Consider the following 219,435-nt stretch of genomic DNA (forward strand, 5'->3'; position numbering starts at 1 on the left):
TGGATTAGCAAATGTTAATCCACATGTAAACGCTATGATCCACACGCTTAGCAATCTGATTACATTCTTTAAATGTACGTTTTAACTCCTGTTATCCTTAATTAAATTTAGATGTGAACAAATTCACATTTGTGTCTTAGTTTAATTTATAACCAAATAATCTATCAAAGCCTGCTCCCCCACAGCAAGCCCACAGAATCTAGAAATCCCTTGATCTCGCCCCTGCTCTCAGGACAGAGCCTTTTGTGTGCACAGTTCTCACAAATTAAAGAACTTGACTAACTTGAAGAGATAATAAACCCTCTCCCCCTAAAGGCGATTGTTCATTTGAGACCACTCTTCGGAGATATTTTTAAGCCCGCGCTGCATCTAATGGGGGCAGGGAGAAGAAGAGCTGTGCCCAAATGCACGGGGGCATCTCCGGGGGCTTATCATCCGGAGATGCCTGCAGTGGAGCTGACAAATCTCTGAAGTGGGAAAGAGTGAGATTTCCCTGCACCGGGGGCCTCTGCGTGCGAGGGTAGGAGGTGACAGGAGGGGGTGGACGGAGGCCATCAAGGGAGAAGCCTCCGGCCTTTCCCCGTCTCTCAACACCAGCCCTCCCCGGCCGCCTCCCCCTTCCCCAATCCTCAACTAGCCGCTGGGTGGGGGGCGGTGTCCCGGAGGCTGGCCGGTCCCGGAGGCTCGGCCTTTGTGGCTCTGTCCCCGACGGTGGCGCGGAGGCGGAGGGGGCGGGGACGCAGGCCAGAGACCCTCAGCCGGGGCTTGACCCTCAGGTGCATTGTCCGGCGGGGCCCGCACCCTCCCCCAGGCTCCGGCCCGGCCGCCCGTGGCCCCCTCCCGGCGTCTCCCTCCGCCGGCCGCGCCGCCCTCCCTGTCCCAGACCAGGGGCCAGATGTAGAAAGTAGTCCCAGGCCCGCGGCCGCCGCGCTGTCCACTCCGCCGCCCCCGCCCTCTGCAGCCGCCGCCTCACTCCGCCCCCAGCCGGACTTTCAAGCCCCCGTCTTCTCGCGAGCGGCCGTCCGAGCACCAGCCTCGCCGCCGCAGAGACACTCGCCGCGCCGGTGCCGGAGCCGGAGCGGGGGAGCCAGGCTGCGTGCGTCCAGCCGCCGAGCAGGGAGCGCCCGGGGCGGGGGCGGCAGGCGGACAGCGGCTCTGGGCGGCCGGGGAGCAATGCCCGCGCGGCTACGCTGAATGGCGCCTCCTCTGCGACCCCTCGGCCGGCTGCGACCGCCGGGGATGCTGCTCCGCGCGCTCCTGCTCCTGCTGCTGCTCGGTCCTGTGCCAGGTGGGCGCGCTTTCTTCGGCTTTTCTCTCACCGCTGTGGGGCGGGAGCGGGCGCGAGTGGGATGGGGAGAGAGGAGACGACGGGGCGTGGGGAGCGCGCGGCGGGGTACTCCGTGGTGGCGCTGACCGCCGGCCCCCGCTCTCGCCCTGCGGCCTGTCCGGAACCGCCAGCTGCAGACACGAGTCGCCCCCGGGGCTGCGGAGTTCTGGCCGCTGTCCACTCTGGTCTCTGCCTTCTCGCGCCATTGTCCTGGCTCCGGCCGCGTCCGCGCCGCCGCGACCAGCCGGACTCCGGGCCGCCAGCCCGCCGGGGCCGCCGCGGCTGCACGTGGCTTTATTTATATTGTTTCCTTAGTGGCAGCCTCGCCGTGCAGGGGGCGCCGCGGTTCCGCGCGGCTTCCTGGGTGTGCAGTGGGAGTTCCCCCACTTGTTAGGGCTGCGAGAGGGAATAGGTGAACTCATAGCCCCAGTCGGCATCAGCTTGGCGGATCTGGATCCAGCCAGGAGGAGATGGGAGGGTGGAATTGGCAGGGTTGGAAGTGAAGTGGCCGATTTGTGCCCCGGAGAGGAGTGGGGGAAAGTCCCCGAAGCTGGAAAGGAAGGTAGCTAAATAGGATTTCTCTCCTAAGCTAGGTATTTGGGGGCAGGGCCTGAAGTGTGTACGGATCTGAAGATTCTTCCAAATTCTAGATTTGCCTTGCACAAACTTGGATGAACTCATTTTTCTACCTTGCGTCCGTATTGGTTTCCTAGAAGAGATAAAAGTGTAAAGTGAATGGGGTGACGGTAGAGAGGTGTTCAGGAGAATGGGTTATTTTATTTATTTGCAGGTTACAGACGCCAGACTTTTTCTGGAGTGGTTAGTTTCTGTTAGGCTTGAAAAGAGGATCAAAGTCAGATGTGGCTCAGAAACACAATGGGCGCCTTCCGGAGCGGTCCGCGCACTGCGCTGGGCTGTTAGGGTGGCTCGCGTCTCCCTGGGCGTACATTACGGGATGCAGGGAGCCTTGAAGTGTGAGTATCCCGTGGACCTGCCTTGAAGAGAAACAAATCATTTCTGGGGGTTTGTAATCAAGGATCCACAACGATCAGGAGGAAGATGAAGCAACGCTTCCCCCACACACCCCTATTCTCCATTCACCCCCAATCAATACGCGAGACTTCAAGACGGCCTGTGCACTAAATGCAGGAGGTGACAGAGTATTATATGGTCATCGAATGCTTTATCCTGGCGAGGGCCAGGGCGATGTGTATATGCTTAGGATAAAGCCTTTCCTCTGCTCTGATAAAAATGTGTATTGGTTGATTAAGCAATCTCCTATCCCTATTAGACAGTAAGGACCAATTAGTCACGCATTTTTTCCACCAGTTGGTAGTTCTAAAAAACTGAAATAAAAGTTTCCTAATCCGATCACCCACTGAGTACAAGCAGCAAGAGTTACCAACTTTTCAAAGTCTATTGTTTGTCTTTTAAATACCTAGCTTGCTCTGCAGAAATTAAGTAAATGGATTTCTTTCAGGGAGAGAAGATACAGTCCCTGCTGTAAAAGGGCAGATAGAAAAATGCAAACTTGTAATTTGTCACAAAAGATAAACGCAGTTCCCAAAGGAGTAGGTGCCAAGGGTTCCAAAAACACTTCAAGGGACAAGGAAATAAACTTGCTTGTTCACAGAGTTGGAGTTTTGCTAATGATTTCTTGTAAAATTAGACTTTTACGACTTACTCTGTTCAAGATCTTTTTGACAAGCTTGTAAAAGCAAACAGCTTGTGCTCGTGAGTTTTCCTGATGATTTTGAAACTCTAGCAAGGAACTTGAGAGCAGGATTCATACAAGGCATAGAAGTTATTGAAATCTTCCCTATGCTTTTAGTGAAGATGTAAAAAGCGATTTCTCTGACTTGTTGAAAGAGTTTGCTGAAATTTAGATTGGTTCATTAAGGTGTTTGTAAGTTAACTAATAAAATTTGTTAAACTTTGTCATCTTATACCCTGAATATGTGTTTTACAGTTGTGTGTTAAGGAATCATTTTGTGCCTGTAATTCTGGATGTGCCGTTCTCCTTTTTTTCCTTATAGGAGCGTGGTGCTTTAGCGAACTGTCTTTTGTAAAAGAACCACAGGATGTAACTGTCACAAGAAAGGACCCAGTCGTTTTAGATTGCCAGGCTCACGGAGAAGTTCCTATTAAGGTCACATGGTTGAAAAATGGAGCAAAAGTGTCTGAAAATAAACGGATCGAGGTTCTTTCTAACGGCTCTTTATACATCAGTGAGGTGGAAGGCAGGCGAGGAGAGCAGTCCGATGAAGGATTTTATCAGTGCTTGGCAATGAACAAATATGGAGCCATTCTTAGTCAAAAAGCTCATCTTGCCTTATCAAGTAAGTGTTTTAAGTTTTTGGTTGTTGACATTTTTCATTGCTACATTTTGATGATTTCTTGCTGTATTAATATAATAATCCCCCAAATCATGCATGCATTAAGAATTTTACTGGAGATAATAGTTGATGCTGAGGCATATAGAGAAATCTGAAAAAAAATACATATATAAATTCAAATGAGTAATTGAGAACAGAAGTCAAATTAGGTTTAGAACACCAAGTAAAATGAAACCTGTAGAGGTGGCTTTATAAAAATTTTAAGCATTTCACGAAGTATGAAGAGTTGGATGTAGAAGTTTGGCCAACGCAACAAAAGTTGTTCTAAAATTTAATCTTATGGAAATTAGTAATTAATGAAAACAATCGCAAGCAAATTTTTCTGCTTTGCAGATGGTTCTTGAGTGCTAAATCTTTCTTATAGCACAACCTTCCATTTCTCTGACTGCTTTTAGATCACCCATGTTGCCTTTTAATTGTATGAGAGGGCATTGGTCAGTCGCTCTTAAGCCTTTGAAGTATTCCTAGTCTTTTCCTGCCGGGAGGGAAAGAGATTAAGGCCATTTCCATATTATGCCTAATGGACTTAAACCCATATCTGCTCACTTTTCCCCTTTTGTCATAAAGTGTGCTATCTAATGATTTCTTTTGTATTAACATCCCCATCAGATCAACCATTTGTCCAAGTGATCCATTGCTTGGTGGTAGACCTGTAACTGTTGAGTGTAAAGATGGGCCTAGGACAAGTACTGAACTCCTTGTGCCCACTGAGGCTTTACATCTTTTTCAGGTGATGAAACACGCAGCTCTCAAGATTAACAGACTAAATCTCGAAAACCAAAATTGAATCTTAAAAGTTTTAAGGCATTTGACCTGCATGCTTTTGTTAATCCACAAAACAGATTTTGCACTATACCTACAGATTGATCTTTTACAAGTTGGGCAATAGGTAGATGACGTTCTTGAGATAAAGGCATAATCTTAGCTGGGTTGGTGGCTAGCCTGTAATCCCAGCTATTGAGGAGGCTGAAGCAGGAAGATTCCTTGAGCCCCGGAGTTTGAGTCCAGCCTGGGAAATAGTGAGACTCCATCTCTTTAAGGAAAAAAAAAAAAAAAAATACGAAACCACCATAATATTTAGGAAATAGTAGTTTCAAGTTCTATACAATTGAAATTTAGGAAGCTATTGGCAGGAATTTCCTAGGTGACTTTACTGTTCATGATCCATTTATGCCATCCTTATATTAACTAATTTATTTTATTCTGCAATAAGGATTAATTGTAGAAAATAAATTGCAAGCAAAGATATTTCTATATTGATACATCAGAAAATCAGAGGTTTGCAGTTCTAGCCACACTCCTACCCCTGCCAAAGACCAGCATAAACCTGAGAGGATTTCTGATTTTTCATTTCTTCCTTCCTCTCTCTCCCCTCCCTCTTCCTCCCTTCCTACTTCCTTCCTTCCTTTCTCCCTCCCCCCTCCCTTCCCCCTTCCTTCCTCTGTCTTTCCTCCTGTCCCTTCCTTCCCTCCCCTCCTCTGCCTACCATTCTCCCTCCTTGCTTCTCTCCCTTCCTTCCTTCCTCCCTACCTTCCCCCCTCCCTCTCTTCTTCCTGCCCCTTCCCTCCCTCTGCCTGCCCGCCGCCCGCCCGCCTTCCTTCCTTCCTTCCTTCCTTCCTTCCTTCCTTCCTTCCTTCCTTCCTTCCCCCGTAATCATTGGCCAATAATTATTTTTTCATGGAGTAATGGTTTTTCTGTATAGTACTGTTTTAAAGATAGTGTGCTTTTTTTATGCTTATATTCTGTTCATTCAGTTTTTGTCCTATGTAAACTTGTTCTATAGAGTTGTAATTTTCCCACCTTTTGGGGTTTGTAGAATCTTGCGTTTTCATCTTCAGGAACTGTAACATCTTATCTTTCAGGGGTAGGGAGTACATAGTGGAGGTGGCCAGATAGGCCATGAGAAGATGAAGCATTTGTCATGACCACACATTGTTTCCAGGACCTCCTGAGAAGCCTGACAGAATTCTAGGGCTTCCAGAAACACTTTTGGAAAAGCACAGAGCTTTCTAACTTCATAAATAAAATATGAATGATGTGTGATAGGTGTAACAAACAAAATGTTAGAACTGGCTTTTTAAATATCTTTAGATTTTTGTATCTTTATAGAAATTATCACTAATAATAATTACATGTGAATGATTTTGCAGACAATTGTGAAGTTTTTATATTTTATGTATTTTTTAAATTAAAGTTCTGATATCTAAGCAATACGTTTAGATGATGGAGGCTCAAATCCCTTTATCCTGTGTTCAAAGTAAATATATATATATATATATTTACAAGAAGAGTATGCGTGTGTGTGTGTGTGTGTGTGTGTGTGTGTATATGTGTATATATATATATATATATGAAGAGAATAGGCATTAAGTGGACATTCTGGTTTTCTTTTCCCCCTTGTTTTTAAAGCTAGTTCTCTTTTAGGTATTGATAGCAGCAGGGTACAAGTGTGTTCTTTTTCTTAGTCAAGGATTTTGTCAGTAAGCCTATTTTTTTGGTTGTACAGAAGCACAATAGTACAGCACCTGGAAATCTAAAACTTCAATCTGTGCAAGTTTTAGATTTTTAACACACAGGCAATCAAGTCTTGGTCTCTAAACTTAGGAACTAGAAGCTGAAAGTTGCACTCTAGGCAAGAATTCCATTATTCATGTGTAAATTAGGAATTCACAGGGTTAAAAGGTTAGAAACTGGCCAGGATGAGGTTTACCCTTGTGATAAAGAGCAGATGACCCTCATTCATTGGCCAAAGCTTTCATGTAGCTCTTCTGCAAAGTTAGTTATTGCCATGAATTGTTCTTGAGGAATGCAGAAATTCAAATGTGAACAGGCCTTTCCTTAAGTGTCACTATGGAGCCTTATCTCCCAAGCACATCAGAGCAGGGCTGCAGGGACAAGGTTCCTCCCCAAAGGCCTGGAGGCTTTGCTTTCCTGTTGTTCATTCAAGCACAAAAGAATTCATCTAACTTAGTTTTGCTAAGGCATCCCATTTTTAAAAGAAAGTATAGGGTTAAAGTAATATTTAGCTTTAAAAAAGATAATCCTTTTTATTGATAGCCATGTTAGCTGCCTTACATTTTCATGTAATTGGAATAGAAAGAGGAGTGACATGGGATGCCCTTTTTCTAGTTGTGTACAATAGCAAGAACAGAAGATTAAACCATTTCCTATAAATTTCAGTATTTTTAAATTTAGCAAATTAAGTTTTCACTTTCATGGGTACTAAGTCTTTGTTATCTAAATTTAAATATTTTAGGAATAAGAATCTATGGTTATCTTGACTTTTCTTGTATTCTTAATGTTGAAATAAGTAAGATAAATTTCATAGGAAAGCATTAGTGTGGTAAAATGGTCTCACGTTTCAACAAGTTTAAATTAAGATAAGAGACATTTGAGAGAAGTAAAGGAGGAGGCGGGTTGTGTTCTGTGATGTGTAAAAGACTGGCTGTAAGCTAGTGATTGAACAGGAAGCTAGTTGTTTATTTCCTTTCCATAAAAGGTGGAAATTGAAGTCTTAGGATAGAGGGAAAAAGAACATAAAGCTAGCTTATATTTCTTTGATTTTCCATGACTGTTCACTTGGGTAAAAAATAATTTTTTATGTGACCCTTTGTAGCTGGAAGAGCATAGGAATTATTGTAACTTTACGATTTTTTAACCAAAATTTTGAGGTTGATTTTGCCATTGGTAAGGTGGTTTGGGGGTGCATTTATATAACTTTTTAAATAGTAGTAGTTGTTTCCATTAAAAGGATGTAGGTTTTTTATTAATAAAAACATTCATCAATTTAAGTTAAGATGAAATGTGAGGGTTTATGTGGGATTAATGAAAAACTGTTCTTTGGGTGAGGCTTGCGTATTAAAAAGTAATGCATAAATTATAATACCAAGTCTTTGAAATGTGAAGTTAAAAGTATATTAAAAACATTTAAAGAGTCATGTTAAAAAAAAAAAAGAGGGGTAAGTGATATGTTGAAAAGAGACCCTAAGAACTATGAGACTGTATGCTAGGTTTTTTTATTTTATTAATGATCCTGGACCCGAAATAGGCAAGACTTTGCTGCACCGTCACTGTTTTATTGAGAGCTGTAGGTACTGGCAAGGACCGAGTCTCTTAGGTGCGTGCCTGTTCGCTTGAAGTCAAGCTGTGAGCAGTTACCTGGCCTAATTCAAGAATGCTAAAACATGAGTAAAAGTCATTTGATTTTGGAAAACTCAAACCAACAGAACTGAGGTATTTAGAGAAACCAATCTGCCAACACTGTAGATAAGGTTCAGTTGATGTTTTCTGGGATCCAAAAAAATTCACCTTTAGAAAGAGGAGGTGTGGTTCAGAAGTTATGTTTAACTTAAAATTGGCTCTCTTAATATTACATAAGTCAAGTGAGGGAAGTGGAAATTGCATATATAGTTCTACAGGCTTTTTTAGAGTGACACTTGGTTCTTAAAGTCTGTCTACTTACAGTCTGTTTATCAGGTGCCTGATAATCTCTGGGTAATGGAACCAGTTTTTCTCACTTTGCACCAGATTAGTGAGGATCATTTCTCATTTTCAGAAACCTGTAGCAGTATCTCACTTTTTTTCAAAGTTGTGGATTTTTTTTTTTTTTAAGCAAAGCATGGTCCAGTGAGGGGTAGAATTAGAATTTTCTTTAAGATGTATAAAAATGTACTTATTTTATTTTGTTTTATTTATGTCCAGATTCCTTTTTTTTTTTTTTTTGAGACGGACTCTCGCTCTGTTGCCCAGGCTGGAGTGCAGTGGCGCAATCTCGACTCACTGCAAGCTCCGCCTCCCGGGTTCACGCCATTCTCCTGCCTCACCCTCTCCGAGTAGCTGGGACTCCAGGCGCCCACCACCGCGCCAGGCTAATTTTTTTGTATTTTTAGTAGAGACGGGGTTTCACCGTGGTCTCGATCTCCTGACCTCGTGATCCGCCCTCCACGGCCTCCCAAAGTGCTGGGATTACAAGCGTGAGCCACCGCGCCCGGCCTATGTCCAGATTCTTAATGGAATTTTGAAAGGGTATTTGGTATGGCTCCTTTTTGTCAACTATCTCTGATTATTCTAAAGAAAGGATCTCACTCTCAGCGGTCGTTTGCCCTGGGATTTGTTGTCATTGCTCCCAAATTTAACAGCTGGGTCTATTGATGAAGTCCAGAGCAATTTAAAGTAATAGGAAGCAACACATCTTTTAAGCAGGGTTTTAGGCTAAGGGAGTATTTTAATTAATAAATAAAATAAATTTGAGGTTACCTGTTTGAAAACCACGATATTCTTGACTACAGTTTTGAGAGATGATTTTTATCTCTCATGAACAAGGTTGCTCAATTAGAATTATTTAAAGCATTTAAACTGATAATTACCATTTATATGAAAAAGAATGTTAAGTCAGGCATTTTGTTGAGGATCCTACTTGGATTTAAAAAACAGCTATGATTATTGAGATGTTTTAAAAGAAATCATAAAAATTCTCCCAAATTAAGTTTTCATTGTCAGTCAAGACTATTTTAATACTTTTGAGAGTTTACAGTGCCCAGACTCTTCATTAAATCTTTTAAAAAATCATCATTTTAATCTTGGTAAATAAGAAAGGAAAAGGAAGATGCTGTTGTAATCATTTAAGTAATATTTGCAGTTGCCCTAACATGGTATGCTGCACAGAGCAGAGCAAGCTCACGGTAAACAATTGATAATTGCCGTGTACAAAAAAGGTAGAAAACGTACCAAATTATCTTCACCAGCTCTAATTCTGAAGCCAAGTGAACTGCTCTAAGGATATGTATGCAGAGGATGAAGGTGTCATCCTCACAAAGGTCTCTGACACTAAGCTGATAAATACTTTCCTGACTTTTACATTCCTTGTGTGTTTTTTTTAACCTCTGGTTCTCAGAAACTACTTTTGATGAGTGTTTAAAAACCAAAATCTTATAGACTGAGCAGAAGGCATGAATTAAAAAATGTTTGTTTTTTCAGTTTCCAGAGGATTTGCCCTTTTTTCATGTTTATAATACATATATATGATATATATATAGCTTTAGCATTTATAGTGGCTAGATTATGAATAACTGTTCGAGAATGTGATCATTGTTCAGGTCTCTGGTTTCAAATTTGTGTCCTTATTGGGTTTAGTCCTTAAAACTTACAGAAAGAAAGATTTCTTTTTAAAGCTTACTTCTTGAAGCAATATTAAATCCGTAGGAGTTTAGCTGGAACAGTGTGACAGCTTTTTTTTCCCTTAATGTTGCTGTTTTATGCAGACTACTTTAAATAAGTCATATTCTTTTGGAATAATCCTCCAAAGTCACCCTTTTGAAGTTTTGTAGTCTTTTAATACTACTCAGAATGTGATTGACTCAGTGGCTTATCTTCCATTCTACTAATATTTACCAAAAAGAAAAAAGAGATTTCTGCGTGTGGTAGTTAGGTATCTCAGCCTTGGCACAATTGACATTTTGGGCCAGATAATTTTCTGTTGTGGTGCTGTCCTGTGCGTTGTATGCAGTGTTAGCGGCATCCCTGGCCTCTACCCGCCCAATACCAATAGACTCTCTTCCAGTTGTGACAACGAAGAAAGTTTTACTGCGGGGCAAAATAACTCCTGTTTGAGAACCCCCGATGTTTCCAAAAGTAGTAGAACACTTTCCAGTGACGTTGGACCATTTGTTACTTTAACTGTTTCTATCTTATCCTTGATATTCTACTTGTTTTGGTGGTAGCAGTGCTAAATGTATTCCTTGGAGAACGATTTGCTGGTTTTTTTTGTTGTTGTTGTTGTTGAGTCAGAGTCTTGCTCTGTCATCCAAGCTGGAGCACAGTGGTGCAGTCATGGCGTCCTGCAGCCTGGACCTCCTGGGCTCAAGTGATTTTCCCACTTCAGTCTACCGAGTAGCTGGAGCTACAGGCACGTGCCACCATGCACAGCTAATTTTTAAATTTTTTGTAGAGAGAGCATCTTGCTATGTTACCCAGGCTGACCTTGAACTCCTGGGCTCAAGCATTCTCCCACCTCGGTTTCCCAAAGTGCCAGAATTATGGGCATGAACCATCGTGCTTGCGCTCCGTTTACTTTTTTTTTTTTTTTTTGAGACAGAGTTTCGCTCTTGTTGCCCAGGCTGGAGTGCAATGGTGTGATCTTGGCTCACCACAACCTCCGCCTGTGGGTTTCAAGCGATTCTCCTGCCTCAGCCTCCCAGGTAGCTGGGATTACAGGCATGCGCCACCATGCCTGGCTAATTTTCTATTTTTAGTAGAGACAGGGTTTCTCCATGTTGGTCAGGCTGGTCTCGAACTCCCGACCTCAGGTGATGTGACCGCCTCAGCCTCCCAAAGTGCTGGGATTAGAGGTGTGAGCCACCACGCCTGGCCTCCATTTACTATTTTTTGAGACAGAGTCTTGCTTTGTTGCCAGGCTAGAGTGCAGCGGCGCGATCTCGGCTCACTGCAACCTCTGCCTCCTGGGTTCAAGCGATTCTCCTGCCTCAGCCTCCCGAGTAGCTGGGACAACGGGCATGTACCACCACACCCGGCTAATTTTTGTACTTTTGGTAGAGATGGGGTTTCCCCATGTGACCAGAATGGTCTTGATCTCTTGACCTTGTGATCTGCCTGCCTCAGCCTCCCAGAGTACTGAATTTACAGGATTGAGTCACTGCGTCCAGCCACCATTTACTGTTTTTAAGTGTTGTATATATTTTTAAAAAATGTGTTTGGGCTACTGCCTAAATTGGAGTGACAGTGCTTTTCCAATCCCTTTTTCACACACATAATACATTGAAAACTGCTGTTAAGGGTTTACCGGCCGGGCATGGTGGCCCATGCCTGTAATTCCAGCACTTTGAGAGGCCAAGGTGGGCGGATCACCTGAGGTTAGGAGTTCGAGACCAGCCTGACCAACATGGAGAAACCCCCTCTCTATTGAAAATACAAAATTAGCCGGGCGTGGTGGCGCATGCCTTTAATCCTAGCTACTCGGGAGGCTGAGGCAGGAGAATCGCTTGAAGCCAGGGGGCGGAGGTTGCAGTAAGCTGAGATTGCGCCATTGCACTCCAGCCTGGGCAGCAAGAGCGAAACTCCGTCTCAAAAAAAAAAAAAAAGTTTACCCTGGCCAGGCGCGGTTGCTCATACCTGTAATCCCAGCACTCTGGAAAGCCTGAGGCGGGTAGATGAGTTGAGGTCAGGAGTTCGAGACCAGCCTGGCCAACATGGTGAAACACCATCTCTACTAAAAATAAATTAGCTGGACGTGGTGGCACACACCTGTAATTCCAGCTACTCGGGAAGCTGAGGCAGGAGATTTGAACCCAGGAGGCAGAGGTGGCAGTGAGCCCAGATCATGTCACTGCACTCCAGCCTGGGCGACAGAGTAAGACTCTGTCTCAAAAAACAAAAACAAACAAATATAGTCATGTGCAGCGTAACAACATTCCAGTCAAACAATGGACCACATATTATGACAGTGGTTCTGTTCTATAAGATGATAATACCATATTTTTACAGTGCCTTTTCTGTGCTTAGATATGTTTAGATACACAAATACTTCCCATTGTGTTACAGTTGCTTCCCTTTTCAGTACCATTGCATGATGCACAGGTTTGTAGCCTAGGAGAAATATAGCTGAGGTGTGTAGTTGGCTATACCATCTAGGTTCGCGTAAGTCTGCTCTGTGATGTTCACATGACAATCACCTAATGATGTTTTTCTCAGAATGTATCTCTGTTAAGTGATGCAAGACTGTATATGTCTGGTTTTGCTAATAATTAGTAGTGTATTCCAGTGTTTGTTGACTCAGTATTTTAAAAAACACAGTTCTGACTTTATCTTGAGAGAGTTTTGCTAATGTATTAGTATTTTAATATCAGTTGATTATACCCCACTGATTGCTATTAAGAATGATAAGGTGTGACTGGGCATGGTGTAATCCCAGCCCTTTGGGAGGCCGAGGCAGGCGGATCATGAGGTCAGGAGTTCAAGACCAGCCTGACCAACATGGTGAAACCCCATCTCTACTAAAAATACAAACATTATCTGGGTGTGGTGGCACATGCCTGTAATCCCAGCTACTTGGGAGGCTGAGGCAGGAGAATCCCTTGAACCTGAGAGGCAGAGGTTGCAGTGAGTAAGCTGAGATCGTGCCATTGTACTCCAGCCTGGGGGACAGAACAAGACTGCATCTCAAAAAAAAAAAAAAAAAAAAAAAAAAAAAGAGAATGATAAGGTGTAATTTCTTCTCCTCCCTCAGCTTTCAGATTGAACTAACTTGAGTCCTCTGGAGTCCCGTGATTGGATTTAAAGTAACTCGGATTAAAATATTGACCCCAAAGTGGACTTATAATAGGAGGAGATGTAACCAGCTTAACATACTAGAATTAAAGAAGCTAACAATTAGAAGTTTTTCCCTGTTAGGCAGCTTTCAGAAGGGGATGAAATTGGACAAATAATGAAATAAAAGAGAGACAAAGTACCTCATTATTTTCCACTGATCTCCCAATGTTTAGACTTGTTAAGATACTGGCAGTGAATATTTTGAGGAGAGAAACTTAAGATTCCTTAAAAGTTACTCTGTAGTCAATAGAGAATCCTTGCCTACTTTCACTCCCAGTATCAGTATCATTATGCCTTCCTCTTTCTTAAGTAAAGATCACAACTTCTGTAGTCTTAGAAACTTATTTTGCAAATAAGGAATAGGAAGCTGGGAGGGGGTAAGTGCCTTTCTCAAGGGCACAGCTACTATCTAGCACCAGAGCTCAGGTTTTGTTATTATAGTCACAACTTTTTTTTTTTTTTTTTGAGACAGAGTCTTGCTCTCTGTTGCCCAGGCTGGAGTGCGGTGGTGCGATCTCGGCTCACTGCAAGCTCCGCCTCCCGGGTGCACGCCATTCTCCTGCCTCAGCCTCCCGAGTAGCTGGGACAACAGGCGCCTGCCACCACGCCCGGCTAATTTTTTGTGTTTTTAGTAGAGATGGGGTTTCACTGTGTTAGCCAGGATAGTCTTGATCTCCTGACCACGTGATCCACCCGCCTCAGCCTCCCAAAGTGCTGGGATTACGGGCTTGAGCCACTGCGTCCGGCCTATAGTCACAAGTTTGCAGTGCTTAAATAAAGCTTTTCCCTGTGAGTTGTGTGGAGATGTATCTTTCTGTATTCAAAAATATATAATCAAATCCAGAATATAAAAAAGAATGCTAATGGCCAGGTGCTGTGGCACATGCCTGTAATCCCAGCACTTTGGGAGGCCGAGGTGGGAGAATCACTTTTGGACAGCAGTTCAAGACCAGCCTGGCCAACGTGGTGAAACCCTGTCTCTACTAAAAATACAAAAATTAGCTGGGCGTGGTGGCAAGTACCTGTAATGCCAGCTACTCAGGAGGTTGAGGCAGGAGAATCTCTTGAACCTAGGAGGTGGAGGCTGCAGTGAGCTGAGATCATGCCACTGCACTCTGGCGTGGGCAACGGAGAGAAACCCCATCTCAAAAAAAAAAAAAAAAAAGTAACCGCTGAAATTAAAGACATTCCTTAATTTCTTAATTAAAAAAGTGACTTTCATTTTTGTGCAACTCACCCATTACTACTATACTTGTATGAGGTTTCTTGTCGTATAAGGTGATTTTTAAAATAAATTGCTAATGCATTTCTATTTTCAGCTGTCCTGTAACCCTTCATGGAATTTCTTTTCTTGTGTATATCCTCTGTGCATGGAGGTTGAGTTCCAGTCCTTTTAGGGGTTTGGCATTTGTTGATACATCTGTCCAAATGGAAGTTTGATCTAAAGCAGTGATTTTCAACATGTCTTTGAAGAACCACCAATGGAGTGAGACTCTTTTATAGTCAAAAGATTGAGTTTTAAATAAATGGTTAAGTACATGTCATTAATGCATGGAAACAGGACATAGTGACAGCCTCTGTCTATCATGGAATTTGAAAAAAAGTTTTATTAAGATATAAAGTTCACCCTTTTAGATATACATATATATATATATATATATATATATATATATAATTTTTTTATTTTTCCCCACAGAATCTTGCTATGCCCAGGCTGGTCTGGAACTCCAGTCCTCCCGCCTCGGTCTGCTGAGTAGCTGGGATTATAGGTGTGTGCCAGTGCACCTGGAACACCCTTATAAAGTATAAAGTTGAGTGGGTTTTGTGCATCTGTCTCACCACTATCTAATTCCAGAAAATTTTCATCTCCCCAAAAAGAAAGCTGTGTTCGATAGCAGTCACTCCCCATTTCCCCCTTCCTCTAGCAGCCATGAATTTACTTCCTGTCTCAGTGGATGTGCCTATATGTGGTATGTCATATCAATGAAATCATATAATATGTGATCTTTGTGATTGTCTTCCTTCACTTAGCGTAGTTTCAAGGTTTATCCACGTGGTGGTGTGTATTAGTACTGCATTCCTTTTTGTGGCCAAATAAGATTACATTGTGTGGATAGACTGTGTTTTGTTTATCTGTTCATCTGTTGGACACTTGAATTGTTTTCATCTGTAGTGAACATTTGCCTTTTCACTTTCTTGATACTGTTTGTAGTTTTCAGTGTACAGTCTTTTACCTTTTTGCTGAAATTTATATCTGGGCATCATATTCTTTTAGATGCTGTTGTAAATGGAATTATTTAATTTCCTTTTCAATTACTTTATTGCTGTTGTGTATATAAACACAACTGCTTTATGCATGTGGATCTTACACTCTAAAACTCTTCTGAATTTATTTATTAGCTCTAGTAGCTTTCATTTGGATTCCTTGCGATTTTCTGTAAATAGGATCATATAATCTATGAGCGATACAGCTTTATTTCTTTCTCTCCAATATGCATGCCTTTTGTTTCTTTTAGACTAATTGCTCTGTCTAGAATTTTTAGTACAATGTTAAATCACAGTGGTGATAGCAGAGATGATTGTCTTTTTCTTGATCAGAGGAGAAAAGCTTTCAGTCTTTCACCTTTGAGTATGATATTGTGAGGCTTTTTAAATAAATGCCCTTTATCATGTTGAAAAATTTTCCTTCTCTTCCTAGTTTTCTAAGTATTTATATTATGCAAGTGTATTGGATTTTTTCAAATGCCTTTTTTGTATCAACTCTGCTAATCATCTTTTTTCTTTGTTCTATCAATTATTTGATTAATTTTCTTATGTTGATGAACAACTTTTACATTCCTGGGATAAAAGTGAGATAAATCCTATTTGGTCAGTATAATTCTTTTAATATATTTTCGGACTTGGTTTGCTAACAGTTTGCTGAGATTTTGCATCCATATTCATAGAAGATAATTTTCTTGTGATATCTGTCTGGCTTTGATAGTGGAGTAGGTGTCATAGAATATGTTAGGAAATATTCCCTATATAATATTCCCTATAAAAATACTGTATTTTTTTGGAAGAGTTTGAGAAGAATTGGTATTCTTTTTTACATTTTTTGTGGAGGCCAGTCACAGTGGGTCATGCCTGTAATTCTAGCACTTTGGGAGGCCGAGGTGGGCGGATTGCCTGAGCTCAGAAGTTTGAGACCAGCCTGGGCAACATGGTGAGACCCCATCTCTACTAAAAGCACAAAAAATTAGCTGGGCATGGTGGGACATACCTATAGTCCCAGCTACTCAGGAGGCTGAGACATGAGGATCGCTTGAGCCTGGAAGGCGGAAGTTATAGTGAGCCAAGATCACGCCACTTCACTCCAGCGTGGGTGACAGAGACTCTGTCTCTAAATAAATAGATAAATAAATTTTGTGAATTCACTTGTGAAGTCACCTGGTTCTGGATTTTTCATTGTTGGGTTTTTTTTTTCTTTTTTTTGAGTTGGAGTCTCACTCTGTTGCTAAGGCTGGAGTGCAGTGGCACCATCTCGGCTCACTGCAACCTCTGCCTCCTGGGTTCAAGTGATTCTTCTGCCTCAGCCTCACGAGTAGCTGGGACTACAGGTGTATGCCACCATGCCCTGCTAATTTTGTATTTTTAGTAGAGACAGGGTTTCACCATGTTAGCTAGGCTGGTCTCGAATTCCTCACCTCAGGCAGTCCTCCCACCTCAGCCTCCCAAAGTGCTGGGATTACAGGTGTGAGCCACCATGTCCAGCCTATTGTTGGGAGATTTTTGATTCAGTGTCTTCACTTGTTTTATAAGCCTGTTGTAATTTTGTATTTCTTCTTCAGTCAGTTTAGGTAATTTGTGTTTTCCTTGGAATTTGTCCATTTCATCTAGGCTATCTGATTTGTCAGTTCATAGTATTTTATCATCTTTTTTATTTTTTTAAGTCAGTAGTAAAAATTTCATGTCTGATTTTAGTTATTTATATCATCTCTCTTTTTTTTCTTGGTCAGTCTAGCTAAAGTTTTGTCAGTTTTGTTCATCTATTCAAAAATGAACAAATTTTTCATTTTCCTGATTCTGTTATTTCTTTGTTTTTTTATTTCATTTATCACCACTCTAATCTTAATTATTTCCTTCCCTCTGCTAGCTTTGAGTTTAGTTTTCACTTCTTTTTCTGGTTCTTCAAGGTGTAAAATTAGATTATTGATTTGAGATTATTCTTCTTTTTAAATATATTTATAGCCACCAATTTCCCTCTGAGCACTGCTTCCACTGCATCTCATAAGTTTTGGTGTGTTACAGTTTTTCTCCTGCTTTTTCGTTTTTGAGACGGACTCTTACTCTGTTGTTGCCTGGGCTGGAGTGCAGTGGCGTGATCTCGACTCACTGCAAACTCTTGTTTGCCCAGATTCAAGCAGTCCTCCTGCCTCAACCTCCTGTATATTTTCATTTTCATTTGTTCCAAAGTATTTTCTAATTTTCTTTGCGTTTTCTTCCTTGACCCATTTGTTAAGAATATGTTGTTTAATTTTCATATATGTGTGAGTTTTCCAGTTTTACTTCTGGTTTAAGTTTTATTCCATTGTGTTTGGAGAAAATACTCTTTATAATTTTAATCTTTTTTTTTTTTTTTTTTTTTTTTTTGAGATGAAGGTTCGCTTTTGTTACACTTGTTACCCAGGCTGGAGTGCATTGCACAACCTCGGCTCACTGGAACCTCCACCTCCCGGGTTCGAGCGATTGTCCTGCCTTGGTATCTCCTTTGTCTCTCATGACAGTTTTTGCTTAAAGTCTATTTTTTTCTGATGTTAGTACAGCTTCCCCAGTTCTCTTGGTTACCATTTGCATGGAATAGCTTTTTCCATTCTATCTATTTGCGTCTTTGGATCCAAAGTTAGTCTCTTGGCTGCGCACGGTAGCTCATGCTTGTAATCCCAGCACTTTGGGAGGCCGAAGCAAGTGGATCACCTTAGGTCAGGAGTTCGAGACCAGCCTGGCCCACAAGGTGAAACCCCATCTCTACGAAAAATACAAAAATTAGGGCTAGGTGCAGTGGCTCACACCTGTAATCTCAGCACTTTGGGAGGCTGGGCGGTTGGATCATGAGGTCAAAAGATTGAGACCATCTTGGCCCACATGGTGAAACCCCGTCTCGACTAAAAATACAAAAATTAGCTGGGCGTGGTGGCACGTGCCTATAATCCTACTGCTTGGGAGTCTGAGGCAGGAGAATTGCTTGAACCTGGGAGGCGGAAGTTGCAGTGAACCAAGATCACGCCACTGCACTCCAGCCTGGCAACAGAGTGAGACTCTGTCTCAAAAACAAAACAAAAAACCTAAAATTAGCTGAGTGTGGTGGTGGGTCCCTGTAATCTCAGCTACTCCAGAGGCTGAGGCAGGAGAATTGCTTGAACCTGGGAAGCAGAGGTTGCAGCGAGCTGCGATGGCACCACTGCACTCCAGCCTATGTGACAGAGTGAGACTCTGTCTCAAATAGATAAAGTTAGTATCTTGTAGACAGCTTACAGTTCAATCATGAGTTTTTAAAAATCCATTTTGTGAACATTTTCTTTTTGATGGAGAGTTTAATCCACTTGCATTTATTGTAATTACTGATAAGGAAGGACTTCTGCCATTTTGCTATTTGTTTTCTGTATGTCTTTCACCCCATTTTTTTTTTTTTTTGAGACAGGGTCACTGTCTCACCCAGACTGGAGGGCAGTAGCGTGATCATGGCTCACTGCATCCTCAACCTCCCCAGGCTCAGGTGATCTTCTCACCTCTATCTCCCAAGTAGCTGGGCTACAGGCACATGCTACCATGCCTGGCTGATTTTTTCATATTTTTTATAGAGATAAGGTCTTATTTTGTTGCCTAGGCTTACCTTACACCTTTTTTTATCTCTAATTTTCAACATTCCTAACTTCTTTTGTGTTTAGTTGCTTTTGTAGTGAACCGTTTTGACTTCCTTCTCGTTTCCTTTTGTGCATATTTTTTAGTTTATGTTTTGTGTGTTGTTACCATGGGAATTATACTTAACATCCTAAATTTGTAACAATCTAGTTTGAATTTGCAGTAGTATGCGAATCTTTGCATCTATACAGCTTCACCCCCCGTTTATATTATTGTCACACATTACATCTTCATATGTTTTGTATAGATAGTGACATAGATGTATAGGCTTTTTATGCATTTGTCTTTTAAATTATGTAGGCAATAAGAAGTGGAGGTACAAACCAAAAATACAATACTGCTGGCTTTTCTACTTGCCTACATAGTGACATTTACCAATGGTCTTTATTTCTTCCTATGGCTTTGAGCAGCTCTTAATGTCCTTTCATTTCAGCCTCTAGCACTCTCTTTAGAATCTGTTTTAGAGTAGGTCAATGGTAATGAGTTGCCTCAGCTGTTTTTCTGCAGATGTCTTAATTTCTGCCTCATTTCTGAAGGACAGTTTTGCTAGATACATAATTCTTGCTTTATAGTTGGTTTTCTTTTTATTTTTTCTTTTATTTTTTATTTATTTTGAGACTGCGTCTTGCTCTGTTGCCTAGGCTGGAGTGCCATGGTGTGATCTTGGCTCACTGCAACCTCTGCCTTCTGGGTTCAAGTGATTCTCATGCCTCAGCTACTGAGTAGCTAGGATTACAGGCATGCACCACCACACCCAGCTAATTTTTGTATTTTTTTTTTTTAAGTAGAGACGGGGTTTTGCTATGTTGGCCAGGCTGGTCTCAAACTCCTGGCCTCAAGAGATATGCCCATGTTGGCCTCCCAAAATGCTGGGGTTACACATGTGCACTATAGCACCCAGCCTTTTTCATACTTTACATTTGTTATCTCGCTGTCTTCCAATCCCTGTGATTTCTGATGAGAAATCGGCTGTTAATCAAAAAACATAATATATACATTATATTCACCCAAGCAGCAGAGTCCCAAAATATATGAAGCAAACACTGACACTGATTGAAGGGAGAAATAGTTTTACAATAAAAGCTGGAGACCTCAACACAACTACACTCAAAATATGGCTAGAACATCTACGCAAAAGATCAATAGTGAAATAACAGATCTAACAGACATATAAGCAATAACTAGATCTAGCAGACATATAAAAGCATTCCACCTAACAAAAGAATACACATTGTCCTCTAGTGCACATAAAACGCTCTCCAGAATAGAACATATTATTGGGCCACAAAACAAGTCTCATTACATTTTAAACGATTAAAATTAGCCGGGCATGGTGGCTCACATATGTAATCCTAGCACTTTGGGAGGCTGAGGCAGGTGGATCACGAGGTCGGGAGTTCGAGACCAGCCTGGCCAACATGGTGAAACCCCACCTCTACTAAAAATACAAACAATTAGCTAGGTGTGGTGGCAGGCGCCTGTAATTCCAGCTACTCAGGAGGCTGAGGCAGGAGAAGCGCTTGAACCTGGGAGGTAGAGGTTGCAGTGAGCTGAGATTGCGCCACTGCACTCCAGCCTGGGCCACAGAGCGAGACTCCAACTCAAAAAAGAAAAAAAGAAATTGGCTGTTAATCTTTTTGAGGAAGAATAAATATGTGATGAATCTTTTGTCTTTTGCTGCTTTCAAGATTTTCTCTTTTTGTCTCTCAACTGTTTGATTATAAATGTATTTCTATGTGGATCTCTTTTAATTTGTCCTACTTGGAATCCATCAAGTTTTGTAGGTGTATAGATTTATTTCTTTCATCAAATTCAGAAAATTTTCAGCCATTATTTTTTCAAATACTCTTTCTGCCTCTTTCTCTTTCTTTTTCCCTTCTGGGCATCCCATAATGCATATGTTGGTCTGCTTGATGGTGCCCCACATGTCTCTTAGAATCTATTCACCCTTTTTTTTTTTTTTAGATCATTATAGTCCTCCCTTATGGTTTCTGTTTGTGTCTTTTGTTTCATGTTTTGAAACATTTAAAATTTAAATTACAGTCTCCGTTAATTGTACTATTATCTTAAGTTATTTAGGTGCTAATCTCCCCTTTTCCATTACGTTTTCCCTTGTGGCAGATTGTTTCCATATGTGATTTGTAATTTTTTATTATAACCTCGTCTGTGGTGAGACATCACATTGTGTATCATGGAAGTTATGCTTCTGTGGCATGCCGCAAGGTTTCCCTGGTCATGGACCAGTTTTGGGGTTAATTGTTGGCTGCACCACATTGGTAGTAAAATGTAGCATCCCCAACAAGTGTGTGGTGTAGGCCAGGGGCATTTGTTTGTCAGGGGAAGCATTTTTTTCTCATCAAAAAGAAAGCCGCCTGTTGTTAATCTTGCTGGTGGGCTGAGTTTTTCTACTGACTTTTTCTCCACGTATTCCAGGATCCTAGCTTCAGGTCTCAGTTAACTATGTTGTTATGGAACAAAATCACCACTTCTTCCTAGAGGCTTTTAGTTCCTATATTCTCTCTGGACCACCATGGCTTCAAGCCAAAACTTTACTGCTCTGATCTTGTCCAAATTTTGTTAGTGGTGGTGTTTTAAGTATGTTCTGTGTGGCATTTCTGTGTGTTTTTAGTGGGAAGAAGCATCTGTGTTTATTCAGTCTACAATTTTCCAGGAATGGAAATAAGGAAATAAGGCGTCTTTAAGAATCTCTTCCTGCTCTGGAAACTACAAGCCTAATCTTGAGGACTGAGTTCTCAACTTCACGTCTCTGTTTATTTCTGACTTTCTTCGTTTTAGTTTTCAGCATGAGATTTTTCAGGGCCCTTGGCTGATATTCCCTTTTGGTTCTATAACACGTAGGAAAATGCTTTGCACATTGTAGACACTAAAATTCTTACTGGCTGATTGAGAATTCTGTGTTTAGGCTTACTTTTACCGTCATAGTTACTCATTTCCCCAACAAGTATTTATTGAAAGCCTACTCTTGCTAGATCTTGAGAATGACACGACTAATAAAATACAGTACCTGACCTTGATAGGAAAGGAGTACATAAATAATTATTAAAACAGTATAGTTGTGTAACAATAAAGTTTATTCCTGGTGGAGTTGCTTATGTGGTGTTATTTCTTCCAACTTTTAATTTTGAAAATTTTCAGATCTACAGAAAAGTGTAAGGAATGTAATGAACACTTAAATACCTTTTATGTAGATTCCCAGCTGTTTACTTTTTGCCACATTGACTTCATCTCTCTCTTTCTTGAAAAAAAGTAAGTTGCAGACACTTCACCTCTAAATACTTCTCCATGCATCTCCAAGTCTGGGGGAAGGGGCAGTTAGGGAGTGGTATGGTTTGGCTGTATTCTCACCCAAATCTCATCTTGAATTGTAGTTCCCATAATCTCCACGTGTGGTGGGAGGGACCTGGTGGGAGGTAATTGAATCATGGGGATGGTTTCCCCCATGCTTTCTCGTGATAATGAGTAAGTTCTCACGAGATCTGATGGTTTTATAAGGGCTTCCCCATTTGCTCAGCTCTTGTTCTTTTCCTTCCTGCCGCCCTGTGAAGGACATGTTTGCTTCCCCTTCTCCCCAGGAAACTTGTAAGTTTCCTGAGGCCTCCCCAGCCATCTTTACCTGTGATTCAATTCAACCTCTTTCTCTTATAAATTACCCAGTCTTGGGTATGTCCTTATAGTAGTGTGAGAACGGAGTAATATAGGGAGAGATCCTGATGAAGCTGATGTGTAAGCTAAATTTTAAAGGAAAAGTAGGTTTTAGTTAGATGAAGGAAATGAATAGTCGGATGCATAGTAGTAAGAAACAACATGGTACGTGTGGAATAGTAAACTATTTGATGTTGTTGGAGAATAAATTTCAAATAAATGGCACCCCGACATGGAATTGGAGATGTAGACAGGATCCACTCAAGAAAAGACTCATTATACACTATGTACCATGTTAAGGAACCTGGAATTTAACTTGCAGTGATTAACTGCAAGGGATTGGCTTCATCAGATTTGTGTCTCAGATTGATCCCATTAGTGTCTGTGAGGAGAGCAGAAGTCAGGTGAACAGGACTGTAGGCAGAGTGGAGGCTGGGACAGCACAGTGAGAACTCATAAGGGCCTGGACTGGAGCACTGACAAGGGGATGAATGGAAGACAGATTTTAGGTTATAATTACGATTTTACAATGGCAGTACTTGTTAGATGTGGGGAATCAGGGAGAGGGAAAAGTTCAGGATGACGCCAGTATTTCGTTTGGGTGACTTGGTAAATGGTGGTGCCACCAACTGAAATAGAAAATTCAGGAGGAGGAGCAAATATAGGGAACAAGGTAATGAATTTGGCTGGGAAAAACGTAGTTTTAGGTGTCTGTGGGATGTCTAGGTGGAACCATCTAGCAGGTGGTCCAAGAAAGCAGTTGGGAGTCAGGAGAGGCATGACCTAAAGCAAGCTTGTCCAACCCGCATGCAGGCCAGGAGAGCCTTGACTGCAGCCCAACACAAATTCATAAATGTTCTTAAAACATTATGAGATTTTTTCTTTTTAGCTAATCACCTATCATTAGTGTTAGCATGTTTTATGTGTGACCCATGGCAATTATTCTTCCAGTGTGGCCCAGGGAAGCCAAAAGAAGGACACTGCTGAAGAGATACTCAGCTGAGCATCAGCTTAGGTGGAGGTGGATGGAGCAGGATGAGCATACAGAGCAAGCAGCAGGGGGCCAAGAATCAACTCCTAGGACAACCAACAGAAACACAATTGTCAGGAAGGTAGATGGACGACCACACGAGTACAAAATCACAGAAGCCAAAGGAGAAATGTCAGTTTCACATATGAAACATCAGAAGCGAGAAAGAATTCCAATAGGATGTGAAAAATACCCTTTGAACCAGATCAGTCGAGTCTTAAAGCAGTTTCCTTAGAAAACAGCCATAGTTTTTTTTTTATATTTGTTTTGTTTTGTTTTGTTTTTTGGAGATAGAGTCTCGCCCCATTGCCCAGGCTGGAGTGCAGTGGCGCTATCTCAACTCACTGCAACCTCCACCTTCCAGGTGGTTCAAGAAATTCTCCCTGCCCCAGCCTCCCAAGTAGCTGGTATTACAGGCACCTGCCACCACGCCCGGTTTAATCTTTGTATTTTTAGTAGAGATGAGGTTTCACCATGTTGGCCTGGCTGGTCTCAAACTCCTGACCTCGGGTGATCCGCCTGCCTCGGCCTCCCAAAGTGCTGGGATTACAGGTGTGAGTCACCGTGGCTGGCCCACAGTTTTTTTTCTTTTTGAGATGAAGTTTCACTCTCATTGCCCAGGCTGGAGTGCAATGGCACAATCTTGGCTCACTGCAACCTCTACATCCCAGTTCAAGCAGTTCTCTTACCGCAGCCTCCTGAGTAGGTGGGACCAGGTGCCCACCACCATGCCCGGCTAATTTTTTTTGTATTTTTAGTAGAGGTGGGGTTTCACCATGTTGGCCAGGCTGGTCTTGAACTCCTGACCTCAGGTGATCTGCCCGCCTCGACCTCCCAAAGTGCTGGGTTTATAGGCATGAGTCAGTGCGCCGGGCCAAACCCACAGTTTTTAAGACAGGAATTTTGCCTAAAACTTAAGTGAGACAATTTCTCACTGTTTTAATATTGCCCAAATATTTCTAATTTTTAAACTAGAAATACTACTACTATGTTATGATTTAGTAAAATAATACCTTTTTGCATTTTCCTGAAACTTTGAACAATGTCCTGGTTATTGTCAGAAGACTTAGTTGTTTAACTTAGTAATTGGTTAAATTGCAATTGTATTTTATCTGCAATAACTGCTATGCATATACATTTCTGCCTTGGAGCACATGTTCTTTAACATTCATTGAGTATATGAAGTCATTAATAGACATTCATTGTTTTCTTATTAAAGTTTTCCATGTCTTTTGTTAAATTGATATTCCCTCAAAATATACTCTTCTAGAATTTTAACCTTTCAGATTTTCAACTTGAGAAGGAAAGCTTGATTTAAAACAAACACACTCTGTTTTTTGTTTTGTCTTCTAATATCAACTTTGCCAGTATGTTGACATGATATACCATATGCAACAATTTCTCATTAACTTGTAAATATCAGAAATATTTTAGTAAAATCAATTAGGACAATGAAAACAGTCAATTTCCCAACTCTGGTTTTTGGTACTAGGGCTTTTCTAAGCAATTCAGTTATTCAATTTTAATAATCCAAGTAAGATAGTGGTTTAAAAGTATGTATGTTTATAAAACCAGTTATATATGTGTATGAAATTATTTTCAAAAAGTAATTTGAGGCTGGGCGCGGTGGCTCATGCCTGTAATCCTAACACTTTGGGAGGCCGAGGTGGGCAGAGTGCCTGAGGTCAGGAGTTCGAAACCAGTCTGGGCAACACAGTGAAACCCCGTCTCTACTATAAAAATACAAAAAAATTAGCTGAGCATGATGGTGTGCACCTGTAGTCACAGCTACTCAAGAGGCTGAGGCAGGAGAATCGCTTGAACCCAGGAGGTGGAGGTTGCAGTGAGCCAAGATTGCACCACTGCACTCCAGCCTGGGTGACAGAGACTCTGTCTCAAAAAAAAAAAAAAAAAGTAATTTGAACCTTAAGAGGCCTGTCATTATGAACATGACATCCATAATACTGGAGAAACTCAAGTGAAGATACTGTATTTAAAAACTTGCATGATTTTTGCAAAGTTTTTTTTTTTTTTTTTGTGAGCAACAAGGCTGTTTATTTCACCTGGGTACAGGCAGGCTGAGTCCGAAAAGCGAGTCAGTGAAGGGAGATAGGAGTGGGGCCGTTTTATAAGATTTGGGTAGGTAAAGGAAAATTACAGTCAAAGGGGGGCTGTTGTTCTCTGGCTGGCAGGGGTGGGGGTCACAAGGTGTAGAAAAGGAAGATTAGAAAGACTCAGCGATGCTTGGGGTTGGGACTGAGGGGACAGGCGGGAGGGAAAGAAGGAAGATTTGGGATGAGTTGCATTGGGAACAGAGACTAGGGAGGGACCGATGTGTGAAAGAATGCCTGGAAGTCAGGCACCTCAGACCGTTTGCACATTTTATGACAATTATTTAGAATGTTGTAGGATGGAAAAATTGAAAGTGCCATTTTCTGGCTATTTGGAACCACTGTCGAGTTTGTATTGGGGTCAAGCGGCATTGCAGAAGAAAATAAGGCATTTAGGTTTTAGGTCAGGTGTGAGTTGAAAGAGGTTGAGGGATAGTGAGAGAGGTTGGAGAAGAGAGTTAAAAAAAAAGGCTGCTTACCGGATTTAAAATTAGTGAGATGTTCCTTGGGCTGGTTAGTCTGAGCACCAGAGGTTGTAGGTGGATCTTTCTCACGGAGCAAAGAGCAGGAGGACAGGGGATTGATCTCTGAACGGAGGTCCCCCGATCCGAGTCATGGCCCCAACTTTTACGCTCATCCGTGTGAAGAGACCACCGAACAGTCTTTGTGTGAGCAACAAGGCTGTTTATTTCACCTGGGTGCAGGCGGGCTGAGTCCCAAAAGAGAGTCAGCCTACAAAGTGTGTTTTTTTAAAGAAAAATTTAAAGTTAACTTTAAAATGCTGGACACTTTTTATGTATGATAGTGAAATTATGAAAATTAAAAATACATAAAGCAAGTAAAACAAAACTTTTAATGAGAAAGCAACATAGATGTCATTAATAGAAGGACATTTGGCTTTTCAAATGTATTGTGTTCCACTACATAATAGTTCACTAGATTAAATGAAATTATTGATTTCTGCTTCGTTACTGACACACATTTATGAGCAGTTTCTTCAGCACCATAGCACAATGTCAAAGGTCATAACTTTCTTTCTTTGGAAGAATAAAAGCTTTCAGATGGTAAATCCCAGAAACCTTCACTGTGGCTTTTGCTTTTTTTCCCTTGCGTAGAATTACTGGAGAGGCATGGTTGAAAGAAACATCTCATAAATCATGAAGAGAAAGCCTTTTCCTCCTGAGGCTTCTTAAAATCATTGACAACTAACAGAATTCCTCTACAGATAATATTGTTTTTCCCAGATTTTGAAATATTTTAGTAGGAAATGGTTCATTGTAACATGCTTCCCTGTGTCTACTATTTTAATGTGAAATTTCATTTATATTTTTAGTTAAAGCATTCTGTTTGAAATAAGTTAGAATATTTCACCTGTGTTAAATATGTACATGTTCTATTCTCCAATAAAAGCCAAATCTCATATGATATCAGGATGGAACAGTACAGAGTTAGGGATTTGGAAGTTTCTGTTACTCAGCTATGTCATGTAACCTAAGCCTTTGTATTAGTGGCTCAAATGGTTTCATATTGAGTAAAGCCACTGCTTTTACCATAGCTACTCCATTTTGTACCTGCTGATGTTTCTAGACATGAATTCCATTTTAGAATGAAAAATTCTTTTAATTTTGTAATGGCGTTTTGAATTTTAGGCATTGTCAAGCTTGGTGAAGATACGTACATGTGTACGTCTATATATATGTACGTACACATGTATGTGTGATACATAGTTTTGTTGTGTATATATTGCTATAAAGTTGCTTTTTCCACTCTGCTGTTAAAATCTTAGCAGCAGTGGTGGTAAGATAACTGCTGAGTGGTGAACTCACTTAAAATCTTAAAAATTCGTCATATCTTTAAAATGTATGTTTTGATAAGATAGTTATGAAAAGGTAGAGAAGTAATTTTTTTCTCCTAATGGTCTGGTGATTTAGGGGGAAAAAAAGGAAAATACTGTGTTCTTGAAGGTTAGATCCTCCCAGCACTTTAAGATGTTTTTCATATTATGAAGATGTTGCAGCTTCCTGTTGAAATCCTCCTGATAGTCCAAAACCTTTCCAATGACTTCTTCCCTCCCATACAAATAAGGGCTAACCAAGAGTTCAGTCACATGGATTAGGGAGGTAAGGAAGTGGTTCTGTAGTGGGCAGAGGAACTCCCATCATTCTTCAGCCCATGGATTGTTTATCCTGAAAAAAGCTCAATCTTGTTTAAAATAAAAAGTGAAATTATTGTGATTGATATATAATTTTATTTAGAGAACCAGTTGATTGTTTTTTGTTGTTGTTTGTTTTTTTTCTTTTTTTGAGACAGAGTTTCACTCTCACCCAGGCTGGAGTGCAGTGCCACAATCTTGGCTCACTGCAACTTCTGCCTCTAGGGTTCAAGCGATTCTCCTGTCTCAGCCCCCTGAGTAGCTGACACTACAGGCATGTGCCACCACACTCAGCTAACAAATGATTGTTAACACAAATTTATTTGTAATTTGTTGGCAAGTAACTTTTCTTTTCAAGGAGAATGCTATACTGTGTCTATATGATAGCTTTTGGATGGTATCTGTAAAAATGAGCTAATGTAGACAAGTGTTGGGCGTTTTAATAGTTTTACACTTATTGAATAGTCTACCTTTGCCCTTTTCTCCAACTGGTGCCAATTCAGAAGGGAATGAATTGTTTATCCAAATGTCTTATCACAAGGTTTCCCTCTTAGGTTTCTCGCACTTGGAGTTCATGTTTGCTGAGAGACCAAGTCAAGTCAAAAGGAGTTGTATTCCTTTTTTAGTTTCTTTTACTGCCTTTTTAGCTCAAAGGTTAACCTTTTTGGATCTTAAAAGTGGTATATTATTTTCCTTACGGAACTCTAGTTTGGACTTCCAGTACTCAGGGTTTTTTGGATATGTAATTCCAGGGGACCTCGGATGTTGTGATCCCAAATCAAAGACATTTATCTCTTCTTTTAAGGAAAAGGGGATTAGGAACTTCCTGCTGCTTTTGCAAACACTAAAGTATCCGTTAGGGCTTGGAGTTGCCCTGAGGTCACTTTTACAAATGCTTCACATACTCTCAAGGCCCCATGTCTGCTCAGGGCTTCACGCTCCTGCTTTTAGGGATAAGGATTCCTGATTCTTCATTAAGAGAATTCCTAATAATCTAATACCTCTGTTTATAGAATCAATGAATCAATCAAATGAAAAACACAGTTGGGATTATCTAAAGAGAGTATTTATATCCCTGGAGGCAAGTAGAAAATATCCTGATTAGCCTGAAAATTTAGATTTACTTTTTAAGGGTTTTGTCATAGATATGGTGGAAACTAATTCATTAGGCAAGGACGCAAATGAGAAAGCTTTGGCACTGAGGTCTTTGGCTGATAATATTTTGTTTCAGTCTATAGACTGCCATTGTAGCCTTATTTAAACAATAGATACATTACTTTTAACAGTTACTTTTTGAATAATATGAATATATGACAGTTGATATTTTATTAAATGATTTTGGTGTTAGTATGAAAAATATTTTTGTTTGAATAAAGAAGAAATAATTTATTATATTTTCTGATTGTATTCAGTATCATTATTAGAGTATTTTATCTGTATATGTGTAAAGCTCTGTAAAGAGCTGTTTATAAAACTCTGCAAAGAGCTGTTTATAAAACTCTGCTAAGACGTTAAAGAACTCTGTAAAGTCCTCCTTGTGGGATTACCATTTGGCTTCATTAAACACAGAGGTTTTTAAGGATTGTTCTCAAATTTTAACTTTAGCAACATCAAACGATGTTTATTTCTTTAAGAAGCTGCTCAATTTTGATGCAAAAATAGCATTTTTCGGTAGAAAAAAATCTCTTACAGCTATTTTGTATATGTTTATTTTTTAAGTGTAAGTGGTTAAGAGAGTTGAGTAGGCACAATCTGGACTAGATTATGACACCTGAAATAATTAAAAGTACTTTGAGCTTATTTGATGCATAAGGAGGGGAAATAGTGTTCACTTAGAAACTTAACCTCATCTGAAGCTCTTTCTCTATTTAAAAAAAAAAGGGGGGGGATAAGGATGCCAGGCTTGGTGGCTCACACTTGTAATCCCAACACTTTGGGAGGCTGAGGCAGAAGGATCCCTTGAGGTCAGGAGTTTAAGATCAGCCTGAACAACATAGTGACACCTCCTCTCTACAAAAAATGTTTTAAAAACTACCAGGGGGGTGGGGGTGCACATCTGTAGTCCCAGCTACCCGGGAGACTGAGATGAGAGAATCACTTAACCTCCAGGGGTTCCAGGCTGCAGTTGAGCTGTGGTATCACCACTGCACTCCAGCCTGGGCAACAGAGCAAGACCCTGTCGTAGAAAGATTGAGAGATAGAGATAGAGGGAGAGAGAGAGAGATAGACAGGTAAATAGATAGAAAATAAAAGGATGACTACTTCTCAGGGTGTTACAGTGAGTTCATGCTTTTGTGTAATCTGTCTGTTCCCAATACATAGCAATGGTAGGTAAAATATTAAAACAGAAAGCTAAACCTAGCTTGAAAACGAGAGAAATATCTATGAGGACCAGAACAGAAATGTACAGGGTTAAGTACCTGAAGTTTTAGGCCTAGCCCTACTTCTGGATAGGGAAAGATTTTAAAATATTTTACAGAAAGCCTAAGCCATGAAGAAAAAAATTAATAAATTTTATTAAGTTAAAACAAATTTTTAAACTTCTGAATTTCAGAAAGACAGTGTAAACCAGTAATGTAGCAACAAGACAAGCTGGGGTGAGAGACATGCAGCAAATCTAAATGACAAAGGATTAGTAACCAAAAGATGAAAGAACTCATACAAATCAATAAAAAAGAAGCAAACATCCTAGTAAAAAAATAGCAGTTCAAAGAACGGAAAACGTAAAAAGCTTATAAACATGAAACTATGCTTAGTTCACTTGTAATCAGGGAAATGAAATTTTTAAAGAAGATACTATTTTTACATCCAGTAGATTGACAAAAATTGTAACACCTGTGATTTTCAAATGATGGCAAAGCTGATGGAAATCTAAACTGGTAGAACTATTTTAGAGAGTAATTTGGCAATATCAGGAAAAGTTAAAAACATATGTAACCTTTTCATGTCTAGGCATATAGCATAGGAAAACTCTTGCCCATGCGCATAAGCAGATGCATATAAGAATGCTCCTTGAAGCATCTTTTGCAATAAAGGGAAGTTGGAAACAACTTAACATGTCTCTCAGTAAGAAAATGGCTAATAAATCGTGGGATGCTACATATGGTTAAATGAACTAATTAAAATGATTAACTAGATTTATATATAGTGTGGATAAGCGGTAAAAAGTGTTGAGCATTTTACAGAGCAAATAGAGTATGATAGCATTTGTGTGTAGATAGAAACTATGCAGAACAGTATTTTGTTTGTGAGTACATAGGTATTACTAAAAGTACAAAATAGTCCTTATAAACACCAAGTTCAAAATAATGGTTGTTTCTGGAGAGGGAAAGAAGATCAGATCAGAGAGAGGAATACAAGGGATTTTAACCAAATCTCTATAGTGTTTTATATTCTTTTTTGAAAATTCTGGAACAAATATTGCAAAGTGCTATTTATTATTTGATAAAGCTGGGTGGAATATACATAAGTGTTATACTACTCATTCTTCTGCATGTTTGAAATAGTTTCGTTAAACAATTTTTACATGAGTGGTCTAAAATACATTTCCCTATTTTGTCAGACATAAAATGTGTTGTTAGTGGCCTTCTGAAATTAAATATCTTGTACATTGTAATTTTTTTTGCTTGCTTGAGTTATTTGACAGCTTTAAATTTTATCTTAACTGGCTTTTTACTAGTTTTCTTCCAAATCTTGAAAATAACGAATTTGCATGAAGTTGTTGATCTAAAAGGATACTAATAATCTGAAATAACATTTTCCTGGGCATATGTTGAAAAATTAGAGCTGTATCTGTACTTGGCACTAAATTGTTTTAAGTTGATTCATCATGGCCTTTGAGTTATCAATCAGATTACCACATGGTTAATTCATTTTGGGAGGCAGCACAATTATAATAATCAGATCATGCACCATTATTTTGGTTGTCTTAGTGATCAAATTGGATGAACAATTAGGGACTGAATCAGCTGCTTTTCAGTTTGCTATAGTAATACCCAAAGAAATCAAATCCACCTGAGATTTGTGGGTTTGGTTGAAACACATAGGCGAAACAGCTTTCTGGAAAACCTTTGCTGGCACAGAAAACAAGCCCCTCTCTCCACAGACTAAAGCTATTATTTGAGACAGGGGTCTTTGTCTGTCTTTGACCAGTTGTCAGTGAACTCTGACCAAGCATTTCATTTCACCATCTTGACCAAAGTGCTGGCAATTGATTCATTAACCCTCTAGAGTTCACATTCTTATGTCAAAGACTTATCAGTGTAGAAAAAAAAGATTCTATGTGAGCTTATTCACTTTATTTAAAAGGCTAGGATGCAGTTGTGTGATTGAAGAGGTTACTTTGAGGCCTGGGGATGCCTTCATTGCTTCATTTTAATTTGACCCAATTCAAGCCCTAGATCCAGAATCATTTGGCTTCTGCTTAACCATTTCAGTTCCTTCCTTGATTGTTTCCTTCTCGGAACCTCACTTGTGTAACAGTCACCTGAGGGTTGTCATCTACTTGCATGACTTTTTTAAATTTACATCCACATTCATTGAGCAATTTTTTTAAATTGGGGCAATATCCTGAGAACAGAAGAGAAATTGTGTTAGTTAGCTACCACTGCATAACAAATTATTTCTAAACATGGTGGCCTAAAACTGTGAGTATATATTATTGTCTACAAGCCTGTGGATCAGATGGGTGTTTCTGCTCATAAGGGCCAGGATTGGCTGAGCTCAGTTGCACTTACTCATGTGTATACGATCAGCTGATAGGCTTGCTGGCGAAGGAGAATGTTGGCTGGATGATCTCACTCACATAGTTGGTTGGTTGGGGTGAAAGGAAAGATTGGACCGTGTCTTTCCCCATCCAGCAGGCTGTCCTGAGTTTGTTCACATGTCTTTGGCAAGTTCCAGGAGAGCGGGTGGCATCACACAAGGCTTCTCAAGGACCTGGCGTGGAATTAGCATGATCTTCCATCTCATTCTGCTGGCAAGGTCAAGGTCTGCCCAGATTCCAGAAGTGGGGAGAAACTGCAAAATTACATTGGTTTTCCAATGATGTCTACCCTTGAGGACAGCAGCTTGAGACAGAGGCAAGGTCAAGGATCAGCTGTGTAAGATGAAGAAGAACATATTTGTAAGCTGTGGTACCCAGTGATAAGATTTGGAAGACAGAGGTTATAATTACTAAATCAAGATTACAGGGGAATAGGAAAGGATAAATAAGATTAAATCCTTTAGGCCCGGCGCAGTGGCTCACGCCTATAATCTCAACACTTTGGGAGGCCGAAGCAGGCGGATCACTTGAGGTCAGGAGTTCGAGACCAGCCTAACATGGTGAAACCTCATCTCTGCTAAAAAAAAAAAAAAAAAAAAAAAATACAAAAATTAGCTGGGTGTGGTGGCAGGCCCCTGTAATCCCAGCTACTTGTGAAGCTGAGGCAGGAGAATCACTGGAACCCAGGAGGTGGAGTTTGCAGTGAGCTGAGATCGTGCCATTGTACTCCAGCCCGGGCGACAAGAGCAAAACTCTGTCTCAAAAAAACAACAAAAAATCAAAAAACCACATCTGCTATAAAGCCTTTTAGAGGAAGAGAGGCAAGTCCTCTCAGGGCAGGTACAAGATTTCACTTTTCCTTTTATCTCTCACCATGTCTTGGTTAAAATTTGGGGAGTTTGTGTATTTTTTATTGATAATTTTAATTATATTATTCTATATAAGTTGATCAGGAATCAAGTGAATGCAGTAAAAGAAACATAACTGTTTAGTTTATAGAGAAGACTTTTAGAGGTATCAAAAATAGAAGAATGACTTAAAGACAAAAGTATATAAATATTTCTGTAGTGAATATCCTAGACCAAGAAAACATTAGATTCTGGGGTATTATAATGTACTCACAGCCTAAAATTTCATAAAATGAGGCTTTTAAAAACAACTCCAGATCCACATCTTTCAAGCATTTAAGAGAAAGCCATAAACTGAATGTGAGTAATTTAGTGGTTTGGGATTAAGAGAACACTTTTCCCTGGGGGGAAGAAAGTGCTACAAATAACAGTTTGCAAATAGACCTATTTAATTCACATAGTAGCCAATAAATTGTATGTGTATAATGAAAAATGTAGAACAACGTTGCTGTGATTAAGTAGATTTATGTAAAAATGAGTAGTATTTTAATATTTGAGGATGAAGAAACTGATGAAAATATTTGTGATTTTCAATAGGGCTTTCCAGAACTTTTAAAGGCTTTTGAAATTAACTGATTTTTATTTTTATTTTTGAAATTATAGAAGTAAAATAGCTGCCATAAATATTGCAGTAATAGAGACGATATTAAGTGCTTAGTTCCTGTAGTCATTGTTAATGGTTGTGTATGTTCTTCGGGGGCTTTTTTCTGTCCATTTACAAACACGTATATGCCCACATATGCCAGGTTTTTTTCAGTTTTAAAAAATGTTATTGAGGCATAATTGATGCACAATAAACCGCACATATTTGAAGTGCACAATTTGGTGAATTTGACCTATATGTGTACCAATGAAACCATTACCACAATGAGAACATACTCATCTCTCCGGAAAGTTTCTTAATGGTTTTTGGAGTCCATCCCTCCTCCCCATCCGCAGGCAACCACTGATCTGCTTTCTGTCACCATAGATTAGTTTGCCTTTTTAGAATGTTCAAATAATATGTACTCTTTTGTTTGTACGGATTCTCTCATTCAGCATAAATGTTTTGAGATTCATTCATCTTGGTTCATTTTTGGTTGTTGAGTAGCATTCCATTGAATGGATATATCACAGTTTGTTTATACACTCACTTGTTAATTTACATTAGGGCTGTTTCCAAACAGTTTGAGGCCATTACAAATAAACCTGTTAGGAATATTCATGTATAAATCATTGTGTAAACTATGAACTAATTTCTCTTGGGTAGATACCTAAGAGTTGAAATGGCTGGTTTGGATAGTAAATATATATTTAACTATTTAACTTTTTAGGAAACTGCCAAACTGTTTCCAAAGTAGTTGCAATCCCATTAAATGGATTGAACACACTCTCTTTCGCGAGCTCTCTCTCTCTCTCTGTATATATATATAATATATATATAAACTTTTTTAAAAAAACTTATCAGCACTTTCTTTTTGTTATGGGTCTCCCAAAAGTACTGGTGGGTCATTATCATGTCCTTTCATTCATAATTACAGCCATAAAGAAATTTAACTAAACTATTTAAAAGGTCCCATAGGGCTTTAAAAAACGTCTGTAATCTTTTTTTTTTTTTTTTTTTTTGAGACAGAGTCCCACCCTGTCGCCGAGGCTGGAGTGCAGTGGCGCAATTTTGGCTCACTGCAACCTCCGCCTCCTGGGTTCAAGGGATTCTCCTGCCTCAGCCTCCCTAATAGCCGGGACTACATGCATGCACCACCACACCCAGCTAATGTTTTGTATTTTTAATAGAGATGGCTTTTCACCATGTTGACCAGGCTGGCCTTGAACTCCTGACCTCACCTGATCTGCCTGCCTCGGCCTCCCAAAGTGCTGGGATTACAGGCATGAGTCACTGCACCCGGCCTCAAAAACCTCTCTAATTCTATTAAGTATTTGTTTTCCCAGATAACTAAGGACTTAAAAAAAAAATTATATCACAGCCTCAGCAGGAATCACTTTGAAATAACCCTGGCTAAGCCTGTTTAGTAGTTTAGTCAGCTTCACTACTCTGTCACCAAATTAAAATGTACTAGAAGCTAATTGTCTTAACAGTTAGCAATGATTACTACAGCAGTGATTTGTTCCTTTGTTATTCAGTTTGGTTTCACTTTATTTATTTATTTATTTTTTTTATTTTTATTATTTTGAGATGGAGTCTTGCTCTGTCGCCCAGGCTAGGGTGCAGTGGCATGATCTCAGCTCGCTGCAGACTCTGCCTCTTGGGTTCAAGCGATTCTCCTGCCTCAGCCTCCGGAGTAGCTGGGGTTACAGGTGCCCGCCACTGCACCCGGCTAATTTTTGTATTTTTTAGTAGAGACGGGGCTTCACCATCTTGGCCAGGCTGGTCTCGAACTCCTGACCTCATGATCCACCCGCCTCGGCCTCCCAAAGTGCTGGGATTACAGGCACTGCGCCTGGCCTGGTTTCACTTTATTTGCACCATTCGTTCCTGATCTGTTGTCTTGTGTGTTTTCAACTTGCTTCATTTCTTCTCGTGATATTTTTCCCTTTATCTTTTCCATTCCATTTTTTTCTCTTTCCCGCCTTTCTAACTCTTCTGCCTCTGTTGTTTTTTTTTTTTTTTTTTTGCCAGCTTACTCCACCTTTCCACAGGCGGCACAGACTGTCCTGTCTGTCAGCAAATGCTGATTGTGGGAAATGAGACTTCAATCATGTAAAGGAGTGTCCATCACAGAATAGAGACGGTTGAAAAACACTGCCTTAGTGGCTTCCGAGCATTGGTGTATTTCCAGATATTTTTCAAATTAACAGATCCCACTGGTGATCATTTCCTTGAAAGAAACTCAGGGTCTCTATTAAGCCATGTGGAAAATTTGCATAAGGTGGTGAATAGAACTCTGCACAAAGTTGGGAAATCTAGCTTTACAGTTGGTCCTGAACACAGTTTTATTCATCTTTTCTGTGACATTTGTTATAAACCATCAAAGGAAAAGTAAGATTGTTTGACTCTCCACTACCAAAAACAGGCATTAAAGAGCAGATTCTATCAGTTAACCTCGCTGTGCTTGAATGAATGTGACGCTTGACAGCCGATGAAATATGAGCTGCAAGTTTCTTTTACCCTGCTCCTATAAACTATGCATTGTTTTGATTTGGCTTATTGATCGCATTATGGAGGATTTCTATATGGCTGTTGTCCGGAATTCTGTTTTTTTATTCTTTTGAGTGAAAGGTTGCATATAATTTGCTAAAAATTTCTAAAAGGAAGTATGCATTCCGCATTTAATAAATAGTTTGTGTGCAGCTAATATAGCCTATTTCCTACTGAAGCAATTCAAAGACCTTTAACAGTCATAGAGTATGTCATAAGAGTAAGCCATTTATGCAGCAGCTTTGGGTTGTTGAAACCCTTTAGGGAATCTGATTTTATAAATTTTATTTAAATCACTAGTTGGATATAGTTTAGACATGATTTTGTCCTTTAGAAGGTACATTCTTGGTGTTTGAGATAACCTTAAATGTTCTTAACCTTAGGAGCCTTTGTATAGGCAGGGAAGTACTTTTGTAAAACACAGTTCTCAATCATAAGAATCCAATAGCAAGTGAATCATTAAAAAACTCACATTTGGTTTTATATTCCACATCACCCTTAAATCTGATCATGTATATCTTTTACTTAAAATATTTCAGTGGCTCCCTACTGCCTTCGGGATATTACCCAAATGCTTAGAGTAGTGCCTCTCAAATTTTAAAGTAAAGTCCATGCAAGTCACCTGGGCGTCTTTTAAAAATGCTGATTGGCATTTGGTAGTTCTGGGGTGGGGCTTGATAGTCTGTATTTCAGACAAGTTCTAAGATTGGTTCAAGGATGGCACTTAGAGTAGCAAAGCATTAAAATGTAAATAGGCAAAGCTCTCCATCATCTCTGCCCTGCAGTTGCATCTTTTGCCACTCTGTCTCTTTGTGTCTCTACCCTGCCTTGCTCTCCCTCTCCTCTCTCTCTCTTTTTCTTAAGAGACAAGGTTTTCGCTCTGTCACCCATGCTGGAGTGCATGGCTTGTGCATGGCTCACTGTAACGTCGAACTCCTGGGCTCAAGTCATCCTTACACCTCAACCTCCTAAGTAGCTAGGAATACAGATATGAGCCACCATGTCCAACTAATTAAAACAACTTTTTTTTTTTTTTTTTTGTAGAGACAGGGTCTCACTCTGTTGCCCAGGCAGGTCTCAAACTTCTGGCCTTGAATGATACGCTCACCTCTGCCTCTCAAAGTGTTAGTCATGAGCCACTATGCCCGGCCACCCTCTGATTTCTGCCCATACCCCAAATTCCCACCACATGGAGTTTCAGTTCTCTGAATGTGTTGTGTATTCTTATTGCTCTGTGCCTTTACCCATGTTCCACCTTCTGCCTGGACTACTCTTGATAATCCCTTGATATCCTTCCACCTTTTATCACGTGTCACTGTCTTCTTGACGCCATCCCCAACTCTCAGTTTTGTTTTGATGGCCAGCAGTTGTAGCATCCTGTGGGTTCTACTTTTATGGAGAGACTTAACAGTGTGGTATTCTTTCCTTCAAAGTGTTTTTGTAAAGAATAGAAAGTAGAGGCCGGGTGCAGTGGCTCACGCCCGTAATCCCAACACTTTGGGAGGCCAAAGTGGGCAGATCATGAGGTCAGGAGATCGAGACCAGCCTGGCTAACATGGTGAAACCCCGTCTCTACTAAAAATACAAAAAAAAAAAAAAAAAAATCTAGCTGGGCATGGTGGCGTGTGCCTGTAATCCCAGCTACTCAGGAAGCTGAGGCAGGAGAATCGCTTGAACCTGGGAGGTGGAGGTTGCAGTGAGCCGAGACCGTGCCACTGCACTGGTGACAGAGTGAGACTCCTTCTCAAAAGAAAAAAAAAAAAAGAATAGCAAGTAGATTTATTTGGGCTAAATAATGAAGTCCATATTGGAGAGTAGTGTGGAATGTTGGGTAAGTAACAGTACAATTAAATTGATGATCAGAAATAGGTAGGAGACTGAGCACAGTGGCTTATGCCTGTAATCCCAGCACTTTGGGAGGCTGAGGCGGGAGGATCACTTGAGGTCAGGAGTTTGAGACCAGCCTGGGCAACATGGTGAAACCCCAACTCTACTAAAAAAAATACAAAAATTAGCTGGGTGTGGTGGGGTTCTCCTGTAATTGCAGCTACTCAGGAGGCTGAGGCAGGAGAATCGCTTGAACCTGGGAAGCGGAGCTGAGATCGCGCCACTGCACTCCAGCGACAGAGCAAGACCCTGTCTCACAAAAAGAATAAGTAGAAAGGGGAATAGAAAATAGTTGACAGGAGATCCTAAAGCCCTTACTACAAATTTTGGGAGTGATGTAATATTCAGTCAAGTGGAAGGTCAGGGAAATATTTTTGCTGCTACTTCTAGGAAAGTTTAAAGGAGAGAAAATCGGAGAAAAGGAAATTACCTGTTCTTTTTGCATGAATGTATGTGTCTTGCTGGGAGAATAGACTCACAAGGCCTAGATTAGCATTACTACTGTGAGGTGCTGTGATGGACTCCTTGAGTGGATGTTTTGTCTCTAGGGCTGCAGCTTGAAGCTAAGTTTTTTAAAGCACCATTTGACTTCTAGCTCCATTATTTACTAATTCTGTGGCCCTGAGCAAATGGAACGTATTTGCCTAATTATAAATAAAAGTAATATTATTTACCTGCTAAGGTTTTTCAGAGTATTAAACCAGTTAATGTACATATGATATATAGTAGGTTAATTCTCTTTTCTCTTCTTTAGGACTGTGTTGTCAAGCCTAATTTTAAAAAAGTTACAATATTAAAAGACATCATTATGTTGTGAACAGGTAGTGCAGAAGTCAATGTCCACTTTATGAATTCACTTTAACAGGTCATCTGATATCTGTCTATATATATCCTGTTATCAATTAAATTGGCTTGCTTTTTAATTTAACAGCTATGAGAAGATGAAAGAGGTAGGCATTTTGTAGTGATCGATTCCCAGTTTGTGACTTGAATGTCATAAGTAGACTAATTGATGTTACAAATTATGATTGTATAAATTTTAATGAATTGCGTTGTATAACAGGCATTTAGTAAATACTGAGTGTTTATTATGTGAAAGAGAAAGGAGTATTAAATACCACTGAGTGGTTATTATGTGGAAGAGAAAGGAGAAGCAAGGATTTTATAATTTGATAAAGCAATATATATATAAAATGAAGAACAATGCTATAATGTTTATCAACAAATAATTTAATATACTGCAGCTCTTGAATTGGTTTTAAATGTCCTTGAAATAACCATTTGTAAAGCAAAAGTAATCCTAGTAGAAATATTTCTGCTGTGATCTTGATGGATTTGGTGATTTTTCTCATTATAAATTGCTGCACAGATGAAGTTGCTAAGTGACATGAATTTTGTCACAAAAACCTCACTCTTCTTAATGCTTTATTGATTCTCTGTTTCTGTGACCGATGCAAAGTGTAAAATTGCATGGAATGTTCTTCCTGCACAGTTGAGCTATTAAGCAGAACTAATTCTTTATGGAATGACAACAAGGCATAAGAAAGGCATCTCTTGGATTAGGCAATATAAGGCAATCACTTGGCAAAAGGCTGCAGGGAAAGTGGTCTTGGTAAAGACAAAGCAGTGACACTTTTTTTCCCCCTTGAATTCATAGGAGCCACACAAGTTGAACAGCTTTGAAGCTGGTTAATGTAGCTTACTATGCATGTTTTTTCTGTACCATTTCCTGCTTGTTTTTGCCAGCAGAGGGGCCAAGAATAATCACTTGATAAATGCATTAGCATGTCGCATACACTTCTGTGACCACACACTGTTGCTGGGAAGACAGATAATTTGAGAAGAAGAAAATCCCAGTTGGGGATGTCTTTCAAAGTGAGATCAGATTTTACTCCTAAACTAACACAAGTCTGTCTAGATTATGAGAGTGCCATATGGAGATGGAATCGTTTTTAAAAATTTAAGTCAAGTTTAAATTGAGAAGTTGAGAAAGATGTAATAGGCAAAGTGAACAGTGACTTATCCTCATTTTATTGGCTCTAGAGATGCAGACAAAGAATGTTGGTGGTAATTTTTTGACAATTTAAGGATTATCGAAAACTTACTTCCCTGGACTTTTCTTATTGACAACCTGTTCCTATTTATTTTGCTGAGGTGTATGATTTTCCTTGTTTTTAACCTCTTCCTTACATTCCTACCAACACAGACTCTTCCTCTTACCACATTTCTACATCTACTTCTGGTGTTCTTCATAATCTGGTCCTGGGAAACCACCCTAGTTGCCTGTCAAGCCCTAGTTACTTCTGATCTCATTAGGGTGGGCTCCATCAGTCCAGCAGAACATGAGCCAAGGGGTAGCTGAAGAGCGCTGTACTTCAGCCGCAGATGAGGACATTAGGAGAAGTGATTGTGAATTCAGTATTGTAAATCTTCATTTACTGTAACTATTTTCTCCCTGCTTTAGAAGAGTAGAAATATCAATGTGGCATAGATGCATGTACAAAAGAGTATGCTTTTATTTTAGCACTCAATAGTGGTAAAAATATTTGTATTTTTGTAGTTTAATCCTGAAGAAGTACTCAAATGTTCAGCAGTCTTGGTCACATATGAATTCCAAGAACCTGCGGCCACTCTAGAAAATCCATTTCTCACTTGAGATTCCTAGGAACAGACCAACTGGTTCTAGGACCAAATTCTGAATAATTTCAAGTCTGGCCTAGTGGATTCTGTGCCACGTTGAGTATTATGAGACTTCCCAAGATAGGGTTAGAATGTCAGGGGACCCCGGAACTGACATGTGTCTGCAGGATATGCTGGATCAGCAGCCTGTAAAAGGTCTGTCCCCAAATTGCAATCCTGTGTGTACCACTGGCATCAAGAGGCAGAGGGTTAGGCTGGGCTTTTCAGGTGTGTGTGTGTGTATGTGGATGTGTTTGCACATGTGTGTGTAATGCTTACTGATACCAACTCTCCTAGCTTCTCAGCAGAGGTGTGACTGCTCTTTGACCATTTCCATAAGTAGAAGAATAGGAATAGGAGGGCTCTAGGTTTCTGGCTCCTTCTGTTCCTGTAATAGTTAGAACTGGAACATAGATCCATTTCTAGTTATTAGGATAAATATTTTTGTGTGCACTTTTCATGTATGGTGTTATAAAGGTAATTTAAACTTAGTTTCAGCATCTTACGGTTCTTCAGATTATTACTATGTACACATTTTACTATATGCTCTAGATGAAGGAGGTGACGACTGAATTGAATCCATACAGACCCTAGGACAAATTTTATTTGTGTGTTTATGAGATATCTCTTGACTGCCTTTTTTGTCTGTGGTGCTGTGCCAGAAATAAAAAGATAAAAGACTCTATTCTGTGGATGAGAGCAGAAAGTAAAGCTGATGAAACAAACAATGAAGCAAACAAGATATTCTAAGCTCCTGGGACTATTAAAGGGATCTCTAGTTCTACTTGGGAAAATCAGGACTAACTTTATAGAAGAGGTGAAGATAGTCTCTAGGAGTCAGCTTTTTAAATCTCTGTGTGCTGTCTTCCTGCTTAATTTATAAGTTTTCTTCTTTAACACTGGCTAGAAAATTAAATCGAATCTTTTCTGTTTTTTTAAGAAGTATAGCCTTCTTGAAATTTATTTTTAAAGTTTACATATAGTAAATTCTGTCTTTCAAATCTATAGTTCTATGAATTTTAACATATGTGTAGAGTTGTGTAACCATCACTACAATCAGGATACAGAATAGTTTCGTCATCCCAAAACAGTCTCTCAGGCTGCACTATATAGACATGACCCTCTCTCTCCCCTGACTCCTAGCAGCCCATATATTTTGCATTTTCTGGAATACCATATAAATAGTAGAATTATATATTATGTAACCTTCTGTGTCTTGCTTCTTTTACTCAGCATAATGCATTTGAGATTTATTGATCTATATTGTTAAGACTTATGTATTTTGTTTTATCAGTAGTTTGCTTTTTGTTGCTGAGTAGTACTTCACTGTATGAATTTAACACAGTTTATTCATTCACTACCTTTGAAGGACATTTAGGTTGTTTCCAGTTTTGGATGATTATGAATAAAGCTTTCCTAAACTATCTCATACAGACTTGTGTGTGAATGTAAGTTTTTATTTCTATTGAGTAAATATTTAGAGATGAGAATGCAGGGTTTTTTTTGTTTTGTTTTGTTTTTGAGATGGAGTCTCACTCTGTCATCCAGGCTGGAGTGCAGTGGTGTGATCTCGGCTCACTGCAACCTCTGCCTCCCGGGTTCAAGCGATTCTCCTGTCTCAGCCTCCCAAGTAGTTGGGAATACAGGCTCCTGCCACCATGCCCAGCTAATTTTTGTATTTTTAGTAGAGACGGAGTTTTACCATCTTGGCTTGGCTGGTCTTGAACTCCTGACCTAGTGATCCACCCGCTTCGGCCTCCCCAAATGCTGGGATTACAGGCGTGAGCCACCACGCCTGGCCGAGAATGCAGGGTCTTATGGCAAGTATGTGTTTATGAAAAACTGCCAAGTTATTTTCCAAAGTGATGGTACCAGTTTGCATCCCACCAACAATGTGTCAGAGTTTCAGGTATGCCATATCCTCACCAGAACTTGGTATTGGCAGTGTTTTGGATTTGAGTCATTCCAACAGGTGTGTAGTGACATCTCATTGTGGTTTTAATTTGCATTTCTCTATAGCGTGAGGTAGGATATCCTTTTGTGTTTAGTTGCCATTCATATATCTTCCTTGTTAAAGTATCTGTTCAACTCATTTGCCCACTTTTTATTGAATCGCTTTCTAATTATTAAGTTTTGAGCATTATGTATACATTCTGGATACAGAACTTTTGTCAGATATGTGATTTTAAAATTTTCTCTCCCAGTCTGTGGGAGAGTCTGTTCTTTCATTCTCTTAACAGTATTTTTCCAAGAGGAGGGTTTATTTTATTTATTTTTAGAGACAGAGTCTGTTGCCTAGGCTGGACAGCAGTGGTGCGATCCGGGCTCAGTACAGCCTCACCTCCCAGGCTCCAGTGATCCTCCTACTCCAGCCTCCCGAGTATCTGGGAGCACAGGCACACAGGGCCACACCCAGCTAATTGTTTATTTTTTGTCAAGATGGGGTCTCCCTGTGTTGGCCAGGCTGGTCTCCAACTCTTAGGTTCAAGTGATCCTCCCACCTCTGCCTCCCAAAGTGCTGGATTACAGGCATGAGCCACCATTCCCAGCCAGAAGGTTATTTTTTCCTTAATTTTGATGAAGTCCAGTTTATCAATCTTTTATGGATTGTGCTTTTTGTAAGTCATATATAAAAACTGTTTGCCTAACCCCAGGACACAAAGATTTTTCTGTTTTCTTCTACATGTTTTATACTTTCACATTTCACATTTAGGTTTTTGACCCAATTTAATTAATTTTTTTGCATAAGGTATAAAGTATAAGTCAAGATTAATTATTTAAAGATGAATTTTTTCAAATATGGATGTTTGCTTGTTCAAGTACAGTTTGTTGAACAGACTATCCCTTCTCTATTGAATTCCTTTTGCAACTTTATAAAAATCAGTTGACATATTTGTATTGGTTAATTTCTGTACTCTTCTGTACATATACAGACATATACAAAGAGTATATGTCTAACCTTTTGCCATTATCATACTTCCTTTATCAATAATTTTTGAAATCATTGTAATTCTTGAAATCAGACAGTGTGAGCTCTTCAATTTTGTTTCATCTTTTTCAAAATTGTTTTGGCTATTCTAGGTCCTTTGCCTTTTCATAAAATCTTTAGAGTAGCTTTTTATTATGCATATGAGAACAGGGCTGGCCTGGGCAAAATTGCCTGTCTTTAGTCTTCTGCCACTTTTTGTTTCCATATATTTTGTGTCCAGCCTTTTTATATCTGGTGAATACTTAATATAATCATGCTAGTTCCTGGATGAAGGGTTCTCTGCTCTAGATTTGTCCAAGGCCCTTTAGACCAATGAAAATACAGCTGTCCTTATCCTTTGTCATAGGCATTGTGTCTGCTGGCTAATGTAGTCTCTTAAGTCCCAACACATTTCTGTGCTTTAGGATACATATATTTATGTACAGATATAAATATGTCATTACCTCCTTATGTGCTAGAACTGAAACATACAAAATAATGATGCCGAAAATAATAAAAGAAAATTTGGACTGATTTTAAGTTATTCATTGTCTTATTCTAAATCTTCGTTGCCCACTAAGCAAATTGCCATCATAACCAGTTGTGAATTAGTTTTATTTTGGTGGACATTTAATGATAAACAGTTATGTATAAAGCACTATGACTTTTAGGTCCATTGAAATCACTGCTAATTTCTTACTCTTGGGCTTTAGGAGACAGATACTAAGTTCATGAAACTTGTTCTTTTTTTTGTTTTGTTTTGTTTTGTTTTTGAGACGGAGTCTCGCTTTTTCACCCAGGCTGGAGTGCAGTGGCGCGATCTCGGCTCACTGCAAGCTCCACCTCCCGGGTTCACGCCATTCTCCTGCCTCAGCCTCTCCAAGTAGCTGGGACTACAGGCACCCGCCACCACGCCCGGCTAATTTTTTTTTTTGTATTTTTAGTAGAGACGGGGTTTCACCGTGGTCTCGATCTCTTGACCTCGTGATCCGCCTGCCTCGGCCTCCCAAAGTGCTGGGATTACAAGCGTGAGCCACCGCGCCCGGCCCGAAACTTGTTCTTTTGTTGAGTATTCATTGAAGGGGTGCCAGAAGGTGGAAAGGTGGGGGAAAATACCCAAAAAAAGCCATTAACAGTTAACAGTTTAACAATTAAGCCCAGGCTTTAGAAAACTTGCCATTGAAAATTATTTTATGAATAGTTCGAACATATCATTGAGTATTAAGATCATCCAAGTTGGGTCATTTTTTAAATGGCTACAATGGCTGTAACTAGAGAAATAATATCTATTAGCTCCAAAAATCCTATAATATAAAGTTAGAAGGTGTATTGGGGTACACTGAACCGTGATTCTGGGAAGGCTCTTTAGAACTGGAAGGAATGGCAGCAGTTGCTGAGAAGAGTGCTACCATTTGTTTTGTTTTGTTTTCTAGATTAGTCATGCGCAGTTGTGAGAAGAAGGGGAAGAGCAGAACTAAGTTTTAGCCAATGCCCAAATGAATCTCCCCCACCCCAGCATTCTCTCCCCTCTCCCTATCCCTCTCTGTACTCCTCCTTTTTTTCTATGAGCATGATTCAGGAGTCCTGATGACTGCCCTAATTTGAGAGTCAGGCAGTCACAAATTCTGACACTATACCACACCTAAACTGCCACATTGTTTTTAAATGAAACTTATGAGCATCATTTCTTCTCTAAAGGGAAAGTCCATTCCCAGGAGGCTCCTGAATCCTGCATATAAATACACCTGTGGCCCCTTTCCCTCTCCTCTCCATCCTGCCCTACCCCAGAAGAAGTAATGAATGGGGCTGGGCGCGGCAGCTCATGCCTGTAATCCCAGCACTTTGGGAGGCTGAGGCAGGAGGATTGCATGATCTCACAAGTTGGCGACCAGCCTGGGCAACATGGTGAAACCCTGACTCTACCAAAAACACAGAAATTAGCCAGATGTGGTGGTGTGTGTCTGTGGTCCCAGCTACTGGAAAGGCTGAGATGGGAGGATTGCCACAGCCCGGGAAGTTGAGGCTGCAGTGAGCCAAGATCACACCACTGCACTCCAGCCTGGGTGACAGAGAGAGACCCTGTCCAAGAATGGAGTGGGTGGAGTCATTCAAGGAAAACTAAAGTGACAGAAGAGACCCTGACTGGATATTAGGTTGGCCTGAGATCTAGATGCTACTTTTTAGGACAGGGAAGATAAGTGTATGTTTTCAAGCACTGATGAGGAAACTAGTAATTAGAGAGTGATGCAAAAGAATGGAAATAATAAATGGAATAAGGGCGCAGAGCTGGTAGGAGGGATGGGATTAAGAGCATCAGGAGAAGGTTAACCTTGGTGCAAGTTGGAATGGTTACTTCTTCCTCAGAACCAGAAGTGAAGGAAGAGAAGCTAGGTGAATAGGGAGAGATTTTGAGGTGGTAAGGAGAAGAATCAATGGTGTTTATGTCCAGCAAGATAATAGAAATAGCTAAAATTTATTGAGTGCTTTAATATTACAGGAAATATATTAAGTACTTTACATGCATTACCTTATGTAATCCATAATAACCCTTTTAAGTCCCTTACTTTACAGAACAAAATATGTTTAGGAAAAGTAAGAAATTTGAGGCTGGGCGCGGTGGCTCACGCCTGTAATCCCTGTACTTTGGGAGGCCGAGGTGAGCAGGTCACCTGAGGTCAGGAGTTCGAGACCAGCTTGGCCAACATGGTGAAACGCTGTGTCTACTGAAAATACAAAGTGCCTGGGTGTGGTGTAGTGTGCCTATAATCCCAGCTACTTGGGAGGCTGAGGCATGAGAATCGCTTGAACCCAGACACAGGTTGCAGTGAGTCGAGATTGCGCCACTGCACTCCAGCCTGGCGATAAGGCAAGACTCCATCTCAAACAAACTAACAAACAAACAAACAAAAAAAGAAGTTTGCTTAGGGCTGTACGGTAGAGTGATAACAGCCAAAATCCCTTCTATTACTCTTCTGACGGAGATAAGAGGCAAAGTTTTCTAATGTGAGTAGAAGGGAGGTGGCGATGTGGTTTGTTGAGTTCATTCAAGTAAACCTTTATTGAATGCCTGTTGTATGCAGGGCACTGTTCTGGCTGTTAGCAACACAGACAAGTAAGACATGTTCTCTGAACTCAAGGAATTTACAATCTGTGGTAAAAGTGATTGGGCACCTGAATAATAACTGGTTAAAACCAGTTACTAATGAGATTAATAAGAGAGTTCCTGAAAAGCAGTGAGTGGCCCAGTGGTCAGGAGGGACTTGAACAGTTTTGTGTTACCCTCTTTCTGGCCAAATAAATTGAACATGGGGAGTCCCAGGTCTTGCATTTGGCAGAGAGCAAAGTGGATGAAATATTAAAGAAGCAACAAATTCTCAGGTATTATTAAAGGTGTGTTTTAAAATATGAATACACTATAGGAATATACTGGAAAATAGTCTGTAGAAACTTTGCATGTAGGGCACATTTCTTAAAGTCCCTGGTTCCCAACTTTGTTACACAGTTTCTAGCCTTCATTTTATTTATATTTATTTAGTCACATATTTTGATCTAAATATTTTCTTTCAAAAGCAAAATGTATTTCATGGCACCTGGTTGTCAGAGTTGTCAGATTCAAGCAGGATAACATGTTCACTAGAAATTAGGTAATAAACCACTTATAGAATGGCTGTTGTATATTTAGTACAGTTTTACAGAGGTGTTGACACCCAAGATGTGATCACATTTGTCTTGTTGTTACATTATTTTTGTTAAGCAGATTATTTTTTCCTGTTAAATAATTTAAGATAACAAATAACTTCTTGCCTAGTCTTAAGGATATAAGTTTTCCTTCTGTTTGAAACCTGTTCCTTGGTTAACTTTCACCTATTGATAGCATGAAATGATGGGACCAGATCTCTTAGTTTTACTTAATGTTCAGTTGCATGTCAGTCTTCAAGTAGGAAGCCTCAAAGTGAATCAGACTTGATAAGGCAAGAAGTTACCACTATGTTTTGATTAGTAAAGCCTAAAGTATACAAACGCATGGTTGATTTGAAAGACCAGTGTCATAAAAATAAGCTTTACGTTAATATATATCAAACTCAATACTGAACTCTGAAATTGTGGACGCTTGAGAGTTGTGTTAGAAATTTCCCTGTGTTCTTTTTTTAAGAAACAGGATCTCTTCTCACCCAGGCTGGAGTGCAGTGGCATGATAATGGCTCACTGCAGCTTCTACCTCCCAGGCTCAAGTGATCCTCTCACCTCAGCCTCCCAAATAGCTAGGACCACAGACACAGGCCACCACACCCAACTCATCTTTTTTTTAGAAATGGGATCTCCCTGTGTTGCCCAGGCTGGTCTCAGACTCCTCAAATGAACTTCCCACCTTGGCCCCCAAAAGCGTAGGGATTACAGGTGTGAACCACTGTGTCCAGCCTCCCTGTGTTGTGTTTTGTTTTGAGATGGGGTCTCACTGTCACCAAGGTTGGAGTGCAGTGGTGCAATCTCGGCTCACTGCAACCTCTGCCTCCCAGGCTTAAGTGATCCTCCTGCCTCAGCCTCCAGAGTAGCTGAGACTACAGGTATGAACCACCATGCCTGGCAAATTTTTTGTATTTTTGGTAGAAAAAGGTTTCACTGTGTTGCCCAGGCAACTCTTGAGCTCAAGTGATCTGCCTGCCTCGTCCTCCCAAAGTGCTGGGATTATAGGCATGAGCCGCTGCGCCCAGCCCTCCCTGTGTTCTTGATGAGCTACTTATAGATTTCCCAGAGCTACTGATTGGTGACTTAGAGATGTGGAAATAGCACTGAGGCCTCTGGAACATGCTTCTGCCCACGTTGCCCTGCCATTTAGGATTCCCCAAGGAGGGGGTGTGGCAGCAGCGACTGGTGCAGTCGATGAGGCCTTGGGATCCCCTGGCTGAACTGCAGTGTTAGGACCACCGTTTAAAACCCTGCGTTAGGATTCTGACTTCATTATTTTATGTTTAAATAATATTTTCTCTGCAGTTTTAAAAAGAATGTGATGTTTTTCTTACATTAGGAAATTGTAGTGGACGTATTTTAAATTGTTAGATGGTATGTAATTTCAGACTGTATTCATCATTTTTATTTGGTTTTAAAATCGTATATTAAGCATTTTATTCATTGCAACCTTTTAGAAGCACGCATAGCATATTACTTAAATATTTATTAAATTAGTAGTCATACATTTCCAGTGTAGAGTCATATAAGTGTTGCTTTCTAGTCAAATAAAAGTTTGGAAAACATTTTCATCCGGGCATTTTTAATGTTTTTTTTCTGACTATAAATCATAGAAGCAAATGACTAAATAGACAGGTGAAGAGGAGGAAGTTGCAAATAAAATAGACACTTACATTTATTGTGTTTGCAAGGCTGTTTTTCAGGACAGCGCATGTTTCTCAAGACCTTGTTTCTTGCCTGTTTTATAGAGCTCTGGCCTCTTAACAGCACAGCTTTAATGACTTCTTGTGGGGCTCTTGGTTTATGTTAGCACTGACTGTGGAGGGAAGAGAGAGGTCAGGTTTCACAAGGAGGCTGTGGACTTGTAAAATCATACCTAACTGGCAGAAACAAAGTCTGTGGAAGGAAGTAAGCTGAGATTTGCATGGGACATGAGGTGTTTTGCCATTTAAATAAATGCAGAATGTTTTGATAATACTGAAAATAGTTTGCAGACTAAAGTTTTAAAAGGCTCTAAGATTTATTGTGAAAGACATAGTCATTTACTCAGTTTAATGCCTCACTTAAAAAAATTGAAATTGGAAAAGCAAATACTTGCTAGGAAACAACATTTAAAACTATCATGATATAGATGTTTTATATTTGCATGCTTTTCTAAAGTTTCTAAGTTTTGATATATTATATAATTTGTTTTTTTAATTGCACAGTGGTTTTATTCATTTTTTTTCTTGTAATTTCCAGGTTTAGGGCACTGGTTAGCGAGAAAAATCAAGCATCCATTGATCATAAGTGATGTTTACCCAAAGAGTGAGAAGTTAAAAGAACTAAAAAGGCAGATAAAAATTAAGAGTAAGGGATTTTATCAAGCAGTAGAGTAACAGTAGAAAATGTATACATTCATACTTTCACTGCAATCTATGCCCCATAGCGGCATATATACTTTATAAAAAGATCACTAATTTTCCTAATTGAATACTTTTATAGGAAAAAATAAGTAAAGTAAAAAATAAAATAAAAATCACCATACATAATCCTACCACTGGAGATCTGAACTTAGTTACCTATCTCTTTTTAATATATCTCCCATTATTTCATCATTGAAGTAGTAGATTTTATCTCCTTCAAATAATTTATCTCTGCACATTCAAAATGGAAAAATTACTTTTGTTTCTCTGTAGTTTATATACCTTTATGCAAAAGCTACCCAAGTTTGGCTTAGTAGAAAATAACAGAAAAAAATTAAATTTTAGAATACCTTTGCCTTTATTCAGGCTTTAAAGTTTATTTTTATTGTATATAAGGATCACTGGCATCCTTTGTTTGACATTCTTTGAGTCATTCTTCTGAAAGTAAAACCAGTGTATTCATAGTAAGGCGTTCTATCACTATTCTCATCTCCTGCACCACTGCTAGGAGTTTACTAGGTAACAAGCAGTGCCTGGGTACACATATGTATATGTATATGTAATTTAATGTTATTCTTACAATATGCTTAGAAAGTATTTTTAATATCCCCTTTTACTGAGGGATACTGAGGCTTGAGATTGAGTAACATCTCCAGGACACACAGCTCATTAATGCAAAACTGATTCTAACTCAGATGTATGGATTTTAATATCTGCACTCTTACCTGCAAGGCTATGCCGGTGTACCACCTCCCTATATACACATAAATTATGCTGGTCTGTGCTGGGTTTTATTCCTGGTTTTCTTTATACCAGCTAAGGCCAAGATTTCACTTAGTCTTTTTTTTTTCTGAGATGGAGTTTCACTCTTGTTGCCCAGGCTGGAGAGCAATGGTGCGGTGCGATCTTAGCTCACCGCAACCTCGGCCTTCTGGGTTCAAGCAATTCTCCTGCCTCAGCCTCCCAAGTAGCTGGGATTGCAGGCATGCGCCACCACGCCCAGCTAATTTTGTGTTTTTAGTAGAGACAGGGTTTCTCCTTGTTGGTCAGGCCAGTCCCGACCACCCGATCTCAGGTGATCTGCCCACCTCGGCCTCCCAAAGTGTTGGGATTACAGGCATGAGCCACCGCAGCCTGCCACTTAGTCTTTTAAAAAACTATCCTTGGCTGGGCATGGTGGCTCACGCCTGTAATCCCAGCACTTTGGGAGGTCAAGGCAGTGGATCACTTGAAGCCAGGAGTTCAAGACCAGCCTGGTCAACATGGTGAAACCCCGTCTCTACTGAAAATACAAAAAAAAAAATTAGCTGGCCGTGGTGGCATCCGCCTGTAGTTCCAGCTACTGGGGAGGCTGAAGCAGGAGAATTGCTTGAACCCGGGAGGCAGAGGTTGCAGTGAGCTGAGATCGTGCCGCTGCACTCCGGCCTGGGCAACAAAGTGAGCCTCTGTCTCAAAAAAAAAAAAAAAAAAAGATTGCATTAAAATTGGAAAAACAGTAAACACTGTTTTTTTAGGCTGCTATTATAGAAACTCAAAGATGTCTTTCTATAAATCTTAATGATAGCCTTACATATGAGCCATTAGTCAAAAAATCAAGACTTAGCATTGTAGAACAGCTGTAAATCAAAAGTTAAAAAAAAAAACACAAATCAAGATGAATAGATTTTTAAGTTGTTTCTATTATTAGTCCATGGCCTAATTTTACAGTTTCCCAGTTTGCCTTCACATCTCCAGTGTCTTCTCATTCTGATCAAATGAGAGTTTGAAATGGTTATTCACCAGCCCATCTGATCTCTCTTCGTATGTTCTGATTCAGGCAACATTGTATCCCCCAACCTTTACAGGCCAGAAACCTCAGAACTATATGGATCCTTTCCTCTGTCTCCCCTGAACACCTCTGAGCCAAATGATGTTTGGTGTACAGTGTCTCTTGTGTGTGCCCTCCCTTTGTTCCTGTTACTTCTGCCATCATTCAAACCCATAGCAGATCTCTCTTCTGCTGTTCTGATAGTCTCTTAACTAGTTAGTCTCCCTACCTCTAAACTCTCTCCCTCTAAGTACTTGGCTTTTTGATGGTCAACATGTTTGTGGGCTTAGAACCAGGAAAATAACAACAAAAGAAAAACTGATATTCCTATTAGGTAAACTGTTTTTGAAAAAGAGATTTGTTTTTTAAAAAATACTTGACTACTAAATTTTAGCCTGAGGTAGTATAACTCAGTTTACATACTTTCCTATCTTTTTCTTATTTTTATTTTTATTTTTTTGAGGCAAGGTCTCATTCTGTTGCCCAGGCTGGAGTGCAGTGGTGTGATCGTGGCTCACTGCAGGCTCAACCTCCTGGGCTCAAGCAGTTCACCCACCTCAGCTGCCTGAGTAGCTGGGACTACAGGCTCGCACCACCACACTGGGCTAATTTTTAAAACTTTTTTTTGTAGAGACGGGGTCTCGCCCTATTGCCCAGGCTGGTCACTTTCCTATCTATAATAGGTTCCTAGAAGTAGACATACTTTTGTTTGGGATGAGAGCCATAGTTTTAAAATTCCAGTACACAGAGTTTTAAAGGTGTTGTTCTATTTTGGAAATGTAGAAATTTAACACATACTCTTTTTTTTTTTGAGATGGAGTCTTGCTCTGTTGCCCAGGCTGGAGTACAGTGGCACCATCTCGGCTCACTGCAACCTCCCCTCCCAGGTTCAGGCGATTCTTCTGCTGCAGCCTCCTGAGTAGCTGGGACTACAGGCGTACGCCACCACGCCCAGCTAATTTTTGTGTTTTTAGTAGACACAGGGTTTCACCATGTTGGTCAGGATGGTTTTGATTTCCTGACCTTGTGATCCACCCTCCTTGGCCTCCCAAAGTGCTGGGATTACAGGCGTGAGCCACCGTGCCTGGCCTTAACACATATTCTTACCCAGCTAGAAAGCCAATGCATTTCACCTTATACTGAGCAGCAGAATTGCTTAGGAGTAGAACCTGTACTTTTTTTTTTTTTTTTTTTTGAGACAGAGTTTTACTCGTTTCCCAGGCTGGAGTGCAGTGGTGTGATCTCGACTCACTGCAACCTCCACCTCCCGGGTTCAAGCAATTCTCCTGCCTGAGCCTCCTGAGTAGCTGGGATTACAGGCACCTGCCACCACACCCAGCTAATTTTTTGTATTTTTAGTAGAGATGGGGTTTCATCACATTGGCCAGGTTGGCCTCGAACTTCTGACCTCAGGTGATCCACCCGCCTCGGCCTTCCAAAGTGCAGGGATCACAGGCGTGAGCCACCGTGCCCGGCCTAGAACCTGCAATTTGTATCTTCTACAGAAAGTTTGGGGAACTCAAAACTTTTACTCATGAGGGTCTTGGAAGTTGACTACCTGGATTCAGATCCCAGTATCACCACTTACTAGCTGCAAAACTTTGGGCAAGTTGCTTACTTTCCCTGTCCAGTTTCCTTAACTGAAAATTGGGTAATAGTTTTGAGAACTAAATAAGCTGGAATATGTAATGTACTCAATGCAGCACCTGGCAGTAAAATGTATGTTAAGCTATTGTTATTTCTGTCTTTATTAAATTGCTTCAAACCTCTGTTATTTGCTTTTATAATTTAGCTTGAGTATTCCTTATCTGAAATGCTTTGAACCAGAAGTGTTTCAGATTTCACATTTTTTTTAAATTTTGTAATATTTGCATTACGCCAGTTGAGCATCCCAAATCCAAAAGTCTGAAATGTTCCAATGAATATTTCCTTTGAGCATCATGTCAGTGCTAAAAAACGTTCCAGATTTGGAGCATTTTGGATTTTTGAATTTGGGATTCTCTGTACTTTTGCGATGCTCAGCTTTTGGGGGTGCTCTGTCCTTTTTCTTCATAGCATTTATCACAGTTTGAATTTATTACACTTGGATAGTAATTTAATTAAGTGCTTTTCTCCACCATTAGCAAAGATCCCTGAGAATAAAACCTCTGTTAGTTTTGTTCATCATTAGATCCTTGGCGCCTCGAATATACTAGACGCTGAATAAATATTCATTGAATGAATTAAATTAAGGAATTTATTATACTTCAGTTTAGGGAATGTACAATGTGCAGGTTTGTTACATATGTATCCATGTGCCATGTTGATTTCCTGCACCCATTAACTCGTCATTTAGCATTAGGTGTATCTCCTAATGCTGTCCCTCCCCCTCCCCCCACCCCACAACAGTCCCCAGAGTGTGATGTTCCCCTTCCTGTGTCCATGAGTTCTCATTGTTCAATTCCCACCTATGAGAGAGAACATGCGGTGTTTGGTTTTTTGTCCTTGCGATAGTTTACTGAGAATGATGTTTTCCAGTTTCATCCATGTCCCTACAAAGGACACGAACTCATCATTTTTTATGGCTGCATAGTATTCCATGGTGTATATGTGCCACATTTTCTTAATCCAGTCAATCGTTGTTGGACATTTGGGTTGGTTCCAACTCTTTGCTATTGTGAATAGTGCCGCAATAAACATACGTGTGCATGTGTCTTTATAGCAGCATGATTTATAGTCTAGAAGGGATTACTTTAAAAGTTTCCTAAAAGTGATTAAAATTGTTTTCTAAATTGGGGAGAAAATCTGGTCCTTTATTTTATAAAGAATTCTATGACTCAGAGCCTATCAGCATGGTTAACCACAAACTAAATGAATGGTGTTATTGTAAGAACAATGGGATCGGTATTAATATGTGATTCATGGAAATTAACTCCGTGTCAGTTATACTGTATATCTTTAATAGCAGAGAGATTGTTTTTGTATAACTAAGATTGGTTGTTTAAATACTATTGCATGTTGCCATAAAAACAGTTTGGTTTTGAAATAACTGATGCCTAACTACTTCTCTTTTTTTTTTTTTTGAGACGGAGTCTCGCTCTGTCGCCCAGGCTGGAGTGTAGTGTCGTGATCTCGGCTCACTGCAAGCTCCGCCTCCTGGGTTCACACCATTCTCCTGCCTCAGCCTCCCCAGCAGCTGGGACTACAGGTGCACGCCGCCATGCATGGCTAATTTTTTTGTATTTTTAGTGGAAACAGGGTTTCACCGGGTTAGCCAGGATGGTCTCGATCTCCTGACCTCGTGATCCACCCGCCTTGGCTTCCCAAAGTGCTGGGATTATAGGTGTGAGCCACTGCGCCTGGCCTTTTTTTTTTTTTTTAATTTAAGTTCTAGGGTACATGTGCACAACGTGTAGGTTTCTTACATAGGTATACATGTGCCTATGTTGGTTTTGCTGCACCCCTCAACTCGTAATTTACATTAGGTATTTCTCCTAATGCTATCCCTCCCCCAGACCCCCTCCCCTTTTTCTTTTTTTTGCAAAAGCTCACTAACAAGTCTGTTTGTTGGGACTACACCCAGTTAAAAAGAGTTAAAATATGTATTTGGCATAAAGGAAGATTTTTTTTCTTTTGCTATGGCAAAGACATATGCATTCATTTTTTTCTAGTAATTAGGCTAAGCAGTTTAAATATATAGAAGGATGGATGCTAAGACATGATGCTTTTTGACAGCATTTACAATTAGAATCACATTTTTATGAGATTATTTCTTTGTTGGTTTTAGAAGTAGTGGATTAACCTATAGAAGCCTTTGAATGGATACATGAAAGCTGCTTGAGTCTAATGCAGCTTATCAAACACTGGTGTTTGTCTGGAGTGTTTTGAAGAGGGGAAGGGAAGAATGAAAGCAGAGACAAGATAAGAGGCTGATAGTGGTTCAGGTGAGAGATGTTGGGACTGGAACAGAAGGGAATGGATTTGACACATGTTTAGAAGTTAAAATCAATGGGAACAGGTGATTGAGAATACAGAAAGAGTAAGTAGTCTCTAGCTCAGGTGAGTAATTTGACAGTGGTGTGACAAAGATGAAGCAGAGATACAGCCTTGGAAGAAAGAAGATCACTTCATTTTGGACACGATGAGTTTGGAGTGCCTTTGTTTTGTTTTGTTTCTTTTTTTGAGATGGAGTCTCGCTCTGTCACCAGGCAGGAGTGCAGTGGCGCGATCTCAGCTCACTGCAACCTCTGCCTCCCGGGTTCAAGTGATTCTCCTGCCTCAGCCTCCCTAGTAGCTGGGACTACAGGCACGCACCACCACGCCCAGCTAATTTTTGTATTTTTAGTAGAGACACGGTTTCACCATGTTGGCCAGGATAGTCTCGATCTCTTGACTTTGTGATCTGCCCGCCTCGGCCTCCCAAAGTGCTGGGATTACAGGCATGAGCCACCGCGGCGGCCTGGAGTGCCTTTCATAAACTCCAGGCGAAGATGTCCGGTGCACAGTTGGAGCCATGAGTACGAAGGTCTGAGGATGGTGATCTAAGCTAGAAGAGGTATTTAGGGGAATCAGCAGCAATGGCTGGCTGTGGTTGAAAACTGAAAAAGGATATAATCACCAAAAAAGACCATGGAGAGAGAAAAGAACAGAGAGTCTCTGGAAGGAAGGGCAGAAGAGGAGGGAGAGTGAGCCCTTGAAAAGGGAGACAGGAGGAGCCAGAGAAATAAAAGGAGAACAAGGAGCATGTAGTATCATAGACCCTGTTTCAATAAAATAATAGGGAAAAAGGCAGATTAGATGTTTGAGGCATGGAGTCAGAAAGGAAGAAGGGGAGACAGCCAGTATAATACTCTTTAGAGAAGTTTCGATCCCATGGGGAGGAGAGCAGATAGCTGCTAGATGGATATGTAACGTGATGTAAAGACATGTTTAGAGTTTTCTTCCTTTTGTTTTTTGAGGTTGAGAGAGAGTGGAAGACTTTTTATTTGTGGAGGGAAAGGAGCTGGGAGAAGAGTTTGAATATGCAGGGGAGAGAGAGATCCCATAGGGGAGGGAAGAGATTGGGATTGGTGTCCAGATGGAGGGATTACAAACAGAAAGGAGGGAATTTACTTTCATTGTTGATTCGTGGTTGCCTCTTTCTTTCAGTCTCAGAGGTAACCCATGAGAGTCCTAAGCAGTGTCTGGCTTGGTATTTTCTCCATGAAACTATTTTGCCAGTGGGTTGAATTTTCAAAAGATACCAAAGAGTTAGCTATTTTAAATATAAAGGGTGTTTGCGAGGATTAAAAAATATGTACCTTTATACTTGCGTTCAAACCTTGCTGAAAACCAGAGTTTTCAAGGGTAAACCTATTTATGTTTCAGTTCTCAGAATTTTATGGCTCCAGAGTTTCAGGTTAGCTCAATTGTTACAATAAAAAAATCTTAGGGATTTCATAGATTTATCCATTTGAGAAAAAGGGGAACTGCTTTTTTAAAAAGGCAACGGAGCCCAGGCATATTGTTTGATTGGTTAGATTCAAAGTGAAAAAAAACAACACTCAGTTGCCTATGTGGCTGGCAGGAAATAACTCAAGGCAGCAAAGTGATCATTTTTATTCTCAATAATCACATTTATAAGAAGTTTTCACTCTATTGGCTTGTTTAATCTTTATAAAAATCCTTTGGTGTGGGAGGGATAGATTTTTGTCTCTAAAAAAAATGCCAGCAAAATATTGGGCATTGTTTAGAATTGTAGCAAACAAAAAAATAATAAAAAGCACTATTTTCTTCTCACCCCGTCTTGGTATTTGTACCCAAGAAACTCCCTACAATTCTAGTTATTGTGCTTAAAGACCTAATAGAATTGGAGAAAATTCAAAATAATACTAGTTCAATTCAGAAAGTATATTTTTTTTAGTGCCAAATCTGCACCATTTACTGTCTTACAGTATCCTGCAAAGAACATGACCCGCTGCTGCCCCTCAGTGAGCTTATAATGTAGAAGGGGAGGAAGGCTTGTAAATAAGTGATTATAATGTGAGATAAAGGCAGCAGCGAAGGTCTGCGGTGTACAGAGGTAGCAGAGAAAAGGGTCGGAAACCACTTCCCAAAGGATGGGATAAATGAACCAGGCTTGAAAGAATGGCAGGATTTCATCAGGTGGACAAAGGGACCAATGTTATTAGCAAGAGAAGGAAATGTTCACATAAACCTTAGAGGTGTGAAATATCATGGTGTATTTCGTAAATTATAAGTAGCTCAGTGTTAGTGAAACATCATTGTAAGTGGTTGAATATGAGGCTAGAGTTTTACAGGGAATAATTAATTCATCAGCAACACAGATTCATGGTTTATGATGATCACTTTGGAGGGTGATGTTGCTGGCAGGGAAGATACCAGCTAAGAAGCTCCAGAAAGACATCCAGACAGGATATGATAAGGGCCTGAATTGAACAGAGGACTGTTAGGGATGAAGAGAAGTCAGATATGAGAGAGGAATAAATGAGATAAAACATCTTGAATTGAATACTTAATTCATTGTGGGGTCATGGAAGATGAAATTGTTAAAGCGGACAGGCCTGGGGGAGCTTCTGTTTTGTAAAAAAAAAAAGTTAAACTAAATAAGATATTTCAGTCTGGAGAGGTAGAGGCTGAGAAATAATAAAGTAAAATTCCCATTTTGAAGTCTGTTAATTGAATATGGACCGGATTATCAGTGACAACTAGAACTAATGGTCACCCCTCACACATGGAAAAGGTAAATATGGGATCGACAAGAGTGCTTTATATTTCATAAAGCAAGCATTACATTTATGGAAATGTAGGTCCTAATTCCCCCCAAGATAAATGTATTCAACATAGTTTAAGTTAATTATAAAAAGACAAGCCTACCTGATTATTGAGAAATCAGATTGTTCTGCCTGAATGTGTAGCTGATATTTTAAAGGTGAATCTAGCCATCTGTTTCCTAATTCTTTAGTAGATAAACAGCAGGGGATGATCCATAGGTTTAGATCCAAAATTAAAATGTTTGCAGATAAACATCCTAGCAAGTGATTACAGAAGCAATGAAAAGTAGCTCAATGTTAGTGAAACACCACTGTAAGTGGTTGAATATGGGGCTTGAGTTTTACAGGGACTAATTAATTGATCAGCAACATAGATTCATGGTATCGATTTTTAGAGTTTGATATTCTAAGAGTGGTTCTCCAACTGAAAAGTCTCACTCTTTATACTCTTAAAACCCAAATAACTTTTATTTATGTAGCTTACATCTATTGACACTATTAGAAATTAAAACTGAGAAAAAATTCATTAATTCATTTTAGAATGAAAACATTTATGCATCACATATTAATATAACTATTTGCCAGAGGAAAATATTAGCCAGAGGAGCAGAATTGCTTTACATTTGTGCATATCTCTTTAGTTAGCTTAATAGAAGATAGCTGGGTTCTCATATGTGTCTGCCTCAACATTTGGTCTATTGCAATACCATGCATTACATAACTCCTGGAAAACACTGTATATTCAAGAGAAAAGAGAGTGAAAGTTATTATGCAAATGATTCTGACTTTGAGGATCCACCAACAATAGCAGTTTGAAACAGATTTTTGTTTCATACACAAATAAGGTATTACTTTACCCCCACTCCACCCTTTTTGGAAGTCCATCCTCCTAAGAATATTTTCACCATTATTTGCTGGCCTTGTCCTATACTTGTAAAGGCCTGTGATCTATCTACAGATAAATGAGTTCAAGTGCAGGCAGAATTTGTTAGCTTTCTACGACCTTTTACCCTTTTCAGCCTAATGAAGCATAAGTTCATCTAGCTCTATTACCTCTATTCTTCTTCATAACTTCTCATTTTATTTATAAATAATAAAGTTCAAACAGATTTTTCGTTGAACTGGAATCTGGGGAGAGGAGGAGTAAGACTATAGTTGTGGCCCTTTCTTTGTATCTTGGAAGACTTAGTAGAGGGAAGGGAAACCTGGAATTTACACTCCTTCAAAATGTGATCACGGACACTGAAGACCACTTCCTGGAGGCCTGCCTAGAATTGCAAAGAATAATTATCTCTAGAAAATACCAACACTTCAAGATTGATCTCTGCTTTGGAAATAGATGAGCCTAAAAATTGTCTCTTGAGTTTCTCTACCTTTCGTTTCAGATGCACCCTTGGGCTTCTCTCTTTCCTTTCTCATCCTGCTCCATCAATACCAGCTTCATCTGATTCCAGATACAGAGTGATGTGTCTGTGGCATAAGAACCAAGTCTTTGTTTTCTTTAAGATATCGCTAGACTCTCCCCATTCCCACTGCCACCACCCAGTTCTGTAATCCCTATTTAATGGCCTATTGGACTTTTGACTTGAGACTTCTTTTTTCTATCCATCCTGATTAGTTTTTCCCACACATTGCTAATATCAGAACGTGTCTTTGCTCAGAAATCTTCAGTGATGCCTTAATTTGTACCATGATATAAATCTGTTTTATCTGTATTCTCCTTCAGCTTTCCCATAAACTCTTAATCTGAAATATTTTGCAATAGTTCTGGCTGTTTCCTCACAATCCTGTGAATGCAAAAAGCTTTGCATTTCTTGCCTCGGTACCTGCCTTCATGTTATTCTTTTCACGTGAAATGTTCTGTTCTTTCCCACCACCCCCCCCCATCTAAATCCAGTGGATTCTTCAAAAGCTAATTCAAAACCAGCTCCTGTAAATGGTTTTTACCTGATTAGTTTGAATTTATTTGTTTCCCTCTCCTCTGATATACAATAGTATTTGAAGTTTGTACCACACGGTTTAGTATGTAATTATATACCATTGTTTATTTTTGTTTCATATGTTAACTTTTTATCTCCAAATAGATGATAAGTTTCTTGCGAACCTATTTAGAATTTAATTCTGGGAAAGGCCAGACTCCGTAAATTGGGCAACTGCCCAGTGTTTTCTCCAAAATTATTCACTAAATTATCTTCATGCTGGTCAAGTTAGGTTGGTCTTATATCCAAGCAAGGGTTCAAGTCCAATAAGTAATATCTAGTGTAATGTTACTTCTAAGTGTTATTTTCATGCACTTATTCTGAATTTCTCAAACTTTATCTTATAGCTATTTCTGCATTTGAAGTTCAGCCAATTTCCACAGAGGTGCACGAAGGTGGAGTTGCTCGATTTGCATGCAAGATTTCATCCCACCCTCCTGCAGTTATAACATGGGAGTTCAATCGGACAACTCTACCTATGACTATGGACAGGTAGATGTAGATTTTGTCTTTGGAGATGATATGGGAGTAATGAAGACTTCATATGAGATTATATAGGGAGAAACACCATTATAGGCCTCATTTTTATTTAGGGCAGTAATAGCTGATTGCTTAAGACATTTCAAACTTAGCCAAAGAATTAGATCATCAGTCTCTGGCACATGGGGCATGGTTCCTGGTTTAGATCAGAATTTAAATAGATTATCCTACTGCCTTGATCCTTTCCTCAACCATCTGTTGTAACCATGACTGTCTGGCTGCAGCCCAGGGTTTTAGGAAATCAAATTACACTCTCATTGCTGGGAAGGGCAGTGTTGGTGTAAGGGTCTTTCATGTATGCCCTGGTAGCTGCCCACTCCTGTCTCTGCCTTCCACTTCCCAACCCCCTCTTTACTACAAATGCATACACGAGCACACATGCACACATCTAGTGTTCTGTGGGTGGTTGGGATTTAAAAATCAAGAACTTGATAGCAACTCCAAAAAGTTTGATTCCTGCCCTGCTCCTGAGTTGGCAGACATTTGCTAACATGGTAAAGCACTAAGATGGAATAAGTTATTCATGGAAGTGCTTTATTTTAAAAAAAAAAGCATATCTACATATGTCTTGGATAATATATGGATATTAATAGGTAAAAAAATCAGGAATTTGAAAAAAATTATACTAAACTCTGGGCCACCAGTTAGCTAAATCTATGCTAGAATGTCAAATGAGACTCTGTAAAATTCAACTGATAGATTGAATTCAACAAACCATATCATGCTGGATTGTTGATGTTTTAGAGAGCTTTAGTGACCCAAATGAAAACAATAGAATCAAGCTAATATTTTAAAAGGTCTTTAAAGTATTGCTTCTAGCACTGTAAAAAGGTTGAGTGTATTCCTATCACAGAATATGTTAAATAAAATATAAAATCTAGGCCCGGCACGGTGGCTCATGCCTGTAATTCCAGCACTTTGGGAGGCCGAGAGGGGCAGATCACTTGAGGTCAGAAATTCAAGACCAGCCTGGTCATCATGGTGAAACCCTGTCTCTACTAAAAATACAAAAATCAGCCGGGCATGGTGGCGCACCTGTAATCCCAGCTACTTGGTAGGCTGAGGCAGGAGAATCGCTTGAACCCTGGAGACAGACGTTCCAGTGAGCCGAGATCATGCCATTGCGCTCCAGCCAGGGCAACAAGAGTGAAACTCCATCTCAAAAATAAATAAATAAATAAATAAAATATGAAATATACTACAAAAAGTTTAGTTATCTTTCTCTCATAACAGGATAACTGCCCTACCAACAGGAGTATTGCAGATCTATGATGTCAGCCAAAGGGATTCTGGAAATTATCGTTGTGTTGCTGCCACTGTAACCCACCGACGTAAAAGTATGGAGGCCTCGCTAACTGTAATTCCAGGTACCACACAGAGTGGCTTTTTCCATTTTTATGACATTTTATTGGCGCAGTTGTTACTTTTTCTCCACTGCTGTAATAATGTGCCATAAAGTAGAATTTCACTGAAATTATTATAATCTACTTGGAAAATGGTCATTTTTAGTTATTACGCAACTCTTCTTTCATAGGCCGGTTTTCTATGTTATGTCAACATCTTTAAGAAATATGCAGTCTTAAGAAAGATTAACAAATATTCAGTCTTTGATATTCTATTCAATACCAAAATTCACTGATGCTCAGGTCCCTTATAGAAAATGGCATGTTATTTTCATTCACCTATGCACACCCTCCTGTATACTTTAAATCATCTCTAGATTACTTATAATACCTAATAATGTAAATTCTATATAAATCATTGTTATACTGTATTTTAAAATTTGTGTATTTTTGTTTTTTATTTTTTAAAAAAATATTTTCAACCTGCAGTTGGTTGAATTTACAGATGTGCAACCCGCAGATACTGAGGGCTGGCTATATTTCACTTTTGTTTTTAAAAGTGTAAAATACAGAAAGCACAAAAAAGAGAATAACAGTCCTCCATTTCTACCAGAATTGTCTATTGTGGAAAAAGATATGTTTGTTTCTAGTTGTATTCTTTTGCTTGTCGTTTAAAGAAATACCATGATTTGCATTTGTAAAAATGATACATGCATTTTATAAAAAGTAATGTTTATGAAAATAGAAAATATAAAGCTTCTATATTAAACAATTTTTAAAAACACAACAATAAAAGTTAAAAAATACCCTCAGTCTCAATGCAAAAATTATCATTGTTAATATTAAGCGAGCACAATTTTATGTATTTTGCCATACATTAATATAGATAGAAGGGAAACTAGAGAGATGCATATAAAGAAATAGATATTTCACTAAATTGCAATAGATGATAGTTTTTATTTTAAAGGTTAAGTTTGTTTAAATGTAGTAGAAGAAAACCTGGACTGAAGACATTGTTGAACTTCACATAAATGTTTATTCTTCAAAAGAGATACTGGTTTCTGACAGATCCTTTAAGGCTGAAAAAAGAAGAAATTTTGAAAAACATTAAGAGGCTGAAGTTATGTATTTAATGCTATGCTTTAATTTTAGGTAAATTAAATAAATTTTAGATAATTAAATTATATAAATAAGTGAATGCTTGAACCTCAATTAGAAGTAGTGATACGGAAAATAACCTGGATGTCCATCAACTGATGAATGGATAAATAAAATGTGTTCTATCTATACAATGATATATATTGCCCAATATAAAGGAATGAAGTACTTATACATATAACAACATGGGTGAACCTTGAAAACATTACACTAACTGAAAAGAAGCCATTCACAAAAGGCCACATAATATATGGTTCCATTTATATGAAATGTCTAGAATAGGCAAATCCAGAGAAACTGAAAGTAGATTCGTGGTTACTAGGTAGGCTGTGGAGAGAAGAAGAGATTGGGAGTGACTGCTAATGGGTTTGGGATTGTTTTGGAGAGTGATAAAAATGTTCTAAAATTAATTGTGGTAATAGTTGTACAACTCTGAAAACTCTAAAAATTATATACTTCAGATGGGTGAATTGTATGGTATGTGAGTTATATCTCAATAAAGTTCTTTTAAAAAAAGAAAAGTGAGTGATAAGAATAAATGTCTTACTAATTTCACGTATTATATCTTATTTATAATTTATTTTTATATTCTGTCTTTTCCTTCCCAAAGCTAAGGAGTCTAAATCCTTCCACACACCAATAATTATAGCAGGTCCACAGAACATAACAACATCTCTTCATCAGACTGTCGTTTTGGAATGCATGGCCACAGGAAATCCCAAACCAATCATTTCTTGGAGCCGCCTTGGTAAGTCTTCTCAGGAAAAACAAACAACAAAAAAATGTCTTTTCCTGAAATTTTGTTCATTCTAATGAAATTTATAAAATGTTTATTTTATATACAAAAACACAGGTTTGGCTATTGAATGTCTTAATTTTTTGGCATTTCAGTGTGTAGAGAAAAGGTATTAACATGGAGAATTTTATACTTAATTTTATACTTTTCGTGATTGATTGCTTGGATAGTGGTCTTTTGACATAATTTCAGATTATCTGTTACACTGTTTTAACTGAAGTATCCTCTTTGAAATAGATCACAAATCCATTGATGTCTTTAATACTCGGGTACTTGGAAATGGTAATCTCATGATATCTGATGTCAGGCTACAACATGCTGGAGTATATGTTTGTCGGGCCACTACCCCTGGCACACGCAACTTTACAGTTGCTATGGCAACTTTAACTGTATTAGGTATGTTCCTTTCATTCTGCAATCAGGGAAATCTTACATTTTAACATTTGCCGTTTTATCTCATTCATAGCTTACTTCTGTCTTTCTTGAGCTTTGTGGCATTGATATGAAGTATTGTAATCAAATGATGAATTTCAGGAAAAAATAAATATTTATGTTAAAATATAACTGTAGAATCATTCTGAGGTCACCATTCTGTTTACGTGCATACCATTATGTTTCTTCTTATTTAGGCTTCCCTTCTATTTCCATCACACCTACACACATATCCGTGTACCTATTTGCCAGTTTAAAAATTTAATCTCTTGATTATTGCCACTTGCGCTGCATTCGCGAGTGGCTGTATATTGTTCTTAGTTAAGGAGGATGATAGGTACATATATTTTAAGTGTGTCTGTATAGATGCTCTGAATAGGGAAATCATGGAGGAAGTGAACACTGAACAATGCTAAGAAAAGGCTCCTGGAGAGATGTGTGGAGATGTAGACAGGAGCTCGGCATGTCAGGCAACTTCAGGAATGGGACTTGTTTCATTTGCTGTTTTCTTCCTTGACCCTTTACATCATTCCTATTAGGATCACAGAAATATTTCATTTTTTCTTTAAAAATAGCTCCTCCTTCATTTGTTGAATGGCCAGAAAGTTTAACAAGGCCTCGAGCTGGCACTGCTCGATTTATGTGTCAGGCAGAAGGAATCCCCTCTCCCAAGATGTCATGGTTGAAAAATGGAAGGAAGATACATTCGAATGGTAGAATTAAAATGTACAACAGGTAGGCTGTGTCACTTTGCTACTATTTTATATATGATATAATGGCTTTAGTAATTTTTATGTGAAATGGTTATAATGATATCAAATACCTAAATTATCTTGATAGTTATTAACAAAATGAAGCTAAACTAAGACATTAAGATTTGTAACATTATTGTGTCATACATGTGCTATGCTAAATACTCATCGGTATTTTATACATGGGTCATGAAAGTGGTAGATGATAATAAAATGCATGTTACACAGTTCCCCAAACTCCAGGGTTCTAGTGCTGTTAAGCCACCACTAGAGTTAAGTTACCACAAGAAAGCATATTAGCTCTTTGGGGTCTTAGTTCCTTCTTCCACAAAGAGGAAATTAGAAGAAATAATTCTCTAATAATTTCTCTATAGTTAATGATTTTAAGAATTCATTTTTATTAGCATAAATACGAATTATTGTAACATTCTTGTGTTGAACAAAACTTAGAAATTTTTGTTTACCTGAATTCTATGTACACATTATAATATTCTGTAAATTAGATGCTATTCAAGTAATATAAATTCTTAATGAGCCAAATTTTAAAAAGTAAGTTAACTTACCTAAAGCAGAGAGCATTTGAATATCACAAATTCTAATGCAGACTCAAAAATGAGTAATTTTTAGTAATTAATGTAGAATATTTTTCACTAGGACAGATTACATAGGTTTTTTTTTTTGTTCTCAGTAACTTTTATTATCTAAAATGAGACTATAACCCAGACATGGTGGCTGTTGCCAGTAATCCCAGTGCTTTGGGAGGCCAAGGTGGGAAGATCACTTCAGCCCAGGAGTTTAAGACCAACCTGGGCAACACAGTGAGACCTTGTCTCTACAAAAACTTACAAAAAATTTAAAAATTACACATGCCTGGAGTCCCGGCTACTCAGGAGGATGAGGCAAGAGGGCGAGAGGATTATTTGAGCCCAGGAGTTTGAGGCTGCGGTGAGCTGTGATTGCGACACTGCACTTCAGCCTGGGTTACAGAGTGAGAGCCCGTCTCTTTAAAACAACAACAACAAAAAGAAAACTTCAAAAACAAAAACACACCAAAAGATCTTCAGGATTCCACATAGTTGCTGCAGGGTTCTACAAATGCTTGATTATTTAGCAATAGCTAAACTTTATTTTGAATTCATTCTTAGAATTTTTCATGGAAATAATTTTTTTCTTTCCCCAGTAAATTGGTAATTAACCAGATTATTCCTGAAGATGATGCTATTTATCAGTGCATGGCTGAGAATAGCCAAGGATCTATTTTATCTAGAGCCAGACTGACTGTGGTGATGTCAGAAGACAGACCCAGTGCTCCCTATAATGTACATGCTGAAACCATGTCAAGCTCAGCCATTCTTTTAGCTTGGGAGAGGCCACTTTATAATTCAGACAAAGTCATTGCCTATTCTGTACACTACATGAAAGCAGAAGGTAAGCAATTTTAGGAGTGCTTATTTTTAAGTACTCCTTGCTATCAAGGATTTGTTTTCAGTATGAATAATGCCTTACATAATCCATAAAATATTTTTGAAATTCTGTGGCATTTATCTTCTTTAATAAAAATAATCTATCACCTATGTATCTATTGTTTTCTAAATTTCATGTTGTATACTTTGTATATGTAAGTATAGTTTAAGATTTTTCTGTTTAGAAACAATTACCAGCTAATGCAAAGCATCACTGCCTGCTTAGAAATTACAAAGTGGTGTACTTACGAATTTCATTCCAGACAGGGTATAAATTCCTTAACTGAGACTTAATATACCAATTTAAGTATGCAGTTACATTAGAACAGTGGTGTGACTGTTTAGTAAAATAATAAACTATGTATATTTATTATTTTTAAGGGAGAAAGTAAACATTGTCAAATTCCCCATATTTTTGATTTTGTATATTTTAAATATTTTGTATATTTTGAATGTTTTCTGAAATCATTTAGAACCCTCTGAAAATTGAACAGGACATTCTTTACTGCTATCTCATCATATAAAAGTAGAAATCAAATGTGTCTTCAGATTTTTATTCAGAATTATTGGTTCTATTTTGGAGATTTAAAAATTTTTCTTATATTTTACTTTTAGCAAATATCTTAGAGGAAAAAGAGAAACTACTGATAAATCCTAGAAATTTATCTATTGATTTTTCATAGAAACCATGGTAGAGGCTTAGAAATTTCAGTTGTATACTTAAAAAGCCTAGCTTTTATGGAATATACGTTAAAAACAAATTCAAACACCTAAGGATGGGGGTATAATAAAATTAGCCATAGAAACAGGTGGTTTGTTGTTGCTGCTGCTATTTGTTTTTTGTACTTTGAAGTAGGGTTTTGAAAAGGAATATTTTGAATGTAAATCAGGGGTCATGGAAGCAAGAAGAATGAAAGTCTGATAACTGAGCATGCTGGAGTATGTTAATTCCCTTTTTAGTGATTTATGAAGGTAAAAGGAATGCTGGTTTTGGTGGGGACCACTCTTGTTCCCTATTATGGTTGTTTCATTAGAGCCTCCACATGCGGCTCAGTGGTCTATTCAGGAACGGAACAAGGCTTTTTAATTCGAACTCAAGGACCTTGTTTGGTAGGTCAGAAATCGTACTATGCAGCTCCTAATTAACAAGCCATTAGCCAGTCTGTTGTGAAATGCCTGTAATCTTGTCTAATTAAAATGCTATCAAGTTAATTCAGAAATGTGGGAAAACTTAATACTGGAATTTGCCTTCTGTTTTGTTTATAAATCCAGTGTGGGGAGAAGGGACTCCGTCCTTAGAGAGATTTGATTAAGTTGACATGCGTTTACTGTGAATTGTTAGCAAAGCACAGTGGCTGCCAATGCTCTTGTTCCACTTTACAGGTTTGCTCTGTAGGAATTAAATCCTACAAAGACAAATCCTCTTCTATACCTTGTCATGCATATTTGATTAAGAGTTGCTGAGAATTTTTTTCTCTTAAAAAAAAAAAAACTCACTGTGGGACAAAGCATTTTGAGGCACATTCTGTGACTCCCAGTTTTTTTGCCCTCAGTATTACAAATAAAAGAACAACTTATGTCAGTCAAATTTAATAGAATCTCTAGGGGCAAAATGAGATCTTTCGCAGGACAACTTTTGGTTTGGTTTGTTTTTCTAAAGAGTGGAGCTGTTATATTCCCTACTGTCTCTCCATTTATGTTTAAAAGAAAAAAACCCCATGAGTTGAAGCAAGTAAAGTTTACACTGTTATGAATTACAATATTCTGTTGTGTTAAGCTCTGTTATGTTACTACTGTACATTGTCTCTGCTGTGGGTTTTGACTAGATGGTAAATGAAGTTTAGAGAAGATGAATTCTTTTCAGTTTGATTTATTCAGGAAAAATGTCCTCTAGTAATTTGTAGCGAAATATGGTTACCTTTAGAAAATAAAGACCTTCGTGTTCACATTTTGTAAAGGGGCACAGAAGATAAGAGACTGAGATTAGACCCAAGGACTAGTGTTTCACAGTGCAGGAAAATGGTCTTGTTAATTTTATTTTGAATATCTGTCATTTTAAAACGTGGATTCTTTAATTTAGGTTTAAATAATGAAGAGTATCAAGTAGTCATTGGAAATGACACAACTCATTATATTATTGATGACTTAGAGCCTGCCAGCAATTATACTTTCTACATTGTAGCATATATGCCAATGGGAGCCAGCCAGATGTCTGACCATGTGACACAGAATACTCTAGAGGATGGTAAGAAAACATGATTCTAGATCATTTCAGTATGAACATTCGTATGTTTTGTCAATTTCAATGAATAAATGTGTTTTAAAGAAAATATCCTCCTTTTGGTTAAAAAACAAGTATGTTAAATTTACCGTTCAAAATCTCACTCTTGCTTTTTTGCCAGTAACATGATAAGGATAAAGAGCACTTTCAGAATATAAAATTTAATAATAAAATTCTTATATTCCCATTGCATTTCTTCAAACGTTGCTAGTTTAAATTGTAAATATGTTGCAAACTTTTTCGTACTGAATAGAACAAAATGTGAGTTTTTCTAAGCATGAATAACTGTAATGACTGTTACATATTGAGTGTATGCAGTGACCAGGGCCAGAGGTACTGGACTTCTGAAACTCGGACTTTATACAGTTTATCACCTGTCAAAAAATTCTTAGCACTTAGTACCTGTTGATTAAATACAATATGCTTATACTCCTTAAGGGGGAAAATATTACTTGTTCAGTTTATTTCCTAACCATGAGTTGAAAATTGAGTTGTGGTTCTTTTAGGGAAGGCCAGACCTTCATATTATTCTTATAATGGTGGGAAATTTCATCCATTAAGATAGCCCTAGAGAACTGATTCTCCTCCTCTGAGTCTTCATATCATATTGTAAAAGAAGGGATCTGTCTTTCCATAGTCTCTAGAAGACCTTTTTTAGCACCCTGCAATGTGAAAGGGAATGATTTGATATATGCTTAATCATACTGTTCTCCCTTAGCAAATGTTTTATCCTCAAGCAGTGGTCTGCTCTTCGTTTTTAAAATGTTTTTATATAAATAATCTCCAAATCTTTTTTTTTTCATTTAGGTCCCAGATCTCTTATATCTTTATAATGCCACTTATTTAGGTGTTTATAAAATCAGACTTAGACTACATGAAAAAAGGTTCACTTAGGTGGATACTGAATTCCAAATTTTAGTTTTTATTTACGAGCCTGTTCTACTTTAGAGGGAACTATAGTATATATGACATCTCTAGTTACCTCGTTACTATTAACAATCTCTGTTATGCATGTCTAAGGTGAAAAGCAGGCTAATAGAGTTGTGTGTGTGTGTGGTCTATTCTGTCTGTATATTCTTGAAGAAAGTGAGTCTTAGCATAGCAGGGAAATACTGTAAAAGGAGCTATTATTATTTTCTTCATTTTGTGTCTGAAGAAACTTAGATACAGAGAAGTTAATTTGGCCAAGATCACAGTCGTACATGGTAGAACAAGGATTCAGACACACAGAAGCTAACTCTAGAACCCGTCAACTCTTAGTATTAGACCGCCTGTCACTGTATTTGACTCATTTTCCTGAAATGCCAGTTTTATTAAAATGTTTGGAGGAAAAACTGTTTTTATATTAAACAACATATGTTGTAATTAGAAATACAAAATTCACATTAATTTTTAAGATGCAACTCTTACACTTCAAAATATTATTTGCTTGTTTATAACTGTAGAATCCTAGGCTTCCCCACCTTTGTATAATTCACTCTCCCTTGTTTCAAAGCCCTTTGGTGGAATTATTTGAGAAGTATTCTCATATTTTGTATGAATATCAAATATTCTCATATTTGTTCCAAACAACAACAAAACAATCACAGCCACAGTGAAGAATATCTTCTATTCTTTGTTTCCACACACTTAGCCCTCCCTCGTTATTTTTCTGGTTTGTACTCTATTTCACTGAAAACCTCTGCTAGGGCTGAAAGTATCTCTTCTTTATGATATGTTGCTAATTAAGAGAATTCAGTTACTGCTGTGCTAAGTGGCAATTCGATTCTAAATATTTATAAACAACCTGTTTTCTTCTATGACTAGTTCCTCTGAGACCTCCTGAAATTAGTTTGACAAGTCGAAGTCCCACTGATATTCTCATCTCCTGGCTGCCAATCCCAGCCAAATATCGGCGGGGCCAAGTGGTGCTGTATCGCCTGTCTTTCCGCCTAAGTACTGAGAATTCCATCCAAGTTCTGGAGCTCCCGGGGACCACGCATGAGTACCTGTTGGAAGGCCTGAAACCTGACAGTGTCTACCTGGTTCGGATTACTGCTGCCACCAGAGTGGGGCTGGGAGAGTCATCAGTATGGACTTCACATAGGACGCCCAAAGCTACAAGCGTGAAAGGTGAATTTCTGAAGACTGTTAAGATAAGACAGTATTTTTACTTTTGAATCAAGTTTTTCTTCTCTAAGTTATGTTTATATTTTTAAATTTTGTTTTACAAATAAAAATATTCCATAGGTGGTGGACTTAATTGAAAAAAATTAAACTTTTTATTAAGTACTCGCTTTTGCATAGAGTTTATTTGTGTGTAAACTTTTTGGTTGCGCTATTACTTTGCTTGGCAAATCCCTCATGGACAGATCAGTCCAAATCAAACTGAGTTTCCAAAGTAAGATATTCATAGAGGCGTAATTAATATTATTGCCATATATTTTTAAAATCCTTAGTATGGGAAGACTATAGGACTGCGAAATTCTAGACCCTTCTGTTTGACTAATGTGGAATGTAGCATGACTGGTTTTCTCGTTAATTGACTGACAATAGCGCCTCTTCTCTATATCACAGAGGAGTGTTGGCCAAAATTAGAAAGTATTTATTGCCTCTTTGAAAAGAAATTAAATATCCAGATATTATTATTTATATATCTTGGTCTTTTTAAGATAGTATTTTATGTATTTTAAATTTTGATCTCAAAGTTTAATATTATTGTGAAATTTGGAAAGTTAGGTTACAATATAATTTTTGGATTGAACCTTTTGGTAATTGTTTGCTTAAAACTGAGAGAACTACCCTATTCTCTGTCTTTATATGGATGTTGGGTTGTTTATACATACATTTTCTGATGAATTTTACTAGCCCCTAAGTCTCCAGAGTTGCATTTGGAGCCTCTGAACTGTACCACCATTTCTGTGAGGTGGCAGCAAGATGTAGAGGACACGGCTGCTATTCAGGGCTACAAGCTGTACTACAAGGAAGAAGGGCAGCAGGAGAATGGGCCCATTTTCTTGGATGCCAAGGACCTACTCTATACGCTCAGTGGCTTAGGTGAGTGAGTTTGTACTGTGTTTTTCCCTTTTTCCTTCCTCTCTGACCAACTGGAAAAAAAGTTGTTGGATATAAAGCAGGAGAACTGACTTAATGTTACAAAGAAAAGAATTGATTTTACTATGTCAGTGTGTATATGCTACTGCTGAAGCCGATGATTGGTCTTTGACTTAGCATTGTGAGTCCAATGGCAAAATATCAGGCAACCATTGTATCTTTCTATCTTTGTCCAGTTCTGCGAATCTGCTTTTCTTTGTGGAGTTCACTTCTGTTAGATTGAGTTCCTGATCAATTATTGTGAGAATAGGATGTAGAATAGGAATTAGAATAGGGATATCACCAAATCATACTCAGTGGTTAAGTTTCACTTAAAATGTGCCTGAGAGTGCTATATAATTGCTATATAATTACAAATTAGGTATAAAATAATGCCCTTACATACGACCCGTGTAACTGTGAATATTTATGTAGCTCTAACCCAGGAACACTGGAGAAAAAGCAGTTAATTTTGTGTTTGAGTTCATCAGTGTTCTGAAAGACACTGTTTTATTCCCTAGTCTTCCTATCTTTGTAGAGTGAAAGGAATTTCATGATGTACACATGTTGAGTAGAAAGTAAGTATATCTAAAATATAATACATGAGCCAGGCATGGTAGCTTATGCCTGTAATCCCAGCACTTTGGGAGGCCAATGCGGGTGGATCTCTTGAGGTCGGGAGTTCAAGACCAGCTTGGCCAACATGGTGAAACCCCGTCTCTACTAAAAAAATACAAAAATTAGCTGAGTGTGGTGGCACGCTTCTGTAATCCTAGCTACTTGGGAGGCTGAGGCAGGAAAATAGCTTGAACCTGGGAGGCAGAAGTTGCAATGAGCCAAGATCGCACCACTACACTCCAGCCTGGGCGACGGTGCAAAACTCTGTCTGAAAAACAAAAACAAAAAAAGAATAAATGGATATAAACTGATATAAACTCATCAAGGTACAAAATGTACATTTAGCTATTTGTTGCTCATAAGTAGATTTTTACCCTTAAGTACAAAGCAGTCCCTTTAATTATGATGACCAACCTGCTAAATACCTACTGAATTGTTACACCTTCTGGACATATTAGGATTTTACAATTACTCTAGCTTTTCCTTTCACAGACTGCCCTGTGAAGGTGAGGGGAGGTAAAAGGCTCAGCAGCCCAGCCATGGGCTTCTCCGTGTCCTTCCCTGGCCTCACGGTAGCACAGGCTGTGAGAGCAGCGTTAGATTTGAGTCTCTGCACAGTAAGAAGCAGTGGTGGGAGACTGTTTTCAGATGCAGGGAAGTTCTGTGGAACTTCATCCTGTGGTTCTATGCAGTTTTCCAGATGGTATTTTGCTTATAATCTCGTTATGTTGGTTTTTAATTTAATCTGCATTCGGTTAAATAAGTTTCACTATTGATCTCTGTCACACAGTTTTTTCTTTTCTTTGTGTGCACACACACAAAGTGTGTGTGTGTGAGACGGAGTTTCACTCTTGTTGCCCAGGCTGGAGTGTAATGGCACGATCTCAGCTCACTGCAACCTCTGCTTCCAGGTGCAAGCGATTCTCCTGCCTCAGCCTCCTGAGTAGCTGGGATTACAGGCATGCACCAACACGCCCAGCTAATTTTGAATTTTTAGTAGAGATGGGGTTTCTCCATGTTGGTGAGGCTGGTCTTGAACTCCCAACCTCAGGCGATCCGCCCATCTTAGCCTCCCAAAGTGTTGGGATTACAGGCGTGAGCCGCCGTGCCCGGCCTGTCACACAGTTTTATAAATGATGAGGAGAAATTACATACGTTCCACCTTCCTTAAGCCATTGATACTGAGATGACATTAGCCCAACCTACTGCCACGGAAGCCAGCAACATTTATTCCCAGTCATGGCTTCTCAGTATTCTGTCCCTTTCCCTGCATATTATTGATTCGAGAAAATCTCGCTTAGTTATTGTGTAAGAAACATGATTTGGGACAATCGTTGATGAAGAATCATAGATCGAGCTTACTACTGCTCATTTTCTCACTGTTAAAGGAAATATGAATATATAGAAGATACAAAAATACATTATTAGCATGCTTTTCTTATACATCACAGGGAGCTTATTCTAAATAGGTGACTAATTTATTAGAAAAAAACTTGGGTTGTGAAAAGTTTAGAGACAGTTTATTAAAACTTTGGCAATTAAAAGCAACTCTTCAAAATTTTCTACAGATACATATATACATATATATACACACACACATGCATGTATGTATGTATTTATTTATTTATAAAGAGGAAGACCCATTGATCTTTGTTGAACTTTTTAAATCATCTCTGAACTATATAGTCAACTTTTAAAACTATAAACCTTTATTTTCTCCTACATTTTAAAAATAAATCATGTATTACTGCCCTTGTTTTTACGTTGTAAAATCCACTGTGTATGCTATTTGAGGTAAATCCATTTAAAATCACTTCTAATGCATAAACTGGGAAATTATTTTGTCAATATACTATGTCTATTAAAATAGCTGCATGTTTCCTGACTGTGGAATTATATTGAGTGATTGGACTGATTGCAGTTCAGGATAACAGAATCCTCTTGCAGCTGTAGAGACTTTCTTGTTAGACAGCAGGTTCCACACCCCTGGAGCTACCAAGTCACGGCTGGAATGAGTGACTAGCAGGGTTGCAGTTGTGTGGATTCAAGTATTGTGCAGCTGTTGACTGGATCACTTTTAAGGTGCCTTTTAATCTTGAGACCACTATGGTCTAGTCTTACTTTCCCAGAAGGTCAGTGTTGGGGCCTTGCCAAACTTGTAGCAGTCAAATACGTTTAACTCACTAAGCAGGCAAGTGTTAGCAGCTATCCTTTCCTTCTGTCTTTTGAATATTGGAAGGGGAGTATGTTCTGTTAACTGGACAGCTGACCATCTGTGACCATTTTTAGTGAGAGCATCTGGCAGTAGCTGCCTGTTTAACAGAGAGTGATGTGTCTGGAGGGCAGTAGGTTAAGGGAATCCTATCTGTGTCTTGCATGGTGAATACTTGCTTTCACTGAGCTTTTGCACATTAAAGATACTTTAACTGGAGCTAGATTTGCTAAGTAGGCTTGGAAATAAAATTTAAATGCTTCTGTTTGCTGATTCAATGTCAATTTGAGTAACAAACTGGTGTCTCAAAATTTCATTTTCATACTAATCCCCTTTCTGATGCCTTTATACACATCTTTTTATTTTTACTTCTGATAATTAAGTTTTTAATTTAAAAAGCATATTATTGGGACATACTCTCCTTGGTAATACACACAGTTCTTTGTTTCTGAAAGAAAGAAAAAGATGAATGAACTTATATATTTCATTTAACAAGCATTTTCAAATATTTTTCTGAGACGTAGTACTGTACATAAAAAGGTGTTGTAACAGATGTAATATCTGCTTAAAACAGGAAACATTAAACAAAAGACATTAAATTGACGATTTTTCCAATATCTGCACAAATTTCTAATAAACTAAATTTAATTATACTTAGTAATGAAAGTTATTTTAGAACTTTTTACTCTAAAACCTCGAAGCTCAGTTCCCTAGATGTACAGTTTTTTTAAAGTAGCTAAAAAGATTATTGTGTCTTTCATAGTATAAATATTGGCAGAGTGATGGAAATGTTTTGATGTTAGCTTGTTTGATTTTAATGACTTTAAAATATAGTTTGATTTTAATTAAAACTGGTTTACTTTGGGGGTGGGGTTGGAAAAAAGTATTTGACTTGTGATTTAATACATTTGTATGATTTGTTCTAAGTGGTGATTTGAGACTTTGTATCTTTGTGGTGATTAATTTCACTTAGATTTTTTTCCCCTAGGCACTTTCAGTGTTTAGCTTAGTTGTAAGTAGGATTTTTAAATACTTGTTATATTCATCTCACAATAAACTGAAGCAAAATTAGTAACATACTTGTGTTCCCTGATAATTGATTGAAATAATTTGTTCCTCTTTTTTCATCTGTTTATTTCAGAAATTGGCTTTAAATTCTGAAGTTAGCTTGTAATTACAAAGGAACTGTTTTCACAAGCTGTCAAAAACTGTTCTGAATTATTAAGTCTTTATTTGAAAGAATGAAAAGGGGCAGACTTTTATGTAGTACTATTGTTAGTTTAACATTTAGGACACTGATGTTAGATCATCTTTAGCTTTTATTTTGCCGAAGAACTTGAGCTTGTTAATTATTTTATTTAATTTTACAGTAAGCATGATTAGTGTGAGCATGAGATTTCACACCAATTATAAATGAATAATTAAAATAATAAACTATACACTACAGCATTTTATTTATTTATTTGAGACGTAGTCTCACTGTCACCCAGCCTGGAGTGCAGTGGTGCCATCTCGGCTCACTGCAACCTCTGCCTCCCAGGCTCAGGCAATCGTCCCACCTCAGCCGGGTCCTGAGTGGCTGGGACCACAGGTGTGCGCCACCATGCCGGGCTAATTTTTGGTAGAGACGGGGTTTCATTCTGTTGCCCAGGCTGGTCTTGAACTCCTGGACTCAAGCCATCCACCTACCTCAGCCTCCCAAAGTGCCAGGATAGTAGGCGTGAGCCACCACACCCAGCCTGATTCATTCTGTCAAACAGTCACAAAATAAATTGATTTAACTGAACTCAGTAAACTTCTTTAAAGAAATACTTTTGGAAACTACCTGCCTTGTAGGCTAGAGAACTGACAAAAGTGTGAGTACAAATTATAACAAAAGAGAATATTTAAAAACTATCATATTTCACTTTCTTCACTATTAAATATTTTTAAGTTACCCTTTCTTTTGTTATGTTTAATATATTATTATGCCAAAGTATGTTGAAACTTCAACGTAGACTTTTTTCTTAATTTGCCAATAGAGCAGAAATTTTTGAATATTTCATTCTCTGCAGTATCTTAAAATGCCAAATATGATTGATACTCAACTCAAATTTTAGAACTTAATATTTGAAAAATTTAGAAACCAATACTTCAAAAGAAATGAAGCATTTACTTCTAAAAAAATACTACTGCATTAAGATAGTAAAAAAGAAAAGATTTTTCATTTGCCAATTTGCAGCTACCTCTAATTAAAAATAAAGTGTTACAGATTGATGAAACTGTAAGAGCTATATAAGAATTACAGTGCATTATCTGTTTTTTTTTTTTTTCTTAAATTATTTGTCTTAAACGAAAGGTCTCCTGCCATTGTAAAATACTTTGGGTGTTCTCTGGATGAATTAGAGGTATATCTCCTCTTTACATTTGGAAAAATACTGCCCAGATTTTAAGTCTCAACTCTTCTGGGAAACCTCTTGTGACACTCTAAATGGTGTCAGTCATTCCATGGTACATCATTTACAATGTTCTATTACAGAAATCGCCTGGCACTGACGGTAAAAGAAAAACATTAGTCAAATAAGTTTCTTGTCTGTTGCCTGGATTTGACTTCAAATTTCACAACTTATTAACAAACTAAATCCTAGCTGTTCACCTAATCTTTTAGGTAAGGATAATGGTATTGATTTTAGAATGTTAGGGAGATTAAATGAAATAATGCACATAAAAGTTAGCATAGTGCCTGGGAAAATTGCATTGTAAGTTCTCAACAAATGTTAGTTGTTTTTGTTATTAAAATTGTTATCCTCCCAGGAGAGCAGTGTATTTAGAAATTGAGCCTGTATTTAAAAATTGTGTCTGTATGTTTTAAAAATATTTTTTCAAGTAATTTACCATGATCACTAGATTTGAAAGCTAATACGTCTTGAGCTTTAAAATGTATGTGGATTACCCACAGATCTTGTTAAAACACAGATTCTAATATTCAGTAGGTTTGGGAGGGGCCTGAAATTTTTGCATTTCTGCCCACTTTGAGAAGTAAAGATCTAGGCCAGGAGTAAGCAAACTTTTTCTGTAATGGGACAGACCGTAAATATTTTAGGCTTTATGGGTGTTATGGACCCAATGTTTGTGTCTTCCCAAAATGTATATGTTAAAGCCTTCACCCTAAATGTGACTCTGTTTGGAGATAGAGCCTGTGAAAAGATAGATGATGAAGGTTAAATGAGGTCATAAGAGTGAGGTTCTAATCCAGTAAGGCTGATGCCCTTATAAGAAGAAGAAGAAATGCCAGAGCATGCTCTCTACCATGTGAGGATGTAACAAAAGCCCAGTCACCTGTGAGCCAGGAAGAAAGCCCTCACCAGAAACTGAATCCTGCCAGAGCGTGATGTTGGACTTCTCAGCCTCTAGAACTGAGAGAAAACAAATTTCAGTTGTTTAAACCACTCAGTCTATGGCGTTTTGTTATGACAGCCTGAGCAAGACTGATACAGTGGGCCATATAGTCTCTTTCACAAGTATTCAACTCTGCTACTGCAGCACAGAAGCAGCCTTGGAAAATACATAAATGCATGCGTGTGGTTATGCTCCAATAAAACTTCATTTGTGGACACTAAAGTATGAATTTCATATAATTTTGACATGTCACAAAATAGTATTCTTTGAAACATTTTGTTCAGGCTGGGTATAGTGAAATATAGTCTCATGTCTGTAATCCCAGCACTCTGGGGGGCTGATGTGGGTGGATCACTTGAAGTCAGGAGTTCGAGACCAGCCTGGCCAACATGGCATAACCCTGCCTTTACTAAAATTACAAAAATTAGCTGGGGGTGGTGGTGCATACCTGTAATCCCAGCTACTCAGGAGGCTGAAGCAGGAGAATTGCTTCAACCTGGAAGCCAGAGGTTGCAGTGAACCAAGATTCCGCCGCTGCACTCCAGCCTAGGTGACAGAGCAAGACTTTGTCTCAAAAAGAAAAAAAAGGAAAAAAGAAAAAAAGAAAAATTTTTTTAACTACTGAAAAATTAAAAAAAAAAAAAAGAAAAAACGTTTTTAGCTGACAGTTATATCAAGGGCACCAGGCCACATTACTAGAATTTGGAAGTTCTAGATTTAGACTGTGTATAGTTCTTGCTTCTCAAAGTGCAGTCCCAGGACCAGCAGCATAATCTGGGAGTTTATTGAAATGCTGAATTTCAGGCCTCCCCTCTACCTATTGTTTTAACACATAAGGGTAAGGAATTTTGACATTAGGTTTATGCCTTTCTTCTTCTTCTTCTTCTTCTTTTTTTTTTTTGAGACGGAGTCTCGCTCTGTAGCCCAGGCTAGAGTGCAGGGGTGCATTCTCAGCTCACTGCAAGCTCCGCCTCCTGGGTTCACACCATTCTCCTGCCTCAGCCTCCCAAGTAGCTGGGACTACAGGCATCCGCCACCATGCCCGGCTAATTTTTTTAGTAGAGACGGGGTTTCACCGTGTTAGCCAGGATGGTCTCGATCTCCTGACCTCATGATCCACCCGCCTCGGCCTCCCAAAGTGCTGGGATTACAGGCGTGAGCCACTGCACCTGGCCAACGTGCAGTTTTAACTTCTGTAATACTTCACCTAACTCCTCGTGAAGACATTGTCTAGGAGATAGTGTCAGTTAGAAATGCCAAATTTCTGCCTGGTCCGGTAGCTCACACCTATAATCCCAGCACTTTGAAAGGCTGAGGCAGGAGGATTGCCTGAATCAAGGAGTTTGAGACCAGCCTGGGCAAGATGGTGAGACTCCATCTCTACAAAAAATCAAAAAGTTACCTGGGCATGGTGGTACATGCCTATGATCCCAGCTACACAGGAAGCTGAGGTGGGAGAATCAGTTGAGTCCAGGAGGTCGAGGTAGCAGTGAGCCGTTTGCATCACTGCACTCCAGCCATGGTGAGGTAGGGCCTGTGAGACCCTGTCTCAAAAAAAAAAACAAAAAAAAAGACATTGTTTCTAAATTTAGATTAGAACTTTACATACATGTATATAACGATATAAAGCTGCTTAGTTTAAAAACATAAGGTTGTTATCTGTACCAATTTAATTAGCATATCTTGTTTTATAAATTTTTATATTAAAGTTTATTCATCTTGGCCAGGCGCAGTGGCTCACGCGTGTAATCCCAGCACTTTGGGAGGTCGAGGCGGGTGGATCACCTGAGGTCAGGAGTTCAAGACCAGCCTGGCCAACATGGTGAAACCCCATCTCTACTAAAAATAACAAAAATTAGCTGGGCGTTGTGGCAGATGCCTGTAATCCCAGCTATCCGGAAGGCTGAGGCAGGAGAATCGCTTGAACCCAGGAGGCGGAGGTTGCAGTAAGCCGAGATTGCGCCATTGCACTCCAGCCTGGACAACAAGAGCGAAACTCCATCTCAAAAAACAAAAACAAAAAAACACCTCCCCCCCCGCCAAAACAAAACAAAACAAAAAAACTGTACACAAATGTATAGCTCTATTCACAGTTGCCAAAACCTGAAAACAACCTAAATGTCCTTCATCAGGTGAACAGATAAACTGCAGTACATCTGTACCATTGGAATACTCCTCAGCAGTAAAAAGCAGCAAACTATATTGCTGCTTGCAACAATTCATGGATGAATATCAATGTCATTATGCTGAGTGAAAGACGCCAGTCTTAAAAGGTTACATTCTGTATGACTTCATTCATGTGACACTCTTGAAAAGTGAAAACTGGGGCCAGGCGTCGTGGCTCACGCCTGTAATCCCAGCACTTTGGGAGGCCGAGGTGGGTGGATCACCTGAGGTCAGGAGATTGAGACTAGTGTGGCCAACATGGTGAAACCCTGTCTCTACTAAAAATACAAAAATTAGCCAGATGTAGCTGGCACCTGTAATCCCAGCTGCTCGGGAGGCTGAGGCAGGAGAATCACTTGAACCTGGGAGGCAGAGGTTGCAGTGAGCTGAGACAGCACCATTGGACTCCAGCCAGGGCAACGAGAGTGAAACTTTGTCCCCCCACCAAAAAAAAAAAAAAAAAAAAAAAAAGAAAAGAAAAGTGAAAACTATATGGATGGAAAACAGATCAGTGATTGCCATGATTAGAGATGGGGGCAAGACTTGACTACACAAAGGCTTCTGGATGTGATGAAATTGTTCTTTTTCTGGTTGTGGTGGTTGCACAAATCTATACATGCATTAAATAGGACCATACAACAAAAAAAATAAGTTTCAGTATATGTTAATTTTTAAATTAAATCAGAAGACTGAAGGTTTTGAGATCAGATGACCAGGGTTTGATCCCAGCTCTCCAGCCCACTAAGAGTGTGATACTGGGCCGGGCGCGGTGGCTCACGCTTGTAATCCCAGCACTTTGGGAGGCTGAGGCGGGCGGATCCCGAGGTCAGGAGATCGAGACCACGGTGAAACCCTGTCTCTACTAAAAATACAAAAAATTAGCCGGGCGTGGTGGCGGGCGCCTGTAGTCCCAGCTACTCGGAGAGGCTGAGGCAGGAGAATGGTGTGAACCCGGGAGGCGGAGCTTGCAGTGAGCCGAGATTGTGCCACTGCACTCCAGCCTGGGCGACAGAGCCAGACTCCATCTCAAAAAAAAAAAAAAGAGTGTGATACTGGTAAAGTCACTTGACCTCCATAAACCTCAGTTTCCCCTAGACATTTAGATTGCTCAGGATTGAATGTGGAACCCACAGGACAGTGGGTTGATAGATAGTAAGTGCTCAATAACTGTTATCTGTAAATATGATTAAGGAGAGGAAGAAATTAGAATGATGCTCAAGTGTTCTAAGGGATGGTGCTTTTACTCTGGAGTAGGGCTTTCAGAAGACCAACCAGGATTGGGGAAGTAGGAGATAACTGAGTTCACTTTTTATCATATTGGGTTGGAAAGGTTGGTGTCCCAGTGGAGATGTCAATAGCAGCTTAATATATGGGTTTAGATTTCAGAAGAACTGAGATGGCGAATTATTGTTGTGCAGTTGGAAGTTAAGGCTGTGGACCAGCGTCTCTCTAGCTTAGCTACTTTGAAAGAAATTATCAGACTTCAGCAGAAGAAACTAGTCAGCATAATTGTAAAACAAAGGAAGTTAGGTCACTTTTAGGAAAGAGAGGTACATCCAGCAAATCTCATTGAAATTTCTCTGATTATGTGAAACTTCAAACTTTCTCATTTTCTGAGATATATCTCTCAGTGGAGTCCCTTTAAAAAAAAAAAAATCTTCAAAGACTTTCAAAAACTGAAATTTTTCAATATAGATAAGGTCATATTTATATTTGATCTTAGTTTGGTGAAATTCTAAACATCTATCAGTCTCTCTTGCCACAAAAGATGGAGGAATTTTTAATAAGAAAGAAGCAAAGGAAATCAGGCTGCCATATTATGGGAGAAATATAGATGACATTCCAAATGGAACCTCCTAGCAAGTTACAGAAGATATTTTGCTTTCTTCAATATTTGAAAACCTTTTTAAAACTTTTTTTTTGTAACCCAGTTGAATGCAGTAGCACAAACTTCATGATTTGCATTTCTGCCTCTTAAATTCAGAGGATTGCAAACAATATTAAAATAACAGTGCTGCTGGAGAGAAGAAATACCTTTTACTTGCGTGCTGTATATAGCACTGTATCAGAGTTGTATTAATGTCACCTTATGGGATGTTACAGATCACTTTATTTCATACTTAAATCATTTTGGAAAAAGAAGAAAGACAGCGATATATGCCTATACTTCTTAAACATCTTTTTCACCATCTTTAAGAAAGTTCAACTTTCCAAAAAATTTCAAACACAAATAATTGGGAAAAGAATTTTGATGTTTTTTTCCCTGGACCTTTATATCCTTAGCCTTGAACAGTCATCACCTTTCAAAATGCTCTAAAACATGGAGGGCTCTGTGAAAAACATCTGTCTTGTTATTGAGGTGAAAAATGTGAACAAAATGATACACAGCTACTCCTCTTTTTTTTTTTTTTTTTTAAGTATTAAGCAAGGTTTCTTTTTCCTCCAAGAATAAAACTGATGCATTTGCCTAAATGGTAATCACTTTTGTAGGTTTGAAGTTGTTTTACTGCTTTAGCAGCTGTGTGGCAAGTTTTCTAGCAGACAATGGTGGTGGGGAGGGGGGATCAGTTGCATCTGGTTTCTCTTTGTAGAATGACTGAAAAGTTGATATTTAGTGGTTTTCTTGAGAAAGCAGTTCATGTGAAGAGTAACTTTTTTTAGTACTTAAATTAGCTTGCTGTGATTCATATGCATGCGTTTTGTCTTCCTGCTTAAAAAAGAAAAGAAAGAAAGAGTAAAGAAAATTGTCTACCCTGAAACTACATAGCACAGATAACCCTTTGACCTTTGGCACTGGGTAAAGATTTACAGTACTTGTGGAGCCTCACTCCACATGCCTGACTGAAAAGAACCCTAAATAAAGTAAGGCCCCTGTGGAGATGGGGAAAATAAGCAGGATATGAGGAAGTTCCATTATTTCATGTGGCTGTGTTGCCGCTATTGTTGTTTTAATCAGTTTATAAGGTGAAATACCAGTTGGGATGCATTTCCAGTTTAGGAGGTCCGACGTCAGTTAAGTTTGTGCTCTGATTTTGGAAGAGTTGGAGTCGAGGTTACCCTGGGCATAGTGTCCTTCTCTGTCTCTCTTGTACTCGGGGAATATCCCCTCCTCCTGGCTCCCTCAAATTAAATTCCCATTTGAAATATCTGGATAGTTGTTTGTTTGTTTTAGGGAAAGCAAGACAAAACCTTTTTTTTGTTTGTTTTTAAGAAATGGGCATGATCAAAAGATAGGGGACAGTGGAATCCCCTGTCACTTTATGTGTTAAGAAATTAAATTTTTCTTCAGATTTAAAACATAAGAAACACATGAGAACAAAATTAGTTCCCCATTGTCTCCAGAAAAATTGGTTTAACTCTGCTCCAAATGGCGCATCAAATTGAGACCTTTGAAGAAATTTTCATAATTTATTACATAACAATACTCAGATACTGAGATCTATTTAATACTTAATAGCTTTCCACTGACTGTGTATCTCTTTTAAAATAAGTCAATATTTTTATAGCACTTTGTATTCATATCTTGAGATTTACCTACTAAATTTATTTTACTGCTTTTTGTTTCCTTTTTATATGTGCTAATAAAACCTCAAATAAAAGTTTCCTTGGTCTTAGGAAGATGCACCTAGGTATAGACAGGCTGTTGATTGTCTTGTAGGCGCAAACTTTCGAATGGTATTTTTACAAATGAAGAAAAAGCTTCAGTAAACTTTTCATTCTCCTATTTTTAAGAGTCTGTAAGCATGGTAAAATGCTTGACGGGAATTGCAAAGAGCATCTCCTTAGAGAAGGAAGAACTCTTGTAGAAAATTAAATCAATACTGTCCATTAATCATACTGCATGTCAGCCCTCAGACCACTCTGGAAGTTTCTGGTGAATGTAAAGAATCTTTAGATGTGTGAGGTCCTTAAAGATCTAAGTTAAACGAGAGGGTTTTTTTTTTTTAAAGAAACCATTAGCACATGAAAGAAACTTCAGGGTGGATAGAAAAAAAACATTTGCTGCATAGCAGTAATTACACTTGTGGTTTTTGTTTTGTTTTTGGTTTAAACTTTCTTCTTAAAAAAACTTAACGCACATGAAATTTTAAGCCTTGTACTAATTTTGCACTCCATGGACTGGAGGGGAGCTGCAAGACAACGCTTCCTGGAGGAAAATATTTTATCTTAGTCTTTAAAAATACTTTGTATGTTTATTTTATAACATACATGATATAGTAGGGCAGTCACACATATGTATGTTATAAACAAATGAAGATATGTATAATGAGTATGTGTGTTAGAAAAAATTACTTATGGATAGTGAAACTTAAAAATGTGAAAACCACTGTTCTAAAATATTGAATCAGGTGTTTTGTTTTGTTTTTGAGACTTTTTTTTGAAGTCTCTCTCTGTTGCCCAGGCTGGAGTGCAATGGCATGATCTCGGCTCACTGCAACCTCTGTTTTCTGGGTTCAAGTGATTCTCCTGCCTCAGCCTCCCAAGTAGCTGGGACTTCAGGCGTGCACCACTACGCCCAGCTAATTTTGTGTTTTTAGTGGAGACGGGGTTTCACCGTATTGCCCAGGCTGGTCTCCTGACCTCTCGGCTCCCGAAGTGCTAGGATTACAGGTGTGAACCACCGCGCCCAGCCTAATCAGGTTAAGTGATTACCCATTAGGAAGCTTTATAGTCTAGAGAAGGAAATAGACATTAATAAAATCACCACATAATTTATAATTACCAATTTTAGTGTTATGAGGTAAAAGCATTTGGAGTGAAGGGGCTGTGTAATAGTGGACACTATAGTTTGAGGGTGGGGGTCTGGGTAGGTTTTCTTGAGAAGCTGGTACTGAATTTGAGATCTGAAAGATAATAGGGGTTAACTAGGCAAAGGATCCTGATGGGATAGTGAAAGAAGGGATGGTGTAAACTAAAGCGATAGAATGATCATCAAAGCAGGCTAAATACGAGTACTTATTTCTGTCTAAACAACCTGATTTATCAGTTGGTTTGAATAAGCTAGTGTGATCCCACAAGGGTTCTCTAACATCATCCTGACATAGTTTATTGAAACTGTACATATTTTCCTGTTCCATTTTGAGATGTTTAGAAGCTTGAAAGACTTGAAATCCCAGCAAATGTGGGCTGCTGTAAGAGGAGGCCCCTTGAATTAGCCTTGATAGCTGACTCCATTGACCTTTATCTTGATTTATCATAGAAACTAGAGCAGCTGCCTCAGCTGAGTGTTACAATGACATCTTAGGTTTCCCAGCCTGCCAGGATGTTAATAACTTATGAAACCTGTGCACACAGTAGGCAGCACATTTTGCCTGATTATCACAATTGATTCATCTCTTCCTTGGTAGGTTGTGTAAAGACATCTAACTGGGGTCATTATTTCAAATTTATATGTCTCCCGTTTCCTTCTAAGAAAGATTTGAAGTGACTCAATTCAGAAACACAAAACTTAAGAAAATAAAAAAACAAATAGATGAGATAAGGCCCAGTATTAGGAATTTAGGGTTAAACACACCCATACAAAAGCAAAAATGTAAATTAATATATAACTTTTCTAGGGATAATTGGGCAACACCAAAAATGGGAGGGGACTTATAATATGCATACTCTTTTACCAGAAATTCCATTAATAGGGACCTATCATAAGAAAATAATAATGCGGGCCAGGCACGTTGGCTCACGCCTGTAATCCCAGCACTTTGGGAAGCTGAGGTGGGCAGATCACGAAGTCAGGAGTTCGAGACCAGCCTGGCCAACATAGTGAAACCCCATCTCTACTAAAAATACAAAAATTAGCTGGGCATTGTGGTGCATGCACTTGCAGTCCCAGCCACTTGGGAGGCTGAAGCCGGAGAATCACTTGAACCTGGGAGGCAGAGGTTGCCATGAACCAAGATCGTGCCACTGCACTCCAGCTTGGGCGACAGAGCATGACTTCATCTCAAAAAATAATAATAAAAATAATGCGCATGCACAAACATTTAACCACAAGAGTGTTTACTGTAATATATAGAGTCACTTATAATTGGAAAAGCTGGAGAAAACCTATGTATTTAGCTACTGAGGTTTAATAAGTTATGGTACATTCATGCAATTTGAATATAGTCTACAGCCATACCACCCTGAACGCTCCTGATGTCATCTGAATAAATATGGACATTGAAAGGAATGTTTTAAAAGAGAAACGACAGAAATCGTTCACAGTGTATTAAATTTTAAAAGCAGGTTATAAAATACATAAGTATTGAATATGTGTATGTATGGCTAGTAAAGGGAATGAAAAGAAAATAGCAACCTAATGTTCACAGTGTTGAACTCCATGTGATGGTATTAAGAACCTTTTATTTTTATTTCCTTTTTTTGGCTTGTCTGAATTTTATAAATTTTTCATAACAACTGTATTTGATCATAATTTTTTAAAAAGTAATTTTAAATTGAATATACCTAGATGAAGAGATTGGGACAAAGATAAATAAAGACTGGAAAATCAATGAAACTAGGATTATGTTCTTTATTGCATACCATATGGTCTTCTACTATTGCTAGAAATGGCCTATAAGTTGAGTTACAAACTTCCTTGCAGTCAAAACAAACTACAGTTAGCTATGGGACACAGGATATTTTAATTATCAGAAGAAATTTGTAGTATACTAATTAAAATCCCAGATACATTACCTCCAGAAAAACTCTGTATGTTGAAATAGTTGAAGAATCTCTATGAATCATGTATTGAAATCATTTTAACTTATGCTTGATAATATAATAAGGAAAGATGATTCCTGTTGTATCTAGGATCATTTAACAAGTTACAAAGTTTTGGTTGACCTAGAGATATTAGTGGAGGAACCAAAAAATTTTTTCTTAACCTTCACCTTTTTCCATCTGAATGGCCAAGTATGATGATTTTTATTGTGTTCCCCTTTCTTGAATAGCTACATGTCCACTCTGTTTATAAAATGACCTTTAGTCTCAAAAGAAAAATCATGGCAATGGGCCTCAATTCTGACCCCACAAAACAATAGAAACTGTGTTTAAAGCCTCCAAAAACCTTAAGAAGTAAGGAGACATGCTTTTAAAAGGCCTATTTTTCTGTGCGTATCTCTCTTCTGAGAAATTACAGTGATTGTCTTAATCATAGTAATTCTGTGTCCCAAGAGGGCTCAATTGTGTACTTATATGGCCTCATTCTTGGTATACTGTATTCCAGTGCTGTGTGCATTTTACAAATTGGCATTCTAGTGTGATTCATTGGGAATTTAAAAAGAAATCCGCATTTGCATACTTTATATTCAAAGTCCCAGATAGTTCTAGAAATCTTACTAGAAGTCTGACAGCATGCTGGTATCTCTCCTTTTTATTGTCCTCAGTGTCAAACAAGTGATCAATATAAACATTTGTATATAGATAGATGGATATAACTTGATATAGGTAAAAAGAGAGAAAATTGGCTACTAAGAAAATTATACGGCTCTGGCCGGGCTCATGCCTGTAATTCCAGCACTTTGGGAGGCCGAGGTGGGTGGATCACGAGGTCAGGAGATCGAGACCATCCTGGCTAACAGGGTGAAGCCCCGTCTCTGCTAAAAATACAAAAATATTAGCCAGGCGTGGTGGCGGGAGCCTGTAGTCCCAGCTACTCGGGAGGCTGAGGCAGGAGAATGGCATGAACCCAGGAGGCAGAGCTTGCAGTGAGCCGCGATCACACCACTGCACTCCAGCCGGGGCAACAGAGCGAGACTCCATCTCAAAAAAGAAAAAATTATACTGCTGTGGGTTAGGAAAGCTTTTGAAGTCATGTTTCTCTTCAACAAGCAACCTAAAAGATTATAGATTATAGATTTTTTATTTTCCTTTATAAAATACCCTAGATTAAAGTCATAATTTAGCCTTTGTAGTATTCTTGTCAAAAATGTTTAGCCCGAATCTAATAATGAAACCATCAGATAAGTCAAGATTGTGAGACATTCCACAGAACAGCTCAAATGGAAATGCCATCCTTGGAGAAGACAGGAAAAGAGCAGGAGACAGTTCTAGATGGAGACATGATGTGGAGCGTGTAATCCTGGATTCTTGTGGGGAAAAGCAGTTATAAAGAACATTAATGGACAATTTTGGAAATTTAAATACAGACTATATATTAGATAAATGTTGTCATTGTTAAATTTGTTCGGTATAATAATACTGTGTTTATGTTGGAGAACATCCCTTTTTAGGGGGAAAATGTCACAGTATTTAGGTGTGATGTGAAGTGTCATGATTCAATAAAAGAAAAGATGTGTATAAGTACACACACAAATAAAAATAAAAGAAATAAAGCAAATACATTAAAATGTCTAAAATGAATTTTAAAGGTTTAAAAATGCCCTGTACTCTTGTACTGACAATTTTTAGTCTGTAGTATCTCCAAATTAGATAATGGTTTTACAATGATCAGGCACTGAAAGGTTAAAACAACAGCACTTCTGAAGTAATTGCTTATAAAAAAGGTCTCTAGGAATGTGGGGATATTTAAAAGTTGTATCAGTCAGTGTATACTATAAGTTTGCCTCTTAAGAAATTAAGGTACAGAAAATCAGTTTCTTATTCATACTGTCCAGAGCCCACTTGTTCATACTGTCCAAAGTTTTTACTGTCTAAAGTTCATACTGTCCAAAGTTCTTACTGTCTTATTCATACAGTAGCCCACTTGAGGAATTAAAGGCTGTTTCTGTAGCTGAGTGGATAATACAAAAATACTCTGAACTGAAATTATTTCCTTAAACAACTGAATAACTCATTCGTGAAATGTTTGTAAACTGATATTTACAATAATATATTTCAGATTGAATATAAGAAACCTAGATCTGTTGAATGTTTTATTTATCAGAAAATCTTTTTGGTTTAATTCTATATGCTTAAATTGTTTGAGGTTCTCTGTCATATGTGTTGAAAACCATTTTAAGATATGTTGAATACCTTTCAGTACCCCTAAGCATCTTCAGTGTCTTTTAATACCTAAAAAATTTCGGGTTGAATAGACTGTTTATAGCCAGTTAACACATTAATAATATGCAGCTGCTTGGAGGCATAAATAAATAAACAATCATGGTTTTATCACTGTGATTGATGAAGCTGATATTTTACCAGCTTGCATTTCCCACTTGAGAAGAAATTTAAGATTGGTTTCAAGCTATCTGCATCTTTCTCATTTTGTAAGCATGCTTTTCACTGCTGAGGGTTGAGATCTGAAGGGATGGTTAAACTACAGATGTTTTTGCAATGAAACTGCACCTCTGACCAAGTCACTGTGGTTCAGGAGATGATAGATGATATTTTCATGTTGCTTCACAAAAGGGTCAAAATGGCATGGCAAGCCCACGACAGTGAAACGGAAAAATATTAGTCCTGGGAGGAAATTTATTTCATAGCTTCAGGGGAAGTTTGGTTGTCATGAATAGGCTCTCTCTGTCAGTCTATAAAAATATTGTTTGTAAGGCAATGATGTATGTGAGACAGACCGTGTATGTGTGTTGGCAGGCAGAGCAGCTACTTAAACAAATGCTAAGCCAAGTACAGTAGCATGAGTCAAGTGTTCTACTTCGGATGCTTTCAGGGTAACGATTGTTTTTGATAGAAATGTCAACATAATCAAAGAAATTTATTTCATTTTCTGATGTAACAACTGTAAGTAAACTTCTTTTGTAAATTTTATACCTTAATTATCCCAGGATATGGCACACACACCGCTATTCTAACACACTTTGTTTTAGAATTATAAATTTTGTACTTAGAATCAACAATCATTCCATTTTACTCACTTTTAAATTATTTGGGTATGTATATGTGGACATAGCCTTAATAATATGGTTCATATACAACTACTATAAATTCTGGGACAGTTAGTCCACTGTCCTTTTGAAGTGTTCTTTTCTTTTTCTCTTCCCTAACCAAAAGAGATATCAGCCCTCACCATATTTCCATTAATTGGTAGTGCAGTGGGAGAGACTCATCTTACAAAATTGGACCAGTGAGGTTGTTTCTTCCACAGTGATTCACAAAAGGAAAAGCCTTCCATTAGAGAAGTACATAGAAGATCAAAAACCATGTTTGTGGGACCTTCCAATCTCACTTTCGTATTAGTTTTTCAGTGTTTGAATGTAAATCAGATTCACTTATAGCAAAGTTCAAGTAGAAATCTTCAACTCTAAATATTTCTTATCTAGACATCCTAAGGTAATACATTTGTCAAAAAATAATAAATGTTTTTAAAAGAATTCTTAAAAGCCTGATGGACAATGAAAAATGAAACTACATGATCAAAAAAGAAATAACAGGATCAAAACATTAGTGAACATAACATATCTGGGAAAGGAAAGCCTTATGCTTCTGAAGTTTACAAAACAATCCCAGTCATTTGGGGGAGGTTTTAAACATAGAAATTATCTGGCCGGGCGCAGTGGCTGACGCCTATAATCCCAGCACTTTGGGAGGCCGAGGCGGGCAGATCACCTGAGGTCAGGAGTTCGAGACCAGCCTGGCTAACAGGGCAAAACCCCGTCTCTACTAAAAGTACAAAAATTAGCTGGGCGTGGTGGGACATACCTGTAATCCCAGCTACTCAGGAGGCTGAGGCAGGAGAATCACTTGAACCCAGAAGGCAGAGGTTGCAGTGAGCCAAGATCGCACCATTGCACTCCAGCCTGGGCAACAAAGAGCGAAACTCCATCTCAGAAAAAAAAAAATCGAGATGATCAATAGGATATACTTATTTTGGTAGGAAACTGATTCTCAAATGACACATACCAAGAACTTTCTTCAAAATTATTCTAAACTCAGTAGGAGAGGGGATGTTTTTACTGGGAGTGAGAGGTGTTATTTGTCTTAAGACCCTTCAGGGCGTGGGAGCAAAACAAAAGAGTGTATCATTTCAGGTTTAGACAAATACTCTACCGGTCAGCTTCCATGAAAGCTGTATGTAGAATACACAGGGAAAGTTTGAGAAGTGAAGGACTGACCACTCCATCTGCCGTTGTATTTTATACTCAAATCTTCTATATATTATCATACAACAAATTCATAACATTTTGACATAGTCATCATTAAAGAGAATTCCTTTAAATTTATAATGCAAACAAAGTGAAAAATGTTTCTGATTAACAATCCCTTTTAGAAATTCAGTTTATAAATGGAGAATGAATTTTTAATCTAGGCTTAAAGTTTACATTCTTTTAGCTAAAAACCTGTTTTTAAATCAGCATACTAGTACATTCATGTAAGATATTATTTTAATCATCATGAATTAACGTTTTCCATTCTAACACAGGTTTGATTATATGAGACAAAGAATTCCCTCTTAGAGATCTGCTCCCCTCATCTCGGTGTGATTTCAAGTGGAGAAACACTGTAGTCTTACATTTGGAAAACTTGAAGGCAGATCACATTGTGCAAATGTGATTTGTGTTTTTGTTGCTGTGCTTACACATAGCATTTTAGCGTAGTGTTTCACTCGGCTTCCCTTTCCCACCCATCCCCCTTAGCATTTTTCCTGCTCCTCTGCTGCTGGGCCAGACTTGAGCTGGCCCCAGATTCTATGTCAGAGGCCATGACCCAGGTGTCAGAGCAGTCCGTACCGCTGGCCTCTTCTCTGAATAATTATATGGGGGGTATTGTGTTGAAGGGACAGGCTTGGGGGCAGTGCAGTCACCCTGGCTAGCCAGACCAAGGAGCTCTCCAGTTGGACTGGAGGGGAACAATGGGCCTGAAAAGGCTCACACAAAACCTTGTAGCACAAAAGATTAAATTAAAAATGGACATTTGGCTAGACACTAGGTTTCATCCTTCAGACTTTCACCTTTCTTACTTATTCTGATCATTTCCTACCTAAACATCTTGAAACTTCGCATATCCTGACGTTGTATCAGCATATTTTCTGATTGCTACCTACTTTTGCATGTATATTCTAATTCAATGATTTTTAATGCTTTGAAGCTATGTTAATTGTGACACTTTGTTGCTACTATGGCAAAGCTTTTCTATAGCAGCATTTTAAGTAAACAATTTAAAGTTTTACATAGTCATTTTCAAATAATGCTTTTTTATTTTCTTTATGCATTTTATTAGGCCGCCCCAGCATGTTCTGTGTGTAAATTGAAAAGTGGCAGAGGGCAATCCTAAAGTAGATGTGATTGCTTTATCTTCCTTTGGTCGTAGGAGGATATTTTCCCCCTACTTGAGAATTTCCGTAGAACGATGGGAAATAAAACTCTCTAAGTCTTCACCAGAGCTGAATTTTAGAAATAGTGTTGGAGGTGGAGTCATTCCTTTGGGGGAAAAGTTTTCTCATGTTCTTGACCTCGGGTTTTCTCTTAATTTTATCTAACCCCGACCTGCTTGCTCTGACCTGGCTCTTTTCAAGGCTTCTGGAACCTCACAAACAAACATCACCTGAAAGCAACAAGGACCTAGTTTTCATGACCCAAATATTATCTCTTATTGCTCATCCACAGCCCAGTACTTTGAAATGATTGTTTTTTCTTACGCATTTTCCAGGGAACAAACCTGTTAGTATTACAACAGAGAGTCCATAAAGTTTGAATTTGATGTCCATCAGTTTTACTATCTTAGTTCATCTTCAGTCAGGCAGTACTTACTCTTCATGGTATTGGGGGGAAGTTACGGTGTAGAAGCTTCCTACTCAGTGAGCTTTTTAGCTTTTGCCTTGGGTCTTAAAGAAGTGTAAGAATAAAGCAATGATCAAAAGCCAGCAGGATTGGAATTCTTGAATGTGTTCTCCTTAAAGTAAAATTAATTTACTACCTAATATTTATATATCTGATTATTCTGCTTTTGTTCTACTGGACATTTGAGTATGTTGAATGTATGTATTAATATCTCCCATTTATTCAGGGCCTGTTTCAGAGATAACTTAACCAAGAAGCTGGGGGGGCGGGGGGAAAGGTTTCAAGCCACTTCATAGGAGTGGATGCCATTCTTTAGAATATACTCTTTTACACATACTCTTACTATTTGCTATCTGATTTCTCAAACATTAGTGATATAGGGCCCCTGTTTTACAAAATAGGCCCAAAAGCACAGACTTGGAAGCGAAGGACAACCGTCTGCCAAGGATGTCCTCTTCCATTTCTGTTGGTTGACCTGAGCTGGAAACTTTGACACGTTCTTTTCCTTTCTTTTTTTTGAGACTGAGTCTCACTCTGTCAGCCAGGCTGGAGTGCAGTGGCGGGATCACGGCTCACTACAACCTCTGCCTCCTGGGCTCAAGCAATCCTCCCACCCAAGCGTACCAAGTAGCTGGGACTATAGGAATGCACTATCATGCCTAGCTAATTTCTGTATTTTTTGTAGGGACGGGGGCTTTGTTGTGTCGCCCGGGCTGGTCTTGAACTCCTGAGCTCAAGCCATCTGCCACCCTTGGCCTCCCAAAGTGCTGGGATTACAGGCATGAGCCACCAAGCTCAGCCACTTGGTACTTTCTTAGTCCTTAGTCTCTTCTCTCAACAGTTCCATTTAGTCACCTGCCTTCCATGTATATTTAATAAAATCCACAATGGCTCTCAAAGCTCTGTGTGATCTGTCCCCAGCCTCACTTTTCTGTGTGACCCTCCCCCATAAAATACCCTTTACTGCTGCAAATCTGAATTCCTCCCTGTGACTTCTCTCAGGGAGAATGTGCTCCTGTCTCCACACCTTTGCTTATACTCTTCCCTTGGCCTAGATCTCTTCTTCCCCATGCTTCTTGTAGGGTCAAGTTCTGCTCAAATGCTGCCTCCTCTGTGAAGCTCTGCCCACTCTGCAAGTGAGTGGTAATCGTTCTCTCTTGTGAATGCCCTTAGAGTTTAACACATCTCTTCTGCAGCAGTTATTCCTATCTTGCATGGTACTTATATTTACTTTTTTTTGTCTTAGCTCCCCTAATAGATTGTTATCTAAATAAATTTGAGAACACTGATAAACGTGTCAGCTTGCTAACCGTACAGATGAGAAAACTGAACACCACCAGACTGAGCAACTTTCATAGCCACACAGCGTGTTAATCTAAGATTTATATCCAAATCTCCAAATTCCCAAACCAGCTTTCTCCCCTAAATTTAGTGATTTAGCACTAAAAGACACCTGTAAAGTACCTGATGTTTTTCTAAACATTTTACAAATATAAACTCATTTAATCCACATTTTATAGATGACGAAACTTGATTCAAACCCAAAACCCAAGTAGTGTGGTTATGGAGTCTGTTGTTTAATTACTACACCACCCTGCCCTTGTACATGAGAGGGAGCAGGGATTAGGAATCATAGGATGCTAATAGCAATTATATTATTACTATTTATTTATTTATTGAGACTGAGTCTCGCTCTGTCTCCCAGGCTGGAGTGCACTGAGGCAATCTCAGCTCATTTCAACTTCCACCTCCTAGTTTCAAGCGATTCTTGTGCCTCAGCCACCCGAGTAGCTGGGGTTACTTTCTTTATGCGCTCACCACCACACCTGGCTAATTTTTGTATTTTTAGTAGAGACGGAGTTTCACCACGTTAGCTAGGCTGGTCTCTAACTCATGGCCTCAACTGATCCACCCGCCTTGGCCCCCCAAAGTGCTAGGATTACAGGTGTGAGCCACCGTGCCCCACCACTATTGATATTTTTATTAGTATATTACTATTACTGTTGTTGTTATACTCAAGCCCTCTTTTAAGGCACTTCATGTGAATTAAATTATTTTCCCTCCCCAACATCTTCATGAGATGGATGCCGTTATCATTGTCATACCCATTTTACAGGTGATTGTAACGAAGGTACAGAGAGAAAACATAACTTCCTCAAGTTTCATAGTAATGAACAAGCTAGTGTCGGAATTCCAGTCAGCCTGGGTTTAATATCCCAGCTGTTAACCACTATGCTAGGCTGTCTCTTAGCTTCTTAGTAGCACTGAGTCATTAGGAAAGTTGTCTTCTATTTGGCTCAGCATCCACTCACTGTAGAGGACATGGAAGCAAAACTGATACAGGGTTTTTTTTTGTTTTTTGTTTTTTTTTTGTTTTTTTTGAGACGGAGTCTGGAGTGCAGTGGCGTAATCTCGGGTCTCTGCAACCTCCGCCTCCCAGGTTCAAGTGATTCTTCTGCCTCAGCCTCGCGAGTAGCTGGGACTATAGGCATGTACCACCATGCCTGGCTAATTTTTGTATTTTTAGTAGAGACGGGGTTTCACCATATTGGCCAGGCTGGTCTCAAAACTCCTGACGTCATGATCCACCCACCTTGGCCTCCCAAAGTGCTGGGATTACAGGTGTGAGCCACCGTGCCCGGCCATTACAGAGGTTTTTGAAGTTTATATGAAATATTTGTAAGTATGGCAAATACTTAGCAAGATAGCCTTTCTTTTTACTGCTATTTCATCAGGCCTTTCATTTGGTGAAACTTAAGCAATTGCCATAGTTCCTGCACAACTTTTGATTTGCTCATTTATCAGATACTCAGATACTAGATTTCAGCTGTTATCTGAATGTCTCCCACCTCAACACCTGGATGAGTGGGTCATCACTCCCCTAACAGGTACACAGATGCCCTCTAGTGATGGAGAACAGAAATGCAAGTTTTTGAAGTGAAATGCTGGATGAAGGCATGGGGTGTTTTGTTGTGTGGTGTTTAGAAACATACTTCAGTGTAGGTTACTTAAGGTGTCGCACAGAGATACAGTTAATGCATTATTATTGTTAGATCATATGCAGTTAGAATGGAATTAAGCAAGTTGTTGACGAGTACAACTTTAAAAGATTTTGGCATTAGAGAGTCTCATTTTATAGGCCTTTGTCTTGTTCCGAGTCTGGTCATTGAGGATAAGAAACATCTCATTGTAAAAATGGGGTATAATTATTAATAACAGATTGAATTAATTTTTGTGTCCATATGCTTGCTGTTTCTAATACTTGCCCTCAAACTCTTCCAGATTTCCCTTTAATGAAATGACTTACTGTTCTTCTACTAGGAAAGGAATTTATTAAGTTGTTTTCCAAAGCGTTTATCATCATTAGGGCCATTTCTTTGTTGGCAGATGAGAGATTATTAGATCAATATGGAAGCTGTGGGTAAAGGTAGATATACCATTGGGAGGAATATATACCATGTGACATGGTTGCCAAAGCAGCAAGCATTCTCAGTGGCCACAAACAGAAAACACAGTTGTTTCAATAGTATATACAAGCCAACACACACTTGGGAACCTTTGCCTGCCTGCTGTATACACCAGAGAATATTAGGGAGAACAGAGAGTGGTTAAACTGAGCTTCAGTGTTTGCCAGTTGCTAATTTGCGGATATTCTGTTCTCTAGATCTTGTTTGTATGAATTAACAGAGATCTTTGATATTCATAAGCTTTCACAAAGTTGATTCCAAAATGTGTTAAGTTTGCCGTATTTTTGATACTACCTTTTCTCCCAGGCACCTTTACTCACGTGGCAACAATATAGTATTTTGTGTTTATTAATTATAGGAACTCTACAAAGTACTTCATAGGCATGATTTCATTTAATATTCTTAAAATCCCTATCAGAGAGGTCTTGTTACATTTCCATCTTCCAAATCAAAATAAATGAGGCTTAGAAAAGTAAGAAACTTGCTCAAGTCTATACAACTGTTAGGAGTAAATAATACCTACAGATAGAATATTCATTTATCAGCCTGTCTTCTTTGGTAGATTGAAATTTAAAGCAAAATTTGCATCTTTCTAGTCCTTGAGTCTCTCATGCAGTGCCTGACTTTTGGTGGGCTCTTGATAAATGTTTATTGATACCTGTGAACTCTCTTAGCCAGCCAGACTTCTGGCTCTGACTCTTCCTTTTTTATTTTGAGATGGAGTTTCACTCTTGTCATCCAGACTGGAGTGCAATGGTGTGATCTCAGCTCATGCAACGGCTGCCTCCTGGGTTCAAGCGATTCTCTTGCCTCAGCCTCCCGAGTAGCTAGGATTACAGGTGCCCACCACCATGTCCAGCTATTCCTTGTTTTTTTGTGGAGATGGGGTTTCACCATGTTGGCCGAGCTGGTCTCAAGTGATCCACCTGCCTCGGCCTCCCAAAGTGCTGGGATTACAGGCATGAGCCACCATGCCCAGCCTGACTCTTCTTCATGTGATTAATAATCCAAGTAGAAGAGCTGGTGATGAGAATGAATCAGGTTGGAAGGAGGGTTAGACCAGTCCTAGAGCCAGCAGGGAAAAGATGAAGAGTACAGCCGTAGCAGTGTGTCAGGAAGATGATCATTTTTGGGCCAAAGGGTGACTCCCTAATAAAAGTACATTTGGCTAGGGACAAAATGTAAATGTAAGCTGACAGTCCAGAGCTGCACTGTTGTGAATCAAATTTGTGTTAGATTAATTTGAGCTTTCTTTCCTAACCCTTCATCTTTATATATTGCTAAATCTTTAAGCAAGTTTAACCCTAAATTCAAATATTACCCATTTGAGCCATCACCCCAGGACCATTAGGAATTGAGGAGTGACAGCTGGGCATGGTGGCTCACGCCTATAATCCCAGCACTTGGGAGGCCAAGGCAGGTGGATCACGAGGTCAGGAGATTGAGACCATCCTGGTTAGCACGGCAAAACCCCATCTCTACTAAAAATACAAAAAATTGGCCGGGCGTGGTGGCAGGCGCCTGTAGTCCCAGCTACTTGGGAGGCTGAGGCAGGAGAATGGTGTGAACCCTGTAGGCGGAGCTTGTAGTGAGCCAAGATTGCGCCACTGCACTCTAGCTTGGGCGACAGAGCGAGACTCCATCTCAAAAAAAAAAAAAAAAGAATTGAGGAGTGAGGCTGGACGTGGTGGCTCATGCCTGTAATAAGGGCACTTTGGGAGGCCGAGGCGAGTGAATCACAAGGTCAGGAGATTGAGACCATCCTGGCCAACATGGTGAAACCCCGTCTCTACTAAAATAAAAAAAAATTAGCCGGGTATGGTGGTGCACGCCTGTACTCCCAGCTACTTAGGAGGCTGGGGCAGGGGAATTGCTTGAATGCAGGAGGAGGAGGTTGCGGTGAGCTGGGGTCACGCCACTGCACTCCAGCCTGGTGACAGAGCAAGACTCTGTCTCAAAAAAAAAAAATTGAGGGGTGATTTTTATGCTCCTTGTGTTGAGTTTTGAAGAAACTAGAACCAGCTTCTCCCTGTCTTCCCTTTCTCCTGCTTCCCTTGCTGGGCTTTGAGGAGGCCTGCCCTGTTTGTGGCTGTTCTAACTCTGCTGTTTTCCCCCCGAAACCACGTAGCCTAAGTCTGCTGAGTCTCATGTAACCAAGCACCACATACGTGACAGTGCTTAACACAAGAAGGGCTGAAACAGGCCTTGGGACTGGTTCCCTGTGGCATTTTACAGTGTTGGCCCTGGTCTCTGCTTTGTCCCATATAGGCGTCGGAGGGTCTTTGCAGAACTATGAAGTTTTAGGACTTGACTTTTGCTACTTATGCTGAGGTTCATTCTTTGTGTATTTATGTGTATTTAACATACTGGTCCTAAACTCTGTTTTTTACCCTGTATCCTTAGTTCTGTTAATTCTGTAGCTGTTCTATGTTTTCTTTTTTAGCTGATCACTCTTACTGCCTGGTAATGCTTATCTTAACTCTATTTGAGGGCTCTGGTCCCTACTTCCATTCTTAAATTTGCAAACATGAAGTCAGATTTCTGAAAAATTAATGGACAAGAATGAACCAGGATATTCCAGGGTCTCTGGATTAATAAACCAAAATAATATTATGACTAGATTTTGAGATCGAAAGCAAATTTCTTAAAGCTAAAGAAGATGGTGTGGTAAGTCCACATTGTCCACTGCTCAGCTTTGCCTCTAACCTGGCACTTTATAGTTTTAAAAATGATTCACAGGACGACATAAAGAGTAGATCACTTATGAAAAATGAAAGTGGGGTTTCTCACTCCTTTAAATTATTTTTTCCATATAGTGTGTCCTATGTCCTATAATTTTTTTTCTAGTAAAATAATTTCCAGAATTTATTCTGGGTGTGTGTGTGTTTTAAACTTTTGTATTTGGATAGAAAGGATCTTGTATGCCTGATATAACATGGGAAGGAACCTGGTCCTTGAGACAGTTACTCCCTGATGATTTCCATGTAGGAGACGAGGAACTGCTCTTCCTTTCATGGGGCTTATGTGAGTCTGTCCTGAGTGGGCAGTAGCCAAGTGCCTGGGGCATTAAAGGAGCAGCTGGGTTCTCTCATCTCCTTGGGACACGTAAGCTGTTTCTGTCTGACCAACAAAAAAGTCTAATTCTGGGTTTAATAAGAAGTTTATTTTTTAAAAAGGAAGAAGGGAAAACTTGAAGAATCAATTTTAGGGCTAACAAAGGGAACCATTCCAGAGATGTATTCATGCAGTGTTGATTGAAGTTGTTGGCACGGTAGAAAAAAGATTAGTCTCTCCACCTATACCCATAACCCTCATCAAAATGAGCTTTCTCTGTGAAATAGCTGTATTCATATCTGACCCCCTGTGGATAACATGAGCTATTCTGAGGGCAAATCTATCCTATCCTTCCTTTTCTGTATCTCCTGTATTCTGGCACAATACCTTTATATTCTGGAGGCTTTCCTAAAGACCCTCTTCTAATTGAGTAGAGACAGAATAAAGAAGTATTTTTCAGCTGGGCATGCTGGCTCACACCTGTAATCCCAGCACTTTGTGAGGCCAAGGTAGGTGGATTGCTTGAGGCTAGGAGTTCAAAACCAGCCTGACCACCATGGGGAAATAAGCCAGGTGTGGTGGTGTGCGCCTGTAGTCTCAGCTACTCAAGAGGGTGAGGTGGGAGAATCATCTGAGCTCGGGAGTTTGAGGCTGCGGTGAGCTGTAATTGCACCACTGCACTCCAGCCTGGGCAACAGAGTAAGACCCTCTCTCAGAAAACAAAAGAAACATTGGTATCACAGCTTACACATAAAATGGGCATAACATCTACCTTATCGTGTTTTCTGATAGTCAAATCAGATGATGTATCCAAAAGACATTTTCTGTAGGACAGTCAAATGCTAGATTAGTCTTCTTAACTTTCTATCTAGAAAGGTTAGAAATTTTCTAAGTCTCAGAAATTTTTCATCTTGTGGTTTTTTGAAAAGACAAATGGAAATGAAAATATTTTAGAACATTCTTTCAATGAATTTTAATATTAAATATTAGAACATATCCATTTCTAAAAATATTTTTACAAACATATTACTTTGGAGAGTTTTATAAACTTTATATTTTATTCTGGAATTTTATTTAGTTTATTTTAGAGATGGGGCCTTGTTCTGTTGCCCAGGCTGGAGTACAGTAGCACAATCATAACTCACCACAGCCTCCAACTCGTGGGCTCAGCTGGTCCTCCTGCTTTAACCTCCTGAGCGACTGGGACTATGGCATGCACCACCGCACCAAGCTAATTTTTATGTTATTTTTTATAGAGATGCAATCTTATGGTATTGCCCAGGCTAGTCTTAAACTCCTGTCCTCGACTTCCCAAAGTGCTGGGGTTACAGGTGTGAGTTACTGCACCCAGCCTCTATTTTTAGATTTTTAAATGTTTGGATTCACTCTAGAATTATTTTTAACCTAAAATTTCACGTCGTTTTCCAGATTGGTTATATCTATTAAGGGTTACTGTTTTCCCTTATGAAATGTTGAATTTATTTGTATTTTTTATTATTTAGAGAAGTATAATAGAGAAATACATTATTTTTGAGTTGTACCTTTTTTTTTTTTTTGAGACGGAGTTTTGTGCTGTTACCCAGGCTGGAGTACAGTGGTACAATATTGGCTCACCGCAAGCGATTCTCCTCTTAGTCTCCTCAAGTAGCCAGGATTACAGGCATCTGCCATCACGTCCGGCTAATTTTTGTATTTTTAGTAGAGATGGGGTTTCACTATCTTGGCAAGGCTCATCTCGAACTCCCGACCTCAGGTGACCCACCCGCCTCGGCCTCCCAAAATGCTGGGATTGCAAGCATGAGCCACTGCACCCAGCCTGAGTTTGTATGTTTTTGCCCTGAGCAAGTATTCTGTATTTAAATGTCATCATAAATAGTTAACTTAAATGTATTTTTATTATTAAACTTCTTGATTATTTCTTAAATTATGTAACTTAAAATGTATAACTATTTTTTCAAAGCCCTGAAAAAATTGTTTTAATGTGTATTGGATGGACTTTAGTTAGTATTGTGATAGTTAATAAACACCAGTAGAGGGAGCTCCAACTCATCTTTCTTGGTGAAGTTTGCACTTGAGAATGTAGATTTGTAGAAAGGACACATTTAAACTTAAAACTTAAACAAAACATGGTTATATAAAATTTCAAAGATACTAAAGACTGATAATTGTAATTTCTTTAACTTTCTGGAATAAAACAATCTCAGTTTGATTTCCATACTTTGAAGTAAATGGCCCTCAAATATAACTGCTTAAACGAAAAACTTCTACAAAGTGTAACCTCTTGCAAATGATCCATCAAGCAACCGAAGGCTTTTAAAATCAGGAATCTATCTGCCAGTTAAGGAAGGGGAGAGAAAGGAGAAAGAGTGGTTGTGGTAGTAGTATTGTTTGAAATTAGATTAAGTAAAGTAAAATTGTAAATTACTGGTAGATAGTCACAATAGCAGGGTCATACGAAGGTGGATTGCTGAGTCATTGAGCAGTAATTTTATATTACTGAGAACTTTTATGCATTCAGAAGGTTTTTGAACCAAAATGTATAAAGGCTTCATTCAGAACCTTTGCTCAGATCTAGAGACCTGGTCCTAATTATTTCCTATTGGTTTCTTTATAGACCCCAGAAGAAAATATCATGTGAGACTCCTGGCTTACAACATAGAAGATGGCTATCAGGCAGATCAGACTGTCAGCACTCCAGGATGCGTGTGTAAGTGAAAGCCATGGCAGTTTGCTTTACTATGGCTCACACTGTTCTTTCTCCTCCTCCTCCTTTAAGTTACAGTCTCACTACTACTTGGAAGCTTTGGTGGCTTAATTTATATCCTCTGTGCTGCGTAGCATAGTTTTTTTGTTTTGTTTGTTTGTTGCCTCCCAGGTTCAAGCGATTCTCCTGCCTCAGCCTCTTGAGTAGCTGGGACTACAGGCACCACCACCACACCTGGCTAATTTTTTTTTTTTTTTTTTGTATTTTTAGTAGAGACAGGGTTTCACCATGTTGGCCAGGCTGGTCTCGAACTCCTGACCTCAAGTGATCCACCCGCCTTGGCCTCCCAAAGTGCTGGGACTACAGATGTGAGCCACTGTGCCTGGCCGAAGTATCTTAAACAAATAGGTGCTTAGTAAATATTTAAGTAAGATATATTGAATTATAAGTCCTATTTTCATTTTGCATACAAAAGACCATTGGATATTTAACTGAGGAAAATAACCACTGAATATCCACATACCAAATTTTTTAAAGTCTGCTTTTCCCTCGAGGCTGTTTCTCTCCAATTGCTGTTCACTTGTTCTGCTCCTAAGAAGGATGTTCTAGTCTTAAGTCCCCCACTGGTTTTCTCAGTGTCTTTGGCTAGTAGCCTGACTTCTCTGTGCTTCTGCTTTCCAATCTGTTAAGTATCAGTAATGTAGTCACGCACAGCAGAATGACATTTCTGTCAACAATGGACCACATATGTGACAGTGGTCCCATAAGATGATAATGGAGGTGAAAAATTCCTATCACCTGTGACATTGCTGTTACAATCTCATAGAGCAACCTGTTGCCATTTCTCTGTTTGGATATGTTTGGATACACAAATACCATCGTGTTACAGTTGCCCACAGTATTTAGTACAATATCATGCTATACAGTTTTATAGCCTATGGGTAATAGGCTATACCATAAAGCCCAGGTGTGCAGTAGGCTATACCATCTAGGTTTGTGTAAGTGCACTCTCTGACGTCCACACAATGATGAAATCACCTAATGAAAAACCTGACACATTTCTTAGAATGTATCCCTGTTTTTCAGTGATCCGTGACTATTTTTGACTTCTTATCTAACTCACGGAAGAGCTGTTTAGGTTTGGATGATATATCTCTAGATCACTATGAATCTCTGGTGGAAGAAAGACCTAAAATCAGCTTACAGGGTGGGGTATTATTATTTTACCATTTTACCACTTTCTATGTTAAATGTTATGTCGTATCGTAAATTAACATTGTTTTCCTCAATAGCTGTTCGTGATCGCATGGTCCCTCCTCCACCACCACCCCACCATCTCTATGCAAAGGCTAACACCTCATCTTCCATCTTCCTGCACTGGAGGAGGCCGGCATTCACCGCTGCACAAATCATTAACTACACCATCCGCTGTAATCCTGTTGGCCTGCAGAATGCTTCTTTGGTTCTGTACCTTCAAACGTATGTAGCTCCTATTAATGGTTATTTTCTTTGCTTACCTCACCACGCCCCCGCTCCAACTTCTACTTCTTACCATCTTGGGCCCAGCTTGGGCTTTATCTGTAAGCATTTGTTTCAGGACTTAAGTTATTTATAAAGTGGCTAGGAGTTTTGCATCCTTACCATATTCTGAAAACGATACTTTTTGATATTTAATTTATATAAGTGATTTTTAAATTTTCCTTGCCTCATGCAACAAGATTAGGCAAGAAGCTATTATTACTCTCAAGTGATTAAACTGAGCATGTTTAAAGAAAGAAAGGAGACTATTTTCATGCTGGCAGTCAAAAAGTAGGGCCAGTTGTCATTCTGTTTCTAGGTTAGAGTTAAGAAAGATGCCTATCACGGTGCTCTAAAAGAATGACTTTGGGGAGGCTGAGGTGGAAGGATTGCTGAAGTCAGAAGTTTAAGATCAGCCTGGGCAACATAGTCAGATCCCATCTCTCCAAAATTTTTTTTTAAAATCAGCCAGGTATAGTGGTGCATGCCTATAGTCCTAGCTACTTGGGAAGCTAATGCAGAAGAATTGCTTGTGCTCAGGAGATGAAGGCTGCAGTGAGCTATGATCCCACTACTGCACTCTAGCTTGAACACAGCAAGACCTCGTCATGAATGAATGAATGAATGAATGAATGATTTGACTTCCAGTATTTCAGAGGAAATCCCTTTGTATTGGGACATTTCGAGTTTGCTGTCAAAGAGAGGCAACTAGTAGGCTTATTTCTATAGGACAATACCAAATGTATTATTTTAAAAGTCCAATTAAATTATTATTTAATCTAAACATTTTTTCATATAAAATAAGGAGGTAATGAAAAATAACATTATGCCCTTACCTATTTGGAAATGCTGACATTCTTTTAGAAACAATAATATACTACCAGCATTAACAACTTCATCACTCATTATTGTAGATCAGAAACTCAAATGTTGGTTCAAGGTCTAGAACCAAACACCAAATATGAATTTGCTGTTCGATTACATGTGGATCAGCTTTCCAGTCCTTGGAGCCCTGTAGTCTACCATTCTACTCTTCCAGAAGGTAAAGAAAAGAGCTCCGTATAGATTTTATCTTTAAAAAAAAATTAAGGAAATGTTTAAAAAGTATGTATGTCACTCTGTGTAGGATACTACCCTAGTTGCCACCTACCACTTGATGTATATATTTGTTTTGTTTCATTTTTTGGCTTTTGAAATTCCTTTTTCCTTATTATATTTAAATTTTTTCTTCTCAGTGTGTGTATTGTACAAGTAGGCTTAAATTTAGTGTCCTTTTAGACACCTTAAAAAAAAATCAGGTGTGCTGTTCAAATCTGCAGCCAAAAAATTTAAAAGGCAGTAAGTGAATAATATGTTTGTTAATGATCTTAGGAGCCCACATTATAATGAAGTTATTTCTGCATGAATAGCAGCTTGATATTGTGCACAGTGCAACGTATATATCGGATTGAGCACCAATTCTGTAGCTTACCTATGGCTCTAGCTAAGATATTTTATGTCTCTAGACCAGCGTTTTCTTATCTCTAGAATGAGGACAAAGGACTAGATAATCTGTTATATAAGCAGCATTTCTGCTCTATTTTAATTATACAGAGAGAAAGTAAGGGATATTTATGACAGTGAACACAGGACTTTGTTGCTATGGTTTTGGCAATATTCCATATGAGTTGTGTTAAAAACCAGCTCTTCACACTTTTAGCTTATATTAAACCTGGAGTCAACTTAAATTCCAAGATTTTACTGTTTTTCACAGATATATTATTAGATGTAAGTCTGCCCTGTAAATTCACTGGTTCACAATTTTTCCAGGAATAACTACATGTTTTAATGTCAGGAGCATTTTCTTCACTGGCCTCCTAGATCAGGTTAAGCTGATGTTCTATACATGTTAGTAAGAACTATCAGTACTAATGGGGTGAAACCCAGTATCTCATGGACTGGTGCTGTTGGTGGAAGTAAACATTTCTAGTTAGCAATTTAGCAAAACGTTTCAGGAACCTTAAAAATGCTATCCCTTTAACTTAGATTCTCCATCTAGGAATCTACTATCTTACGTTTTTTAATGTTTAAATATTATGAAAATACAAGAAGAAAAATAGTACTTTACTGTTATCACTAATGATCTTTGAAAGCTGTGAATTTTTATGGAGGTTTCTAATTTGTTGAACTTTTTTCTGAGCCTATAAGCCAGGTATTTGAGTATTTATGAGCCATTTTACTCTACTAATACAATGTTTTGTTGTGTGTGCACAGCACCAGCAGGCCCACCAGTTGGAGTAAAAGTGACATTGATAGAGGATGACACCGCCCTGGTTTCTTGGAAACCCCCTGATGGCCCAGAAACAGTTGTGACCCGCTATACTATCTTATATGCATCCAGGAAGGCCTGGATTGCAGGAGAGTGGCAGGTCTTACACCGTGAAGGTAAATATCATAAATTGCCATGAAGGATGAAAAGTACGATTATTAATATTAAACAAAAGGAAATGGGAATCTAGAGTTTATTTTGAATTTACATTTTTATGTATGAAGTAATAAAAGATTTTGGCTTTGTTCAAAGGGCATTGGGAAATCATCCACCAATTTTAAGAATAGTTTGTGTTTCAAAAAAGTTACTGTTACTTTCGTTAATAGAAGAGATATGGCCGGGCGCAGTGGCTCACGCCTGTAATCTCAGCATTTTGTGAGGCCGAGGTGGATTGATTACCTGAAGTCCGGAGTTCGAGACCAGCCTGACCAACATGGTGAAACCCCATCTCTACTAAAAATACAAAAATTAGCTGGGTGTGATGGCGGGCGCCTGTAATCCAAGCTACTTGGGAGGCTGAGGCAGGAAATTGGCTTGAACCCAGGAGGCAGAGTTGCATTGAGCCGAGATCGCACCATTGCACTCCAGCCTAGGCAAGAAGAACAAAACTGTCTCAGGGAAAAGAAAAAAAAAAAGAGGTTTGGTTGAGGCCAACTGGAGATTAGAGTAATGCAAAGGGACTAGTTAGGAAGTTACTGTACCCATCCAGGAAAGAGGTGATAGTCCTGGACTAGGATGATGAGGATTAAGATAGAAAGGATAGGATGGTTGGCTGATATCTAGGAGTTAAAATTGATAGAACTTGATAGCTTGGATGAGAGGAGGGAGAGAAGATTAAGGAAGGGAGATCTGTTATGGATGAGTCTTAGGTTTCTGATGGTGTGTCTTGTACAGGAGAAGGAAACACTGGAAGGAGATATGATTTAAGGGAGAAGACCTTAGTAGTGCTAAAGGAACTAAAATGGTCCACATACGAAAAAAAAATTGACCCGTATGAATATTAGAGTCCTCTTAAATACAGGGAAAAGCTGATTAGGGCTTAAGAACACTGAATTTAATTTTTGAAAGAGTAATTTTTTTTTAGTTGAGAAAAACTGAATTACAAAGTTTTTAGGTTTCTTACTGCATACTTTTATCATATCCTTTTCTAAATCTTGCATTTTTTTTTTTTTTTTTTTTTTTTTTTAGACAGAATCTCAGCTTCCTGAGTAGCTGGGATTACAGGCACGCACACCCCCACACCCAGCCTAAATCTTGAATCTTTAAGTTGGACAAATCCCATTTGCCAGATTTTAGATGGGCCATCACATAAATAGTAAAACTTCATTATTTTGGCACTTCCTCAATTTAGACATACATTCTGAGAAGAGAGTTGTTTGCCAACCAATAAAAAGCTGAAGAAGAATTTCAAGCAGGAAATGTAGTGGCCACCTATACACTATATTCTAAACACTCTGCAGTACTAAGCACTCTCACATACATTGTACCTTTCAAGAGGAATATTTACCCAATTAAGAAGATAAATTTAAAAGATATTTATGTGCATGTAATATAAAACTCTATGAGTTTTAAAATAAGCAGATGATGACTTTACCAGAGTTTTGATCATTGCATGTTTGTATTTTTCATTAAGCAGAAGCCCCACTAAGTAATGATTTCCTGGTCACTGAAGAGACTTGAAAGTACTAAGTATTTGGCAGCAATATGATTTTATGTTTATATCGGTTATCTATTGCTGCCTAACAAACTAATTTACAACTTAAAATAACCATTTTGTTTTCTCAGAATTCTTTGAGTCAACAATTTGGACTGAAATCAGCTTGGCAGTTCTGTTGGTCTCTCACGAGGCTGCAGCCGTATTACAGTTTTGATAGGCTCTGAGTAGCCTAAAAATGGCAAGACAGAGGCTGGGCGCAGGGGCTCGCGCCTGTAATCCCAGCACTCTGGGAGGCCGAGGCAGACAGATCACGAGGTCAGGAGTTCAAGACCAGCCTGACCAATATGGTGAAACCCTGTCTCTACTAAAAATACAAAAATTAGGCAGGCGTGGTGGCACATGCCTGTAGGCCCAGCTACTCGGGAGGCTGAGACAGGAGAATCGCTTGAACCCGGGAGGCAGAGGTTGCAGTAAGTCGAGATTGTGTCACAGCACTTCAGCCTGGGTGATAGAGTGAGACTCCGTCTCAAAAAAAAAAAACAAAAAAACCCACAAAAAAGCGGCAAGAGAGGGCTCCCCAGTCAGGAAGAGAAGAGAGGAAGCCCCACATACAAAGCTTTCACAAGCCTCTGCTTGCTTCACATTCACTAATGTCTGATTGGGCAGAGTAAGCTACATGGCCAAGTCTGGAACCAGTGTTGGGAGGCCTACAAAGGTGTCAGTATTACAGTCTACCACAGTACACAGTATTCTTTTTTTTTGGAGACGGAGTCTCGCTCTGTTGCCCAGGCTGGAGTACAGTAGATCTTGGCTCACTGCAACCTCTGCCCCCTGAGTTCAAATCGTTCTCCTCCTGCCTCAGCTTCCTGAGTAGCTGGGACTACAGGCACACGCCATCACGCCTGGCTAATTTTTTGTATTTTAGTAGAGACGGTTGTTTCACTGTGTTGCCCAGGCTGGTCTCGAACTCCTGAGCTCAAGTAATCCGCCCACCTCAGCTTCCCAAAGTGCTAGGATTACAGGCAAGATCCACCATGCCTGGCCTCACAGTTTTCTTAAAATGTATAATTTAGTTTCAGTCATTCAAGTCCAAAATGATTTATTGACACAGCACTTAACCAAATAACTAACCTGATTTAATGAGGTGTTATAAGTATTAATAAAGAATTTTGATAGCATGAACACATACTTCTTTTAGTTCTGCGTTGGCACCTGCCTAAAAGGAAGCAGTATAGAGCCGGGAACGGTGGCTCACGCCTGTAATCCCAGCACTTTGGGAGGCTGAAGTGGGTGGATCACCTGAGGTCAGGAGTTCGAGACCAGCCTGGCCAACATAGCGAAACGTCGTCTTTACTAAAAATATAAAAAATTAGCCAGGCGTGGTGGCAGGCGCCTGTAATCCCAACTACTAGGTAGGCTGAGGCAGGAGAATCACCTGAACCCAGGAGATGGAGTTTGCAGTGAGCCGAGATCATGCCATCGCACTGGGCAACAAGAGTGAAACTCCATCTCAAAAAAAAAAAAAAAAAAAAAGCAATATATATTTTGTTCTGGCTCCTTTTAAATGTATTCATTTGTAATTTTGGAACACAGCTCAGAAAATAGTATTTTGTCTCATTGATGGTTCAGTAGTGAAAGGGATTACAGTTACAGATTTTTACATCTGTGTAAGCCTTTCTAGCTATATAATAGTGCATAGGAAAAATATTCTCTTAGTTGTTGTGGTTTTAAGAAACATTTGTGAAAAGCTTTTGTCATTTGTTAAATGTGGAGAACTTTTTTCATAGCTAAGGCCAATGATTCATAGAGAACAAATAAATCAGTAAAAAGCAATTGAGTTTACTTTTCTGAGAGAGAAAAACAGTTTGACTCACATTTAAACAAAAAACAAAGAATATTACATGGCATTTAAAGAAAAAATGTCTTTTATGTATAATTCTGACAGCTTTTCGAAAAGCTATGGTATAGAAAAAGATGAAGGAAAAAAGAATAGGGAGAGTGTCAGTTTCTCATTAGGTTTAAACATTTACGTATATATTTAATTCACATATTTTAATACAAATGGAACAAGGTATTTTTTGTGAATCAAAACATTTAAAAATGTTTCTGGTGAGCATATAATACTTGTGGCTAAAATGGTACATGGTAGTACAATGGTTGAGCAGAAACATTATATGAAATTATACTTGTATGTAATTTAAAGTAGATCAAGAATTATAGGGCATGGTGGCGTGCACCTGTAGTCCCAGCTACTCGGGAGGCTGAGGCAGGAGAATCGCTTGAACTCAGGAGGCAGAGGTTGCAGTGAGCCGAGTTTGCGCCACTGCACTCAGTATTAAAAAAAAAAAAAAAAAAAAAAAAAAAAAAAGATTACAGGCCTTTACCCTCCTCGTATGCAGTAAATCAGCACAAACTACCCAATTCTTTTTAAATCGAAAAAGCACTGGAGGAAATTATGTTCTATCTCAGCAAGTCATGAATTCTATCCTTTGTGAGTTTCCTGATATAATAAAGATCCCCTCTTTCAAAAAATTTTTGTCATGATTAAATAAGTTTGAGGAGTACCATACACCTTTCTTGTGATAAAGGAATCCATTTAACTCAACATTTGCCAAATGAATTGGACCACCAATAGTAGGAACATTTTCTTTTATTAAACTAATTCTTACTGAGTGATGACTATGTGCCAGGCTCTAGCCACTGGCAGTACCGCAGTGAAAAAAACAAAGTCCCTACCTCCATAGGAGCTTGTATCACAGATAACAAACCAACAAATGTATACATTTTCAAGTAGTGTCATAAATGCTATAAAGACAGTTACAACAGGGAAAAGAGACAAAGTGATGGAGATAGTGAAAGAGTTCCTGCGGAAGAAACGACCTTCAAACATAACCCTGTGGATGTCTGGGGGAGGTGCAAAGGCCCTGAGGCAGAAGTGTGCATTGGCATGTTAGAGGAACAGCAGGAAGGCCAGGGAGATTGGAGTGAGGGGAAGAGCAGGCAGTAAGAAATGAAGTAGGGAGGTAACGAAGAGCAGATGTAGACCAGACTTCATGAGCCATAGATTTTATTTTAAGAGAGAGGAAGGTATTGGAGACCTTTGATTAGGTTTACGTTTTGAAAGGATTGCTCTGGCAGCCACCTGAGAAGTGGATTGTAAGGAGGTAAGGGTGGAAGCTAGGAGACCATTTCATAGGCAGGTGTCCATGTGAGAGTTGATGAGGGCTTGGACAGGAGTAGTAATGGTGAAAGTAATAAGCTGTTGGAACATAATTAGAAAGAAAAACCAGTCAGATATGCTTGTAGATTGATGTGGGGCATAAGACAAAACAGAAGCAAATCAGTGGGAGAAATCAAGGGTTTGGTTTTGAAAGTGTGAAATTTGAGATGTGTCTTAGGTGTCCATGCAGAGAGGCTGATTAAGCAGAGGCTGATTAAGTTTATGGGAGTTTTGGAGAGATATATCTAGTTATCAGTGTATAGGTGATATTTAAGGCTGTGGATCTGGAAAAAAATCACATAAGCATGTGGACAGAAGAGAGATAAATCTGAGATTGTATGCTGGGGCACTTCTCCAACCCCAAAATCTTTTGCTTTTATAATTTAAATGGACACTATGGTCCAAATATGAAAAACAGTTTTCTGTCTTCCAAAAGAGGAAGAATAGGAGTCGGAGGTAAAGGAAGAAAACTTACTTTTATTTACACTTGTGTCAGATACTTGCCAATAATAGTTTATTTAATCCTTATAATAATTATATAAGGTGGGAACTATTGTCTCCATGAGGAAAGTACAGTTCAGTAACATGCCCCAAGTCAGAAATTGCTCGCTTGGTTATGTGACAAGATTTGACCAGCACTGATGTGAATTAGCCTGTTACACTGTCTTGCTTGTAAGATTCCTAGTCTGACTGAAGATTCAGACACATACAAAAGGCAGGAGATGGAAATAATCACACTAATTAAGATTGAGAAGTCTGTTGAGAGAATATAGACAGATCACTCAGATCACTTTAGTATTTGTGAGATGCTTTGAGTGTCCTCATAGGGGAACCAGAATGTTACAGTTTCCCTTTTTTCTAGATGAAGATACTTTTTGCGGGAAGAGGGGAGTGCGTGCCCACATGTACTGCTGGCCTGCGTATAAAACTTAAATTAAGTGAAAAGACTTAGTTTCTGGTAGTGATTAGTCTTTGCCAAGTACTTTTTTAAATTAAATGCATTTTACCGTAAAACGGAAGCTCAATTTATTTGTATCTCTGTTTGTGAAGACATGGAAATGTTCTTCCTTTCAGCTAAGTGTAACATGTCACAATACATCTTTGTTTTTTTAATTCATCTGCCTAAAAACATAGCAACAGTGGAAAGACTCTTCCTGATTCTAAATAGGGGTCACTTTGTTTATTGAACAGCTGTGTACTCAAGTAGCTCACATTCTCTTCAGGCCAAGCTGAAACCAGAGAACATGAAAACAAGTTGTGTTCTGGCTCCTGGCATCGCTGCTGGAGGTTTGGCTGCCTCACACCATGTGACCTGCAGAGGTAGCCTCCGTCTCATGACCTCAGCTTTAAGATCACCCCATGTTTCATTTGCCTAATGAAATATACTCCAGCAAGTGCACTGGAGTAGGTACCTTTGGCCAGGAGGCAACTGTCACGAACTATTGTAAACTCTTTAAAGCTGTTGTAAGGTTGCCCTGAGTCAGGAAAAAATGAGATGAAATCAGCACAGGAAAGCTAGATTTCCCTCTGCATATCCACCCACAAACATAGTGCTGAAACAACTTTCTGGTTGAATTTCTATTACACTTTTAGCACTAGAATTAATTCCTGGGGTAGGAATTTTTTTGTAAGAGAAATACTTTGGTGCAGTGGCAGAACAAGGGCAGAAAGATATCTCAAGAAATGGCAGTGTCCAAATAGGAATCTTTCTTAGCAGTCATGCAACAGAGAAAATACCTTTAGATATCAAATATCATATATAAATTCAAATGATAATTGCTTATGAAGAGAAGTAGATCTTACACAGATTGCTGGTGGTGATTTTGATGGTTTAATCTGAGACCTGTCTTCAGTACTCTGAGGTTCCTGCATAACTGTGCATTTTCTTCCCTGTTTATCTTAAATCTGTGATAATAATTAGGCCAGACTGGGTGCGGTGACTCACACCTGTAATCCTCGCACTTTGGGAGGCAGAGGTGGGCGGATTACTTGATGTCAGGAGTTCGAAACCAGCCTGGCCAACATGGTGAAATCCTATCTCTATTAAAAATACAAAAAAATTGGCCGGGTACAGTGGCTCACGCCTATAATCCCATCACTTTGGGAGGCCAAGGTGGGCAGATCACGAGGTCAGGAGATCGAGACCATCCTGGCTAACACAGTGAAACCCTGTCTCTACTAAAAATATAAAAAATTAGCCAGGTGTGGTGGCGGGTGCCTGTAGTCCCAGCTACTCAGGAGGCTGAGGTGGGAGAATGGCGTGAACCTGGGCGGCGGAGCTGGCAGTGAGCCAAGATTGTGCCACTGCACCCTAGCCTGGGTGACAGAGTGAGATTCCGTCTCAAAAAGAAAAAAATAAATTAACCTGGTGTGGTGGTGGGTGCCCTGTAGTCCCAGCTACTCAGGAAGGTGAGGCAGGACAATTGCTTGAACCCAGGAAGTGGAGGTTATAATGAGCCATGATCGTGCCACTGCAGTCCAGCCTGGGTGACAGAGCAAGACTCCATGTCAAAAAAAAAAAAAAAATTAGGCCAGTAAAAATATATTCATGCTTTCAAAAATAATCATGTTGTTCTAATTTAGGAAGGAAGAACAGGATTACCTGTCATAGCTATTACCAAAAACACTCCCAATTAAAAAAAGATTCTTACATTGGATTTTTAAAAATCCAATTATAATCATTGAAAGCTTGGCACAGTGGAGTGTGCCCATAGTCCCAACTACTGAGGAGCCCAGGAGTTCCAGTCCAGTCTGGGCCATGTAGCAAGACCCTGTCTCTAAAAAATAAGAGTATAATTATTGAGTCTGGGTTCATTATACCATTATTTTTGTGTGCATGTTTCAAATGTTCCATGATAAAATGTCCTAAATTCTGTTTGTATTCATATGTATCTAAAGGGTAAAACATTACACACACACACACACACACACACACACACATACACACATATATATACAAAGCCAAACAAAAATGTGTACTATTTTTAAGAACTCCTAAAATAGAATTACAGAAAAGGATTATATTGGGTACATGTACATACTACAATGTTAAGTGAAAACTCTAATATGTAAAAATTCATGCAGTAAATATATATTCACAAATATTCATGTATGCACACACACAAAATACACTAAAATGTTAATGAAAGATTGTAATTTTATTTATATTTTTTATTTTCTAAATGTTCTATAATATGTGTCATCTTTATAATCAGAAAAATATTTTTAAAAATAAAGGACCATGTTTGTATAATATGAGTGAAAGAATAAAAGATAAATGTTCACTTAATTTGTAATTGATGTATTTATAGGGGCAATAACCATGGCTTTGCTAGAAAACTTGGTAGCAGGAAATGTGTACATTGTCAAGATATCTGCATCCAATGAGGTGGGAGAAGGACCCTTTTCAAATTCTGTGGAGTTGGCAGTACTTCCAAAGGAAACCTCTGAATCAAATCAGAGGCCCAAGCGTTTAGATTCTGCTGATGCCAAAGGTCTGTATACTGCCATAGTCTGATTTTTCTTAAGAAAAAAGTATTCTCCCTTACACTTTATTTCTGCTCCTACAATTGCCATATCCCTAAACTGGCTCTCGGTTCCTTAAGTTGTTGCTGATGAGATTCTGATGTTATGGAGCTGCATGGCTTTCCTAGAAAGAGGCAAAATTATCTCAGAATCAACTGCAGTTTTGAAATCACTGTTTCTAGTTACTTCTTCTCCCAGCTGTGCATCCACCAAGACAGAGGAGCCACATCAGCCGTGAACTGGTGGGAGTGGACTTCCTGGGAGGTTTCACAGAAATAAACAGCAGTGGTGCTTGTGGTGTTCAAGTTAAGAAGAGAGCATGGTTTTCATTAAGAGTTTTCACCACAGAGAAACAGCCTTTCTGGAGAGAAAGTTTTGGTTTTTTTTTTCCCTCTCTGTCTTCAGAAAAGCGATTGGAAAAAATATCTTTAAAGAGCTACCCTTACACTACTCATCACAGCTGTCCATGTGTTCTCAAGAAAGCCGGTGCCCCCTGTAGCACAGGACTGGACACTGCCTTTGCCTCCTCTGTGGGGGAGTAGGCTTGTGGAGAAGAGGGGCTGCTCTAAACAGAGGAACTGCCAGCTGAACTCAGGGCGGGATTAAGGGCTCTTAGCTTCACAGAGAATGGTCATTCGGTGCCAGGGATGTGTGTGTGTTAGAAAGAGAATGAGAGAGGAAAAAAGCAGGACAGGGCAGTTAGATTTAAGAACAGGAAGGAGGTAGCCATCGTAGCTACCATATTATCAGGGGAAATGGAAAGCAAGGCTCATGTTGGCTTCTCAAATACCTTGCCACTCAAAGTAGTCTAGAGCTCAGCAGCATGACATCACCTGAGAGCTCCATAGACTCACAGAATCACAGGCCCCACCCCAGACTTCGTTAGTCAGAGTCGGCATTTCCACATAATCCCTAGTGACTCACAGCCACATGAAAGTTTGAGAAGCCCTGCTTTAGTGTATGTAAATGGAAAACTAATCTTCAACATGCAGATCTGCCTTTAAGGTATGATATAAAATCTGTTCTTGGGTCTATCAAGGAGCATCTATGTTTTGTACCTGTTTTATAAATTATGAATTGATGTTCATGATTGCTATAATAATATATCTAAAACTCATTTAAAATCTTTAATATTGGACCGGGCATGGTGGCTCACACCTGTAATCCCAGCACTCTGGGAGGCCAAGGCGGGCAGATCACCAGATCAGGAGATCGAGACCATCCTGGCTAACACGGCGAAACCCCGACTCTACTAAAAATACAAAAAAAAAAAAAAAAACTTAGCCAGGCATTGGTGGTGGGCACCTGTAGTCCCAGCTACTCGGGAGACTGAGGCAGGAGAATGGCGTGAACCCAGGAGGCGGAGCTTGCAGTGAGCCGAGATTGTGCCACTGCACTCCAGCCTGGGCGACAGAGTGAGACTCCGTCTCAAAAAAAAAAAAAACTTTAATATTGGAAGATAAATCTGTCTCTGAAATCACTGATTAAAGATTACTGTGTGTCCTTTCTGCTTTGATGTTGACAATGTCAGAACTTTTCCTATGAGATAAAAATTTTGGAAAAGCAAATACCTGAGAATTATAAATTGAATAATTTATTTTTCTGATTGATTCTGAGTAAATGTGTTTTCCCCTCTAGTTTATTCAGGATATTACCATCTGGACCAAAAATCAATGACTGGCATTGCTGTAGGTGTTGGCATAGCCTTGACTTGCATCCTCATCTGTGTTCTCATCTTGATATACCGAAGTAAAGCCAGGTGTGTTTCCATTGCTAGAGATGTTGAGGTAAAAAACATTTAAATTACAGTAGCCACAGGAAACAAATGAAAGTCAAGTGTCTTTTAGAGTAACTGGGATTTCCCACTTTAAAATAAATGTGCAGTATTGTTCCCTGAGTTCTTACAGCAATAGAAATGTGCTCATTTTAGAGGGAGATTATTTTCTTGCTGTTTGAAAACATTATGCCAATATTCTTTTTTTTTTTTCTTTTCTTTTCTTTTTTTGAGATGGAGCCTCACACTGTCGCCCAGGCTGGAGTGCAGTGGCGCAATCTCGGCTCACTGCAAGCACCGCCTCTTAGGTTCATGCCGTTCTCCTGCCTCAGTCTCCCGAGTAGCTGGGACTACAGGCACCCGCCACCACGCCTGGCTAATTTTTTTTTTTTTTTTTGTATTTTTAGTAGAGATGGGGTTTCACCGTGTTAGCCAGGATGATCTCGATCTCCTTACCTCGTGATCTGTGATCTGCCCGCCTCGTCCTCCCAAAGTGCTGAGATTACAGGCATCAGCCACTGCTCCCGGCCAATGCCAATATTCTTAAATGAGGACTAGTGTCCTTTTTTTTTTTTTTTTTTTTTTTTTTGAGACTTAGTCTCATTCTGTCGCCCAGGCTGGAGTGCAGTAGCACAATCTCAGCTCACTGCAACCTTCACGTTTTGGGTTCAAGCCATTCTCCTGTTGCAGCCTCCCAAGTAGCTGGCATTACAAGCACCTGCTACCATGCCTGGCTAATTTTTGTATTTTTAGTAGATTCCACCATGTTGGCCAGTCTGGTCTTGAACTCCTGACCTCAAATGATCTGCCCACCTTGGCCTCCCAAAGTACTGGAATTACAGGTGTGAGCCACTGCGCCTGGCCTAGTATCCTCATTTTCTTAGTATTTTGAGAAACATAAAGAATATCCTTTGGTTTAAAAATAATAATAATGGCACACTTGTGCGGGCATGGTGGTAATCACACCTTGGTAATCCCAGACCTTTGGGAGGTCAAGGTGGGAGGATCCCTTGAGGCCAGGAGTTTCAGACCAGCTTAAGCAACATAGTGAGATCTTATCTCTACAAAAAATGTTAGGCCGGGTGCGATGGTTCATGCCTGTAATCCCAGCACTTTGGGGGGCCAGGGTGAGCGGATCACCTGAGGTTGGGAGTTCAAGACCAGCCTGACCAACATGGAGAAATCCCGTCTCTACTAAAAATACAAAATTAGCCGGGCGTGGTGGCAGGCGCCTGTAATCCCAGCTACTCAGGAGGCTGAGGCAGGAGAATGGCATGAACCCGGGAGGGGGAGCTTGCAGTGAGCCGAGATCGCGTCACAGCACTCCAGCCTAGGTGACAGAGCGATACTCTGTCTCAAAAAAAAAAAAAAGTTAAAATTAGCTGAGCATAGTGGGCATGTGACTTTAGTCCTAGCTACTTAGGAGGTTCAGGTAGGAAGATCATTTGAGCTCAGGAGTTTGAGGTTACAGCGAGCTATGATTGTAACACTGCACTCCAGCCTGGGCAGCAGAGTGAGAGAGCCTGTCTAAAAAAAAAGAAAAGAAAAGAAAACACAATGAATCACGTTTACGAGAAGATTGCTTTTTCTTACTATCTGGAATATTTTCTGTTTCAGTAACAGTACCTGAAATGCCTGAGTTGCTGAGAACACCACAGGACATATGGTGGGATTCTCTAGACAAGGGTTAAAACAAATGGAATAAACATGGATTGAGTGTCTATAAACTCTCTCAGGCAATCTCATCTATGGATTGACTTTAGCTAAATTTTTAGCAGTAACTTGCATTCAGTGAACTTGTCTATTTTTAACCTTTTATATTTTGGGTTTTGTTTTCATTTATTAAGGCTATTTTTTTGAATTAAAAAAAATCCACGTCAAATACACGTTGTTTTAGGTAATCCCCGTCATTAGACTCCCTCCATTAGCATAGATTTTTCAGTTAATATGTTTTGTATTTCTACATAGAAACATCTACTCAAAACATTATGTTAATGAAATAGTTCTAACATTTTTGTGTATATTGAACTGCCTTAGTTTTATCGTCCAAGTTTCTCACTTTAAGAATTTTTTAATAATATATTTATGCACATTTAGTACTGCCTAAATCTTGAAGTACTACTCTAAATTTACCATCATTAAGTGGAAAGTGAATTGTTATGCTAGTGTAATAATCCTCAGACCTTAAGGGGAAAATATAAGTTAAAAATTGTAATTTCTGCACAAATTATGAATAAGCAACAATAATTGTAGAGAGTAATTTTAGATGAAGTAGACATCGAGGCAAAAAGAAATAAAGATGCCTCTTGAAAGAATAAAAGTTTGCAGCAGTAAGTTAAAATCTAACACTCGATTCTAAAAATATTTGAGAAATGGGTATTAAAGAACTTCATTGCCTACAAAGTTTTGTTGATAGGCCAGGTGATTCATTTGCCTGCATCTTCTATGAAATTAGAAGACTTCCTCTTCTTGCCAATGTTTTAGGAAATCATCTGCTTCCAAGACGGCACAGAATGGAACTCAACAGTTACCTCGTACCAGTGCCTCCTTAGCTAGTGGAAATGAGGTAGGAAAGAACCTGGAAGGAGCTGTAGGAAATGAAGAATCTTTAATGCCGATGATCATGCCAAACAGCTTCATTGATGCAAAGGTACTGAGCTGCGGGATTTGCTGCATAAGCCATTCTTCCATTCCTCCTCCCTGTGTGTGTGTGTAAAATGTACTTTCCCCAGAATTATATGTTGAATGTATTATACCAATACTCTTATTAATGAAATATTGAAATTTTACCCAGATCATTCCTTACATTAAATATTTAGGGGAAAAAAGGTGAGGATAGATAAAAGGTGAGAAAGAGTTATAGAAAAAAGTGAGGAGGTAACAAAAACTCAGTTAGATGAGATTATATGGAGTGAAGTTGTCTTAACCAAGGACACCATGGTCATTAGTCTATATTTACTATAATTTGGACTGACCTGTATTTACTGGGTGGTCACCTTTTTGTTAATCCATTTGACTTAGTTTGGCTGATTGTTGAACTTAATTGCTTATCAGAACATCCCAAGTATGAATGACGTTTTTTAAAATATGGAGCATCTAAATAGGTGCCTCAAGATCCTTCATTTTATGACTGAAGAAAGTTGTAGAGAAACACCATTGGAAGAAGTTACTTCATGTCCTTTCCAGTATATATAATAATAGTGCTGTTGCAAGCATTGTGAACAATAACTTTTAAAATTATCTTTAGTCACATTACAACTTTAGATATTGTATGTTATTGGAATAGCTCCCACAACCAGTGTGCTATAAATCACTTGTCAGCAAACAGTCCCACCCAGGCTAGACTGGGGCCTGTTTTTGTGTGGCTACCTTCTGAGCTAAGACTGTTTTTTACTCTTTTTTTTGAGATGGAGTTTTAGTCTCGTTGCCCAGGCTGGAGTGCAGTGGCACAATCTCGGCTCACTGCAACCTCCACCTCCCAGTTCAAACGATTCTCTTGCCTCAGCCTCCCGAGTAGCTGGGATTAGAGGCGTGCGCCACTATGCCTGACTAATTTTGTATTTTTAGTAGAGACAGGGTTTCACCATGTTGGTCAGGCTGGTCTCGAACTCCTGACCTCAGATGATCTGCCCGCCTTGGCCTCCCAAAGTGCTGGGATTACAGGTGTGAGCCACCGTGCCCAGCTGTTTTTTACATTTTTAAAGGTTGTTTACAAAAAAAAAAATCCAAGATGGTGATGATAGGATACACACCATATGTGGCCTGCAAAACCTAAAATAGTTACGATCTGGCCCTATACAGAAAAAGTTTGCCAAACCCTGTTATAAATTATTTTTCCTTTATCCTTTCCTAAAATTTAGAATAACAGAAGTATAACAAAATTTCAGGCAGTTTTGATACTAAATTTTATGAATTATGTTCAACAAATGTAATTTACTTGTATCTAGTACAGCATTGTATACAATACATATTATAGGTAAATATGAATAAATGAATATTTGCTATTTCTCTTTTTTTTTTGTTTGCAGCCTAATTTAGGTTTTACTTTTCAATACAAATTAAGCCATTCAACTTATTTCAAATTAATCTAAAACATTAGAACCTAGAACTTTTAAACAAGCTTAAAAATTACTAATATAGGCCAAGCGCAGTAGTTCACGCCTGTAATTCCAGCACTTTGGGAGGCCAAGGTGGGCGTTATCACCTGAGGTCAAGAGTTCGAGACCAGCCTGACCAACATGGAGAAACCCCAGCTCTACTAAAAATACAAAAATTAACCCAGTGTGGCCGGGTGTGGTGGCTCGCGCCTGTAATCCCAGCACTTTGGGAGACCAAGGCGGGCAGATCACGAGGTCAGGAGATCAAGACCATCCTGGCTAACATGGTGAAACCCCATCTCTACTAAAAATTAAAAAAAAAAAATTAGCCGGACGTGGTAGCAGGCGCCTGTAGTCCCAGCTACTCGGGAGACTGAGGCAGAAGAATGGTGTGAACCCAGGAGGCAGAGCTTGCAGTGAACTGAGATTGCGCCACTACAATCCAACCTGGGTGACAGAGCGAGACTCCATCTCAAAAAAAAAAAAAAATTAGCTGGGTGCGATGACGCATGCCTGTAATCCCAGCTACTCGGGAGGCTGAGGCAGGAGAGTTGCTTGAACCCAGGTGGCAGAGGTTGCAATGAGCCGAGATCGCGCCATATTCTCCAGCCTGGGCAACAAGAGCGAGGCTCTGTCTCAAAAAAAAAAAAAAATACTAATATATAACTGTGATTGTATTATTACTAGTTTGGAAGTAGATATGAGAGAGGTTAGGAGAGAAGCAGAGTGGGGAGGATGATGGAGGGAAAAAAAGAAACTAAAATGAAAGGAGCAGAGAGGTAGAGGCCTGAAGTGAAGGAGAGAAACACATTTGGAGAGTATCTCTCTTAATTCCCTTGGGTTCGCCCTAGAGTTGATACTCCATCTAATGTCATTTTGTTGATCATATGTGGGTTCATTATGGTTTTTTTATCCCCATCTGCTTTTTAAAATTTTCAAACATACAGAAAGGTTGAGAGAATAATGTACTGAATATACAAATTAATAATTGTTAATATCATAATTTTGTATCTTTATATATTTTTTGCTTGCTATACCATTTGAAAATAAGTTTTGGAATATATAGCACATGTATATGTATCTTAATGTGTTTTGGAATATATATTTTATGTATAATCTTAAAAATAAACCTATTATATTGTTTTGACCACTAACAAATACCTTGACTATGTTGTACTGCCTGTTTTGTGTTTGTTTGTTTTGTTTTGTTTTGTTTTGTTTTTTTGAGACACAGTCTTGCTGTGTTACCCAGGCTGGAGTGCAGTGGCGCGATCTCGGCCCCGGATTCACGCCATTCTCCTGCCTCAGCCTCCCCAGCAGCTGGAACTACGGACGCATGCCGCCATGCCCAGCTAATTTTTTTTTGTATTTTTAGTAGAGACGGGATTTCACTGTGTTAGCCAGGATGGTCTAGATCTCCTGACCTCATGATCCGCCCGCCTCAGCCTCCCAAAGTACTGGGATTACAGGCGTGAGCCACCACGCCCGGCCTATTTTGTTTTGTTTTGTTTTGTTTTTTGAGACAGAGCCTTGCTCCGTTGCCCAGGCTGGAGTGCAGTGGCTTGATCTCAGCTCACTGCGGCCTCCACCTCCTGGGTTCAAGCAGTTCTCTGCCTCAGCCTCCTGAGGAGCTGGGATTACAGGTGCCTGCCACCACGCCTGGCTAATTTTTGTATTTTTAGTAGAGACGGGGTTTCACCATCTTGGCCAGGCTGGCCTTGAATTCCTGACCGCGTGATCCACCCACCTTGGCCTCCCAAAGTGCTGGGGTTACAGGCGTGAGCCACTGTGCCCAGCCGTACTGCCTGTTTTAAAGAAGAAATGATGACATCTATGATCATTTTTGTTAACATTTAAGCATTTTGTGTACTAATGCTTACTGTTTGGGTAGTGAGTACACTAGAAGCCCAGTCCCCACTATCACACAATATACTCATGTAACAAACATGCACATGTACTCCCTGAATCTAAAATAAAATAAAAATGAAAAGGGAAATGTGAAGCATATAGTAAAAGTTAAAGTACGCACTACTTGTGATAAAGTGAAATCTATGATACCAGGATATTTTACATTTCCCCTCTTTTATTTCCTCAGGGAGGAACTGACCTGATAATTAATAGCTATGGTCCTATAATTAAAAACAACTCTAAGAAAAAATGGTTTTTTTTCCAAGACTCAAAGAAGATACAGGTTGAGCAGGTAACCTATCTAAATGAGAAAAATTTTTGGCAATGCGTGATATACGAAATGATTTAAAAAGAGGAAAATGTGAATTCATGCTTTATTTTAATTTTCTGTATTCTTCATGGCTGTGATTTTATTAATTTGGGGCATGGCTCTGTGGAGAGTGAGGTGAATGATAACAGAAGTTGGAATAGTCATCAGAGCTGTGGTTTTCAGTGGGGAGTGGGGTCAATGGGGGAAAGGGATAGGAGCAGGAGTGTGCATCAGAAGCACTGAAGAAGCTTTTGACACTTCGCTTGCCACAGGTAATTCTGATGTGCTCCCACCCGTCTGTGGGGACCTGATGAGCTTTTGCTAATGGATTTGATCAGTCTGGTATCTCATTGCCATCTTATCTTTTTTGCCTAGCCTCAAAGAAGATTTACTCCAGCCGTCTGCTTTTACCAGCCAGGCACCACTGTATTAATCAGTGACGAAGACTCCCCTAGCTCCCCAGGTCAGACAGCCAGCTTCTCAAGACCCTTTGGTGTTGCAGCTGATACAGAACATTCAGCAAATAGTGAAGGCAGCCATGAGACTGGGGATTCTGGGCGGTTCTCTCATGAGTCCAACGATGAGATACATCTGTCCTCAGTTATAAGTACCACACCCCCCAACCTCTGATTCTTTCGCTGGCAGTGATTCAGGTGGAGATTCCGCAATGAGGAAGTGTGAAGACCCTGCCGTGTCACCCGTTGCTGAGCAGACTTCCTCCTCGGTTCTGCAGCCACCATCTGCCATGCTGTGCTTTGATAAAAATGATTTTCCAATCTAGACGGCCATGCTCAGGTATTCTCACCAGTAAGTCTGTTCGAAGGACAATGAACAGGGAGCCAAAGCCTTTTGTGAAACTCTTGATATCTTTATGGGGTATTTTAGCTTTTTTTGAATGTGTTTTGTTTTTTATTTTTAAACTTGTGTAATTTGAATGTTTCATTGTCAGCAATGTGAAAGAACAGTCGAGATGTTTGACTGGATTATAAACTATATCACTGGAGCAAAGGGAAGACTTTGGAAAGCCCCTTTGCTGACTATCTACCTCAGTTTGCCTCCTGGCAAACTCTGAAGACAACTTTGTTACCTCATTTGTTGTTATAGTTTATCTCAGCTACATAACCAATGATACTTCCTAGTAGTATTGTGTTTTCATTGCTGTATGTGTAATGTGTGTGATCAAAGGAGTCATATAGGTAGATGAGTAAGAATGTTTATCTGAAGCTCTGATTTTTTTAAAAAAAAAGAAACTGTGACATCTGCATGGTTTGGATAAGTTCATACCTCTGGCTGTGAGGACCGTTAAACCACTGAGAAGAGGAAAAGTGGGGCTATTTCTTTTAACGAATGACCAAAACAAGAAAGTATATTTCTTTTGAGAACAGAACTATTCAATACCAGATAAGGATCATTTTGCTTAAAAGGCCTTTATGTTTTGGGCATTAGAGTCTGAGTGCTTTATCTCCTATATCCCAAACCTCAAGCTGCCCAGAACTGTGCCTTTTCTACCTTCCCCTTTGCCTGACAGTTGGCCAAAGGCTACACTATCTAGTTTGCAAAGCATCCTCAACTTTGCCAGTATTCGTTGCAAAACCCCATGCAGAAAATGGATTTTAAAAGAAAATGGGTTAAGGTGGGGTTTTTTTTCCTTTTTTTTAAATCTCAGTTTGGCTTAAAGAAGTGAAGACGTTTCATAAACTATTAAGAATGAAGATAAATGCAACAGTAGACAGTAAAATGAACTTGAAGTTATTATGGTAACAGTGCCTTTCAGTATAATGAAATTCTTTGCCTTATACCTTTTCAATATTCATGAAGTTGTTTAGGAACAGGAGTACAAAAAGTTGCCTTAAGAGTTTCTTGAATTTTATCAATAACTATTTTGATGTATAGTGTCTTACCAAGGCATTTTTTTTAAGTGCAGGTTTTGTTTAGGCATAAATATTCAGAGTTCTACCACCCTACATGTGTTTTCTTGAATTCTTAAGAGAATATGGTACCTACTTAATCGTCCTTCAGTGTCAATGCTGTGAATGAGGAATGCTGACTCCAGGAGTGAGTTAATCCTCTTGCTGGTATGAAATCAGCAAATTGTTTACTCAGCTACGTAACATAGGCCTTTTCTACGTCATGAGACAGTTACCTAGGTGCCGAGCAGTGGGAGAGGATAAAGAACTAAACACGTATAGAGAAGGGGTCCCATATCCTTTTAAAAGTATTTTTTTCAAATTTTCTGGAAGTGACTTTTGATTCTCATTTTAAAAGGAATCATAATGGGTTTACACTTGAAATGCTTTGTTCCTAGAGGAGGTGGGGTCATGTTCACTGATGTTCTAAAATCAAAAGAATATTAGCAGATAATAGTCCCAGCATCATCTGCTAGTCTAATGACTGTAGATATCACATTTTTAATTTTTTTAAATCTGTAATTTTGTGCCAAACTGGATGTGATTAAGACTAAAGTTCAATGCCAGCAACCACTTCTGAACTAAACTCAAAGTCCCCCAGTTAGTTATCTAAGTATGGAATTCATCGCAAAACAAACAAAAAAGCAGAGCTTTAGGTGAACAGTCTGCAGCAAGGAAAAATGCTGCTCCTGCCTTTATAGCTCCTGTTTTATACTACCTCCTTTTAAAGTTATTCTAGTGTTATTTTTTTTCCTGTACTCAGGGAACATTTTGTTACTTTTGAGCTGCCTCATGGAAGCATGGGCAGATTGACAGGGTATAGCGCTTTGTGGTTCGTAAGTAGAAGTATATAGGGCCGACTTTTATCAGTATCTAAAATTAAGTACAGTGAGATCATTTTATTTTTAAGCTTTCATTAAAAGGCAAACAAAATCTAAAGCTGAAACATCATCCATTATGGTTATGGAAGATGCGTCTAGGACGACATGAATTCGAATGGTTTTAAATGGCTAAAAAGATGAGCTAAAGTCCTTGAGGAAAGTTGTTTGTTTGTTTGTTTTTTGATGGATAGACTTATAGTTATAATAGAACTTTAGGCTATAACTATTTGATGATTATTTACCAGTACATTTTTTACCTTTTCGTTTTGTTCTTATACGGACTTTTTCATAATAATCCTGTTACCAAAGAATTTTCAGTAGAAAATAAAATTTTGATTATAATTCCCCCCAAATTGAATTAACTAGAAACATTTATAGATATGAAACTTACACAAGTAGTTACTAGCCCAAAACAATAGGGTTTATATTGATTGTTGTAGTTAAATAGATTAGTAATGTTAACTACCTTATTGTTATCAGAGCATTTAAAATAAGTTGTAATACTTTCTTTACCAGCAGATCGTTCCAAAGAATTTCAGGTATAATTTTTTCTTCAACGAGTAAATCTTCAACTATACAGTATTAAAGTATTTTTATATTGTTGAAACTACTTGTTGGAGAGACAAATTTTTTTTTTACCAGAAATAAATACTTTGGTCTCATTGAATAAGATATTTAGTAATACAGCAAAGACTTCTTTTTACTTGACCAAAGCAAGCTTCTTTGAAGTCTTAAGTATGAAATTGTAATTAAAATGTGAAGATTTTCACTCATTTTTCATAGTGGTATTACTTCATGGTATTTTACTTCAAAGGGGCTAATATGCAAATGGTAACTATTTTCTTTTCCAAAGATGTATTTGCTGTAAGTACTGATACATGCATGTCATGTTTATGCCAAATATTACAAGATACTGCTCATCAGTATTTTCATACCAAAGACCATTAAGATGTATAGGTTAGCCTGTAAGTAAGTAAAGATGAGCAGATTTGAAATAAATTTATTTAGAGGCCGATAGAGAATCTAGCTTTAGTAGCAAAAGATATCAAAGGGCTAAGTTTACATAATTAAAAGCAATACAATTATATTGGTATTTATCAGTGTTTTTATTCAAGTACTTTTTATCAGCAAATTAAAAAGAAAAAAACCAAAGAGATTTAAGGTTACCTCCACATATAGGCAAATTTAGTTGTTCATTAAACTGTTGTTTCTTGTTTTTGTGTTAAACCAAGCATGTCTCTTCGGAACCCAGTCTGTATACAAATAACATGCATGGGGACTTTCCATTTAATCTGCTGATTCAGCCACATGATGTTTTTGCCAAATGATGTGATACTTTCCAAAGCACCTTGAGTGTGAAATGTCAACAGAAATATCAGCAAGCTTTCATGTTGCAGAGTATTATGGTACCTCTGAATTAGCCTGTATAGTTCTCTTCCTGCTTTAAGCATTACCTGGTTAGCTCATCCCTTAATAATAGGGACGCTTTTCATCTCTAAGGATGTAAGAGGCAAACAAATCATGTCATTCTTTAAGTGGACTATTCTTTGATAGATGTGCTCTTTAAAGTTGTGAGATTGGAATTTAGAGTTGTTAAATTGAAATGTTTGCATTGCACCAAAGGAGCTCAATTTTCAAACTTTAGTGGAACCTTGGGTGAAGGGAAAAAATTTTTAATGAAATCTGGGGTTTTATATTTTGATTAGCCTAAAAGTAAAAATACAACTTTATCCATTAAGTGACTTTTAAAAATCAGTTTTGCCATACCAAAGAAATTAAATTCTTAGTGTCAAATGCTATACTTTTGTCTGTGCTTGAAACAAGAGCAATGCCAACATTGGGAACAATGACAGAGGTTTGCATCATTTTGTCTTGGCTTTGTTAAGGACTTCTGCCAGAAATGTGCTCATGGTTGACAACCCGGGATCATTGTTCAAGTTCTTACGCAGACACCTTTGACAACAATTCAGATCGTATCACAAGAAGTTGGAATCGAAAGTATCATTTATTTTTTAATGCAAGAATACCCAGATGTGGTTTCACTTCAGCAGTAGCTATAGTGGTTCACTTATATACATTTCTGTTTCGTTGAATGTAAATTTTGAATACTGAATGTAAAAAAAAAAGCTCCAGTTATATTGAAACAGTCACTAAGACTACACATGTATTTTGCAGACTTTGTTCCTGACCATTTGCCACATGGGTCTCTGATAAAATTGTGTTGGTTTAATAGTCAAAATAATCTTTGCAGTTTGTGAGCACTGAGTAGCAGGTTCTGGAGAGACCACCATACACAACCAGTTGTCTAATTGTGATTTTTTTTATTGATATTTAGAAGAATGTAACCATAGAATTCTGTGTTAAGTTGATTTATGCTCAGGACATAAGATCACAGGCTAATGGAATGTGTATGTTTCAGGCTTTAATCTTCTCAATTTCCCTTTTTAAGCCATTGACGGTGTTTAAGATTAACGTGACAGTCTTGTATTTTTACCAGATACTGTATTATTTTTCCTATTGCTGCTGTAACACGTTACCATGAAGGTGGTGGCTTAAAATAACACAAATTTTTCTTAAGTTCTGCAGATCAGAAGTCTAACACAGGTCTCCTAGGATAAAATCAAGGCGCTTGCAGGGCTGTTCCTTTTTGAGGCGTTAGGGAAAAATCTGTTTCCTTTTCTAGTTTTTCAAGGCTGGGAACCCCTCCTTCCATCTTCAAAGCCAGCCACGTAGCATCTCTCTGATGCTCCTTCCATTGTCATTTCTCTTTGTCCAGCCCCAGCTGATACAGGTTCTCTAGGTTTAAGGATTCCAGTGATCACATTGAGCCCACCTAAATAATCCAGGATAATCTCCCCAACTGAAGTTCCTCAACTTAATCATATCTACAAAGTTCCTTTTGCTATGTTTGGTAACATATTCACTGGTTCCAGGGATTTGGGCATGGACTTCTGTAAGTGGCCAGTATTTTGCCCACAACAGGTACATTCTTTCTGTGGAAGTCTGATCCCTATAAAATGTTTGTAGCATTAAAGAGATTGGAAATCTGAGGTCATGTGCCCCTTGGGGATCTTTAAAGATGAAAAGCATGAAAACTTTGACTTGTAGCCTACCAAAAGTATACACTAAACTTTCTGTCCAAAATACTTGTGAAACAATTTATCTTTAAACTTTCTGAATATGCGCTTCATAAAATAACATCTCATGTTTATCAGCAAGTGTCCTAAATATTTGCCTCTAATTTTATGGAATTTATTCAGAAAAAAAATTGAAAACTCTTCCTATTGTTACCCTTTCTCCTTTTCTCTTCAGTAGTTACGTTGCTGGGGGAGAGTTGGGGGAAGACCTCAAAACACAGGAACTCAGAGTGATGAACAGGACCATGCTCAAATTTATTCTTTGTTGTCTTTTAATAACGTATTCACAACATTCACAACTTTCTGCCTTTAAATCTGGTTCCTCTCTTCAGCTTCACCAAGCCACTGAATGCTTTTCAGTTTTATTAACCCTCACATTCCCCATCCTTCTCAGCAAGAGCCTCTCCTTATGCCATCAGCATGTATATACATTTCCTAGGAAATTTGATCTTTCTTGTCATTCTTTTTTTGGTTCCAATCGGCTTTTTCCTGGTTCTCAAAGCTCTAGTTTCTTCTAATTTCTGAATCATCCCAAGTCTGGCCCTCTTTGAACTTTAAAAGATAATGTCTAATTCCACCCCAATTTTCAGCATTTCTTAACTAAATCGATAAAGCTGTCTGCATTATGAGAAAGGCCAGAATAATACTCCAAGTAAGCATAAGAAAGCTGGTCATTTTACAACTTCTCCCGACTCTAGGAAGTAATATGATGCCATTTCTTGAGCATCTACAGTGTGCCAAGCACATGGTTCATCTCTGCAAACTGCTGCTACATTCTGCAAAGCAAGTATTATCCCCATTTTAGGGATTAGGAAACAGGTTCCTGATGTCTTGCCAAAAGTCACAGCTAGTGAGTGATTTAGGCAAGATACAAACCCTAGTTAGTTAATCCTTACTCAAAAGTGTATAGGACTATGATACATTGTCTCAGCTAAAAAAAAAAAAAAAAAAAAAGCTATTTAACCACCCAGGGTCATAGTGCCTTCCATAGTGTGATCAGACACAACTTTTATTTCTTTGTATCCACAAAGGCCAGGTTGTGTCAGAATAACCTTTCTACAGAGTAATAACCAATCAAAAAAGAGAAGACTACCTCATTTAAATCCACTTACTCACAGGAGGGAGTTAGGCAGCTGTAACTCATCCCTTATCATCTCCTAATTTCTCTCCTCCAAAACCTTCCATTTATCTCAGCTAAAATTGTGTCTGAAGGCTGTTTGTGCTTAGAGTTACGTTAGAAATAAGGTAGGCATGGTTTCTAGAGTCCTTTTCTAGTCAAGCATTTCCTTATTTGACAATGTCTTCGGAATTGCATTTTATCTTTTGTAATTTTCTGTAGCTCCCATATTCCAAACAGGAATTCATTGACTTGAAAAGGCCAGGTGTGTAAACAGTAATCCTTTCTTGTTAGGTCTGAAGAATCCATGATTTTTTATGAATATAAACTAATTTATTATTTGCATTGATGTAGGAGAGAGCAAAGTTAATGGAGAGTCATAAAACAGAACAAGTATAAGTTAGGCTTTGGAGCACCTAAGTTCTAATCTTGACAATTTTGAGAATCGTTTGGTAGAAAAATTCTTAACCTGTTTCTGTTCCTTCTCCATCCATGAAATGAGGATAATTTTCTTGTGCAAAATGAAACAATAGTACTTTGAAAATTTAAAAGAAAATTCAAGTGTAAATAATCATAATCTGAAACTCATTTTTATGAGGCTGTGAAAGATCTTACAGACTCTTTCTTTACAAGTCAGCCTTTGCAATTATATTTTGCCTTTGTTGAAATGAAAAATGTTTGCATCTCCTGTACACATACCAAAAACCAATAGAAGAAAGTGCTTGGTAAAAGATATAGCTGAAATGGAAACACTCGTATGTTAGGTGGATAAATTCATGAGAGAAAATGGGAATTGACTGTACTTTTGAAGTACTAAATTTGAAGTCATCTTACTCCAATTTAAGTTTATATGTATATATATGTATGTATGTTGGCTTTTAAAGAGTTAAAGGGAGGATCAGATCTGTCCAGCAGGATAAATGGGTGAGGAGAAAAGTACATATTTAGGATTTTTCTCTAAAAGATCTTTTTCAAGATTATGGAGTGTTTTAGTATTTCTGCAAACTATTCCAAATGAATGAATTTTACATAGGGCAACACATACTGGCACCTGATTCTGGTTTATTCGAGTTCATATGTAGGGTTTGTTGGGAAGAATTACATGATTGGCTTCTTTTTTTAGAGGAAATATTTTCCCTTTTTTCTTATCCATATACAATTCTGAACAGCTTTGCAGATTTCCTTAAGTTCATAGCTTGTAAGTAGTTCATGGTATATAGACATAGTCTTGACTTACAGCTTAAAAAAACATTTATGTTACGGAAGTTTATTTTTTCTATGGAACTGCCTTTAAAAACAAGAAAAATATTACAAATCTTGACCTTAAAATATTCTGTTTCCTGTTATCACATTCTGGATATCTATTTTGTTTGCAAATGAAAATTATTACTGATGATTAGCAACTGGAGCCTGTTAATAGGAAATTGCAAAGCCTGAATACACACACATTACCTTAGCCTAGCAGTAGAGTAGAGGACATATGGTAAGAAAATGTGTCTGCTTGTTGCTGTTGTTGGACAAAATTTTATGTCTGTGTGTATGATTTTTTTTTCTATTTTCTTCAAAGATGTGAATTAAATGAAAGTGTGGGAGCCAGTTAAATTATTTTGTATTATGGGTGTTCTGGATCCTTTCACTCCGTATACCATTTTCTTGTAAGGGCAGCATTTGTAGACTTGCTAATGGACTATAGAGCTGAGCTATATTAATTTTATACTTGACTCAGGGGATCGGTTCTGTGAATGCCATTGCACGAAGAAAGCAAATGTTTGCCTTGATTTTGAATGTATCTTTTTAATGTCTTCTTAAAACATATTTGTTTAATAATGTAGATTTGTTTTTTTTTTCTAGTATCATAGTAAATATTGCTTAGTACTTCCCCCCACCCCCCTGGGTAGTTTATATACTACCCTATAGGTCATGCCAAAAATGAATAAAAGTTTAAATGCCAAAATGTTTATGAAACTGCTGTCTAAATACTGATTGATTGCACAATTTAAATAAAAGTTTTCCTTAGTTAAAAAAGACAAACCCATGTTTTCTTTTATTCTTCAGTTTTCTTTTGGGGGAATAGAGAATGAAAACTTTCCATTTATAGGAGGATGGCTTTCACATCATTGGTTGGGATGACTATAGAATCCACTCCAAGAAGTAGGGATAGAACCTATTTAAGGTATCTAAGAATTGCTTTCATCTGACATTTACTATTTAATAACAACAAAGAAATAACAATGTTCCCATCCCAGTAGATGGTTGCTCACCTCAGGAGTTAAATAGTAAGTAGCCCAAAAGGTATGGACTTGCCCAGATAGTCACAGTTCTAAATCAGGATAAATTTTTTTTAGTATTAAAATTTTAAAATGGTAAGAAAATCCTGAAAATCTTCCCACTGAAACCATCTAGAAATAACAGATAAAATGTGACCCAAAAAAGTTTCTTTTTAACATAGTTGAATTCTTATTTTAAAAAAAAATCTCTAGGACTGAGAATGAAATGGGGACTGAAAAACAGAGCAGTAACATTTCGAAATGATATTCTGATGACTGCGGAGAGCATCAAAGAAGGAATTGAAACATGAGAAGGGAAAAACTACATAAAAAACAAGTAAGTTAGAAAAATAAATGAATGGAATTTCCAGAAATAAAAAAAATACAATTTTTGAACTTTTGAAACTCTGTTAAATAATTTATCAAACAGCCAAAGAATATTCTAAAACTGGAAGATAGCTATGAGGAAATTAGCTAGAATGCAGCACACAGAGAGAAACATGGAGAATATAAAACAGATAAAAAGATATAAGCCAGCTGTTTTAAAATGAAAGACTAAAGAGAATGAAGAACAAGTCATATTCAAAGGGAAAATTACTACATGATGAAAGCCATACCTCCTCAGATTCAGGAAGCACAAACCTCAATGTAGAAATACGAAAGTAAGTCTATACCAAGCCACATTATAGTGAAACTGTAGAACAAGAAAGACAAGGTAAGAACTTAAAGGTAGCTAGACAAAGAAAAAAAAAAAGATATAGATTGCACTAAGAAAATTTCTTATTGGCAATAAAAGAAGCAAGAAAGCGGGCCAGGCACGGTGGCTCACACCTCTAATCCCAGCACTTTAGGAGGCTGAGGCGGGCAGATCACGAGGTCAGGAGTTCAAGACCAACCTGGCCAACATGGTGAAACCCTGTCTCTACTGAAAACACAAAAATTAGCTGGGCATGGTGGCGCACTCCTGTAGTCCCAGCTACTCGGGAGGCTGAGGCAGGAGAATGACTTGAACTCAGGAGGCTGAGGTTGCAGTGAGCCGAGATTGTGCCACTGCTCACCAGCCTGGGCGACAGAGTGGGACTGTGTATCAAAAAAAAGAAAAAAAAAATGCAGGGACGGGCATGGTGGCTCATGCCTGTAATCCCAGCACTTTGAGAGGCTGAGGCGGGCACATCACTTGAGCTCAGGAGTTCAAGATCAGCCTGGCCAACATGGTGAAACCCCGTCTCTACTAAAAATACAAAAATTAGCCAGGCATAATGGCAAGCACCTGTAATTCCAGCTACTCAGGAGGCTGAGGCAAGAGAATTGCTTAAACCTGAGAGGCGGAGGTTGCAGTGAGGCGAGATTGCACCATTGCACTCCAGCCTGGGTGATGACAGAGTGAGACTCTGCCTCAAAAGTGGAAAAAAAAAAAAAAATAGAAGACAGGAAAGAAGTTAAAGAAGCAAAAATAATCCCAAGAAAAAAGGAAAAAGTAATGTGGTAGGAAAAGTACAATTAATATCTGTAGTTACAAAAAAAGTAAAATACTGCCACTTTAAAGATTGGATTAAAAAAATCTTGCTATAGGTTGTTTGCAATACATACACTTAAAAACATAATGCCCAGGAATTGAACAAAGTTGCAGGGAACAAGATCAACAGACAAAACTCAGTCCCATTTCTATAAACTTGGAATGAACAATCTGAAAAGGAAATTAAGAAAGCAATCTCATTTACAATAGCATCTAAGAGAATTAAATACCTAAGCATAAATTTAACCAAGGAAGTGACTTGGTTAAATTGCACGCTATAGACTACAAAACATTGCTGGCAGAAATTAAAGACTTAAATAAATGGAAAGATATACTATGTTTATGTATAGGAAAACATAAGAGTATTGAGATTTCATTGCTGGGCGCAGTGGCTCACGCCTGTAATCCCAGCACTTTGGGAGGCCGAGGCAGGCGGATCACGAGGCCAGGAGACCGAGACCATCCTGGCTAACACGGTGAAACCCCGACTCTACTGAAAATACAAAAATTTAGCCAGGCGTGGTGGTGAGTGCCCATAGTCCCAGCTACTTGGGAGGCTGAGGCAGGAGAATGACATGAACCCAGAAGGCGGAGCTTGCAGTGAGCCGAGATTGCGCTACTGCACTCCAGCCTGGGTGACAGAGTGAGACTCCATCTCAAAAAAAAAAAAAAAAAAAAAAAAAAGATTTCATTGCAATCCCTATCAAAATTCCAACAGCTTTTTTTTTTTTATGGAAATAGAAAAGCCAGTCCTCAAATTGATATGGAATTGGAAGGGACCCCAAATAGCCTAAACAATCTTGAAAAAGAACAAAGTCAGAGAACTCACGCTTTCCAACTTGAAAACTTACTACAGAGCTAAAGTGATCAAAACAGTGTGGTAATGGCAACAGGATAGACCTACAGACCAATGGAATAGAATTGAGAGACCAGAAATGAACCCATGTATCTATGGCCAATTGATTTTTGACAAGAGTGTAAAGTCTATTCAATGGGGAAATAACAGTTTCTTCAATAAATGGTGCCAGACAACTGGATTTTCACATGCAAAAGAATAAAATTAATTGAGGTGGGAGGATCACTTGAGGCCAGGAGTTCAAGACTAGCCTGGGCAACATAGAAAGACCCCTTTCTCTACAAAACATTTTACAAAAATGACCAGATGTGCTGGCACATACCTGTAGTCCTAGCTACTTGGAAGGCTGAGGTGGGAGGATTGTTTGAGCCCAGGAGTTTGAAGTTACAGTGTGCTATGATTGCACAACTGCACTCCAGCCTGGGCAACAGAGTGAGACCCTGTCTCTATCAAAAAAATAAAAAAGAATGAAGTTAGACCCACTACCTCACACCATGTACTAAAATTAACTCAAATGGATCAACACCTAAATGTAAAACCTAAAACCATAAAACTCTTAGAAGAAAATATAGGGATAAATCTTCATGATCTTAGATGTGGCAATGGGTTCTAAAACCTGACACCAAAAGGACAAGCAACCAAAGTAAGAAAGACAAATTGGACTTAATCAAAATTAAAAACTTACATGCATCAAATGATACCATCAAGAAAATAAGACAAATCTACAAAATGGGAGAAATAGCAAATCATATAGGATAATGGTTTAATATCTTAAGTATATAAAGAACTTCTAAAACTCAACAACAAAAACACCAACAACCCAACTGAAAAAAGGGCAAAGAAGTTGAATTAAAATTTTTTCAAAGAAGATATACAAACGGCCAATAAACACATGAAAAGATGCTCAACATGCTTAATTATTAGGGAAATACAAAACTATAATGAAATACCATTTCACATTCACTAGGAGGGCTATAATTTTTTAAAAAGAAAAGAAAAATAAGTGTGTTGGTAAGAATGTGCCAACATACATTGCTTATGGAAATGTAAGATGGTGTACCACAGTGGAAAACAGTTTAGGTTCCTCAAAAATGTAAATAAATACTTACCATATGACCCAGCAATTCAACTCTTAGGTATATACACAAATAACCAAAAGGTAGAAGCAACTCAGGTATTTATCAATAGATTAATGGATAAAGAAAATGTGGTATATCCATACAATGGAATATTATTCAGCCATAAAAAGAAATGAAGTTCTGATACATGCTGCAACATGTATGACCTCAAAAATATTATCCTAATTGAGGCCAGGTGCAGTGGCTTATGCCTGTAATCCCAGCACTTTGGAAGGCTGACGCAAATGGATCACAAGGTCAGGAGATCGAGACCCGCCTGGCCAAGATGGTGAAACGGTCTACTAAAAATACAAAACTATCTACTAAAAATACAAAAACTATCTACTAAAAATACAAAACATTAGCCAGACGTGGTGGTGGGCGCCTGTAGTCCCAGCTACTCAGGAGGCTGAGGCAGGAGAATGGCATGAACCGGGGAGATGGAGCTTGCAGTGAGCCGAGATCATGCCACTGCACTCCAGCCCAGGCGACAGAGTGGTCTCAAAAAAAAAAAAAAAAAATGTCAATAGGTATTGCAATCGGTATTGGCTGTGGGTTTGTCATAAATAGCTCTTCTTATTTTGAGATATGTTCCATCAATACCTAGTTTTACTGAGAGTTTTTAACATGAAGTGATGTTGAATTTTATCGAAGGCCTTTCTGCATCTGTTGAGATAATCATGTGGTTTTTGTCGTTGGTTCTGTTTATGTGATGGATTACGTTTTTTGATTTGCATATGTTCAACCAGACTTGCATCCCCGGGAATGAAGCTGACTTGATCATGGTGGATAAACTTTTTGATGTGCTGCTGGATTTGGTTTGCCAGTATTTTATTGAGGATTTTCATCGATGTTCATCAGGTATATTGGCCTGAAGTTTTCTTTTTTTGTTGTGTCTCTGCCAGGTTTTGGCTTCAGGATGAAACTGGCTTCATAAAATGAGTTAGGGAGGAGTCCCTCCTTTTCAATAGTTTGGAGTAGTTTAAGAAGGAATGGTACCAGCTCCTCTTTTTACCTCTGGTAGAATTCAGCTGTGAAGCCACCTGGTCTTGGGCTTTTTTTGGTTGGTAGGCTATATATTACTGTCTCAGTTTCAAAACTTGTTATTGTTAAGATCTTATTCTTTTAAGAAGAGACTAGTCCAGGCTAGTCTTGAGCTCCCGGCCTGAAGTGATCCTCCCACCTCAGCCTCCCAAAGTGCTGGGATTATAAGCATGAGCCACAGCACCTGGCCATTTAACAGCAATTTCTAACAAATCGCAAATCTTTAAAACACAAATATTGTCTATTTTATATAAACTGTTACAAAAAATAGAAAAAGAAAGAAAATCTTGACACACTATTTTAAGACGGTACAGTTAATACCAACAATGGACAAAAAACAGTAAAGATAAATTATAGACTAATTTCACTTATGATCATAAATACAATATTAGTCCTAAATATAATATTAGCATGTGAAAATAAAGTATTACCAAGTATTATTTATCCCAGGAAATAAAAGGGTGTTTTGACATCAGAAATTTCATTAATGTAATCCAATAAATAAAAACAATATGAATGTTTAAAAAGAAGTAGGGGCTGGGCACGGTGACTCATGCCTATAATCCCAGCACTTTGGGAGGCTGGATCTCTTGAGGTCAGGAGTTCGAGACCAGCCTGACCAACATGGCGAAATGCCGTCTCTACTAAAAATACAAAAAATTAGCTGGGCATGGCGACAGAACCCTGTAATCCCAGCTACTTGGGAGGCTGAGGCAGAAGAATGGCTTGAACCTGGGAGACAGAGGTTGCAGTGAGCCGAGATTGTGCCATTGCACTCCAGCCTGGGTAACAGAGCAAGACTCTGTCTCAAATAAATAAATAGAAGTAGGAAATAATTTGATAAAATTGTACTATTATCTATTATTACTATTATTATACAAGGTCTTGCTTTGTTGCCCAGACTGGAGTGCAACAAGATCTCACTTTGTTGCCCAGACTGGAGTACAGTGGCACAATGATGGCTCACTGCAACCTCTGCCTCCCAGGCTCAAGTGATCCTCTCACCTCAGCCTCCCAGAGAGTTGGGACTACAGGCCCACACCACCATGTCCAGCTAATTTTTAAATTTTTTTGTAGACACGGGGTCTCACTTTGTTGCCCAGTCTGGTCTCTGGGCTCAAGCCATCATCCCACCTTGGCCTCCCAAAATACTGGGATTATAGTCTTGAATCACTGCCCCTGGCCGGTATTCATTATTTTAAAAAAGAAAAATCTCTGGGCAAACTAAGCACATATTTTAACCTGATAAAATGTCCACCAAATACCTATAGCAAACATACTTAAGTTAGGGTAAAGTCTAAGATGCTTGCTGTTGCACTCCCATTCAACAATGTACTGGATAAGCTAGAGAGCATCATATGGGTCTGTGGGCAGAATTACAAGGGAAGAAACAAAATTGTCATTACATGCATATAGTGTGATTATCTACATCAGAAATCCAAGGAATAGATAAACTATCATTCCAAATAGAGAAGTTAAGATAGTTGGGTATAAGATCAAAATACAAAGTGTAACAGAGTTACTAGATATCAGCAACAAACAACCAAAAAGATATAATTTACCATACCAACAACAATTAAGAATTAAGAATATATCATACCAAATATGCAAGACTTTTATGGAGAAAAGTATAAAATTTTATCAAAGGGTATATTTGAAGAACTATTTAAAGACAGAGATAGCCCGTGTTGACATATCTATTCGTACAGGTCAAGTATCTGCTATCCAAAATGCTTGGGATTTTTTTTTTTAATTTTTGGAACGTTTGCGTATACATAATGAGAGATCTTAGAGATGGGACCTACAATAATTGTGTAGAGTTTTTTGTTTTGTTTTGTTTTGTTTTGAGATGGAGTCTTGCTCTGTCCCCCAGGCTGGAGTGCAGTGGCACAATCTCTGCTCACTGCTTCTTCCGCCTCCTGGGTTCAAGTGATTCTCCTGACTCAGTCTCCTGAGTAGCTGGGATTACAGGTGTGCACCACCATGCCCAGCTAATGTTTGTATTTTAGTAGAGACAAGGTTTCACCATGTTGGCCAGGCTGGTCTGGCCAACATAGTGAAAGTGATCCGCCTGCCTTGGCCTCCTAAAGTGCTGGGATTACAGGTGTGAGCTACTGCACCCAGCCCTTATAAACAATATTTTTAACACATTATCTACAGAAATAAACTGTGTTATGTACCTGAATTTTGACTACAACCCATCACGTGAGTTGAGGTGTGAAATTTTCCACTTGTGGTGTCAGCACCCAACAAGTATCAGATTTTTTAGCATTTTGGATTTCAGATTTTTGGATTAGGGATGTTCAACCTATATTATGATCAATTTATGCATAAAAGAAAATTTATAACTATGAAAAGTTAACATTTGTACTAGTCAACCCTCCCTAACTTCCTTCAATCCTCACCCCTCTCTGTGTCAACCTTCTTCACCTTCAGTACCCTCCAGCTCAGTCTCACAAAGCCATCTACTAATTCCTTTCAATATTAATTGATTATTAAGCTGTTAGAGCTAGGTAATTTACATTTTAATAGATAACTGTTAAACACCAAAGCAATTTTACAATCCAAAAGAATGAAGCCACAATTGTGGAATGACATGGGATGAGGATGATATTTTTGTGTAAGGGGCCTAACTAGTATATTCACAGAGTTTTGTAAGCATATTGATATTCTGATATTCTAAAAATATCAGAATTCATTTAAATGAATAACCATATACCCTCAAATTGTCTGTGCATGTATACACATGCTTATAATTTACATATAATGTTAATATAATTTTGAAATTAGAAATGAAACACGTCCTTTCACATTTTGTTTATAACAAAAGCCATAATAAAAATGGGAACTCTGGGAAAAGAAAGATAAAAATGTGGAAGGGTGAAAGGTAAGGAAGAACCATGTGAAACTGATTTGGAATTAGAGGCATTTATATGTATTGAATAATATGAATTCATTATATATGCATGTAAATACATGTAAATAAATAAGTATATATATAGTTGAACCATATGAAATTGTCATTTTTCCCAGAAAAAGCCTACAATTAGTGACGCTGCAGTGGTAATGAGCACACTAAGCACCCAGAATTTGTGTTCTAAATACTAGTCCTCAGGACTCCTTAGGGGAAATTGCTAATTCCAGGGCTGGAGCAGAGAAAAGTATTGGAACCTGGACCATTTTGTTGTGTCAGAAAGTAAGGAAGAGCTCAAGAAACTGTGGTACATGTTCAAAAGATCACCAACATCAGCTGAAGGGGCTCCTTCTGGCCAATTCTGGAACAAACTGATTATCAGAATGAATAACAAGTAATAAATTATAACCCACTGAATAAAATAATAAATGCACACATCCATTCTGATAGAGAGAGAAAAAGAGAAAGTAGAATGCCAAATAAGAAACGTAAAAGGAATGCTAGAGTTAGAAATGACCATTTTGCAGCTATAATATTGATAACTAATTCAGGTAGGAATCATCAAAGGATGCAAAAAAATAGTGGATGAAAGTTTAATGCAGAATGGGATATATCATATTTCAAAGTCTTTTCCCAGAGAGCACTTATTAACTTTATAGTGATGACAACTTTACAGTAGAGAAACATAGAGGACATCACATTAACCAAGTGATCAAAGTTAACATCACCAATAATAAAACACATGGATATCATGTGCCTCCTGATGTGGTGCACTGAGTAGGACAAAGCTTCATTATTATGCATTATTCCTGCCTAGAACGCATCAACCTTAATCTAATCGTGAGAAAACATCAGAAAAATCCAAGCTGAGTGTCACCCTATAATAACGACAGGCCTGTATTCTAAAAATATCAGTGTCATGAATGACAAGAGAAGATGGAGGGACTATTCCAGATGAAAGAAAGAACACGACAGTTAAATACAACGTGGATCTTTGATCAGGGAGAAAAAAACTGACATCCAATGACATTACTCAAACTATTGATGAATTTAGATATGGTCAGCATGTTAGATAAAAATATTTTAACTTGTGTTAAATTTCCTTAATTTGATTATTGTTCTATGACTGTGTAAGAGACTATTTTGTTCTTAGGAAATATACACTGAATTATTAGAAGTAGAAAGGCATGAAGGTTCAGAAAATTGTTCAGAAAATAATAACAATGGCAATAATAATAATAAAGTGTGAGTGTGTAGACAGGGAGGAAAACAAAGAAGGCAAACAAATAAGTAATTGAAGCAAAATGTTTATTTATTTATCCAAGTGAAGGATATACTTAAGTTCTTTTTATTTTTCTTGTACCTCTTCTGTGAGTTTGAAAATAAAATTTAAAAATTTAAGAAGTTAATTACTGGTATATCTATCCAACGGAATATTATTGACCCGTAAAAGAAATGAAGTACTAATACATATAGAACATGGAGGCCGGGCACGGTAGCTCACGCCTGTAATCCCAGCACTTTGGGAGGCCGAGGCGGGTGGATCACGAGGTCAGGAGATCGAGACCACCCTGGCTAACACGGTGAAACCCCGTCTCTACTAAAAATACAAAAAATTAGCCGGGCGTGGTGGCAGGCACCTGTAGTCCCAGCTATTCGGGAGGCTGAGGCAGGAGAATGGCATGAACCCGGGAGGCGGAGCTTGCAGTGAGCCGAGATGGCGCCACTGCACTCCAACCTGGGTGACACAGTGAGACTCTGTCTCAAAAAAAAAAGAACATGGAGGAATCTTGAAAACATTATTCTAAGTGAAAGTAGCCAGTCGCAAAAGGCTATATGTGATTTCATTTATTATTAAATGAAATGTCCAGAATAGGCAAATTCATAGAGACAGAGAGTAGCAGTTCCAGGGCCTAGGAAATAAAAAGAGAGCGAGTGACTGCTAACTGGTATAGGGTTTCTTTCTGGGGTGATTAAGATGGTTTGGAATTAGCTAGTGGTAATGTTTACACAACTCTGTGAATATACAAAAATATACTAAAAAGTGAGAATACTAGATACAAAATGATACACATTAAAATAGTGAATTTCGTGGTATGAAAATATCTTTATAAAATACACAAATGTACAAAAAAAGAAAGACTTAAAGGAATATTACAGTACAAAGTTGTCATCGTTTTGCCTTCCTGTTCCCACTGTTTCCCTCCAAACACACATACAAACCAAAAAGGCTTAAAATTGGCACATTTTCTGTCTCTTAAAAGATTTTATAGGCCGGGCACGGTAGCTCATGCTTGTAATCCCAGCACTTTGGGAGGCTGAGGTGGACGCATCAGCTGAGCCCAGAAGTTCAAGCCCAGCCTGACCAACATGGCAAAACCCCTCTCTACTAAAAGTACAAAAATTAGCCAGGCATGGTGGTGGGCACCTGTAATCCCAGCTACTCAGGAGGCTGAAGCAGGAGAATCGCTTGAACCCGGGAGGTGGAGGTTGCAGTGAGCCAAGATTGTGCCACTGCACTCCAGCCTAAGCGACAAGAGCAAGGCTCTGTCTCAAAAAAAAAAAAAGAAAAAAAGAAAAAGATTTTATAAAATGCCAATTGTTCTATATTTACAGTTTGTTGTTTTAACACCAAGACTTGTCATGTTTCTTAGGTAGTCCTGCCTTGCTGTGTTTCATTCACAAATATGCACACATCTTGCTCATTCCCACGTTCTTAAAAAATTTCTCAGGCAACCCACAGTGTTGCAGTCTGCCTATGTTGGCAGTATTCATATCCCAAAAAAAATCTGCCTTTTTTTCACATTGCTGTAAAAAAACAGAGCAAAACAAGGCAAAAATCCCACATGACTTTGCCATATTGGCTTCATCGGCTATCACATAAGAAGTACATGACTCACTAAGCCTTTAGGACCAAAGATTACAGACAGGTGCATCACTAGAGGTCTGTCCCTTATAATATGATGTTGCAACCATGAATATTTTAAACCATGCTGCCCAGGAAAACATACCAGGGACCTTCTTAGGATGGTAATATTAAACTCAAGTCTTTGGTTATTGGTTGCAGATGGTTATGTCAAGTCCATATGACAAACAGTGATCAAGATGGAGAGCTACGTTTGTCCCTTTCTTGACTTGTAAACTTTCTCAATTTTTATTTGATTTTTATTTATTTATGTTTTATTGAGACAAGGTCTCTCACTCTGTTACCCAGGCTGGAGTGCAGAGGCACAATCATAGCTCATGGCAGACTCGACTTCCTGGGTTCAAGCCGTCCTCCCACCCGTCTCCCAAGCAGCTGGGACTAAAGGTGCACACCACCACGCGCGGCTAATCTTTAAAAAATTTTTTTAGGCCGGGCTCAGCGGCTCATGCCTGTAATCCCAGCACTTTGGGAGGCCAAGTTGGGCAGATTGCCTGAGCTCAGGAATTCGAGACCAGCCCGGGGAACATGGCGAAACCCCATATCTACCAAAACTACAAAAAATTAGCCGGGCGTGGTGGCGGGCACCTGTAGTCCCAGCTGCTGGGGGTGCTGAGGCAGGAGAATCACTTGAACCCAGGAGGCGGAGGTTGCAGTGAGGCGAGATGGCACCACTTCTCTCCAGCCTGAGTGACAGAGTGAGGCTCTGTCCCCAGAAATAAATAAATAAAATAAATTTTTCTTTCGTAGTTACAGGGTCTCACCATGTTGCCCAGGCGAAACTTCCTTAATATTTTAAAAGAATTACAAATATCCTATTAATTTTTTTTTATTTTTCGATATTTATCCAGTAGAACTATTTGGAAAGTCTTTGTCTGAAATAACATGTATTTCAGGATGCATTAATATAAATTTTGTGTGAATCTGAAATTTGTCTATAGTAACCTATTGCTTAGCAAACTACCTGGAACATGATTACTGGTTAATATATATTAAATGAATAATGGATAAATAAAATTATAGAATGTGAATGCTTTGGCACTGAAATATTTGCCAGTGTACAATTCATTCATTCATTCACTCAAAAAATATTTTTGAGCACCTGCTACATGCCAGGCATTAATGAGCAAAAATTAACACAATTCTTGCTTACATGAATTTTAATCTGGAGATGAAGACAGGATTTAATCAGATATTCACAGAAATTACTATATAATTTCAAACTGAGAGACGTGATGAAAGAAAGATGAAAAAAGGAACCTGACTTAGACTAGAGAGGTTTCCCTCAGGAAATAATGCTTGAGTTAAGAATGAAAGGTAGAGTTTGAGTTAATTAGACTAAGAGCAGCAAGAAGAGCATCCCAGGAAAACGAAACAGCATTAGCAAAGCCGCCGTGGCAGGAGACTAATGATGAATTGAGGACAAATTTAAAAGGCCAGTGAGCATAAAGAGCAAGGGAAGTGGTACAGAATGAGGTTGGAGAAATCAGTGGAAATTATATTAAAGTCTTGCAGTATATATTTTTAAAAATCAAGCCTTGGCCAGGCGCGGTGGCTTGTGCATGTAATCTCAACACTTTGGGAGGCCGAGGTGGGTGGATCACCTGAGGTCAGGAGTTCGAGACCAGCCTGACCAACATGGAGAAGCCCTGTCTCTAATAAAAATACAAAAAAAAAAAAAACCAAAATTAGCTGGGCAAGGGGTGCATGCCTGTAATCCCAGCTACTTGGGAGGCAGGAGAATCACTTGAACCCGAGAGGCGGAGGTGGCAGTGAGCCGAGATCGTGCCATTACACTCCAGCCTGAGCAACAAGAGCAAAACTCTGTCTCAAAAAATAAAATAAAATAAAATAATAAAAATCAAGCCTTAATTATACCACAGTGGAAACGCATTGAAGAGTTTTATGTAAAATAATGACATGATGAGATTTGTGTATTTAAAAAAAGCACTCTCCACTCCAGAAAATAGTTTGGAAGTTCCTTTCAAAACTAAAAATGGACTTATCATATGACCCAGCAATTGTATTATTGGTCATTTATCCTAGAAAAATGAAGACTTGGGCTGGGCACAGTGGCTCACACCTGTAATCCCAACACTTCGGAAGGCCGAGGCAGGAAGATTGGTTGAGCCCAGGAGTTTGAGACCCCCCTGGGAAACATGGCAAGACTCTGTCTCTACAAATTTTTTTTTTTAATCAGCAGGGCATGGTGGTGCACACCTGTAATCCCAGCTACTCAGGAAACTAGGGTGAGAGGAGCCCTTGAGCCAAGGAGTTCAGGGCTGCAGTGAACCGTGTTCACATCACTGCACTCCAGCCTGGGTGCCACTGCACTGTAGCCTAAGCAACCAGGAGGCCCTGTCTCAAAAAATAGAAAGAAAGAAAGAAAAAAGAAAGAAAGAAGGAAAGAAAAGAAAAAGAAGAAAGAAAGAAAGAAAGAAGAAAGAAAGAAAGAAGAAGAAAGAAAGAAAGAAGAAAGAAAGAAAGAAAGAAAGAAAGAAAGAAAGAAAGAAAAAAGAAAGAAAGAAAGAAAGAAAGAAAGAAAGAAAAAAGAAAGAAAGGAAAAAGAAAAATGCAGACTTATTTTCACACAAGAACTTGTAAGTGAATGTTTATAACAACTCTGTTTATAATAGCCAAAAAGTACAAACTACCCAAATGTCCTTCAACGAGAGAAGTGTTAAACTGTGATACCTCCATACATGGAATATTATGAAGTAGTAAAAAGGAATGAAATTTTGACACATACAACTTTGATGAAACTCAAGGAAATTGCATTGTGTGTAAAAAAAGCCAATCTCAAAAATACATATTGCTGATTTCATTTGTGTAACATTCATGAAATAAAATAATTATAAAAATGCAGAATTGATTAGGGGTTGCTAGGAATTAAGGATGGGGGAGTGGATGAGTGTGGCTATGAAGGGCTAACAAGGTAGCCTTGCCATTAGAGTCTTGTGGTGCTGATACAGTTAAGTATCTTGATTGTGTGCTACATAGACACACACAAGTGCATGTAAAACTAGTGAAATTTGAACAGACTCTATGAATTGTACCAATGTGCATTTCTTGGTTTGTATGATGTTAAAATCAGGTGGCTGGGGGCAGTGGTTCACGCCTATAATCCTAGTACTTTGGGAGGCCAAGGTGGGTGGATTCCCTGAGCTCAGGAGTTTGAGACCAGCTGGGGCAACATGGTGAAACCCCATATTTACTAAAATATGAAAATTACCCAGGCGTGGCAGTGTGTGCCTATAGTCTCAGCTACTCAGGAGGCTGAGGCAGGAGAATTGCTGGAACCCAGGAGGTGGAGGTTGCAGTGAGCCAAGATCATGCCACTGCACTCCAGTCTGGGCGACAGAGCAAGATTCTGTCTCCAGAAAAAAAAAAATTGGGGTAAACTGGGGGAAGGATGCACAGGGCTTCCCTGCACATTTCTTTATAACCTCCTTTGAAGCCATAATTATTTCAAAATAAAAAGTTAAACACAGCAGTCTGGCTACTAAGTGGAAAATGAATTGAACAGAGGACAAAAAATGTGGAGAAAACTGGGGTGATTATTGCATAAGTCCAGAAAAGAAATAAATGATTTTGGCTAGATTTGGATGGTGGTAGTTGGGGTAGAGAAGAATGGAGACATCTGAGAATATGCAGGTGGTAAAATTTGTGGAATCTGATGATGGATGGGATATAAAAGGCTAAAGAGGGCCAGGCTTGGTGGCTTATGCTTGTAATCCCAGCAGGCCAAGGCGGTTGTATCACATGAGGTCAGGAGTTCAAGACCAGCCTGGCCATTATGGCAAAATCCCATCTCTACTAAAAATACAAAAATTAGCTGGGTGTGGTGGCGGGCACCTGTAATTCCAGCTCCTTGGGATGCTGAGGCAGGAGAATCAATTGAACCTGGGAGGCGGAGGTTGCAGTGAGCCAAGATCATGCCATTGCACTCCAACCTGGGCGACAAGAGTGAAACTCTGTCTCAAAAAAAGAAAGGCTAAAGAGAATAAGATCAAAACTATTTTGAAGTAAAACTTTGTCCCATATTTCATAATATAGAAAATAAACATGTATTTAGGGCATGACAGCAAATATTTGAGAGGCACCATTTTATGACGTAGTATATTCCAGAACCAAATGTGCTTATTGATATGAGGTCCCTTATAGAGCTTTGCTAGGCTAAAGTACACACCGTCGTTGTGTCAATAATACACTTATTGCCTCTCAACTCCAAATTTATCCTTCCTTGCCTGCTCTGCAAAAATAGAGCTGAACTCATTAATATTTTGCCTTTGCCAGCTGGCATGATGTTAAACTTTGTCAGTAGAGGGTGCTGAGAGACATTATAAGAGTAAGGGGCTTTTGCTTTCCTTCCTGTTTCAGTTGTTCCTCTGAAGGGGTTTCTGCAGCATTCATAGCCTCCTTCCACGTCCTGCAGTGCTGGCAACATCAGTGCCAGGCTCTGCAATGCCGGCAGCACCCAGGGCATCTTCCTTTGGCACTCCCCTCAGAAGGTAGCACCACAGCAGCTTCTCTGGCATCCAGTGAGCTGCAGCTGTGCACTCTCCAATAAGGTCAGGATCTTAGCCTGGAGAGGAAGGGGACCTCTTGTTTAGGTGCTTTATCTTAGTTTTAAGGATAGTGCCTGCTCCTTATATCTGTTTTTCTCAAATGCTTTAGCGTTCTCTTTACTGCATACTGTCCCTCACTTCACTTCATACTAATCCCTTACTACTTCAATCCCTTGCTATAGTTAATAATCCTTTATATTAAACTTTCTCCATTCAAACTGTGTGCCCCTTATGTCCTGATTGAATCCTGACTCATACAAACCATCTTCCAAAGTTTGCTGTTGTTATTGCCCTCAACTTTGAGCTTTTGATAGCACTATATTTGTCAACGAAAGACTCCTGGATATGAGCGGCCGATGGCTAGAGGTTGCTAAACTGGCTGCAGTTTCAATTACAACATGAAAGGATTCAAACCAATTTGCAAAACTTCCAAACATCTAGATTGGATTTGATTTTTTGTGTGTTTTTTTTTTTTTTGGAGATGGAGTCTGGCTCTGTCGCCCAGGCTGGAATGCAGTGGCACAATCTTGGCTGACTACAACCTCTGCCTCCTGGGTTCAAGCAATTCTCTGCCTCAGCCTCCTGAGTAGCTAGGATTACAGGCACCCACCACCATGCCTGGCTTTTTGGTGTGTTTTTAGTAGAGACAGGGTTTCACCATCTTGGCCAGGCTAGTCTTGAACTCCTGACCTCGTGATCCACTCACCTCAGCCTCCCAAAGTGCTGGGATTACAGGCGTGAGCTACTGTGCCCAGCCTCCTATATGTTCTTTTTAAGGCTCTCCTAAAAACATCATCAGCTACCTGCCTCCCAAGCTGAGTTGAGGGTTTCTCTCCTCTGCTGACACGGTAGTCTATTGCAGTGCTTGGCATTTTGCATTGTTCATGTTACCTTAAACCTCTACTTCCTCCCCTAAACTGTGAACTTAAGGACAGGAACCATTGTCTCAGTCTCTGTATATCTTTGGGTGACAATGTTTTATACCAAATGGCTGATAAATGCAAGTCATCAAATCTGCTCATTGCTTTGGAATTACCCAGAGAGCCTTTAAAAACAGACGTCTAGAGATTCTGACTCTAGTAAATCTGGGGAGGGACTTAGGAATCTGAAATTTTGGAATGCTCTCCAGGTAATTCTGACTATGTGCAAGCAAGCCAACAAGATTTGGGAGTAAAGTCGATCTAAAAGACTATGCCCAGGTAAGATGGTCTTTTTATTCTTGATGAATCATTAAAAAGAAGCCAATTCATTTCTCTTGATTTTCATACTATTTCTGAGTCTCTAGCTTTAGGGAATTACAATAAAGAACTCAAAATCTCTTGGCAATGATTTTCTGAACTATTCTCCTTCCACTAAGAGTTATAAAATGAAAACATGTCATTTCCATATTTTTTTGGAGAGGGGACAGGGTCTTGCTTGCTCTGTTACCCAGAGTGTAGTGGTGTAATCATCGCTCACTGCAACCTCGAACTCCTGGGCTTAAGGGATCTTCTTGCCTCAGCTTCCTGAGTAGTTGGGACTATAGGCCCGTGCCACCACGCCTGGCTAATTTTTAAAAATTATTTTGTAGAGAAGGGTCTAGCTTTGTTGCCCAGGCTGGTCTCAAATTCCTGGGCTAAAATGATCCTCACCCCTCAACCTCCCAAAGTGTTGGGATTTACAGGCATGAGCCACCACACCTGGCCTTCATTTCTTTGTTGACTTACAAAGTGCTTTCAAATTTTCCTCCAACCACCCTATAAGATAGACTATTAGATTCAATCTGCTTTATTTTTATTTATTTTTTTTTTGAGACAGAGTCTCGCTCTGTCACCCAGGCCGGAGTGCACTGGCGCGATCTCGGCTCACTGCAAGCTCCGCCTCCCAGGTTCACGCCATTCTCCTGCCTCAGCCTCCCGAGTAGCTGGGACTACAGGCTCCCGCCACCAGGCCCGGCTAATTTTTTTGTATTTTTAGTAGAGACGGGGTTTCACCGTGTTAGCCAGGATGATCTCGATCTCCTGACTTCGTGATCTGCCCGCCTCGGCCTCCCAAAGTGCTGGGATTACACCGCGCCCGGCCCCCAATCTGCTTTATTATATCACCATTTGCTTCGGCTTTATTACACTTACCAAAGCCCTGCCACCCCAGTCGTCCCAGGGCCACTTCAAGTCTGTTTATTCATACATCAATGAATATTTTCTCGGACACTTACTATGTGTTAGTCATTATTAGGTACCAGAGGATACAGCAGTGAACCAGTCAAAATTCCTGCCTGCATGGCGCTTACATTCGAGTTAGGAGGAACCTTCTCCTCAGAGTGCTTCCTGTATGAATATTTCCCTTAGCCTGTCCTAGTCTGACTCTTCTTATCAGGAATTCCAGCATTCCACCACCCTTATTAGATAAAGGGTAACGTTTGCCTCGGGCCACGCTGTGTCTTTTAACGACGATCAGCCGCTGTGGCGATTGTCTGGTATGCAGCTGTTGAGGCCGTACATTGGCTTCATGTTTCCATCTGTTCTCGGTGACACTGTGCAGCTGAATGAGTTGGGTGTCTGTCTCTGGAAGGACGAGACTCCTGTCTGTAGCTAGTTCTATGTCCTCCCACGCTTCATGAGTGCTTTTCGGTGATTCTTACATCAAAATAAGCCCAGTGGATAACCACAAAACCTAGCAAAAAAAAAAAAAAAAACCAGGGAAAACAATTTCGTAGAAGTACGTTAAACAATGTCAGAGCTAGAAGGGACCTTCCAGATGTAGCCCCACTGCCTTTTATTGACCAGAAAACTGAGACCCAGAGAGGTTACCTAAGTCGCCTCCGGTCACACAGCCCAAATGAAGACTGTGGACCGGTGATCACACCTAATTTACAATCACACGGGGGTGTTTCCTCCTGACATTTAACGTCTAAATGAGATCCGGCCGCGTCACAACTTCTACCCACCCCCCACCCCCCCCCGCCCACCGTCCTTTCTGGTATTTATTCTACGTCGCTCTTTCTTGAAGAGTCAAGTCGTTAAAATAGCAAGTGAGGCATTCCACAAACAGGTGTCCACACCACGGCCACGCGGACACGGAGTCGGGGAATCTGGATCCCCACATGCCCGCCGAGAACTCTCCAGCTCCCGCTTACAAAGTTTCCTCGCATGGTACGTTCATCTTTCCGATCCCTAGCTGCGAGGCCGAGGTGCCTGCTGCTGTGGCCTCCGACGAAGTTCGGAGATGTCCTTTCCTTGCGAAAGCTGGGCCCGGTAGCGTCGGCCGCGGGGTCGGGCGTCCTCGGGCCTGGAGGGCGGCGAGGGAGCGCCGGGCGCGGGGCGGGGCGGCCCCGGGGCGCGCGCGGCCCGCCCGGGCGGCGAGAGCCGCGGGCCCGCGAGCCCCGGCGCGGAGCGAGAGGCGCGCGCGGGCCGTGGGGGCTGGGCCGAGGCGGAGCGCGAGAAGGCGGCGGTGGCGGGAGGCGCCGCGGGACGAGGCAGCGGCCCCCGCCCCCGAAGCCCGTCCCCGCGCGGGGCTGGGGAGCTCAGGGCGGGGAAGCCGCGGGGCCGCGCCACGTCCCTCGCCCGCCCCAGAGCGGGTTTTACAGGCGGCTCCTGTCTGGGGGCTTTTGTGTCTGCGACTCGGGAGCGGCGAGAGAGCAGACCTCCTCCTCAGAGGGCGCTGTGAGTGCGCCGCCAGGGCCGGGCCGCCAGCCTCCTGCCTCCCCTGTCAGCGGCTCCTGAGGCGGCGGCGGCGGCGAAGAAGAAGGAGTGGGAGGAGGCGGCGGCGGCGCACTCGCCCTCAGCACATGCCGGCCCCGGGTGGGGGGCCGCCCCCAGGCCGCGCTCCCGGCCACCGCCGCTGAGCCCCGCCGGTGCCCGCACGCAGCCCCGCCGCCCCGAGGCCTCGTCCTCCTCCCAAACTTTGCAAAGTCGGCCCGCGTCCCCACCGCCCTCGGCCGTGCCTCGGCTCCGAGGCTCGCCTCGCAGCCGCAGCGGCCCCGCGAGGAGGAGGAGCCGCCGCCGCAGCATCAAAGAGACCGAATTCCCGCGGCCTGGGGGGGAGTCATGCTTTGCGGTCTGTAATGTCAGCAGAACAGGAGAAGGATCCCATTTCGCTGAAGAGAGTTCGAGGTAACCGAGAAGGGTGCCGGATTGGGGGAACCGGGGTGAGTGAGGTGCGCGGGGCCCCGTGCCCGGCCGCCGGGAGGCTATGGGGCTCTGTCCGGGCCTAACTCCGCGCAGCCCGCGTCCCGCCCGCGCCCCGGGGCCGAGGCAGCGATCCGCGCGCGCGGCCCGGGTCCCCGCTGGCCTCCGAGACATCCGCGCGGATCCCTCGCCTCCCGACTTTGTGTTCGGAGGCAGCTGGAGCCGCAAGCAGCATCCCTTCTTACCCCTCCTCGCCCACCACTCCTTGTTCTCAAGACACAGCACAATAGGCACCTCAAAGGGTGACAAACAGACACCCCTGGCAGAGACCTCGAACGATGCCCACCCCCTCGAAAAAAGTAAGTTGGAGTACACAAGAGTCGATGCTGTTGAAGAAGGGCTCCTGGGCTTTCACGTCTCTCCTGGCCCCCTTCTCGCCCCCCACCCCGGCAAAGGCAACAGATATTCAGTTTGTTTTCCTTGGGTTTAAGAGGAGAAGCTACAAATTCAGAAGGCATTTTCTCTGTTGGTTTATGGATAAGATATTATCTAAAATCAGTGTTATGCATGATTGATTTTCTTTCTTGCACACTGGTTAGGAATTTTCCTGTCGTCTTACTACTATCTAGGAAAAATCAGAGAGAACCATATGTCAAACAAAAGATACTGCATATAAGTTCGCAAAAGTCAAATGCCACCCCGAAATTGGGGTATGCCTTTTAGCTCTTAATAAGGTTAAGACCGAAAGTTCTAGAGTTGGAGTAATACTCACTGTTCGTTAAGCAAATATTTATTGAACATCTACTATGTGCTAGATGCTGTTCTTGTTACCGGGATACAGCAGTGAACAAAGCAGATAGACGATCTTCATCCAGAAGGAGTTCACCCTCTTGTGGGATAAACAAATGGCAAACAGTAGATACAGAATGTCAAATTGTAGGTGGTATGGTGGACAACAAAAGAGGAAAAGAGGAGAGGAAATACGTTTGGGGGTGGGAAGTATGGATTGTATGTAAGGTGGTCATGAAAGGGCTCACCTGGAAGATGATATTTGAGCAAAGACCTAAAGGAAGTGGTAGAGCAGGGCCATAGGATTCACGTGGGAAGTGCAGTCTCTGAGAAGCAACAGCAAATGCAAAGCCTCTGTGTCTGGAATATGCCCAGTGTGTACAATCAACAGCAAAGAAGCTATTGTAGCTGCAGCAAAGTGAGCAAGGAAAGAGTCCTGTGACAGGGTCTAAGGGGTAGGATCAAGAATTACTTGATTCTTGAAAAGTGAGCAAAGGTGATAGATACCATTAAGAGTACATTTTGTCCATTTTTAAATGATAGCATTTTAATTGTAAAGTTACAGTCGTTCAGTAGTCTTAATGCTGTCGGCTATAGGATGATTGTATATTAGAGGGCCTGGTGTGCCATTTAAAAGACTTTGGCTTTTACTCTGAGAAAAGGTCTGCAGAGTTTTGAGCATAGAAGTGAGTGATCTGGCATTTTAAACAGGGCATCTTAAGCTGCTGTGTGGAGAATAGACTGTAGAGAAAAGGCTGAAGCAGGGGAGACTAGTAGGGAGGCGATTGCAGTAGTCATCCAAACAGGGTAAACAGGGTAAAGCGCTTTATAAATCAGTAAGTTGGAAGGTAAATTTCTGGCTGACTTAAGTGATGTAGAGACGAAGGACCACAGTCATTCATTTTTGTTTTTGTTCAATGTGACTAGAAATTAAACAGGTATAGAACTGGCTTGTGACACACAATCCAAAAGACATCCACTCAAGAGTATTTTGGTAGGAAATGATTTTCTTAGCCATTTAAGAGAAAACATAATTTAGAGAATATTGTTTTTAAAGGCTTAATATCAGCACAACCTTTAATTTGGTGAAATATTTTAATCGTCTTTTCTGTTTGTGGTTGCGAGTTGCAAAGCCTTTAAGGAATAGACCTTCCTGAGATACAATTATTCCCCTGATATTTTTGCTGTATAATTTTGCCTACTATTATAAATTGTTTTGGAGTTAAAGGAGAAGAAAGAGCTACCAAGTTTATACCTTTGAACTGAATTATCAGTCCTAATCAAATTTAATTCTAAATAAAATGGATGAGTGTTTTATTGTGGGTCAAGAACACAGATAAATCTTCATTTTGTTCCAGCTGCTGTTAAGTTCTATGGCTTAGCTATTGCGGTTGGCTCCAGTGTCAGCTCAAGAATATTCTGAGAGTTAAGTACCAGAATAAAAGACAAAACTTTTTAAAATAAAAAGTCAATATTTTATGTTATGGGGAGAATTTTCTTAATGTCATTTTGTAATAAATAATTAGAACACTCATTTAAAAAATTTTTGGATTATTTTATGATGAACTCTTCTGAAGCACAATTCTGCTGAACTTCATTGCCCTGGAACTTTTTGTTATTTAATATAATTTATATCATCAGACTGCATGCAGGGTGTGGTGTTTGCAGGGCATAAACTCTGGAGCAGTGCTTTTCAAACTGTTTCAATCTGCTGATGTAATAGAGACAGACCTTTTTAATGGTTGTGTATTTATTTTATATGTATTTAAAAAGTCACCAAATACCTTGCTTAGAATAAGGCTAAGATACATATGTGTATAAATACACACATATAGCAATTTAAATGAATTATTAACACACACATAGCAATTACATGAATTATTAAGAAAGTAATATTATAGGTAGAACTCAGATATGGCAAAATTAAACCATGAATGACTGAGGACTTTACAGTAGCATGCTCTGCAGACCAAAAGCATCATAATCACTTGTGAATGATTATTAAAACATAGATTCGTGGATCTATGGAATCAGGACTTCTGGGATCCACAGAGTCAGGACTTCTGGGATCCACAGAGTCAGGACTTCTGGGATCCACAGAGTCAGGACTTCTGGGATCCACAGAGTCAGGACTTCTGCATCTTTAACAAGATCCCCAGGTGCTCCTTATGCAAACTGAAGTTTGAGAAATGCTACTAATAGACCTAGATTACAAAGGTGTGAGTAGACCAGAAGCAGCTGGCTGTGGTCTTCCAAACTGTCCTTATATTTTAACATTAGATTTAGAATTACTCTTTAGTGACACAGTTATCTTACTCCTATTTTCTACCAGTTCTTAACACTCCACCCCCAAACCTTCAGCTTTTGATTATAAGACAGATCTCTGAGGACAGGTACTATGTCTTGATTATCTTATTTGCCTTGCCCATAGTAAATGTCAAATGAATGAATGAGTGAATACGTGAATTATGCTGCTTTCCAATAGTGCATTGCCCCTCATACTACTTTTACTTGCCCTTTTCCCTTAGAATGTCAACCGTCATCGTTATTTTAACCAACACTCCCATTCTCCAGTACTCCTAGAACTCTTTTAGGCATTGATCTGATGGCAATATTCATTCATTTATTCAACAAATATTTATTGAGCAATCACAGTGCCATATAGTGGGAATACACTGATTAAGGTATGACACCTGGCTGGGCGCGGCGGCTCACGCTTGTAATCCCAGCACCTTGGAAGGCCGAGGCAGGTGGATTACTTGACTCCAGGAGTTCAAGAACAGCCTGGGCAACAACCTGTCTCTACTAAAAGTACAACAAATTAGCTGGGCGTGGTCTTAGCTACTTGGGAGGCTGAGGCTGCAGTGAGCTGAGATCACACCATTCCACTCCCACCTGGGCAATTGGAGTGAGACCCTATCACAAAAAAAAAAAAAAAAAAAAGGTATGACACTGACACCTGTCTTCAAGAAATTGTTAAGTCTAGTACAGGACAGTGACAAATAAATAGCTACAAATAGCATGGTAAGGGCTGTGATTATTTATAGGAAATAAAGGAAGACATCTTTTTGGGAATCAAGGAAGGAGAAGAGTTCTAAGAAGCAGTGAGTGTTCTTTTGTCTTAAGTGATGTACAGAAAGCATCAGAGGAGATAAAAATGTGAGAAAGGGTCTAGGAGGTCTCTTGTGATTTTGAGAAGGCAGTTTTAGGAGGAAACCACATTTCAAAGTGTTGAACATTTGGGACCAGGTGTGGTGGCTCATGCCTGTAATCCCAGCACTTTGGGAGGCTCAGGCGAGAGCATCACTTCAGCCCAGGAGTTTGACACCAGCCCGGGCAACATACGGAGAACCCATCTCTACAAAGTTTAAAAATTAGTGGTGATATGCACCTGTAGTCCCAGCTACTCAGGAGGCTGAGGTAGGAGGATCCCTTGAGCCCAGGAGGTCGAGGCTGCAATGGGCCATGTTCACACCAATATACTCCAGCCTAGGTGAGAGAGTAAGACCCTGTCTCAAAATAAAACAAAACAAAAACAAACAAAAAAAATGTGGTAAAAGATTAAATGATGAAGATGTGGCTTAAAACTTAAAAGAAGCTTGATGGTAGACAGAAAGATATATCAAATATCTTAAAAAGAGAGTCAAGAGAAAATATGAGTCTTTTTTTTTTCTTCATTGGAAAAAGACTTAAACATATTTGTAGATTTACAGAAGAACCCAATGTAGAAGGAGAGGGGAAAAACTGGAAAGGCACCAGAAAGAATAATTCATTAATTAATAAAGCATTCAATACATGTTTAAAAAATATAGACCATGTGCTATACAATCATTCCAGTAGCTGGAGATGAGACGGACAAGGTTTCTGTTCTCATAAATCAGGTCTTTGCAGCTAAGGGAACAAGATTAGCATCAGGTATACACGTGGAAGTTTAGTCTTGGAGAAAAAGAGAATGGAGAAAGAAAGAAATTTAGAGATGAAGAAGGAAGTCGAGGGCATTTATTTCAGTGCTTTTAACCAGAGTTAGAAATAACATAGAAGGGATAAGGATGTATTTTAGAATGGAATAGTACAGAAATGTCATAAAAGTTACTAAAAATGGACTTTACAAGAAAATATAGACTGTCTTGATGGGATGAATATAGAGGATTTGGATTAAGATTGGAGAAGGAGCATAATTTATGCAGTCACAAATTGGGGGTTGGGGAAGACCCTGTGAGAGAAAGTCTGAAGGAAAGGATTTTTTGTTTTTGTTTTTAAAATTGGTCCGTGTAAGAGCTAGGCAGATTAGCAGGAAAGTGAGTTTGGTTTTAGACACATTGAATGAGTATCCTCCTGGGATATTCCAGTGTATACAATGGATGTATATGGTTTAGAACTGGGTTGAGTAGTCACACCCAGAAGTAGAGATCTGGAAGTCATCAGTAAACAGATGAATACTAATTAATGCCTTGGGAGCGTATGAGCTCACACAAGAGAGATTGAGAAGTAAAAAGAGAAAAGCGTTGAGAATACCAACTTTGGAAACACTAACATTTGAGAGACAAGGGGAGAAAAAGACCCTGAAAAGCAGAATGTGAAAGAGTAGTCAGTGAGATGGGAGAAAAACCATGAGAGAGTGGTGTTACAGCTAATGAAGGAAGAATGGACTAATGAGGGGTAGATAAATGAATTTTGTTTTTAATGTGTGGAATAAAATGTTTCTATCCATGAGATGTCCATGTTGCTTTTTCTCCCATATTCCCTCTCTTGGGGAACATGGCCATCTTTATCCATCCCCTACTCCCATGCAACACTGTCCCAAAGTCCTAGAATTTCTGTCTCCTTAATTTTTTTTTTTTTTTTTTTTTTTTTTTTTGAGATGGAGCCTTGCTCTGTCTCCCAGGCTGGAGTGCAGTGGCATGATCTTGGCTCACTGCAACCTCTGCCTTCCAGGTTCAAGCGATTCTCCTGCCTCAGCCTCCAGAGTAGCTGGGATTATAGGCACTTGCTACCACGCCCGGCTAATTTTTGTATTTTTAGTAGAGGGGGGATTTCCCCATGTTGGCCAGGCTGGTCTCGAACTCCTAACCTCAGGTGATCCGCCCACCTCGGCCTCCCAAAGTGTTGGGATTACAGGCGTGAGCCACTGCGCCGGGCCTCTCCTTAATGTTTTGAACCCATTGACTTCTTGACCTTTCCATAGCTGCTTCTTTATTTTAGGTTTTGCTTATCCCTTTGATTATTTCAGTAACCCTCTCATTGGTTTCATGGCTTCCGCCTTAGTCCATCTTAATCCGTTTCCACATTGCTACTGATAGTGATGAATAGCTTACCAAGTACTTTGCTGAGTGTTTTAAATGGATCTTCTTGCTTAATCCTCTCAGTAAATCTGTGAATTAGATATTATTATTGTTGGTTTACAGCAGAGGAATTGATGAACAGAGAGGTGAGGTAGTATGTGCTTAAGTAACATACATAAGTTTACCCAGTGAGTAAGCAGCAAAGCCAGAACTCAAAATCCAGGGCCCAAGATCTTAGCTACTATGCTGCATTGCCATAGTGGTACCCAAACACAATTGAGTCACCTTACTCTCTTTTGTAAAATTATTCAGTGGTTTCCTATTACCTTTAGAGTAAAAATCAAACTTTCTTATGTTGACTCTTTTTGATTTGGCCCAGGTCTACCACTTAGTCCTCTATTCTTCACACTCCATGAAGTGCTTTCCCTATTTCTTATGCTCCAGTCCTACAGTATTCACACTTCCTCTCTAAATGTTGTCATGGTCTCTCCTGCCTTTAAAACTTCCTTTGCATATTCTATCCCTTCTGCTAAACATGCCCTCTTTTTCTCCCACCTTTGGGTGATACTCATCCTCAAAGTTTCAGCTCAGTTGAAATCTCCCAGGATGTTTTCCTGAGCTCCCCACTCAGTCAAGATTAGGTGGGAGTTCCTTATGTTCCCTCAGTATACTGTGCTCATCTCTATCGTAGTGTTTATCACATTAAACTTGAGTTTCAAAAGAAAAATATTGTTTCCTATAGGTTATAAGATCCTTACAGGGAGGAATTACTACTTTTATTTATTTTATACTTCCACAAGCTCAACAAATGTTTCTGAAATCCAATTTGATGAACATTAATGAAGAGGTTTCAGTAACTTCAAGTCATTAGTCTTCCTGGTTTGCTTTTCCCAGGTGTGTAGAGAAGTTACCTTCTGGGGAGATTATACAGTTCTGTCTTCTGACATTCTTGTTTTAGGCAACCCGAGAGGTCTAAGTCATGTTTAACTTCAAAATTAGCCTTAAAGTATGGTCAAGAATCATTTCAGATCTCCTTTTTTATTCCTAATCTCTATAGATGTACCAACTGCAATAATGAGAAACAGTACAGCATTGTAACTGTGAGCCTAACTGCCAAGGTTTTTATCCCAGCTCTGCCATTTATTAGCTGTATGGTCCTTGGCAAGTTACTTAACATCTCTGCATCAGTTTCCTCAGCTGCAAAATGATAATAATAATGGTACTTATCTCAGGGAGTTGTTTGAAGGATTAAATTGGTTAATGTGTATAAACCACTCAGAACACTGTCTTCTGCCTTCTAAGTTATCTGTTTGCTATTAACATCAGAAATAGGTCTAAAATGCACATTCCGTTTAAGTAATGTGATCAACATTCCCTTTTAGGTATATTTAATCAGTCAATCAATAAATGTAAATAACCTACAGCAGATTCTTATTTTGATTAGGAGTGGGTGTGAAGAGAACAGAAATGGTTTTCTTCCTACAGAAAGAAAACAATGAACAAAAAAAAATTTTTTAAGCAGAAAACTCTGAGATTTCACCATTTTGTTGGAAAAGACAAATATAAACTGTTTACTGAATAATATTTATGAATATCTGCAGCTTTGTTCCCCATGATTTCTGAGTTTTTTTGGCTAAAAATTTGCCTGACTTCATTCATGAAAGAAGTTTATTATCAGAGGTATTATTGTATAGTTATCTTCACATGTGAATACCATCCACCTACTCTCCTAAGCTTTACCTTTCTAAGCAACCTTAAACCCCATGGACCTCAGTAACACAAAGAGGTAAGTGGGAGACCAGTGGGAATGTGAAGATTTGTTTTACAGAGGGAAATGTTAGATTCTTAAATATAAAATTAATACCATGTTTTTTGAACTCAGTGTTCAAAAAAGAATTTTAGGTGGTTTTGCTCACAGATTGCTTGAAAATGAAAAAGTTATTTCAATGATTTCAAGCGTCAGAATTTTGCTGTATAGTAAGTATAAGCAAATATTTGATTCTTGACAAGTGAGCAAAGATGATAGATACCATTAAGAGTACATTTTGTCCATTTATAAATTACAGCATTTTAATTGTAAAATTATGGTTGTTCAGTAGTCTTAGGAATGCTGTGGGCTGGATGTGATGGTTTATGCCTGTAATCTCAGCACTTTGAGAGGCTGAAGTAGTAAGATTGCTTGAACCCAGGAATTCAAGGCTGCAGTGAGTTGTGATGGTGCCACTGCACTCCAGCCTGGGTGACAGAGCAAGACCCAGTCGCTTATAAAATAAAAAAGAATGCTATGAGTAATAATTTAGATGTCCTAGATTAGAGATTGGAGATTAATTTATTAATAATTGTTTTATTTTTAAGAATTACCTTTTTCTATTTATACTTTTGTTAAAATGAAATACTCATGACATGTTAGGGAAGATAGGACTTTGAAGTTTGGCGCCTTCGTTTATTTATATAACCACTTTATTATTTGACTTCTGAGACCATTGCTAATTCTTTTTCCATATCAGAATCATCACCATCTCAAGGTATTCAGATTCAAGGACATCACATTTCTCTGTTCAATATGTGGGTATATGGTGTTATAGAAAAACTGCATGCAAATTATTAATCTGCAATCATCAGTTCATTTTATATGGACTACTGAATAATTATAAATTGGTGATAGGTTTATTCAAACCATCAAATTTGAAAAAAAATGACCTTGAGGAGAGCACTGGCTCTTACTGTCAATTCTTTATTTACCATCTTCCCAAGTGGGATTATAACATCAAATTAAAATTAAAATATAGAAGTTCTTTTAATTTGAACCAGAAGTTTCCATTTTTGCCTTCTGTGAGTCACTGAGGAAGACTTAGTGTATGGATAAGATTTTAGGGAGGCAACTAGTATCTTAGAGGTAGATAACATTAGTTTTACTCAGTTAACCAAAGAAGAAATAGATACATTGGACTTCATCAAAATTTTAAAATTGTGAGTGTCAGGGTATACTGTCAGTAAAAATAGACAACCTGCACGATGGAAGAAAATGTTTGCAAATCTTGTAGCTAAGAGTTTAGTATCCAGAATATATAAAGAATTTTTACAATTCACAATAAAATACAACCTAAGAAATGAATGGCCAAAGGATTGAATAGACATTTCTCCAAAGAAAAGATATAAATGGTCCATAAGTACATAAAAAGATGCTTGGTATCATTAGTCATTATGGAAATGCAAATCAAAACCACAATGAGATATCACTTTATATTCATTCACTAGGAGGCTATATTAAAATAAAAACACAAAAATGTTGGTGAGGATGTGGATTGTAACCCTCATACCTTGCAGATGAAAATATAAAATGATGCAGCCGCTGTGGAAAACGGTTTGGCAGTTTCTCAGAGTTAAACATAAAATTGCTATATGACCCAGTGATTCCACCTCTAGATAGATACTCAAGAGGATTGAAAACGTGCTCACACAAAAACTTGTTAAAAAAAAAAAAAAACTTGTACAAGAATATTTATAGAAGTATTATTCATAATAGCCCCAAAAGTGGAAATAACCGAAATGTCCATCAGCTAGTGAATGAATAAACAAAATGTGGTATATTTATATATTGGAATGTTAATCAGCCATAAAATGGAGTGGAATACTGATACATGCTACAACATGGATGAACCTTGAAAATGTTATGCTAAACGAAAGAAGCCGTATACAAAAAGCTACATATTGTATGATTCCATTTATATGAAATGTCCAGAATAGGCATATCATAGATAGAAAGTAGATTAAGGTTGAAGCGGGTGGATCACTTGAGGTCAGGTGTTTGAGACCAGCCTGGCCAACATGGTGAAACCAGGTCTGTATTACAAATACAAAAATTCGCCAAGCATGGTGGCAGCCACCTGTAATCCCAGCTGCTCGGGAGGCTGAGGCAGGGAAATTGCTTGAACCTGAACCTGGAAGGCAGAGGAGGTTGCAGTGAGCCAAGATTGTGCCACTGCACTCCTGCCTGGGTGATAGAGCGAGACTGTCTCAAAAAAAAAAAAAAAAATGTAGATCAGTAATTGTCAGGGGGTGGGGAATGAGGAGTGACTGTTGATGGAATAGAGTTTCTTTTGGGTATGATGATAATGTTCAGGAATTAGATGGTAATGATGGTTATATAACCAGGTGAATAAAAATCCCCGACTATACACTTAAAACAAAAACCTAGTTTTAGATTTCATTGCTTCTTTTGACCAATGGTGTGACTGCTTTACATTTATTTTTCTTAACTTTTAAAAAATTGGGAATGATTTGCTTTGTGAACTCAAAAGTATCTGAGACAGATTTCAATCAATTTAGAAAGTTTATTTTGCCAAGGTTAAGGATGCACCCATGACACAGCCTCAGGGGTTCCTGAGCCCAAGATGGTGGGGATACAGCTTGCTTTTATACATTTTAGGTAGACATGAGGCATCAACTAATACTGATATATTGGCTTGGTCCAAAAGAAGCGGCAGGGTGAGGGGTAGGCAGGCGTCCAGGTCACAGGCAGATAAGAGAGAAAAGTTTGCATTCCTTTGAATCCTTGATCAGCCTTTCACTAAATACATAATTTAGTCTGGCTCAGTGAATCTCCATTTTTACATAAACAACAGGGCAGAGAAACCGATCAGATATGCATTTGTCTCAGATGAGCAGAGGGATGACTTTCTGTCCCACATCTTTGAAGATAAGCTATCAGTTTACATTGGCAGGGTGAAATTCAACAGAACTCTTCCTTGTGAGCAAATCATGAGGGAGGTATGTAGTTTTTTTTATCTTTGTTGCTATCTTATTTAGGAACAGAATGGGAGGCAGGTTTGCCTAGCTACGTAGTTCTCAGCTTGACCTTTCCCTTGGCTTACTGATTTTGGGGTTCCAAGATTTATTTTACTTTCACACCTACCTCATAGGTTTATGAAGATTAAGGAAAAGAACATGATGTTGTATCCAACAGACTTCTAAGTTAAGATGATGGAACAAGACTGCTTTACAGAATCTTTTCCCCCACTTCTCTCTCTCTTTTTTTTTTTTTTTTTGAGAAGGAGTCTTGCTCTGAGAGCGTCACCCAGGCTGGAGTGCAGTGGCACAATCTCGGTGGCTCACTGCAACCTCTGCCTCCCGGGTTCAAGCGACTCTCCTGTCTCAGCCTCCCGAGTAGCTGGGATTACAGGCACCTACCACCATGCCCGGCTAATTTTTGTATTTTTAGTAGAGACAGGGTTTCACCATGTTGGCCAGGCTGGTCTCAAACTCCTGACCTCAGGTGATCTGCCCGCCTTGGCCTCCCAAAGTGCTGGGATTACAGGCATGCCCGGCCTCTCTCTTTTTTAAATTAACAAACTTTAACAGCTTTATTGATGTTAATAGTAATGATAGCTTCTGGCTGATGGGACTTGAAATGTAAATCAACTAGGATTTGGTCAGGAAACAGAAACCACACCAGTTATTTTTTTTTTTTTTTTTTTTTTTTTTTGGCTTAAACAACAGACATTTATTTCCTGCAGTCCTAGATGCTGAAGTTTGAGAACAGAGAGCAACATGGTCAGGTTCTCGTGAGGGTTCCCTTCCTGGCTTATAGACGGCCACCTTCTATCTGTGTCCTCACAGGCTAGAGATCAAGTGAGCCCTGCTCTCTTTCTCTTCTTTTTTTTTTTATTATACTTTAGGGTTTTAGGGTACATGTGCACAATGTGCAGGTTTGTTACATATGTATCCATGTGCCATGTTGATTTCCTGCACCCATTAACTCGTCATTTAGCATTAGGTGTATCTCCTAATGCTGTCCCTCCCCCCTCCCCCCACCCCACAACAGTCCCCGGAGTGTGATGTTCCCCTTCCTGTGTCCATGAGTTCTCATTGTTCAATTCCCACCTATGAGAGAGAACATGCGGCCACACCAGTTATTTTTAACAAAGAATTTAATATAAAGTATTGTTAACAGAGATTTAAGTAACAAAAATAAGATGCTAAAATTTTCACAGAGATAGCAGCTGTGAGAACTAGCTGCCATTCCTAAGGCTGTGGAACAAAGGAATGAGGCTGAAATTATTAAATTGTACAAACTCAGAAGAGGGGCCCTGTGGAGTGTAAACTCAGATCTCTGAGAAACGAATACTGTTGAAGCTGGTATTAATACCTCTGGTTTTGGAAGAGCAGCCCTGTAGGCCTGGGACCCAGACACCTGCTGCAGGTGTCTCTGAGGGGCACAGAAGTCTGTTTCTGCAAGTGTTGGAAATACAACAAACTAGATTTACCACAACTGCTATGACTGAAACAAACCGCCAATGCAGGAGAGTAGGCGTCAGGCCAGGGGTGCCATGGAGAGGAACAGAAGGAGCATATTCATTTTTCTCCTCCAGCCTTCCAGTCTCCCTCTAGCACACCTTATTGGCATAGCCTAATAGAGATCAAGCAGAGAGTATAGAATGATGTGAACAGGGTGATTGATTTTTTCTTTGTATTTGTATGCATTGCTTACACTTCTTTATAATGAGCATGTCTATTTCCTACAAAAACATAGTGATTTTTTAAAAAGTACTGACTACAGTATTTGTCATAAAGCTTAAAAAGCAAAGTAGTGTAGCCTAGGGGAGAGAATTGTACATTGCTACTCAGTGTGTGGTTGATGGACCACCAGTATCTATATTACCTGAGGGGGATTGTTAGAAATCCAAGTTCATGGGCTTTATCCCAGAACTACTCAATCAGAATCTTCAGGAGTAGGACTCAGGAATCTACATTTTAACACACTTTTGGGGTAATCTTTATGCATACTGAAGTTTGAGAACCGCTGATACATAGTTGAAAACTTCATATGTAGGCTTTCGAGTCAGAAAGACACAACTCTGTGACCTTGGGCAAGTTAGTTAAATCTGAGCCTCTGTTTTCTCATCTATAAAATGGGTATAGCCATAGAATTCTTTGAGGATCAGATGAAATAATGTATATAAAGTGCTTATCCCAGTATCTGACACAGTAAACATTCACTGAATTAATATTATTAAATGGTAATCCTCTTCCCTTCAATTTTGTAACAATCTGGTATTGTGGAAATTGTCTTAGTTTTTGTCTTTTAATTGTTAATTAACTGTTGAAATATACTATAGCAAATGAAGGAACGAACAAAAACAAAGACACTTGGACTCAATTTAATTCAACAAACATTTATTGCCTATGGATAAGGCCATATACTGTGGGTAGATAAAAAATAAATGACATTAGCTGTCCTTATAAAGATATCTTTATATATCATATATTTTTGAAGATATCTTTACGTATCATATACACACACACAGACACAGACACACATGCACATAAACAGTATACCTTTGAACAACACGGGTTTGAACCTGAAATTTTTTGAAGAATTGCAACAAATTGAAAAAACTCAACAGATGAACCCTGTAGCCTAGAAATACCAACAAATTAAGAAAAAGTTAAGTCTGTCATGAGTGCATAAAATATATATAGACACTAGTCTACTTTATCATTTACTACTGTAAAACTTAACACAAATCTATTATAAAAAGTTAAAATTTATCAAAACTTACACAAGCATTTGTAGACCCTACATGGCACCATTTGCAGTAGAGAGAAATGTAAACAATGATGCAGTATTAAGTCATAACTGCATAAAATTAACTATACTTACTGTACTACTGTAATTTCATAGCCACCTCCTATTGCTATTGTGAGGTCAAATGTTGCAAATATCTGCTTAAAATACCACATGGTGCTAATCATCTCTATGAAAGCAGTTCATTTCTCCAATAAATTGCACATCACAGTAAAAAATAGTATCTTTTGGTTCTCACATATTTTTCATCATCTTTAGTGCTGTACCATAAACCTTAAATAACACCATGGGACCCATACAAAGTGTCACTAGTGATGCTGGAAGTGCTCCCAAGAAACAGAAAAGCCATGACGTTACCAGAAAAAGCTGAATTGCTTGATATGTACCGTAGATTGAGGTCTTCAACCTTGGCTACCCACCCTTTCAGACAGATGATTCATCTTGTAAATAGACAATGAAAACATATAGTAGGATAAATATCGTACTATAAATGTATTTTCTCTTTCTTATGATTTCTTAATTTTCTCTTTTCTCTAGCCTACTTTATTGTAAGAACACAGTAAGTAATACAACATATAACGTATATTTGTTAATCAACTCTTTATGTTATCTGTTAAGGCTTCCAGTCGACACTAGCCTATTTTAGTAAAGTTTTAGAGTAACCAAAAGTTATACATGGACTTTTGACTGCACAGAGGATCAGAGCTTCTAACACCTGCATTGTTCAAGAATCAACTATATCACAATGTATATAGTTCAAGGACCAACTATATCCCTCCACTGTTGACAGATGCTTATGTTGTTTCCATGTCTTGGCTCTTGTGAATAATGTGACAAACATGGGAGTGCACATAACTCTCTGAGATACTGATTTCATTTCCTTTGGATGTATATCCAGAAGTTGGATTACTGGATCATAAAGTAGTTCTATTTTTAATTTCTTGAGGAACTTCCAAGCTTCTCTTTAATGGCTATACCAACTTACATTCCCACCAGCAGTGGATGAGGCTTCCCTTTCCTCCACATCCTCACCAACACTTACTATCTCTTGTCTCTTTATTTTTTCTTTTTTGAGATGGAGTCTTGCTCTGTTGCTCAGGCTAGAGTGCAGTGGCGCAGTCTTGGCTCACTGCAACCTCTGCCTCCCAGGCTTGAGCGATTCTCCTGCCCCAGCCTCCTGGGTAGCTGGGATTACAGGTGCCTGCCACCACGCCGGCTAATTTTTTGTATTTTTAGTAGAGGCAGGGTTTCACCATGTTGGCCAGGCTGGTCTCGAACTCCTGACCTCGTGATCTGCTCGCCTCGGCCTCCCAAAGTGCTGGGATTACAGACATGAGCCACTGTGCCCAGCCTTTTTTTTTTTTTTTTTAAAGACAGGGCCTCACTGTGTTGACCTTGGCTAATCTTGAACTCTTGACCTCAGGTGATCCTCCTACCTTGGCCTCCCAGTGTGCTGGGATTACAGACATTAGCTACCACCTCTGGCTTTTTTTTTTTTTTTTTTTGTCTTTTTGATAATACATCCTAACAAATGTGGTTGTGATTTGATTTCCCTGATGAGTAGTGATGTTGAGCACCTTTTCAGGTACCTGTTGGCCATTTTTATGTATTCTTTGGAAAAATATATACTTAGGTCCTTTCTCCATTGATTAAGCATTGTTTTTGCTTTTGGATGAGTACCTATATATTTTGGATATTAACTCCTTAAGAGATACATGATTTGCAAATATTTTCTCCCATTTTTGTAGGCTGCCTTTTCATTTTGTTTCCTTTTCTGTGCAGAAGCTTTTTAGTTTGAGGTATTCCCACTTGTTTATTTCTGCTTTTGTTGCCTGTGCTTTTGGTCATATCCCAAAAATCATTGCCAAGACCAATGTCAAGGAAGTTTTTTCCTCTGTTTTCTTCCAGGAGTTTTACCATTTCAGGTCTTACATTTAAATCTTTAGTCCATTTCCAGTTAATTTTTGTGAGTAGTTATGAGATAGGTGTCCAGTTTCATTCATCTGCATGTGGTTATTCAGTTTTTCCAGCACCATTTGTTGGAGGGACTAGACTATCTTTTCCCCATTTTGTACTCTTGGTACCCTTGCCAAATATTAATCATGTATTTGTTGGTTTATTTCTGGGCTCTTGATTGTGTTCCATGGTGAATGTGTGTATTTTTATGCCAGTATTCCTGTAGCTTTGTCATATAGTAGGAAATCAGGAAGTGATTTTTTGTTCAATTGTTTCTCAAGATTGCTTAGGCTATTCAGAATCTTTTGTGGTTCCATATGAATTTTAGGATTTTTTTTCTTTTTCTGTGGAAGGTGCCCTTGGAATTTTGATGGAGATTATATTGAATCTATAAATAAAAAACTCTCTAAAAACTCTATCGAGGGACACAGAGGAAGACTTCTAATAAATGGAATAGTATTCCCTGTTGTGGCTAGCCATCTGGAACAAAATAACATTGTTTTTTACCTCACATTATCCCAAAATAAATTCCAAATAGAGTAAAGATATAAAAATATGGACATTTTACGAAAAAATAGCTTGATGGTTCCTCAAAAAATTGAAAATAGGATGTATTAGTCCAATCACAGAAAGACAAATACTGGATGATTTTCACGCTGCTGATAAAGACATACCCCAGACTGGATGGATGATTTATAAATAAAAAGAGGTTTAATGGACTTACAGTTCCACGTGGCTGGAGAGGCCTCACAATCATGGTGGAAAGCAGGGAGGAGCAAGTCACATCTTATGTGGATGGTGGCAGGCAAAGAGAGCGTGTGCAGGGAAACCCCTGTTTTTAAAACCATCAGATCTCGTGAGACTTATTCACTATCATAAAACCAGCATAGGAAAGACCTGCCCCCATGATTCAGTTACCTCCTACCAGATCCCTCCCACAATACATGGGAATTCAAGATGAGATTTGGGTGGGGACACAGCCACACCGTATCATAGGATAAACTCTCCAACAATTTCACTTCTGTGTATATATCCAAAAGAGTTGAGAATAGAGTCTCAAAGAGGTATTACAACATGTATGTTCTTAGCAGCATTAGTCACAGTAGCTAGAAAGTAGAAATAACCAAGGTATCCATCTACAGATAAATGAATAAACAGAATGTAGTATGTATATACTATGCATAGAATATTTTTCAGCCACAAAAAGGAAGGAAATTCTGACACATGCTATAGAACCTTGAGGACATTATGCTTAATGAAATAAGTCAGTCACAGAAAGACAAGTACTGGATGATTCTACTTGTGTAAAATATCTAGAGTAGTCAAATTCATAAAAGCTAAAAGTAGATGGGGATTACAGGGGATAGGGAAGTTGATGGGGATCATAGGGGATGGAGAAGGGGAAAATGGGGAGTTGTTGTTTGATGGATATAGTTTCAGTTTTACAAGATGAAAATATTCTGGAGGTTGGTTGTGCAGTAATGTGAATATACTTAATACCACTGAACCGTATACTTTAAGATGGTAAATTATATATGTGTTTTACTACAATTAAAAATTAAAATTAAAAAATTAAGCCATAAAAATATTAGGAAAAAAACTGAGAGAATTATGCTTTATTCTCTAAAAATGGGGATTGCTCTTCTAAGCATAAGACAAAGGCCAGAATTAAAAAATAAAATATTGATGCATTTTATTACATAAAATTATTTTTTAAATTCTGGATGGCATTATAGAGGAAACTGGGTACAGGGTATGCGAAAATTCTCTTTACTATCTTCACATTTTTATAAATGTAAAAATCTAAAATTTAAAATGTATTTAAAAGTTTATAACAAGAAATCAAAACATAACCTGATGAAAGTATTTACAGTTTAAATATGTTCAGTTTTTTTTTTTTTTAGTATATGAAAAGCTTCTATAAATCACTAGGAAAAGGATTAAACACTCAATAGAAAAATGGCAAGGAATATTAGCTCCCAAGTGATTCCAACATGCAGCCACGATTGAAAATGACTAGTTTAGATATTTTTGATAAATCAGAGTAAAATTTGAAAAAAATTTTTCTTAAAAACAAAAGCAGCTTCTTTTTCCCCAAGATGGCAGATTAGAGGCTTTTGGCATGCTTCAGCCACCTGGAAATAGCAAGATAGCACATAAAGATCAACTCTGTGAGCTTTAATTCAAAAAGGAAAATGAGTATCCAACGGAATTGTGAAGGACACCCTCAGTCCCAGAGAGGAGAACACTGGCAAATAGCCCCCATGATGGCATCCAGTTGATAAAAGTGAGTGAGGCCTAAGTATGTGAAAGGGGTAGAGAACCCCTCTCTCTGACTCACCTTTCCACTGGGGATCTGAGCAACCCAGGTAGAAGGAAAGCACTTTGTTTCTCCCAAGCCCTGGAGCTAACTTGGGGAAAATCTTGGAGACACTGTGAGGGAAAGACACTGGGAAAAGCTGCAGATATTTTCCAAGACCCTGAGAGCAGGATGCCATTTTAAATCTGGTTGTGTACAAAATCAGGAATTCCTTGGTGACCTGGCAATGCGGCTATATAGGCATTTTAGTCTCAGGCTAGAGATTGGAGTGCCTGCTGTGGAGTGGTAGGTATGTCTACAGGACCCCAATGGCAGGCACAGCCACCATCTGTCAACCACAGAATATACATTCTTCTCATCTGCACATGAACATACTCTAAGATTGACCACATGCTTGGCTGTAAAGCAAGTCTCAATAAATTCAAAAAAATCAAAATCATACCAACCGTATTCTTGGACCACGGTGGAATAAACATAGAAGTACCAAGAAGATCTCTCAAAATCACACAATTGCATGGAAATTAAACAACTTGCTCTTGAATGACTTTTGGGTAATGAAATGACATTTGAGTAATGAAATCAAGGCAGAAATTTAAAAAATTCTTTGAAATAAATGGAAACAGAGGCACAACATACCAAAATATCTGGGATGCAGTGGCAACAGTATTAAAAGGAACATATGTAGCACTGAACACCACCTCAAAAAGATAGAAAGATCTCAAATTAATGATCTAACATCACACCTAGAAGAACTAGAAAAACAAGAACAAGAACAAGTCCCTAAGGACTCCACCAAAAGGCTATTAGAATTTATAAAAAATTTTAGCAAGGTTTCAGGATACAAAATCGACGTTCAAAAACTGGTGCCATTTCAATATACCAGTAATATACAAGCTGAGAGCCACATCAAGAAAGCAGTCCCGGCCGGGCACGGTGGCTCACGCTTGTAATCCCAGCACTTTGGGAGGCCGAGGCGGGCGGATCACGAGGTCAGGAGATCGAGACCACGGTGAAACCCCGTCTCTACTAAAAATACAAAAAATTAGCTGGGTGTGGTGGCGGGCGCCTGTAGTCCCAGCTACTCGGAGAGGCTGAGGCAGGAGAATGGCGTGAACCCGGGAGGCGGAGCTTGCAGTGAGCCGAGATCGCGCCACTGCACTCCAGCCTGGGTGAGAGTGCGAGACTCCGTCTCAAAAAAAAAAAAAAAAAAGCAGTCCCATTTACACGCACACACACAATACCTAGGAAATACGTCTAACCATTGAGGTGAAACATCTCTACAAGGAGAACTAAAAAACACTGATAAAATAAATCATAGATGACACAAACAAATGGAAAAACATTCTATGCTCATGAATTGAAGGAATCGATATCATTAAAATAGCCAGACTGCTCAAAGCAGTCTACACATTCAACACTATTTCTATCAAACTACAATGGAATTTTTCACAGAATTGGAAAAAACTGTGTAAAAATTCATATGGAACCGAAAAAGAGCCCAAATAGCCAAATCAATCCTAAGCAAAAAGAACAAAGTTGGAAGCATCACATTACTTTACTTCAAATATGAGGCAGCAGTATCAAAAACAGCATGGTACTGGTACGAAAACAATTTAGACCAATAGAACAGAATAGAGAACCTAGAAATAAAGCCACATACTTGTAGCCATCTGATGTTTGACAAAATTGAGAAAAACAAGCAATGGTGAAAGGCCCAGTAAATGGCGCTGGGATAGCTGGCTAGCCACATGTAGAAGAATGAAAATGGACCCATACCTATCACCATGTACAAAAATTAAGATGAATTATAGATTTAAATCTAAGGCCTCAAACTATAAGAATCCTAGAATACCTAGGAAACACCATTCTGGATAACAGTCTTGCGAAAGAATATATGACTAAGTCTTGAAAGCAATTGCAACAAAAACAAAAATTGACAAGTAGGATCTAATTAAACTAGAGAGCTTCTGCATAGCAAAAGAAACAACAGAGTAAACCGACAACCTACGGAATGGGAGAATATATTCACAAACTGTGCATCTGACAAAGGTCTAATATCCAGAATTTATAAGGAATTTAAACCGTTGAACAAGCCAAAAACAAACAACCCCATTAAAAATGGGCAAAAGGAGTTTCAGACCAGCTTGGGCAACAAAGAGAGACCCTGTCTATACAAAAAATAAAGAAATTAGCCAGGTATGGTGGCACATGCTTGTGGTCCCAGATACGTGGGCAGCTGAGGTAGGAGAATCTCTTGAGCCCAGGAGTTTGAGGCTGCAGTTAGCTGTCTTCACACCACTGCACCCAGCCTGAGTGATAGAGCCAGACCGTCTCAAAAAAAAACAAAAAAAGGTGGGCAAAAGACAGGAACAGATATTTCTCAAAAGAAGCCATACAAGTGGCCAAGAAAAATGAAGCAATGTTTATCATCACTAATCATCAGAGAAACACAAATCAAAACCACAATAAGATACTATCTCACATCAGTCAGAATGGCTATTTTTAAAAAGTCAAAAAACGACTGGGCATGGGTGGCTCGTGCCTGTCTTCCCAGCACTTTGGGAGGCTGAGGTAGGTGGAATGCTTGAGCCCAGGAGTTCGAGATCAGTCTGGACAGCATGGCAAAACCCTGTCTCTACTCAAAATACAAAATATTAGCTGGACATGGCAGCCCACACCTGTAGTCTCAGCTACCTGGTAGGCTGAGGTGAGAGGATCACCTTACCCCAGGAGGACAAGGCTGTAGTGAGCTCTGATCATGCCACTGCACTCCAGCCTGGGCAATAGAGTGAGACCTTGTCTCAAAACCATCAAAACCCGATGTTGATAAGGCCCGTGGAGAAAAGGGAATGCACATAGACTGTTGGTGAGAATATAAATTAGTCACTGTGGAAAGCAGTTTGGAGATTTCTCAAATAAATTAAAACAGAACTACTGTTCAACCCAGCTATCCCATTACTGGATATATACCCCAAAGAAAACAAATTGTTCTACTAAAAAGACACGTAATCGCATGTACGTAGCACCATTATTCAAAATCACAACAACATGGAATCAACCTAGGTGCCTGTCAGTGGTGGATTGGATAAAGACTGTGGTACATATACACCATGGAATATAAACAACCATAAAAAAAAGAATGAAATCATTTTTTGTAGCAATATGAATGCAACTGGAGGCCGTTATCCTAAGCAAATTAACATAGGAAGAGAAAATCAAATACTGCATGTTCTCACTTGTAAGTGGGAGCTAAACATTGGTTACTCATGGACATAAAGATGGCAACAATAGACCCTGGGGACTACTGAGGGGCAGTGCAATTAGGGGCAGGGTTTGAAAAACTGCTCAGCACCTAGGTGACAGGATCGTTTCACACCCCAAACCTCAGCATCATACAATATACCCGGGTAACATACCTGCCCATGTACTCCCCAAATCTAAAATAAAAGTTGAAAATAAAAGCCAGACACGGTGGCTCACGCCTGTAATCCCAGCACTTTGGGAGGCTGAGGCAGGCTGATCACGAGGTCAGGAGTTCGAGACCAGCTTGGCCAACATGGTAGAACCCCATCTCTACTAAAAATACAAAAATTAGCTGAGTGTGGTGGCGCGTGCCTATAATCCCAGCTACTTGGTAGGCTGAGGCAGGAGAATCTCTTGAACCAAGGAGTTGGAGGTGGCAGTGAGCCAAGATGTGCCACTGCACTCCAGCCTGGTGACAGAGCGAGACTGTCTCAAGAAAAGAAAAGAAAAAATGGCAAAGGACATACATGGAAAAGGAACTAAATGTTTTTTTTTGTTTTGTTTTGTTTTGTTTGGGAGACGGAGTCTCACTCTGTCACCAGGCTGGGGCGCAGTGGTGCAGTCTCAGCTCACTGCAAGCACCGCCTCCTGGGTTCAAGCGATTCTCATGCCTCACCCTCCTGAGTAGCTGGGACTACAGGTGCCCGCCACCAGCCTGGCTAATTTTTTTTTTTTATTTTTATTTTTAATACAGACAGGGTTTCACCATATTGGTCAGGCTGGTCTCGAACTCCTGACCTCAGGTGATCTGCCTGCCTCTGCCTCCCAAAGTGCTAGGATTACAGGCATGAGCCACTGCACCTGTCCAAAATACATATGATTTTTTTTTTTTTTTTTTTTTTTTTTTTTTTTTGAGACGGAGTCTCTCTCTGTCGCCCAGGCTGAAGTGCAGTGGCGCGATCTCGGCTCACTGTAAGCTCCGCCTCCCGGGTTCACGCCATTCTCCTGCCTCAGCCTCTCCGAGTAGCTGGGACTACAGGCGTCCGCCACTACGCCCGGCTAATTTTTTTTGTATTTTTAGTAGAGACGGGGTTTCACCGTGGTCTTGATCTCCTGACCTCGTGATCCGCCCGCCTCGGCCTCCCAAAGTGCTGGGATTACAAGTGTGAGCCACCGCGCCCGGCCACATATGATTTTTGAATATACATTATAGAGAAATGAAAGTTTATACATGGTAAGATACATGAAAATGGATGAAAATATGACCATTTTGCATCCTCTGGTGAATCAGTGGGACTAGGCTTTGATTATCAGTGGTGGTTTATGTAGGGGCAGAATTCTAAGATGACCACCAAGATGTCCCACCCTACTAGTGTACCTCCCTGTGTAATGCTCAGTACTGTGAATTTCATGGATGTTAATCCCTTGATTGGGCTATATCATATGGCACAGTTGACCTTGAGATAGGGAGATTAACTGGTTGGACCTGATCTAATTACATGAACCTTCTAAGAGTAAAGGCTTCTTTATGGCTGGTTTAAGAAGAAGAAATCAGAGACTTGAAGCACAAGGATTTGATACACATCGAAAGCAGAAAGAGTCATGAATCAAGGAATGTGGGTGGTCTCTAGGAGGTAAGAGTTGACAGCCAGCAAGGAAGTAGGATGTTAATCCTACAACCGCAGGGAACTGAATTTGGCTACAGACAAGAATGATGAGCTTGGAAGCAGATTTCCCTCAGAGCCTCAAGACAAGAACTCACCCTACTGATACCTTGATATCCTGAGCAGAGAACCCAGCCCAATTTCTGATTTTTGAACTACAGACTGAGAGATTATCAGTGGTTTTAAAATTTATTTTTAATTCGGATAAAATCCACATGATGTAAAATTCACCATTTAAACTATCTTACAGTATACATTTCAGTGGTTTTTAGTACTGTGCTAAAAGGTCACTACTTTCTTTGTTTCTCTCTTTTGCAACACCTGTGCCTTGCATGGCCCTGGGACAGGCATGACCACCAGAACCCCTGGGCTGCAGATCTGCTCCACCTCTCTGTTCTGGCCACTAGGAACAGAGGAGCTCTGATAAGGCAAAGCTTTAGAGGACTTTACCCTCTACTTTCTAATTCTATATTACTTTCCATTGCCTCAAAAAGATACCATGTAACTTCCAATTTCCTCCCTTTCCTAGTGGTCTGGCAACTACTAATCTGTTTTTTGTCTCTAAAGATTTTCCCATTCTGGACATTTCCTATAAATGGAATCATGCAACATGTGGCTTTTTGTGTCTGGCTTCTTTTACTTATAACATTTTCAAGGTTCATCCATGTTGTAGCATGTATCAATACTTCATTCCTTTTTATGGCTGAGTAATGTTTCATTGTATAGATATACCGTTTTGTATATCCATTCACTCGTAGATGGACATTTGGGTTGTTTCTACTTTTTTGGCTATTACAAATAATACTGCTAAAAACATTGTACAAGTTTTTGTGCAAAGAAATTTTCAGTTGTCTTGGGATGAATACCTAGGAGAGGAATTGCTGGATCATATGATAACTTTATGTTTTGCTTTTTGAGGAACTGCCAAACTGTTTTCCACGGTGGCTGTACCATTTTACGTTCCCACCTGCAAAGTATGAGGGTTCCAGTTTCTCCGTATCTTTGTGAATGCTTGTTATTATTTGTCCTTTTGATTACAGCCATCCCAGTGTTATCTCATTGCGGTTTTAATTTGCATTTTTTATAATGACTACTGGTGCTGAGCGTCTTTTCATGTGTTTCTTGGCCATTTGTGTGTTTTATTTGGAGAAATGTCTGTTCAAAACCTTTGGCTGGGTGAGGGATAAAAGACTACACGTTGGGTACAGTGTACACTGCTTGGGTGATAGGTGCACCAAAATCTCAGAAATCTCCACTAAAGAATTTATTCGTGGCTGGACGCAGTGGCTCACGCCTGTAATCCCAACACTTTGGGAGGCCGAGGCAGGTGGATCACAAGGTCAGGAGTTCGAGACCAGCCTCACCCATATGGTGAAACCCCATCTCTACTAAAAATATAAAAATTAGCTGGGCATGGTGACACGCTATTCACGAGGCTAAGGCAGGAGAATCACGTGAACCCAGGAGGCGGAGGTTGCAGTGAGCCGAGATTGTGCCACTGCACTCCAGCCTGGGTGACAGAGCGAGACTCCATCTCAAAAAAAAACAAAGAAGAATTTATTCATGTAACCAAACACCACCTCCTCCCTAAAAACATATTGAAATAAAAGATACATTTGGGGCCGGGCGCGATGGCTCATGCCTGTAATCCCAGCACTTTGGGAGGCCGAGGCGGGCAGATCACGAGGTCAGGATATCGAGACCATCCTGGCTAACACGGTGAAACCCCGTCTCTACTGAAAATACAAAAAATTAGCCGGGCGTGGTGGCGGGTGCCTGTAGTCCCAGCTACTCGGGAGGCTGAGGCAGGAGAATGGCGTGAACTCGGTAGGCGGAGCTTGCAGTGAGCCGAGATCGCGCCACTGCACTCCAGCCTGGGCGACAGAGCGAGACTCCATCTCAAAAAAAAAAAAAAAAAAAGATACATTTGGGAGGGGAAAAACACACAAACCTTTGGCCGTTTTTCAGTTAGGTTGTTTTCTTTGAGTTGTAAGAATTATTTATATATTTTGGATACTGGACTCTTATCAGAGTCTTATTATTTGCCAATATTTTCTCCCATTGTGTGGGTTGTCTTTTCACTTTTGTGATAGTGTTCTTTGATGAAAAACTTCCATCAAAAGTTTTTAATTTTGATGAAGTGCAATTTATGTTTTTTTCTTTTGTTTCTTGTGCTTTGGCATTATAATTAAGAAACGAAACTTGGCTAATCCAAGGTCGTGATGCTCTCCCTCCCGCTCCCCGTCTGACAGGCCCCAGTGTGTGTTGTTCCCTGCAATGTGTCCATGTGTTCTCATTGTTCAGCTCCACTTGTAAGTGAGAACATGTGGTGTTTTCTTTTTGGTTTTCTTTTCTTGCATTAGTTTGCTGAGGGTAACAGCTTCTAGCTCCATCCATGTCTCTGCCAAGGACATATTCTCATTCCTTTTTTTGGCTGTATAGTCTTCCATGGTGTATATGTACCACATTTTCTTTATCATTGATGAGCATTTGGATTGATTCCATGTCTTTGTTGTTGTGAACAGTGCTGCACTGAACATATGTGTGGATTTTTTTTTTTTTGAAATGGAGTCTTGCTCTGTCACCCAGGCTAGAGTGTAATGGCGCGATCTCAGCTTACTGCAACCTCCGCCTCCCAGGTTCAAGTGATTCTTCTGCCTCAGCCTCCCAAGTAGCTGGGATTACAGGCACCCGCCATCGTGCCCAGTTAATTTTTATATTTTTGTAAAGACAGGGTTTCACCATGTTGGCCAGGTTGGTCTTGAACTCCTGACCTCAGGTGACCCGCCCACCTCAGCCTCCCAAAGTGCTGGGATTACAGGAATGAGCCACCACGCTCAGCCAATGTGCATGTATTTTTATAGCAGAATGATTTATATACTTTTGGGTCTATATCCAGGAAAGGGATTGCTGGGTCCAATGGTATTTCTGTCTCTAGATCTTTGAGGAATCACCACACTTTCTTCCACAATGGTTGAACTAATTTATTCTCCCACCAACAGTGTAAAAGTGTTCCTTTTTCTCTGCAACCTTGCCAGCATCTGTTGTTTCTTGACTTCTATAATCGCCGTTCTGACTGATGTGAGATGGTATCTCATGGTTTTGATTTGCATTTCTCTAATGATCAGTGATGTTGAGCTTTTTTTCATGTTTGTTGGCTGCATAAATGTCTTTTTTTGAGAAGTGTCTGTTCGTGTCCTTTGCTCAATTTTTAATGGGGTTGGTTGGTTGTTTCTTGTAAACTTGTTTAAGTTCCTTGTCGACTCTGGATATTAGACCTTTGTCAGAAGGCAAAAATTTTCTCTTATTCTGTAGGTTGTCTGTTCACTCTGATGATAGTTTCTTTTGCTGTGCAGAAGCTCTTTAGTTTAGATCCTATTTGTCAATTTTTGCATTTGTTGCAATTGCTTTTGGAGTTTTCACTGTGAAATCTTTCCCCATGCCTATATCCTGAATGGTGTTGCCTAGATTTTCTTTCAGGGTTTTTATCGTTTTGGGTTTTACATTTAAGTCTTAATCCATCCTGAGTTAATTTTTATACAAGGTGTAAGGAAGGTAATATGGTTTAGCTTTGTGTCCCTATGCAAATCTCATCTTGAATTGTAAACCCCAGGTATTAAGGGAGGAACCTGGTGGGAAGCGATTGGATTATGGGGGTGGTTTCCCCCATGCTATTCTTGTGATACGAGTGAGTTGTCAGGAGATCTGTTGGTTTTATAAGTGTCTGGCAAGTTCCTCCTTTGCTCACTCTTCTTTCTCCTGCCACTTTGTGAAGAAGGTGCCTGCTTCCCCTTCTGCCATAATTGTAAGTTTCCTGAGGCCTCCATAGCCATATGGAAATGTGAGTCAATTAAACCTGTTTCCTTTATAAATTACCATCTCAGGGAAATTCTTTATAGCAGTGTGAGAAGGGACAAATATAGAAGGGGTCCAGTCTCAGTTTTCTGCATATGGCTAGCCAGTTCTACCATCACCATTTATTAAATAGAGAATCTATTCCCCATTGCAAATTTTCATCAGGTTTGTCAAAGATCAGATGGTTGTAGGTGTGTGGTCTTATTTCTGAGTTCTCTCTTCTGTTTCATTGTTCTGTGTGTCTGTTTTTGTATAAGTACCATGCTGTTTTGGTTACTGTAGCCTTATAGTATAGTTTGAAGCTAGGTAGTGTGATGCCTCCACCTTTGTTCTTTTTGCTTGGGATTGTCTTGGCTATTTGGGCTCTTTTCTGGTTCCATATGAACTTTAAAGTAGTGGGTTTGTTTGTTTGTTTGTTTGTTTGTTGTTTTGAGGTAGAGTCTTGTTCTGTTGCCCAGGCTGGAGTGGCATGATCTTGGCTCACTGCAACACAGGTTCAAGCAATTCTCCTGCCTCAGCTTCCCGAGTAGCTGAAACTGCAGGTGTGTGCCACCATGCCTGGCTAATTTTTGTATTTTTAGTAGAGACAGCGTTTCACCATGTTGGCCAGGCTGGTCTCAAACTCCTGACCTTGTGATCTGCCCACCTCAGCCTCCCAAAGTGCTGGGATTATAGGTGTGAGCCACCGCGCCCAGCTAGTAGTGTTTTCTAATTCTGTGAAGAATGTCAATGGTAGTTTGATGAGAATAGCATCAAGTCTATAAATTACTTTGGGCAGTATGGCCATTTTCACAATATTGATTCTTCCTATCCATGAGGATGGAATCTTTTTCCATTTGTTTGTGTGCTCTCTTATTTCTTTGAGCAGTAGTTTGTAGTTCTCCTTGAAGAGGTCCTTTACGTCCCTTGTTAGCTGTATTCCTAGGTAGTATATTCTCTCTGTAGCAATTGTGGATGGAAGTTCATTCATGATTTTGTTCTCTGCTTGGTTGTTGTTGGTGTATAGTAATGCTTGCAATTTTGTACACTGATTTTATATCCTGAGACTTTGCTGAAGTTGCTTATCAGCTTAAGAAGCGTTTGAGCTGAGACAATGGGGTTTTCTAAATATATCATGTCATCTACAAACAAAGATAATTTGACTTATTCTCATCCTATTTGAATACACTATTTCTTTCTCTTGCCTGATTGCCCTGACCAGAACTTTCAATACTATATTTAGTAGGAGTGGTAAGAGAGAGCATCCTTGTCTTTTGCCAGTTTTCAAGGGAAATGCTTCCAACTTTTGCCCATTCGGTATGATAATCAGCTGTGGGTTTGTCATATCTGGTTATTATTATTTTGAGGTCTGTTTGTTCAATACCTAGTTTATTGAGTTTTCAACGTGAAGGGTGTTAAATTTTATCGAAGGCCTGTTCTGCATCTGCTGAGGTATTCATGTGTTTTTTGTCTTAGTTCTGTTTACGAATTATATTTATTGATTTTCATCTGTTGAATCAAGCTTGTGTTCTCAGAGATTAAGCCAAGTTGATCATGGTGCATAAACTTTTTGATGTGCTGCTGGATTTGGTTTGCCAGTATTTTATTGAGGGTTTTTGCATCAATGTTCATCAGGAATATTGCCTGAAGTTTTCTCTTTTGTTGTACAACTGCCAGGTTTTGTTATCAGGATGATGCTAGCCTCATAAAATGAGTTAGGGAGGAGTCCCTCCTTCTCATTTCTGGCTGCATAGTATTCCATTGTGTATATGTGCCACATTTTCTTAATCCAGTCTATCATTGATGGACATTTGGGTTGGTTCCAAGTCTTTGCTATGTGTGAATAGTGCCGCAATAAACATACATGTGCATGTGTCTTTTTAGCAGCATGATTTATAATCCTTTGGGTATATACCCAGTAATGGGATGGCTGGGTCAAATGGTATTTCTAGGTCTAGATCCTTGAGGAATTGCCACATTTTCTTCCACAATGGTTGAACTAGTTTACAGCCCCACCAACAGTGTAAAAGTGTTCCTATTTCTCCACATCCTCTCCAGCACCTGTTGTTTCCTGACTTTTAATGATCACCATACTAACTGGTGTGAGATGGTATCTCATTGTGGTTTTGATTTGCGTTTCTCTGATGGCCAGTGATGATGAGCATTTTTGCATGTGTCTGTTGGCTGCATAAGTGTCTTCTTTTGAGAAGTGTCTGTTCATATCCTTCACCCACGTTTCGATAGGGTTGTTTGTTTTTTCTTGTAAGTTTGTTTGAGTTCTTTGTAGATTCTGGATATTAGCCCTTTGTCAGATGAGTAGATTGCAAAAATTTTCTCCCATTCTGTAGGTTGCCTGTTCACTCTGATGGTAGTTTCTTTTGCTGTGCAGAAGCTCTTTAGTTTAATTAGATCCCATTTGTCAATTTTGGCTTTTGTTGCCATTGCTTTTGGTGTTTTAGACATGAAGTCCTTGCCCATGCCTATGTCCTGAATGGTATTGCCTAGGTTTTCTTCTAGGGTTTTTATGGTTTTTAAGTCTTTAATCCATCTTGAATTAATTTTGTATAAGGTGCAAGGAGGGAATCCAGTTTCAGCTTTCTACATATGGCTAGCCAGTTTTCCCAGCACCATTTATTAAATAGGGAATCCTTTCCCATTGCTTGTTTTTGTCAGGTTTGTCAAAGATCAGATGGTTATAGATGTGTGGGCTCTGTTCTGTTCCATTGGTCTATATCTCTGTTTGGTACCAGTACCATGCTGTTTTGGTTACTGTAGGCTTGTAGTATAGTTTGAAGTCAGTAGCGTGATGCCTCCAACTTTGTTCTTTTGGCTTAGGATTGTCTTAGCGATGCAGGCTCTTTTTTGGTTCCATATGAACTTTAAAGTAGTTTTTTTCCAATTCTGTGAAGAAAGTCATTGGTAGCTTGATGGGGATAGCATTGAATCTATAAATTACCTTGGGCAGTATGGCTATTTTCACGATACTTATTCTTCCTATCCATGAGCATGGAATGTTCTTCCATTTGTTTGTGTCCTCTTTTATTTCATTGAGCAGTGGTTTGTAGTTCTCCTTGAAGAGGTCCTTCACATCCCTTGTAAGTTGGATTCCTAGGTATTTTATTCTCTTTGAAGCAATTGTGAGTGAGAGTTCACTCATGATTTGGCTCTCTGTCTGTTATTGGTGTCTAAGGATGGTTGTGATTTTTGCACATTGATTTTGTATCCTGAGACTTTGCTGAAGTTGCTTATCAGCTTAAGGAGATTTTGGGCTGAGACGATGGGGTTTTCTAAATATACAATCATGTCATCTGCAAACAGGGGCAATTTGACTTCCTCTTTTCCTAATTGAATACCCTTTATTTCTTTCTCCTGCCTGATTGCCCTGGCCAGAACTTCCAACACTATGCAGTGTTGAATAGGAGTGGTGAGAGAGGGCATCCCTGTCTTGTGCCAGTTTTCAAATGGAATGCTTCCAGTTTTTGCCCATTCAGTATGATATTGGCTGTGGGTTTGTCATAAATAGCTCTTATTATTTTGAGATATGTCCCATCAATACCTAATTTATTGAGAGTTTTTAGCATGAAGGGCTGTTGAATTTTGTCAAAGGCCTTTTCTGCATCTATTGAGATAATCATGCGGTTTTTGTCTTTGATTCTGTTTATATGATGGATTGCGTTTATTGATTTGCGTATTTTGAACCAGCCTTGCATCCCAAGGATGAAGCCCACTTGATCATGGTGGATAAGCTTTTTGATGTGCTGCTGGATTCAGTTTGCCAGTATTTTATTGAGGATTTTTGCATCAGTGTTCATCAGGGATATTGGTCTAAAATTCTCTTTTTTGGTTGTGTCTCTGCCAGGCTTTGGTATCAGGATGATGCTGGCCTCATAAAATGAGTTGGGGAGGATTCCCTGTTTTTCTATTGATTGGAATAGTTTCAGAAGGAATAGTACCAGCTCCTCCTTGTACCTCTGGTAGAATTCAGCTGTGAATCCATCTGGTCCTGGACTTTTTTTGGTTGGTAGGCTATTATTGCCTCAATTTCAGAGCCTGTTATTGGTCTATTCAGGGATTCAACTTCTTCCTGGTTTAGTCTTGGGAGGGTGTATTTGTCAAGGAATTTATCCATTTCTTCTAGCTTTTCTAGTTTATTTGCGTAGAGGTGTTTATAGTATTCTCTGATGGTAGTTTGTATTTCTGTGGGATGGGTGGTGATATCCCCTTTATCATTTTTTGTTGCATCTATTTGATTCTTCTCTCTTTTCTTCTTTATTAGTCATCCTCCTTTTCATTTCTTTGGAACAGTTTCAGTTGTACCTCTGGTAGAATTCGGCTATAAATCTATCTGGTCCTGGGCTTCTTTGGGTTGGTAGGCTACTTATTACTGCCTCAATTTCAGAACTCGTTACCATTCTTTAATTCAATTTCTCCTGGTTCAGTCTTGGGAGGATGTATGTGCCTAGGAATTTATTTATTCCAGTTTTTTTTTTTTTTAGTGTGTGTGCATAGAGGTGCTTATAATATTCTCTGGTGATTGTATTTCTGTATTGTATTTCTGTGGGGTCAGTGGTGATATCCCCGTTTTCATTTCCAGTTGTGTCTATTTGATTCTTTTTTATTTATTAGTCTCGCTAGCAGTCTCTTTTATTAATTTTTTCAAAATACCAACCTGGATTTATTGATTTTTTTTTTTGAAGGGTTTTTTGTGTCTCTGTCTCCTTCAGTTCTGCTCTGATTTTGCTTATTTCTTTTCTTCTGCTAGCTTTGGGGTTTGTTTGCCCTTGGTTCTCTAGTTCTTTTAGTTGTGATGTTAGCTTGTTAATTTGAGATCTTTCTAGCTTTTTGTTGTAGGCATTTAGTGCTATAAATGTCTCTCTTAACACTGCGTTAGCTGTGTCCCAGAGATTCTGGTACATTGTCTCTTTGTTCTCATTAGTTTCAAAGAACTTCTTGATTTCTGTGTTAATTTCATTATTTACCCGGGAGTCATTCAGGAGCAGGTTGTCCAATTTTCATGTAGTTGTGTGGTTTTCAGTGAATTTCTTAGTTTTGAGTTCTAATTTGATTGCACTGTGGTCTGAGAGACTATTATGATTTCAGTTCTTTTGCATTTGCTAAGGAGTGTTTTACTTCCGATTGTGATCAGTTTTAGAGTAAGTGCCATGTGGCAATGAAAAGAATGTAAATTCTGGGTGGAGCCAAGATGGCCGAATAGGAACAGCTCCAGTCTCCAGCTCCCAGCCCCAGCGACACAGAAGACGGGTGATTTCTGCATTTCTGCTTGAGGTACTGGTTCATCTCACTAGGAGTGCCTAACAGTGGGTGCAGGACAGTCGGTGAAGCGCACTGTGCGCGAGCCGAAGCAGGGCGAGGCATTGACTCACTCGGAAGCGCAAGGGTCAGGGAGTTCCCTTTCCTAGTCAAAGAAAGGGGAAGCAGACGGCACCTGGAATATCGGGTCAGTCCCACCCTAACTGCGCTTTTCCAACGGGCCTGGAAAACGGCACACTAGGAGATTGTGTCCCGCACCTGGCTCGGAGGGTCCTATGCCCACGGAGTCTCGCTAATTGCTAGCACAGCAGTCTGAGATCAAGCTGCGAGGCGGCAGCGAGGCTGGGGGAGGGGCGCCCGCCATTGCCCAGGCTTGCTTAGGTAAACAAAGCAGCCAGGAAGCTCGAACTGGGTGGAGCCCACCACAGCTCAAGGAGGCCTCCCTGCCTCTGTAGGCTCCACCTCTGGGGGCAGGGCACAGACAAACAAAAACTCTGCAAGAACTTCCACAGACTTAAATGTCCCTGTCTGACTGACAGCTTTGAAGAGAGTAGTGGTTCTCCCAGCACACAGCTGGAGATCTGAGAACAGTCAGACTGCCTCCTAAAGTGGGTCCCTCACCCCTGAGCAGCCTAACTGGGAGGCACCCCCCAGTAGGGACAGACTGACACCTCATTCAACCCGGTACTTCTCTGAGACAAAACTTTCAGAGGAACCATCAGACAGCTGAATTTGTGGTCTCACGAAAATCTGCTGTTCTGCAGCCACCGCTGCTGACACCCAGCCAAACAGGGTCTGGAGTGCACCTCTAGTAAACTCCAACAGACCTTCAGCTGAGGGTCCTGTCTGGTAGAAGGAAAACTAACAAACAGAAAGGACATCCACACCAAAAACCCATCTGTACATCACCATCATCAAAGACAAAAAGTAGATAAAACCACAAAGATGGGGAAAAAACAGACCAAAAAAACTGGAAACTCTAAAAAACAGACCACCTCTCCTCCTCCAAAGGAACGCAGTTCCTCACCAGCAACGGAACAAAGCTGGATGGAGGATGACTTTGATGAGTTGAGAGAAGAAGGCTTCAGACGATCAAACTACTCTGAGCTACGAGAGGAAATTCAAAACAACAGCAAAGAAGTTAAAAACTTTGAAAAAAAATTAGAAGAATGGATAACTAGAATAACCAATGGAGAGAAGGGCTTCAAGGAGCCGATGGAGCTGAAAGCCAAGTTTCGAGAACTACGCGAAGATTGCAGAAGCCTCAGTAGCAGATGCGATCAACTGGAAGAAAGGGTATCGCTGATGGAAGATGAAATGAATGAAATGAAAAGAGAAGGGAAGTTTAGAGAAAAAAGGATAAAAAGAAATGAACAAAGCCTCCAAGAAATTTGGGACTATGTGAAAAGACCAAACCTACGTCTGATTGGTGTACCTGAAAATGATGGGGAGAATGGAACCAAGTTGGAAAACACTCTGCAAGATATTATCCTGGAGAACTTCCCCAATCTAACAAGGCAGGCCAGCATTCAGATTCAGGAAATACAGAGAACGCCACAAAGATACTCCTCGAGAAGGGCAACTCCAAGACACATTATTGTCAGATTCACCAAAGTTGAAATGAAAGAAAAAATGTTAAGGGCAGCCAGAGAGAAAGGTCGGGTTACCCACAAAGGGAAGCCCATCAGACTAACAGCTGATCTCTCAGCAGAAACTCTACAAGCCAGAAGAGAGTGGGGGCCGATATTCAACATTCTTAAAGAAAAGAATTTTCAAGACAGAATCTCCTATCCCGCCAAACTAAGCTTCATAAGTGAAGGAGAAATAAAACACTTTACAGACAAGCAAACGCTGAGTGATTTTGTCACCACCAGGCCTGCCCTAAAAGAGCTCCTGAAGGAAGCACTAAACATGGAAAGGAACAACCGGTACCAGCCACTGCAAAAACATGCCAAATTGTAAAGACCATCGAGACTAGGAAGAAACTATAGCAACTAACGAGCAAAATAACCAACTAACATCATAATGACAGGATCAGATTCACACATAACAATATTAACGTTAAATGTAAATGGGCTAAATGCTCCATTCAAAAGACACAGACTGGCAAACTGGATAAGGAGTCAGGACCCATCAGTGTGCTGTATTCAGGAAACCCATCTCACATGCAGAGACACACATAGACTCAAAATAAAGGGATGGAGGAAGATCTATCAAGCAACTGGAAAACAAAAAAAGGCAGGGGTTGCAATCCTAGTCTCTGATAAAATAGACTTTAAACCAACAAAGATCAAAAGAGACAAAGAAGGCCATTACATAATGGTAAAGGGATCAATTCATCAAGAAGAGCTAACTATCCTAAATATATATGCACCCAACACAGGAGCACCCAGATTCATAAAGCAAGTCCTGAGTGACCTACTAAGGGACTTAAACTCCCACACAATAATAATGGGAGATTTTAACACCCCACTGTCAGCATTAGACAGATCAACGAGACAGAAAGTTAACAAGGATATCCAGGAATTGAACTCAGCTCTACATAAAGTGGACCTAATAGACATCTACAGAACTCTCCACCCCAAGTCAACAGAATATACATTTTTTTCAGCACCACACCACACCTATTCCAAAATTGACCACATAGTTGGAAGTAAAGCTCTCCTCAGCAAATGTAAAAGAACAGAAATTATAACAAACTGTCTCTCAGACCGCAGTGCAATCAAACTAGAACTCAGGATTAGGAAACTCACTCAAAACCGCTCTACTACATGGAAACTGAACAACCTGCTCCTGAATGACTATTGGGTACATAATGAAATGAAGGCAGAAATAAAGATGTTCTTTGAAACCAACGAGAACAAAGACACAACATACCAGAATCTCTGGGACACATTCAAAGCAGTGTGTAGAGGGAAATTTATAGCACTAAATGCCCACAAGAGAAAGCAGGAAAGATCCAAAATTGACTCCCTAACATCACAATTAAAAGAACTAGAAAAGCAAGAGCAAACACATTCAAAAGCTAGCAGAAGGCTAGAAATAACTAAAATCAGAGCAGAACTGAAGGAAATAGAGACACAAAAAACCCTTCAAAAAATTAATGAATCCAGGAGCTGGTTTTTTGAAAAGATCAACAAAATTGATGGACCGCTAGCAAGACTAATAAAGAAGAAAAGAGAGAAGAATCAAATAGATGCAATAAAAAACGAAAAAGGGGATATCACCACCGATCCCACAGAAATACAATCTACCATCAGAGAATACTACAAACACCTCTATGCAAATAAACTAGAAAATCTAGAAGAAATGGATAAATTCCTCGACAAATACACCCTCCCAAGACTAAACCAGGAAGAAATTGAATCTCTGAATAGACCAATAACAGGTTCTGAAATTGTGGCAATAATCAATAGCTTACCAACCAAAAAGAGTCCAGGACCTGATGGATTCACAGCCGAATTCTACCAGAGGTACAAGGAGGAACTGGTACCATTCCTTCTGAAACTATTCCAATCGATAGAAAAAGAGGGAATCCTCCCTAACACATTTTATGAAGCCAGCATAGTCCTGATACCAAAACCTGGCAGAGACATAACCAAAAAAGAGAATTTCAGACCAATATCCTTGATGAACATTGATGCAAAAATCCTCAATAAAATACTGGCAAACCGAATCCAGCAGCACATCAAAAAGCTTATCCACCATGATCAAGTGGCCTTCATCCCTGGGATGCAAGGCTGGTTCAACATACGCAAATCAATAAATGTAATCCAACATATAAACAGAACCAAAGACAAAAACCACATGATTATCTCAATAGATGCAGAAAAGGCCTTTGACAAAATTCAACAACCCTTCATGCTAAAAACTCTCAATAAATTAGGTATTGATGGGACGTATCTTAAAATTATAAGAGCTATCTACGACAAACCCACAGCCAATATCATACTGAATGGGCAAAAACTGGAAGCATTCCCTCTGAAAACTGGCACAAGACAGGGATGCCCTCTCTCACCGCTCCTATTCAACATAGTGCTGGAAGTTCTGGCCAGAGCAATCAGGCAGGAGAAGGAAATAAAAGGTATTCAATTAGGAAAAGAGGAAGTCAAATTGTCCCTGTTTGCAGATGACATGATTGTATATCTAGAAAACCCCACTGTCTCAGCCCAAAATCTCCTTAAGCTGATTAGCAACTTCAGCGAAGTCTCAGGATACAAAATTAATGTACAAAAATCACAAGCATTCTTGTACACCAATAACAGACAAACAGAGAGCCAAATCATGAGTGAACTCCCATTCACAATTGCTTCAAAGAGAATAAAATACCTAGGAATCCAACTTACAAGGGATGTGAAGGACCTCTTCAAGGAGAACTACAAACCACTGCTCAATGAAATAAAAGAGGATACAAACAAATGGAAGAACATTCCATGCTCATGGGTTGGAAGAATCAATATCGTGAAAATGGCCATACTGCCCAAGGTAATTTATAGATTCAATGCTATCCCCATCAAGCTACCAATGACTTTCTTCACAGAATTGGAAAAAACTACTTTAAAGTTCATATGGAACCAAAAAAGAGCCCGCATCGCCAAGTCAATCCTAAGCCAAAAGAACAAAGCTGGAGGCATCACGCTACCTGACTTTAAACTATACCACAAGGCTACAGTAACCAAAACGGCATGGTACTGGTACCACAACAGAGACATAGATCAATGGAACAGAACAGAGCCCTCAGAAATGATGCCACATATCTACAACTATCTGATCTTTGACAAACCTGACAAAAACAAGAAATGGGGAAAGGATTCCCTATTTAATAAATGGTGCTGGGAAAACTGGCTAGCCATATGTAGAAAGCTGCAACTGGATCCCTTCCTTACACCTTATACAAAAATTAATTCAAGATGGATTAAAGACTTATATGTTAGACCTAAAACCATTAAAATCCTACAAGAAAACCTAGGCAATACCATTCAGGACATAGGCGTGGGCAAGGACTTCATGTCTAAAACACCAAAAGCAATGGCAACAAAAGCCAAAATCGACAAATGGGATCTCATTAAACTAAAGAGCTTCTGCACAGCAAAAGAAACTATCATCAGAATGAACAGGCAACCTACAGAATGGGAGAAAATTTTTGCAACCTACTCATCTGACAAAGGGCTAATATCCAGAATCTATAATGAACTCAAACAAATTTACAAGAAAAAAACAAACAACCCCATCAAAAAGTGGGCAGAGGACATGAACAGACACTTCTCAAAAGAAGACATTTATGCAGCCAGAAAACACATGAAGAAATGCTCATCATCACTGGCCATCAGAGAAATGCAAATCAAAACCACAGTGAGATACCATCTCACACCAGTTAGAATGGCCATCATTAAAAAATCAGGAAACAACAGGTGCTGGAGAGGATGTGGAGAAATAGGAACACTTTTACACTGTTGGTGGGACTGTAAACTAGTTCAACCATTGTGGAAGTCAGTGTGGCGATTCCTCAGGGATCTCGAACTAGAAATACCATTTGACCCAGCCATCCCATTACTGGGTATATACCCAAAGGACTATAAATCATGCTGCTATAAAGACACATGCACACGTATGTTTATTGCAGCACTATTCACAATAGCAAAGAGTTGGAACCAACCCAAATGTCCAACAACGATAGACTGGATTAAGAAAATGTGGCACATATACACCATGGAATACTATGCAGCCATAAAAAATGATGAGTTCGTGTCCTTTGTAGGGACGTGGATGAAACTGGAAAACATCATTCTCAGTAAACTATCGCAAGGACAAAAAACCAAACACCGCATGTTCTCACTCATAGGTGGGAATTGAACAATGAGAACTCATGGACACAGGAAGGTGAACATCACACTCCGGGGACTGTTGTGGGGTGGGGGGAGGGGGGAGGGACAGCATTAGGAGATACACCTAATGCTAAATGACGAGTTAATGGGTGCAGGAAATCAACATGGCACATGGATACATATGTAACAAACCTGCACATTGTGCACATGTACCCTAAAACCCTAAAGTATAATAAAAAAAATAAAAAAAAAAGAAAAGAATGTAAATTCTGTTGTTTTTGGGTGGAAAATTCTGTATATATCTATCAGGTCCTCTTGACCCAGAGCTGAGTGCAGGTCCTGAATATCTTTGTTAATTTTCTGTCTCGATAATCTGTCTAATATTGTCAATGGGGTGTTAAAGTCTCCCAATATTATTTTGTGGGAGTCTGAGTCTCTTTGTAGGTCTCTAAGAACTTGCTGTATGAATCTGGGTGCTCCTGTGTTGGGTGCAAATATATTTAGGATAGTTAGCTATTCTTGTTGAATTGAACTTTTTACCATTATGTAATGCCCTTTTTTGATCTCTGTTTTGTCACAAACTTGTATTGCAACCCCTGCTTTTTTCTGTTTTTCATTTGCTTGATAAATTTTCCTCCCTCCTTTTATTTTGAGCCTATGTGTGTCTTTGCACGTGAGATGCATCTCTTGGAGACAGCATAACGATGAGACTTAACTCTTTATCCAGCTTGCCATTCTGTGTCTTTTAATTGGGGCATTTACTCCATTTACATTTAAGGTTAATATTATTATATGTGAATTTGATCCTGTCATCATGATGTTAGCTGGTTAATTTGCAGGCTTGTTTATGTGGTTGCTTCATAGTGTCATTGGTCGTGTACCTCAGTGTTTTTGTACTGGCTGGTAACAGTTTTTCCTTTCCATATTTAGTGCTTCCTTCAGGAGCTCTTGCAAGGCAGGCTCAGTGGTAACAAATTCCCTCAGGGTTTGCTTATCTGAAAACGATCTTATTCCTCCTTTGCTTATAAAGCTTAGTTTGGTTGGATATGAAATTCTTGGTTGGAAATTTTTTCAAGAATGTTGAACATTGGAGGCCGGGCGCGGTGGCTCACGCTTGTAATCCCAGCACTTTGGGAGGCCGAGGCGGGCGGATCACAAGGTCAGGAGATCGAGACCACGGTGAAACCCTGTCTCTACTAAAAATACAAAAAATTAGCCGGGCGTGGTTGCGGGCGCCTGTAGTCCCAGCTACTCGGAGAGGCTGAGGCAGGAGAATGGGGTGAACCCGGGAGGCGGAGCTTGCAGTGAGCCGAGATTGCACCACTGCACTCCAGCCGGGGCGACAGAGTGAGACTCCGTCTCAAAAAAAAAAAAAAAAAAAAAAAAAGAATGTTGAACATTGGCCCCCAATCCCTTGTGGCTTGTAGAGTTTCTGCTGAGAGGTCTACTGTTAGTCTGATTGGTTTCCCTTTGTAGGTGACCTGGCCTTTCTCTCTGGCAGCCCATAACATTTCTTTTTTCATTTTGACCTCAGAGAATCTGATGATTATGTATCTTGGGGTTGATCTCTTGTCCATTATTTTACTGGGGTTCTCTGGATTTCCTGAATTTGAATGTTGGCCTGTCTTGCTAGGTTGGGGATGTTCTCCAGGATGATACCCTGAAGTATGTTTTCTGACGTGGTTCCATTCTCCCCCTTTTTCAGGGACCCCAATGAGTTGTAGATTTATTCTCTACGTAATTCCATATTCCTTGGAGTTTTAGTTCATTCCTTTTTCTCTATTCTTGTCTGCCTTTCTTATTTCAGAATGATTATCTTCAAGCTCTGAGATTCTTTCCTTTGCTTGGTCTGTTCTGCTGTTGACACTTGTGATTACATCATGAGGTTCTCATGTTGTGTTTTTCAGCTCCATCAGGTCAGCTATATTCCTCTTTAAACTGGCTATTCTGGTTATCAGCACCTGTATTGTTTTGTCATGATTCTTAGCTTCTTTGCACTGGGTTACAGCATGCTCCTTTAGCTAAGTGAAATTCATTATTACTGACCCTCTGGCGCCTACTTCTGTCAATTCAGCTAATCTTTTATCAGCCTCAGCCCAGTTCTTTCTTTTTTTTTTTGAGACAGAGTCTTGCTCTGTCACCCAGACTGGAGTGCAGTGGTTCAATATCAGCTCACTGCAAGCTCCACCTCCCATGTTCACACCATTCTCCCACCTCAGCCTCCCGAGTAGCTAGGGGACTACAGGTGCCCACCACCACGCCGGATAATTTTTTTAAATATATTTTTAGTAGAGATGGGGTTTCACCATGTTAGCCAGGATGGTCTCAATCTCCTGACCTCATGATCCACCCACGTTGGCCTCCCAAAGTGCTGAGATTACAGGCGTGAGCCACTGTGCCTGGCTGCCTTAGCCCAGTTCAGTGCCCTTGCTGGAGAAGTGTTGTGATTATTAGGAGGAGAAGAGGCATTCTGTTTTTTTGAGTTTTAAGCATTTTTATGTTGATTCTTTCTCATCTTTTTGGGCTTATCTACCTTTGATCTTTGAGGTTGCTGACCTTTGGATGGGGTTTTTGTGGGGTCTTTTTTGTTGATATTGTTGTTGACATTGCTTCTGTTTGTTTGTTTTTCTTTTAACATTCAGGCCACTCTTCTGTAGGGCTGCTGCAGTTTGCTGGGGGTCTGCTCCTGACCCTAGTTGCCTCAGTTTTTCCTGTACCTGGAGATATTACCAGTGAAGGCTGCATAACAGCCTGCTCCTTCCTCTGGGAGCTCCATCCCAGGGTGGTCCTGACCTATTGCTGGCTTGAGTGCTCCTATAGGAGGTATCTGGAGACCCCTGTTCAGATGTTTCACCACTGTCTAGAGGCTGGGCACGTTGGCTCACACCTGTAATCCCAGCACTTTGGGAGGCTGAGGTGGGTGGATCACTTGAGGTCAGGAGCTTGAGACCAGCCTGGCCAACATGGCGAAACCCCATCTGTACTAAAAATACAAAAAAAGTTAGTGGTGGTGGCAAGTGCCTGTAATTCCAGCCAATCAAGAGGCTGAGGCAGGAGGATTGATTGAGCCCAGGAGGCAGAGGTTGCAATGAGCCAAGGCTACGCCACTGCACTCCAGCCTGGCAACAGAGCGAAACTCCTTCTTAAAAAAAAAAAAAAAAAAAAAAAAAGGAAGCAGTCTGGCTGCTTTTTGATAGAGCAGTTGTACTGCACTGGGGGGAATCCTTCTTTGTCCAGACTGCCTAGACTTTTCAGAGCCAGCAGGCAGGAAAGACTGAGTCGACTGAACTGCAGAGACAGCGGCTGCCCCTTTCCCCAGGGGCTCCATCCTGGGGAGAGATCAGAGTTCTGCTTGTATAACCCTGCCTGGAAATTCCCACAGGGAGGCCCTGCTCTGTGAGAAGTGATAGATCAGGATCCCACTTAAGGAAGTAGTCTGGCCATGATCTGGCACAGCAGCTGGGCTGCATTGTAGAAGACTCCCCTTCGTCCAGACTGCCTGGACTCCCCAGAGCCAGCAGGCTAGAACAGCTGAGTCAACTGCAGAGATGGCGGCCACCCCTCCCCCAGGAACTTGCTCTGTCTCAGCCAGTCTCCAGTCTGTTGATGCTGGCTGGCTGGAATTCCAAGTCAATGGATCTTAACTTGGGAGGTGCCATGGAAGTGGGGCCCACAGAACAATGCTGCTTGGCTCCCTGGATTCAGCCCCCTTCCTAGGGAATGTATGGGTGGATCTCTTGCCTTGCAGGATTCTTTTTCATCTTTGCAGGGATTTCTAGGGCCGGAGTGTGTAAAACTCCTGGGTCTGTGTGTGTGCCTGAGTGGCTGCTCTGCTGAGACTCTGCATACACAGCTCTGTATATCGGACCCAAGACCCTGGTGGCATGGGCTCACGAGGGGATCCCCTGATCCATGGGTTGCAAAGATCGTGGGAGAAGCGTGGTTTCCTGGATGGAGTCACACAATCACTCACTGCTTCCCTTGGCTGGAGGTGGGGCTTTTTTTTTTGGCTCTGTGCCACTCCTGGGTAGGCGATTGCCCTACCCCATTTTTCTTCATTCTTTGTGGGTCAGGTTGTTCACTTGGTCAGTCCCAGTGTGAGAACCTGGATATTTCAGTTGAAGGTGCTTAATTCACACACCATTTTCATTCTTCTCCCTGAGAGCCATGGACCACAGCTCCCCCTACTTTTTTTTTTTTTTTTGAGACAGAGGCTTGCTCTGTTGCCCAGGCTGGAGTGCAGTGGCATGATCTCAGCTCACTGGAACCTCTGCGTCCCAGACTCAAGCAGTTCTCCCTGCCTTAGCCTCCCAAGTAGCTGGGATTACAGGTGCCTGCCATTATACCTGGCTAATTTTTGTATTTTTAGTAGAGACAGGGTTTCGCCATGATTGCCAGGCTGGTCTTGAACTCCTGACCTTGAGTGATCTGCCCGCCTCGGCCTCCCAAAGTGTTGGGATTACCGGTGTGAGCCACTGTGCCTGGCCCACAGCTGCTTCTAATCAGCCATCTTGACCCCTCCTTGGTATTAGATTTTTGTCAAATGCTTTTATGCATCTATTGAAATGATCATGTATATTTCTCTTTATTCTATTAATATGGCATATTAAATTGATTTATTTTAATTTGCTGAATCAACCTTCCATTTCTGGGAAAAATCCCACTTTATCATGAGGTATTATCCTTTGAATATTCTGCTGCATTTGTTTTGCTAGTATTTTGTTGAGAATTTTTGCATCTGTGTTCTTTTTTTTATATGGTGTCTTGCTCTGTTGCCCAGGCTGGAGTACAGTGGCATCTTGACGGCTCACTGCAGCCTCCAACTCCTGAGCTCAAGAGATCCTCCCACCTCAGCCTCCTGAGTAGCTGGAACCACAGGCGTGTGCCACCATACCTGGCTAATTTTTTTTTAATTTTAATTTTAATGTAGAGGTGGGATCTCACTGTGTTTTCCAGGCTGGTCTCAAACTCTTGGGCTGGAGCAATCCCCTGCCTCAGCCTCTTAAAGTGTTGAGATTATAGACATGAGCCACCACACTCGGCCACATCTGTATTCTTAAGAGGTGTTGGTCTGTAGTTTTTTGGTTTTTTCCCCTTGTGATGTCATTGTCTGGCTTTGGTATCAAGGTAATATTGGCCCAATAGAATGAGTTAGGAAGTGTTCCCTCTGCTTCTATTTAAGTGGACATTGTTTTAAGTGGCAAACCAAGTATGTGGTAATTTGTTATACAACAACAGAAAATTAATAAAACTGCTAAAGAAAATCAACCAGCAATTAGGTGCCTTCTAATGGAAGAACAGACCATCACTTATGGAGCAGCCTTGCAAAAAACAGAAATCTGAATCTGATCAAGCCTATAGTCTAGACCAGGGATCCCCAACCCCTGGGCCACGGAATGGTACTAGTCCATGCCCTGTTAGAAGCCAGGCCACACAGCAGGAGGTGAGTGGCGAGTGAGCAAGCATTACTGCCTGAGCTCCGCCTCCTGACAGATCAGCAGCAGCAGCATTAGATTCTCATAGGAGGGTGAACCCTATTGTGAACTGTGCATGCGAGGGATCTAGGTTGTGCATTTCTTATGGGAATCTAATGCTTGATGATCTGAGGTGGAACAGTTTCATTCCACAACCATCTCCACCTCCCTTCCCCCACCACTGGTCCCTGATGTCAGAAAGGTTGGGGATCACTGGTCTAGACCCAATATCAATTTACAGGAAATAAGGAACATGTTAAACTATGTCAATCAGCAAATATAATCAGCAAAATCAAGATATATCAAACATTCCAGGCTAGAAAATACAAATCACACCTGCAATTTAATGTAATATAATTTGTAATATAATTTTATGAAAGGAATTAAACAGGTGTTGAAAAACCAAAAAAGCAAAAAGTGAGGTAGCATGGACAGTAACTGCAGGAAGGAACTTCCACATCTGGGACTTAGTGAACAAAGAAAAGAAGTTGGGGTTATGAGAACCTAGAGGATTGGAAGAGAGACGCCATAGAGCTTGGACTCAGACTTGGAGATTGAGGTGCTGCCCAGCTGGTATTAATACCTCTGAGAAAACATGTTGAAGCTGTTTTGGGGAGTGGGATGGACTACCAGTGCCAGAGAGAAGGCCTGTTGGGATGATAGAGATAAGAAGAGTAAGCAGACAGGAGGAGCAGAAATTCCCTATCACCTCCCCTGGCCTTCAAGTATCCCTCTAGAGCTCCCGTTGGAAGACCCTAGCAAAAGAAAAATGTAGTTTGCGAAGTCCAGTCCCAGTGTCACTAAGAGGGGTTGGAGCTAAAAGATGGTAGCTTAATAATTGGAACAATAATCAACCTGGTTCTTTCAGTTAACACATTGCAAGGAAAAAACAAGATGGAAGAAAGTATATCAATTAAAAGACATGTCAAACCAGTTGTAATCTATGGAACATACTTGGATCCCAATCTAAACAAACCATACAGATATTATGAGAAAATTGGATTGGGTATGAAATTATATGAAGGATTATTGTTAACTTCTGTAGTGGCTAGAATGGCATTGTATTTTTTTTAAGTTCCTAGTTTTTAGAAATACATTCTGAAATATTTACCAATAAAATGGTGTCTGAAATTTTCTTCAAAGTAGTACTGGATGGAGAGAGGTGAAGGTGGTGTTGAAAACACAAGATGGGACATGATGGTTATTAGGGCTGGGTGACAGGCATATGGGGTTAATTTTATTCTTCTCCTTATGTTGTATATGTTCAGAATTCTCCATAATAAAATGTTTCTTAAAGCTGGAAAATTTCCTTTCATAAACTCTTTTTAACCTCTTAGATTGATAGTCAAGCTTTTGCTTTCCTTGATCATATACTGTTGAAAAAGCCATATTTGGAAACATTGTTGCATTTTTAACAATATCTTTAAGAATTAAAAGGCACATACCTTTGATGCCATAATTCTAGTTCCAGGAACTACTTGTAAATCTCTCTAAAGGCATTTATACATGGATTTTTATTGCAGCAACAGCAGAGGCTTGGAAACAACTTAAACATTCATCAATATGGAGGGGACTAGTTTAATGAATCATGGTGTAGTCACACTGTAGAATACTACTCAGCTGTTAGAGAATAAAGAAGTTCTAAATAGAGGAATATGGAATGATCTCCAAGTAAGAAAGCAAGGTACACTGTGTGTACTGTGTGTACCTTGTCTCATTTGTATCTTTCCTGCCAAAAAAAATAATAATAATATACTTTAATATATCTAGATTATCTTTGGAAAGGTAGACCAGAATCTAGTAATAGTGGTGGCCTCTGAGACAGGGAACCAGTTACTAAAGGTTTTAGAGTGAGAGAGAGAGACTTGCGTTTTCACTGAAAAAATAATAAATATGGGAGCAGGGACGAATGGCTATTTCTGGCTGAAACTATGGGAAAGACTTTTTTGAAAAATAAAGATAATGATTATAAAGGTATTGCTCTTGTCTAACAAAAATAGAAAACATTAACAAGTAAATATAATAGATATTACTATGAGATATAAAATAACTTCCCTTACAAGTGGGAAATATTATCTGATTTTTTTTTTTAGGTGGTGATAGTGGACTGGATGGGTTAGGAGGACCAGGTGTACAACTAGGAAGCCCAGATAAGAAAAAACGCAAGGCAAATACACAGGTAAACTGACGTTTTCTTTAATAACAGTTTTTCTTTGCTAGTATGATCAGGCTGATGAGGTAAATTTAAACTTGGTCATAAGTTTTGTTTTCTATTCAAGTGATTGTACTTTCAATCATTCATTGTACTTTCAATCAATCATTCAAGTGATGGTACTTTCTTTTTTTTTTAGGTGGATTCTTGCTTTGTTGCCAGGCTGGAGTGCAGTGGGGTGATCTCGGCTCACTGCAACCTCCACCTCCCAGGTTGAAGCGATTCTCCTGCCTCAGCCTCTCAAGTAGCTGGGATTACAGGCACGTGCCACCACGCCCAGCTAATTTTTGTATTTTTAGTAGAGACGGGCTTTCACCATGTTGGTCAGGATGGTCTCAATCTCTTGACCTCGTGATCCGCCCGCCTCGGCCTCCCAAAGTGCTAGGATTACAGGTGTGAGCCACCACGCCTGATTGTATTTTTTTTTTGTTTAAGTCTGTAACTAGTGGCTATTGTCGGACTAAGGCATAGAGTAGATACTGCAAAAAGGAAGTGTGGGCAAATTAAAATGCTTGTTCTTAGGCTGGGCGTGGTGGCTCACGCCTCTAATCCCAGCCCATTGGGAGGCCAAGGTGGGTGGATTACTTGAGGCCAGGAGTTCGAGACCAGACTGGCCAACATGGGGAAAGCCCCTCTCTACTAAAAATATAAAAATTAGCCGGGTGTGGTGGCACACTCCTATAATCCCAGCTATTCGGGAGGCTGAGGCATGAGAATTGCTTGAACCTGGAAGGTGGAGGTTGTAATGAGCTGAGATCACGCCACTGCACTCCAGCCTTGGTGACAGCACGAACTCTGTCTCAAAAAAGAATAAAGTTAAAATGCTTGTTCTTAAATCTAATTTAAAGGTTTTTAAAGGGCATGAATGCCTGCAGTTCTATTAAAAGATTTAAAAATATATAGTAACAATTTTAACCTGAAATAATTGTTCAACTATAATAGTGGATTTAGTATTATGTGCATATCATGAAGCAATCATGATGGAGGCCTTTTTTTGTTATAACTTGTGGTTATAACAAGCAATTACACATACAGGCTCTCATTGTTTTATTCTTTATGAATTTGAAGCACTCTTTTTGTGATAAAGGCTACTAGTAAGTATGTGTGTACAGATTACTGATCTTTTTATCATTTTGACCACCATCTGTTAAACTTGCAGTGTCACTAAAACCGGCAGTTTATTTTTTTAGTCTGAGGCCCCGAACTTAATGTTTTGGGAATACTTTAATTGTATCTCCCTGAAGTTAAGCTAGGGGAAAAACTTAGATTCTGATTGTTGTTATTTAACTTTATGACTGTTTGTTGTATGAAAGATATTTTAGGTTAGACTGCTTTAGTATTTAAGTGAAAGATTCTAGAGTTATAGGTAAGCATATTAAATGAAAATTAGGATAATGAAGCTTCTTTTGAAAGTTAAATACTTTGGGGGTTTGAAGTTACAATGGATTTGAGCTCAGAAAATCATACCTTATTTTCTTTTGTAAATGAAATAAACCTAAATATTTTTATCAGCAAGTATAATTAAATATAAACATTAGTCAAAATTGAAAGGTCAAGTGAAGATAATAAATGTTTGTAACACTGCAAGAGAAATTTGACTAATACTAGGTTCACAGGTATTAAGGTAACAGGACAATTTTAATAATGTATTTGATCAAAAACATGTATTTTACTTTACATTCTCATTTCAGGGACCTTCTTTTCCTCCATTGTCTGAGTATGCTCCACCACCGAATCCAAACTCTGACCATCTAGTGGCTGCTAATCCATTTGATGACAACTATAATACTATTTCCTATAAACCACTACCTTCGTCAAATCCATATCTTGGCCCTGGTTATCCTGGCTTTGGAGGCTATAGTACATTCAGAATGCCACCTCACGTTCCCCCAAGAATGTCTTCCCCATACTGTGGTCCTTACTCACTCAGGAGCCAGCCACACCCATTTCCTCAGAATCCTCTGGGCATGGGTTTTAATCGACCTCATGCTTTTAACTTTGGGCCACATGATAATTCAAGTTTCGGTAATCCATCTTATAATAATGCACTAAGTCAGAATGTCAACATGCCTAATCAACATTTTAGACAAAATCCTGCTGAAAATTTCAGTCAAATTCCTCCACAGAATGCGAGCCAAGTTTCTAACCCCGATTTGGCATCTAATTTTGTTCCTGGAAATAATTCAAATTTTACTTCTCCATTAGAATCTAATCATTCTTTTATTCCTCCCCCAAACACTTTTGGCCAAGCAAAAGCACCACCCCCAAAACAAGACTTTACTCAAGGAGCAACCAAAAACACTAATCAAAATTCCTCTGCTCATCCACCTCACTTGAATATGGATGACACAGTGAATCAGAGTAATATTGAATTAAAAAATGTTAATCGAAACAATGCAGTAAATCAGGAGAACAGCCGTTCAAGTAGCACTGAAGCCACAAACAATAACCATGCAAATGGGACGCAGAATAAGCCACGACAACCAAGAGGTGCAGCAGATGCCTGCACCACTGAAAAAAGCAATAAATCTTCTCTTCACCCAAACCGTCATGGCCATTCATCTTCTGACCCAGTGTATCCTTGTGGAATTTGTACAAACGAGGTGAACGATGATCAGGATGCCATCTTATGTGAGGCCTCTTGTCAGAAATGGTTTCATCGGATCTGTACTGGAATGACTGAAACAGCTTATGGCCTCTTAACTGCAGAAGCATCTGCAGTATGGGGCTGTGATACCTGTATGGCTGACAAAGATGTCCAGTTAATGCGTACTAGAGAAACTTTTGGTCCATCTGCAGTGGGCAGTGATGCTTAATCAAAGGCATTAACTAAAGTGGATTTATTTTCCTGTGCATTGCAGAAGTTCACTGACACAGGATTTTAATGTTTTACATTATTTTTTTAAATGCATACACAAAAACATTATTTACTTAGCTTTTATTAATAATTCACTTCATCACTAGAGCAAATTTTTTATTGTCTTTGCTTGCTGTCTTAAATGAGAATAATGTATATGGGGGTGCTTTAGAAACATTTATAAATAAATGTTAGTTGTTATTTATCACAAACATAAAAGCCTCTTGAAACTTCAAAATAATATATAACAAATGTAGGCAAGTTTTAACTTTTAAAAGTTAGAATCATTGAAAAACGTGTATTTCAGTGCTGAACTTTGGTTGTACCATATTAAAGATTTAGTTCAAAAAGTTTATCAAGGATCCACTTAACACGTCTTCACAACATAATATATGTAACTGTAACATGGGGGAAAGCATACATTTTTATGGATTAAAAAAATAATAGTATGACACCAGATTCCTCCTCCACTAGGGTCTTTGGAATTAATGAATTTCATATTTTCAAGTGAGTTTTCAGGATATCTGTTTGTACAGATACAAGACAGATCTTAGCATATAGTAAATTCTCAGTAAGTATTGTTGATTAACTTGTGGATGGTACCACATGGAACTGCTAATATTAGATCAGTTGAAAATTGACTGCAATTAGTAAAGTTGGCATAACGTTATGTTCCCAGTTGTGCTATTTAGAATTATGATAGTATTATGCTCCTACTTTTCTTTGATATTGAGTTGTTTTGTTATTGTTTATTGTTTTCCAGAGAAATACTATAGTATCCACAGAATTGTGAATACTTTTTGTATAATTTTGAACTGGGACATATTGCAAATGAGGAAGGTAGAAACATCCATTTGGCCTTAGAGGGCTCTGCTAGTAAAAGAACTACTCAGTGGTGGTTTGAAAAATCTTGTTCTGGGGATCTGAATTTCAAAAATGAACCCTAGGGGAGATCAAAATCCATTTTAAACAAAGATCAATTAAGAGCCAAAGTGAAATCTAACTTGCAAACAACAATTTGAAGCCTTGCAGCAAACTTAAGGAGTTCCCGCTCTGACTGGGGAAAAGTATAAAAATGGACCTGAGAGTACCCTCTTGAGGGATGATCAAGAATGGAGACAGTTGGAGGTGTGCTCATTAAGATTCAAAACAGCAGAAATCCATTTTTGGAGCAGATTATAACCTGTGGCCAAAAAAAAAAAAATGTGTACTGTTTGACAACTAATGGCAATTTATACGATCGTTGGAGGCTGGTAAAGCTCCCTAATATGTTGCCACCATTATCATTGCAACCAAAAAAATTCTGAAGATTGTGTGGTGATCTACGAAGGAGATAAATAATTACTGTTATTTAAACCTAAGTGAAACAATGATGGCAGCAGCATATTGTCAAAATTTAAATTATGCATGAAAATGTGATTTAAAAACAATGTCCTTTGGGTAACACACAAGAACCTACACTTTTACAGACAAGGACTCGACCTCACATGTCACAAGCTACTAAAGCAAAGTTAGGTGACTTGGGCTATGAAATTTTGTCATGTCCATTTTAGACACTGGACCTTTATTCCATGGACTACTGTCTATCATTTGGAGCTTTTTCTAAGAAACGGTGCATTCCCCAGTTGAGATGAAGTAACTGGAAGATGTGAACAATTTATACAGCCTAACAAATGATGAATTTTATAAAAGTTAGACCTTTAATATTCTGTTGGAAGAAAACTATTCATGCTCCTGATGCATATTTTGATTGAATAAAACTTATTTTTTTAAATACAGTGTTTTAATTTTGACCTACAAAAACAGCAATTTCATATGGTACAAGGTAATACAAGGTTTTCTCCATTTATCCTTGACTAGTTAGAAGTGAGTACAAAATATTTTCAGTAGTTGTAAAATATTTATCTTTACAATTTTAGGAAACAAAATGATGTAAACTATACTTCTAGGTACTCCTTTGTGTGAAAACTTTACCAGTTGAAGCAGGTTAAAATGCAGTATTTTGGGCTGACAGACATTTGATGGTGTTCAGTAGTGTACTTGAATATCTCATTTTACTTGGAGTTTTTGTTATACATATTTCTCTAAATGTTTAAGGACCTAGTTATGTTGCTCCTGAAAGTTTAATGAGTGCTGATTTTTAATAAATGATGCACTGTATGCTATATGCCTAGTTGTAGCATCAGATCATGATTTATTATTACCCTGAACAGAGCTAGATGATAGATATTTTGAGTAGAACTTTCCAGTGTTCTCAGGAGTTAACACTTTACATGGTAGTACTTGAGTTGTGATCATTACTAAAATCAATTATGCAGTTTCTTAAACCCTTTCTCTCTTTAAGTTTCAGTAGTTAGCTGTTTTTGTGATAATGAAATAACCTCTCCCAAGCTACTCTAAAGGTATGTGTTATGCAATATAATTCGTTTTCTATTTCCGCATAGTTGTTTTTAAAAACCTACAAACAGGTGAATTTTTATTCAGGTGTTTAGGTCTTCAAAGCACCTTACTTAAATAAGAATCTGTAAATATTCAACAGAAAAACTCATGGTTCGTTCTGATGGTGAATCATCAAACTATAATCATAGCTGATGAATAGTGTTCATGTGTTTGAATTAATTTTCTTACTAGTTCTACAGTTGTCTCTACATAATGCTAAGTCAGAAGTTATATAGATGCTTTTGGATGGAAAAAATGATGAACTGTAAGAATAGCCAGATGATAATTTGTCTGAAGAAGGCTATTATACAAACTGAAATGGCTTCTTAGGATAAATGATAAGCTGCCTTCAACTTTAAAAATATGCAGTGATGGAAAAAAAACACAGGTGGAATTGTACCTTTTTTGGTATAATCCCTTTCCTTCACTGAAAGTCCTCATCTTACACACACACACACACACACACACACACACACACACACACACACACACACAGAGTTTCTCCAACATCCTTGAGTTTTGCTTAAATTCAACCTGGCTAACTATGAGCATCTAGGTTTATTCACCAAAGCTAGGTTATTAACAGAAAGGTGGTTTTTTTTTGTTTTGTTTTGTTTTGTTTTGTTTTTGTTTTTTGCCAGTCTTGCTCTGTCGCCCAGGCTGGAGTACAGTGATGAGATCTAGGCTCACTGCAACGTCTGCCTCCCTGGTTCAAGTGATTCTCCTGCCTCAGCCTCCTGAGTAGCTGGGATTACAGTTGCCCACCATCACACTAGGCTAATTTTTGTATTTTTAGTAGAGACGGGTTCACCATGTTGGCCAGACTGGTGTCAAACTCCTGACCTCAAGTGATCTGCCCGCCTCAGCCTCCCAAAGTGCCGGGATTACAGGCGTAAGCCACCACGCCCGGCCAGACAGAAAATTTTAAAAAGCATCAGTTCCTTTCTCAGAACTTGATTTGCTCATGCACTAGAGAATTTCTGGTCCACATGCTTCTAGGTGTTACTCGACTCACTAATACTGAAACAGCTTAGCTTGTGAAAGATAAATTGTTCTTCAGACAGAGTGCTTAGAATTAGATTTGTGATCAGTGTTTTCCTTTTGTGTGAAATACTTTAGAGTACTGCTATTATTGTTATTCAAATTAGAAGGTTATATACATAAAACTAAAGATTTTCTTGTACTAGTGCTTATTCTTCATAAACACAGTGTAAAGAAGTCTAGTTTTTTGGTGGTTTGTTTTAGACTCCCAACTCTGCCTAGTGGCAGAAAAACCTCTTAATAGTATGGGTCATCATAAAATCTGCCAACTTTAATCCAAATAAGTATCAAGAGTCTTCATTCAATATTCTTTCAAACTTGTTTGTCTTGAACAAATTAGAGTTTTAGCACTTATTGTTCAATGTACTATGCTAATTGTATTTAATAGTAAGAAAATATATAAGCAATGATTTTTTAAAAGGGAGTTCTCAAGAGTTTTGGATTTCTTTCTGCCGTGTATAGAGGTTTCTTATGCATGGACATTTGTGCTGTTTTATTTTTTTTTCAATTAAAGAAAAATGTAAAAGCATCTAGGCTCCCAAAGTTCATTTGTAAATAGTGGCTTGGAACTCTACACGATAGGGAAGCTCCTAAAGGTTCATTTAGACCATAATCTAGTTAATAGTATCATGCTGAGCTGTCAGTTTTCTTTAGGAAACCAATCAATCAATGTAGGAGGGAGAAAGAAGCAGAGGTCTTGTCTTTTTCCTGATGTGATTAGGAGGTTAAGTTCTTTGGTGTGGGTTTCTTTGCATTTGCCCCCTTACCATGCTAAACTCTGGTGAAATGTATAAGCAGCCTTGGCTTTTCCCCTCCTGGATGCTCTATGCTTCAACATTTTATATCTTTCCTCCCATCAGAAATCCTGTGTCTTTGTGTGGCAGTAGTTGGCTAGACTTTAAGAGAAAAGCATTTTCTACTAAGGTATGAATGAAGATAGTGGGAAAAGTGCCATTAAATTTCTTTTTTAAAAAAGGATGTTTATTAAGAATGAATCTTTAATCTCTAACATTTCAGGCAATATGACCGCATTTCAGATACCATGGGAAGCAGTACGTTTAGTGAATTAGCTGGTACTGTCTGAGGGTATTTCCAGTTTCCTTTAGGTTGTTGTGACTTTTCACAGCTTCCTCTCCTCTAATTCTGAACTTAGAGATTTTCTTCTCATTTCTAATTTTTAGTAACTTATTGTTCTATCCAGTAGAGCATTATAAAAGTCACATCTGCATCTTCCAACTTGTGGTACAGTGATGGGAATTTGGAAGCACCCCAGGAGCAAAGAGGCTAGGGATAGCATTAACATCTCCCAAGACAAGTGGTGTAGGGGAAATGAAGGAAAGACTGTGGCCATGTATATGCCAGGCATTAATACATCAGAGGCTGCCTGTATTTAATTTAAAACTTTTGATGAAACTCAGTGGATAAGCATCTTTGTCATATTTTGTCAATAATACATTACTTGCAATTATATTAAAACTTATTCTAAATATCTGTACCTTTCTTGTTCTGTAGATGTGTAGATGATATTGCTTGTTTGTCAAAATATTATCTTTTATAAAAGAAAGTCCTGCTTCTTATCATGATGTATGTGACTTAAATGATTGTTTCATATTAAAACTATTTCTTCCTTATGTACTGTTTACATATACCTCTTTTTGGGATATTAGTTCAGTACTTTTATACAAATCTGAGTGTGTTCCACATTGGTGACATGTATTTTTGCAGTAACTTTTTGTTTTGTTCTTAGAGCATGTCTAAAGTAACACATGCACTAGTGCTGTGGTCTGTGGCAAAATTACTGTAATTCAAATTGGAAAAAAAAATGTTTCCAGACTTTGTCCAACATTTATTCCTATGGCAAAGGAAATTACTATGTAATACTAATTATTTCTTATGCTGGTATGTTTTAAGCTACTCTATGAAGTATGTGAAACATCAATATTTATGGATTAATAGATGGCCTGATGTCTTTCAAATGGGAGAGGAGTAAATTTTAGTGTTACCAACTCATGACACTTGTAATACAATAAATCTTAAAATTTTTATTTTCCACTTACAGGTATAATTTACTAAATAATTACTTTAAATGGCAGTGAATATTAGGATCTTCTAGCCCATACTACTAAAATTATATAGTAACTTTGAACTTACGCTGATATTTCCCAGCCAAAAAAGACATCATTCACTTCATCATAACCAAAATAAGTAGTACTGTAATATTTATCTTCATTTATTTAGACATGATTAAGATACCATAAGACTCCTCTAATTTACCTGGAATTTTTAACCATTGATTCAAGGACTTGAATGCTGTTTACTTTATACTACCTGATGAAAGGATTTGGTAATAAAGGTTATAATCAAGATTTTAAAGAAAAATGTTTCATCTTGAAGGCAAACTTTTAAGCTTTTTATTTAGAGGTGTTTACTTAAGAATAGTAATTTAAAAGCATTCTTATTTTGTCATTAAGACAAGTACCCAAAAGAATTGTAATAAGTAATACTTGGCCAGTGCAAATTTGTATATTTGAAATTATACACTTGAAAGAAGAAGTGAATGCTTGTGAGTGCTTAAACTGCATATCTTTTTAAAAATTCAAATTTTAGACATATCAGTTTAAATTATCCTGAATAAGGTTTTACTATGTCAGTGATGTATATTACAAAATGTCTACCTATGTTATGTTAATAATATCTCTATACTGCATCATATTCGGCGTGGTTATGGTATATTTTGTACTTTTGATTGTGGACTATTGATAGGATTGATATAGCAATAAATCTGATTCAGTCTTAATATTTTTTAAAATGCTAGATACCATACTGTATCATAATCCTATTATATTTGACTTGAATGCCCAAAATTTTCATAGTTCTATATTTTATGTTAAAAACTTAGTATTACATGTTAGGGATTTATTTTTGTCTGCTATTTTCACATACGTTCTTTTAGAACTGAGTCTGTTTCTCTTTAGATCATAGAAGTCTAAAGAAGTATTATTAATTCATGAACTGCTTTGTGGAAAAATTTAAATAAAGTATAAAATGACTAGATTACCCCAAATTGTTTTTTTTTTGGTTAATGACCAGGTTACAATTTTCAGACAAATAAAATTGGCTTGATAACTGATTGAATATAGTAGATAATGGAAAGTTTGACTCTTTAAGGGCTTCCAAGTGTTAAACAAATACATTCTCAATTCTGAATTACTTCATAGTAACTACTTAAATAATGGTAAGCCAATTCTCCTTTTTCTTTTTGAGATATTTAACACAATTTGCGTCTTCTGATCCCATTCCCTTCTTCCCCAAAAACCATGCTAGAATTTAAAATTGGAAGAGTTTAATTTGTCATCTACATTGTAGTTTTTTTATTCTATAGATAAGTAATAAGACAAGTAGACGTTCTGCTGTCAAGACGGTCTGTGTCATTGTTGGCCATTCTTTTCAGGGATAATGCTTAATGTCATTTGTGCATTGTATAAGGAATGTTGCTTATCAGTATATAGACCTACCATTAGTAGCAATGATGTATGGCAGGCTTTCTTGAATATATGTATTGTAAGTTTGTTTCCTATAGTGTTACTATGCTTCAGATTCTTTTAAATAAAGCTAGTTTTTAAAGAGAAAAATAACTTTTTAAAGCGTTTGACTTTCATCAGGACAAGTAGGTGTGAGAATCTTGACTTTGGGTGGGAGATGTCCAGTATAACATCAAGCAGGGAATAGCCTACAATTTATCAGTGTAATTTTATACTGAGGAGAGAACCAGTATTTTTAGTCAGGCCTTGCTGTATACATATTTTTTCTGTGAAGTCTATTCAGAAAACTGAATCCTGGATTTCCTTAAGAAATTGTGAGCATGACATATCTACTTTGATTTTAACAGTTTGGGACTTCAGTTCTGTTAGTAAAAATTATTTGGAGAAGAGTTTTACAACTTCAGCAGCTTAATGACCCCTGGGCAGAGACACCACTGTAGCAAATATTAAGAACAAACTTGTGGCTGGGCGCGGTGGCTCACACCTGTAATTCCAGCTACTCGGGAGGCCGCGGCACGAGAATCACTTGAATCCAGGAGGCAGAGGTTGCAGTGACAGTGAGCTGAGATTGTGCCACTGCACTCCAGCCTGGGCGACAGAGTGAGACTCGCGAGACTCTGTCTCAAAAAAAAAAAAAAAAAAAAAAAAAACCAACTTTCTTGAATGATAAGACCTCTAAAGTTTGCTTGAAACAATCATCAGTTGCCTTGAGTTTGTTACATAAAAAGAGGCTGAATAAAATAATGTGTCAACTGATGAAAGCTTGACATTATAGGTAAGAAGTGATAAGATGAAATTATCTCAGGATAAAATTTGAATGCATGACATTTCAAATTTAATAGGAAAAAATAAAAATATGTGTATCTTGCTGAAGGACAGAGAAGAAAGATATATATAGAGAGAATTATTATCAAATAACATTAATTGATGCTCTAAGTTACTCCCTCTGTTTTAAACATATAGCAGTGATAAATATGAAAAGATAAAATTGAACTCAAAACCATGCTAAATCCAAGGACAAGTAATATTGTACAGAAAGAAAGCATGAGCCATAGTGAAGCAGTAGCCTGCCTGACTCTGAGTTCACAAGCAGAAACTTGCAGTCAGAAATTCTAATCTGACAAGGTAATGAGGTCTAAACATCTTAAAACATGAGACGCAGTAACAGTGCTAAAAGGGAAATATATAGCTTTAGATTATTTTTAAGCCCAAAGTATGATGAGCTAAGTATTGATCTCAAGAGAATAAGAAAACAAAACAACAACAACAAAAAACTTGAAAGTAGAAGGAAGGAAATAATAAGAAATAAAATAGGAAAACACTAGAAGGAATAATAAGACCAGAAATAGGTTATTTAAACAATAAAGATGAGGCCCAGAGTGGTGGCTCATGTTTGTAATTCCACACTTTGGGAGGCCAAGGTGGGAGGATCACTTAAGCCCAGGAGTTCAAGATCAACCTGGGCAACATAGGGAGACTCTGTCTATACAAAAATTTTTTAATTAGCTAAGTGTGGTGGTGCACCCCTGTGGTCTCAGCTACTCAGGAGGCTGAGGTGGGAGTATTGCTTGAGCCCAAGAGTTGAGGCTGCAGTGGGCCTTGATCATGCCGCTGCACTTCAGTCTGAGCAAGAGAACAAGAACTTGTCTAAAAAAAAAAAACCGAGCCTCTGACAAGGCTGAATTTTTTTTTTTGAGATGGAAACTTGCTCTGTCACCCAGGCTAGAGTGCAGTGGCATGATCTTGGCTCACTGCAACCTCCACCTCCCAGGGTCAAGCAATTCTCGTGCCTCAGCCTCCTGAGTAGCCGGGATTACAGGCGCATGCCACCATACCTGGCTAATTTTTGTATTTTTAGTAAAGACGGGGTTTCACCATGTTGGCTAGGCTGGTCTTGAACTCCTGACCTCAAGTGATCCGCCTGCCTCAACCTCCCAAAGTGCTGGGATTACAGGCATGAGCCACCGTGCCCGGCCAAAACTGATTTTTTTTTTTTAATGGTAGGCAGAAATATCAGGAATGAAAACGGAGGCAAGCATAGCACTGCTTTAAGCCGGGGCTGAGCTGGGATTTCTCTCCGCTGCTGCACCACTTGTGAAAGGAAGCTAAAAACCGAAAGCTACCTTCAACTGATACTTGGGGCTCTAATTTATAGGAAGATGCAGGGCTAAGGGGGTAGAAATATGCAATTTTAAAAATGTACAGAGTTGGTAACTGGTTTACAATATGAAGAAAGAATTGAAGCAGTGAATTAGCATATAACACCTCGCTGAATTGGGGTCCCTAAGACACAAATTGGAGGCAACCCAAAATTGCTAGAAAGAAAAGGATGAACCCAGAGGAAAGAAAGATAAATGAAGGGAACAAAAAAGACACTGCGAATCAAAATTTCTGAACACATGAAATCTGAACACAGGAAAATCAGCTAATCAATACCTTTTGAAATTTCAGTCCACTCAAGATGAAAACAATGGAATAAACTGAAACTTTAAATAAGTTTGCTTAGGATTCTGAAAAGTAAGCTAAACAAGAAAATAGAAATGATGAAACCCAAATAAGTAGACATTAATCCATTCAATATTTACTGTCTAATATGTTTAGGCGCTCTTCTAGATGCCAGAACTATAGCAGTAAATAAACAGACAAAAATCACTATTGAGGTTTTTATTCTAATGATACAGACAGTAAAAGGGTAAGTGCAATTAAGAAATGAAGGGGCTAGGCGCAGTGGCTCACACCTGTAATAGGAAAATAATAGGAAAAAGAAAAATACTAATCAAAGAAATATAGCAGGCCGGGTGCAGTGGCTCACGCCTGTAATCCCAGCACTTTGGGAGGCCAAGGTGGACGGATCACCTGAGGTCAAGGGTTTGAGACCAGCCTGACCAACATGGTGAAACCCAGTCTCTACTAAAAATATAAAAGTTAGCCGGGTGTGGTGGCGGGCACCTGTAGTCCCAGCTACTCGGGAGGCTGAGGCAAGAGAATCACTTGAATTAGGAGGCAGAGGTTGCAGTGAGCCAAGATCATGCTATTGCACTCCAGCCTAGTGACAGAGCGAGACTCCATCAAAAAAAAAAAAAAAGTAAACTCTTTAGTAATTAATTCATCAGAAGGAAAGTTATGTAACATTTATACCTTAAAGACAACTTAAATACTACACATCAAAACTAAAGGGGTAGGTTTAGGATATAGAAAACTGCAAAGAACCTCATTTCCACTCTAACCATGAGAAAAAGCTGGATAATCCACAAAACCATGATTTTTTCTAAAACCATCATAGAGCTAATTTTAAAGGCAATCAAGTAATCTGAATAGCAAAGAGAAACAAGATTCTCCAAGGAGAGAAAGCACATTAACTATTTCACATTTAGCAAAGTGGAAGAGAAAGGTGGCCATCATATCAATGGGAAAGAAGAAATCAACTAAACTTTTTTAAAGGCCATATATGGGTTAGTGTGTCAGTTTGTCATAGGTGGGGTCCTCAGACACCAAGTGGATTTGCACTCACTTGTAGGCCTTCACTGGATGCTCAAGAAAACGACTGGGGGCAGGAGGGAAGACTGAAGAAACCCCCTCACCCGCCACCCACAGCCGTGGTTCAGGTTTTCATGTGATTAGTAGATTCTTGGCGACAGGCATAAAGTGCAATTTTCTAACCCCTTCTCTCCTACAAATCAAAAGTCTTAAAACATTGGGGAGGATCATCAAATTATTTTGTCCCAGGACACAGGCAAAGAATTATTGTTTTTAGGGAAGGGCCAGAAGAAAAGCTTGTTTGCTTCTTGGTAACAGATAGGAAACTATCCCTATACCAGAACAAAGACAAAGATCCATTGCTGCTGGAGGAAGCGTAAAAGAAAAAACTCTCTGCCACTCTAGGAAGGACAGGGAGTTTCTTGGGCAAAGGATGCTTCATTGATATCAAGCAGATCATGAGAGGAAGTCCTGGAAAGGGGTAGGAAACTGTGTCCCAAGACCAATCACAAAGATAAGGCAGAGTTGGTGGCCATGAGAGGAAGGGAAAGAATAATGAGGAAGTCCCACTACTGAGACACAGGTCGTGCGCCTCTCCCCTAAGCACAAAACCTTAGTAGCACACCTGTAGAGGAATCTGGAGTTTGTGTTGCACTAAAGACAGCTCTACCAACAACAAAACCCAAACCCAGCTCAGCCAAGGCAAACAACAGCTGAGAATTTGTTGCAAGCAGACCTGTGCTACCAGAAAGATTAAAGGATGTTCTTCACGTCATATGTTCTCATAAGTGGGAGCTAAGCTATGAGGATGCAAAGGCATAATAATGACACATGGACTTTGGGGACTTGGGGAAAGGGTGGTAAGGGGGTCAGGGATAAAAGACTACAAATTGGGTTCAGTGTATGCTGCTCGGGTGATGGGCGCACCAAAATCTCACAAATCACCAGTAAAGAACTTACTCATGTAACCAAATACCACCTGTTCCCCAAAAACCTATGGAAATAAAAAATACACACACACACACACACACACACGAAAAGAAATAATTCTTCTTTTGAGAAGTCTGAAAAAAAAAGGATGTTCTTCAGGCAGAAGGATTATATTGCAAAGAAACTTGTATCCACACCAAAAAATGAATAGTGTTGGAAGTAGTAAAAATGAAGGTAAATATAGAAGGTATTTCTTCTTGTTTGTAATTGCTTTGACATATATATATATATATATATATATATATATATCAAGACTATATATATATATATGTCAATAGACTATATATATATATAAATTTAACTCAAAATGAAACAGATCTATATTTAAGAACAAACTATAACATTTCTAGAAGAAAATCAAAAAACTTTGTGTGTTAGGTTAGAAAACTCTTTCTTAGTTAAGACTCGAACAAATATTTTAAAAGTGGTTAAATTAAGCTTTATCACAAAACTTCTATTATTTAAAAGACATTGTGAAGGATGAAAAGACAAACCATACAATGAAATAAAATAATTGAAAAGCGTATATCTCATAAAGGATTCTTGTATCCAGAATACATAAAACACATGTAACAGACATATCACTGAAGAGTGAAACAAATAAGCACATGAAAAGATGCTTAACATCATTAGTCACCAGACAAATGCAAATCGAAACTGTAGTGAGGTACAAATAGACAACTATTAGATTCGATAAAATGTTTTAAAAGCCCACAAAACTACTGATACCCAGTCCTGGTGAATATGCACAGTAATGGAAACTTTTATACATTGCTGGTAGAAATGTAAAATTTGTACTTTTGAAGTAGTTGAGGAGTTTCTTATAAAATTAGTAAACTTAAACCTATCATATGGCCCAGCAATTATATTTTTAAGTATTTACTCCTGAATGTTTATAGCAGTTTTATTCATAATTACCAAAAACTGGAAATAACCAAAATATCTACCAACTATAGAATGGACAAACAAGTCTTTGTACATGTATATTATATAATACTTAGTAAAAAAAAGAATGCATGAAACACAACAGCACAGACGGATCTCCAAAGCATTGAGCTAAATAAGAAGAAAACAGAAGGTTCATCTACATGATTTCCTTATATAACATTCTGAAAAAGACAAAACAATAAGAAAAGAATTCAGTTCAGTGGTTGCCAGAGATGGGGGCTGGAGGATGTAACTGAGTAGCTTAGGTTCAAAATGCATTTTGAGACTTTTTTTTTTCCTTTTCTTCCTTTTAGCCTTGAAACATACCTTAATACTCTTTGTTTCCCTGCCTTCCCACCAGACACTCTTGTGCACTGGTAGTTTATCTAATTATGTGCCTAGAAGTTGCAGGGGCTAATCTTGAGACAAACCAGGCATGGAAACCCAGGTGTGAAATTCCAGAGATTACCTCAGAGCAGTTAGTCAACAGCCCCACCATTGTTGAGATGATGCCATTCTGCACTCCAAGTGGACCATGACTCAGGATAACCAGTGGAACAAGACACACAGACCTCGTACCCAGCACCATTCCTGCATGCCTTCCATTCCAAGTTCCCCTCTTTAAACCCCTGTCCACAGCCTAAAGTTTGAAATAGTCTGTTAAGGTCATGAGCCTGGACATTCCCCATCTGCTAGCATTTGAATAAAAGCTGTTTCCCTTTTGTCACACCTCATTTCTCTTACTTTGACTTCTAACGGTGAGCAGTTGAACTTGAGTCAGTTACAGGAGGAGGAAATTGACTGCAAAGAAATACGAGAAAACTTCGATGAGATGGAAATATTTATATCTTGGTTGTGGTTGAGGTTACCTAGCTGTATATATGATCAAAACTCATAGAACAGTATATCTCAAACGAGTGGATTTTACTGCATGTAAATTATACCTCAGTAAACCTAACTTTAAAATTCTAAGATACAGCTCTTGCAATATTTGGAAGGCCAATTTACAGTCTTAAATGAACCTATAAAAACCAAGGAGCTTTTAAAAAAATGAATTATGATTTAACTCAAGAGTTTGAAGAGTAACAAGTAGAAGAATGGAAACAAATGTAAGAGCAGAAGTTAATGAAATAAAAGAAAAATGGGAAAAGATCAACAAAAATAAAGGTTATTTTTACTAGTCTTTCAAAAAACGAATAAACATGTAATAAGAGAGATGGGACAGAAAGAGATTATACAAACAAGCAATATAAGGAATAAAAACATGATTATCTTAGATAAAGTAGAAAATGCTATAAGTAGCTTTATGTCAATGGAGGCTAAGACTAGTTGCAGGAAGGTTAAGGAATAGGATATTGGTGTGATCGCAGATTATCTGTCTCCCCCAAAACACTAATCAATTACAAAGAGTAAAATTATGCCTTTACAGTGAAGAAACTTGGCAGACATCAATATGACAGGTGATGACCAATGTTACCAGAGGTGGGAACAGTCAACAGCATATGTCCATACTATGGCTGATACTCTTACGAGGGCATAGTTTCATTTCCATGATATTCCTGCCATGAATGCATGACCTGAGTGTGATCATAAGGAAACATCCAGCTCAAGGATCATCCTACAAAAGGTAGGTCCTGTACTCTTTCAAAGACTAGGGAGCTTTTTGAGATTGGAGAAAACTGAAGAGACTTGATAACTGTATTAGTCCATTTTCACCCTGCTGATAAAGACATACCCAAGACTGGGAAGAAAAAGAGGTTTAATTGGACTTAGAGTTCCACAGGTTTGACTCTGTGCACAAACTAGTCGTCGGTCCACTGAAAAGGATAATAGACAGGTGAGTTTGTGTCCTTTGATTGCTTAGGATCTGTTGCTAATTTGCTAAGCTGAAGCTGCAAGAGCCTTGTGTTTTTGCGCATCTAGTGAGAAAAGTCTTTACCTCTGGTTGTGTGAGTTTGAGATATATTCCTACCTCGGCGGGGTGGAGGGGGAGGGTATGAGTAAAATAAATTAGAAGACTCTTTAAAGAGTACCATTATGATTGTTTTGGAGCAATGTCACCACTATCCCCTCAGGGATGTTTGGCAATGTCTGGAGACATTTTTGGCTGTTACAATTTGGGGGTGCTTTTGGCATCTAATGGGTAGAGGTTTGGTGTGCTGCCAAACATCTCACAATGCTCAGGACGGCCCTGCATGACAAAACAATTATCTGGCTTAAAATGACAGTCATTTTAGAGACACTGAAAAGCACTTATATAAATCTAATATTCTCAACATTTCCTCAACATAAATTGAATGTCTAATGCTTTAAATGTGATAGCCTGCTTAAAAAAAAAAAAAAGTCCTTCTCACAGAAGCTGCTAGCTCAAAAGCACTTAAAAAAAAAGCACTTAAAAAAAAAACAAGAAATCAAGTTCATGCAATTAAACTAGACTTATTTGATAATTTGGGTTTAAAAACTAACTGTATCAGCCGTGTGTAGTGGCTCATGCCTGTAATCTCAGCACTTTGGGGACTGAGTTGGGTGGTTCTCTTGAGGCCAGGAGTTCAAGACCAGCCTGGCCAGCATGGTGAAACCCCGTCTCTGCTAAAAAAAAAAAAAAAAAAAAAAAAAAAAAGAAAAAATTAGCTGGGTGTGGTGGCACATGCCTTTAATTCCACCTACTACTAGGGAGGCTGAAGCACGAGAAATGCTTGAACCCAGGAAACAGAGTTTGCAGTGAGCCAAGATTGTGCCACTGCACTCCAGCCTGAGAGACAGAGTGAGACTGTTTCCAGAAAAAAAAAAAAAAAAAAAAAAAAAAAACACCAAAAAAGTCGTATATTTTTCTGATTATATCAGTGTGAAGAAAAAATACAAGTATACAAGTTTTATTCTTTTTAAAAATACGAATTTGTTTATTCATAAAGGTAATTTTGTTTTTGTTTCTTTTAACTTTTATTTCAGGTTCAGGAATACATGTGCAGGTTTGCTCTATAGGTAAATTGTGTGTCATGGAGATTTGGTATACAGATTATTTTATCACTCAGGTAATAAGCATAGTGCCAGGTGGGTAGTTTGTTGATCCTCACCTTCCTTCCGCCCTTCACTCTTAAGCAGGCCCTACTGTCTGTTGTTTCTTTCATTGTGTCTATATGTACTCAATGTTTAGCTCCCACTTGTAAGTGAGAACATGCAGTATTTGGTTTTCTGTTCCTGTGTTAGTTCGCTTAGAATAATGGCCTTCAGCTCCATCCATATTGCTGCCAAAAAACATGATCTTGTTCTTTTTTATGGCTGCATAGTAATTCATGGTGTATATGTACTACATTTTATTTATCCAGTTCGCCATTCATGAGCATCTAGGTTGATTCCATGTCTTTGCTGTTGTGAATAGTGCTGTGATGGACATACGTGTGCATGTGTCATTATGGTAGAATTATTTATATTCCTTTGGGTATATACACAATAATGGTATTGCTGGGTTGAATGGTGATTCTGCTTTGTGTTTTGAAAATCACCAAACTGCTTTCCACAGTGGCTGAAATAAGTTACATTCCCACCAACAGTGTATAAGTGTTCCCTTTTCTCTGCAACCTTGCCAGCATCTATTATTTTTGACTTTTTAATAATAGCCATTCTTACTGGTGTGAGATGTTATCTCATTACAGGTTTGATTTGCATTTCAAAGAGAATTGCTACTTTGAATTCTGACATTTTATATAGAGTTAATCTGATAAGCTAAATTATTCCTACATAATATTTAGGATGAGGACAGTGATAATTTTGTTTAAGTGGATTAATTTATAATTCTGACAAACTTTTTTTTGTTATTGTTGTTTTGGTTTGTTTTCTTCTTAGAGACAGGTCTCGCTCTGTTGCCCAGGCTGGAGCACAGTGGTGCTATCATAGCTCGCCGTAACCTCAAACTCCTGGGATAAGTGATCATCCTACCTCAGGCCTCCTGAGCAGCTAGGACTTAGTCCATGCCACCATGTCTGGCTAATTATTTTTTTTGTAAAGATGGGGTCTCACTTTGATGCCCATGCTGGTCTCAAACTCCTGGCCTCAGCAATTATCTAGCCTTACCCTCCCAAAGTGCTGGAATTACAGGCATGAACCACTGCTCCTGGCCTCTGACAAAGTTTTTAATATCAAGAGTACATTAGGGGCCTCCAGACCTGGGCCCCCAGCACAGCTTCCCTGACCCTGCCTGATCACTTCAGTCGTGGCAGCTCTGCATTTCTCGTGAGGAGGAATCCCAGAGAGCCACCCACAGGCTGTCTGCCATTGCCACTGCAGTGTACCCACCTTTGCTGCCCTCTAGCTGGGGAAGGAACAAAGAGTCTAATTGCTTTGCTGCAGCTCCCATATGTGGAGGAGCCCAGTCTCTCTTTCCTATAATTCCTCAACCCACTGCTCTTCATCAGGTAGGGCCCCCAACTTGGGCCTATAGCACAGGCCTGCAGTAGGTTGTATTTCTCTAGGTGAGCTTCTGCAGGCAACTGACAGCCCCTCTGTCACTGTGGCAGTATCTGCCCTTGCTGCCATCAGGCTGGGGAAGGAAAAAATAGCCTGAGTCTTACTCACACCTCCAGCATGCCATAGCACCCTGCAGAGAAGAGGTCAGACTCTTCCCCATGGGGCCCTCCATCCCACTGCTCTTCACCAAGCAGGATCCCGGACTTGAGCCCACAGTGCAGCCTACCACCTGGCTGATTGTTCTGATTGGCAGTGGCCCTGCATTTCTCTGGGCAAGAGCCCCAAGAGACGAGTGAAAGGCCCTTGCCATTGCCACTGCCAAGTGTCCCTGCCCCGGGCCCCCGAGCTGGGGAGGAACAAAAAGCCTGAGCTTGCCACAAAACTGTTTGTGCAGCCTGGATGCCAAGCTGAGATCTGTGGCCAGCACTCAAGTGGAGAGGAGCCCCACATCAGAGCACTGACAGGGAGCATGGCTGCATATGTGAGGAAATGAAACAGGAACCACGTGCTAAGAGCTTCCGCTGTAGGTTTAGTGGCCATCTACTGGATCGCAGCCCAAACTTCAACATCAAAAATACTTTGTTAGGTATACCCTGTGAAACCAAGGACAAAAATCCAGCCCCAAATAAACACCCTGCCACAAAGCTCAGCCCTCTGAAAACATCCAGAAACAAATCCAACTGCATACTGAAATTACACCACAGTTAAAGGAACATCAGCACACAGATGAGAAAGAACCAGTACAAGAACTCAGGCACTCTAGAAGCCATAGTGTTTCCTTACCTCCAAATAACTGCACTAGCTCCCCAGCAATGGTTCTTAACCAGAATGAAATGGCTGAAATGACAGACGTAGAATTCAGAACCTGGATGGCAATGAAATCATTGAGATTAGTAGAGAGATTGAAATCCATTCCAAGGAATCTAAGAATCCAGTAAAATGACTCAAGAGAGAAGGATGACATAGCCATATAAAGAACCAGACTGAGCTGATAGAGCTGAAAAACTCACTACAAGAATCTTATAATACAATCAGAAGTATAACAGTATAATAAACCCAAGCTGAAGAAACAATCTCAAAGCTTGACAATCAGTTCTTCAAATTATTCAATCAGACAAAAATAAGAATTTTTTTGAATAAGCAAAACCTCTGAGTAATATGGGATTATGTAAAAGACCAAATCGATGACCTTTGACATCCCTGAAAGAGAAGGAAGAGAGAAAGCCGCTTGGAAAACAATTTGGGAATACTGGACCATGAAAATTTCCCCCAACCTTACTAGAAAGGTTGGCATTCAAATTCAGGAAATTTAGAGAAGCCCTGCAAGATACTATTCAAGGCTATCATCCTGAAGACACATAGTCATAGATTCTTCAGGTCAACATGAAAGAAAAAAATATTAAAGGCGCTAGAGAAAAGGGCAAGTCCACCTACAAAGGAACCCCATCAGGCTAACAATGGACCTTTCAACAGAAATCCTACAAGCCAGAAAAACCTGGGCTAATAGTCAGCATCCTTAAAGAAAAGAAAATTTCAGCCAAGAAATTTCATATCCAGCCAAATGAAGCTTCATAAGTGAAGGAGAAATAAAATCCTTTTCAGACAAGCAAATGCTAAGGGAATTCATTACCACCAGACTTGCCTTACGAGAGGTTTTTAAGGTAATGCTAAACAGGGAAATGAAAGACCATTAGTGACCACCACAAAAAGACACTCAAGCAATATTGACCGTTGAAACTAAAGCAAAATGCAATCAAGTCTTCAAGTCTACATAACAACCACTAACAATATAATGATGTGATCAAATCAGCCACATCAATACTACTTGAATGTAATGGGGCTAAAAATCCCGCTTAAAGGGCATGGAGTGGCCAAGCTGGATAAAAAAGCAAGACCCAATGGTGTGCTATCATTAAGAGACCCATCTCACGTGCAAGGACACTCACAGGCTCAAAGTAAAGGATGAGAAAGATCCATCAAGTAACAAAAACGAAAGAGTAGGAGTTGCAATTCTTATTTCCGACAAAACAGACTTTAAATGAAGAATGATCAAAAAAGGACAAAGAAGCATTACACAACAATAAAGAGCTTAGTTCAACAAGAAGATTTAACTAGACTAAATCATATTAACCAAACACTGGAGCGCTAGATTCATAAGACAATTTCTTACAGACTTACAAAGAGACTTAATAACCACACAATAATAGTGAGAGACTTCAATGCCCCACTGACATATTGGACAGGTCATTGAGGCAGAATAACTAACAAGATATTGTGGGATCTAAACTTGACACTTGACCAAACAGACCTAACAGACATCTATAGAACACTTCACCCAACAAAGCAGAATATACATTCTTCTCATCTGCACATGGCATATACTCTGAAATTGACCACATGCTCAGCCATGAAGCAATTCTCAACTAAATTAAAAAAAAAATCATACCAACCACATTCTCAGACCACTGTGCAATAAAAATAGAAAATTTTATTTCTATTATTTTATTTCTATTATTATTTATTACCAAGAAGATCTCTCAAAACCAATTAAATGGAAATTAAATAATCTGCTCTGGAATGACTTTTGGGTAAACAAT

At 39.2% G+C, this 219,435-nt stretch overlaps 2 protein-coding genes across 2 annotated transcripts; both read left to right on the forward strand.

Moving 5' to 3' along the window:
* The first annotated feature begins 1,145 nt into the window (after positions 1 to 1,145).
* On the forward strand, positions 1,146 to 124,533 carry PRTG (protogenin). Its single transcript, XM_030814056.1, has 20 exons — positions 1,146 to 1,288; positions 3,364 to 3,666; positions 61,225 to 61,369; positions 62,651 to 62,784; positions 64,529 to 64,666; positions 64,952 to 65,110; positions 65,722 to 65,881; positions 67,079 to 67,326; positions 69,442 to 69,606; positions 71,449 to 71,754; positions 72,490 to 72,678; positions 102,883 to 102,975; positions 104,265 to 104,451; positions 105,405 to 105,532; positions 106,744 to 106,914; positions 114,987 to 115,169; positions 116,839 to 116,959; positions 119,459 to 119,624; positions 123,167 to 123,271; positions 123,665 to 124,533. Exons 1-20 carry the CDS (start codon positions 1,195 to 1,197, stop codon positions 123,917 to 123,919), a joined length of 3,450 nt encoding a protein of 1,149 aa, XP_030669916.1. The 5' UTR covers positions 1,146 to 1,194; the 3' UTR covers positions 123,920 to 124,533.
* A 26,560-nt stretch (positions 124,534 to 151,093) lies between these two features.
* PYGO1 (pygopus family PHD finger 1) lies at positions 151,094 to 206,492 on the forward strand. The gene is made up of 3 exons (XM_003266956.4): positions 151,094 to 151,628; positions 196,983 to 197,068; positions 198,793 to 206,492. The coding sequence occupies exons 1-3, from the start codon at positions 151,580 to 151,582 to the stop codon at positions 199,915 to 199,917; spliced, it is 1,260 nt and encodes a 419-aa protein (XP_003267004.1). The 5' UTR covers positions 151,094 to 151,579; the 3' UTR covers positions 199,918 to 206,492.
* Positions 206,493 to 219,435: the final 12,943 nt, after the last annotated feature.

This window comes from Nomascus leucogenys, chromosome 6 (assembly GCF_006542625.1).
Source record: "Nomascus leucogenys isolate Asia chromosome 6, Asia_NLE_v1, whole genome shotgun sequence".
NCBI classification, from domain to species: domain Eukaryota; kingdom Metazoa; phylum Chordata; class Mammalia; order Primates; family Hylobatidae; genus Nomascus; species Nomascus leucogenys.

What these genes read in the sequence shown, in the direction of transcription:
- PRTG (XM_030814056.1), top strand. Translation starts at nt 1,195, where the DNA reads ATGGCGCCTCCTCTGCGACCCCTCGGCCGGCTGCGACCGCCGGGGATG. An exon ending in ACAGAATACTCTAGAGGATG is followed by an intron (nt 69,607 to 71,448) that starts GTAAGAAAACAT and finishes TTCTATGACTAG; the next exon opens with TTCCTCTGAGACCTCCTGAA. An exon ending in AGAAGATACAGGTTGAGCAG is followed by an intron (nt 123,272 to 123,664) that starts GTAACCTATCTA and finishes TTTTTTGCCTAG; the next exon opens with CCTCAAAGAAGATTTACTCC.
- PYGO1 (XM_003266956.4), top strand. Translation starts at nt 151,580, where the DNA reads ATGTCAGCAGAACAGGAGAAGGATCCCATTTCGCTGAAGAGAGTTCGA. An exon ending in TTCGCTGAAGAGAGTTCGAG is followed by an intron (nt 151,629 to 196,982) that starts GTAACCGAGAAG and finishes TTTTTTTTTTAG; the next exon opens with GTGGTGATAGTGGACTGGAT. An exon ending in AACGCAAGGCAAATACACAG is followed by an intron (nt 197,069 to 198,792) that starts GTAAACTGACGT and finishes TTCTCATTTCAG; the next exon opens with GGACCTTCTTTTCCTCCATT.